Source organism: Rhea pennata, chromosome 2 (assembly GCF_028389875.1).
Source record: "Rhea pennata isolate bPtePen1 chromosome 2, bPtePen1.pri, whole genome shotgun sequence".
NCBI classification, from domain to species: domain Eukaryota; kingdom Metazoa; phylum Chordata; class Aves; order Rheiformes; family Rheidae; genus Rhea; species Rhea pennata.
In genome coordinates this window covers 130631640-130919997 of record NC_084664.1, presented here as the reverse complement: position 1 = coordinate 130919997, position 288358 = coordinate 130631640, and the positions used below count along the sequence as shown (strand labels likewise).

The following is a 288358-nucleotide window of genomic DNA, read 5'->3' as shown; positions in this document are numbered from 1 at the left end:
ATCTTCTGAAGATGAGACTGTAAAGAATATATTCTTTTACTCATGTTGTAGTGTTTTGTTTTTCTTCTAATTAATACTAAATAGGGATGATCTAGCAGGTATCTTGTTTAGCACAGGGACTTGAAATTTCAGTTGTGTGGAGGGAGGCAGGGAATTACTGTGGCTGTAGAGCTGTAAATCTACTGTACTTCATGAGAGAGAAAATCAGGAATTTCAGAAGCTTATATTTTTCACCAAATTTCAAGCTAACACATACTTAGAATCTTTCACTACAGAGTGTTGCACAGATTAGAGCAGCAGAGGTTAAGGAAGGACTTTTTGGGAACTAGTCTTGGGAAGGTAAGTTGAACAGAGAGGCAGTCCTCATGTTTTCCCCTCCCCCTTTGACACCTTGGAGAGAGAAAGGCAACTTAAACAATGAGAGATGGAAAAATATGGTATAGGCTGAGGGAGAGGAACCATAGTGTAAGGGGAGGGATCAAGGAGAATAGGTAGACATAAGAACAGGATAAGGATAAGAAATTTAGGAAATTAGGAGCAGAAAGGGAACAGACTGGGAATTACATGCTCTCTAGGGAGAAAAGAACAACAAAGGCTACAACTGCTATAGCATACCCATTTCTAGAGCCTGAAGTAGATCCAGTGTTGATAATGATCCAGCTTTGCACGCTGCCCACATATGGAAGGTGAATTTTGCTTCCTTGATTCTGCTCTCCTTGCGTCAGTTGTAACAGTCCACAAGAGGGCTTAATAGCTTGGGCTTTCTTATGGTATTGCTGAGCCTATTAGTGGGCAGATCTGGAAAAGGCAGTAGTGTTTAGGAAAAATGATCACTGCAGAGATCATTTGGGGTAGAGATCACTGCAGAAGTTTGTGGAGGTGAATGAGGAGGTAGCAGAAAGGCTGTGGGGATGGAGGAACAGAGATAAATCCTGACAAGAGGAGGCAACCGAGGACAGGGAAGGCAGAGAAGAAAATATGGTTGAGGAACTGTGGTCCAGCTACAAGCAGTTTGAGAAATATCAAAAAAAAAAAATAATTTGAAAAACTGCAGCTTGCTTTTAATTGTAAATCATTTTCCAGCTTTGGCTCCCTAGCTTTGCTTTGATCCCCTTCTGTCTTGTGCTCTGTGCTGGTGTTTTTATGCCTGGTAAAGTGCCATGTGATCTTTGTTACTTGCAGATCTGATTATTGATTTCTGCTCTGTAGCATGTTACTTCTTGACAAGCTTGAAGCCACCAACCACTGCAAGACATTGATCACTAAATTCCTTGTCACCACTTTGGTCCAAAATTATCACTCCAGCTGTCACACCTTAACCCTGTAATGCTCCCACTGAGACTTGTATGGGTGAAAGGGCAGAGATGAAAGAATTCTAGCTCCTTATTGTTCTAATCCTCTTGAACTGATGATAAACATTTATTTACATACCTATTCTCTTACTAGACTATGATGCCTTTTTCTTGAAGAAGAAGGGATCTTTTTTCACCATTCAGATCCTTATCTGTTGAAAAAGTACCTATTTTGCTAAGGAATTTTTTAGTATTCTTTCTGAATGTTTTGGCAAGTTGCTCTTAAAAATTCTACAGAGGATTGTAGAATAGAATTGGGCTGTACATTCTTCCAAAATATGTACAAAAATTGCCTGTGCCATCATCAGTGCTGTGCAATATGTTGGAATAAAATGACTTTTCAGAGTTGCTCCAGTAGAGTTCCAAAATTTGTCAGAAACTATAAAATTTTCACCAAAGTTTCACAGACCTGTTCTATCTTTGGACTTAATCTGGACTAGGTTGTTTTTTATGTTAAACTATGAAAATCTTCATTTTACACAGCAGTTAAGGAAAAGTATATATTTTTAGAGCTCCCGCTGATTATTCATTTTCCCTTAACTTTTATTCCAAATCAAGACTAGCAGTTTAAAAATCTTGATATTTGGACATTTAACAATGTGGATTGGTGCTGGAAAGTAGCATGAGTAGATCAATATGAAACTTCAACCCAAAACGCTTTATGCTGGTGGATGCTGAGAAAAAGGCAATTAATGTGGATTTGGCATTAGCTCTGGGTTAAGGAATTTGGAAGACCTGGATTCAATTCTGTGATCTCAGATTAGTTAGATAGGCAACTGACACTAAAGCCCATATTTTACTTTAAGTTCCTGTAAAAAGTTGCCTCACTTTAGTGAAGTACTCCTTAGTGTTTTGGGTCTGTCATAATTTACTGAAGCGTAAGACAGTCTGCATTTATTCACTCATTACTCAGTCTTTACTCAGTTGGAAAAGATGGTAGAAGGGATGGAAGAAAGGATGGTAAGTCAGACCAGGTGCCTGAGCTCAGTTAGAAAAAACACTGCTATTATTGTCTAACTAGGACTCTTCCTGAACAGAAAAATACGTGCACATTGTAAAATGCTGTATTCAGGTCCTTCCCTAGCAGAATAAATTTGATTGCATCTTAACCTATTCAGTGCTGAGCCAGCCTCAGTGATGGTCCATGTATTTGAGGAGGATAATTTTTGAAGATCTGAAGATTTGAGGGTGATAGTTACATAGCTACCTCTCATTTTCCGTCATGTAGTTTCTGTTGTGCCTGCATAAAGGAGTAGAAAAGATTGGTGCAAAACAGAGAGAGAACCAATGAGATACTGCTTTTAGGACCAGACAGTGCACACAGGTTGCACTGTGGGCAGTGCACTGATGTAGTCTCTACCTTCACAATACAGATCGAAGCGCGATAAAGTGCGTAGGTCACGGTCATGAGTAGCTGAGTGCTGGCTGTTACATGAAAGTTGACGTTCTCCACTAGCAGCCACTGTTTGTTTTTCTCTGTTGACACAGAGTCGAGATGTTGTGTCTTGTTACCAGCTCTACATAGAAAGTGCCATTTCCTTACTCTGCATGCAAATATTTACTGGATCTTTAGACAACTAGGTGGATCAGCCCGAAGGAGACAATCAGAGAAATACATACAGTAGGGTTACTCCAGGGTCATGTCTTTGCTGCTGCCAGGTTTTCTGTGTTGCACTACATAGAAACAATAGGTGTGACAAGGAAGACGTTAACCCTTTGGGACTTCCTTTTTTCTATAATTTATAGAGTACTAAAGAGGAACTGGCATATTAATTTCTTGATTTGAATTATTCAAAAAACAAGCAATGACTTTTTTGTTTAATCAAACAATTATCTCCAAAAATGAGACTTTTAAGATGTGTCAAATGAGACACACAGAATGACTTATCACTCAATTTTTTATGTTGATGCATTACTCTTTAAATATTGTGTTTATGTTGATACATACAGTGCTAACAGACTTTATTTTAAATTTTACTTATAATGAGTCACTTTCTACATCTATCCTGGTTTGGCTAAGAAATACAAAATAGTTTAAATGCAATGATATTCTTCTAGAATATATCCAGACTGTTTTAATCAAATCGAACGTTAAATCAATTCATGTTTTGTTTTCCTTTAAAGCCTTTCTTCCTGTAAATAATGTGACTAAAAATATGAAAATTGTGATGCTATTCTTTTGACTTTCTTGATTATAGAAAAGCTTGAAAATTCAAATCTTAGAGGCTGAAAATTCAAAAGACAAATATCAAAAAAAAATTTTTTTTTAATTTAAAGACTGTTTTCTTGAGATCTTTCTCATAATGGGAACTGTTATAAAACTCAACTGTTAACTGTTTGAATGTTGGGACTTTTACTACTTCACAGTATATGGATTATACCTCTCATGGACAAGGACTTACTCTACACACCCTATTTGTAGATTCAGGTTAAGTGCCTTAAAACAACCTCTCCATATGCTGTTTAGAAAATGAAAGATTGCTGCTGTGGTGATTTTACTTCCTAAATACATAAAAATAATACTGCAAAAATAAAGTGAGCTCCATTTATGTTGTTAGCCAGAATTATTGCTGTACCTACTACTTACTGCTATATTTAATAAAAAACTTCTGTAAAATAGTTTTATAAAATAAGTATGAGAAGGTAATTCACCTTGTTATTTTATTATTAAGTTATGAAGTACTGAGTACTCTTTTACAGATTACTTAATGCTAATGTAGATGCAAGGATAGATTTATTTAATGCTGATAAAAATAAGTCTGTTCCTAGCCTTACATTAATTTCCATAGATTTTAATAAATATCTGATATTTTCTGAAAGGCAGATATTAGCAATCACACTGATCAATTGTACCCACTGTTATTCTAGTTGCAGCCTTTTTAGCCCCAAATTTAAGGAGATCCTTAAATCCAGCAGAATGAGAGATTATGCAAATGCATAAAAATACATTTGGGAGTCATATAGGGGTTGCTCTTGGGTAAACCACCTGGACTGTAAAATGTTGCCTCTTTGGAATATGAGTAACAGATGCTATCTATGCTATGTCATATTTTGCTTGTTTTTTTTTTCACATAGATATCATGAAGAGAAAGCCTTGATTCAACTTTGAATAACTGATTAACTATTACTGAAACACATAATTTAAAAATATAGCCAATACTTATACTTGCACTGAGACTAACGTATTTTTTCAGAGAATCTAACACCATCAGAGCAAATGGTGGGTGGGAACGTACTGATGCCACATCCTTGAACTCCTTTGTGTGTTAAGAACAATGTCTCTTTTAAACAGAACATATGTCTTAAATAAACCTAGTCAAATTAAAAGAAATAGAAAATAAAAAGATTTGAAGAATTTGCCTGTTAAAATGAATCTTTTATTCTGTGTGATGGGTGGTGGTGATAGTAGTTTGTCACCGTTTAAAAAGTGAGAGGAGTGTAATGTGCATTTTAGGGCAGCAAAGTATGACTTTTTCTAATAATCCTGTCATCAGCTCATTTATTGCTTGTGACTTTAAATAGTTCCCTGAGAGCCCAGTGTGAATACCACTACCAGAGTGAAGTGGGGAAAAAAAAACGAGGGGACTCGTAAAGAAGAAGTCATAAAGTCTGGAGCTCTTGCCAGATTTCCTTTGCAAGGTGAGGTGTGGCCCAGGCTGTGCGCAGAGCTGCCGGAGGGCCAGCCGCCCTCCCCGCAGAGCCCAGGGCCCAGCCTGGCCGCGGGCCAGGCAGCCAGACGCCAGGCTTTGGGCTCCCAGCGCTGGGAGAGGCCGCCCGGCCTGCGTATACAATGGTATTATCTCAGGCCAACCACCGCTGCAGAAACTCTCAATGCTTCCTGTCCTTATGGTAGCAGCACAAACTGTCCGCTTTCCGACTGCTCACTGACACACTCAGCAGCATTTGGTCGCCAGACTAGCTGTATAAATGTCTAAAGCTCTTTCTTTCCTGGGATTTACAGACATTGCATGCAGTAATGTATTGTATTTTTAGTCTCTTCTGTCATGATCGACAAGATCATGAGTCACACAGGGAAGGGAATAAGCTTCTATATCAGGTTCTGTACCCCAGCAGAGTCTTATAGTGAAAAGTATGTAACTTCTTTAACGATCTAACACTACTTTGCAATAAATGTCAATTTTATTTATGTGTAAAGGATTTGTTTTAATTATAGTAAGAATTTGAGATGTTGTGAAGAATCATGTTTAATATGATTAAACTATCTTACGGATATGAAAGGTGGAAAAACTAATTAAAAAAAAACCCTTTTATTTGTATAGTGTCTTAAAAGAAAGTGGAGCCTGTTATTGCCTGCCATGCATGTATCTCATGTTGTTTTGTGTCTTGCACTTGAAGTAGATGATGTGCCCACTGGTGATGAGGAATAATACAGTCTTAACCTCTGTAAGATGCTAATAGAATATTAATAACTTACATATTAGGAATATTTAATAAACATTGCCACCCAATTTAGCAAATACAGTATTTTAAAGACGCACCTGGTTTAGAAGATCTGATTTGCAATGCAGATATGTGTATTGTGGTGTGATGGGCCGGATTCTCAGCTTCATTTGAACTAGCTATGAATCTGATAGAGTATGTTGCTGGTGGAGTAGAGGAACAGGTTGTATCGATAGTAATTATGAGTTCAAATAACTTACATTTTGATAACTTTTTGATAACAAATAACTTTGATTTCCATGAAATTAACCAAATCTCATTGCAGAAAGAAGGAAACATTTTTTTCATGCTTACTAGTGCTATCTCTTAAATGTTCCTGTATTAAGAATTTGTGCTTATGTTTAGAGAGATGTAGGGAGAGGGGAAGGTTCAAGTCTTACTAAGTGCAAAATTTTACTGAGATTGTCACTGTAGTTTCTGTAGGATTGATAATGCCAATACCAGATTTTGTACAACAATGGGATGTTAAAAAGATGCAGGCTATAAGCCTAAAAATGTGTTGCTTTGTTCAAGAAAAAAGTCCGTTATAATCATCATTTGCACTGTTTGAGCCAGTGCCATTATCATAACATGACTTGATTTTGCCTACGTAGTGTGAATCAGATGGCATTATTTGCAGGAGGGCACTTCTGTATTAAAATAAGGATGTTTACTGGGTGATATCAAGCATTTGAACTGACGTAGCAAAGAACTGGAAATAAATTGTTGTGGGGGTATTTCTCTATGCATTGCCTGATGTTCATTAGATAATTTTTCATTTCTTCTGTACTTTTCTTTGCAGTGTTTATTTTTCAAATGAATGACAAATGAATTTTCAAGTGACTCACTCATTTCTGTTCTAGGGAAGTTTTTATAAAATTTCAGGTGTAGAAAGTTTCCTGATAGTCAGGGAAACATTGAGATTTTGCCATATACTCATCATTTTATCACTGACTAAATCCATGGCTTTCCTTACAGAAAGGAAGTGTGTAGTGCTTATTCAATTTAACTGTGACCCATGGGTGTGACTACACGCATCAGCACTGGGAGGGGTAAATATAAATAGAAAATGCAGATGATGAATTGGCTACATAAATGTACAGTAAAAGCAGTCTACAAAGAGTTAAAGCCAGACCTAGAAAATTGAGGTCCTGCTTGTTCCAAGCTGGCAGTGAAGATCCTATGTTTTATCAGTTAGTTCAATGTGGCCTTCTAAACATTCCTTGCTCATCACTGTTATGAACAACTGTGTATACTGTTCCTTTACTGATCCTGTAGTACAGTATCGGATTTAAATGAAAATTTTTAGAATTTAAAAAGGTAATTAATTTACCTTTAATTTTATGCAATCCTGTTAATTTAATTGCTTAGAATCAGTAAAGCGTAGAAAAGTAGTTTCTTAGCTGAATACATCCTAATTTTGAAATTACCTGGTTATAGAAATAAAGACCCTCATTTAATAATACTTGTGTTCACATATATTACTGGTTAACCTAGAACACACTCCTGCATTTGGATTTGTATATTTAACCCCTGTCATTACAAATCTGACTGTATTTTTAAAATTCTGGGTGTACCAATAAGATCAGATCATTCAATTTTACCTTAAGTTGATATTACTAATAAAAGGAAAAAGCTTATACTTTTCACACAAAAAAATGTATCAGGAAGCTGTTTCATGCATTATTACTGATGGAAGTGTAGTTTCTGCACTGTTATAGTTTCATTAGACTGTTTGGTCCCCCCACTCTGAAGTGCCTGTTTGAATGTTAATTCTTATATAGATTTCATTATAAAATAGGAAGAAAAAAGTGTTTATAACTATCCATATATTAGAGATAAGCAAACATTTACAGTAGAGAATTTGTCCTTACAGGCATTCCATGTGTTTCTATTTTTGTTTTCTACAGTGTCCAATCTAAAATAAAATGTCCCTCTTATTTCTTTGTTTCTGTCTGACTGTGCTTGTACTTCAAGCAGGTAAATGGTCCTAGTAAGTTTAATGACCATATCTCCACCCAATTGAAAAGACAGTAACAGAAATAGGTGGGTATTTGGTGTGTTCATTGATTTATTGACTTCCTGTCATAATATGGGCCTCACGAGTTGAGGACGTACAGACTACATTTAATCGCCAAGTGGGCAAGACTGGTGACCTTAAAACTGCTTAGCTCTTTTGCTAAGGTGTGCTAACTGCCAAGTCTGCTCAGAGGAGTGAGAAACTATGGCTACCACAGGGCACTTTCTAATTTAACTTCACTGTCTAAACAAAAGACAGACCTGATCACGTGAGAAGCCACAAGCTTCTCTCAGAAAGCAAGCTAGACCTAGAATTTAAAAATCAATGAGTTTGATATCATTTTGTTTTTTTTTTTTTTTGTTTTTTTTTTTTTTGTTTTTTTTTTTTTTTTTTTGTTTTTTTTCCAAAGCTGAAGACTTACAATGCTTCTTTTCTTAAATGAAAGCTTAAAGAGAACCTTGTCAGATTCCTCCCTCTTGGATTTCTGCTGACCTCAGTTGGTAGTGGTATGTACGTATAAGCCCAAAATGTGGTTCTATAGATCTTTCCTATCTTACTCTTTGATCATATGTATGACATCCTCTAAGCATAATGCATGTATGAATGACATCCCCATTAGGATGGGGGATATTTGTCAATATCAGAACTGTATTTACAATGTGTATAGAGGAATATCTGTGTAGCAAGAAGAGAAGGTGATGCTTATTATCTAAATAATTAATCTACATCGATCAGATTACAGAAACAATTGATTTAGTTAAGGAAGAAGAGCTTTCGCTTCTTTTTGTAGAGCCCATTTCAATGTACAAGTTGTATTTGTCACTCTCTTCCTTTCTTTTGCCTATATATGCCTTTAGTTCATCCCAAAGATGGGGTGTATGATCATTTAAATGTAGTTAAGCTTGTTTTCATATCACCAGTTTAGGAACTAGCAGAACAGATTTTAGGCACTACTTACTTGGATGCTTAATTAGACTTAGCAGTTGATGTTGAAGTTTATGTTATTAGGGCTGTACTGTTACCTCAGTTAGGTTGTTTTAAACTGATTTTTGTCCATCAGTGCAAGCTATGGTTACATTTTGGCTTGCAGTACGGATATATTTCATGAAGGCCTTTATCCATATATGATGTTTTCACATAATATTTTCTAAATATCCATGCATTTTTAGCTGTTAAGGCAAATATGTAGCTAGAAATAAAGAGGAATAAGCTGCCTATAACTAACGGTGAAGTAACTATATGCTAGAGCTAATTTGAGATCTTTCAACAGTGCAAACAAAATCGAGTTTGCAGCACTTGTGGGGAAAAGGAAGGGAAGAAAAGGACTAGGAGGCATCAGTAAAGACTTTGAAGTTCGTGTGGGAAGATCAAGAGTTTCAGATGGGAAGAATAAGAGAGATCAGCTGATATTTCAGAGACTAAAGATGAAGAGGTGCCTGGCGAGGTGGGCTTTCAGAGGGCCATGGAAGCTTTGGGGGATCTAGAAATAGGTATGAGACTCTTGTTCTGGTCTCATTCTGCTGAGACGTGAGATCTTTACCTTCTCTAGCACTTACTGACCTTTCCTTCTAGTATTGTATTAGCCCTAACTTCAGAGCTGCTGAAGTAGGGGAGAAAAATAATTCCTACTGGGAGGAAAGGGGAGACTTGGTGATAGCAGAGGCAGAAGGATGGGAGAGGTGTAAGCAGGGACTGCAGGTACCTATACAATCTGGTTTCTCTCCTACCTTACTGCAGAGACTGCGAAAGAAAAGAGTAGGAATTTGAGTCGAGAATCTCTCTTCTGGAACAGGTAAAGTATGCAGCCTGCTGCATAGTCAGGATAAAGCTGTACCTGCTTCAGGTAGCAGCTTCTGCTATAGCTATGTCTGCAAGTGTCATATTTTAACCTTCAATAGATTGAGGTCTGGGGCAAGTCTAGAACTCCATGTTCAATGTAATTCTCAGCTAATATACTGATATTTTTGAATTATTGTTTGTATTTGCTTAGCACACACTTTAAAAACTTACAAAAATAACCAGACTTAGTATTGCACTCTCACATTGTCCTTGGTACAACTGCACACGGTGTTGTGCTGTGCATATTGACAATGACTTCCATAGGTGTATGGAAATCTTTGCTGATTAGGAGCATAGCTTCTGGTTTTAGAGGAAACGCTTGTATTACACTGCTTGAGTTAGATCTCCTCTCTTGAAAAAGAATGTTCTTCCAAGAGGGGGATAATAATTTCTACTAAATTTTTATGATTGTCCAAATCCTTGTAGACCTGATCGTTACTGACCTCTAAAGTCAAGAAGGGAAATGGTCAGACTCATTACATCAATATTTTCAGTCAGTTAAGAGCTGAAAGATTTTAATGGAAAATTCCAAGAAAGGATGTATTTTTTAAGTTTAGGGGGGTTTTAGTATAATACTAAAGCAAAAGAATGATTATACAACTCTTGGGAAATTTCATACTTGCACACAATTTAGAACAGCAAGCTCCTGAATGATGTGAGGTTCTTTAGTGAGGCCTCCTGCTTTTGTGTTACCTCCCAATCATAGGTCAAGGACAAATGCAAAAGACAGTGTTCATGTCGTTAATGAAGTTATTTTCAGATGGTTCCTGCTTCTTAAACAGTGCTATATCACTAAGTTATTACTGTAAACACATGACTATAAATTAAGATAAGAAAGAATGAAGGAATAAAAGGAAGAGGAAATGACTGAGACCTCATTTCTGAAAGATTCCAATAAAACAATTCTCTCTGTAGGAAGATGGAATGTTTGAACTACTATAAAATCTCTACTCCAAGTTTATCTCTAGTGAAAATTTGAAGTCGGTAGCATCATATTATATGGAAATATGGCTACTAGCTTTAAACAAACCCGTTCATATCTCCACCCTTTCCTCTTAAAAGTTCTTCCTTAAAAAAGCTTATTGCAAAAGGCTCATACTCATGAATGCTGTCTAAATTAGAAATCAATGATTATCTAATCACAATGTCATAATGTTGCCATAAAGATACTTATTTGCAAATTTAATACTTGACCATCTAAATACAATAATGGTAAATTTAAAAACAAACCAACGTAGCAGTTTGACTTTAAGATTTAATCATTTCTCATGAATTTCCCAGTAAACATGTTGACTGTATACCTTTCTTCTTTGTCTGTGCATGTAAATATAATGCATATTGCAAAATGATTCATGGAGGGGCACTTAGATGATAAGCTTTTGGGGCAGTCTTAACTTCTTACAGTATGGCTTTACCAAGCACTAGAAAATTTAATTGAAATTATTTGAAAAAATTGTTTAAACTGCTTTTAAATTGTAGAAAACTTTAGCTAGAAATTTTTAATATATAGTTTTGTATTTTTTATTTATTTATTAAAACCTTGGAGCTTTTTGCTTAACTCCCCAGGTGTGAGTAAAGGAGCAGCTTAAAATCTTAGGCATCTCCAGGAATTCAGCTAAATGTGATACATGTGGGTACAACTCTCTTGTGCTTGTGCAAAATACAAAATGAAGGTCCTTTTGTGAGGGAAATGAAAACTGTCTTATTTGTCTAATATTGGGCAAATAACATTAAAGCAAGAGTAGATGAAGTGCATGAGGGTGTTTGGCTGAAGTACAGTGTGCTGAGAATTATTAATGTTAAAGATAGATAAATAATCTAGTATATTTGAAGGTGTGGGATTTACATGGATTTGACTCTTTCTTCCTGGTCTTTTCCAGATATGACCCCAAGCTGTTAGATCCATAGTCTGGATGCATGACAAATATGTTTAACCAGGTGCTAAATGAAAACAAATTTCTTTTATTCTCTCTGAATATGTATTAATTTAAAAATAACCATGAAACTGTAAGTGTTAAGCATAAATTCTGAATTGTAAAGCTATTTCATATTTCAGACTATGACATAAAGGCATTAATGCCTAAGTCAGAAGTGGATAAAAGCTACATCGTTTACGTCAAATTTAAAAATACATATTTTAGTTAGGCATTTTAATATAGAGTTTTCATTCAGATTGATACAGAAATAAGTCTATATAATAAATTTACACCTGGATATGATCTTCATGTCTCCTGTCCTTCAGATATTTTCAGAATTTGAACTGAGGAGATGAGGGAGGAAAGAAAATGAACTTCAGAGCTGAGTTTTCTAAGGACATCCGGTTTTCTTATTTACGTATTAAACAGAATATATTGCAATTTTTGTTACATTCCTGTGGAAATCTGAAAGGAGGAGTATGTGTTGTATCAGAGAGTCATTTTATTCTTCTAGACATTACCACTTTCCATCTGTGTAAATCTTACCAGATCCTGTACACTTTTTTTTTAATTGTTATTATAAACTAGTATTTCAAATTAGTGTCCATAAGTGTTTGACTTCTAAGATAGAATAATAGTTTTAATGAAAGTAAACTACAGATATTCACATTAAAATTGAGTCAGTTAAGTACTTTCAATGTTTTGGAAGACTTGGAGCCTTATAAACATGCTCAACTGCAACTTGAAAATTTGTAACATCATTTGTGTGTTTAAAAAAATAGATATATTTTCAGGTTTGTTGTGTAGGCTAAACTGAACCCCAAAGTCTGTATCTGGGTAATATGTATTATATAGTTGGTATTACAGATATTATCTTTAAAAATCAAGAAAAGATCACAAGACAGAGTATAAAACAAATTCAGGTGGTAGAATGAAAGGTATTTATCTTTATTTTGAAGATCTAGATGAAAAAGTAACATTTACATAGTAATAGGCTGTGCCTCTTATTTCATGCAAAACTTAGGTTTACTTAAGAATCAGGAGGGAGAATAACATTTTAATAAAACTTTTGCTATTAATAGTATGTTTATCTCTACTTAAATTTCAACTTTAAATAATAATGTAGTAATCGGAAGTAATGAAAAATTTAACCAGACTCTTTGAAGAGCTTATAGAATTGAGGTGATGATGAGGCTGAGACAGATAAGAGAATTCACCATAAGAACGAGACAGAGATGGACAAATGCCAAGATAAAGAAGACAGTAACATATTATAAAGAGATACTATATCATTTTTTTTTCATAGACGTACAGTTATTCACCTTGGGATACTCCCAATTATATTTAGGGACCTTACTCATTTCCTAGATGACAGATAAGAAACCCTTGACATCCATTACAAACAGCCCATTACATCCTCAGGTCCTTGTGATTAGCAAAAGAAAGTTATGGAAAATCCCTGTGTTGTTCCACTTTCTTTAATGTCCTGGAATATAACTGTGATGTATTCAGACTCCTAGTCTGAGACCAAGCATTGTACATCATTTAGAATTAAATTAAGTAGGCTTATCCATTCTAGGAGTGCCACACTGAGAATTAAAGATTTTGCTTTAAAATAAAACTTGGAGAAGATTGTGCAGATAATTTTTACTGTTTGCCATTGTTAGTAGGTAAGGTGATTCCATGTTTCAAGTTTCAGCTTTAAAACAGAAATTGTAATTGTGGACCTCAGGCAAAAATAATCTCAGCACTAAGAATATGCTACTGTAATGGTACCTCTGTCTCTTGTTTGTTATTTGTAGCTAGATAAAAAGCTGCAGTCTGACTTTGTGGTCAGATTACATCACTGATACCTATTAATTCATTGGAATTAAATGGAGTTATGCTCCTGATTAAAATCTCTTTGTGCATTAATATTTGGACAGTGGTTTTAGATTCTTACTCATATTTTTACAGAAATGTGAAGTATCTTATTGTACTGAATAGATGTTCTGTTTGATACAGTACATTTGGAAAAAGATTAATACTAATCAAGGAACTTTACTGAAAACATCAGTACATTCTTAAAACAAAATCTAAATTTGAGTATAAACTTTTTAGTTTAGATTTTTTTTACTGAAACACAGATGCCTACCACATTGTATTGTCTGAGATATTCTCAGCAGTATTCATGCAGTCTAGTCTGCTTTTCAGAAAGATTTTTCTCAGGATCTTAAAGCAGCCCTCAGAATACCTATCCTGCATAGGACAGATGTTATTTCATGTGTTTTGTAAAATGTTAGACATTTTACAGAAACCTGAAATGATGCTGCTGCAGAGCTGATCATGTCACTCACTTTGCATGTGACAAAAACCAGCAAACAAAAGATACTACTAGCAAGGAAAGTTATCTGGTGATAAACTCCTATAGTAATGTAAGGAGGATCAGTCTTGGCACTAAAGTAATCAAAAGGCAAATCAAAACTAACATCTTCAAGAAAACATACATGTATTGAAATTTTAAAAAGCATCTTAAGACTTAGATAAAGTTACAAAGGGACTTTAATTTTTTTCTGAATAAAAGGCCTGACTGCTTCTTCATTGATTACTCTCCTGTCTGCAAAGTGGCAATGTGGTTGTTTTTGCCTTTTTAAAAAAAAAAAAAAAAAAAAAGTCTAAAGTTGCTTGACAAATGGAAGTTACATATGTTCATTTTGAAATAACAGTCTATAAAGAGAGATGAGGAACAGAAACATTTAAGACAAAAAAGGGAAGAAAAGAGATACTTCTAATTCAAGTTTACAGTAGCCTGTCGTAATGCCTCACAAGCAGTGGAGACCTTACACATCTTTATGCTTAGATGTCACATTGCCACTGCAAGGCTTATATTCAATTCCTGATTGAATCACTTAGAAGGGCTCTTCCGCAAGGAAGGCTTTGATTCTCCCCTGTGTGTGGATAGCTGAAACCAAAGTTTCTCAATTCACTATTCACCTCCCCCTCCCCCACCAAATCTTCACCTGCATCAGAAATACTTCCAAGATATCAACATTTTATTCTCTTAATAAAGTGCTTTAGATTGAATTAATTTGTTTATAGGTGGCCTTTCTTTCCTGTGGGACAGTGAAAACTGACAAGTTAATTTTGTATGTTTCTGTTCCATGTTTCTATTATGCTGCAAGCACTTCAGAGGAATTGTTTGTTTTATTTTATTTTATTTTATTTTATTTATTATTTTAAAATAGTTTCTTTTGGTTTCGTGAAAAATCATTTTTATAAAACATACATTCTAATCCAGACTAGTGGTCTGTTAAAGGTTAAGAAAAACACAATTCCTAAAGGTATTATTTTTCCCTTTTATGGATGAGCACCAGGCTTTAAGACATCAGTGTAAATAGAGTTTCCTGTTCCAGGGAAGTTTGGCTACTGCAGGAGCCCAAAGGTCCTTTGGGAAAAACTTGATAGGAACTATGAGTTGAATGTGACCTGAGGCTTCAGGAACCAAAGAGCCAGAACTGAGGGAAACACATTTCACAGCCCTTTTGTGCAATCTTAAGTCCCATAAGCACTTCTGGGAAAGTAAACCCTGCATCATACACACAGTATTTATTGCTAAAGGAGGAGTCATGCTAATGGTTTTCAGAAATCATTATGTTATCTGCAGATCTGCGACTTCTTTCCTTGAAGCTTGCTGTAACTTCAAAAAAATCTGCAGATCTGCAAAAATGCTGAGCAGGAATAGGAATGTTAAACACTCCTTCACAACTGGCAGGCATTTTGTGAGATAAAGTCCAAAATGCAGTTTTGCACTCAAACATTTTTAGGAGTTTTCTTAGCAAAGTATCCTTGAATTACTGTGTGAACTCTGTCCCATTAGCAATGTTAATTTATCAGAAATGTGCATTTATTTATAAAGATGAGTATTAATTCTTCTTCCTTGCTCACTCTCTCCTACCAGCAGCTGAGCAAAATTTGTGAAGGAGGAAAGTTGTATGGGTGCGATCGCTTACTGTGATCCAGACCAGCCAACATTTGCACATGTATGCTAGTGAGGTTACTGGTATGAATGCTTGCTATTACTTGACTGTATCTTTTTCTTCACTATACTAAGTTTTAACTGGACCTCTGCCACAGACTTTCCAATGCCATGAAGTGAATCATCCAATTTCTAACTTTAGCACATATAATTAAAAGGAGAGCAATAATACTTAATTTATCTTTTTTCTTGCTTCTACTGGATGCTTTTTGGTATGAAAGCATCGTTATGCCCTATTGCAAATGTGATCTGAAGGAACTACTGTAATGTAAATAACTGAAACATTAAAATAACTTGGAATATTTGAAGAATAGTACTTAATTGTTTATTTAATATTTCAGTTTGCTTTCCAGTTACAGTAACAGATGACAGAACAATAACTGAAAATAACAGATTAAAAATTAAACATTAATGAAAACCTCATAAGAAGTATATTTTGAAAACATAAATCAGAAGCATGTGAATTACACTGATTATAGGGACTGGAACGAAATATTGCTTTCCTCCTTCAGAACTTGCAGCTGGTGACAATGATAAAAAGCAAAAAATGTCCATCAAACTGGCTTCTTTGGAAATCTCGAGGAAAGCTTTCACAACTAGAAATGAATTCTGTTAATGACCTCAAATTTATAATGTTGAAATTAAATAAGTGTTCTTTTCAATGACCTAGACTTTAAAAAAAGTTCTCCAGAAACAAAATTTCATGTTTTTGATCTATAAGAGTTATTCATTTGAAACAAAACATTGGGTGTGTGCTTTCTAAAGACCCGTGTAAATCAACAAAGCTATACATAGCACAGTCTGATGTAGTTACCAGCTGATATTTCTGTAAAGACACTCCAAATGAGAGAGGAAATTCTGAACTTCCTTATTATTCCAGCATGCTGAGCTTGCTAGTCAATAAAAGTTTTCCAAGTTTTACTTAGTATATTGGTGGCATTTTACTGGTTACTGTGACATGTATCATTTGTTTCTTACTTTTCATTACCTATTTGGGAATCTTTATAATACAAAGAGAACTAATACTGCACTTTTGAAACATTCAATTTTTATTATTTGAGGTATATCAATCAAACTACTTCCATTTAAGCATCCCAACTGCATCCCCTTTTGACTACTGGTTAGTAGTAACACCCAGTGGACCAGGAGTGCCATACAACCCTGTAGTCAGAAGGAATTATCCTTTGGGCCTCTGAAATCTTAGTAAAGGACAAACACCAATCTATTTCTCCTTTTCATCTAAAAGGATTACCTATAGGAAGGTACTGCTTAGTACAAACTCTCTTTGCCTTAACTTGTTTGTGTATCACGACTTTGCCGATATGATAGAGATCTAACTTTCTTGATGATAACGCAGATGCATGAATAACTGCCTTAGCTTGCTCATTCTCATCTCTGTTAGTTTTGTGGGGTGAATGGCTGTGCAGTAAGGACTGCCCTTTCTTTGCCATTTGACTTTTTCAAGAATGGCACAGAGCACACAGAAGGGGTAGGTTTCATTTGTAAAAGATTCTGCCTTCTGGGACAAGACTGCCTATTTAGAAGAATATGTTGAGAGTGTGACACTGGCTATATCTGTAAGGCTGACAGGGCTAGTCCACTGCAAAACATCCACAACTGAGTTTGATCTGCTAACTGATATCAAATAACATCATAGATACTTTTTGTTTGGAGATTTGAAATTAAAAGAATATAAAGATTTGTTTTGTTAGATGTCTGCAGACTCTGTCGTGCCTTGATGTCATGTAAATGCAATAGAATTGCTTATATGTTTCTGGGACCAGCAAGGACCCCATCACTAAGAGTTTAGAGTGAACAGTCATAAGTTAGGTTCAGGTTTTCTTTATATGTGTGTGTGTGTATATATGTATGTTTTGGGAGGTGTTTGGGGTTTTTTTTTACACCTTTAGACACTTAAGTATCAAGTGTATTACAATGAATAGTTTCTCAAGGAGTGTGCCACTTGCGTATGGAATTTGAAGAGCTCTGTTTTAAGGATCTTCTTTAATGAGAGAATTAGTGAGCCTAAATTGATCCAAAATATGGCACAGCTTTGAATTTCTCTTTTTAAGCTTTGGTGCTGTTCATGCTTTCAGAATTGCATCCATGCAATCCAAACTGAAGAATATTGCCAAATAAATAAATAAAATTGTGGAAAAATACCAGGTTAATAGGAAAAAGATGTGGTTAGTGAATAAAAAACCTTTATACTACAGTGGAATAGCTGTGACATTGGAATAAAGATGGATAAAAAGAAAGCAAAATCAGAATAGTCACATTATTAACCATGATAGACAAAAGTTACACTGTGTTTCAACAGTGATTAGTTAAGGTAGTAATGGATTCACCTGCTGTCTTAATAGTGAGCGGACCTGTCACTCCCTAATTGTAATGATATGCGTGTATCTTTTCAGTAGCTTTAGCCAAACATTAAAATGCCTGATGTATATGATTATTAAAGATGAGTTAATGGGGTTAGACTAAGTACCAGCCATGAAAGATGAAGGAGCCTGAGTGAAAGCCTGTGTTCAGTTAGCACTGCCTCATCTCTAAAATGAGCCAGCACTGTGCTCTTGTAGCCAAGAAGGCCGATGGTTTCCTGGGGTACATTAGGAAGAGTGTTGCCAGCAGGTTGAGGGAGGTGATCCTGCTGCTCTACTCAGCCCTGGTGAGGCCACATCTGGAGTGCTGTGTCCAGTTCAGGGCTCCCCAGTACAAGAGAGATGTGGAGCTACTGGAAAGAGTCCAGTGTAGGGCTACAAAGATGATCAGAGGACTGGAGCATTTCTCTTATGAAGAAGGGCTGCAAGAACTTGCCCTGTTTAGCCTGGAGAAGAGAAGCCTGAAAGGGGATCTTATTAATGTCTACAAATACCTTAAGGGGAGGGGGGGGTCAAGAGGATGGGGCCAGACTCTTTTCAGTGGTACCAAGGAACAGGACGAGAGGCAATGAGCACAGACTGAAACACAGGAAGTCCTATCTGAATATAAGGAGGAATTTCTTCACTGTGAGAGTGACGGAGCACTGGAACAGGTTGCCTGGAGAGGCTGTGCAGTCTCCTTCTCTGGAGATATTCAAAGCCTGCCTGGATGCAACCCTGTCTAACATGCTGTAGGTGACCCTGGTTGAGCAGGGGGATTGGACTATATGATCCCCACAGGTCCCTTCCAACCTCAGCCATTCTGTGTGATTCTGTGTAAAAGCAAAATAGTAAAACTGACAAGTTTTTCAAACAACTCAAAGAGTAAATAAACATAAAAGGAGAAATATACCCAAAACGTATATAAAAGCAAGCATACAAACAGGAAGTAGGGAGAAAGCAACTCTAAAGGAAGATAACATGATGAGAAATACATAACATTTGGGAACTTTTCTAATTCTTTATAACAATTGTTACAAGAATAATAAATATGGCACAGCCTATAGACACAATACCAAAAATCATGTAAAGGAAGTGAGCTATGATTCAGAGTATGAGATTTTTATGGTGTTTATTATTGTAATATAAAATAATATACTTTTAAAACTGTGGATTAACACCAGAATCAAAGGCAAGAAGAAAATGGAACAAGCAAGAAATGGAACGTTAAATTGTGAGTGCATTTACTCAGCTATGGAGATCACTTTATCATTATATAAATTCAAAAAGGAAAACTGCGACCAAAGTGCTAAAGTAAAGCTATATAATACAAAGTTATGAAACTGAGGAGACAATATGAAATGCAAATTGAACATGTGCAGAAGGTAAAACTTCAGGCAGTGAAGATAGTAGAGCTAAAAATAGTTTTCTGAAATGAATGTGTGAATCCTCTGCCATGCAAACCTGGGACATGATTCATATAATAACAGTTCCAGCAAAATAATAAGTGCATCTGGAAAAGATACTCTTCATTGATAGATACTTCACTTTATTACGTGATTGTTCAAGTTTACTAGAATATGCTTGAATAACCGGGATAGGTTACCAGTCAAAAGATGTTATAAAGTGAACTATGTGGCATAAATATAATGTAACTCCTGGAAGTTAGTGTTCAGAGCAGCATCCTTATAAAAAGTACAACCAGTAGCTTTCACAAGAAAAGTTTCACAAAATGTTGACCACACAACAAAGTTCAACACATTATTCCAGAGTGGAAACTAGCAAGGAAAAAAGCGTTCAGCTTTCATCTCTGCTCTATGGCATGTAATGTGCCGAGCTGCCAGCCAGCCCTGTGCTAGGCGAGGCCATCAGCCCATCGCCAGATATATATAGCTGTCAGCCAACCAGGTATAATTTTTTTCAATTTTCTCCTGCTTAGTATATGTGACGTCACCTTAAAATGCAATTTACTTTAAAGTGATGTTAGTCCTATGTGAACTTAATAATTAAGAAGTTGAAATGATAGGGTTAGGACATATGAGAAGTAGAATGGTATTGCCAGAATTTTCCTGTCGTAAGTGCAGAGATGATTTAGTTACTCAGACATGAAAAAGTAGAACATTCAGAACAACATCCTAGAATTGTGATCAAATTTAAGGCTCTGTAAGTTAGTTGTTAAATTAGATTCTTTTTGTTCAGTTATGTGGATCTTCATATGACAGTTTATTTTCATTTCCTTTTATTTTATTTCTTCTCAGTTTTAAATGCAAAATATTATTTTATATTTTTTTTAATGTAGATGAGCCGTTAGTGCCTTTGCAGTGTGTTTTGCTATTATTGATATATGTGCTCCAAAATAAACAGCTGTTTTCTGAAGCTGGAAGTCCTTCAGGATTCTTTTTATGCTTTGCAATCCTGGATAAAGGCATGTTTGGCTAAATCTGCTTATCTTTTACACAGACGGTTTAGTTGGAATTGCTATGCAGCTTTGTTGCTAGGTATTTCACAAACAAGAATATACATACATTGTTCATAAACTCTTTGGATTAAAAATCAGTGATCTCTTTCCGAAACAGCCTTAGAACAAAAAGCTTTTTAGCAGAAAATCATACCAAACAATAAAGCTTGTCAGTGTTCAGAAGGGCAACATTTGAATATGGAGATGTGATGTAAAGGCTTATTTTCATAGCAGTTTATTCATTAGAGTATATTTATTGAAACGAGGCTGAAGGACTGCTGTGAAGAGCCTTGAATTTATGTTGTCATGTTACATGATATTTGGCCAAAATATATACCTGTTTGTATTCCTATGCAATTTCTACTCTTTGAAACAAACTTTCAAAAACCTTCTCTGTCATTAGTACCCATGGCAAAAAAGATCCTGTGGATTTGTGGTGTTTCATTTTCACACTCTTTTTTTGTAAATCCCTTACCAAACATGCTACATTGCCCTTGATTATAGACCCAGCTCCTCCAGGGATGGGGCATTTGAGCATGACAGACTAAGAATAAAACTCTCTTCTGCTCCAGGCCAGCATTGTACCCCTAATCCTACAGTTTTAAAGAAATAAGTTATTGCCTTTTGGAACTATTGTTTTCTTTCAATTCTTTACATTTCATCATCTGGTATCTTGAATTTCCTTGGTTCATTCAAAGAGGCAGTATGTGTCTCTGCATGGATATAAAATAAATCTCAGAAATGTGCTTTTTCAGTTACATGTATATTTGGTATAAATAGGTGTACAATACATGTATATCTATTTCAATAATAACTTTTGTGCATTTTGTGTGATTTAAAATGATCCCAGTTAAGCTCATAATTGACTTAATTTCAGACACCTCAAGAGCAGTGGACTGGAACAGAAGTACAAACATAAAGTTGTGTATCCTACAAATAAAGTTGTATCCTACTGAAGTCATGCTTTTATGTGGCAATTGGTATTAAGCTCTTAAATGCATGGAAAAATTAGCAGTGTGCTGATTTACATGTTTAAATGTAGCACTAAATTATTAAAACTGAGAGTATCACCAGGATTTTTTTTAATCATTGTATATTCTAGTTCTTCATACAATGTGCTGAACTCTAATATAGTCTTCTGTTGTATTTATTCGTATGCCTGCAGCTTCTGAAAAATATGTAACTTTTACTAAATTAAAATTTTAGGCTCACAGGCCACATCAATTTTTTCCCTCCTCTGACTCTTCTAATTATGGGAATCATGAGCAAGCCAATCTTTCCTTTTCTCACCCTCTTCATTGTACGTTAGAAGCCAATGTTCTTATGTGCCGAAGTTCAGACAATGTCAAACAAAGTGGAAAAAAAAAAACTAGTAACTGGGGCTGTCTGTCCATCTTTCCACTATGTGGATGGGGAGGGTTTGACACTTAGCATTTTTCATGAAACAGAATCATAGCAAGACTTAACAAATTGGAAAACAATGTTCAGATACCTCAGTAAGTGGAGTTATTTTTGCAGGGTGAGCTTTTAGAAACACATTGCTTATGGCTTACTCTATACAAAATTAGTAGCAAATAAACCTTTTTATTAAAGAAGCCTAGATTTGCACGCAAACCAAGCTTTAGCTGCCATTACTTCACAAATCCAGTTTTACGTTCCTGCTTTAAAAGGTTGGCCTATAAATCTGGACATAGTCTTTAGTAGTGTGAATTTGTCATCAACTGAGTTTCTGTAAAATATTTTACTTTGTTACAGGAAATAGTCACCCATTGAAAGTCTATTGGTGTTCTTGATGAAGGATACTTTTTAAGTAGGAAGCTGGTATTTATTTCTTAATAATTCATAAGAATACATAACATTTTTACTACCGTTCTCCCATTCCATGGTAATTGTTTGATTTCTATTTTCATGATTCAGTATGATTACATCTTTTCATTACTTGGCTGGGAAATTTAAATGTTTGTAAATATGTATTTAAAATGGTAGTATACATTAGTAGAGGTAACTTCAAAGATATCTTTAAGAAATAAATGCAGTTGGAATTTTCTTTGTCACAGACTTTATTTGTTGATTTTTAAGGAATTAAATTGATAAATGCAGTGCTCAGGTAGCAGCACCCTGTGACACTTTAACCTGGGTTCAAAGCTTCTCTTGTAGTTCAGCTCCCTTAGGGAACCTTTGATGTTCTTACACTCCTTCACCCCCCATTTGCTATTGTCCAAAGTATTTACCTTCTGGAGTTTATTTAGGAAAGGTATTCTAGGATGTAGCAGAATATCTTAAAATAGAGCCGTGTTAGGATAGAGAGGCTTGCACAAATATTAATCACCTGTGATCTGTCATGTACTTGGACAGAAATTGCAAAGTCAATACTAAGCACGTATGATTCTAGATTTTTTTTCTTTCTCTTTATTCTTTTTCATGTTGCTGTTCAGACTGCAGTTTTCACTAGCTGATCAAATGTCTGGTTAAATCCCTGTCATCTTACTCATACAAATAATACTACTGGATTCTGCAGAGTAATTTATGTGAATTAAAATGGAAACATAGGATTTTGTTTACAGTTGATTGTTGAGGAGAGCAAAATTATGTCTGCATATGCTAAAGTTAGCATTTTTTAAGGTGAAAATAGAATTAATGAATAAAAGTGCGCTAATTTAGAAAAAAGTAGATATATAAACAATGGGGATTAATATAATCCACTTAAAACCTCTAAAGAGAACTTGATTCTTCGAAGATTTCTTTTTAATATACAGAAAAAAATTTCAGCTCTGAAAATAGCTATTATGAGTATCAATTATAGTGTAGTTCGATTCCTGTGAAACTCTGTCATCCAGTAAATTCAATGACTTTAAACATTTTATTTCTAGCTGTGGGGATGTTACTCACTACTCATTGCTGTTAATTATGCTAATTAGGAATTTATATAACTCAAACTATAAAAATATAGGCCTTAATTTTTAATATCCACTTAAAAAAAAAGAAATTGTATGCTTCTTCAAAAGATACCTTTGTCATTTTTATGATAGTTTTCAAACTTGAGTTTTTATTTTAATTTTTGAAGCGCTAATATTTGAATTATAAAGATGCTTTTCTTGAAAAAGGCACTTTTCAATATGTAATTACTTTTCTATTTCTTATATATATGCAGCAAGACCTGTTCTGTACTGTTCACTAGGAATAACAAACAGCTCATTAGCTATTTGATATCTAAAATAAATGGGACACCTGCTTTCTTTTCAAAACAAGACTGACCAATGGAACTAATGTACTTTGTGCATGAGGTTGAAAATTAAACTGTGAAGTACTACTGTAATCTGAGTGCACAGTATGAAATCAGAATTGCAGAATTATAACTTCTTTTCTAGAGGAACATGGCTGAGAGATTATTTGTTTGCATACTTGCTGGATAGATTATTTATTTATTTTATTTTATTTTAGGAATGGATTTTTTTTTAATCTCTGCAGGGAACATTAAGATCAGTTCAGAGAAATCACTATTTTATTTAAGGCATGCACAGAGGATGCTTATTAAGGACAGTGTAACTTAAGTTATTTTTATATTCTATACTTTCTGAATAGCAATTCCTAATTCCTAATGAGCAAAATCATATTATGAAATTGAAATGGTAACTTAAGTCAAGAATTTAGTCAAGAAAATTCAATCAAGGCAAAATATTAGCATAATTTTGTATTAAATATTTGTTTTAATTTAGAAGCTATTTTGACATTTAAAGTACTTTAAAATGGGGTATTTGAGCATTTTGACTTGAATAATCTCTGCACTTGGAGCAATTTGTCTGAGGCTGCCAGTCCTTTTGAAGACAAGGAAGTAAAAAGTCTTGACTTCTTACCACTTGCTTTGGACTTCTTGAAGCAATATCTGCTCAACCTGAGTATGCCAAAGATGCAGACTAGTCAGTTATGTCAGATGGCAATGATAGGATACAGAACGATGTAAGTTAATTGTTTGTTAATTTTCTGCTGAAAAAAAATATATATATATATATATATATATATATTCTTCTGAAGAGGAGGTGAGGTGCTGGTTGTGTGGAAGCAGTTCTTCAGTCTCTGGGCTGCTGTTATCTCCTGGGATCCATTCAGGCTTTTGGAAATTAGCAGTGATAGGCCCTAACATCAGGCTTCAGTAGAAATTACCCTTTTTTCTCCATGCAAGTTCAGAGGAAAGTAAGGATGGAAGGAACTTCAAAGGCTAGCTGTTCTGCCCCCTGACCTGAGACAAGATCAACTATAGGTGTGTCATTCCTAATAGATGTTCGTCATCCTGTTTTTAAAACATATTTATCTCATTATAAAAACCAAAGGGTTTTGTATTTCCATAGACAGTATGTTCCAAAACATGATTGTCTTTACCTTGTTTAGACTATTCTTCCTGCAATCAAAGCTGGATTTTCCTTAATGCAGTTTTTGGTGGTTTTCTGTGCTATCTGCTGTGGATATTAATTTGTACTACATCAGCCTTTTAGGAGTGTGAGGATTGTTACTGTGTCTCAACTATAAGGAGAAAGAAAAGTTGCTTCGCAGGCCTTACAGAGCAAACATGTCCACATAGTTCAATGTGATGTTTTTTCTCAGCAGGGTGATGTAGACTAGGGCTTAAACTGTGACCTATAATTGCCCCCCAGATCCTTTTCTTCATTACTGCTTTTCAGCTTGGTGTTCCTCATCCTGAACACTGATTATTTCTACCTCAATAAAATACCTTATGTTTGCCCATGTTGACTTTCATCCTATTATTTTTAGCCCATTTCTGTAATTTTAGTGATCATTTTGAATTCTAGTCTTTTTCTTGAACTCCATTATGCCCCTCCTGACTTCCTGTAAGTCTGAGAATCTATAAGAGACCTCATCCTCAAGAATCCCAAATCTCTACTGAAATTATGTGTAAGTGAATATTTATCACAGAAATTCAGTTGTTGCTTGGATGGAGTACAGTTGCAATTTAATAATTCACAAAAAAACACTACCTAGTATTTAAAACTACAAAATAAAAAATATATCAAGAGCCTAAAATTAGGCAGCATGAAATCATTGTTTAAACAAAACTGTAACAAGTCAAAAGCAATTATTAGTATTTGACCCATACTAAGTAAACATTTCCAGGACTCTTAGTTTTACAAAAAGGTAAAAAATGTTTTCTTATCAAATGACCAAGATATTTACTATTACCCAAATTTAAGAATCTAGATGTATAAAAGCATTTTTCAATATTTCCTAATTTATTTTTCATAATAGTTTTACATCTTGTATTGCTTGGCAGCCAACAACTTATAAAAGAAATAATTTTATCTAATCTATTCACTCATTTATTAACTGAATAACTATAAAAAGTCACAGCGCTAGTTTGTCTTTCTTGTGATCAGAGATTGACACTCATTTAAAATCAAAGTTCACTTTGCTATTATTCTTTTTGTATACTAAAATAATGAAAAAAGGTACAATAGTACTAATTAAACAGTCATATGTACTATACAATAAGTACAGATGATTACTACTTCAGTGCACTGATTTATATACAAGTATGTCATTACTCAAATTAATGTAAAACTGCAGGTAAATAGAGGTAAATGTGCTGATATAAAAAAGATAATAAATGGATATGCAAAATACCTTTACTATACTGGGCATTGGCCTCACTTTTAAACTTGAAGAGTTTTAATTGTTTATTTACTCCTCTGGAAATGTAAATTCCTAACATACAGACACTGAGCTATAAGTAAGCAAAACTGCAAAAATGTATGAGTCAAACTATAAAAGAAGTACTACATTACTTTTTTTTTTCACTTAAGGAACTATTTTCCCCACGTGATAACTGTGATTTCATAATTTGTAAATGAATCTGCTAGTGTTTAAATGGGAAATGAATAACTATCCATTTTACTCTATATGCATGATCTGCTACTTCACAATTTTCTGGGGTCGATATGGAAAAAGGTAATCAAACATGGAAGAAAGGAGGGTTAAGGAGTAGTTACAGAATTACCTCATAGAATGCACAGTAGAAGTAAAGGCTTAGAATTTGGTTTGACTTCCTCATTTCTAATTATTTTGGTTTGATGATTTACTCCTTTTCCAATTGACTGTAAATCCATCTGTTATCTCTGACTAGTCACCTATCAAAGGAAAAAGTCTAGATTCTTGGGTAGAATTTACTAAAAATTCCTAATGATGCTGTGATTCTCATGGAGTTTAACAGGAAGATTGGAGAAAGGAGAGCTGAAACCAGTATCTTTTATGTTCAGTGTGGAATTGCACTTAGAATTGGTGGGGGAAAGGGGAGAGGTACGATCCGTGTCCTTTTACGGATCTGCTGTAAATTTGGTTATATGGTAACTTTAGTTAGAACAGCTTTTTGTCTTGAGTTACCAGAGATGCAGAACAGTGTTAATAATACTAACGTATTTGTTGGATGAAAAATAACATTTAAATGCACTTTGTAGTGCATACAGACTGTATGCAAATCTGTGTTTTGAAGAAGCATAAAAGCTTTTTTTTTAAAAAAAAAAAAAAAAAAAAAAAAAAAAAGAGCGTGGCCTCAATTACAAGGGAAGAGCAGTAGATAAAGGCCTGATAAACATAACTTGTTCCTTTGGGAAGAGACATCTTGGGAAAGTCTTAGTCCTGTATGGCCCATTAATCATCAAGGTTGCAGTTGCACAGAGATTGTCAAATTGTGCTATATCCTCTAATGCTTTGCTGTAGTTCTTGATAATATTCCAAATGACAAAGGGGTGAAGTTTCAGGCAGCTTTGTGATCCTCGTGTGCTGGCTTAGTTTATACGCTTCAGAGTCCTCTCAAATAGTAGGTTTCAGCTTCTTCCATCCACTCTGCTGTTTAGACATGCAGTTACCCATAGAGCTGGAGTCTAGTCAGAGCTCTTTCTAAATTTAGTAAGCAAAGTGGTTAAAAACTTCAGACTGAGAACTCTGTATTGCTGTGGAAATTTTAAGGTTCATTTTGAATTCATGACTTTCTGGGAAAAAAAAAAAAAAAAAAAAAACTTAATAATATTGCATCCAACAGTTCTAAGATACAAGCAGACTTGACCAATTTTATTTTCTTTCTTTCTTTCTTTCTTTCCTTTTTTTTTTTTTTTTTTTTTTTTTTTCATTTTGACTCACCAGTTAGGGTCAGTCTTGGTTCTTGGGTAAGACTTGGTTCGTGGAAGAAAACTTTCTCTGACTGATGTATCCTGATGTAGAGTACCTAGGATAGGTTTATTGATTCTAGATGGAAATTTAAAACATAATTTTGAGTACTCTGTGATATTCACAGTGAGGTGTCCAAAATATTTCTGCTGCTATGTATTGTATTCAGTTTATGTTATTAAAGTTAAATTTTTACTGTAAGACTATGTTTAACTAAGTTATTCACTGAAAATACTTCAGTGAAATTTGCAGAGCTGAAAAAAGTAATTTGTTCTTTATATTTGACAGCAAATTCTGTCAAACAAATATATCTTTATGTTCACCTCTTATTTCAGTATTTTAGGATCAATTTTGACCTTCTATATCAATAATCACAGAATCTCAGAATGGTTGAGGTTGGAAGGGATCTCTGTAGAGCATCTAGTACAACTGCCCTGCTCAAGCAGGGTCACCTACAGCATGCTAGACAGGATCACGTCCAGGCAGGTTTTGAATATCTCCAGAGGAGACTGCACAACCTCTCTGGGCAACCTGTTCCAGTGCTCCGTCACTCTCACAGTGAAGACATTTTTCCTCATGTTCAGATGGAGCTTCTTGTGCAATGACCTTAAACTATGTCAATTTTGCAGATGGAACCACATTAAATACATGTAGACATATACATTTTTATTGGTTAAAGATGAATAATAATCTGTGCTTTGCAAGCAATGATCAGCACTCTATATCCTTGATCTTTATAATATCTTTTTTAACCTAATTAAAGTATACAGTTTTAGTAACTACATACTTCAGAATTATGTATTACTTAAAAGTTTTGTAAGTAGTGCATATACAGCTGTCTAATCACTCAGTCTTACAATGCTATTAGTTTTTAATTCTAGTATTGTATGAGGAAAATGGTGTTTTAGACCTCTTCTTGTGATCATGAGTCTAATCCAATAAACTCAATCGCTGTTAAGTATACGTGTAGCAAGCTGGACACATATTTCTGCCAGGCATGTGCAAGTAGTCATCCACTTTCATTTATCAGTGTGTCCAAGTGAATATCATAATCTACTAGTTTTCAAATACAGAGATTTTCTTTAGATTTCTGTTTATTAAAAACCTCTGCAAAAGAAGACAATAATTCTACTTAATTGTTTTCTTTGAATGAGAAAATGGTGACTCGTGTTTACTAATCACTTACAGGTAACTATAAGTAGCAGTGGTAGCTTTTACTTTAAGGAAATTTTGGGTTGTTTAGAATAAAAATATGAAATTTGAAATTTCAGCCTGAGTCAATGTCATTAAATGCTGTGATTTAGAAAGACATACGTAAAATCAATAAGCATAACCACAGTGTTCTGTAATTTAACTATTCAGTGAAAAGAAAAATACCTATTGAATATTTCACAATTATGCATGCTCAACATTAAGAGCTCTCATTAGACAGAAGCATAATCCATGTAGACATTTTTCAAAGGGATTCTCTGCATTCCATATTCATGTCTTTATGTAGCTTAGTAACTAAATGACTTTATCTTATCTTCATGTTTTAATTTCAAATGAATTTGGTGCTCCTATGAAGTGAAGTTCTGATAAATTAGTATCTAGCCTATACTATCTTAAAGTCCAAAATCTAGTTAGACAAAGTTGATGGACCAGCCAGTGGGGAAGTAAGTGCAAACTCTAATGCTCCTCAGTAGCATGGAACACTTCCAAAGACAAGTAATGTATCTAGTTTTAGTTCTATAGTCAAATATTTAAATAAAGTATGAGTTGGCTGTGTTTCAGCAAGTTGCTGAAGCTACAGTCTGCAGAGAAAACCTTAAGAATTACCTTGAAACCATGTTACAACTGTTACTCATCAACCTGAAGGTCAAGACTTCTTTACTTGGAGTTCGCTACTAAGTTAATCTGACAAATAACAAAAAATTTGTAGCTGCACTATTGCAAACCTGAAAGGGAGAGTTAAAAAAAAATGCTACCAACAGAAACTGATTGCACTGACAGATTTGCTTTTTATGGAAAACAGATAAATGTAACCAATGCAGCTTGATTTTACTTGTCAGCACTTCAGGCCTATGCTGGGGCATCTACTGGCTAGAAATAGCTGAGTGAGAACAAGAAAATGCTAAGAAAATGCATTAATCAGTAATTAAAAAGCAAACAGGCAAGGAACAAAGAAGAGAGTAAAGTTAAAAGTAGTAACTTAATAGTATAACATGCTATCAAAAGAAAAAGAAAAAAGGACAGATAACAGGAGGTATGCAACCGTAGGTAATCTTTTAATACCAGAAACATGTGCTTGCTGATGTAACTACATCTTCACTAGCAAGGCTTTCCTGTTTAGATAGGCAGCAGTGTAGGTTTACTGCTAAATGGATGTTGTGTTTAGCTGGCCTACGATTGGGAAAAAAAAAAAAAAAAAAAAAAAAAAAAAAAGACTTCTACAGCTCCTTAGGGTTCTGAAAGCTGCCAAGAAACAACTAGATTTTGCCCTGTTCCAAGCATTGACACACACTCTGGCCCTGGAAGGACCTGCAAGTCCTTCCTGAACAGAACGTGTTCTCATGTTAGCTACAAGCTCAGATTTTTTTTTTTTCTGTGCTTACTTGACATGTAAGTTATGTTCAGGTCTTTCAGTTTGACTTCAAAGAATATATGAGAACTACTAATGCATTAGCAGATTGCTTCTTCCCCTTCAGAAAAGATAAAGTGAGAAATGTCTTTATTTGAAATGTTTTTATTCTTCTATTGAAAAAAAAATTACATAAGTAAACTGTAATATTTTTCCAACAAGATACCCTAAACTGCTCAGTGGAATATGTCACTAATATGAGATAACAAACAGTAATGAAAAGTCTACCGAGGACAATATAACATGATTACTTCTGTCAGTGATTTGGATGTATCAATAGTTTCCTTCAGAAATCCTCAGCTTGAAAGACAAATGTGGCACTTGTTCGTTAAATTACCCTTTGTTTTGCAAAAAGTATTAAAGAGCTACATAATCCTTTATAGCTCTGTTCGTTTCTGGTCACAGTACATCTGTGTGGCTCCCTTAGTTGGCAACTGCTCATCACAGCTGTTTTTGCAAGAGTTACCCTGAGGTCTCAGCAGGTAATAGGCTGACTGTATTACAAATGTTGTGTTTGGGGGAAAATGGGCTCCCTCTGGTGAGTGGCTGAATGGTTGTCAACTGTGTGGGTGGTTTGAGTTGACTTAGTTTGGATTTTATTTTTAAATGGAATATCATACTATGTGAGCAGCCATGTACACTTGCATATAAAGTGTCTTTATCTCCTGAAGTGGCAGGAGATAGATCTTGCAATGGTAGTCACATTCCTCAGCAACTGGAGAGAAGGCTAGGAGACTGGCCATTGGAAATAGATGCCTGTGGAAATGTAGATATAACTATAGCATGAGGAAATTTCAGTGCGTTTCAGTTCTAGTGCTAGTCTTCATAACTCATCAGTGTAGTTGGTTAATACTTCTTAAGTGTTTCCCAATTTAGCTTGTGCTGAGAGATTTATTACCTTTATATTTTGTAGGATGCTGGTCTGAAGTCAAAGGTGCAAATTTGCTTTGCTCTTGTAATAAATACATTTTGTGTATGTGTAAACCCAGAAACTAAAGCTGGATAACTGTAAGTTATCCACCTTACTTCATTAATTCAAACCTCTCCAAACTTTAATGATGGAGGACTATAACCACAGTAGAGCTAGTTACTGAACTACCTCTTTCCTAAAGAAGATTTGACTGGATTTGTAATAGCTGAAAAAGGTCATTACATTTATCATTGAAGCAAAGATTCTAAATTTAATATTTTCATGACAGTAACATCTACAGCCAGGTTAAACAGCCATCCTATCTTAGTAGAATTAGTAAACTGATTGGAGATAACTGGGTAGAAATTGCCTTAGATCTTGCAGGTTGTTTGCAGTAGGAGTAAGGATCTCTAGTTCTTGATCTAGCTACTGAGTAAGTTTACTGAAATTCCTCTTTTTCGGGGGGGGGGGGGGGGACTGGGTGTGATAACTGCCCTCTCATCCTTTCAGTAAATACCCTTCAAAGGGTGTTGTGAAGATAAAAAGGTGATGTTAAAGGGACAAAACAGGGGGAAAGGGGACTTTCAGTTCTGTGGTTTTATTCAAACAGAAACGATCCAAAGAAGTAAAATAGATGTGAATGTTGAGCTGCAGCTAGATAATTCTAAACGTGCCTCAAGCCCAAGATCAAAATATTTTATCGCTTAAATTAGTTTGGAAGTTTTTGCAGTTTACTGAAAAAAAAAAAAAAAAAAAAAAAAAAAAGTTGTTACCTCTGTCAGGCATGATCCTGTGAGGGTTGAAGTTCCCTTCTCTCTCATTGCTCAGGGGAAGTCAAAGGTGAACATTGAATATAAATGGATTCTAGCTAGCGAAATGGCAGATTTAACTGTGCACACGGTAAAGTGAGCAGATACCTGCCAGTGAAATTGCTACGTATTTGGGAAATAGTATTCATTAGAAACATGTTCAGATAACCAGTTTTGGTTTGGATGGTGTGCCACAGTGCTTTTCTTATGCTCTGTAACTTCAAAACATATTTCAATGGAACTACGAGTGGAATGATAATTAACAAGCTAAAATTAAAACTCTGGGTATGTATCAAGAATAACCAAGGAACATAGACATCATAAGTCGAAACACTTGCAGCTATCAAGAAATAAAACTCAGTTCCCAAACCTTCTGTCCTCTATTTTTTTTCCTTTTCAAGTTCAATTATTGAAATACATGTCAGACCTCAGAAATTGTAGTGTACTGAATTCCTGAAAGTATTCACAAAGATAAAATGAAAATGCAGAGCATTTCCATGGGGCTAATTTTAAAATTACAGCCCTAAACGATTTGATGTCTTGATTTCCCAAAAGAACCCAAACCTTGTAGTCAAGGTATAATGAATGTCCTTTTTAATCATGTAAGAACATACATTTTTTCAGACAACATTGCAACTACTTATTTCTGGACAGGAAATGTGGCAGAAACTCTTTTTTTTTTTTTTTTTTTTTTTTTTTTTGACATTTTATCACCTCTGGAACACAGACAACAATGAGTTTTTCTTGAAAAATAATTGTGTTATAGTATCCAACTTGGAAAAAGCTTCTCCAGGTTAAAACTGAACAGTTTGTATAATTGAAGGTTTAGATCCATTTTTACGTTCTTTCTCATCTTACTTGTCATTCTGATCTTACTTATCAAAATGCAAGCCACTGAAATTTGAATGTGGTCATTATCATTTAATAATTTTGTTAGTATTGTTGACATAACTTCTGCTAAACTGCCTTCAGTAGGATTATTTACATATGCTAAAATGCTAGACCAGCTCTTCTGCGATGATAAGTAGTTAGCATGACAGTACTTCAGCTGAACTCCAGGCACGGCTACATTTTCATCTGTATAATGTAACAGTATTACTACCTACTGTGAAATATTACTGCCTACTAAACAAAGTAGTATATAAATTAACACTACAAGGCTATCATATAGTAGCATAGTATATAATACTATAGCCCATAGTGTAGAGAATATTTATTACATTCCTTCTTCTCACTTTAATGAAGCACACTCTAGAAGCTGAGTGCTATCAGAGAGCAAATTTATTTCACTCCAGTGTAATTGGGATCAGCTTTTTAATAATAGTTAGATGAACTGTACTTCCCTAAGTCATGAATTTAACATCCAGTATGTCAGAATAAATCTTACATTAAAATAAGTTTGCAGTAGCTCCATTGGTACAAGAGTTACACCAGTGTAAACACAGAGGCAAGCCCAAAGTGTTCAGTTCAGATGCCTGAACTTTTGGAATGGTTCCAGCATTGTATAAAGCATTTTTTTAATTGCTTGCATGTACTGAAGAATGAAAACTAACAGGATTTCTGTTCTTGGAAATTCACATGGAGGGGGATTCTTCCCAGGCCCTAGATATTGTACTGTTTTTAGTCCCAAACTGAAGGACACCAAAACCATACAATGTTTGGACCTCCTTATGTCCTTATGTAGTCAAACTGTTGTCATTTCTTCAGACTGGGGTAAGGAAGGTATCACTGACACTTTAAAATGAAGCCCGAGCAGTCCCGTGAATGGTAGAGTTAACATCTAGCTGGATAAAGCGAGCTGGAGGCTCTCCCTTGCGCCTGTGGTCCTCCAAAATGTGCAAAACTTGGATTCAGCATTAATTCAGACGTTAAATAACTTTAGTGAAAACCCATTTCTTTCAGAGAGGAGTTGTTCTGACTCTCCATGAGGAAGTGACACAGACATGGTTCATGGCTCTGTGGACTTCAAAGAACGGCAGATGACAAGATATATGTGTATTTATATGTGTATAGAATGTATTTTTCCTAGCACCGAGAAGAAGGGATGAGCATAATACCAGGGTTGTGCGGGACTCTCCTTCCTCCCGGCGCTCGGCACAGCCGGGGGCTGAGGCTGCATTTGGCGGAGAGGGACAGGGTCGATCCCTGCGTTTGCCCCGGGGTTGGGGGTGAGCCCAGAGCCCCTGTGCAGGGAAATGGCACCTCTCGGTGGTTCCGTTCAGACTGTGATCGGTGCCGCGATCGGACCGGTGCCGTCGGCCCGGCTGGCGGAGGCTGAGGCGGGGAGCGGGCGGCGCGGCGGCAGCGCCGGCGTGAGCGGCGGGGCCGCCCCGGGGCGAGGACCCCCGCGCCGGGGGCTGCGGGCGCGGCGGGCCGCGCGCTCCCCCTCGCCGGCGCTGCCCGGAGCGCGGCGGCCGCGGGGGGCGGTGGCGCGGGGGGGCGCGTCGCACTCGCCCTGCCGGTCAAGGCGGCGGCGACTCGGCGGGGGAACCCAGCCCCGTCCGCGGCGAGGCTGAAGTGCTCTTACCTCGGAGCGGGAATCGCGCACGTCCCTCTCCCCCCTGCCGGGCGCACTTCAGTGCTGAAATGCGGGGGCACCGTTGCTTAACACACCTCAACTCAGCCGCGCACATATGCAGGCAGCTTATTGTTCGGGAGCGGGCTATTCCCCGGGCTATTGTCTGCTGAGCAGAGCTGCCAAGCCCAGCGCTTGGGACGCGTTTCCACTGAAGCGGCTCCGCTCTGGATGCTGTGTATAGTTTATGAGCAGAAAGCTTTCTGCAGATCGGTGTGTGCTGAGTACCTTTGCTAGACAGGAGTTTATCATTTAAAATGATGCAGGAGAAACAGTGACTTTTTAAATGTTGGCGACTATTACTTTGCTGTGAAGTATTTAATGTCGCTTCGACAGCTGTAGTTAGAGTTTCTGAAAGGGAATATATACAGATACAGATAGATACAGATACAGATACTGATGCATTTCATTTCAACACTGATTCCCGACCACTGCCTCGGTCATCCACGCACTTTCGAAATGCGACAGTCCAGAAAAATATTCACGGGGAAGATTCTTGCACGATGCAATGTTTTTTTGGGCAGCGCTGTTTTCATTTAATGGTCTTGAATGGTCTTGAGTCGCTTTAAAGAGGCAAAGCGTGTTGCCTTTAAATACATGTTTAAAAAAGAGAGAGAGAGAGAGAGAGAGAGACTCTTGTCTTGAGAAACTGCTCGATTTGCAGGAAACCCTCCGGATGTTTGCTGCTTTTCATGTGGCATTTGTGGTCGGCTCTGATAACGCTGGGAGCACCACTTCCAACACCGCATTCTGTAATGGACCTGAAATAGAAACACATCTCTCGCCGGAGGATCCCCGCTCCGCGCCCCCACGCTTTACGCTGACGGGTTTAAAAGGTCAATAAATCAGAAGGATGAACTCTCAGCAGCATTGTTAGGTTGGGAAAGTTAACGAATGACCCCAGGATTCGTGCAACCATGAAGGTTTCCTATACACAGAAGCATCGTAAGAAGCTTTTTGCTAAATGTTTCAGGAAAATGGGGTGTAAGTAAAGAGCAAAACTTGACTCAGGGTCAGTGTTGTGTGATACAAGTAGTTTGAAGTTACAGTTGAGAGGTGTCTAAACAGCCACACAGAATGCGAGAGAAGAAGTTAAATAATCTATTTATGACAGCAGGGGCACTGAAAGGGTCACAAACTGCCAGCATTTTCTGTACAAACCAGGGAGCTTTTACTTTCTCGGCTTAGATTCAAAACACACCTTTCTTTCTTTGGTCCCAGATCAATGAGCTGTAGAAACAGTTTGCACAAATTTCCCGAAGTCAATGGCAGTTTGCTTAGTTTATTACCTCATGTCCTTAAATAAAAAAGCATTTTCTTTTCTACTGGAAGTGTCAACCCCAAAATTGCTGCAAAATGTATTGGTAAGCATTTCCTTAATTTGCAGAACTTTTCAGTGCTAGCTCTTGCAGGATTTGTTCCCTTCGCTCACGAAAATACCTCTGTTTAATAGAATAAAAGGGATGGGTTGACAGTTCAGCAAGATCGTCTCGTATAAGAGGTAATACACTGTTCGGCTTGTTAAATTCCTAGGCGATCAGTGTTGCCTGAGCCAGAGTAATACAGAATGAGCCCAGAGTACCTGGGAACCGACTGGAAGTGGGTGGCAATATATCGACTTCGTTAGAGCTGTGCGTTGTTGCCTTCTTTTTGTTTTGCTTGTAAGTTATCTTGCTTTCTCTGCCCAACAGAGTATTCTGTTCTGTGCAGTAAAAAAGATACATATATTTTCCTGTTGCGTGATTGTACTTCCGAAAAGATTCGGATTGTGCTTTATTTAGAATTTGCTCTGGGTATCATTCATTCATTGGCATGTGACCCATCCTTGGGCAACTGGCCTAGGATTAAGGGTTCCACGTCCTCAGCACGTCGAGACGGGAAATGTCACAAGCCTCAGCCGTAAAATAAAAGTGATAAACAAGAGTAAAAAAACCTGGCCCGTCAACCTTAAAAATGTATGCCCTAAGGTAGTATCCCAACGAAGTGTGATTTAAAACGGTTGAAAAGGCACTTAATTCCTGCCAGGCGTTCCTCACTAGTATAACCGATTCTATGATGAGAGTTTGGCTTTGCAATCAGAATCTCTACTGCTGTATTTCTTTTACATTCAATTTTAAATGCATAATGCATTATAGGTTTGTAGAAACGATATTATTATAGAATAGTATGCAATTAGCGTACAGTTATATAGGTATATAAACATTATTTTCAGCTCCACTGATTTTTACAACTTCTGCCGTGAGAGGGGGAAAAAAAGGAAAGTACCGCACTTTGAATTGCTGTTTCTTGTTTTGTTGGAGGTAAGTGTGTGTTTAGACAGGGAAGAAAAGATGCTTTCTTTGCTTGGTTTTAGGCTGTTCCTAGTCTTTTGGTAATGCTTTCGAGTCCTTGCATAGAGATAAATGCCAGATAGCTTAAGTTTGGAAATATATCACTTCATTATAATGTAACAGACGAATAGGGAGAAAGAGCAGGAATGCAGAATTCTCTTGAGAATTCTCCAGAGACTAATAATCCTCAGAGTTAATCCTGTTCAAGTACAGTTCATCACCTCGTTCTTCTTTTTTAAAAAAATCTATTAGGCTGTCAAGTTTAAAGGAACAGGTTTTTTGTGTTGTACGAAACAGGAAATACAATGTTAGAATACATTAATGGTGATCCCGACTTAATTCCTTTCATTTCAGCGAGAATTCTTACAATATTGGTTTATTTGATTGAAGTGGTTGTCCAAACAAAGGTGTCCTTGACCAAATAAACCTCTTTGATCTTCAGTTTAAAGCTCAGCAGTTTCTCAAGTAAGCACTGATGCATTTAATAGTACCACATAACAATGCAAATATTAATCAGAGCACTTCTGAAAACGCTGTATTTTACATTAGTTCGTATGGCAAAATGAACATAAGTTGAGTTGAGTGATACCAAGGTAGAATTTGTGTTTATTGTAAGTGACAGACTTTTTACAAGTATCTGTTTATAGATACAGTTTATTTATTCAGGTAGCAGTTCTCTACTTCAAAAAAATCAGAGAAATCCTGAATATTTTTTCTGTGCACATAATGAACATAAAACCAAAGAAAAGTAATAGTAGGTACTCCAAAGCCCAGTTTGAATAATAACTAAGCGAGCATATGTTACATACATTTGCACCTTTGGCAAGTATCGAAGAACTTCATTACAAAGCAGGGAAAAGAATAGAACGTATTTAGTAAACTTTATACGGATTTGCAGTTCTACTTTACAATGACATTTGTGTGTTTCTCGGCTTTGTAAAGCAAGACACACTAAGGCTGTAGTAAAAAGTAGGAAATGGAAATGTGCGACGTAGTTAAAAACTTGGCTTATTCTTACCAAGTTACTTTGCACATCTCTCTACAAGAGAAATCCTTTGTTACCCTGGGGGCGACAGGCGGTATTTGGGTGCCGTCGGTAATAACATGTTCCTTCCGTCTCTTGTGCGTCTCTTCTGGTCAGTGTTGTCTCTCTGCCTGCCTGGGTCCGTAACGCATAGGTATCTGCACGACCGTACAGTACCGCTGACGTCCCCTGGGCCTGGGCCTGCTGTCAGTGCGAGAGCGGGGCTGGGGCCGGCCCGCTACAAACGGCGCCGCAGAAGGCACCGCCTGTCCCGCGGGGCGGCGGCAGCGGCGCCCGCGCCGGCGCCGCGACCTGCTCAGGTGCCGGCCGCGCCGGGAGGGGCCGCGGGGCCGCGCCGGGAGCCGCCGCCGGGAGCCGCCGCCGCCACCTTCCCGCGGCGCCGCCCCCGCGGCCCCATTGGCCGCGTCGCTGCTCAAATAGGGCTCGGCGCGGGCAGCGGCCGCAGTGCGCGGGGTCCCAGCGCCGAGCCCGTCCCGCGGCGCCGTGCGCAGCTCCCGGCGCGGCGCGGCGCGGGCGTCCCGAGATGAGCAGCCCCGATGCGGGCTATGCCAGCAGCGACGACCAAGCGCAGGGGCGGTGCGCGCTGCCCATCATGATGCCGGCCATGGGCCCCTGCCCCTGGGCAGAGTCGCTGAGCCCGCTGGGCGAGGCGAAGGTGAAGAGCGAGGCGGCGCCGTCGGGGGCGGCGGGCGGCCGGAGCAAGAGCGAGTCGCGCATCCGGCGGCCCATGAACGCCTTCATGGTGTGGGCGAAGGACGAGCGCAAGCGGCTGGCGCAGCAGAACCCGGACCTGCACAACGCCGAGCTCAGCAAGATGCTGGGTGAGCGCGGGCGCGGGGGCGGGCGCGGAGCACCGGGGCGGCGCGGGCCGGGAGGCGGCGGCGGCGGCGGCGGGCGCGGGAGCGCGGCGGGCCGTTCGGGCGGTGCCGCTCTGACGGTGCGTGTGGGCGCAGGTAAATCGTGGAAGGCGCTGTCGCTGGCGGAGAAGCGGCCGTTCGTGGAGGAGGCGGAGCGGCTGCGGGTGCAGCACATGCAGGACCACCCCAACTACAAGTACCGGCCGCGGCGGCGGAAGCAGGTGAAGCGCCTGAAGCGCGTGGAGAGCGGCTTCCTGCAGCACGGCCTGGCGGAGGCGGCGGCGCCGGCGCTGGGCAGCGAGGGCAGCGGCGGCGGCGGCGGCAGGATGTGCGTGGAGAGCCTGGCGCTGCCCTACGCCGAGCAGGGCTTCGCGGCGGGGCCGGGCGCGCTGGGGCCGGGCGCGGGCCACTACCGGGACTGTGCGCCGCTGGGCGCCGCCTTCGACGGCTACAGCCTGCCGACGCCGGACCCGTCGCCGCTGGACGCGGCGGAGAGCGAGGCGCCCTTCTTCGCGGCGGCGCTGCAGGAGGAGTGCGCGCTGGGGCCCTACAGCTACGCGCCGCACGCGGCGGCCGAGTACGCGCCGGCGGCGGCCGAGAGCCCGGCGGGCGGCGCGCTGCGGCGGCCCCTGGCGCCCGGCGAGCCCCTGGGCCTGCTGGGCTGCCAGGCGCCGCTGCACGCCTACTACGGGCACGTGTGCCAGCCGCCGGGCCCGGGGCGCCCGCTGCCGCCGCCGGCGGGCGGGCAGCCGTCGCCGCCGCCCGAGGCGGCGCAGTGCCGGGAGCCGCTGGAGCACTTGCCGCAGGACGAGCTGCTGGGCGAGGTGGACCGCACCGAGTTCGAGCAGTACCTGCACTTCGCCTGCAAGCCCGACCTGGGGCTGCCCTTCGCGGGCCACGACGCCGCGGGGCTGCCGGCGCCCGAGGGCGCGGCGCCCGTGTCGGCGGCCGTGTCGGACGCCAGCAGCGCCGTCTACTACTGCGGCTACCCCGACGTGTGAGGCCGGGCGGCGCGGCACGGCACGGCACGGACTGCCGGCGAAGCGCCCGACCCCGCTCCTATTTATGTAATTTATTTGAATCTTGAGAACTGACAGGGTATCAGTGACTTACTCGAGGTTTGAAAACGCGACCTACCGTCTTGTTTTCTGAGCAGTGCAGGTCGAGCCATCTCTGTCCTACAGCGACATGTAAAACTGTTCCTACTGTGGAATTTTTAAACGTTGATCTTAGCTATATACTTGGAATATAATTTCTGAGATCTTGTTAGAGATCCTTATGCTTTTGTAATCTTGTACAGAATGCTGGGTTTTTTATATGTTGGGTTTGTACAGACTAATTTTGCACTTTTACAAATAAAGGGAAAATAATAAAACTGGTTCGTGATATCCCCACATAGCAGTAGACATACAAAGGATGATATGTCTGTTTCAAGTCATTTTCCTGAAGTCCCTTTCATTAAGGGCTTTCACAACTAAGTGTATTTCTGTGGTCATAATCCCTTTCTCCTTCCACCTGTCTCTTTCAAATTTTGAACAAATTTTTGGTTGCTGGAAACTGTTTACTCAGGGTTACTCCAAAGTTTATTTTCTAAACTTTAATAAGTGACTTTTCAGAAGATTGATTGATAGGACTGAATTAAAAAGAATTAAACACTCTATTTTATTTGAAATGTGAAAAGAAGATAAGAAAACTCTGACTGAATTACATTAGGATTTGAGTATTTCAGTGCTTTCAGTGATCTTTTCAGTGGTATCCAATGTTTCCATGATCACATTAAGAATAATACTTTGCTCAAATGTCAGAATAAGTGCTAAATGAAGCAGCTCCCTGGACAGAATGTATTTCGTGTTTCAATGAATGCTTTCATTGCAGAGGAGTAGGAGATACCAAGTTTATTCTGTGGAAAATGATACCAGTGAATCAGGGTTCAAAGCTGATGAAGAATTCAGTCATGAACGTTCGAAGACCAGAGAACTACCACTGCTAGATTGCTGTAACATCAAATCACAATAATACATTAAAAACTACATTTTGGGGGAGAAATTCCTTTAAAAATTAATGTTGTACTCTTCCATTTTGACTATAGGTCGAAATACCTTTGTGACTGACAGGTATGTGCTTTGCCCTTAAACATCTGTGGGGGGAAGACTTTCATTTAAATGGTAGAACCGATTCAAGCTGCGAAGTGGGAGTGATGAATTCGTTGTGTTGAATCAGAGGGGAATAGGCATCTAGGTCGTTTACTTCCTAAGATAAAAGGAGCGCGCCAGAATCCTGGGGGGAGGGAGCAGAGGTGGAAGTGGCAGACCTGCCCAATGATTAACCTCCTCAGGAAGGGAAATTAGATCGGTTGCATTTTTAAATTACATTTAAATAGGCTTTTATTTTTATCGGTGGAAGATAAAATAGCATACACAGACCCAGATACAAGCTGGGCATGACCCAGTCAATGAGTTTCAGTCGTAGCATAAACAAGATATTTTAGCAAAAAGTGAATACGTAACTGCATACTATTAGCGAGTCTTGAATTAAATACGGTTAAATTCTTATTGTTCTGTAGAACAGTGTACCCTCTAGTTTATTAATCCTCCTGTTTTAGTTTTCAAATAGTCTTCAAGCTCCCACGGTACTTAGAACGCGCACGTACCACTCCCTGCACTCCTGTTCCCTCTCTGCGCGGGAGAAATGATATATTCGGTAATGACATACCTCAGAGCAAAGACGCGAGATGTCTTTGTGACACTATGCTGTGGAACAATTTTTATATATATTCTGTTGATGGTATGAGTATGTTGCGGTCTGTCCCATAGTATAGTGTATACAGTAAAATATCTGGAGCCTCACTGAGAAGGGTTCATTGGTGTTACGGGCTATTAATAGTAGTTTTATGACATTACTAAGCGTAGATAGACTAAATTGTGCATGAGAGATAGTGTTTTTGTGTTGGTTGAGGTTTCCTTCTATTATACAGATTTAACATCCAGGATTAAATTAAATTCGTTTTACCCTTTTCTTGCACGTTCATGACTTTCTGGAGGAAAATCATTTCTTTTAGGGGGGGGGGGAATAAATCATTATTATGCTTTTGGCAAGTTTGACCACAATCTCTTGTTATTTTTCAGTTCGTGCAGATTTTACTCCCATCCTCTCCCCTTCCGCCTGCCCCACCGCTCCAAACTCTAAAGCAATTGAAAGCTTACGCGAACTTTGAAAGTGTAGGCGAGTTCATAAAGTTTGAAAGATTTCTACTTACTATTTATAATAATACCTGGAATGGTTGTCAATGAATTGTGTTAAATAAATATATAGATTTTGGAAGAAGGGTTAACTAGCGGAACAGTCCTGTACCAAACAGTGTACGGTACAAATGTATTTGCAATTCAAATGTCCAATTACCATTCTCAATAATTCATGATATGCAAATCTCACATTTAACCTTCATCTAGAGATTTTGATTACTGAAATACAAGAAATACTGTTTTTCTGGTGTGCATCTCGAGCAGGGGTGTAGCTTTTCCTTCTTTTCTTCCTGTGAGTGAGCACTGTCTGAACCTTCTCTAAAATGGATTGGGCCAATATACTCAGGGGAAAATTTTCTAAAACCCTATCCAGGTCCCATTTCCGAGGCAACTTGTCAGATTATAACTGTTATACCCCAAAGCTGACCTATAGCCCTTGTGAAAACTTCAAGCCCTCTTCACATCTCGTGAGTACCTGTGAAAACCAACTGTTCAGAAAGGAGCCCACAATGGAGCTATTTTTCTTTTGCAGTGGTTATTCTAAAAGTCTAGAGTGATTCTGGCGGTCGAGCCCTGCAAGCCCTTGGTGTGGAGGCTGTGGCGATAGCTGTAAAATATTTGCAACACATCAAGGTGCCTTAATGCATCTTCACTCTGCCATCCCGTCAGACTCGAGATCTGCTACTACCATTATGTTCCTGACAGGTTACATGTATTAAATGTCTCCTTGAAAATCTTACCTACTCTTTTCTTAGTGGTCATGGTTTATTCTATACCAAAAAAATATGTGTTTTTTGGGCAGTGTCACGTTTTTAATGGTTTAAACGCCATAAAGAGGAAAGGGGAAAGCGTAGGAGCTTGGAAAAGGGGAGATTTTGCAATATTAAATATTTCATTTTATCTACTACAGTGTAGGGCAGCCGTGTAGGCGGATGTGCCACTGCTCTCTAACTTTACCCCAAAAATCCAGTCTCCAGTTAAACAAGAGTGTTAGCAAGGCAGCTCTTTCGGGGCAGTTACCGCAGTGACGCTGGATGCTCTGTACAGCTTCCTGAGGCTGCTTTCATGCAAAAGGTATTCAGCCCTCCTGCCACCTCCCTTACGAATAAGCTGATTTATCGTGTTTCAGATGGTCCTTGATCCTGGTTATTCCTAACATAGTCAGCGCCCTTACACAGTGGTCGCACTGGAGTCGTAGGAGCTTTCTTCTTTTTGTGCTGTTTCTGTAGCCATTTAAGTAAATGTATAATAGAAAAGTAAGTAGGTCTAGCCTAGACAGAAAAAGGTTTCGCATAGAGAAGGTTGCCTTTGTAATAGACCGAGGTGTTGAATTTAAACAAACAAGTTAAAAAAAAAAAAAAAAAAAAAAAAAAAAAAGAAGTTTAAGGCTTGTCTGTACAAGACAGATGATGAGGAAAAGGACAGGAGCAAAAAAAAAAAAAAAAAAAGATCACAAGATCACAATCGCTATTCGAGAGAGTAACTAGAACTGGAAATATCAGGAAACAATAGTCTTGTGCTCTGAAAAACAACATTAACTCATTGGTTTTTTTCTCCGTTTCTGATAGCTATATGCTTTTCAAGTTGTGCAAGCTCCTAGCACAGAAAAAGAGTAATCCGCAGAAGAAATTAGCATGGAAATCTGCTGCAGATTTTCTTCCTGTAGATAGATTTTATTTATTTATATGACATCTGTGTTCTTATTTTGGAATACATACATTCCCTTCTCTGCCCCTCCAGTTTGCATTACCTGGCCGTATAAAAGTCCCACTTTTAGCATATCTACATGGGAAACTACTGGGAAGTACAGCAAGCCACACAGGAAGGGATAATTATATTATCACATTATATATGTGATCCTCGAGCAAGTTTATATACACAGTTCCACTGCACTGGTGTAAACAGCAGGGGAAGACCTAGCGTAGGCGACACCGACAGGTCGTTTGCAACTTTGTGACAAGTCTAAATGAACGCAGCACGGTGCCGAAATGGCCGCTGGCGCCGGGGAGGCCTGTGCAGGGTCCGCGGGGTTGCGGTAACCTGCCGGTGGGTCCTGTCCGGCCTCCCCCGCGGCTCTCCGCGCGGGGGCCCGAGGGCTCTGCCTGCCACCCGGCACGGCCTGCTGTTTCTGGCCCGTGAGGAGTCCTGCCTATGGGATCGAGGCCTGACAGAGAGTCTAAAAGCCTCAGTTCCTCGAAAAGCCTCAGGGCTTTAATTTTCGTTGAGACCTGACGTCAAATTTAGTTGTAATTGTCCAGCTATTCAGCGCAGATATTTCCTCACGTTTTTACTTAGATGTTAGCATGCACGAGGGTCTGACTGTGGCTGACTATCTGCGTTGCTGCACCGAGTAACTTTTAAGTATGGGCAGGACTTTAGAACCCACTACTTACATGTCTGTGTATGCTTAACGTTAAACAGAGAATTACTGTGTTGACTAATTAAATGCTTACAAGATTGGACCTTAAATCACCCTATTTCAGTTTCCCATCTGTAAAATGAGAATGCTTTTTCTCACCTTCTGTGTGTTTGAAATGAGGCTCTCTTTAAACATAGTAAATATCTTTGTATCTAACGCAGTTACTGCACTGGTCAGTCAGGGCTTCTAGGAGACTGATACTTCTTGATACAACTTGAGTTTACCTACTCCGGCCTGAATGATTTACTCGGGAACTCACATGAGGCCCGTGGCATAAGCAAGAGTTCAATTAAAATCTTTTGAATTTTGGCCCAGAGCAAAACCATCCATATATTTCTCCTCGTTTCTGGTGCTAGGTGAATGATTTATCTTTGGATCTGCTGAATCTACTTTTGGTTTTATTCATTGGCTTGGGGAAAAAAACAAACAATAGACAAACAAACAAAACCACCCCCAAACCCTCAAACCACAAACCTTCCGAAAAAAATAAAATGGTTGTTTGCGGGAACAAGCAGTTCCTAGACTGCGAAATGACAGGCTGTGAACGCCCTGACAGTCATGCAAGTTAAAGAGAAGTTATTTGTTTCGTCTGTCTGGTCAAAGAACTGTGTACAGCCATCTGGTCCCCGTTGCTGTCAACAGTAATTGATGACTTATTCTCACTCGGGACCTCAGTTCAAGGGTCGTGCTACTCTATAGGCACTTTCGGCGACCCAAGACTGGAGACTGTATATAATTGTATGTTCATAGTATAGGACTTCTGAAACTTACTTTATTTTATTTATTTATTATTTTTTTGAGGAGACAGTTTGTGATGTATTTGCCACCGCTCCCAATATCTTTTTTTATATTATTTTTGTTGTTCTTAATTTCTATTTTTCGCGATCGGAAATTGTTAGTACTCAGTGAAGCTGCTCATGGTGATGATGTTCGGTCTTCGCCGTGTACCGATTTACAGCTGCTTTATGAGATAAAGCCCTGTTGACTAATGCTGTCAAGTTTTTTACGAGCTGCGTGGTGTGAATGAGTTACGTGGTGTGACCGCAGCTCGCCGAAAGGTACTCCAGCTCTGTAGCTCCAGCGACGGTCTGACTCGTCTGATCTGTTGCTCGTCTCTTCCTCCTGAGCAGCACGTTCATGAGCCGCTGAGCTCCAACCCAAATATTTTGCAGCGCTCCGTGCAGCATGCGGGCGCTCCGGAGAGGGGCAGCCGACGCCGTTCCGGGTGTGACCTCGGCTGGCTGCGCGGCACCGCCGCGACCCGCTGCCCCTCGCTGCTGCCGCCTCCCGCCCGCTGTCCTCCCGGCGGCGCCGCGGCCGCTCCGGGCCGCTGCCAGCTCGTCCCGCTGCCCGGCCGCCCCTCCGCGACTGGAGCCGTCGCAGCAGCACGGACCCCGGGCACGGCGACTCGGGAAGGTGCAAGAGCACGGTCAAACCGGGGAAACGAGAGGATCCCACTGCAGACATAGGAGAAGAGTAGCGTAATCCGGCTCCAGACTCATCTACTCATCCCACTGAAAGTTTGCAAAGTTGCAGAATAGACTTCCTCCCCTATCCTTGAGGATGAGCACATTTTCTTTAAAGACCTACTCCTCTTCACAACAGGGAAGGGGACGGCTACGTATCTTTCTGTTTGGGGGAAATAGGGGAAATGAGAAGTGTGTATTTAAAGAATACACTTTCTCCCCTCCCCCCAAAATAGCTAAAGTGGCGAAGTTACTCTTTCCTAAAGTTCAAGGGCTTTTAATATAAACACATTCAGCTAATTTCTGTGTGAATGGATTTCGATAACATCTGTCAAACTTAAAATGACATCATTATCATTAAATGACCACTGGCCTTCCTCATTCCTCGGGTGTGTATTCCAACCCCAGACCCTTTCCTTTCCAGCAGACATTTGTAGTCTTTCTTCAGGTTCATAGCTACATATTTCATATGGAAGATTAACGACTAAATATTTCATTTAAATGTCGCTCTTTGTAAAGAATTACACACTTTTTTTAAATTATTAACTTCAAATGAAACATAGACGTATATGGCAAGAAGTTGTAAGATGCCTTAAATAATCCCCGTATTTGTCAAGAAAAGAAAGTCAATCCCTCTACAGCATGAGTATTTTGGGGAAATGCTCACATCCTCGGTACCCGACCGGAGCATTTTGATGCTCCCGCCAAGTAATACATACATGGAACATGTACATACATACATACAGTGCAGGTGGTAGCACCATCCAGAGAGCTCTGTCGTCCTGCCGAGGTATCAGGCGCAGAAAAGTTGACAGAATAACTGTTCATTGCAGGAAAAAAGGCGTCGTTCCTAACTGCTCGGTTAATTGAACTAGCCAAAGCCGATTCCCTACTTCTTTATTTTCCCTTTCTTTCTTTCTTTCCTTCTTTTTCTTTTCTCTCTCCTCCCCCCTTTTTTGTAGCTGCCTACTGTTTTTGTATAAATAAGAACGTCATGTCTAAAGGCATGGATATTTGCAGGTTGGGTGGTTATGCTAGGTAACAAAATGGCACAACAAATGCACTCCAAGCCAAGCCCAGGGCTGCAGATCGCTCGGTTGTTCTTTTATGCGCAAAATACACTTCTGATGCATTAGGATGTATCTCTTTATGTGCATTCATTCTGCATGAAATTGATACAGTAATAGAATACCTTCCGACGTACTGAAAAACAGGGTTATTGGTACGACTGAAAATACGAGCAAATACTAGAAAGCTCAAAGGGAAGAATTGTAGCACAGTGGAGAGGGCTCCATGTATCAGGAGCACCCTGACAATCGTGGAAGTCGGAGAGTAATAAAAATAATTCACAAAACAACGAGGCCCTTTTAGAAAATAATAATTTTGGAAAGCGAAGAGTGTTGTCTTCACTGCGTTTCCACATCTATGTACGCTGATACATCTGAACATGACGCGCTTTAACAAAATTGATCTGCTAAGGTGGATCACAGAGGAAGGGGAAGGGCAAGCCGTGATCCCGGGATCACCAGGGTCAGCGGCAGCCACGTGAGAAGGAATTTTTCCTTCTGAATCGCACTACGCCGCCGCGCTGTCACCACGGGGCCGCTTCTCGTGCGGGACAGGTCGGAGTCGCGGGGCGGCGGCAGCGGCGCCCGCGCCGGCGCCGCGACCTGCTCAGGTGCCGGCCGCGCCGGGAGGGGCCGCGGGGCCGCGCCGGGAGCCGCCGCCGGGAGCCGCCGCCGCCACCTTCCCGCGGCGCCGCCCCCGCGGCCCCATTGGCCGCGTCGCTGCTCAAATAGGGCTCGGCGCGGGCAGCGGCCGCAGTGCGCGGGGTCCCAGCGCCGAGCCCGTCCCGCGGCGCCGTGCGCAGCTCCCGGCGCGGCGCGGCGCGGGCGTCCCGAGATGAGCAGCCCCGATGCGGGCTATGCCAGCAGCGACGACCAAGCGCAGGGGCGGTGCGCGCTGCCCATCATGATGCCGGCCATGGGCCCCTGCCCCTGGGCAGAGTCGCTGAGCCCGCTGGGCGAGGCGAAGGTGAAGAGCGAGGCGGCGCCGTCGGGGGCGGCGGGCGGCCGGAGCAAGAGCGAGTCGCGCATCCGGCGGCCCATGAACGCCTTCATGGTGTGGGCGAAGGACGAGCGCAAGCGGCTGGCGCAGCAGAACCCGGACCTGCACAACGCCGAGCTCAGCAAGATGCTGGGTGAGCGCGGGCGCGGGGGCGGGCGCGGAGCACCGGGGCGGCGCGGGCCGGGAGGCGGCGGCGGCGGGCGCGGGAGCGCGGCGGGCCGTTCGGGCGGTGCCGCTCTGACGGTGCGTGTGGGCGCAGGTAAATCGTGGAAGGCGCTGTCGCTGGCGGAGAAGCGGCCGTTCGTGGAGGAGGCGGAGCGGCTGCGGGTGCAGCACATGCAGGACCACCCCAACTACAAGTACCGGCCGCGGCGGCGGAAGCAGGTGAAGCGCCTGAAGCGCGTGGAGAGCGGCTTCCTGCAGCACGGCCTGGCGGAGGCGGCGGCGCCGGCGCTGGGCAGCGAGGGCAGCGGCGGCGGCGGCGGCAGGATGTGCGTGGAGAGCCTGGCGCTGCCCTACGCCGAGCAGGGCTTCGCGGCGGGGCCGGGCGCGCTGGGGCCGGGCGCGGGCCACTACCGGGACTGTGCGCCGCTGGGCGCCGCCTTCGACGGCTACAGCCTGCCGACGCCGGACCCGTCGCCGCTGGACGCGGCGGAGAGCGAGGCGCCCTTCTTCGCGGCGGCGCTGCAGGAGGAGTGCGCGCTGGGGCCCTACAGCTACGCGCCGCACGCGGCGGCCGAGTACGCGCCGGCGGCGGCCGAGAGCCCGGCGGGCGGCGCGCTGCGGCGGCCCCTGGCGCCCGGCGAGCCCCTGGGCCTGCTGGGCTGCCAGGCGCCGCTGCACGCCTACTACGGGCACGTGTGCCAGCCGCCGGGCCCGGGGCGCCCGCTGCCGCCGCCGGCGGGCGGGCAGCCGTCGCCGCCGCCCGAGGCGGCGCAGTGCCGGGAGCCGCTGGAGCACTTGCCGCAGGACGAGCTGCTGGGCGAGGTGGACCGCACCGAGTTCGAGCAGTACCTGCACTTCGCCTGCAAGCCCGACCTGGGGCTGCCCTTCGCGGGCCACGACGCCGCGGGGCTGCCGGCGCCCGAGGGCGCGGCGCCCGTGTCGGCGGCCGTGTCGGACGCCAGCAGCGCCGTCTACTACTGCGGCTACCCCGACGTGTGAGGCCGGGCGGCGCGGCACGGCACGGCACGGCACGGCACGGACTGCCGGCGAAGCGCCCGGCCCCGCTCCTATTTATGTAATTTATTTGAATCTTCTCTGGGGAGTTTCGCCAGCCTCTTCTGGGCGGAAGTATGGCGATATCGTACAGATAAAAAGCGTGTGTTTTAAACTGTTCTTCACCTGATGTGCCAAGAAGTTTACACTATTTTCCGTCGATGCCAAATATTATCACACTTGCAAATCAGCACCATTACTTATCTGCCCTGAACCCGTTTTTACTAGATGTTTTTTAACTATACAGTATGCATCCCCTTTTATATTCCAGGTAAATAAATTGATGTTCAGTTGTTCCTGTCATGTTTTTGTGTTCAAATGGGTCCTTTAGAGTGACTAATATAATATCCATCGTGCTTTACTTGCAGTAAGGTGAACACGGCTCGTGTGACATTTTCCTTCTCATAATATTGATCATAAAGAAGTAAAACAGTGTCCAAGACCAAAGAAGTTTGTTCCTGGTACAGCTGTTCCTGTTACATAGCTGGAGGACTAGACCTGTGCTGTTGTCTCTTCGAGCAGAAAACACATGACTGTTCCTAGTAGTGTTCTGAGTGTGTTTTTCTTTATAGTCTCGAGATGGCTATTAGAATTTGTAACTGTCATTAATGTACTAGGGAAAAACCTCTTCCCCTGAAACTATGACATCTCTAAGAGGAAAATCTAGATATGTTTGCAAATCTACTTTTAAAGTGTGTCTGGAAGCCCATCAGGTTTGGATACTGATAGGCTTGAACATGACTTCTCTTTATCTGCCAATTTCTGTTCGAATGGAAAAACTTGCAGTGATCTACCAACTATATTGGTATTGTAATTTACTAATTAATCTACCTTCAAGTAGGTTTAAGCTATTCTCTCTCATGGGGTTCAGGCATCTGCCAGTAAGGAGAGAAAAAACAGAATATGTTGCCCAAGAGCTCATCTCTCATCTATGGAGTTTTGCTCTCCATAAGCTGCCAGTAATGATTAGGCATTAAAGCAGAAGCCTTTCTAATGTGTGTTCAGTCGTACTGCTCTGTGCAAGTTCTGCCAGCATAAGAATGCCTAGATTTGCGTTGTAATGCTACCTCCTAAGCGTAAAGCTAAGTGACACTACTGACAACTATCTGCCATTTGAAATGTAGAGCATTTTAAAATATTTTAATTAGCAAATGACAATTCAAATGTGATATAAATGCCATTCATAATACAAATATTTATTTGTACAAGTACTTTTATCTTGCACTGTAATCTTAGACTACTGGGCTGCAGATGAAGAAATCCAGCAAAAATTCGTGTTGCATAGTCTGTATTCTGTTTTCTTTGAAGTTAATATAACAAGCATTTTCTGAACGTTACATACACAGAGCCAATTGCAATATTTTTAAACAAATATTCCAGTAGAAGCATACTTGAGCAGATTGTGTTTCATCTGTTAATTCAAAAGGTGTAATTTAATTTAGATCAAAGTAAATACTAATTATATCCAGAACTTCGACAGAGTTGGGTTTTCATTAATTTCAGTGAAATTTAACAGTGTGTGCATCTAATATTGGCACAATTCACTTCAGGTCATAGTTGCCTGAAATTATTGTTAGGTAATTTTTCTGAAGTTTACAATGAGAAAAGTGCAAAGGCCAGTGTCAGGTTTCTTATATCAAGGATGTATACACAAGGTGAGAAATAGGAGTTGGTATATGTACATGTTCTTAGAATAATATATACAGTCTTATTTTAATATGATGTATGTCTGGAAAGAAAAATTGAATGTACTACAATTACAGGCAGATATAAATTTACTAACAGTGAGATGCTTGTAGTTGAAAGGATCAGATTATTGCAGCGTTGTCCCTCCAAGACAACCAGCCCCGGTGATGGTCACCACGGTAGTCATTCTCTTTCAGTGAGAGACTGCTGAAACTATAGGAGCTGCTGTTGCTCATGCCCTTGCAAAAATGTGGTTAATTAAAAGGAAAAGATTAGCAAAGACCCAGGTACTAGATGTTTACACTCTGAATAGACATGTAGGTATGTTGAAATAATACAAATTTTGTTTGTATTACTTTCTTTTCTTGTAGCAATTTGTTACAGATATCCCAAGACTCATTTATTTTTCTATAATACTGTGGTTTTATAGCGACTAGTATGTAACTGGACTAAGTTGTATGATTTTAAGATCATATGTTTATGTTCCTTTTTGAAACATTAGCAGTTTTCCTTGTGCTTGAACACCCCACACGTTCCTATGCTGTTTATATGTCCTCTTTCAATTCTCAAACCACCAAGTGTCTTCCTTTTGTCTGAATTGTACCCATATTTGGTCCATTTCTGTAATTCATTTTTTTTAAAAAAAACTTCTCAATTCCTGCTGTTGGTTTCCCACTCTCTTTATCCTTATCCTACTCCTTGGTATCTCATGATTCTTCTCCTGCCCCAACCATGTCCTCTTTCCCACCTTATTATGTCCCCTCATCTTGTATTTCCTCCTTTACCTTTTCCTCCCGCTGCTGTTAGCCCATGAGCTAGCTCCAGCTTCATGAGCTTCTTCTCTTGTCCCCCTGTGTCTCATTGCTTTGCGCAGTGCTCCTCATCACTCTTAAGCCACCTGCTTGACCTGATTCTGCTGATGGATGATTGAGAGCTGTATCTACAGCCTGGCAAAGAAAATTTGTCTATGCTTAGTGTGGTTGATAGCAACAGTTGCTAGAATTCAAGAGTAACAATAGTAGAGAAAACTATTCTTTTCAGTGCCTGTGTACCTGGGACAAAGTATGCTCGTGAAGTCTCTTCAGAGTATTTTGCTGCCTGGTTTAACATAATTGTAGCACAACTTTTCTTTCCAAAAAAAGTTTAAAATCTGGGCAACCTTTATTAGGGGACAATGGAAGTCATGTCTCTGAGGTGATGCCTATCTCAGGCTAAATATTAAAACCATACAGTAAAATATAGGGCTCAACAAAAGGATTCTAATATTGAGTTAATATGGTTGAAAGAATGTATTTTCTCTAGCCTAAATTTCAGAAGTGTCTGACTAGTTTTAGCTGAACCTTCTGTAATAATTGAGAGCCGTCTAGACCTAGCTGTCTCGCATGGAAAATATCTGGTCCAAAAATGTCACGGTAGGAAGCTGACTTCCAGTTCTTGAAATGGAAAGTTGGAGGTGACCCTAACTGCAGGGAGCACTATCTGTGCCGTGATCAGCATCAGCTGAGTACAGTAGTTGTGAATTTGGCTGTCTACTTGAGACTAGCACTGATTTAAGAACTGCTAGCATAATTTAACTACTATATTGGTTCAGGTATAAGACATTTTCTTTTCAAAAATTCTTATGTAAAGAAAATCCGGTTTGTCCTGTATTCGTGTACGAAACTGAGCATGTTCTCAATAATGTAGTCTGGTTAAGAGTTACATAGGCAACCAAAACGACGAGAGATGTATGCTCTGGTTGCTTAGCTAGTCTGCAGAGCTGCCTGACTCCTTGTTCAGTGGCTGGGGCTGGCGTGTGCAGCACCTCCTCTGACACCGAAGTCCAAGCGTGGGCGGTGGGGGCTAACGTACAATTCCTGGCCGGGTTCATTGTGAATTTCCCGTAGCTGCTGCAGGATGAGCTCATGTGCAGATATGTGTTGGCCATATCAGCCTCTGGTGGTTCTCACTGTCCCAATTAACTCAGGTTATCAGACCACGTTTCTGGAACTCTTACAGGGACTGCTTTTTCTTCTGTCAAGGTAAAACAAGGGTCATCATATATTCAAGGCCACCATATCTTCAATTTGATATGGTAAGTTTGAAAGCTCAGTGTGGGTGTTCTCAAATGTTTTAACAGTATGTATCAAATTATTTTATTTTGAATACCCGTTTTATTTTATTTTGCTTTGTTTTGTTTATTTTGTTTTAATTATATTCTTTAGATCCTAAGGAAGCTACACTCTTTTGATTAAATTAGTTTCCGTATCACCGTAGTGAAACTGGTATTGTCCCCTTTACAGATATTCTTAAAAATACTGGCTTACTAAAGATCTTAGTAATTCTTAAATGAGTATGGATGTTCAGACAAGATAAATATATTAAGCGTTTTAGGAACCAGTATATTTATGGATGTATATAGAATGATTACTAAATTAATCTAAGTTGATATATACCTTTTAAAATAGGTTTAAGGGTCTGTCTGGATTACAGATTGCACTACAAAGTAGAGAAGCTTGAGCTAGTTAATGTAGTGGAAACAATTTAACTGCAGCAACATAAATGGCTAATTTATACTTCCTGTCAGGGTAAATTATGAATAAGCACCTTGGCTAATCTCAGTGTTTTAAAAACATATATTTAATTAAATGGGTTCATGATTGTGTAGAGACAGGGGATTTCTGACCAGATGTATTCCTGTTCGTGGCAGGCCTTCCTACTGAAAAACAGGTAGCACATAATAACGTACACTCCTTATTTCTTCTGTTTTTTCTGGGTTTTGAGATTTTAAACATTAAATCTGCATTACATTCTGATGTACTCCTGTGAATTTGAGATTAAATGAAGGTCTAAACTGTCAATTTTAGAAGTAATTAAAGTGTTAATGTACATTATTATAGATCATCTATATAATGTCTTCCATTTAAAGGTGCCACAGCTCGTCGAACATAAATGAGATAAATTTCAAAGTAGACTTTTGAGAAGAAGGAAGTAAAACAATCAGAGTTTATGGTCTCTGCCTCCTGACACAGATAAAATGGAGACACAAATCCAGATATCATGGTTTCTTTAGTAAAAAGAATCTCAAAATGAATATCACCAGGAAAAATACAGAAAATTGTCATGGACAGGTAGAAATGCCATTTGAGATGTTCATAAAATTTAAATGCTTATTATTCTGAAACTTTTAAAATCTCCTTGAATTTCACAATGAAGTCAGTTTTAAATTTCTGTTTTCAGATTATCTCAGAACACTTCGTATAGGAATGTATTTCACCTACAATGTCAATAAAGAGCAAAATAAAAATGTCTGAGATATTGGGGTTCTGTTGTTATAGATCTCTCCTTTCACTATTAAATAATACATTTATATATCATAGCTGTACTGTGATACAAAATAATTTCTTATACCTGACATAGAAAAATGGTGAAATAAGATTTCAGAAACAAAGTTGTCATAGTTAAAATAAAATTTCACCAGGTAGCTGTTTAAAGCAGGATTCTAGCATCCTCCACGTTTTTTAATGGACAACAATTCCAGAGAAAATCAATTTCCATCCCTTGGCTTATCAGAGAGAAAACTTGTTTCATGGAGTATTCCGTGGAGTTATCAGGGGAATATAGTTATTGTTCACTTAGAGGGTGGCAGCTCCATTTACCAATAGAGAATATATTTAGGTACCGGCAATCTTGGGTTCTTTCCAAGGCATTGTGGAATTACTTTACAGCGTCTGATTTACTTTAAAGCTTCTTGTTATTGCAGTTTAGAAGCGAAATTTATCCTGCACACATCCTGTTTAAAGCAAAATTTTCTCCTCTGTTGAACAAAGATAAAGAATATTAGAATATGTTTTTGCAGCTAAAGTTTGTATCTCAGTTAACTGGAAAGGTTAAGCAATATTTGTGAATCTGTGAACTTGGATTGATTGGTACAACACAAATTCGGGTTTCAAATGCACATATTAGTTAACTTGCTGGGAAACAGTCTAAGACGTAGTCAAGTTATGTAGTCATGATTTGGTTTCATGCTTTGAATGTTTAATTGAAGAATATCATTTCTATAAAAGTTACTGTGAGCTAGACTACATGTATTTCCTTGATTACATGCATATTTTTTCTTTCAAGATGTTAGTTTTTGATAATTTTGCTTATGTAGAATCAACAGTAAAATCAGTGAGTGGTTTCCATGAGCAAGGCAAAGCAGATGTGGCCTCAGACGATTGCAACATATCAATTTGGATACCTTTGAATTGGCTATACAGTTCACTGTGTCTGAAAGTGTAACACTACAAAAATATTAATATCGACCTAAGAACTTTGATTCACAATGTCCTGGGCATGCTTTAAAAAGAATGGACTTAATTCACCATTGATTTGGAAAACAGCAGCTGTTCTGTATCAACACCCGTTCTTGATGAGTGGAGTACAATAAAGTCATCCAGTTAAAGCTGTAGTGAGCTACTTAATGCATGGAAAACAAGCTAGAAATTGTCAAGATACAAGCCCTATCACTTCTACATTCAGCTGAAATTCCCTGTGTTGTTTTAGTACAAATATTTTTGGAAAGAAGAATGAGAAAAACGCATGCGAAGATGAGGCAAAAAAATAGGAGTTCTGTTCTCTCCTTCCCAAATAGGTCAGAGCAATGCCTGGGGGAATAAGCTGCTGTTTTATATGAACTCATATATAGTCTGGAAATCTCCACAGAAGAAGGGAAAATAACAATATTCTATAGCCATAAATTGAAATATTTATAAGAGATCTTCTACTCTTCAGCTTTTGCTTGGTGTCCTGCAAGGATTCTCAGAGGGGTGGGTGAGTTTCAACCTCATGACACAAGTTCTTTGGGAATTTAATTTCCAATTGCAGCACATAAAGCATTTCTCGCTAATTTACCAACAATGGTAGCATCACCTACACTCTGTGTTGTCAGAGTGGGAGATAACTATCTCAATCCAGATGAGCTGAATAGGTTGGTAAATTTATGTAAGTAAGTTTATGTAGTCATTTATACCCTGTCCTATACATTCTTTTCTGCAGTCACTTACAGCATTTTTTTGTTAGAAGAATGGGCTTTGTCTTTCAAAACTCAAATTTCCTCCAGATTATTCATCCAGTTTATTCTGATTTCCAGATCAGACACTTTTCCAGACTATCTGCCACTCAATGAAACACTTTTAAAAGTTTTAGAGCCCTGGAAAGATGTATACAAACAACAGAATCTTGCACATCAACTGCATCAAGCTCAGAGTACCTCTACAAAATTAGGCTTCACTTTTACGGCAGAGAAGGAGACACTCGGTTTGAAAATCTTGTGTCACAGCTTTGACTTGAGTGACAAATCTGAACTTGCAGTTCCATGAACATTTTTCATGATGACAAAACCAACATTGATCTGAGTTAAATTATTTATTTTGTTTTTAATCCAGCTTTGCTCTGAGAACAGTGCTTAGGGAACCACAGTTAGAGAGGCTTGTCTGCTATGAGTTTATGTCAGCACTGAGAACTTTGTTTGTGGCTAGTAGTAGACAAACCTAAAACTTCAGGTGGCTTTCAACATGCCAGTATTGACCAAACAGGTGGAGAAGGGTCTGGCTTTACACAGTGCTTCCCTCTGGTTATAATGCCAATGCAGCAGCACTGCAACACTGCACAGCGTTTCGCACTTCTTCCAGAGTGTAAATTACTTTTGCAAATTTGACTTCAAAGTTTGTTCCTCTTAAAAATGTAGAGCAGAGTTCACAACTCATCTCTTTTTTTTTTTTTCCCAAAACAAATGTGGTAAGAAAAAAATCAAATATGTGAGATAGAGCCTGAATAACTCCTATTCCTGATCATGCATCACACAAAAAATGTAGTTATATTTATGCAAACTTCTGTGCTGTGTTCAGGGGAGGTCTTACCATGGAACATGACCACTAGATGGCCCAGAAAGTATAAATAACATTCGATAACTAATCGTAGCATAATCTTAATTTCTATAATTCATCCAAAATTTGCCATGTTTTGTTTGTAGTCTGTGTTCAGCAGCAGAAAGAAAATAATTTGCCTGTATTTACAGATAATTCTCTAAGTTTTAGCAGAATTTGAAAGATCTGATGTGACACATTGAATATTATTTCTTTTGACAGGCAACAAAAATCCTTTAGGGCTAAATTGGATATGAATATTCTTGCGTTCCAAACAACTTTAATGCTTCTTCCAGTCAGGATGGATGAGCTATTTGCCTTGATTCAATGTACCTCAGGTAATTCAGAGTGGTTGCCTACTGCTACCAAACTCTACCCCCTGTTAATAGTTTAGTCAATATGGGCTTAGTGCTGTAGCGCAGCTGACTACTGCGGTAACACAACCTAGCATGTTCAGGCTTGTTCTGTTGGCTGACAACCTTGACACCATTGTGCTATTTCCTCTATTTGTATAACAATCCCTGGCTACAGTATATATCCTTGGGCAAGAACTTCCATTTTACTGTTCCCAAACGGCCTTCATATAATTTGCTGTGTGTGCATGACCTGAATATTGCAGAAATAACCGCACTGATCTTAAACATGAGAAGGGAAGCTTGTTAAACACGCAGCAGCTCTTCCTGATCCAGAAGTCAATACACTTACTGTGCTTTAGTTTGGATTTACATAATACATAGCTTTTCATCTTACATGACGCTATAACACTACTGCTAAGAATTTATTTTGTGCACCAAGAAATGTGCTTTCATCCGCTTTGTTTATGATCTGCTGATGGCAAGTGTGGCTGGCCATATGTTTAAGATTAGATTTTTCCCTTAAATGAAATATTGGAGATTCCCTGAATTCCTTCTGCAGTGAAACCCACAGTTTCCCACCTCTCCTTGTGAGCAGCCTGGGAACTGAGCAGCCACATCAGTCTCCACTTCCTTGGGGAAAGTTTGCTGCTTCCGTCATTGCTTCCTGTTTCTTGCATTGCTAACTTAGCCATTCTCTACCTTCTGAAAATGTTGCCCGTAAGGAGCAAATATTTCATTTTGCTTCGGATTTTTGAGTGTCATAACAAGAATATTACTCATCTCTGTAACAGTGGTGCTGCCATTACTGGCGCCTCTTTTTTTGGTTAGAGTCTGGAATGTGATGTTGATGATCTGTAACCACAAAAAATGCCTTTTCATGAAGTTATTAGAGAAGCTTTTTAAACTTACAAAATCCTCTCTGTCAATTTAATATTTTTTTTCTATCGTTATTTGTCTAAAATAAAAGTGAATAGAATTTCCCATCAGACCTTCTATCAAGTGTAACATTACATTGCTGTTCCATATAGATAAGCATAACAAACTGACTTAATAAGCAAAGATGTGTAGCGGTATGTACTAATCCTTTCAGATACTGTTACACTTTCAGCTTAATCAAGAATCTTACAATATTCTATCCATTATTGTTCATTGTTTAGAGAATCTTTTGCTCAGTTAAGTGACAACAGGTGGTAATAACTGAGCATTTCACAATTTTTAACATTTCTTAACTAGCAGGCATTAAGATTGTCTTTAACTTTGTCTTTTAATTTACCGCAGCGATATGGGCATAGTTTATGCCCATGTTTTTGTACAATTAGTAATTGCTCTTGTGCTACATTCTTATATGTACTTCTCAACCTGAGAAGTATTCTTTCAAGGTTTTCAATGTATTCTTTATCAGCACATTTCATAACTCTTAATACCTTCCAAATAATACTATGGTTACCAGAGAGTCTAACGCCATTTGAGATGTACTAGGGTGTTCAAGACAATAACTTGGAGCTGACGGATTACAGTATAGGACCTACTGAAGCCCTGCATCCTTCTGAAGCAGCAGTTAGGTCTTGATTGAGGTTGTCTTTGGTATGGAGAATTGCTGCAAGTTTGTACAATCCCAGTCAGCAAAATTAGTGACATTAAATAAATGTTTCAGTTAAATTAAGTTAAAATTACAAAATCCCTGCTGAAATTTTGCCTGCCTGTGCTCTTTTTGCTGATTGCACCATTATCTCCTGAGCCTCAAAAGCTGAACTAAGAATGGTCCTAAATCAATGCTTTTAAAAGAACAGATTACTCCATACAAATTTCTTTTAATATGATTTTATATGCTCCATTACACACGTATCATTAGATTCATTGGTGTTTTTGCCTAGTTCCTGACTAATATTCACTTACTCCGACTTCTTCTAGAAAGGGGTAGGAAGCTGTCCCAATGGAGTAACAGGGCATATCCAGAATATATAGATCCCAAATCTGAATACACAATAAAAAAAGTCATGCTGGGGATGTGCTAAGACCAAGATGCAATATAGCTAGGGTAGTACTTCATATTCTGGCATTGCTTATAGAGTCTAAGTAGCTATTTTTGGAGTTGAGTTCATCACAGCCCTGAAGTGTTCTTGAGTTACACTTGGGAGTGAATCTCAGCATTTAAGTCGAATAAAAGCACTAGTTGCTGCTGCTGCTTCTTCAGTTATCTCAAAGCCCTTACTTGAAATGACTCCAGTTTGTAGATTGTCTGGAAATACTCCAAGCTTTTCTTTGTGCCAAGTGATGAATAACAATAACAGCATTATGATGTCCCATATAAACATGCCATATTAGCTTAACTCTTCTTATTTCCTAAATTAGACCTTCAGTAATATGCAGGAATTCTCATTTTCTTTTCCAGTGTCTGTAACCTGTATGAATTCTCATGATTCACTCTTAAGTAAGAGAAACTAACTGATCTGCAAAATTTACTTCTGTTATCCTTGATAGCAGGAAAGCAAACAGTGTCAGTTTTAACTATGATTACTACATCTTGGAAAGGTCATTTTTCCCCTCTTTCAGCAAAAGCAAGGAGACCATTCTCTGAAACAGTGAGTTGTATTTATAGGTTCTTAAATACAAAACGTTGAGGAAGGTTAACAGAACAGCTAATACAAAAAATAACAGTAGTTAACAACTGGAGGAAAATGGTTCAAGTAGGAAAGTAATTTTTTGCTGTATTGGGTCTTTACATCACTAGTTTAATATTTGCAAGTGTAGCTAGATTTTCAAAAATATTGGTTATATGATCTGCAATTTTATAAAAATCATAATATTGGAACTACTGGAAAATCTAAAAAAAATCAGAGGTAACTTAGTGGAAGTAATCACAACATTTTAGTTCACAATCCCAAAGGACTGGAAAAGGACAAACATAGTATTTTTCTTAAGAAAAGCCTGAAAGGATGATTTGGAAAACTGCAAATTATTTGGCCTAATGCTCATAACCAGAAAGATATTAAAACAAAAAATTAACAACACATTACAAATAGTGATGGATTAAAAAATTGAGAGAAAACATAGAGATTTTTAAACAACAAATTTCGTCAAATCAGCCTGATTTTCTACTTTAGCAGAGTAAGTGGCTGAATGTTCTAGGGAGAAGCAGTAGATATCTCTTAATGATGGTAGAGCTTCTGGTATTCTTATATGTTAATTTCTCTTAAATTAAGAAAATATGGTCCAGATTAAATTACAGTCCAAGAATAGTTATCAGTCCCTTTGCTTATAAATTGCAAATATATTTTAGATTGAATCCTTATATAGGCTATTTTTTATTTTGCATTTTAATAATGAGTTAAATGATGGAATATGGACTACATTTACAACATTTCCAGATTTTTTCAAACTGGAAAGGGCTGCAAACTTTATAAAGACCAAAATTAAAAGCAAAAATGATCCTAGTAAATTGGAGAAATAGCCTGAGATGAACAAGATGAAATTTAATTAAGAAAAGCACAAATACAGTTTAATAAATGCACAAAACCAAGGAAATGAATAAGTGACTTTATGAATACTGTTAAAAAAGAGGAGAGGGAGCATCTTAAAGCTACATTGTGGTATGAACAAAGTTATTTATTTAACATAATACTATGGATTAGAAATGATTAAGTCAGAACAGTCTGAGCAGTTGCTGTTCCTTAGTGGGGAGTTACTACACCCCAGGTGACACATGATCACTGGTTGCAGGTACATTACTAGTCCACTGCATTGTAAAGTAAAATACAATAGATGAATCTCTTTCCTTTCTCTTCTCATTCTGAGTAATCTGGTTCAACAAAGTTGCTGTGAAAAAGCATAGGTCATTTTGACACACCAGAAGAGAATATATGAGACTCAGTTAATTGTCTGCCTATATAAAGCAGCTGTGAGACCTCAGTACTGTGTCTGTGTTTACCTGCCACACTTGACAAAAAGTATAGAGAAACTAGTAGATGTCCAGAGGTCTGGAAACATGATCTGTGAGTAAATATTGAATATTGAAAATATTGAAGGAGTTAATTTTGTTTCTTTATAAAAGAGGAAATTAAGTCATGATACTGGTTTCAAGATGTAAAATGTTACAGAAAGGATGGTGATCAATTCTTCTCCTTGGCCACAAGGCAAAATGATTTGTCTCAGTTTATTTCCTCCTCCAACATAAATAAAGTATCATAAATATAGAAAAGCAATTTAGTGGTGTTTTTCAATGCTAATGGAATTCTACTAACATGTAAGCAATTGCTTTCACAATATAAAACATGATGAATGTGAGCAGTATTTCGGAGATTGTTGTATTATACATTGATATATTTCTTGTCAACAGAACAGCATGAAGTTCTTGCAATGTGTTAATGTTGGGGCATGACAGGCAGAGCTGCTCTGTTTCTGTTGCACTTGTTTTCTCTGCTGGATCCCAGTAGTGAGGGACCAGTTAGCAAGAGACTCTATACAAAAAGAGAATGGAGCAAGCTACTGCATCTAGACATCTCCTGGGGACACTTCCCCTTCAGCTCCTCCCAGACACTTCCCCATAACCCAGCAGTGCCACATACAACTCTGCCTGCTTTTTGCACCCTCCTGCTATATTAATCCCAATACTCAGCCCTTCCGGACATCTTCCACATTTCATCCATCCATCTGCTTCAGTAACCTCGCACACTCTTCTCTGTCCCAAGAACAGCTGTGCAGGGGTGGGTAACCACCCGTGATGGTGTTTGAGAATGTACGGCATGGTTCATGGGATGATGTGTGATTTTATGGAAATTAGTTAAATAGTGCACATAGAATTTCTCATGGAGACTCACATGCTGCTGAGTCGTTATCATCTCTTCCTGCAACATACACTCCATATGAATCAGTTTTATATTTATACTTTCATTTTATATTAATATTTTCATTAGTGTGATAAAGATATACATTCTAGGCCAAACCTTGTCCTTAGAGAAACTGAACTCACCCATTTCTGTGATGTGAGGCCAGAAAGCTAAGATCTTCTACTACATGGTTATTTTTACAGATTTAAAGTGACAATTTGTCTAAAACAAAGATCAGGCTCATTTATTCATATGACCCTGTACAGCCAGTGGGAAATTGTCTGAACAAAATTGGCTTGGCTTCTATATTTTACTCATATAAGGTGACTAATTGTCTCAAGATTATCATCTGCATTGTAGTAGAGGAAAACCAAATGACAGCCCCACATGAAGTACTGTATAATCAAACACAATATAACAGTCCCTCCCTCAAAAAGATTGCAATTAAGAGACCAGCCATAACAGATGACTGGAATAAGCCTGTGAACCAAAGTCAGAGGTTGAGGTGAAGGGAGAAGAATACTCAATTCATAAGTAGTCAGGAGCAGTTATGATAACTTGGAATCATTTCGGGAGCAAAACTAAAGATCACAAGAGTTTTCTGTGTGCAGTACAGTGGAAGGGAATGTGCATGTATACATATAAAAAAAGAAAAACAATCTTTTATATTTTTTTCTCTCTACAGCCTGCCTGGAAAATGTATTGGGTAATTATATTCCATGGTTTAATCCCTATTAAAAGAATTACTTGGTACCACTGTTAGCTGTCAGTCTCTTGCACAACTATAAGCTAATACTAATCACTCTTTATAGACTTACTAGTAAGTCCCTTATTAGTAAGGTGTAAGATATTGAATGGAAGAGGGTATGTCCTCTGTGGCTATGGGACCACTGGAGTAACAGTTCTTTACATTCTTTACAGAAAAAAATAAATTAGTGAGTTAAGGGAAAAAATATGATGGTACTAGAACTGTTTTCTACTGCTGATAATGCCTGTCTAGAGTGGACCCTTTTTTCGACTCATGTACCTCCATGTGTACATTCAGCTGTCATGTTTAGTGAATAGAGTCGTTTATTATAAGTCAGTCGATGTAGTGTATGTTGAAGCCACAGACATTGGCCTTGTTTGATACAGTGTGAATCATAGTTATTATGCTGGCAGCAATGGATAGAAAGCAAATGGCATATCTGGTCTATCTATTCTGGCAGATGTTTATAACGCTTCATGTTCACAAGCAGAATATGTGAGTACCTACTCTTTTTTTGGGGAGATAGTGTATGCTTACTTGAAATGAAACATTCCTGCTTTGAGAAACACAGCTCTGAAACCACAGGGTCATCTACAAGCTTAAGAAATTTTAGCTGCGGAGTATTTTGAGATATGAGAAACAGCCTGGAAAAGCTGGACTTGGGCTGTGCAAACTCTTCCCAGATAATCAAGGTAATTGCATTGCCATGAACACAGCTAATCCTAAAGGTACACACACACCTGATAACCTATGTGCACCTCAGACTAGGAAAGAGGATCTTACTTAATTGGTGAGAAAATAAAAGAAAACATTATTGGCTTGTCTCAAGATTTACTGGTTGTTTTCACAACTAAAAGCTCTATTTTTGTTGATTTTAACCTTTCACATCATCAGGTTATCATGTTATGTTCCTAGTTGCCAGCTTTGCTTTAGTACATTGCAGTAGTGGGCAAATCTCTAAATCAAACAAGGTAGTTGTTTCATCCTGGAAAAACCTACAAAATAATCCACAGGCAGTCAAAATGGAATATGTAAGTCTGCAGACAGTGTTTGCCACAGGAGTACACCTTCTTAAGAGTAATTCAGATATTTTAGTTTGGATTAATTTAGTGGTTTTCATCATAGATTTGTTCCCAAAAATGTGATGAGATCATGTAAAGTTTTATGTAATGCAGATTTCTTTAGCTGGAAACCTGGCTTTATAATAATTGTCTCCTTCTTTCATTTGAACCAAACTAAACCAAAATATTTTCTTTCTTTTCTCTTGAAGCTCCTTTTTTTTCTTTTTTTTGTTTTTTTTTCCCCTTTTTTTAAAAACAGCATTAAGGTATTTTCTGGAAATAAGAGTTTCTTAAATTTTACATAAAGCAGATATTAAATACTTGATTCTTTTACTAAAGAGTTTTACTAAAAACTAAGCTTTGAGTTAAAGCTTATTAATAAGAAAACTGAAAATAAAGGTTCTATACATTTCAGATACTCATGGTTGCATTTATGCCGTGTATATGTGGAAATGTGTGTGTCTGATTAATGTTTTTTGAAAGTGAACGCTTGGTCTTTTGAAAGTAAGGCATTAAATTAATTCACTTACACTAACAATTGCTAGTCAGCTTTGAAATCTTTGGCCTGTGTACAGCTGCCCTCACATGCACACACACACTGCATTACAGTACCTTGTATTTAAAGGGACTTACAATGCTTGTAGTGGAATGACTCTGAGTTTAACAAAATTAGTTTTGCATTATTTGAAATACAGTAAATGCAAATGCTTGCCTTGTAGCATATATTGATTTATTTTCCTTTACCTATATGACCGACATTCTTCAACGTTTTCCACTGAGGATAGTGGCCACCTATGGTGGCTGTTGATCCTGATGTGTATCACCATGTGTAGGCAGCTTCAGTCTGTAATCCAAACAGAAATCTTCATTTAACCAAACCTGAGTCTGCTGATCCTCTCTTAGCAAGTGTAAATTAAGGAACTCACGGAGTTGCTTAGGGGCTCACAGGCTCCAGAGCTAAAATACTTGGCAAGATTGTACTAGAGGACTATTCAATTAACAAAGGATATGCTAAACCAAAATCAGGATATAATTGCTGACAAATTATACTTAACTGGTTTAAAAACGTGTTTCAAGATAACACATATAACATATGTAACATATATAACATACAAAATAAGAGACCATCAATATATCAGATAACAAATCTAGACTCGCTGCAGAGCCTTTAACTTAGTAGGATGGATACCTTTACTTTTGAAAAAAGAGAGGAAGTTTTTGCAGAATATGAGAGTAGGGCCACTGGGAGAAGAGAGCCGGTAAAAAGCCTATTAGTCCAGTACTTACGGATCAAGCACCGTGGCTCTCGGCTTCAGGAAATTTATCTTCCGTCTCTGTTCTTATATTCAAAACCCTCCAAAGTTAAAAGCAGAAATTACCTCAGTATTGAAAGACTAATGACTGAGAAGATGCATTTTCAGAATCCTGCGGCATTTTTTAGATATATGAAATGTCTCATTTGGTGTTATTAGCAGAAGACCAAAATGCAAAGTTAATAAAATAGTCCTTCTAAGAACAAAATATATTCCTGTGAGAAACTGCTTGCCAGTGGGGTAGGGTAGAAGAATGCAGTAGGGAAAACATATTTTTTTTTCCTGATTCATTCTTGCTATCTTTTCTTTGTACATACAACTATGTGGCAGATTTAGGGGCTATGGGCTATAAAGCATAAAAAAGATGATGTCAGTCTAGCTATGCTTATCTCACGTGTATGTGAGAAGATAAATACATTATCAGGAGTGGAAAGCCAGGAAGCTTCTCAAAATGTAATTATCATCTCTTTCTCCTGTGCCTTGTCCTCAGTGTATGTCATTTTCAGCAAAATAGTTTATATATTGCAAGTATAAATGGAAACACTGCAATGGAGATAAACTTTTATTTTGTGTAATGGCAATTATTTTTATTGACATAGATCCTTCCATCCCATTTGCAGACATACACAAACACAGATGTAAATATTTGCTCTCCGTGCTTTGCAAGTTCCCTCTTCCCTCAAGTTTTGCTACTTACTTTGCTATTTACAAGATTGGTGTTTGCCTTTGACAGGAAACTTTTCAATAAATTAACTACTACGGGTAATATCGTTAGCAGTGTTTATTTCTTTAGGACTGAGTTCAGCACAGTCTAAGCCGGGTAGAGGCTGCTGTCTACATCTGTGAAGCACTGACTGAAGTGCTTTACCTTACTGAACTGCTTCAAATTTGCCCTCAGGAGGAGTTTTGCTGTGATGACTTGCAAACTGTTGTCTTTAAAGTCAGGTCTGGCACCCAAATAAAGACCTTCAATATAATGGAAAACTGACATGGAAGAGAAGGAGCAAACGTGCTGGTGGCGTCTGTCCTGATATTTCACACTATCCTTGTGGCTTTTTGGGAAACCCCGTGCACCTTATTGAGCTGCTGTTTGGGCAGTGCAGCAGATCCCAGCAGTACTGCCCGGTGGCTGCTAGGGCATCTCCATGAGTCACTGGAACTCCAGCCTGGTACAAGCTGCTGCTTTGCATCCTCTAGTAAAAGTTGGGAGCACGAGAAGGCTTCTACTATATAATTTGGGACATCCCTGTATTATGCGCTGTGTGGCACGGAAGAAATATCCTTCCTAATTACTGCCTAAATGAAGGAGCGCAGGCAGTTAGGCACAGTCTAGGTGCTCCATGCTCTCTGCTGCTCTTCTCGGTTCATGACAGCTCCTCCAGTTAGGTCACATATTGCCACAGTCTTGTGCAGAATGGGCAAACTACACTTCGTTCTCAGCATCTCTCTGTCCAAGCGGTGTGTAAGGAGTGAGCTACTAAATGCCATGTATCCCCTGGAGATGTAGATACCATCCATGTATCTCCTGTATCTCCACAAGCTGTGGAAAGGGAGGAATCAACAATTTTCAATGTTGGTGACAATATTACCTTGAGTCAGGTGGCAATACTAATAATTAACAAATTGTTAATGATTAAAAAGAAAACTTTTCTGATCAGTGTTTGGCTATGCTGTTACGGGGCTGTTTTTTCATAGTGTTAATAAAACAAGGTGCAGTAAGAAAATAGAGATTTAGAAGGAGCCCACTTTTCAGTGCGGAGGCAATACTGCTTATTGAATGTGGCTGTAGTTGTATTTGGTGGCTCAAGAGTCCTGGCAGGACTTGGAATTGTTCCTTTCTGAACTCTTCTATATTTCTTACTCAGATCCCTGAGGTATCAGATTATATTATCAAAGATTATTGCAACAGCTATGATTTATGATAATCGATGTTAAGAGGTTTTGCTTTACTTCGAATGTTTGGGTTTGTGTATCTCCTATTAATATGGAGGGGGCACAAAAGGGTTTTTTTACTGAAAAAAAAGTCATATCCTATACTCATTCAGCAGAAATTAAATAAAATAAAACAAATTTAATTTTTTCAAAAGAACTTAACACAATTTAATTTTGCACCAACCAAAAAAGTTTAGCTTTCAGGCTTCTGTTAGACCACCTGTCTTGGTTTCCTAGCCTTCTGGCCTCTGGCTGCCCTGTAGATGACAGATTAGCTGTGAACATCCTCTATAAAAGGAAATAGTGTTCTATAAAATTCACACCAGGGTTTCCAATTTAGTATCGGAGTCAGGACATCCTAAAATAAAATATGTTTCAAAAATAGATTGGAGGGGGGTGGCAGGGTTAAAAGAAAACAATCTACTGATGTCAGTTTATTCTGTGAGAAAACATGCATGGAAAAGGGGTTTAGTGTCTTGTTCAGGTGCAGTAGTTTTTTGCTGATGGGGAGTAAAGCAAAGCAAAACAATAATAGCGTGTTCCGTGAATCAAGTGTGATAAAGAAGAGTTCCTATATAGCAAAACAGGAAGTTTTAAAAAAGGAAAAACAATTGATCTTTGAGGACAGGAATGATATTTTAATTTTAACCTTTTTGTTTTGACTTTAATGAAAAATTTACCAAGTGATATGAATCGTTATCAGTAAATTGTATTGTAGTGCATTCAAAGCACATATGTTTATAAATGAGGAGATATAAAATATTTTAATGTTTGATTTTTGTTCTGCAGATGAAATACTGAGAGTTTTAGCTACATGAGGTGTGTAAATCAGGATTTTAGCCTACTTGTGCTACTCATTATCTTCCCAATATAGATTTCAATGAATCTTACAGCAAAATATTTTTCTAAGCTTTTCTCAAAATTTTATTTTAAGGAGTTTTCCTCTTACTTTGTCAGAGGTAGTATTTTCCAGATCCTGTCTGTGATTGAGGATGGTTTGTTCTTGAAATCCAAGAAAAAAACAAAAAACCAATCCCCCCAGCTGTCTAACTGTTAGCACTTTTTGGTCAAAAATTGAGCTGTATCTTGACAGAAATCTTATGTAGGCATTTGAACCTTGAATCCATTTACTTTTACAAAAATTGATACTCTGTCTATTTTAATGAAAGAGCACAATTTTATGTAATTGATGATTAGATATAATACAATCTGATACTGTTCATCTAATCTGCAGGAATTTAAAAATTGTATTCTGTTAGTAAAATTATATTAAGACATAACTGAATAATACATGATACAAGAACAGGCTGCACTTTTTATATAAATGGGTCTTTTCCATTTCATAGTTTAGTGTTCTGAAAACCTTATAGTCTTAGATATTTACTGTTCAGTTTTGGAAAAAAGATAATTTTAAATAGTAAGTAAATATTTTCATTATTAACATTTATATATCTTTACTGAATTTTTAGTTTTGGCTTCCAGACATTGGGTATTGTTATATCTTTGTTGCTAGACTGAAAAATGCTGTACTGCTGGTGTTCTCCATCTAGGCACTTAAAGAATGTGATCAAATCATTGCTTCAGCTTTTCTCTGTTAAGCTAAAAAGATTGAGCAGATTAAGTGCTGCACCATCAAATCCCTTAATCATTCCTGTATTCATCTTTGAAATCCTTGTAGTTTATCAATGTTCTCCTGACATATTAACTTGAAACCTCATTATGCTTTTCTAAAAGGAAGTGCAGCACTGCCAAACCAGAGGCAAGGGAACTTCTGTGCTCTCATTTTTCTGCCATCGCTTCATATTGCTCCTTCTACATCTCCCAGAATCACATGAGCCCTCCTGGCCACAGAAGTCCCTAAAAAGCCATGGTGAGCTGATTACCCTTTTCAGTGGTTCTGGCTCCCAGAGCAGAGGTCATGGTCTTTGTTCTCATGCATGATTTTACATTTGTTTATCTTAAAATACGTAGTGATCACTTGTGTCCACGCTACCATGTGAGCCAGATTGCTGTGTATCAGTGAACTCTACCCCCTCTGTTATTTGCCTTTTCCCTTGCCTTCACATCATCTGTAATCACTTTGTTTTCTTCCAGAAGTGTTAAGTAGGAGGAGATAAGAACTGATCCTATGGAATCCCATTAAAAACACATGAATTCTTGTCGGCTTATGTCCAGATACTATGAGACTGTGTTAGTCCAGTGCTGAGTGGCATCCTGCACGTGTGGGGCTTATTAGCACGTGCCACAGCTTTTGGACTGGAATTACACAGCCCGGCTAACCTTTGGCTGCTCAACATGGAATATGAATGAAGTGGATATGCAAGTGCCTTCATTTGTTGATGTAAATGTGATATGTATATGTTGCATTGACACTGTTTGTTATTATTAGCTAGACTTGTAATACCATCAAATAATTTATCAAGCTAGTTGCAATGGGGTATTGTATGTGAACACACAGAAATTAGTATATGATTAGTGTTCTTAACATTTTTATTGATTGAGTCCTGCTGTAGGCAGTATCCATGACTTATGTTAAGTTGATAGGCTCTATAATATTGAAATTATCCCATTTATACCTCTTAATAGTGGCACAGACTGTCTCTCAGTCTCCTGAAACTTTCACAGGATTCTCTGACCCTCTGAAGAATGTTAAGTGTTCACTAGAGTTCCTCTGCCCCTTGTTTTCAAACTCCTGGTTCCAACCACTTGGTCAACAAATATCTAACTTTAGTGAGTTCTTTTTAGCAACCTCCTTAGTTGCCACTGAAATAAAATAGAATTTCAGCAACCTTACATATGATTTTCCATGTATTAAACAGTTCAACAAAATAAGTGACCATTTTTGTTGTGTCTGCATTACTACTGATGATTTATAGTAACATCATTATATTGCTTTTATTATTAGGTCGCTAAAAGTCATTCTTTCTTTTCTCTTCAATAGTCTACATGTTTTATTGCTGGTGTGTATGGCTGTCATTAGTTTCCTTCTAAGTATTTTTAAAAACATTTAAAAAGATGTTTCTCTCAGACTGTGGCTTTTTGAGCAACTGGCTCACTTCCTCACTCTTGAACTTTCTGTTTAAATAGTTTCTTCCAACTAATTTCACTGTTTTACAGTTAGCTTTGTAAAACTGATCCTTCACAGTAGCAGATACGTATATGCATCTCTATATGCATATGTGTGTATATATACATTTATGTACATGTGAATGACTTTTATAGTGTCTTTGGCAACATAAAATTTGAGGTCTCTGACCAGCTTTATACACCTTTTGTTTGGCCTATAATTTCTCAATATAAATGTCATAGCACCGAGTCCTATTTATATTTGCTTTGCTAAAGGTAATGTTAAAACTTTTCTATGCCAAAAATTCTCAAACTTTTGTTTTCAAGATCTAGGAACAACAAAGCACATATTATAGCTCAGCTGTCATTGGTAATGCCTGCTAATCACATTGAAGATTTCTGAATACTCCAACATTTTGTGATCCGTCTTTCCCCAACTCTAGGAGCAATTGCATTTCACAACCTTCCTCTCCCTTGAGGATATTTAGATTTTTAAGGAGAGTGGGTGACATTGCAGAAGGGTTGTAGCCTCTTCATTTGCATACTTGATTTGCCAAAGGCTTAGGCAACACCTTGGTGAAGAGTGCTGCCAGCACTCTCAAAGGAAGCTACTTAATAAAAGCATTACTTGAGCTTGGAAAGAACTAAGCAAACTTTAGTGAAGAACATATTCCTGTTTCTTTGAATAAGCAGATAGCATCCTGCAGCTTCGTACAGGGCTGTCCACTGCTGAAAGGCTTCTCCACGTCTTCCTGGGATGTGCACAAGCAAATGCACAGTGTCCCCTCGTCCCCAGTTACAGCCAAACTTCTTGGGAATGATCAGGGGAAAGTTCTCCCTCTGGGCAGCTTTGGAAGTAAAAGCTTAGCATAGCATCCAGCCTGAAACTGGATCTAGTAATTGCTCAGCTGGTTTAGGATCACAGCGTACACGATATTCTGCCTTACCCATCCACTTGTGCTTAAGAAAGAGGCCAAAGAGGGAAATACCTCTATTTGCCTTGTTTGGGCAGTTATCAATCTGGAGCAGCAAAAATAGGCAGCTGCCTCTTAATATTACGCAAGTCCTTTGTAAAAGCACAGATAAATAGACCTTGTTGGAATATGTTGGTTAAAAGGGAAATGTTGGGAAAGTAGGACAGGCCCTCCTCTGTGACAAATGCCTGACCTCCTTGTATCCTTTTAATCAGATGGCTGCATTTCCACCTTTATTTATTTACTTAGTGCACTTAGACAAGAACAAGGGAACCTTGATGTTGGCTATTTTTTTTGGGGGGGGGTCATTGTGTGGATAACAGATATTTGCTGCATCTGTTTCCTGTGAAGGAAGCTTAATGCTGCCTTTTGTCCAGCAGGTGGAAGACTTGCTGCAGCATGTGTAGCTCCGCAGTCAGTCTCTGTATAAGTATTTTTAAAAGAATCCAAGCCTTCATGGCAAACAGATATTATTAAAGTCAGTTTTTAATTGATATGTTGTTTGCAATGAATTTTTTAGTGTAGGGAGTACAATATTAGAAGCAAAGGTGAAGAAAGGCTACCTCTGCACTAGAAAATTTAAAACTTTAGTAATTGAATTTGGGAGATGTCACTATGGTAAATCCTGGTACTATAAATAGCTATACTAGCCCTGCTGGGTTTTGTTCTATATTCACAATATCATTACAGCTGTACGAAGTAACTTCCCTTGAGTTCAAGGCATATTCCTCAAAGCCTGGGAGACTTAGAAAGACTTTCTTAAAGTTCTGTGGGATGATAGTATTAGTATTAATGTTTGCCTTTTTCATCTGAGAAAATATCTTTGAAAATGTTAGAGATATCTCTGTCCAGGGCAAGCAGAGAGTGTTGCAAGACTTACTGTGACTTATGTGCAACCGAGCAGCAAAGCTACAGCTTCTGAGCCTGTGACTTTTATTAACCAACCTGTTGTGTCATGTTGCTCATCTTAGAAATGCTCTAAGAATAAACTTTCTAATTGCATGCTAAGAACATGAATGGATACTAGAGATGTCTGATGTAGGTGGAAAAGGATGTTAACAGTTGTGATTAATAAATCATGGAGCTGCAGGAAGAAATTTGTTTGTATAAAGTATGTGTGAGTAACTTTAAATCATTTTTAATATATAGTGTGCACGTAAAAGTGAAGGAGAGGTGAAATAAGTTCTACTAATACAATATTAATTTCTGACATTTCTAGTGGATGTGATTTTTTTGCTACACACCTGATAAATATTTTTGTGGTTAGTATGAGCTAAATGAAAGATTTCAAAGGAATATTTTATAGATATAGTGATGTTAAAGCTTTTGATATATAGCTAATTTGTTGAATTAAGCTTTAACAGGGTAACACTAAAAAAAAATACAGTAAATTTCTGTACTGAAGGACAATGACAGTCTTCTTTTCAACCTTCATATTGTCAGTGGTGATCTGCTTAAGCAGGAAGGTTGGACGAGATGTTCTCCAGAGGTCCCTTCCAACCTCAACCATTCTGTGATTCTGTGATTGTAGAACTTCAGTCCTCCTGCTTACATCAGTCTATTACTTCCAAACACTACTGATGTCTTTTTTAAATCTACAGTCCTAAATAACCACTCACTTCATGCCACTCCCTGTTGAAAAGCAAATCTTTCTTATTTTCTTTCATTTGCCATTGGATTGGTCAAACACTGGGCCATTGGTCATCTCAGGAAAGTCATTAATGGTGTACAGAGTACTGTAATGAGAACCAAGAAACAAGTTAGCTAACACAGAAGTGATGTATGTATACTTTAGAGTCCCAGAAATATGCTGAAAGTTGTGATCTTTGTCTAATTTCAGAGCTAAGTGCCTTTCTAGACCTCAGTGAGTAGGAGAAATGACCTAGAAATAATGACAGATAGCAACACCTTTCTCATATCATATTTAGAGTAGGGCTATTTGGGAGATGAGGATGGTAAAGCTGATTTGAAATAGACTAACAAATACTGCGGAGGAGTGGGTTTGGGGGTAACAACTGCGTGGGAATGTCTTTAAAGTCCCATTTTGAAAATGGGAACGGCAAAGGTGAATATTTCCATTACAGCAATGAGCTTGGATCAAGTCATGGGACTAGGTCTGCGAGTGGCTAGGATGTGAAATCCTGTCATGACTCAAGAAAATGTCCTTGTTTACTAAGCCAGAATGTTTTTTTATCAAAGGTCAGCAGGCATTACTTCTGAGGAGACTCAGAAGTAGCATTAATGTTACTCCACTGAATGTCAGGGCAGCAAGCTGGATGGCTTCTCAGCTTGTCCTGGTTGTATGGAAGTGTAGTCTCACTTTTCAGGTGCTGGGTATCTAAAACTATCATCTCAACTTTCAGTGCTGCCAATACTACTGTTTGGTCCCCCCCAAAATATCTGATTTTGGTCCTCAGATTTTGCTGTCATGGGGTACCAAAAAATTGATGAAAGTTTATAGGTAATAGGAAAAGAAGCATGTGAAGAGTAAATTACAAAACAGGTGTTTCTAGCACAGATTACAATGTATAATATAAATATTGAGTTTGTACTACATATATAATATTATTCATTCAGATGAATTACTGTTTATTTTTGAATTGTAGTCTCTGATTTAAAAAAAAATTGTTCTTTATTAGTTGCTGCTTGGAGTCTGACCATGTATTATGGCTGAGCAAGCAGTTGCGCATGAACAGGCCCACTGCTAGCAGGATCTCATAACCATGAGACTGAGCACAGAAAAAGGCTGAGTGACTCACTGGGTAGAGTATTGCTGCTGCTGGTTTTGTTGCAAAAAAGAGAGAATTAAAGCAGCCTGTTAGGATTGCCATCATTAGACGAAACTTCCACTTTCTGCTTGTTATAACTGATTGAAGCACAGGCAGTTCTGCCTGACTGTGAGGGGGAATTTCTTCCCTGTGAGAGTGACAGAGCACTGGCACAGGTTTCCCAGAGAGGTTGTGGAGTCTCCTTCTCTGGAGATCTTCAAGGCCCACCTGGATGCAACCCTGTCTACCATGCTCTAGGTGACCCTGCTGAGCAGGGGGGTTGGACTAGATGATCTCCAGAGGTCCCTTCCAACCTTACTGATTCTGTGATTCTGTGAAAGCTATTCAAATATGCTTCAGATGATTTATAGCATGTTTGTGTCCATAAAGGAGTGCACAACTTTTGCAGCAGACCGTACAGAAGTGATATGTGTTTTTAATCTTACATTAACAAAATAACAGTGCAGAAACTGGTCACTAATTCATCTCACTTCATCACAGCTGAACTGTTCAATGAGCTGCAAGGTGCTGTACAGGGAAAGAACAAAGTCTTTCAGGTACTTGGCTGTGGAAGTTTTGTGAACTAAAGTACATATCTGTGAGATTATTTCAGAGGAAAGTTTTCTGTTCAATGGAGGTAAGCTGGGATCCCAGCTCTGCTGTTTCTTAGATGAATAAACCTAGTCTCATGCCAGACTTGTGAGAATCATTCAGTGGGATTCTGGAGTAGGAACATATTTTCCCTTGCTTGTCTTGTCAAAAAGCTCTAAAGATGTGTAATTGATGTCTGTGATATAGATTTCAGCTAAAGAGAAAGGAAAAAGCATTCAGATTGGCATTTCTGTCCATCTGCATATTTCTTCAGAAGCAAAGAGTGAACTATGAAGGGGAAACACTTCTTGTGACAATAGTGAGGGGCCATCTTAAACCAGTAGTAAGGTGTTGGTGTGTGACCACTCTGGTAATGAAGGCAGGTGCTCCGGTGCTTGCTTGGTACTCCAGCCATTGGTTAGTTTGGAGAGAGGCATCCACAGATCCGTAAGGAATTTTGTATTGACCCAAGGGACCAAGTTCCACCGTGGTGCTGAGTTAAGCACTTCATGGAGCTTACTATCTTCCCAGACTAGCTGACCTATTTTAATAATGGAGGCAGTGAGTTAAAAAAAAGAGAGAGAGAGAGAAAAAAGAAAAAAATAAGCAAGGAGGGGGAATAGCAAAGTGGCTGGAAGCAAGTTTGTTCAAATTCTTTCCCTTCCCTTCAGTCTCAGCTGTTCTTCAACTACTCAAGTGTGCTCCACTGCTCATATTTTACTCATCAACAAAAAGAAAGAAAAGCAACAGTTTTCTTTTTCTAGAAGAGGAAATGGGATGAATTGTTTTAATGTGTTGATTATACTGATTTTGCCATTGGTCATGTACTTAGAACTGCAGGTTACATATGGCATGTTACTGAGGTCACTACTGATTCAAAAAGGGGTGAAATGTAAGATCTTTTTTGCTTAGAGCGTAGAAACTCGGCATATTCTAGTCAGTGGTGATGCTAATATTAATTTGGAAGGTTTTATAAATCTTTGTAGTGACAAAGGAGAGATGTTCAAAATCCATATAAAACATGACTAGTTTTATGCAATTTGAAATCATGAATTTAAATATTTTTGATTCAGGTATAATCTTCTTTTAGAAGTGGATTTCTCTCACAGTTCTAAAAGTCTGTGCCTTATGGGCCTGTCTTTTAATTTTTCTCTTCGTTATACTTTCATTGTGATAGAGCAGAACCTTCAGAACATAATTAATACGTTTATTTTTGGTGGCGTATTTTTGCAGGATTGTAGAAGCAGTCTGTCTCATATAGCTGCCTCCACTGCAAAGTGAGTCAGAAAATTTTTTTAAAACAAACAAAAAACAACTGTACAGTTTGACAGAATATATATATGTATATATATAACATTAAGTATCTTTATAATCATGAGTAGCCTTCCTTCATGTGTCACTGTGCCCTTATCTTGCATTTGAAATATTCTCAATGTCAGAGGTTTGAGACATATCATCTGATGTTCAACAGTGCAGCTGTGTTTACGTACTTAAATGTTGACTTTTACAGGAATTGCAGAACTCAGAATCCAGCAAATTGGGCCAGCCATTGATTTGAAGCGGATACACGCTGCTCTAGGTATGTTTGAAGTTTGGAAAGGTTGTCTGTCCAGCTGCTCACGGAGGTCGGGGCACCACGGGGGCTGGGGGTTGCCTGCGGGTGGGCACCACGGGGGCTCCCGGCAGCCCCGGCCCCGGCCGGCGTCGGGCACCGCCCCGGCACTGCTGCGGCGGCTGAGATGGGGGTCTGGGGAAGGGCCAGGGGAGGCCGGGCAAGGCCAGGAAGGCCACGTAGTGCCTCAAGGCCTTGGCAATGAATAGCTTAACAATACTTTGTATTTTTAAAATCTCACACTGTTGTAGTTTTTCAGGATAGACCATGCTAAAAAAGACACGGGAACATTTAGTTTTAGAAATCATCTTCAATGGCAATTTTGGAATGTGGAAGAACATAGAGTTAGAATAAGTCATTACGTTTTTGGTAATATACAGATTAAACAAAAGTTTCTTCTGGAGGAAAACAGCTGCTGTATTAGATCTAGCTGCAAGATATTTTAAAGCTGTAAAAAATGCCACTGGCTTTTAAAATTTTCCATCATTTTGAAATTCACTCCTGCAAACAGGTACTGCTGTCTGTAGCACTCACTTGAGTGCAGAGTAGTCAGTGGATGACTTACTGTTTCGATCGCTAAATGCCAAGTGTTTGATGGTTGAAGTCAGGTAGAAGGCTGGGAATCTGCGTCTACTCCTATTTCAGTGCATCCCTGAGTTTTGGACAGACCAAAATGAGTGTAACTGTGCTTGAAAATCTTTTTTTTTTTTTTTCTTGCAAATAATAAATACAAAAACAGTGAATGTGTTTCTAATATCAGTTGACCCTGATCTGAGGCATCAGCTATTAATGTCTTAAGCATCCTTTTTACAAGGCATAAGTTTAGAAGTTTTCTGAAAAATATCCAATGGAATATATGCATATACTGTGCATATTTCCCTTACAAATTTTAACCTCCCCCTTTTTTTGCCACCATAATGCTCAGGGTTTGTAAGTACCCAGCTCTCACTTTTGTACACTCATTAAAGTGAAATGTGTACTGCACGGTTCCTCTCAGTTCCTGTTTGGCTAAACAGGAGCTCTCCCTTGGCATAGCAAATTGCCTTTATGGATCGGTAAATTTATCTAATAACTTCTCTTTTACCCTAACACTCTATTTTACTTATTTTATTGAATCGTTATTTTACCTACATTCTTTTTTTTCATTACATTATATCAGCTTTTACCTTATTGCATCTTTAGTGAAGATAATGGGAAGGAGTTATTTGATTTCTGGCAGCATGGCACATTTTTTACATTTTTTTTCTTTTACTTATATTTCTATTTTATTCCTATTTTATTCACTCATTATGACTAACCCTTTTAATAAAGACAGATTTAAGATGTGTCTGTTATGTGACAAGCATATCCCTATCTCGGGAGGCCACAAAAGATACTTCCAGAAGTAAACCATCCTGCCATGCTGTGCTGTATGACAGAAATTGCACTGCAAAGACTGCCTCTTTGATCTCATGCTGGAAGCAAGCTTTGATGAGGGGAGGATGTGGTTGCTCTGTTATAGGTACTGAACACAAACTGCTCTTTGGGAATGGAGTCCTACATAGAAGTAGACATCTCCAAACTGCACTTCTATAAGAGTGTGTACATTATACTCTACATTATTTAGTGTCAAAAGATGGAGAGAGACTTCAGGGGACTAGTGCAGGATTATTGCTTGCATGGTTTATAGGATCTGAATCTAGAACAGCGTGCCTAGTTTTGGGACCCCAACACATGAAAAACATCATTAAACTGCTGGGAGTTCAGTGGAGGGTCATTACAGAGGCCAGACAGTTAGAGTATGTGCCCTGTGGAGAGAGGCTGAGGGAACTGGGCTTGTTCAGCCTCAAGGAGGCTTCAGGGGCACATAATAGTAGCTTTCCAGTACTTATGAGGAGGTTATCAGGAAGATGGAGCCACACTCTTCTTCACTGGTGGAAAGACAAGATACAGTGAGCAGAAACTGAAACAAGAGAGGTTCATACTGGGTATAAGAAAAAGCTTTTTTCTCTCCAAGGATGGTCGAGCAGTGGAACAGGTTACCCACAGAGGTTGTGCAGTCTCTGTGCTTGTCATTTTTCAAGACCAGATTGGATAAAGCCCTGAGCAACCTGATCTGATCTCATAGTTTATCTGGCTTTGAGCAGGAGGTTGGACTAGATGACCCCCTGAGATCCTTTCTAACCTGAATTATCCTGTGATCTACTCTTTAAAGCCTCCAGCAATGAAGACCTTTCCTGTGCAATTTATTTCAATGTTTCCTTGCTTTTAGGACCCTAAAAGTCCACACCCTGGATGCAGCAGGCAGACATTGGCCAGTTATTTATAGGAGGCCTGACAGCCCTAGAAGCTTGCAGATAGAGAGCCATTACGTCTAGTCCTGGTCATTCTGATCTGAGTTTTATAAAAATTCTGGGAACATACTGTCTGGTCTTCTTGCCACAGTTGGAAAAGAGTCCAGGCTTGGTTTTTTCATTTCTGTGTCACTGGATGATTAGTTAGTATTCTTCACTTTCGTATTGCTCCCATGGTGTGCTTGGGCCTAGCAGTTCTGAATGCTGATCAGCGTGACGTACAGTACACTCTTGTGGGCAAGGTTATCAGTGCTTACATTAGAGAGAAGTCTCCAGGTTCTTACACATGAGTGAGTAGCATCCAGGCTGGGTATGACTATTGCCTACTGCTCTTGTCCAGGAGAGTGCTTGTACACTACTAGGATTGCTGATTGTCCTTCAGTCTGCCAGGGTGTGGTGCCTACAAGATCTCCTGGAAAATATTCTTTTCCACAGCCTTTTGAAAAAGGTTAATGAACCAGTTGTAATTGTGTTCAGCGATGTTTGCTATAACACTTTTCTGTCTATCTGTCTACATTAGGAAGAAACACAAGTAACTTGATATAACAGATCAAAACATTTGATGCTGAGGTCCCCCTATTTACTATATATGCAGGAGTAGATAGCGGCTGTAATTCAGGCTAGGTTTAAGTCTTGGCCTTGAACATCCTTGTAGATATTTAGTTAGAAGATATTTGAAGGGCCACTCATTAGTGCCTGGCTCCATTATGGCTCTACTTGCATTTGGAACAAAGTTTCTGGTTTAATGTCCCTTGAAAGAAATCTTTTTGTGAATACTGGAATTACTTTGTAAGCTGAGCTAGCACGTAGGGATGGGCAGGGTATTAGTTTTAAAACCAGTTTACTGCTCCAAACAAACAAACTAGCACAGACAAAACCTGTGCTATCTATGTGGTCTTTCTGACCAGCTCTCCCCACGTTCCAGTGTGGCTTTTAATAATGATAGAATGGTGGGAAGAAAGTAGTGGAAGTCTACTTTCATCTCTGACAGCTGTGTGTTTTGATCCCGAGACTGCTGAGAACTTTTCTTCAACTTGAGGAATGGAAGGCTTTTTGTAGAATATAATCAAACCATAATACTTGTCCCTTTCTGGAGGAGATTTTTCTTCAACTTTGTCTTCACTGTTTCCCTAGGAGTCGTTTAACTGCATTAGAGGTGGGTAGAGCTGGGTTGAACAACCAGTCTTCCATGTGTTGTAGATAATGATAATTGTAATTCACCAGTTCTAGGAAGAGTGTGAGTCAGTTGAAAGGGAACATTAAAATGTTATTTTCTCAAGAAAATTATTGCTTTATGTGCTGGATGAAAATGGGATAAATCTGACAACTTTTACATAATCCTATGCTGCAGACTGCATCAACTTAGTAGTTCTGGTGATATGAGAAGCTGATAGAAGACAATGCTGATGAATGATCTTGAAATCTAAAAAAACCCCTACTTGAGTGATGTAATAACAGGAATCACAACAATTTGAATGGGAATTTGCTGTTAATTTAATTGACAATTAGCAAAAAATAGTGATTTCAAATGCACAGTAATAACGTGAACAGCTATATATTATTCTGATAAACTCACATAAAATCAAAAGCAGATTTTTTTACATCAGCGCCAAGGGATTTATACCTATAATTCCTAGTAAAAATATGGGAGTTAAGTACAGTGGTCAAGATCCTCCTTCTCTTTAACTGTAGGCTGTTTAGATCTGGAATACATCTATAGAGTTATAAATCTACAGAATGCCAGAATACGCCTTGGCAAATCAGTCTCACACAAGGCATTTACGTGCTCATTCTAGTTTCATATGGCCTCATCAGGGCAGAGTGTTTAAGAAAGATAGATAGGACTACTGAGTTTTCTAAAGTACAAATGCAAAGCCTTCTAATGGAAGAAAAGGGTTTACTGCCCAGACTACCTGAGCCCGTGAGATTCTGGAGTGTCGGTATGCAAAGCTGTAGCTGTATGCTTGGAAGAAGACGTGCTCAGTGAGGACATTTTCCTCCTTGCACCCCCTAGATGAGTGCTCTGAAGGACTTTTTCCATTACAGGACTCTAAGAGCATCAAGAAGTTATTGTATTTATGGTACCGTTGTAGCCAGCGCAGGTGTAAAAAGTAAAGTCAGATGCAGTTAACTTTGTCTTGATGTTACAGGACAGGAGAGGCTCTCTTTCACCTCCAGGTGGCACTGCCTAAAAAAACTGTTCTGTTTGCTTTTAGCAAAAACTGTCCTTCATACACTTTGCACTTATAGGAGTTTGCATTATCATGAATATCAGATAAGTAAGTAAGGAAAGTATAGAATTATTGTGAATTGTTCTAATGTGATCATAAACCATACATACAGAACTCCAGCGTTTTGTCACTTAACGTTCATTATTAGGTTGTCTTCTACCACTTAGAATTTTTTTTTAATGGGATGCTTCTGTATGTCCTTTTTCCATATCTCACAATTTCAGCTTATTGTTTGTCAACATGCATGTTATTAGTGCTATGATTATTTTTCTGTATAATATTTGACAAAGATTTTCATGTAGTAATCATTATTTTGCATGAACTATTTATTTGACATTATGCTTACCTGATGATAAATTATATAGAGGAAGTCAGAATGGGAAATATTATTTGGATCATTTACCTATCCCAGAGGAGAGATATTGTGATAGATGTTCTTGTAGAATCAAATATTGTTCCATTCTATTTGCAGGAAAAGTCCAGATTTGCCATCTCCAAGCTTCTAGAAAGTCACAAATCACCAACCTAAAACCATGATATTAAAAATAAAGATTTATGATTTTCTTTTTATTTGCCTCTGGGTTGTGAGTTTTCAGGAGACTTCTAGGTTCATCTCTTTAAATCTTTTGCAACAGCCATAACAGCTGGAGATATTTTTAATGAAAGCTGAGACTCTAACCTAATATCAGATTATGGAAGACTGCAGAAACTGACACTCACATAGAAAATTGTGACAACTGTAGACCTGCCTAGACACAAATTAAACACACACTGTTGGCTATTACACTCTGTCTTCCATAAGCTCATCTCAAATGAGGGTCTTCTCTGAACAGAGGAAAAGTGTGGGCAGATGCAGAAATATAGTGTTATTTCAATTTTCCAGTAATTTACTCAGGTGGAGTTGAGGATATATTATTCTATTTGAAAAAGAGTCTGTTATTGATCCATTGCCAGTATGAAGAGGTAGGATGTGGGATGAGATCTGGAGAGGTTCAGATAGACAGTGGGAGAAAAGGAAACTCTTACTCTATTTAGGAATAATATCTTCTGCAGACTCTGCTGGCTATTATCCTATTTATTTGTTTTAATGGTAGATCATCTTTAATTTTGGAGCCTGCGTTTTAGTTTCTCATGTGGTTTAAACTTACTTCTCTAAATTTTTCTTTGTCTTCTGGTGCTGGGAGGAAGATCTGCAAAGAATATTTGATAAGAGAAGTACCTCGTGATTTGGCTAGGTTATATGCTTCATATTTTTGTTTTTTAAAACCTACTTCTATTTCAGGCAAGAAGTTTGTTCCTCTGCCAAGTGAAATGTAAATACATTAGGCATTGTATTAAAGGTATTATATGATGCCCTGGTTCACCAGGGCTTGTAGCATCTATCATGTAATTCAAAAGGAGCAATAGAAAATAGTTCTATTATTACTTAATTTGATAATTTGCTTTGTCTCTTTGGCCTGGGCACAGGCTTTGGAGCTCTTCCTAAATTCTCCTAAATCTGATCTTAGTTATCCACAATTCCTGAATCTTTAGCAGATCATACAGATCCTGAAACAGCATAGTCCTTCACTAGATATCTTACTTAAGCAAATGTATTGGTGTGATTGTGGTCACAGGAATATAATTTTGCAGTCACTGTATTCTCACATATTTTGCCTCTCTAGTGAGTTAATCGCTACCTTTTTACATGTTTAAAACGGTACAACTATTTTGTGTGAAAATGCTAAAAAGATTCATTAACTAATGTTTTGCATAGTGTCTTTACTACTTTAATTGACACATCCCACTAATAAGTATCACCTGAATCTAAGGTGTTAAGCTTTTATGATATCCATAAATTATTGTGTGAGTTTTGGAGATGCAGAAGAGGATCTTAAATATGCTATTTTGCTCAAATCAAAGGCTTCTGTTCAATGTTGAACTGTATTACAAAAAGAGAGATTTATAGTAAAGAAGGTTTGCTCTAGAGTAGATATAGACTACAGATAATCAGTCGCATTCAGATACTGCTCTGAGATGGATGACTGAAACTATGATAAGGGAGCAGTCAGTCTGTTGCTTAAGTGTTCTATAAAGTGTTTGCTGTTGCTATAGGTACTATAGAAAATGATACTGAACTAACATCAACATTTGCTTTCAGCTAGGGCAACAGCGTCTGGAACACATTACTGTCGGAGTATGCGTAAGCTGAAAGAAGCAATATTCATCACTTAAATATTGTCTATGTAACTTTGATTTTTCTTTTATATATTTTTATAGCACTTCAAAGACTTTCATGGCAGTCACTTACTAAGTTGCTTTCCAGAGAGTCTGGTAATATCTCTTTCACTTTTTTGCCTGGTTATTATTTCTATACAGTATTTAATATATCAAGGTCAAATTATCTTCTGATCACATTACAATCTATTATATTTGTGATTTATTTTGGAAGAGTTTGGGTTCAAAATGTTTGTTTATTAGCATATTCATTGTTCTATTTGACATTTTCTCTTTCAGCCTTAGGAAAGATGTGTACCAATATTTTTAAATTTATCTAAGAAAGTTAATTGCATAACCTCTTATCTCTATTTCTTACTAGTTAATCTCATCTCCACAGAACCTGAGGCCTTGCAACTTTTTTTGACTTTAATGAAAACCTCTTTTTTTTCAGAAAAGACTATTTTTATTTAGTGATGAGCTTTAAATGCCTATGTTTGAAAACTTTGGCTTTGGTGGTTATGCATATATCTTAAAAATAGATCAATTATCAATAGATTAATGGATCAATAGATATGTCACTTTGAAAAGTTATGTTGCATGCCTGGAAGTAGCACATTCTGCTAGAATAAAAGTAGAGGAAAATAAATAAATGAGAAAAAACAGCTATAACAGATGTTCCATATTTTCCTTTATGACTGTCAACCACAGTCCTACCTACTCATCCTTTGCATTTTTAATCTAGATAAAATATTTCAGACTCACAAAAGTGAAGACCTTTTTTCCTAGAGTTGTTACCAGTTTCACTGCTTGTACAACTCAAGTGAAATTAAAACAATTTAAGCTACAAAAAATTTGATTTTAAACTTTTGAAACTTCTATAAACTGTATTGGAGTATGGACAAACCAAAACCGTTGACTGATTTATGTGACCTACCTTGTAGCTTTCCCCTCTTGTTTTACACTATTAATGAAAAGGATAGGTTCTTGTACTTATGGTGCTGGTAGTGACCCTAAGCAGAGTAACTGTCCCCTTTCTTATCTGCCTGAATATGAGGAGAAATTTCTTCCCTGTGAGAGTGACGGAGCACTGGAACAGGTTGCCCAGAGAGGTGGTGGAGTCTCCTTCTCTGGAGATCTTCAAAACCTGCCTGGATTCAACCCTGTCTACCATGCTCTAGATGACCGCGGTTGATCAGGGGGGTTGGACTAGATGATCTCCAGAGGTCCCTTCCAACCTTACCCATTCTGTGATTCTGTGATTTTTGCCTGCCACGTACTGCTATCACTTCTTGTCTGAATGTGGAAAACAAGGTTGATTCGTACATTACTAAGCAGTGGCAGTTATCTCTGTCTATGCTATTACATTGTTTAGAGCATTCTATGTTCAACTTCATGGATTCTTCCAGCCTGGCAAAATGCACAAACAGCATTCTGTCTACAATCTGGGAAAACTAGAGTACTGTTGAGCTGCCAGATAAATCTTCAAAATATTGCTTGTAGCATTAGAGAGAAACAGATCCTGAAGTCTTTTCTTTCTTTCTCAAAGACAGAACAGAGGAATTTACCTCAAAATGCTCCATCTCTACGAGTCCTAAGCTCTAATTCAGATTGCACCTGTGGCTGCCCAGCTACTCTAAGAATATAGATCATAAAATAAACAAGTTGTGGCTCTGAATAATTAGCAGAGGAAAAATCATAGTGCTCTTGAGATGGCAGATAATTGCTTTACAAATCTCTCAGATCAGATGCTATGGTTAGTATGCCATATTAGTTGGCCTTTACTATTTGCATCCAGTGATCTGCTCGAGGTGCTCTGTATTGATCAGCAGTAATTACAGTCTTTCAATTGGAATTTATTTATGCTGTTTTTAAATGGTGTAATTTTTGCCTTCCCAACTACTCACAGCTTTCACACAGCACATGCTTATCATACAACATCTTTGGCTACACAGGAAAACAGCAGCAATTTAACAAAGCTACTGCAGTTGTATGTATTTGTATACAACAATGCCTACGTATTACAAGTGAAATCAGGGTCTTGCTGTGCTAGGCACTCTATGAATACTTTGTAGAACATGGTTTCTGTCTTACCAGCCTCAGTTTAAACATGGAGAGGAAAACCCTCTGGGTCCTGCCTTTCAGTCTAAGCAACATGGTTTAAAAATATCTTCAGTGAAAACATAAAATGGAAGTGAGTAAGGTTGCAAAGGATTCTAGCAGACTATTTAATTGGGTATATGGAACCTCTTCAGGCTGCCTCTCTATTTTTGTTTTATATAGCACCTTGAATCAGTTTATCTTAACGTAGGGTAAGCAGATACAGTGGTCTCTTAAGATGAAAGACATGTTTGATTTAAGCAGATGCTCTTGTTTAAAGAAATCAGTTTTAATATAGCTAACTTATTGCAATATGTTCTTGTAGACAAGTCCACAAAGTACTGAGCTGGGAAAACCATACTTTCCTTACACTCTAAGATGTGTTCTGATAATTCTTATATGGCGATACTCCTGTTTTGCTATCCCCATTGCCAGAGGATGAAGATGAATGAACATGTTTGAATGACACTATTACTGAACACTCTTTGGAGGCACTAAATGAAAATGGAAACTGATACAAACCAATAAGGAAGTGCTCTTACTGTTTTATATATCTTTTGAGCCAGAGTGACCTGGCTGTTTGAGAGTTAAGCTCAAATTTTTATTTTAACAAATATGAAGTGATTTGTGCCAAGTAGGACAAAATCCAGCAAAAAGAGCTGAGAATGACACAAGAAAAACCAATAGAGAAGGCACTTTGGTGGTGGGTGGGATGCTACGGAACTATATTATTGCAGAAGTGAACTCAGCAGTACATTCTTTTGAATATTGCTTCAGCTGCACTGCACTGACACAGATTCAGAGATGACTTGCATCTGAAAGCTGTGTGTGTAAACACAGCAAATCTGTGTGTCTATTTAAAGAAAAACTGTGTGGAGATGCCTTACTCTTCCATAAGGTTCCTAGACACCTAACTTGGGACTGGAGTTGCAAGGGCTAGATGGATTTAATTCTTAATGATATGCTTAAGAGGAAAACACATTCTACTACTTTTATGCCTCAGGGTGATTACTAACATTAAGGGGAATGGCATAGCTGCATGCATATGAAGCTACCCCTGAAGCTGTCTTAATTAACCTGGTAGAAAGACACACAATTCTCTGCTGTTGTTATCTTACTTCCTGTGATCTAAATGATTTCATTTGCATATCGAAAAGCAAGAGGTTTGTTTCTCCACTTTTACTGTTTTTTAAATGTTTTTGTGAACCTGAACCTGTCATTGTTGTAGAAGTAAATATTCAATGCATTTACCATTTGTGCCATGGCAATACACACTTTCCGTTTGTTTGTATATATTTTACTACCTTGGTATTGCTTGTATCAGCAGAACATGCAAAATAAATAGTATCCTTAGAAACTGTAAACTAACCATAGAAACATAATTGCTGCCATATAGCTTGTGATTCTATTTAGTATCTTGAAATATGATAAAGATCACCTGGGAATGAGTTCTTAAGTCATAGTTGTGCAATATTCAGTGACACAAATTGCCATCCATGAGATTTACCTGCATGTTGAAATAGCACAGAAAAAGTATTTGTTGTCATGCAAGGAAAGTTTTCCTTTGTATCAACAGACTTATACCCAAATATACGTCATCTAAGAAATGTAGGATCGGGTTCTGTTTTTCTGTTACACTCTTGAAAGACTTCAAATGAGTAAATAGTTTCAGAATTTTATTTTCTTTCTGACATGCACATTTTATGTGGACAATTCAAAGCGATAGCATAAACTAAAATAGGCAACACTCACGGTGACATGGAAGGAGTACCTTCTGATGACTTAAAAATAGTTGGTGAAATGGATAGTACTTCCCCCCTAAAATGGAAGGAGTGCACTGCAGGTTAGCTGTAGAAACTTAAATTAAGACTAAAATGTTTTTATTCTCATATTCCCATTTAGTAAACTCTTTCTGTGTTTGTCCTGCTTGCTGAAGTGAGCTGGCTATAATCCTCCAGATTTCATGAAGGTGATTAAATTTAGCAGTATATTTCAGGAATTCTTCTGTGGTCCATTTGATATGCCAATTCTTCTCTGTGTTGGAGGCTAGTAGATGGTCTGTGCAAAAGTTAAATCTAATTTTAACTGTGTTGTGCTGATTTAGTAAAGGGGAAGAGGAGATGATCAAAAGGAAAAAGATACAAAAGTCTATACAATCAAGAATGGTGTTGAGAATTAATCACTTTCTCAAAACTACACTAATGTAGTTTTCAGGCAGCAAAATTGAAAGGGAAAGGTTATTTTCACACAAAACAGGATGAAATTGTATAACTCTTTGCCATACACTGTCACAGATGCTCAAAATAGTAAAAAGACTAAGGAAGGGACAGGAAAAACTAGTGGAGAATACGTTCATGAGCACTGTTGAACTTTATGGTCTGAAAGCAACCTCAAACTCGGGATGTCACTTAATCATTGATAGTTGGAATTTAACAGGTTTGCTGGGTCAGAGAAAGAATCTATAGATACTATGTTTATGTTCTTCTTCCCTAAGAATCTGCAGCTGGCCATAGTCAGGAATTCTGGCTGGATTGGTCTGATCTGGCTTAGCCAGCATTCATAAATTCATAACTATGGTACTTCACAAAGATGAAAATCTCATTTTTGCCATTCTGATATAGGAGAATAGCAGCACACAAAAAGGTGTTGTAGATGCAAAGGTGTTGTAGCTCCAACTCAGTCACAGTATTTTAGTTTGTAGACTTAAAGCAGCCTCTGCTTTCTCCACCCTTCAGTTTTGTTGCTGACAGGTGATCCAACAGGAATATTTTATTTCATCCACATGCCCAATGTCTCTCCTGCTGAAGGACTTCTGAAGACTATATGTCAAGGTAGAGCTAGGAGATACCTTCTACCACAAGCCGTCAAGGTGAACTCTTTGAAACACAACACATTAACAACAGCCTTTCAGAGTAACACACCATGAAAGCAGCACTTTCTGCATAATTTCTGTTCTCTACTTACCTCCTCTACCCCTTCACCAAAGCATACTGTGCTGTATTTCATGTCATCATTGCTTACTGTGATATGTTTCTACAGGAGATTGTAGGTGCTTCTCTGCAGGGCCTTATCTTTTCAAAAACCACAAAGATGTCATGAATATCTTTTGTGTTTCAATAACAATAAAGCTATCAGTATTATACAAATTAATAGGAAACAATATGACTGGAAAGACCAAAGACAGTGCAATAACATAAGAAAACATTTTCTTCCCACTATTTTTTATCTACCACCTGCAGTTGAACATGGCAAGTCTGTGATACAGATTTTTTTTTTCAGTGATTTACCTTTGCCAAGTAGTAAAAATGTTGCTACTTTTCGTAGCTGTTTGAATATGCAGGCCCACACATCTTAAAAATAGTTTGGCTTTGATTTATTCTTTTCGTTCCTTTGACAGCTCTCTCTTATAAAGTGGTGGTGTTCTCAGCGTGAGGATGCTTTGGTCCCATTCTAAATGAGTATCTACTGTGTGTCTTATGTCACAGTCTGTTCAGTGAGCAAATGTCCTATTGTTACCCAGTGATCTAGGTCCCCAAATTCATATAGTATATTTTGCCAAATTTGGAACAAAACTTATGTTTTGTTCTGGTAGAAGAGCTAACGTACTAAGTTCAATATTATATTTGCACATTATTCTACAATTTATTTTTACCTTAGGTCTCTGCATGGCGTGCTGAGGGCTTTATTCAAAGTATATAAGTATATTAAACCTGTTCAAATCACATACCTAAATTTGTTTTAAATCTCAAAATTTAGAGGAAGAAAAGACTGAAGTAAGAACTAAGAGGTATTCAAAGACAGTCTTAAAAGGCTTTGGAATGAAATGCATTTTCTTGTTCTGATCAGCTTAAGCTGCAATTATTTTGTAAAGAATAATTTATCAGCCTTTCAGAATCCTCTAAATAGAGGATTCTCATGTGCATTGTAGATTTTCAGATAAATGTGTTTTATAATTCTTGCATTGATTAAGGTATTACATTTTCAGAAACCATTCTATGTACTTTTCTGGTAACCAGAGAATATACTGGTGTTATTTTTCTCCACTTAACTGTCTAACTTACCCAGTTTAACAAACTTGCTCAACCAGTTTGTTATATGTAGTTAGTCACATCAGAAATCTAGATATTTTTGTTCTATTTTGTATTTCTGTAGCTCTGGTTATTTACTATTTACATAAATTTGCATTTGCATTTTGAACATGTTCCTGTATTTGTATTTTGACATTTTTGTGAACATCTTTAAGAAAGAGATGGTGCAATACTTATTTCTCAAAACTTTTAAATATTTAATTTTTTTCCGCTATTTTCCTACAATTAGAAATCATGAAAATACTACTATGGGTAATCAAAAGGCAAGTTTTACAGGAAGTCTGAACAGAGTAACCGCATTTTAGAATGATTTCTTTCATCAGTCAGGAAAGTTGGGGTGAGGAGGGAAGAATACTATAAAGCCAGAAAGTTGAGAACTAGATTAGACAGCATGTTAACTTTGATAGTAGCTGAAGGTGTTCAATGTTTCATAGCAAAAGAAAATTTTTTAGGCTTGACTCAAATATGTGCATAGGATATCTTCCACCATCTTCCTCTCCTGAGGACAAAGGATAAGTAAGTAGAAAAGGCATGGTTTTTCACAAGAGGAAAGCTTACTTTTTTGATCTAGAATTATTTATTTAGTTCAAGAAGTATTATGTGGTGTTATATATATAATCATGACCTGAAGTAGGCCATAAAGCAAGAACATGCGCTGTATATACTTCTGCTCTTGGGAACAGGAGAGAGCAATATGCAACACACAGGAAAATCACATTATTTATTGCAATACTGGAAAATACCATGGTGACAATGCAGTTTCATACTTTTTGTATAATAGTACAATGAGTACCTTGCTCTAAAATGAATGTAAATATTGACATAAGAATGGTATTTTAGATTGAATGAAATTTAAGAGATTTTCATTTAGTCTTGACTATTTTACTTAGACACAGTGAATTCCAGTCTTTGTAATAACTGAGTGCAATAGGATGTTTTTGTCTGTATAGTTTTTCTTTTCTTTTTCTTTTTTTTTTCCGCTAGAATGACTGCTAGTGTTGCACTTCAGTGGAAATCCCAGAACATTAGATTGCTTCAATACATCCCTCTCTTGCTGCACAGGAAATATAAAACATATTTCCATCTTCAGTTTTAGGCAGACACAAAGTTTTTCTTGAAAGAAGTATGCTCTATTAATAGGGAAACTTTAGATAAACCAAAATATATTTTGTGGCTTAGTTTGTGACAAAAAACTGTTGTCCTCTCTACTGTGGCAAAATTTAAAGAAAGAAGATGTTAACATTTGATTACAAGGGAGGGTGCCCACTAAGCCAGATGGCTTACCCATGTTCAGATAAATCAGTCATCAGTTTTTTTTCCAAAGCAGAATGACACATAACAGCTTGGATAATGCATACTTTTTGCTTTCCGCTTGGTCTTTCCAAAACTAACAGAACCAGGATTTAAATGTTCACTAGCCTTATTGTGCTAGCTGCTTAGGCATCAGCTCTTAAGGGATGAGGCTGTAGTTACTTCAGTTAAAAAAGGATATCAAATTGTTGAGAGAGTTGCTTGCACACTGCTTAATAATGGCATCAAAATAACAACCAGGAGAGGGTAAAAATAAATATCTTTATTTTTTAATATTTAAAAATATTTATTTTTTAATATTTTAAAATAAATATTTGACTATTTGAATTTAGAGACAGCTTTTGTAATCGTAGGCTTGCTGTTGTTCTTGATCTGAGCATTGTGGCCCTTAATTTCCAACAGCAGTTATGCAAACACATATCTCATGTGCCTGAGATAAAGTCTACACTTGTCTTTCTTTCTCAGGGTTAAAATTTGTGAATGTTAAATAACTAGTGCTCTTAATTGATGCTGCCATCATCACTTGATGCACCATAATTTACTTGCTCTGTGATTATAAATAAAAAGAACTTGAGGAAGGTTTATTTGGACTTCTGGAAACTTGCTAATGATTAAACAAGTTTCTTTGTCCTACATGTCTACTCCAACAACAACAACAACAACAACAACAAAATTAGATGTCCAGTGTGAATCTGAGGAACCAAATTGTCAATAGGTAGCTGTAAGGGGAATGGAGACAAAAAATCTATTCTTATCCCATTCCTGAGGCAGTTCTTACTCCTTGGCTGTTTTTGCAGTCCTGATACCTTAGCCTGGATTTGATACATTTACCTGGGAAAAGAAAAGGTGAATATATGATTCCACTTCTAAATGGTACTCGAGGGACAGGTGTACAAGAGATGGTCTTAAAGCAGAGTCCTCTGCTGTACCATTTTGATTACTTTAATGTTTTTATCCTTCAAAGTACTTTGTGCAATCAAATTGTACCAGTTGTGTTACCAAGAGCTATTGTTTTCCATAGCCTAGGGAAGTAAAAACCTTGTGACCAAAGCTTACTCTCCTGAATTAGATATTTTTTATGTGAAATATAACTTCCTAAATCTAAAAGCACAAAAAAAAAGTACAAGAAAAAGTAGAATGTCTATTACAAGCAAGACACGGACATACTGGAGCAAGTAAAGTGAAGGGCCACTAAGATGAGTGAGGGATTGGAGCACCTGACCTATATGAGGTGAGGCTGAGATAGCTGGGACTACTCAGCCAGGGAGAAGAGAAAGCTCAGCAGGGGTGTTGCCAATGTGTATAAAAAAGAAGATGGAGCCAGTCTCTTCTCAGTTGTATCCAGTGAATAGGCAAGAGGCAATGAGCACAAATTGAAATACAGGAAATTCCACTCGAACATAAAAAAAAAAAAAAAAAGCTTTTATTGTGAGGATGGCCAGCTGGAGTAGCTAGTCCAGAGAGGTCGTGGAGCCTCCATCCTTGGAGATATTTAAAAGACATTTGGACATGGGGTCCTGGGAAACGTGCTCCAGGTGACCTTACTAGAACAGGGGGTTGGATCAGATCATCTCCAGAGGTCCCTGCCAACCTCAACCGTTCTGTGATTCTAAACCAACCCCCTCACAAACTGTCTTCAGCAGTTTCTTTAAAATGATCTGAAGGGACCTAATCTAATATCTGCTTGTTTGTATGTCTCAAGATTCACTTTTAACAAGTCAAAAAATTAATGTTTGGTGGACAGACAGCTTAGTGTAGATATTACAGGAAGGCCCTAGCTGGCACTTATCTTCTTTATTGTAAAAGTGAACAATGTTCTTTAGTCCGTATGCGTGTCTGTGTGTGTCCGTATGTCTGTATGTCCGAATTTGCACAGCACTCATCAAAGTAGAGAAAGGGGTCTGGACTTGAACCTTGAGTTTAGAGAACACTTCTAAGAGTTTCTGAAGTTTGTGCTTATACTGTGACGTTAGCGTTTAGACTCATATATTTGCAGCTTTACAATATTAGAAGTTGCCATCAAAAGTTTAACTGTTAGCTTATCTGAAGACATCCAAAAATGTATTTTCTTTCTTTGTGCTCCACTCAAGAACCCATATGCTCTTTCACACTGAAACAAATAAATGGTAACTTGCATCTAAATGTAGTTAGAGTAATCCTACCAATAGCTTCTAAAACCTGAGCTGCAGTTTTAAGTTTGTAACGCAGTTATTAATTATCTTGAAACTAACATTCCTTTACAGACCTAGTCAGAGTAAAAGCCATATGAAAAATGTTAAAGTCTGCAAGTAAAACACTGGGAAGTGATTTATCTCAGCAGGGAGGGAGCTAATCTTTTTCCAGTTTTTGTCCGGAAATTGATGGGTTCATTTAATAGATAAGACTCTGGCACTGTAGACAAACTGAAATGAGGCGCTGCAAAAAGCTTATGGGTGGGGACAATATTAGTCAGCGCTAGCACAGGAGCAAACCGTCAGTTATAAATATCTTACTTGATGAAGTTAAGTGATATGAATAATTTTATATGGCATTTCAAAAGTACCCATTTACAGCTGTTCTGTCAGTCTAAAGATTGAAAATACGAGCAAATATAGAATGCCAAATGACTATGATATAAGACGTATCAGATTTATGTGTTTTAAGGTGTATCTTTGCCAGAGGTGGGGGCTGAAACAGAAAATATACTTGGACCTCACAGATCCAGAACATTTTCCAATGGAATGTATCCCAGAAATATTTCAGATTTTGTGCTTTAACAAGTCAGTCTCATTCCTAGCTGTTAACACAGAGCTTTTAGAAGCACTAGGCCAAATCACCCTTGGCATAATTTATTTTATCCAAATTTCTCATTTTTGTAAAGAAACTGAAGAAGATTGGAGGAGAAATAAAAAGGGCTTATTTTTCCTTATAGATTTTACATCGCTTTAGCTTTCCCACCCTAGAATGGACAGGATTGCTTCCTCGTGTCAGAGCTTTCTCAGGTCTTTGTGTGCTTTTTTGTCCCTCTGAGAGAGTTTGTTCTGATACAGCCCTTTCTTTTGTGAATAATTAGTTTTGTTATAGGAGCTTTTACTTTAGGATATAATAGTGGGAAAAAGCCCAGGGAATCCACTACTACTTAATCATAAACTTTGTTACAAAGATTTTTTACTCTGTATTTGTCCATAGTCTTCACACTGGGATTCTGGTCTGTGATCAGAATTTGCTGTTCTTGCTGCACATGTTCTCATTTATTTCAGTGTGGAAGATAATATAACAGAAGTTGAATATACCAGTAGCAACTCTGGCTAGAGAATGAGCTGAATATTCAGGGGTTTAGAATTACCATTTCTTCGAATATAAAACCCTTTAAAATCTTTTGTGTTTGAAATATAAATGCTATGCATTTTTTACTTAAATTATTGTTTTGATTTATAAAGATGTTAGACATGGTTATGATTGCTTTAACACAAATGTAACATACAAATCTGATTCTTAGGTGGATGCATATTTGTTATGCGCTGGCTTCATGTGACATTAAAGCCTTTAAAGTCTTCTCTAAATATCAAGAGTTTTCTTTTTTTTATATAGAAATTTATTGTCTGATTACTGACATTACTGTGAAGAGAAATATTGAAGCAGTGCTTTGACGTGCATTTTGTTTGCATAAAAGAGAAATTACTTCATTATCTTAAAGACATTAATCTGTTTTACAGCAATGTGCAGTATGTCATAAAAGTATTTTTAAGACTGGGAGTAGTTTGTTGCCTTTCTTTTGAATGTCTGCATTTCTGCAAGTTTTAGTTAAAGTTACATTTTAATTTTTCATGCATCAGTGATATTGAATTATCTATAGACATTAACTGATGGCATGTTTATAATATCATAAAAAAGTCCACCTGTTCTTCTGCTAGTGCAAATTGCTACAATTCCACAGAAATCAGGATAGTAATGCCAGTCTATGCCAGCTAGCACATAACAGTCTCCCAATTGCTATACTCTGTTTTTATGCTATCCTAGTGCTCATCCTCCTGTTAAACTCTTAAACAGGTTTTTTTCCAGTCCTGCTGGCATTTGTGAGATTTCATTTTTTTTCCTCATTTGCTCTTGAATGAGTCAAGATCTCCAAGGAAGGGGAAAAACGGGGAGCTGGGAACAGACCAAAGGAAAAAAAGCTCTGGCCAATATGAAATATTTCATATAAATGATATAATATTTAATTTTGATTCTAATCTTTTCTTATTTGCCATTTTAACCTTACATTAAGTTTCTAAAAGAAAAATCACTTTAAACCAAAAAACTGAAATTTCATTTAGAAGATATCAGCATAGGATGTTCAATAGTTTCTTTTTCTTTCTTTCCTTTTTTTTTTTTTAACATTTCAAGTCCCAAAATGCACCAAACAGTGCATTTCCTCTGAACAGTTTCACTGTAGAAAACTTTAAACTCCAATAATACAGCCTGAGGTTATAAAACCTTAGTTGCACTGTTAGCTCCATTTACTTCAAGAGGGTTACTCAGCTGTAGCATAAGGCTTGTGTCCGTTTACAGACAGTTTGCCTGAAGTCCACCAGCATCAAGAAAAAAAAATGTATGATTAAAGACCCACTGTTATATGAGTGAGGATTTTAGCTCTGAATCTTTTGAAGATAGCTAAGGCGAAAAGTATTTTCAGCCTCATTTGTGTCTTATCTACATCTACTGCTATCAGGCCTAGTGTTTAATAAAGGAATATTTGTGAGGCAGTAATTATCATGAAACACCTTGATTTTGGTTGGACTAATTACACAAGTGGAGAGTCGCAGTTTCTGAATTTAGGGATCTATGTTTCTCATGATGAATTTATCTGTAACCTTGAAGACCATGTTTAAAAAAAAATCAGGGAATAAACCTTTGTAAAAGTCATCCTAGGCTAGACTGTTGCAAAGGAAGTAACTTCACAGCATACAAAAGCCTTTCCATTCCCGAATAACATTCATTCAGGTTTTCTGAATCTATGTATTAAGGTTTTAGTCCATCAGAATAGCTTTTAGTATTAATAAATGAGCATGCTTTCATTCATCTTTAGAAGAGTAATTATGAGTTGTCCTTGTCCCATACATGATCCCATTCTCCAGTTTTAAGATTTATATTTTCATTCTTAGTTAAAGTGATCACTAAAACCAATTATATCATCATACATGTTGCATATTTGCGTAGTGTGTATTTTGTGATTGGGAGTATGTGGGATATCAAATGAAGCTGAATTACTGGAGATAGAAGATAAATCAAAATGAATCAGTTCAACAAAGCTCTGATGTATATTAAACTAAAAGAATGCACAGCTGCACTGGAGAAGGGTCAATAATAGAGTGAAATTTCAATCACAATATTACGAATTAAAGGCCAGCGGTCATTGATGAAAAATTGGATTACCTATTGAAAGAAACTAGGAAAGATTTAAAATTAATCAGTTAATCTATTTGAAAAATGTAGAAAAATAATTCCCTCTTTTTTTTTCAAAGAGATTTCCCAAATTTATGACTAGATCTTCAAAGTTTAAAAATGTTAGTACAAAAATAGGCAGACTTTGCAGACCCTCAAGTTGCAGAAAACAAAGATTAAGGTAGGAGGGGAAAAAATGGAGTGTGGCTAGCACACAGACATACCATAGCTACAGGCACCTTTCACGGTTGCTTGTAGTGTTCAGTTCTGTATGTATGTAGGCATTTACTCTAAACATATGTGTAATTGTTCTCCTAAAAAAAGAAGGAATTATGCATATATATATATAAGTAATTTGCTAAGCTGATACCATACCTAATGGTATTTTCATTCCTTTTATATAAGGATTCGCGATATTGCAATATGATTTAAATTTAGATGTTGCTAAGGTGTTCAGTACACATGACTATACTTCTATCTGTTAATACACTTCTCTCTTCTCTCTCTATCTCAAGGTATGTACATATATATATATATTTATAAAAAGATCCAAATAAATAAAGTGAAATGAACCTAAATGGTGTATGATACAGCAGGTCGAAACAACCTAGGAAAATGTGATTTTTTTAAAAAAGTTAGTATATAAGTAATGTGTTGAAAAGCTTCCAAGAGAAACTTCAGCTGAATATGAGAAGAATTTTGTTATCGGGCTATGCTCACAAGAGCTTGGTCTCCCAGAGACACAAGGGAATCCATCATGAGATTCACTTAACAACAGACTAAACACGGCTCTCTGGGTTGTACAGCGAGGAGTAATCATGAAGTGATTACAAGGTGCATCAGCGTAAGGAAGCGCTCTTGTAGCTTCCAGGATTTTGGTGACCAATATACTTCCCGCTGTAGTTCTTTATGGTGGGGTATGTGTATTTGTGTGTGTGTGTTTGGAGAGGGGTCTGTGGAGATATGGGTCTTTTTAGCAAGTTAGTTTGCTGAGCTAGTACGAGTGGTTCTCACAAGTGAAAAAAAAAAACAGCCTGTTTTGAATCAGCTCCTTTTTTTACAGCACAAACACATTGCTATTAATTAGTACTCTCTCGAATTAGCTTCTTGCCTCTGCAGCTATTTTAAGTCTCACCTTGATAAGAAGCTTTTTTTCTAATTGCAAACCAGTTTGTCATTATTCATTGCTGTATAAACAAACCCACATATGTCAGAAATTCTCTCTCAATTTAAGTTTTTTTTTGCTTTGAGAAAAGACTGCAAAAACTTGTAATTTAAAAATAGCAATAGCAATATAAAGAAAGAATCCTGAAGGAAAATCTGTTTCCTAGCCCTGAAATGGAACTACACAAAAAATATTTTTTCCTCCTTATTCCCTACAGTATTTCTAAAGGGAGATAAATGTTAAGAATTAGTATCTGGAAAACATTCAAAACAAAACCTATTACATGTTGTTTTTCTCTGTAGTTCAAAAAGCTGAAAGAGGATCTCAGTTCAAACACTTTAAAACACTCACAAAAATTATACCATGACTACAATACATTCTGATATCATGATAGGTAGATGTCTGACGTGGCATAATACATACTGTATTTTTCAAGGAGCAGGTCTAATTCCCAAAAGCAAAAACAAACTTAAAATAGCATTAAACCAATAAGACAGTCTAATTGCTTAGAGACAGTTTGCGTGACCAGATTATCGCAGTGTGTCACTTCTTTTCAGATCAGGCTTTCCTCTAAGTAAACAGGCATCCTTCACCATCTGAGTATTTCCCTGCGTTAGTCTGCTAAGAAAAACACGAGAGGAGATCTATCCAATATCACTCTTTCCTCTAGCTGTTCCCGGTGATTTATTTGAAGTCCCAAGAATAGCTTATTTGTTGAGATAGCAAAGCAGAGCCCTTGCACCCACCCGCCAGTCTGGTGCAGGAGCTCCATTGCTTCGTCCTGGTTCCTGAGCGACTGCTGCACGTTGACCTTGGCTGGTAACCTCAACTGAGATGATTTTGCAAATTCTGGGTTATTTCAGTAGCATGCAAATAACTTTTAAATCTTCCTTTTTTTTTTTTCTTAAGGCATTCAGAATGAAAGCCATGAGGATTGTGATTCCAAGGAGAGGTTGCTCTGGAGGGTTTTTGTAATCCTGCATTATTTATATATTCTCTATGGCCTTGTGCCCTCTTCTGTGTCTTTAAAGGCAGGGATGGCTGTGCCTGCAAAAAGACAAAGTCAGTGCTTCTCCTCTTTATTTTCCTTCTTAAAAAGATTTGATAATCAAGGATTTTTCAGATACTCTCATCCTTGCAATGGAAACCTAAAGAGTATTAATTTGCACTTATTTCCTTTGTAATAGTATCAGGATGATGATAATATTACAGTTGGGTTCAGTTTCTGTTTCAACACATGTGAAACCAGGATATGCCATTCAGTCAATCCTCCAAAGACTGGAAATAGCGAAATATTATCTCAGACAGCTGTTATGAGAATAAACTCCACCAGTGATCCTCAATTACTTAGAAAATATAATGATAGTATAAATACTAAGCAGTATAGATACTATACTGATACTATAGATACTATATAGATACTAATATATATATTAGTATATACTAAGCAGTATAAATACTAAGTAGAATGGAATTGGACCCAATGGAAACATAGCTGCAAGAAGCATGGTGTTTAGATGGGGTTTAAAGCAGATAGTAGAGATTAGAAGAAAAATGTCACTACATAGATGTGCCTTTACAATCTTAAGGAACCATGGCCAATACTGATTTTAAAAAATAGCTTGTTTGTCAGTATAATGCAAACCCGTATGCCATCAAGTGTCACAGGGTTCCAAGGTGTTTACCTGAATATATCTCGCAGATTTAGCATCCCTTCAGAAAATGTTAGATCAGTATTAGAATAGAGATTTCTATCATTATGGTGTAAAAATAAGAGCATTTTTTCTTAATCAACATTTAAAATTATCAGGAATGAGTTAAGGGGCAACAACATGAAAAGTTAGCTCATAAGCAATTTGTCTTTTATAATAAGAAAATCAGTTCGAGACAGATATTGTTCAATATTCAGTGTAGTGAAGATTACAACTTGAATATACTTCATAGAATAGCACAATATAGTGCAGCCTGTGTCTTGAAGGAGAATGAAGCATCTGGTATACCTCCTCTCCAGATGCACTTGCATTCCCCAGGCCCCTTACAGCAAGCGTGAGCTAGCCATTGCTGCTGTAGCCTGGGAGTCTTCCTTGTCAAGGAAGTAAAGCAGAAAGAGTGAAAATACATGTGGGAAAAAATTCCTGAGTCTGCTCACATTGTATTAGAAAAGATGTAAAAGGAGTGTGAGATTTTTGGCTGCAGAGCAGAAGGGAGTTGAATGAAATGGGCAAGAGCAGAGAGGCAGTGTATATTTTCAAATTCTAAAATAAGAAAAGGTACATAAATAAGAAAAAGTGCTAATTTAAACACTGCAAGATTATGAAAAACAACTGTGAATGGAACAATGGGAAAAATCTTTTCAATCAATTCAAAAAAAATTTTTTTGTTTATGAATTTTCTGTGATTTTGACTCCTGACAACATTTATATAGGAAAAATGTCAAAAGGAAAGAGATGGAAAAGGAGTTTTCTGTTTGGATCAAGTGAAGAGTAATAATGATAATGGAGGAGAAAGTTTGAAAATGTATCAACTTGCTGCTGTAACTGAGCAGCAGAAACAGAAATGTTCTAAAACTGTATTGACAGCAAGGCCTCCCCATCACTGACCTCTCTCCAGTTGTTAATGGTGTCTGATATGTTGTCTCCTAAGTTATCCTCTCTTTCTTGGTTCTGTGATGTTCCACTGAGGAATGACTGTGAGGATCACTCTAAATTAACGTGATCAAAGTGGGGAAGTGAACAGTGATGTGTACTGGGTTTCATCTGCATTGATCAGAAGGTAAAGGAATACGCTGAAAGAACTTAGAAGTAGAAAAAATATTAGAATGTCACTTACTCTGTAATTTTGACAACATTTTTTTCCCCCAAATAAATTCCTTAATAGCTTATCTAGTTTAATTTCAGTGCCTGGCATAATGAAACTTTAAAGTACTTTTCTCATTTTTTTCTGATAGAATGACTTGATGCCAATAGTTATTACCATTCTGTAGCCATTTAATAGAGTTTTTCACTACTGACAAATACTGTTATTGCTTTTGTTAATTTAATATATAACTTGCTTACAGTGAATATGATCTACAATAAATTATTTATATTAAGTAAAATTAAATAATACGTCATTTTACTATTGAAATTTTAATTAAAATGAGGTAGTATCTTTTTGTTTATGTATAGTTTCTGATCAATATTGCTGCATGTAGGGAAGTTTGTAGTGAGGATATCTGAGACTTCTTTTAGATGGAGGAAAAGACTGAGAGATGGAAACCTGATGGTGATTGCATCTAATACTGTTAGAAGAGATAGACATTGCTTATCTATCTTCTTCAGCATCTGTCCACAAATTGTTATCCATCTAATGTCACATTTGAGTACTATTTGGCTAAAGAAGACGGAATTGTGCCAGAAATACAAACTGGATGCATTTGTAGAAAAAAATGTCCTTTTTCACATATCTATTCGGCTCAAAATTCAGTACAAGTATAAAGCCTGTCCTTTGGTAAAATATTGGCCATGTATGTGAGTGAGTCTAGAAGAATATGCTTTCAAATCAAAATAAAGTAAAAGGAAAACAAACAGTTCTTGTAATATACAATACAGGTATTGGAAAAATGGCAATTTAATCTAAAGGATGTAAAAATAGCTGAAGACATTAGAGACTGTGTATATGTTGTATGTATGTATGTGTCTATGTATATCTATATATACATAGGTAGATATAAATATGCACATGCAGAAATATCTATTTATTACCTTTGTATATAAGTATAAAGGAGTATAAATGCAGTAGGGGGAAAACCACATGTCCTGGATGGCTGCAGAAACTGAAGCAGTGACCTTTTCAGGTCACTGAATTTAGCATGGGAATCCTAATTTGGCTTCAGGAACATCCATTCAGTGAAAAGTTCCAGTTCCATTTTCACATGCAGCACTGCCAGTAAGTCAAAAATAATTAAGTAACGCCTGTATTCTCTCAGAGCTTTTAACTTGCACGTACAGTTAACACAACTGAGTAAGCTAGATTCATAATGGAGATTTGAACCCAATGGTACAATACTGAAGGTAGTAAACTTATTTCTTACTGGAGCTATCAGGCTGGAGTTAGTTATCTTGACTCCTGAATCATGGGGAGATGTGGCTGCTTAAGACTGGGATCCATATCTGAGACTATTTTCATGTTTCTCAAAGAAATGGGTATCTAAATCCAGGCAAAAAGTGTATCCTGTGGCTAGGTATTTACAGCTATAAAGTCTGTTATGGAGTTAGATGCAATAGGCAGATTAGTCTTTTCTTACACAAAATCTAGATAGGAGGAGAAAGGCCATAGAGCTGCTTCACTTTCTTGGAAGCTGAGACTTAAAACCTTGATCTAAATCAGGGAGTGAACTGGACTCCAGAGCTGTAAGAGAGCTCTTTAATTTATTAGGCGAAGGAATGGAGAAGAGCAACAGCTTGCTGCCTGTGCTCTGAGAGGGGATGGTCAGCTTCTCTCAGGCAAGATGGACAAAGCGGTGACAGGCTGTGCATTGTACCAAGGCTAAGACATTAAGCAGCTTAGTGCTGTCAGAGCTGGAACGGTTGTACACGTGCTTGGTGGAAAACCTGTACTGATAGAAATCAATATGAATGATATAGAGGCAGCAGACTGGAGCAAGTGTTTGAAGGTGTAGCAGACGTAATAGGTGTACACAACTGGTGTACCCCAGGGGTCAATACTAGGTCCAATCCTGTTCAATTTATTTACTAATAACCTGAATCAAGGGACAGAGTGCACCCTCAGCAAATTTACTGATGATACAAACTGGTAGGACTGGCTGATACATCAGACAGCTGTGCTGAGGGACCTCAATAGCCTGGAGACATGGGCAGAGAGGAACCTCATGAAGTTCAGTAAAGGCAAGCATAGGCTTCTGCATATGGGGAGGAATAACCCCATGCACCAGTATAGGCTGGGAACTGACATGCTGGAAAGCAGCTCTGCAGAGAAGGACCGTAGCCAGCAAGAAGCTGACCATAAGCCAGCAATGTGCCCTTGTGGCAAAGAAAGCCAATGGTATCCTGGGCTGCGTTGGGAAGAGCCTTGCCAGCAGGCCAAGGGAGGTGAACTCTACTCAGCCCTGGTGCGGCCACACTTGGAGCCGTCCAGACTCTATGTCCAGACTCTGGGGTGATCTTACCAATGTGTATAAATATCTGAAGAAAGGGCGTATAGAGGATGGGTCCGGACTCTTTTCCGTGGTGCCTAGAGACAGGATGAGAGGCAACAGGCATAAACTGAAATGCAGGAAGCTCCGTCTGATCATGGGAAAAAACTTTTCTACTGTGAGGGTGACTGAGCATTGGAACAGGTTGCCCAGAGAGACTGTGGAATCTCCATCCTTGGACACATTCAAAAAATATCTGGACAAGATCCTGACAACTTGCTCTAGGTGACTCTGCTTGAGCAATGGGGTTGGATTAGATGATCTTTAAAGGTGCTTTCCAACCTGAGCCATTCTGTGATTCTGTAAATTTTGATCAAAGAATTTAAGGTGATTGTTTGGAGGCAAAGATGTATAAAGGATCTATATCTTGTTCTTTCACTTCTTGGCCTCAATTTATGAACTTCACTCTGCCTGAAAACAACCTCTGAACTCCATCAAGGAACTAATACCAGACCCCAGCAACAGACTGGGTACTAGAGGAACCAAAATCTGTCTCTCAGTCACTTATACTGCTGGAATTTCAGGAGGTTTCTTTAGTTTATGCTTTGCAATGTCTCCATAAAATAGGAAAGTTGGCAAGGATTATTGTATCCAATTTCAGATAGACAAACAGAAACAAAAATCTGTCACAACCCTAAACTGTCCTAATGAGTGAAATTTTCAGCAAAAAATTAGGGCCCACTTAGGAGTTTTCTGATTAGCAGACGTGAAAACGAATCTTTAATAAGCTGACAGCACCAATTAAACCTGCAGTTAGTCTACATGACATTTTTTTACAAATCATTGTGTGTTAAGGTCAGCACTGATGGCTGCATTATTAATTTGGAAAAAGAGCTGGGAATGTCAGAAAGGCAAATATTCAAGAACGGGAAATTTTGTGAATGTAGGATAAGAAAACTCGGGATAGGAGAATATTTTCACATACAAATCCTAGCTTTTTCTAGGCAGACATTTTACAATTTAAAGAATTCAATGACGCTAAGCAGTTACGTATCACTACAGAGAATTACATAGGTGTAATATCAACAAAACAAAAAGCTCTTTATTCAGATGATCGTACTCAGAAAATGTGAAAAATGGCTGATCCTTCCTCTTCAGGTAATTTATCTTATAGAAAAAAAAGATAAATGTAGATGGTTGAATATATATGAGGCAAGAAAATAAGGAGAACTAGGTTGAGAATATTTATGCATTTGAGACAAACCATATGCTACAGAGATGAAATTCTAACCTACTTCAAGATAACATGAGAATTTCTACTTCTGTGAGGCCAAACAGGAAGCTATATTCTGATCAGAAACAGGTAGTCAGATTTGGGTTCAATTTAGTGAGATTTTGTGGCCAAAACCCAGAACATAGCTCAAACAGGAGCTTTCAGATTTCCAGTTATAGTCCATCTAACCATTCAATCAGAGCTCTCATTAAAAAAGAAGATACTGGATCTGTTTTGTTTTGTTTTGATTTTCTGTATGCTCAGAGGCATACAGGAAATCTTTTCCTCATTCTGGATCCCCAGCTGTTGGTTATCAAATCTCTGTTGCAGAATTGAATGCATAAAAGTCTGTGGGGATTAACTTGATAAGAAGTTTGTGTTATCAAACACTAAAGTATGATGGTAACTCCATGGCTATAAATCTTATCAGTAGCAACATATTAAAAACATATTAATAATTTTTTTGAAGGCATTACTGGAAAGGACGTAAACAAGTTATGCACACTGAAAGGAACCTAACTCAGCCCCCCTGGCTATAACAAGATAATTTTTTCTTAACTGGATAGCAGTTTCCTAGTCCATACCTTACTGAAGCGGCCCAATTAAAAAAAAAAAAAAAAAAAAAGTAGAGGCATAAGAGGTTGAAGGTACTTGGAAATATAAGACACATTATCAGCATTTTCGTAGGGTATAAGGTCAATAGTACTAGTTCAACTGGAGTAGCAGCTGCCCATTTTAAAGGAGTGACTCGTCCTTGAAAGATAAAAACATTCAAATGTTAACTGTTGCTCCATATGGCTGAGATTTAAACAAAGAATGTCATTCAAGGGGCAGTACCTTGCCCATCAGGGAGGGCCACATTGCACACAGGTCTGACCCCACTCTAACTCAGGATAGTGCTGCAAAAAAGCCTGCTTACGTTTCTCGACCTGGGATGCTAGCTGTCTGCTCAAGGGAAAAAGAATGTATTATCAGTGGACATGATAATGTAACTACTGACATATTTTTTTCTTACTTGGGCATCAGTTTCCTGGATATGATTGATGTTGATCTTGAGAAGCACTGAAGACTGATAGAATAAGGTTAAATGAGTTGGATTGTATTTAGGTGTTTATAGCATTTTATCAATTTGGTTACTGAAGCTTATAAAAAAGGAGCAATAAAAAGTCAAAATAAGCAAGGGTAATTATAAAAATACTTTTTATAATTATTTTGATATACTTTTCTGGGCTGATCCAAAGAACTTTGAAGTCAGTTGGAAAATTTCTGTTGACTTCCATGAGCCCTGGGACTATAGGCTGAGTATTTGTTTAGGATGCTTGACCTAAATCTTTTGCCAAATGGAACAGCTTTGCAGGCTAACTTCAGCCACTGAACCATCAATTGGTCATGTTTATGCTGCTGTCTTCCTAGAGAATACCCTTTGGAATCAAACGCAAAATGGTCCTTGATGTCAGTGATCATCAGAATAGACCCTTGGTACATATCAATCACTCTGTTCACCAATAACCAAGGAAAAGATCCAAATGTGAGCTTGTCTTTTTTCCTTTCCTTTCAGTGAAAGACAAGAACTGAAGACAGTGACAGCCTCAAATGATATGGCCATAATCATACCTATTAATCAAGAAACATGTAAAAGCCCAGTGTCCTCCCATGAGAAATACAGAACATCAATATTTTGTTCATTATTATTTGTTCTGTGTCTGAATAGATAACATAAAGCCTAACAAATGAACCTTCACTTCTAAATGGTGCCATTTAACATTCTAATTTTCCATGTTCCATGTGAATTTGGTTTTCTTTTTATATTTTTCCTGTTCCTCCAATTTTGATGTCGTCTTTGGATTTGATTGCAAAATTTACCTTATACAGATAGCGAATTCATCTTTCATAAATTCATTAACTGCTTCCCTTGTCAGTGCAGTAACTCAAGGAGGAATATGAAGAAGATCTGCTTAGGAAGTGGACAGATGCAGTTAAAATATTCTAAGATGGCAATATCACTTTTATTTTCTGAATGTCCTTCATAGGGAGGTCGGCTCAAATTCAAAGACAGAGAACAGGCTGCAGTGTACTGAAGTCTTACTAAGCTCCTCAGCTGTTTGTAACCTCTGCTGAGTAATAGCTTAGCTTGAGTTATGAACTTCTCTTTCCTATTAACTGTATGGACTATCCTTACCTACTGAATGCAGTCAGCTGGGTTAGCTTAAACTGCTGATAGAAAGGGTTGAACTCAGCCTTCTGTACCTATTTTCTAATACTGGATAGGTGTCAGAAAGCTAAGGAAAGCACAAGTTCTAAAACAAGATTTATTTAAAACACATCTGAATTTTATCATAGGATTTGTAAACTGATCATTAAAAATTATACACTAACAATATTCATGTACTCGATATTAGTTTCATATGCATAAGTATTTCTTCTCTTTATTCATACTTTCTTGTGTTCTTAGGGTCAGTGGCTAACTGCTGAATTTTCCTAATAACGCAATAATTTTAGGTAGTAAGATAGGAACTGTTCAGATGACATGTATGCTTCTGTAAACTGCAGCTTGAATCAGAGCTAAGATGCCTTTTGGCATAGGGATCAATCAGAAGGAGGCCAGTCAGAATGATCAGAGCCCTGGAAAAGGTGGTCTACAGGAAAGGATGGCAGAAACTTGTTTTAATTTAGGGAAGAGATGACTGAGAGAATGTGTCATTAAAAAAGCAGCTACCAAGAGGAAACTGTTTTGTTCCTCATCTGTGGATAAGGCAACGTAGAATCAATTCGACTTTGAGGAAAGAAGAACGGGAAATCCTCTTCAGATCAGTTCCAGGTCTTTATTTGCTTTCACATTTCCTTATTTGAGTTCACTTGTCTAAAAACGAGATTCATTGCATCTAACTTCTGCTATTTAAAGGTGAGATGTTCGTTGGCTAAGCTCCAAAGTAGTCACTGGAGGAAAACAGATGCTTGTAAAACTTGATTTATCCTGTCGTAAAAAAGGTAGAATGAATCAAATGTAAGCAATGCATCTTTCTCCATGGACAAGCCTGAACAGCTGATTTACAAGTCTGCTTTTTAGATGCCTGAAATTAGGTGAGACACATCCTACCCTACATTTTTATGTAAATCTTCTTTCTATATTAGTTCATAGATGAATTATTTAAAACCCAGCTGTATGTAAACACTCAACAGAAAAAATAAAACCTTTAAAGATTTTACAATGAAAAAGATGAAATACAGTTAATTCATATATATATTTTTTGTGTATGTATAGATAATTATTATGTCTGTAATAGCCAAGAATCCCTCCCAACCTTTATATATGAAGTGTAATGATTTTCAAATAGTAAAAGCCAAACTGTATCCCTGCCCATTAAATAAGCTATTGACCAGTCCATGACTCCTGTAAAAATATTGGGACCAAGGGGGATATTCAGTACAGGCTAAAGGAAGTATCAGCACTGAAGCTAGATGATGTTCTGGACATAAACAGGCATATAATATAAAGGAGAGAATGATAGCAGAAAATTGTAATCCCGCTTGCAATTACAATTTTAATCACTGTAATATTTTCTCTTGTGGGCTGATTTTGCATTCTTAAATTTTCTGGACTAATTCTGTATTTCACACATCTTCTCCAAATATTAAGGTCTAAATTTTTATCACGTTATTTCAGTAGTTGTGTGCATGTCAGTGAAGCTACCTTATAAATTGAATGAAAAATGTTTGTGTGTGGATATTGATTGCAGTAAGATTGTGATAATATTTTTGCCTCGTTCGCTTTAAGTCTGAATTCAGAGTAATTCCTATTAATGCAAGGCTATACTTAGGATAAAGTTAAAGATATCTTACATTTTTTTTATCAGATATAAAGTATGTGGAGTGTTTGTAGGACAAGGAGAAATGCAATGGAGCTTTTAAATTACATATGTCCTGACAGAAGCTTTGTGACCCCCTGAAGTCTTTAGAAGAGTTTAGGGTCAATCACATTGTCAAACGGTGACATTTGCTTATTTTCATCAGGCCCCAGAAGTATCATCTGTTGGGTCCCAGGGTCCAGTGGTGCACAAAAGCAACTGATGGATTAGCTGATTTTTGAAAGTGGCTTAGCATGCAGTGGGAATGCTAATGAGGGTAGCAATGATATTTTAGATCATTTACTTGAAGGAATACTAGCTCTATAAAAAAATTCCAATCTAAGCATTTACATTCAAAGACATCAGAATACCATTTGGATCTTGCAAATGCTCAGATGTTGTTTATAGTGATAAATGTGTTTACTAAACTGATAGCCAGTAATAACCTACTGGAGAAGAGGAATAAATATAAGTAACAGAATACTAGCTGGAATATAATCAGTACATTAGCTGACATACATTAAGAACTTAAATAATTGCATTAATATTTAAGAAGGCAATGTTTGAAGCAAAATATATGTGCAATATAATTATATAGCTTGCCTGTATGTGATTCAGAAGCAGAACTAAAGCAACATTTTAAAACTTTTATAAGCATTGAAGTCACTAAGTGAAATGGTTAAAAAACCACTATGCCATGCAGTAGTACTGTCCACTGAGCAGTGTTTTTGTTGCTGTTTTACGCAGCTAGTTTTGAGAGCTTGCTGTAATCCTGATTAAGTAAAGAAGCTCCAAATCAGATTATACATCTGGTAGCAATTAGATGGAACAGTTACCATCTGGGGACATGGTATTTCCAATGGAAAAAGAAAAAAATGTTATGGTTTAATTAAGTCATGGTAAAATATAATCCTTCTATATCTTCATAAATTACATTCACACACGTATAATAGGCTGCATTGTCATTTCTGCAATATGTTGAACTTAAGAATGCTTCACAGATGGCAAACTCCACTGGACTGTGTTATGTTTTATTGAATGTTGTGAGGAAAGAAACAGGATTTATTTTCAGGATGAATTTTGAATAGAGAAAATCTAGAGAGCATCTATAGCACAATGCTATAGATGCTCTTGGCCAGATAACCAAGAGCATCTATAGACACTCTTAGATTTAACAAAACTAAGAATTAATACCAGAAAATAGTTAAGAAATGGTCTCAGGAGGTGAGTGGTAGAAGCTCCATTCCTAAACACATTTAAAATTTTTACCACTAGAAAATTTAGTTCGGAGGATAATCTCGCACTGATAAGCAGGTAAATTGGATGGCTTACGTTTCCTACCCCAGTTTTTATTTTATGTGGTTCTGAGAGTCTTGTGAGCAATTGAAGGAAAAAGAAAATTATAGAAATCAAATATTTAAAAGGTAAATAGACTGTAAAAATAATATAAAAGGACTTGCTGAATGAGATGTTAGACACACTGCTCTGAACGACGGCTGCCTAAGGTGAACCCAGTCTGGTGATTAACATTAGCTGAGATTAAGCAAATGGATTATGATGTTTTTCTAGCCGACCACGCTTGGAATAAGACTAAAGATGTTCATTTCATATGGCAGAGACAATCACACACACAATTTATAAATCTCTGAACACAAGCTAGCAGCTTTTTTATTTACATAGGATGTGACCGTCGGTGAGTAAAACAAAATTATGTGCAATACTTAACAGCCACAAGGCACTAGTTATATTCTTAGAGTTTAGAATAAACTGTTCTATTTAGTATCTTTGTAAAATTGAGCAGCTTTGTAAATAAACTTTGAATGAGTGATTTTGAGAGAAAGCAGGAAAGGGTATTCAATTTTGAACTGTTATATTTTCTTGCAGAATTAAATTCTTAACATTATAATTTAAAAAATACAAGATTTTGGGTTATGTAAAATCAATTAACTATCAGTTAACTAAAAATTTTAGAAGAAAATCATTGAAGTTTAAAAATCCATAGTATGTCAAAGCTAAAGTGAAGCTATTACAATGCAATCACCAGTAGCATGAAAGAGTAGTTTTTACAATCTTTCATTGAAAAGTTTTATATTTGTAAACTGCAATTATAAGATATCTGAAAAATGTGTAAACAATTCCTACTATTACATTTTTAAGTTAATTAATACTAAAAAGTATTTGTTCAGCATGCTGAGATTAATTCCCTGCCAAAAGTATACGATGTCATTCATTTTATGTTCTGCTACAGCAGATTGATTTTTTCTTAGTTACTTTTGTGAATTCATATTATTTCATATTTATAAGAAAATCAATATTTTTCTTTATAATAGTATTTTCTTTTTGCTTGTTTTCAATTCTGTTACTTTCACAGTATCCAGATTCAGTCTAATAATTATCTCCATACCAAACATATTTCATTTCTCTTCAAAATGTTGGTTCTTACATAACTGACTGTTTTCCAGAAGTACAAATATCCAAAATGGCTTCTGAGAGCGTAATTTAAAAGCTGTTATTATCCGTAGTCTCATGAGAAAATCCATTTTTTTTAGCTCTCGTAGCAATAAATAATTGGGCAATTAGATGAAATTCCACCCCATTCTTATGATGAGTGAAAAGTTACCGTATAGGGTAGCTGAGGAGCTAAGTCCACTCCTGTCTGTCTCTGGCCATTAAAGACTTTGACTTAACAGTTTTGACCCATTCCCTGGTGCTGTTGGACTGGACTGTGTTAACTAAACTGAAGTCATGTTAGCCAGTTAAATGGAGTAACGGGATATTCAGTTCACTTAAGAAATTTGCTGCTGTTATTGCTGATCTCGTTGGAGAACATTTGTTGTGCAAACGTGTAAAGTTTGTGTTGCAGCTAGCAATATAAATGCCCTTAGATTTCCTCTAGAAAAATCAGTGCGTACAGAATGAAGCGTGAGATGTAAAGGGACTGATCCTGCTCGTGTCCTTAAAGTTAACTCACCTGGCAACCTGTCAGTTTAGAGCTGTCATCGAAACATAGGCAGCTAATGAATAGGTGTGCCAAAAATGATGTGCACCTCTATCTCTCACAGATTTCAGGAGAAGTGGTACTCTTCCCTGTCACCGAAAAAACAAGTCATTTCTCTAGGCATCATGGATCAGATTGCTTTACCTGCTGCAGCCAACCTTGATAATTTCTTCCTGCATATTCCTTAATTGAACATTCATGCTTTTTTTTTTTTTTTTTTTTTTTTGGTTGATTTTAATGGAACGTGATTACTTAAAATTAGTCTTATATCTATAGCTATGTATCATTCTATTGCTGATCTGTTCACTTGTTTTTCAATTTCACCACTTAAAATGAGTATAATTTGTAGCATAGACAATACATTAAAGGTAACTTTTCTTCTTCTGCTCTGTTCATTGTTCAAAATAAAATAACTTACTATTCTCATAGTGACATGAACATCAAAAAGATATTATGTCACAGTGAAGGCAAAACATCCAGGCTGAAAACAGCTTTTCTTTGGAAAAGCTGTGAGAACACAAGAGAGAATCTTGTCAAATCTGACTTTATTTGAACCTTGACTGTCTTGAAAAATGGCAACATTTTCTTATGAGTTTCAAGACTGATGTATGTAGTGGTAAAATAATTCAAAAGACTGTTTTCCACAGCTTCATTAAGAAAAATGTGTAGTAACCAGAAGAGATAGTGTGTTCCACTCGTCAGTATTGCCGCTACCTCAAGGTGACATTATCAAAGAATTTAATTTATATCACTTTGATGAAAACCATATTTCCCAAGACTGCTATGCAACTCTTTAGAAAAAACTTTTTGCTAAAACATATTCCTCCAGGCTGGTTAGTTGAATAACCATTTCTAGCCTGTGTTCTCGTCAAAGCAATTTTATTCAATAAAGGGGTGGCATTAAAGTATATGCGTGTATATCAGATTCACACAGAGTATAGCAAGCGTGCTCCATTTTCAAGGATGAAGACTATCTGTATATTTGCCAGAAATAACCTGTTACTTAAATGACCAATATTTAAATGTTTTAATTATAGAAAACTGCGACTTTGATCTGTAGGTTTTCACTCAGTATAATGCAAATATCAAAGTGGTTGATTTATATATCATGAAATGCAAAATTTATAGTGGATAAGTAAATGATCTGTCAATTTATGATGCAGATTACTAAATGCAATCACTGAAACATAATTTTAAAACACGTTTTGGGCCTCATTTGGATAAAATGTACAGTGTAGTAAGCCAGGAGCCTTTTTTCCTGAAACCAATGGATTTTTCCTGTTATAAAACTATTATGTGACATCAGAATAAACTGTGTTGTCTTTCACTTTTTTTTTTTTTTTGATTGAATATGGCTTATGACTAGGCATAAATTACTCCCTCCTTTTAAAGATTTCTCTAATATTAAGTATGAATAAGTACATATTAAGCTGTTATTAGCGTCATCCTCAAGAAAGAAAACATTTAATTATCTTCGTGGACTGACAAAGTACCTTTTTCTAAAGAAAGGTCTCTTGTACTAAAATGATAAGAGATTTGAAATCACATTGGAGAGTTCTGGGAATATTTGCAAGTAGAGCTGTGCTAACTTAATCTGACAGTACTGGAGTCTTTGTGGAATTTAAAGATAACAGCTTGGACCCATTTAAATCCAAAATGATTTTTGGCACACTTTGCTGCTGTTGGTTTGTTATAAATTCTTCTTCTGTACCTTTCAAAACGAATACTGAATTATTACTAACCAGAGAACTTTTACATCCATCTCCCGTTTCTTCCAGATTTCTGTGAAAATGAGTGAAACGCCTTCAACCAGTTACTCAGTGAATCAGCCAAACTCCTCTGAGAGTGAACAGACTTTATCCACACGCCATTTCAATGTCACCGAACCTGTTGTGGCCAAACGAATCTGTTTCTACAAAAGTGGAGATCCTCAGTTTAATGGGATTAAAATGGTCGTTAACAATCGGTCTTACAAGACATTTGATGCCTTGCTTGATAGTTTATCCAAACGGGTCCCATTACCTTTTGGGGTGAGGAATATTAGCACACCAAAAGGGAGACACATCATCACCAATCTGGAGGATCTTGAAGATGGAAAATCTTATATTTGTTCCCATCAGAGGAAAATGAAACCCATCAACCTTGAACGGGCTAGGAAAAAGCCACTGCCCTGGCAGATCAGCAGGCCTGTCAGCGCTCGTCGTCGAGCTGTGCAGTTAGCAAAGGAGAGCGAAGATGGCTTTGGCCAGAAAGAAAGAAAAGTAACAACTCCTAAAAAGCTACTTGTTTTCAAAAACGGTGATGTAAGACTCAGGCGTACCATAGTTCTGGGAAAGAAAAATACACAGACCTTTGAGGCCTTTCTAGATTATATGAGTGAATTAATGCAGTATCCAGTTGTGAAACTATACACCACTGATGGCAGAAAGGTGAGAATAAGGATGCACATTGACAATATTACTATGTTTTATTCTAAGCTATTTTAATAAAAAAGATGATTTGCTCCATTAGGAGATTGGGAGGCTGGCCCAGGTGTGAGGTCTGCTGTGCTCAATGTCACCTGTTACTTTTCTATACTTTCTGAGTTTTTCAATACTTTAAACATACTAAAGGGAACATCTAATAGCAGTAGATATTTTATCATTCTGCAAATGCAGGGCTTTTTGCTGTTAATGAGTTGGAACTATGAGACTTTGTTATATCCTACAATTTCTAAATTGTGGACCAAATTCTGTACCTCTAAACTCAAATGATGCAGCAATAATAAGACTAATTTTCATCTTGTTCACTGTTTTATATAGTTTTATCTTTCTTAGTGTTTTCTAATTCTGCATATTGTTTAACCCCAGAGAAGTACTTGTGATTATACCTGACAACAGGTAGCTAACTGTAAAGAGAATTCCATGAAGAATGTCTGCTCAAGGGAAATCTGCTGTGTTTGCCCAGTATGTAGTGAGACAGCAACTTCAGTATGAGGTGGGGAAAGTGCCTGTATCACCTATGAGACAGTGAAATGCACTTTGCAAGCCTCATCTTGCAACATATCTTGCATAAGTTCATACATAAATTCAAAACTGTGTTAGACAAGGCTCCTAATAACTTGATCTAAAGTGAGACCTGCTTTGAGCGAAGGGCTGGACTGGACGACAGCCAAGTGTCCTTTCCAACATTAATTGTTCTGTGATTCTATCTTTATTCCTCTGTTGCAGCAAATGTAAATGGACCAATTGTGCAAGTGCTATAGTGTATCCTGAGTCTCCTCTTTCTTCCTCTAGGGGCTTGTTTGTATGTATACCTACCTCCAAACGTACATTCTTATTTCATGGCTATGCACGACCACTGCACAATGATGAAACAAAATTTTACATGCAGACACTTAAGTTATGAGAGAATTGTGATCTGGATCCAAGTATTGTTTCTTGAAATCTTTTTCTAATATATTTATATAACAAGCCATACCCTCACAAAGACAGGAATTGCCTTACAGGAACTGAAAAATTAATTCTGCTCTGTGATACATATTTAATAGCCTGCTGCAAACTGCTGTACAGACTAAGAAGTAAAGATATTAAAGCATGAAAGGGATAAATCTCTTACATTATCACTTGTAGTTATTAAGGCAGAAAATTTAATATTACTTTTTTTTTTTCCAGGTTCCTAATCTTCAGGCCCTGATATTGTGCTCTGGAGCTGTAGTCGCAGCAGGGAGAGAGCCTTTTAAACCAAGCAATTACGATCCTCTTGGGTATTCACGGCCTGCCAGATTGCTTGGAATTGCAAATCGCGTGTACCCAAAAGTCAAGTCGGAGAGTGAAAATAGTAAGTTCTATGAATTAATTTGTATTTTATTAATTGGTTTATCTCTCTCAGCATAAGACATAAACCATGACAATCTTACTAGGATCAAGAATATTCAAAAAGGCCAGCTGAAACTGTTTATTTTTGCTCAGACTCCTCTATAGGCATAAGAAAGATCAAAGTGCTGATTTTCTTTTTAAATTTAAGCTAAGTACTCGGACGGTATGCATATTTTCTTTCAAACTGACTTATTTAGAACATGGATGCAAATCTTTAAATATATTTTATTTTAATGCACTTGATTGTGATTGTTATTAATTTTTCTGCATCAGTGTTTGTAACAGAGGTGGCAAAAGAGAACCCACAGCTTATTTCAGAGAATAATGTAGCTCCTAACTGGCTGGATTTCTTGCTCAGATCTTTTGTGCAGGGTTCAGATCTTACCTTAATAAATGAAAGTTTGACTTGTCATTATCACGAGTTTCATTTTTTCCTGTCTGCTCCACCTAAACATGAAAAGCGTTTCTGCATTCACCACTCACAAAGTCACCATGTTTTTGAACACGTTGCTTTCGCTTAAAAAGAATATCTTCCTTTCTTATATCCTCATGGCTATGATGTATATTTTTCAGATGTATTTGGGAAAAGATATGCAAATACACACTTTTCTTTTGACTACTTACGGAGTTGCATGATTGACAAGGGTCAGTGGGAATGGGAGGTGGTCGGTGGAAGACCAGGAATATGAGGAGTTGCTGGAGACAAAGCAAGGCTGCCTGTGGTTGGAGAGAACAAAAGGTGCTGCAGCAGCAGAGCTCTAGGTCCTGTAGAACCTCCTGACCTTAGAGCATCCTGCAGGGCAGACGTACGGTCCAGGGGGAAATTGCTTAATACAGAGGTACCTTGTGCTCTTGATACAGCTGCATGCTGTACTGAAGAGCCCAGGGAGCACTGTCATTATTTCTGTCCTGAGACTTTCTATGAGAATCTTTTCTGAGTCATGGAGCGCACTGCTATGTAAGACATAAGCTTCCATTTACTTGAAGGAGTTTCTTCCATATCTCTCCTAGTTTATTATGTCCCCATCAAACTATTTTAGCTTTTATCACCCTTCATATCCTTTGCCTTGCACAGCTTGTTTTGCTGGCTGGTTGCAGACCATAACTAATGAGTGAAGAAAGAATAAATAGAAACATTTTGAGGAAAATGAAAATTCTATAGAAATAAAAATTCCCATCCAAATTTTGCTTTAAGTCAGAGATCCAGGCTTAAAATGATATAAAATGTGAGCAGCTAAGAATCTAATAAGTACCTTCATCTAGCTCTTAGTGAACGGCAATTACTGTAAGATAGAAAAAAAATAAGACCCAAAAACTCTGTTTGTGTTTTTAATTGGAGAAATTCAAAGTATCCTGTGCAAGAGACATTATAAAAGATGTGAAAGCCTGAATTGTCAGATTTCAGGGACTTTGTTCCAATTCCATTTCCTGGAAATAGAGAAAGTGAGATTTTTATTTTGCGAAATGTTAGGTCTGGTCTCTGCTAGAGGAGTTAGTCCAAACTTTTATTTCTGATTCAGTTTATGGAAAAGCGTAGTATGGGAAACTTGCAAGACACTCCTCCTAAACACCTGTCTGTAACAGTAGTATGTTAATCATGAAAGTCTTGACAGGAAACCTCATGTGAATCACTTGAGCAAAGCATTTGCTTGACTTCAAGCAATTCAGTTTAATATTAAATGTGATGAAATTTCTTTCCATATTCCAAACCTTTATGTAAAATGATGACTCGTATATATTTATGTATCAGTAGCAGTTGTAGATAATATCTCTGTGTCGATGTCATGCACTGTTTCACTCAGAGATGTAAAACATCTTAGAAACAGCAAAATTTTATTTTCACCTCTTGGTAAAAATTTTTACTCTCTCATATCTTCACTGACAACTGACAGAGAGAAATGAGATTTTTTGTTAGAGCCAAAGCTGTTACAAAATAATTAAATCATATTTTAGGAGTATGCAAACACATACTCCTAAATTTTTGGAGCCATCTTCAAAACTCATTTAGGTCACTAAAAGTATTCTCATTGGCTTCACTGAGTTTTGGGCCATCCTCTAGAGTAGCGTGTCATAAAATACATCTCAGAATTTCATCATTTAAATTCAGATTTTGTAAGAAGTTCAAGTGCTTCAAGTTTTATTTCATTATAGAAATTCAATACAGGGGCCTGCACCTGTACTCTTTGTTATTACCCTGTATATTAACAATCAGTGACACTACTCATAGTGATGATTACTCGCGTATTGAAGATTGTTGGATTAAACTCTGAGAGTTTTATTTTCAACTTGATTGACACACTTTAGCGCTAACTATCAGTACAAATAGGTTTTGATCTATTAGTGATTGATAAAGCACAGAGAAGAGGTAAAGTTTTCAAGCTTTTAAGCTTAATGTCCAAACAAGCAAGGGCCTGCGAATCTCTTGACAGGTTCGAGGCAACCTCAGCTCCCAACTGGGTATCAAATGAGAGCATTCAGCACATTTTTAGGCTTTAAAGCATTAAATGAGACCATACTTCTGGCATTAGAAAGGGGCCTACTGCAAAACAAAATGAAATGGAACTATAGTTCAATGTTGATAATTTTTAAAAATATGGTTACCTCTCTCTTAAACAATTTCTTAAAATGAACAGAAAAATTAGATTTACTATTCTTTTTATTCTAATACTCTGAATAAAATAAACAAACTTAATTTAGGCTCTTCTGTACTAATTTTTCTTCTTTCTTCTTTTCCTTTGCTGCCCGTCTGCTGTGTCACCCTCTGGATTCTTATACACGATACTTGTCTACTCTACTTTTCCCCTGCTGAATGAATTTGTGTTTTTTCAATGTTATGATTGGTAGTGAGAGCTGAAATTGCCTCTAGCTCAAGATCACAGATACTCTCAATTTCTTCTGATAAAGGGTCCAGCAATGAAAACAACACAAATGATAACAACTCAGATTCTTCCTATGCTCCTGACAGTTATAAAGGTGCAGTAGGAAATCAGTCACTTACTGATGAAGATTTATCTGTAGCACAGTATGAAGATGACATTGAGAAATCTGTTCACGTTAATCAAGATGGCAGTATGACAGTAGAAATGAAAGTTCGATTCAAAATTAAAGAGGAAGAAACTATAAAATGGACGACCACTGTCAGCCGTGCTGGCCTTTCTGACGACAAAAATATTAACATTTGCAATTCTGCAACAGGTGCAGAAGACTGTTTATCTGATGTAAATATATCAGCGTGTATAAAACCAAAAGAGGCTCCATTTTTGGAGAGCTACAATAATGAAGTGGGAGTCTCGCTGCAACAGTTCAATGCAGAAGTGTCAGACAAAGAATCAGAGTCTGATTTAAAAACTGCTGATTGTAGTGCCTGTCAGACAAATGCGTCTGCAGACCTAGATGTAAGTAATGTATCTGAGAATAAAACAAGACCTCGTTTTTATAGGCCTCCCACTCCTGGGCCAAGACGTGTTAGACAAAAGAAAGCAGTAGTTGAAAGTGTCACCCTGGTATCTGAGAAGGAGGTTAAGGAGAAGACAATAGGACAGTTTTCCTACAGTGAGGAAATACAGGATGGTGAAAGCAAATCTGAGTATTGTATGGTTGCTCATTCAAGCAGCAAAAAATCAAGCATTGGTAATCCAAAGTTTAGTGAAGTGAGTGACAATGATTTATTAAAGGTTTCTTCAGAGAGCATGAAGAAAGAAGAAATGCTTTTTAAAGTAAGTCACAAAAGTCATGATTTAATAAAAACCTCAAATAGTAAGAAATTAGATGTGCCTGATGAGGATGGATTATTACAGAAAATATTAGAGAAATCAGTAGTAGAACAAGGTACATATAATAGTTTAGTATCAGCCTACAAAGCTAACATCAGTGGTTTTATACCGTCATCAAAAATCTACCAGGGAACTAGGCCAGTTTCTGCAGACAATATCCATGAGATGTGTGATCTTAAACAAACAAAAAGATCACTGAGTTCTTTTATTAGCTATTCAGAATTATTTCAGGCAAAAAATGAAGAAAGAAAACATAAAACTTCTGATTTATTATGTTTTTCTCAAAATTCAATGCATTCAGCCTGTCCCGTACAGAATCAGACAAAGATGATGGGACCTCCATCCGGTAAAGTTCCCGTTGAGAAAATAGATCCAAAAACTGGATTCTTTCCTACTGTTACTGAAAGTGAGAATCAAATCAGTGTCATGACTGAATCTGTAATGGCAACATATCCCACTGATGACAGCCAGCCTGCATCTTCCCTCACCAAAAAGAAGAAGAGAAAATCATTGTCTAACTTTCGAGAACAAGATATACATGAAAATCAAAAAGATAAAGAAGACTTGGGGATAATTAAAAGTCAGGGAATATATATCACAAGCAAGAACACACAGAATTCCACAATACAGGCCATGGATAATTATTCTGAAATACCTCAGAAAAAAGGAATAGAATCTTTTGTTGAAACTAGTGATGTATCTGTTAATTCAGACAAAAGCATATGTCCTGAAGATGATTTTTATCACCAGGTTTCAGCAGAACACCAACAAAATGGATTATTTAATAAGAAAATAAGAGCTAATAGGCAATTGACCAAAATAAAATCAAAGTCAGGCCAAAAAAATACTTTGGTTTTGTCTGCAAAGCATGAAGATAGTCTAATGATAGCTGAATCGAAAACTGAAACTGAACACAGTCAAGATACAGTGAGTATTGAGAAAGAAGGCACACACTGCACAACCAATTCTTTCGAACAGACATCTAGTCAATCAAAGATATCAAAGCCATTGTCAGAAGTGTCAAAGAATCATAACTTAGAAAAAGAAAAGGAGAATAATATTTTGGAAAATTTGTCATCAAAGAAAGAGAAAAAGCAAAAGAGAATTAAGAAGAATCTAAGCAAAGCAACAAGTAAATTAAGTATGTCAGAGCCCTTACATGCCCTTACATTAGAGCCCCTGAAAATCCCTGAGGATTTTCAAGATGAGGTTGCTGAGCATTCACCTGAAAACTATGTTCACACATGGCTGAAAAACGTGTTACCAAATGCTGTTTTACCCCCTATAAACAAAAAAGGGAATGTAGAGAATAGCAATGTCTGTCCTATTCCTAAAGAAAATATTGATGCTTTTATTGACAAAGAAACCAAATTTATCAAAAATAAAATGCATGTGATGAGAAAAAATACACTAATTGAACATAATCTAACCAAAAAAACATTAACACCTCTTTGTGAATTGGAAGCTATTGAAGAATCAGCAAAACATTCATGTGGAAGACAGACTGACTCTTTGGTTAATGCTAATACAGCTGTAATAGGAGAAGCTAAGTATTTACTACAGTCAGATTTCCATCATGGCACTAAACTACAGATGTTTCATGAAACACATGACAAAGACAAAAAGAAGTCAAAAGCTGATATTCAAGATACCAATCTGTATCAAAGAAAAAGTTCTGAAGTTGCTGTTCAAGTTGATTCCCCAGTTGTCAGTGAGAAAATGGGAATTGATATTCAGAGTAGCTGCATGTCCAGCATGTTGCTGTGTGAATTGCAATCAACTTTGCTTGGTCTCCAGAAAGAACATAATGGATGTATAGGTAAAGCATGTAGCCTTTCAGATCTTTCTCCTTCAATTTTTGGTTCTTCCAATCTCCTCCTAGCATGGCTACTTGTACTGAGTCTGAGAGAGAGTTTGATTGGCACAATCAAAGATGATATGCAAAAAACTACCTGTAACTGTTCAGAAATACTTACACAGTTACCATTTCTGAAACAAACTACAGTCACAGAAAAAATTGATGAATTGAAGGCTGCTGTCTCACATTTTGAACAATCAAGAGAAAACAACTTACTACAGTTTGGGAGGGAACTCAAAAAACAGGACTCTACATGTTGCCATGAAAATATGCCCATATCTGAAAATCATAATGAACACCAAAACTTCCACGAAAATGAAAACTCGGATGAATCCTGTTTTCCAAAGGACAGTATAAATTCTGAAGAAGCTCAAAAATTTGCTGGTGAATTAGAAAGCTGTTCTGATATACAGAAAGAGCTTTCTATAGCAACAAAGACTTCAGATCTAAATGATTTCAGTGGTCCCCAGACACTGCTATATGGTAAATATACTGATACTAATCCAGATAATTGTAGCCTTATGTCAGCTGTAAAGCCACCTGAAAGAAAAGAAGAAATGGCTGATAGCTCATTACAACAATCTCAAGATACCAATGAATCACTTAATAATGAACAGTCAGGAACTTCAGTAGAGCCTAACTCAACTGTTGCTAGAGTAACTTCTAATGCCAAAAATAGTAGTTTAGATCAGGTTACTTCTGAGGTAGTAAGTGAAAAAAATATCACACATGTTACTATCAATAAAAGCAAAGATGAGAACATTGCCCCCGAATCAGCAGGTAATGATGAAAAACCAAATAACCAACTTAAACGAACTTCTGACATCTCTACAGAATATGATTATGAGGATGATTCTGTACAGGAAGAAAAGAAAGAAACAGAAACTTATGAGGAAACCTCTGAGAGGTTATCTACACCTTCTCCATTATCTTTTTGTTATGAATCTAAACAAATTACAGAATGTGATATGAGTGAAGGAGAACAGAAATTACAAGTAGAAGAGCTGGAGAATAGAACATGTTCGGATATTTCTCGATTAAAAAAATGCTTAAAAAGTCCTGCTACATCAGACTGGTCAGATTACAGACCTGACAGTGAAGAGAGTGATTGTAACTTTAGAGCATCCAGTGATTTGACCAATGAAAGTGGGGAAGAAGCAGTACTTGAAAAACATTATAACACTGGCTATGTAAAAAGGACTATTGAACGACTTTATGGTAAGACAGAAGCTTCATTTAAGCCTAACTTTCACACAGGAGTTCCTTATATGTCCAAAGTATTTCAAAAAGATACTGAAGAATTCCACTCTACAGTGGTGGAAAAAAAAGTTTCTCTTTTTCAAGAACCTAGGTCTTCTTCTGCAGAGAAATTGTCACTTCCACTGCCATCACAAGAATTTCCAGAAACCATAAACAAAGGAGAAGATATTTCTTTAGCAGCACCACATCCTAAACTTAATGAAGAAGAGACAATTTATATTAATGACTGTCCAGGGGAATGTCCAAAGCAATGTTGTCAACCTTGTATACATGCTAATGAAGATGAGGGAATATTGATTGATAAAGGCAAATGGCTTCTTAAAGAAAATCATTTGATCAGAAGATCACCACCTGAAAGGATTGGAATGTATGGTAATTTGGATACAACATCAACAGACACTATGCTTGATACTAATAGTGAAGATGCTCCGTACTCGCACTTCGGCAATCTGACTCAATATCCAATCCTCAAAGAAATCTCTTCTTCAGAACTTGAAGATTTGGTTAAACCTTCTGGAAATGTTTGTAACTACTTCAACATACCGCACAGTAGTGATTCAGACCCTTTTCTGGATGACTTGAATACAAAAAGCAAACCTAGCCTCAGCTGTAAAATCGCCTCTCTTCCCGTAGGAAACAAAGAAAAGATCAACCCGTCAGTAATGGTATGCTCTACTTCTAAATGTCTTTCCACAGAGGCTAATACCAGTTTTCCACCCTTTACATCTGCGGAATTTAGATTGCCTGATAACAAGGTGCATCCATTAAAACAGCCTTTAAATGATGAACCCATACAATCTCAGCCAACTGATGTCAGTAATGCTAACAGAAGTGCTCTTCAGGAAGAAGATTCTTTGGATAAGCTCCATGCAATATGTGGCCAACATTGTCCAATATTAATGGCATTAGTAACACCAATTAATGAGGAACAGAGAGGATATGCCTACCAAAAGGCATCTGACCTTGAGAACCAGCTAGATCTGTGTTCATTGGCCAGGAAGAGTCAGCATTTACCATGGTCAGGCAAAGATTTAATAAAAGATGAAAATAGTCATGTAGCTATGAAGAATAACTGTATCAGTAAGATTGCCAATAATATTTTTAATAGGTTTTATGCTAATAACATGTTAGATTTCATTAGTAACTTTGAGGTTCTTACATCTTCAACCCTGAAAGACAGAAGCAATTTAGGGAAGTTATGTGTTATAGAGGATATGAATGCAAATCCTGTGGAGATCACCAATTGTCAAAATAGCATATCCAAACGTGCACTCAATGATGTAGCAGTAAGCACAAATAGTGAGCTACCAGACACAAAACAAAAAATACGCCAAAGTTTAAGAATAACTCTAATTCATATTGTTGAAGAAAAATTATCTCCCTTACTGGCAGATCCAGCAGAAACTTGTCATCCTGAAATATTCTTGAAGTGTGAAACTTCTTTAAATAGCATTGAACATAATGCCTCTGAAATTCTGAAAAATGAAAATGCCTTTCCTACAGGAGAAGATGAAGAAGGTATTTTCTTCTGTGCCATGGACAATGGAAACAGCAAAGAAAAGAAAGATATATAATAAAGATCTTGAGAGCTCTGTAACATTACATTGATGAGAACATCTTCAGAAAAAAATTAATCACAACATGAACTCCTGAACGCCACACCAAAGCAGAACTCCCAATGTGAAGATAGCTCAGACCTAGATAAATACTAATTACAATTTTATATCTTTGATAAAATACAGGTAATTACTTAGAATTTTTGTAGGAACCAGTGCAGGATAAAAGCTGTTCTTCTAAGATAGTAATTTCTTGTTAAAAAAAAACCTCAGAAATGTTATCTACTTAAAGATATTCATTAATATTCCAACCATCTTTTTCATAGAGAAAATCAGAATATTGTTAGAATAAAGGATTGAAATTTTAAATATCTACCTAAGTTCTAAGTTCCTGTATTTCATGACATTTGAGAAAGAGTTTGAGAATTATCTTTCAATAAACCAGCTGAGATTTTTGTTTGAAATGAAAAGAGGAAAATACTATTCAAATGCTCTACTACAATGAAAAACAGCAAATAGTAGTCATATTAATTTTATATAGCTTAACATTATTGACCAGCTATTTCATTTTTCAAAGACCAAATTCAGAATAGTTAGGTGAGTAAGGTGAACTTTAGGCTGTATATAGGTCATCTATACCTCCAAATGAGATTGCCTCTTTTACCCAGAGGAGTATACTAGAAGAGGAATATGTTTATTACTGCTGGGATTCCACAGTAACTGAGGAAGGAGATTATGTCAGCGGACCTCCTGACTGCCCTTGCCATATTCCCTTCTCAGGCAGCACAGCTTACTCTTAAATCTATTCTACATATACAATATGTTTTAATTCAATGTGTTCTTTTCAACTTCTATACTATAAAGGTCATCCATGTTCTTTTTGTTTTTTGTAAATATGTTGTACTAAGAGGATTAGAGCTATTATTTATTATGATTCAGGATCTTTTGATCTATTTTTAGAACTATTTTGGATATCTGTTTACATCATTTTTTCATATCCTGTGTGTGTAGTATATATTGTATACAGCTTACAATTTTCAAGTAAATTATTTTAAATATAAAAATGGAAAATATTGAATGTATACTGTGATTAGCATGAATATTTGGTTTTGTGGCTGCATTTTAATCCCTAATACTGCACACTACCTTACTTTACTGTCAGAGATGCCTCTGAAGAAGTAAGGTGCTATTGCTCAGGTAGAGTAGAAGAATTTGGCCAATCTGTACTCCTGGGGGCTGTGTCTAGAGTAAGTGGCATGTACATGCTGTGAGAAATCCTGGATCATGGTACTTAGTTATCCAGACGGGGGGCCTAATCAAAGCCTGCCACAACTCCCTTGTGGCTCATGTGTCTTGATTGCCTCCCTGAGGAAACCAAGGCACACTGAGGGAAGTAGAAGTGGGATCTGGAGCAAAGGGGCTTTGCAGTACTGTTAGGAAACCTGGAAGCCCCCTTCAATTCTCCTCAAGAATCCAATGGCAGCTATATATCCTCATAAATGACTGATAATTTTCTGTTGTTTGAAGCAGTGTTGTATTCTATGTAATAAACTATCATTGCAACCCTAAAACAACATTGTGATATTGGCTAACATATTATGCACGAACCATGTGATTTTCAGATTATACTGGCCTTGTTTCTGATGTTCTTCTGCCAATCTCTACATTCTTTGGTGTCCTTCAACAATGTTTTATGAGTGCTCCAAAAGCCTCAGTGGTATTTTTTCATCTATTTACATGGCAATTCATAAATAAAACCTATTTTTGAAAATGTTACTTGAAATTGTATAGCAGTAGAATTCAACTAAATACTTCATAGCATTCTGTATACTAGGCTTCCAGGCCCTAAATGAAGCACAAATGTTAGTATTATTGGGAAAACTGATAAGCAAATTAACAGTTAGATTTATATTTCTATCACTTAACATCTTTTTGAAGGATTCGTAGCACCCAGTTGATTTTAGTTTATTCAGACCTTCAAAAGTCCTTAATCGGATGCTTATTGTAGGAATACTGAGCAAACTGAGTTGTCAAAATGTGAGCTGTGAGATACTGCCATTGGTTAGAATTAGCAAAGACTACAGCAAGGGGTGAAATAATTCTTATATTAATTGAAGGATCTGCTCTTGATTTCAATGTGGCCTATGTAAACTTAAAGAGAAGGAATAAAATGATCTGCTCAGAGCAGGACAAAGGATTAAATGAGATATTTCAAAGATCCATAGGGTCCATCATGTTTATAAATTCATTAATACTTCAGGGAAGATACAGAATACTGAGTGGTTGAGATATGCAGAAAAATAAAATCACTTTCATTAGGTAAAATTGGGAAATAGTGAAGAGAGAACTTCACAAATGGTAACTAGAAGAACATACTGATCGACAGAAGGAAAAACACCCTGAGGAATAATTTGAACTACTTATGTATTTTACTCAATTCCATAAATTAGCTGAGAATCTTTCTGAACTACACAATATAAAAAACACTTGAAAGTGACAAACATATTGAATAATGTATAAAGAACAAGTTAGAAAAAGATTCAGCAAACATTTAAAGGCTTTATACAGAGTGATGGAATACCTTTCTTTAGAAAGAATTCATTTTTTTCTTGCCAGTATTAAAAAAGAAATATCCAACACAGTATATAGACCATAATCCCAGGAAGGGACTTTCAGTTTATCTAGTCTGAACTAGGCCCCTTGTCAGAAGACATTCACCTAAATGTCTAAGTTACAGTGTTTATTGACTAAATCTTATATTAAAATCTATTCAGCTACGGTCATTACTACTTACATTACATTCCGGTCATTACTAGAAAGATGTTCTAAAGCCCGAGTCCTTCTTCTGTCTTTCTAATTTCTCTCCTAAATCTAGTCATTATTTTATATTTATGAAACCAAAAGCCATCACCGTCATTTGCTTAAATGTGCCTTTTTTCTCCATGCCATCTGTAAACAGCAATCAGATATTCTCTCAACTTTTTCTCATACATAAGACATTCTCTCTATTTCCCCTGATCATGATGGCTTTTGATGGCTTTCTTTCTCAGGACCTATTCATATTCAGTTTCAATTAATCTTTTTTTTTTTTTTTTTTTTTTTTTTTTTTTTTCCCAATATGAGTAACAAGAACTTCATGCAGCATTTCACATAATGTCTTTCTAGACTCTTGGACACTGACAGTAAGCTCTTCTAGAATATCTTAGATGCATTAATGCATCATATCAGTGATTACCTCCTGTGATCAACAGATACATATACAGGTGTTTCTTCTTCTCTATTTTTTCCAAGTGATAAATTACTTACTCACAGCTTTAGTTCCTGATATTAATTTTAAATGCATTTAGATTATTTTTTTAATTGTGCTATATATTGTCCCTTTTCTACTACTCTGGATTTTCTGATACTCTTATGTTTTGATAATTCTTAGGAAATGTAGTATATAGGTAAAAATATGAAATCCAGATAAATCTCAACACTGATTCCTGAAAAACTTACTCAGGAATATTAATTTATAGTATCCTTATAAATTAATACCTCTCATTTCAAAACTGTTATAATTTTCCATCTACCTAGTTATTTTGTCACTCTGCAGCTTTTACACTAATCAGCTCCTCCATTTTAACCACTAATTTCTCAAATCATGCTCAAATAGACTAGCACTGCTGTACTTTCCCAGCCTACAAGGATGAGTTATCATCTTAATAGCGGACATGAACATGTACTTGAAGAATGTCTGACCAGATACCTTGTGTCAGGCATCTTTGGCAAACTGATGCTGGAAATATTTTTTTGTTTACCTGTGTATATCTGGAGAGAAGTGTCCATTCACTCAAATGTGTTCAAAAACTTTGCATACTATCGTTTTGGAATGAAATAGAAGGGCTTTTATTTGCACTTTTCTTCCCATTTTTGATTTTCTATTTTAAATTTCCCATCCTTTTTAGCAGTCTTGACATTTCCCAAATGCTGTATATAACCATTTTTATTAAAAAACTGAGGCAAACTTTTTACTTTATTGTAAGGGCACACTTAGTTTGTCTTCTCATATTCAGTGTTCATAGTCCTTCTTTGCTTATTTTACTTTAATATTTATGGTTAAATAAAATTTCACTATTTTGTTTTTATTTCCTTTGTTAGATCTCGCTTTTCAGTTTAACTGACTTCATTATCCTTTTATTTTAACTTTTCAAAGTGTACTACTTTTAAATCAAATGTTTAGTTTAAGATGTTTTTCCATGTCCTACTTTTTAACTTAACTGAATCAATTTATAACTGGTTATTCCAGGGTTATTTGGTACATTTTCTCTTTCTAAAGTATTGTCACTATTCATCAAATCTAATCCTAAAATACAGTCCCCTCTAGTGATTATTTCAGGAAGAAATCTACTGACTGTGGCAGATAGGAATGACTGCTTTCCACCATTATTAGTAGGATTTTTTCTCCAGTCTCTGTAAACTGGCCCTCACATGATGGCAACCCTCTGGGTACTGACTTTCACTGTTTACCTTTCAGCTATCTTATTCTAAAGTAAATTTGATCCAAACATATTTTATTTTATCTATGCTGTTTATGTGTATACTTGCTGATAAAATTTACTAGCTTTCCTGACATTACCTACATAAATGATCTTTTGATAGGCATACTCCAGGCATGACTGTTATTTGATAACTTTACTCTTATTTCTGAAAATGCACATTTGCATTTTGCACCAGTAATTGTGGCTTATTTATTTTAGTGGCCATGTTCGTTGCATTACTATGGAAGATTTCCCTTGTTATTCAGGGAAATCATCTCATTTTCTTAAATAAATTAGATACTGAACTTTTTCATTAATTGCATGTCTTGATTACTGCCTTCATCAATATTATAGCTTTCTTTTACAGAATCACAGAAGGGTTGAAGTTGGAAGGGACCTCAGGAGATCATCTGGTCCAACCTCCCTCCCAGCAGGGTCACCTAGAACATGCTAGACAGGGTTGCATCCAGGTGGGCCTTGAAGATCTCCAGAGAAGGAGACTCCACAACCTCTCCGGACAACCTGTTTCAGTGCTCTGTCACCCTCATGGTAAAGAAATTTCCCCTCATGTTCAGATGGAGCTTCCTGTTTGTACTCGTTGCCCGTTGCTGGGCACCACTGGAAAGAGTCTGGCCCCATCCTCTTGACATCCCCCTACCCCCCCACAAGGTATTTGTAGACATTGATAAGATCCCCTCTCAGTCTTCTCTTCTCCAGGCTGAACAGACCCAGCTGTTGCAGCCTTTTTTCATAGGGGAGATGCTCATTTTACTGTTCAACACCCTGTGTTATTCATTACTATATCTCCATTTATCATGTTTTGTGCTTTCTGTGTATTAAAACTGCCTGAACTAGTTCCAACAAATTTCTTCCTCATTTCTTATTTTAAATACTTTTTATCATGTATGCCAGCCATTATGGTATATCCACAGTCTCTCTGCCAAGAAGAATACTTTTTTTTGTAAGTGCATTCCAAGATCCCAAACCTGTCTTCATATCATTAGTTCATGAGTCATCAGTTGATCTTCATTATCTTGTTTTACCTTGACTTTTTATTTTAAGATCTAAAGAATTTCTTTGAACATCTTCTTCAGGCTCTTGGAGATATCCCTGATCCACTTAAGAAACAACTTTAGCAGTATTATTTGTTTTAATAGCAAGTGGTGAATGTACCTCTCCCATCAAGATCCTCAGTTCTTGTAGATTTGCTTCCAGGAAGCAATGTATTCCTTGCTCCAAAATATTGGTTTTTTGGAACTGGCAACAATCTTTTCTATATTATCTTTGTTTCTTTTTGGACTTCACTCCCTGAACCATAATTTCTTCGTCTTTAGTAAGATTGGTTTCCCAATTGACATTTTTTTACTTGACATTATCTAATGAAAGAGTAAAATACTTGGTTTTCTTCATTAATTTGTTTGCTGCTACAGGATTGCTCAGATTATTTCATTTTTCCGTTGTTCTCCCCTTTTGGCCTTCATCTTAAGCAAGTTTCTACAAAGCCATACAACTTCTGTTTCTTTTCGTCTTTCATATCTTCAAAGTCATGACTGAATTCCACTATTGCTTCCATTTGTATCCTCTGTTCCCTATGCTCTAAACTTTTCATTATAGCTTTTATCAAATACCCACTCCAGGTTAATATATCTCAGAGGTACAGCCAATCGTCTTCACTGTTTTCTCCATTCCTTAGCTGCAGTCTGTTGCTGCTATACTAGCTTTTACCTTCAAAAGTATATTTTCATTTGGGGCGATTTGTCCCACTGAAGGGGAAGTGGAAGCCACTGCACACAGGGTTCTGTAATAATCACTAATATCTCCAGTGTGATAGATAGAAAGCTTGATGAATGGCTTTGCATATCTATATAACATATATATTTATGTTATATATGTCAGATCTTTTCTTTTACTGATGCTTGCCGTTTAACCCACCTTGCTAGGAATGAAAGGCAAGATCTCATCTTGGTTCACAATTGCAAGACATCTGTTTCTTTCATAAGATAGTCTCTAAATGAACTCTGGAAATTATGGATCCAGATCACAGACCCTATAGAAACAAACTGCATCTGAACACTCAGGTATCAAACAACACTCCTTCTTTACAAAATAAAAACCTCAGAACTCCTAAATTCTACACCCTACTTGTTGGCCAGCTACATTAGCTAATGGGTTGTCTTCATCCTGGATGAAAAAAGCTTAACATTTTTGCAAAAAAAACCCCACAACATTTTAACTTCAGCTTCCAAAACATTTCACAAACAACATTTGTGTCTTAACATAATGAAAGATAAATAATAATGCCAAAAAATGTAAGACATGCCTTCAGAGAGTGATTTTAGGGCTTTTTCAAAATAACAGTAGGAGTCAAACCTAGAGACAGAATTCCAAAGATTTGGATCAACACAGACTAAGCTCTCTCTTGGAGGTTGTACCATCCAATAGGGCCCTAAGTTATAAAACTGATTAATGATGGAAAAAAGTCTTTCCTTGTTCGTTAAAGAGTTTTATGAACTTTCCATGAAGTGTCTATCTAGTATTATCCATTAATAAAATCTGCACTCTGGACTAAGTTTACCATGAACTGATAAGAATATTGAGGAATTTAAAGAAATAATACTCATACAAAAATCATATCTGATAACAGTTAAGAGCAGTATTCCATCTAAATACAATATTTTATGTTTTCTTTTTTACTTTCAGTAATATTTCACAATGAAATTTTCCAGTATTTGTTTTTGCCAGGGCATGAAGTTGTGGCAGCAAACTTATATACAAACCAGTCACAAACTAGAGAAGTTAGTGGGTATTTTTACTACCCTCGATCTGAAAAAATGGTCAGACAAATCTTCCATAAACTTTGCAGTGAGTATACACATGTGACTAGAGGTGTAGACTGGAAACTCTTAACAGGAAAGGCTTTTAGAGACTGAAAACAGTGTAATGAAGTACAAGCCACTGCACACAGGGTTCTGTAATAATCACTACTACCTCCAGTGTGACAGATAGAAAGCTGGATGAGATGGCTTTGCATATCTATATAACATATATACATACATGTGTATATAACATAAAAATTAATGAGCAGTGACTAATTTCTCAGAAGTGTTATATTCCTCAAATTGAGTGTGCAGGAGCAACACTTTGATATCATTTATTGGTTTGCATTTCTCAGTTGCATAAGGCATATTTCTCTTTACCTCTAAGGATGTCAGAAAGAACTTAGACTGTATAATTTTTCATTATTTAGCAACTTCCTTTAGTTTTATAGCACCGACATTATCAAATATAATTAGACTAATTACCACATTAATCCACGGCATGAATTAAGGGGATTATTTAACAAAGTCAGTGATTTACTAACCTTAATAGCTGAAATTAAGTAGAAGCTTAGGTATGTGTGCGTGAAGTGATTTATATGTTGTACATATACCCCAGTTTAATTCCAAAAAGGGAGATCAACATGGAGGATTGTATAGTCACCTGTCAGCAGTCATGAATCACAGAAACTTGGAGCAGACAATGGTTTGGATAATGTAAAAAATACCCAAACCACTGCAATAGAAACAATGAGATAAATTCAGACATAGAAAAAACAGATTACAGCAACTTTTAAGAAGGCTCACACACTGTTATCAGAAAATGTGATTTTGCCAGTTACTTCTCTTCCCCCTTTTTCTGTTAGGAACCTGTGTTTGAAGTTTGAAGGTTATTATTTATTCCCTATTCTTTCAGTTTAACATGTTCAGACTACGACAATTCTTGTAAAGATGAAGTATAACCTGTTGATAAGAGTATTTGTTTGGCAGCTTATTTTATTATTTAATAACAACAGTGTAATTACTTAGAAAGTCTTGACATTACAGCTGACATGCACATTCACAGTATATTCCAGAAAACTGCTGACATTCAATAGTATCTCTTTAAAACTGAGTAGTGTATTATACTCCAAATTTCTGGTAATAGTGAGATATTTTAGAGGATTACTCTTAAACCATGTAACTTCACCCAGACTGTGTCTCTTGTCTCTTAAAATTTTAATCCTTTCTACTCGGGCCATCCTTAGGTCATAGACATCTAAGGATTTTTCAGTCAAATAAGTAAATCTCAGAACAGTACTATGGAATAAAGTAAAAAAAAATAAGTGGGAAAAAATGACTAGTGAAGAAGATTTGGAAGGAGGGAAAAATAGGAAAGAAAATAGATTACTTATGAGTGTTGACACTTGACGGACTTCTCAATGGTAAGACTGAACTGGTACGAGTGCTACTTCATCAGTATTATTACAATATAGCTGAAGAATCTGTAGGCAGCTCCAGTGTTAGTGGAACCTCCGTGTTTGCAAACACCGTATTGCATATTTGGTATATTCACAGTTTATCTAGTGAATACTATTTGCTTAATCATAGCAGCTTGTAATTCAGACAATTTTTGTTTATCGATTGTTCGAGATGTCGAGAGTAGATGTACGTGTCATAGATTGCAGCTGATAACACACTCTGCAAATCAGTTTTGATCTTCAATGATGCCTCTGTCATTTGCAGGTAACAGAGGTAGCACAAAACAATCCAGGTAGAGGTGAAATCAAGAGATCTAGTAACGTAATCACTGTATTATACAGTCTCTTAGAAGATATCTATGTGCAGCTGACACTAGTGCATGTGTCTGTGTCAGCAACAGCTCAGATAAGTGAAAAGATTCATATCACTCAAACTTTTGGGCTAAGAAAACTTATTTAATAGTTGAAGTAAAAGTTCATTTACATTTCAAGGTCTTGAATTTTGTCCTCAAAGATGAACCAAGTATCATGTTAATGTCTCCCTATTTCTTCCCTCAGAGTCTGGGAGAGAATATCTGTGTTAATAATTACTGACTCTATACCACTGCAGTTCCCAAGAAATGTGTGTTTTACACAAAAAACATATTGGTCACACAGAAGTTAAAAATTCCTGAATACACGTAGTGTTTACAGCAAGAACTCAACTGCAAATAGGACTCCTGGATTCTACCATCAGGTCTCATTAGTGGTTTAGATTGTATAACATGCATTTATTTTGCCTTATTTTTTGCTATTTATTAAGCACAATATTAATAGTTGACAGTTGGTGTGGAGAACTTACACTTTCAACTCAGCTATTTCCTAGATACAAAAATATTGACGCACACCCAACTTGGTCAGCCTAACCCATCAATTTCTTAAACTTCTTTTCCTTTGGATGTAGCTAAACACAAGCAAGTGAAAATACTAATCCTACCTTATTCTTTCAGAGGCCACAGGCAACTAAATGCAAATTCTTCAAATTATTGGTCTTACTGCTTCCCAAATAGTATTCTACTGCACTATGATTCTGTTTATGTATCATGATCAATGTCCATTAACTCCTTTAAGGAAATGCTCCTGGCTAGCACTGAAAATACTAAGTAACATTCAAAATAAAAGTACTTTTACTGAACCTGAAGTAGAACTGTAGGATAAATTATCACCTGGCTTTTAAGACATTTAAATCAATTTTAAACACCTTAAGTAGTCAGTAAACACAGAAATCATCATATCATGCCATTATCATGTTACTTCTCAATGTTTTAGTCAGAGCAGATTGGATCAAATATACTGTGATTGAAGAGAAAGTCATTATTATAAGTAAAATAGGTAGCATAGATAAGTGATTAGATGATAGGGAGCTTCTGTTGTAGGTAAAGCTGTTGCTGCATTTTTAAAGGAGGGTCTCTTGCAAAATAGGTGTTATTAATCAGTGATGCAAAACAGTCTTAGCAAGCTTAGGAGATGCCCACATGTATACCATTTCAGACAGGTACCAGCTGATTAGAAACATGGTGGGGAGAAGGGACATTTTTTTACTATTTCTTCATAATATCGCTATTAAAAGGCCCCTACGATCAGCCATCACTCAGTAACACCATTTCTCTAAATTCCAGAATGTAGATACTCAAATTCTACTAAATCAAAACCTAAAACCCCTTGTATCTGGTCTTTATAATCCTGGAATTGTTTTAACCGTAAAAAAAATTGACAAGAGAGTGTTCACTGGTGTCTCAGAGCACGATGCTGATGCTGTGCAATGCAAGCACATGTTGGTAACACCTAAGTGGATTCCAGATGAGCTCTTACATCTGCACAGACCAGCAAAGCATTGCAGAGATACCGATTCAGAGCTATATTCATGTGGATCTGTCGCTAAGTTTTTTTTTCTTCAGCAGAGCTAGTTAACTATAGGATACTCCAATGCTTGAAGTGATATCATTTGCCTTTCCAGATCTAGCTGGTTCAAAGCCTGCATGGGTGTCATTACACAGTACTGCATTGGGCAAAGCTGATAGAGCAGAAAGTCCTATTTGATACAATTTGGTTTAATATTTCAATTAGCGTGTTGTTTGAAAAGTAATCAGCAATTTGTAATTTGACTGTCATATGGCATATATAGAGAGTAAAAAAAGTGAATACAACTTGACACTTCCTGAATTTTGCATGCCCAACTTGGCAAACTCAGTATTTACCTACTTTATTTTTATGAAACACCTATGTTTCTACCCATTGACATTATACTATTTAGAATTCGACTTACTGAAAATGCATTTTGCTTAGGAACCTTGACTTTAAGTAATTCAATTAATCTTTTTATCTTTTGATAGCTGGAAGGTGGAAGGTGTCAGTCCTCACCAGCGATATGCCATCTGCAGGAACAAGCTCACAGGTCTATATTACATTATATGGGGATCACGGCAGTTCAGGACCTATTTTTCTTGATGGAGAGGAAGGGAAATTATTTCAGAGAGGCAATGAAGACATCTTCACAGTAAGTAATATGTATTCAGTTTATTACCTGCTTGTATTCTGCCAGATCGCATCTCATTTCAAAAGCTCTGTGATATAAAGGCAATCAGTTTTTGCATGGTGTATGTATTCGGAAACAAGAACCAAGACTTAAATGTGAAGCTAAATTTAGTATCCTTTCTCCCTCACTCCCGCACAAAAAACAGTTTGATCCAACATATTTCTTGTTTATTTAAGAAGAACCACCAGTCACTTTACAGGGTACCCAAGAAATTACCAAGAGGTAGGAAAAAACAGATACTTATTCAGTTTTAAATTTGAAATAGAGTGACAATATTAAAAACGAGATGGGCAAGTGAATAATTAGGATATGGAGCAAAATTTGAACTTTGTTAAATCCCTACTGCCATTTTGAAGTAATAGCTGTTTTTATACCTGCAATAAATTGGGCATAAGTCTGTCTGAAGCCACTGTGTCTATAAATTATGGAAGCAAGTTTCTCCTCCATCCTTCATGTGACATGATCATTGAAAAGAGCCAAAATACGTCTCTTATCAAGAGCTGCATAGCTTCAGTGTGTATGTGGAATTGTCAATTGGTGGCCACGTCACTGGTGCTTCTGTATATTAGTATCCAGGATAGCAAGTCCTCTTCTGAGAGAATATACTTGATGCTGCCATTGTTGAAGTGCTCACCTTTTTCACAAGAGTCTTGCAACTTCCTAGGATGTAGAAAATCTTATCTTTAGCTCTCTTCAGCCTGATGGGGGATCTCAGGAGAATATACCACACCTGACAGTGTGCTGTTCTCCATCCGAAATGTCAAAAACAGTTACAAGATTCCAAGGAGCAGATAGAAGAGGTAATCATGTTCCTGACTAATAAAAACATCGTCTTCATGAGATGTTCTTGGTTTTGTTTCCTGCTCCCGTGGCTGTTATTCATATCACCTCCAATGACTCTTAAAATATGGAGACTGTCCATGGTTTTGAACCTAGAATTTGCCTCTTAGGTGAGTATCCGTAGCACTGAAGACAGTTAAGGAATGCCTGCTATGAAAAATGTAGAAAGAATCAAGCCCCTCTGCTCGTGCTCTATGCTAAATCTAGATTAATTCTGATTTGCCCTAACTGTTCTGTGTCTTTATTGTTTATAACCGTAAGTTCAGGGAAGTTCACAGTAGAGGGAGTTTGGTTCATGCCTGCCTTTACAGTGTAAATAAACACAGAGAATGAATTCTGTAGAAAGATAGAATAAAGGACAGCAATTCCAGGCTATATCAGAGGAAAAAAATGATACCGCAAGGAGGAGAGACACTCATGGTGTGTTTCCAGTGCCTCAAAGATAAGCTTTCTACTTCTACGCTTAAGTTCATAACTAATGGTTTGAAAAACCTTCATACAAAGCTATTCTCTTAGCATGCTGTTATCTGCACTGGGCACACTTGTCCAGCCTACCCAAGAGCTAATCTTTCAAATACAGCTTTATAAGTTGATTTAATTGAAATGGTTTATAAAAAGAAACTGCAAAGTTGAAAACAATTGTTTCCAAAATTGTAAGGTATATCTTCTTGGAGGGAGAGGTACTTGGGAGGTGCTTAGGAGACAGAGATCTACATCAGGTCAGTGGTACAGATGTTAAATCAAGCCAGGTTTTGGTGCCAGTCCAATGTTTTTTAGTGATATCTACAGTCTGTATTCATCTCCCAGGGAGACCAATATTCAGTGGGGGACAAAATAGCTCCAGCAGCATCTCAGGTCATTTGAAGGGTGTTGACAGGCCAAGAGGTTTGCCAGAGGGTTGTTCTTTAAAAGAGTCAAGGTTCTAATGATGGTCTGGAGCAAAATGCTTTGGAAACACTGGTTTAAATATTTGAATATTTAATACAGAATATTCCTCTAAACAAAAATGTCACTTGACAGTTATCAATTGAATTTTTGTTGCATGTCTTTTTCTTGTAAGAAATGTTCTGTTTCATTGGTTATGTTCCTTTTACAGATCAATACTGGAAACCTAGGAGATCTCTACAAAATACGCATAGGACATACAAATGCAGGGAACTTTCCTGCGTGGCACTGTGATGAGGTAAAAGCACTGAGCAGGCATTTTATCTTTCCAAAAGCAATCACTGTGACAATGAAGCCATAATATGAGTTAGAAAAGTGCTTGGAATAATTATGTTAGCTCAATTATGTTAGCTGAATAATTATGTTAATCATGTTACACTTGCAGCTATGTTTAAGATATTATTTATTATTTATTTTGCAGGGAATTAATGACATCTGTCAGATGGTATCTGTCTTAACCTGTTTGTATGCACTTTATTTATAACTGTACATTCTGTTTAAAAATGTATGTCTGGGTAGCAAGGAAGGCTGCCTAACCTGGCTACTGCAGTTTGAGTCTTCTGGAACCTTTGTGCGCTAGAGAGTGTGTAGAGTTTGCTGAAACCTAGAAAGGGTTGAACTCCAGCTGACCAAGTTCTTCTCAGTTCTGTGGCTGACAGATGGTCCTATTCCAGGTGTTTCTAATTCTGTGTTTCTGAGGAAAAAAAGACAATAACAAATCCCTTTGCCTCCTCATTTAAAAGTGGTCTGAATACAAATAAAGCAAAGATTAATATTAAAGTGAAGAGAATCAGCTTGTTCTGTTTCTGGCTTCAGTTATGGGGCATAGCGTGCAGGTTCCTGGCCTGGGAATGAAAGACCTGGCTTTATTCTTAACATCAGTGAGGTACTATATGTGCCAATGATATACCATGCATGCCTGAGAAGTTTACTTTACTTCTTTGTACCAGACTTTCTCATCCTTCAATTAGGAAATAGCAGTTTATAAATTGCTTTAGAGTTTCCAGATGAGCTCACTGTTACAACTCGTATTTCAGAGTAAGTTCATACGTAATGGAAAGTGTCCATTGAAGCTGGACACTAATGAATATTTGAGCTCTGTGGCTATCTGATACTTTAACTAACTGTTTTTGTTTGGGACTGAGACTCAGTAAGAAGACAAAGCATGCATGATCCAGGTAGTCTTAGCTAAAGTTTAAGCTCCTCTGAGCGTATGCCTCTAGCCACTGCATGTCTATGTTGAAATATTGTGCCATATGTACCTCACTGTACCTATGACACAATGTTTCATGCTAGAATTCTCGCGACTGTATCTGTTTCGATTCAGGGGAGGATTGCTTGACAGTAAAGCTGAAGTGTTTGTTTCTCTGCTGTGCTGTGGAGGATGGTGCAGTAAGAATACCATTAAGACACTTTTTTCTTCTGTCTTCTTTTCATATGTGCATGTGGGCAAACAGAGGGTGAAAAATGACTTCTAATTTTGTCCTATGATGCAGAGGGGCAGGTTACCAGCTACTTCTGAAGTGTATCTGAGCTGAAGAGCATCTAGAAGAGAACAGTGAATTTTTCATATGGAAAAAGTTCATTTGTTTAATCCTTGTATTAGAAGTTTTGATTATCATAAGATATGACTCAACAAGTGAACCTTCCCATGTTCGTTGTACACCAGCTTTTGTGAACAGAGACTACAATGTCTGGTTGTATATATCTTTTATACTGAAAGATTTAAAAAGTCTGACAAAAATAGGAAAGAATAAGTTAAAGATTATTTTTTTTTCTCTTCTCATTTCCCATATGGAATATTTTAATTTAAGTCATTAGCAAAAGTTTAAAAGAAGAAAAGATTTAGCACTTCATTTTTTTCTGTTGATTCTTGGCTTACAAATTTTATTTTGCTTCCTTACCAAATCTCAGTCAGTCAGCCACAGTTTCAGGCAATGATCCATCAACCAGGGTTTGGTCATCCCCTCTTTGAAACTTTTGGGACAGAATCAAAAAAATGAAATACACCGTACTAAATATACTATGCAAGAAACCTAACATTTTGTATGGTAGAGTACAAAATGGATATAGCCACTGTTTTCTAGATTTGGAACTGAAACAACTACATACAGTGAGCTAGTCAGATACTCAGTATTAGTATTCTTTACAAAATTTACATTTTATGGAAGATTTGAAAATAAGAGAAAGTCCTATGTAAATTCAGAGCTTTGCTGATAGTTAGGCATGCTTGCAGTCCATGAATATTCCATAGTTTCTGTGGCTGTCCTCGTGCTGAAATGGCTTTAGGCCTGCAAATGACCACAAAGGAGTTAACTTGCTAACTTTAAGTTCCTTTTTCAAGATCTGTCAAGATGTTGGCAGGCTGATGCTGCTCTAGGTTTTTCAGATAAGATGAATCTCTTTCTTCAAAGTTTAGCATATAAGTAGTAAAAAGATGAAAGTGTTCCCAATAATTTTGAATTTATTTAATATTCCAATTAAAGAGCTTAGATTCTATGAAGCACATAGTGAAATTATGGGTAGAAGTGCCTTCGTTTCTCTCAGCTGGTCCAAAATCTATCATAGTTTCTAGCATAAATTAGCATGATCAAGGACTATTTAAATATATGGCAACCTCTGAAATGCTGACTATAGAATACTTTGAATTATAGATTAACTAGAGTTCTTTCTTTTCTTCAGATCATGTGCGCACAGTCTCTTTGCTACTATAACTATGTATTACAAGTTGGGTATGGAGCAAAATTGACTATGATGTGCTGGTGTTGTGGCTAGCACTTTCATAGTTCATTTATGCCACAAGCAGTGCTAAAGAATCAAAACCTGTTCCTTTAATTCCTGTTTTAATACGGAAACAGGTTAAATGAATGTAATTGCAAGCATTGCAGAGCTTCCCAGTCAGAACTTACCAGTTCTGCCATGCCACCTAGTGCAAGTCCACGTGGATATACTAACCAGAACAACACGGCTATATTTTTCAGGATGGCATCTGAGCCAATAATTCATGTTTTTTGGTTTTTTTGGAGGGCTTTTCTTGCACTGTACTGCACTGTACTTCTTAATCTGATTGAATGAAGAGTCAGGTTGGGAATTTTTGTATCCAGGAAACAGACATGCCCCAAATCCATGGTTTTGTGATCATATCTGTTGGCACAAAGCTCTACGTGCACAGATTTCAGCAGGATCCCACAAACACCAAGTCCTCTACCACTCCAGTTGAGGCTGCAGTGACTTAAATTGTAAATTTTGGTGCTGCTTTAGGTGCAGTTACTGAACCTTTTCTCAAGGGAGCAATTTTACTTCCCTGCACGTCGATGGCTAGCCTGGGACCAAGCTGATGGGGAAATTTGTCTGGAGCTTCCTGTTTTACATCAGGGTCAGCCTACTCTTCCAGGTAAGCCTAAAACCACATCAGCCAACTCAGAGCACACATTCATGCCGATAGAGATAAATTCACCGCTTTCTTCAGCCCCTCTATTACTTTTTGGCTGCTACAATGCTTCTTCTTTACTCTTTTCCTGGGATTACTGGGCACACTCTGGTAAAAGGTTAAAAACCACTGGAGAGGAGATGGCAGAGTGTTTAACCTAATGAGGTTAATGAAGTATTTTTTTTCAAAAATACTCCTGCTTTCATAAGATTTTCAGCATCTATGTTTGCTTTAAAATAGAGACAATGGTAAAGAGATCTTACAGATACTGGTTTGTATTTTTATTCATAAAAATCAGGAAACAAAAGAAACTTATGACAACCATGAAGTCATCATGAGTCAGATCACAAACCCTGATTTCAATAACTGAGGGTTATAGTTGTATAGTTGTATAGACTATTGTAACTGCTGTTTTAATTTCTGTGTTTGGAAAAAATTTAACAATATTTCAGAATTTTTATAAGTATAAAAAGCGCCCTCACTGATATACTAGTATCAGGATTGTTTTGTAATTCTAAAGGTCCATGATGCCAGACAGTACCAGCATTACCAGATGCTGCTGCTGTTATGGTGTAAGTGGTTGTAGTGCCCTGCTTTTTGCTGTCAGGTGTCACTCACCAATCCCTGTCACTCATGGGATGTTGTCATACGGTCTCTGCTTCAGCAATGGGAAAAGGATGGGCAAAGGCTGGGCTTCCTCTTCATTTCTCCACAGCTGATGTTGCTCCTTCCTAGCTCAGGAAAGCACGAGAACAGAGCAGGATCAGTATATCTGAGGAGAGATGTTGGTGAGGGGGCAAGAAGCTGCAGTAGGAATTCCTGTCTTTTAGGAAGTGGAGGCGGAGGAGGAAATGTCATAACATCACCAGTGTTACTGAAGCTTTTATTTGAGCAAGATCCACCTGGGACAAGTTCCAAGCCCTTCTTTTCTCCCTTTATGGGAAGATAAGATCAATGGCAGAGTACAAGGTTAATAGGGTATGAGAAATTCCCATCCACCTCTTTCTAACCTGACCTACTTTTCAGAATATTTAATAGTATAACAAGACTTGGTGATATTGCAGTACTTTTGCTGATCATGAAAGATTGAAATGATAACACTTATCACTGTTGTGGGTACAGGCTATGGAGGAGAGGAAATACATTAAACTTAGGATCCGGAAAATGGCACGCAAATGTGGGGAAACTTGCCATTGAGCATTTTAGTAATAAAGAGCTGAGTGGCCTCCCCCTGTATTTGTGCCTGTAAGGAATGAGTACTGAGGTTAAGAACCTGAAAAGAAGAGTGGAAAAAGAGTTTGTGCCTCATTAATATGCTTTTACAAGAAAAAAATAGCAGGAAATACTCTTTCCAGCAGTCTAGTTAGCAGCAGTAAATGGCCCATGAAATGCTCTAGAGAAAGGCTGGCCAGCACTAACCACGATGATTTGGGATCCTGAGTGGCTAGGATCTTTATGACCCCAAGGAATGAAAAAGCCCCACCTCTTCTCAGATCTGATCTCTTTGGGACTCTCAATATTGTTAGCATAGGGGAACATATAAGCACAGTAGTCAAAAAAATCCAGCCTTTTAAATAAACAGCAATTATGAACATTAACATGTTATTAAATTGAATATATTTAATTCCCTTCCTTGCAATATCTATTCTTTTCCAGTGCTTCCTTACTTAATATTCTGGGACCTTGACCATATATACACTCTGATTTCAGGCTCTTCTTTCTAAGTTGTTTCTTTATTTCTGAAATAAAGAAATAATGAAAAGTTTTTATTATCAAGTAATCTGGATTCATCATAAAACACAACAGCACACTTAAGTCATCCTCTCAATCTGCATTTTAGAAAAGAAATTCTGTGTACTTCTGCCAATCTCAGTATAAAAGGAGCCGTGCTGGAGGTTGGGAGAAGGGAGTTTCAGCTTTAATTCAGTAATTGAAAGACAGCCTCTTTTTCTTTTTGCCAGTGTTATATTTCTGCATGAGACAGAAAAGAGAACATAGCTTTTAACTTCAGAGAAGATGGTTTGATAACAGAACAAGTGAAGATGACTGGATTCAGTCTGAAAGAGAGATGATGAGAGGCACTTTAAAACCAATTTCTGAACAAGAAGAGGCTGAAACACTTTCTGATTTAACAGTCTTTTATATTCACAGGAAAAATGTGGGAATTAAAAAAACTGTTAAGAAGTGTTACATAGAAACTTCATTGCTCTGATTTTGAGGGACTGAACACCAATGCATTTGACTTTTTTTCCTGAGCTATCCTCATTTTGACCCCCTTCTACCCATACATTATGACACAGTCTTTAATTATGTGACAGCGAACTATTTTCTGGGGATAAATCAGAGTTACACAATGTTTGGTGACTGTTGGACCTCTGCTTTTCCTGTCACAGAAACTAGAAAAAAGATAGTTAATGAAGCAGGGAATTGTAAGAAGAGAGAGGATTGTCATGAGTGTTGATGTGGAGAAATGGAGTCTACATCCTGCCTCTGCCACAGTCTGCACAGAATGGGGTATCAGCTTACACAGACGCTTTAAAGAAAAAAGTTAGGAAAGTAAATAGATCAGGTGGTGACATGGCAAATAGTGTGGATAAAATAAAGTATTAACTGACAGCTGTTAAATGAAAACTATTTTGAATATTGAGGCAGGTATATTCTGAGGAAAAAAAATAGTAGAAGACTGTGCTGCTAAAATGGTCAAAGGCTTCTGTTTTTCCCTACCATACTATTTGATCAGACAAAGATACATATTCTACCTATTTGTTCTATTCTCATAATTTATAGACATAGAGGGTAAAAATTAAGTTTCACAAATAATCTTAATCTTACGACTTTCTAAATTTAGAGTAGCATGTTTACAAATATAATGTTCTATGCTTATAGACAAAAATAGATGTAAAGAATAAAATTTTGTCTCTTAATCTCTGTTCTGCACACTATTCTATGGACTATCTAAAGGAAGGACAGGCTGCTGTTACCTAGGATAAAAACTATAAGAATTATAAATACCAGGTTTAAATGAAAGGCTAAGAGAGGTGTCAAAACTTGCAAAAATTGCGTGAATTTTTTGTTTAACTATTTCAAACCTCTATCTTGGGTTTTTTAAAGCATATGTCTGTAGTACGATACTCCAGTGGAGCATAGAGCTACCCAGTGAGCACACCTAAATGAGTTCAATCTGGTGTTAGAAGCAACCTGACACTATAGCATAGAATTCTGTGTGGGCACATTAAAATAACATGTGCAGACTGCATACTGGTTTAGCTAGGTTGTTACTTCTGTCCAAACTGACTTGTTTAAGGACAGCTTGTATGGTAAACCAAGCAAAAATGTCATGTAAATAAATGTGAGATACACATAAAGAAATAAAAATCAAGAGAAGACAGAAAGGCCACTTGTCACAAGTGCAGATATGCATTGATCATGAATAAATTGGCACTGGTTATTAAAAGAAGGTGTTTGGCCATCAGAAAAGTGAGATCTGGGAGCAATCTCCTACTGATGGAGTCAAACTTCATAACATACTTCAAGTGGGAACTGATAATGGAATGATGATAATGTTAATGTGGTTCTGGACCCAATGGTCCAGAAAGCCTTTTCTATTTGAAAGGCAGAGAAGGGCAAGGACACCTACATCCAGAAGGGCTTCTATGCCAGAATAGGAGATTGTTTTCTCCTCCTTTCATTCATTCTCTTTGTATCTTATTTGGTCTAACAAAATATTTTATTGCTGCCTATAAACTTTGCCTTTCTCACATTCCTGCTGAAGAGATTAATTGTATAATTAGTATAACTGCAAATTCTGAATTTTCTGGGTTTCCTACATCTGCATTTTAATAAGCGTAGTTGTCTATTTATCTATATATACTTATGTATCATAAGTATAGTCTTTAGCGCCATAGGATTTTAACTCAAATTTTATTTTATTGTGGATTACACATTTCCACTAAATAGACAATTTATTAAATTTAGGTCCTAGATTTTTCCTCACAAATTTATAATTTAAAGAATTTTCATATGTAATATAATAGAGGAAGCTCATACTATCCTATTGCATGAAGCACTAAAATACTAAAGCAATAAAGCTTTCTGAATTCTAAGGTCCTGGAAAATGAAAACTTTGGTGCAAGATTTTTGCTGGTTTGATTAACCAATACATTCAAAAAATTAATGACTCCTATTGATTGTTTTAGTTTTGATCTCACCTATGCTGACCCTAATCTTAAATTTAAGCTGTTTGCATTTTTGCTTTATGGTGACTTCAAGTGATGCTGCAAGACCAAGAAATACCATTGTGCATTTAAAACTTAGTTCTGTTTGCACTCCCCACAATGATATTCTGGGATAAAAACATAAATATAAAACAAAAACAAGCTTGTACATTATTTTCCTTAACATTTAAAAGAATTTTTAAAACTTTTTACACTAACTGCCCTAATACAAATATGTTTGGACTCTACAGTCACTTTTGCAGACGGATGATACTGTAGCTATAATAGTGCTTGCTATATGAAAGGTTGTCATCTTTTATTGTCAGTGACTGTCTATGAAGTGCATGTGACAACAGGAGAGCTGTGGAATGCTGGAACTGAAGCTGATGTCTATATTTCTATCTATGGAGAAAAAGGTGATACAGGATCAAGACAGCTGCTCAGGTCACAGAAACCCAAGAAATTTTTAAAAGGACAAGTGAGTAAAAACCAATGCATTTTCTGATGTCTTTCGCTGGCTTTTCTCTCTCAGTTATCCCAGGGCAAAGTGCAATTACAAAAAAAAGTAATTACTGCATTGCAGTGTTCCCCCAAAATTGCGTAACTAAGCCAAAGTTACTTTCAAAAGGCTTATCAATGTTTTTGGAAGACAATTAATATATTTTTAAATAAAATAGGTAAACTGCATATTTATTTTTAATTCTTTTATTAGTTTGATTTAATAGGTGAAGAGAAAATGAAACTTTACATTTCATATCTGCATTTCTAATACTGAAATCTGCTGCGGTTTGCGATTGTTTAGTCAATTTAGATTTGGATGAGTTTCTGTTTTCTGACTCTAATCCCATTCATTTGATTGGAACTACTGCCATTAGCAAAGTGATCAAGCTTAGTTATTTCTGTTGTTTCAAGAAACCTGTCATGCTTGATTTGTTCTGATATTATGATTATCCGATATTTCATAGGTCACACTTGATAAGAGTTTTTATTGATTGATTACAGACTGACAACTTTCCTGTTGAAGCTGTACACCTTGGACATTTGTACAAGATAGTTATTGGACACAATGGTCTTGGATCAGGTCAGAAATGTCTATCTATAGTTACTGAATACTGCGTACAAGGCTATTCACCCTTAGTTAAGGACACCAGATGTTACCAGTCTGTCATTTTAGACTGATCCCCATGAACCAAAGATGCATTTGGAGACTTTGACTACAATATCTCATCATTAGACACACAATTAACGCTGAACATGAAATTGCTTGCAGTCACAAGCCTCATTTTCTAAACATTTGAGCCTAAATACTGTACAACATAGCAGCATATTTTGAACCAGATAGCAGGGTTGTACAGAGGGGGCAATGTTAAAATGGCCATAAAATAGTTCTCTTTTTTCCTCCCCATACTGACTCATGCCCCATTCTTCCCATATTTACCTGCATCTCAACTCTTTCTCTATGTGTAAAAGAAAGAATACAAAATCTATTTTGTAGTCTTTCTCCAAGTAGCTGGATGCCTCTAATCCAAGGCTCCATCAGAGATAGATGCTTTTGAGGAGATGAAAGAGTGAAGATGTTTCTCTGCAGCCCTCTCCTGCCCTACTTCTGGATGGAGAGTTGCTAGGGTTTTGTGTACTTGTTTTATCTTTTTTGTGGCAGACAACTGGTGAAGAATTCCAATTAAGAATAAATATTTCGTTTTGAGTATGGATACTAGACAAGAATAGTCATCCCTACAGCTTCTCAGCGGTTCTTTTTCATATGAGTACATACAACTGGGAAGGAAAATAGTTTTGAGAAAAACCTTTTTGTGAGGAAGATCTTGCTTTCCTCCTCCACCCCAGTGCCACCTGCTGTAAATTTTTGAGTGAAAGTTTGCCCTTTATATGCAACCTCCTGTTTTAAGGAACCACCCCACTATTTCTGTTTTAGCTATAGATTCGTTTGTACTATACACATAGAAACTCAGTTAGGCTATGCCAAACTCAGAATAAAAGCATGGTGAGATAATTTCTGTCTCTGTGTCTGCGCTGAAAAGGTGAGAAGAAAGAAAAGTTTTCTAGTCCAGGTGCCTTTGATCTCTTTGGTTCCTCTGAAAACTTCCAGTGGAGACATGGGCTCTTCTGCAGAAAATTTAAGCCTGCTGACAGCAGACTCACATTTGTCTTTTACCTTCTATAGATGCTCTATAAGTACTTTTCCATAAAACTGGAAGACTTTGTAGACCAGAGCTATACACAGTGAATGTATTTCAGTCTTCTCAAAAACCTTCCTTCTGATCAGTAATTGAGTTACATTTTGGGTTTTTTTTATTTATTTGTTTTGGTTTTTAGTTGGCTTGTCGCACAGATTTCGTTGTACCTTAGGATCCTCTCGGTAACATAGGTATCATTTTTGAGCTTTTCAGTTCCCTCCATGTCTTTCAAGGGAGAGCCCAGTATACACTGATGTTTTTGTATGGTATAAAGGAGTTTTCTGTAGTGGACTCCTGCAGTGCTTGATTCACAGCAGTAAGCTGAGATCAGCAGCATCAAAAATCATTTTTTTTCTCTTTTCTTTGCACTAGTCAATACTGCCCCATAGAATAGGAAGTGATGTGCACCCTTTAAATCGGGATGATTGGCTCATGGCCATCCAACTTCTTGGATGTTTGAAATATTCCAAAGAGTTACACTGTCTTTTGCAGTGTTTCATGATTAAGTAAGTACTGCAGTATTTGACCTCTTGAACCCTCAAAAGATAATTGTTTTTTCTCATATAAATTCTAATATTAGGTTCTGTAATTAAAAATCAGAGGAAGTGCTAGTATCTTGATAAGATGGTATCTAACCTCATTCATATTTTTACTGGATTAAAAAAAATATCTTCTAGAATGACTCAGTTAAATAAGTGTTATAGGGAGCAATAGAAAACAATAGGAACCTGGAATAACCCACTTTCAAAACCTTGGCACTTCTAGTGTACCCACACAGTGTAAAATTTTGTTTACCTTATGGTATATAGGGCACTAAATAATATATTTTCAGTAAAAGATTAACTAGATGGTCTATATAAAATGGAGTAAGTCTTTGGAAGTCCTGGCATTAAGAGGTTTATCTGTGTTGAAACTTCCTAAGCCTGATTCAGATCTAAGCAAAAAGGATTACTGCTGACATAACACAGCTGCAGTCTGACTGAAGTATCAGAAAAAGGGAATCTGAAGATCAGAACGAGATCAAAAATGTGACTAATTTACAGTGCATTTTCAGTTTAGTTTTTAGTTTTAGTTTTTAGTCTGTTTTCCAAGGGAGACATTCCTAAGTTTATGCATTCAGCTGTCTATCTCTGTTCTTTTTTCATCTCCTTTTCCCCACTGGATGGTCTCTAAGGTACAAAATTCCTACAACAGACCTACACATTCTCCAGTAAAGGATCTAGAAATTGAATGGAGCCACCAAAATCATTCTCCCTACTCTCCTTCCTCCTCCAGCAATTGAGGGATGGCATACTTTGTTCGGCTTGCTGCTGTCAGGGAGCACCAAAGGAAGGCTACTCCATACGAAAGAGGGAGCCATGAATGACAGCGAGGCAGGCAGGGGCAGTGACCTTACAGATAAGATGCACAGTCCCATAGTTTGCACAAGAATAGTGGAGCAGGTCCATTGATGGTAACCAGAGTCCACCAACAGCTTGGCATCAGGCAAATTCATAGTGCTGAGGCAGATCCAAGATCAAGCCAGGAAATCAAATTAAGAGGTCAGAATCATTAAGGTACATGGCCAGGAATACATGTATGAAAGTACAGCTGCAACATAGCTCAGGCAAGGACCATGTGTGAAGGTCTGAGCTTAAATGCAGCTCGTGGTCAAAGAGGGGCCAAGCCCCACTTTTCACAGCTCTTTCTCACTCAGCTCTTTGACTCAAGGCCTCAGAATTGTACAGTATCAAAGAAAATAAATGGCCTTGAGCACAGGCAGCCACATCCATGAGAGGGGTGTGTGTGCTCATGGCCATGACAGCTGAGTAGAGGGCAAGCGCTAGCAGACTCAGAAGCTAACTCCAGAATGACAAAAACATGTACCATCTCCTGTACAGCTATTAGGGCAGCACTAGAAACCTTCCAGGGGAGCTGAGGACTTTGCTGTTCCAGTAGAAGAGAGAAGCCATAGGAAGTCAGACTTCATTAAATCTGCTGCTCATAAACTAATTTTTATTTTGAAATTTGTTCTAAGGAAATGGCTGGTTTCTGGACAAGGTTGTAATCAAGGATCCTATCACAGATCTGGCTTATACTTTCCTTTGTCACAGGTTGGTATTGTTTCAGTTGGATTAGATGTTTATTAAAGCTCTATTTACTCATTTTCTTTCCTGAAATGTCCTGTCAAGGGAGATGTATGTTTCCTAAAAAGTGAGCTGAAATGATCTGATTATTTTTACAATCTCTGATGATAAAAGGTTCCACCTACCCTAACCTCAGGACCATTTGAGCTAAAGAATAAGCAATGAAAAATCCTATATGGAAAGTTTCCATTCTTCAAATTATTCAGTTCCACAAATCCATTATACCTTGTGAAATATGTGATAGGTGTTTTTTTGGCACATTCCCCATATTCAACACTTTGGATCTGACACCAGCAGATCCGTTCTTCCACGTAATCAAATACAGCACTTCTCAGAAGAGTGGGCTACTGCATCTCTAGAAGACTGAGCCTATTTTATAGAAGTCAGTGGGGAGACTGAGTTCAGTGAGCTTAAGATCAGACTTCAAGATTTTGTGAATGGCTATCACTAATGTAGCTATCTGAGTGCATCTCTCTTCCTCTTGTTTGCCTTTTATTTACACACACACACACACACACACACACACACACACACACATATATATATGTTTGCCTTACTGAGCTGCAATATAATTTGAAGCAATTCTAAATTCCCTGCCTTTTCCCTTGCAGATGCTGCTTCTCTGAATCTTCTGTTCTATAGCTCACTTCTAATTTTATCTATGTCTGATTAATTCTCAACACCTTATGGAAAAAATGTAATTGATAAAGATCAGAGTAAATATTAGGAATAGTAAAGTCCAGTCACGTATGAATCCAGCTACAGCTTGCCATTGGCACCTCAATTCTATTTCTCCTCTCACTTCTCTGAGTGAATAAATAACAGCCTGAGACAGCTCCAAATGAGTGATGTGCACACTGAAACTGATTTATGTGTGAGTAAGGGCTTTCTGTCTATCAGATACAGCACCTCGTCTTTGCCTGACCTAATTTTGAATCTGTATTCTAGATGAGATGAACTGCTATGAAGAGATCTATAATGCTAGTTTCATACATAATTTAGGGAGAGTTCAAATCCATTTCAGGCAGAAAAATACAGCTTATGTGCTTGTCATTGTTAGAGCCTGATACCATTCTTGCTGATTTTGCTCTCACAATACCTGAATCCCTTTGACTCAAATAGAGTTAAACTTAATTTATGTAAGTATATGTGAGGCAAGTGTAAGGGCATTGTAAAAGCATAATTGAGACATGGCAGGAGTGTTGCCTATGTTGGATTTACCACCTTGTGTAGGAATTTTTAGGATATGGTAAAGTTTTCACCCTGCTGGAGCCTTCTTGTAGACAGGAAGAGAAAACATTGTGCCACTGCACCTCTTGTTATTGCATCAATCTGACCACTCTGATTTGTAATTATTGGCTTAGGCCCTTGTATGTCAATTCAGGAAAACATTTAAGTATATGTTTCATCAAGAACCAAAAAAAAAAAAAAAAAAAAAAAAGAAAGAAAGAAAGAAAAAAAAAAAAGAAAAGGAAAAGCAAAAGAAGAAATAAAAAGCATTTCTACATGCAAAAATCAAGGTCTTTTCCTTAAAGCCAGACTTTTATATTGTTCGGCAGCCTTGGAGCCTTGGGGCGTTAATGAACACAACAGGAAGCTTTAGCATGCAAATATCATGCATAGAGTATTGTGGGAATTACCAATAAGTCCAATACAGTTTATAATACTGAAATCAGTTCTGGTTTTTAGATGGCTGGACAATGGACAAGATGATGGCAAAATCGCTAGAGAACTAACTGTGACAGATGCTAGCCCGTTTTCTGGAAGTAAGTGAAAATTGGTGGGGAGGAGAACCCAGCCTTACTACAGATGGGTCAGAGGGCACTGAAGATGCTGTGTAAATTAATCATGTGCTTTTTGTCTGTATAGGACAAGAGCTGGAACTCAAGAGAGAGGAAAGTGTAAGAACTTAGCTTTTTATTTTTATTTTAAACTATTGACATGGTAATATTCAAATTAGGCTTTGAGTGAAATCAGGTCAGTTGTTTTCATGTACCTCAAATTCCTGTATTTCATCTTCTCATAGCATTTTCTTCTTGTTGTTTACAAAACCAGTGGGCTGCTGAAAAGTGGAAGTTTCAAGAAGGCAATACACTTCAATTCTACAACAGGCTCACCTGTGGTTTCATATGCCTCAGTCCAGATGGCAAAGTTGATGCTCTTGGTGACAAGAAAAACAAATATGGTAAAATATTTTTCATCTGGTTTTACACATAAAACATACAAGAAAGAAGTTCATAGTTCACTGTGATCTTCCTGTAGTGATTCCTGTTGTGAATAGGAGTAGATCATTATAATAGTGACTTTTCTTCATTAAAATATGTATATGTATTAATGGCTATAAGAACACATAAATGATTTGCTTACATTCCTATAAAAAAACCCTCATATGATATCTTTTCACCGTCTTTCTCTTAGGAAACAGAAATTTCTTGTCACGTGGAGTTTGTGTAATCCCTGATGGAACTGCCGTGGCAAGAACAGTTAAAATCTTCTGTAACTAGAATAGATCCATCAAAGCTAACAACTAACAATTTCAAATTTCCAGGTGTAATTCAGTTTTGTTTCATCCTTGGTTTTAATGACTCTTCTTCCAGTTTTTCCTGTTTATCAGCTTCCATCTTACCATATTACTGACACTTATTCTAGCTAGTATCAGATCAGACACCAGCAATTTTGTTATCTTTGTAGTGAAGGAGCTGCTGAGTCTTTCTCACATCTTTCCTGGGACCTTACATACACCTTTTTGGAAGTGGTGACACAACAGAATCTTACAGGACACATGAAACAGTACAGGCAGAGCAGTGAAATGCTCCTCAGCACAGACAATAACAGCATTCCAGAAAAACTGTCACTCAAAAACTCAAATGGATAATATGGGGGATCGGTAGTATTATCAAGCACTGAAAGTGAGTTTTACTCTATTTTGGTAAAGCGGTTTTTATGAGTTACCAGTATTGGTTTTTGAGTTCAGGTTGTCCAGTGATTTCAACACTGAATAACTCAAATCTCTTATCTATGGCATTAACATTTCAGAGTATTTCAAATCCCTAAAAACAGTTGCCTGGCAATGTCATTCCTTTCAGGAGCTCCATTCAGGATAACAAACTATGAATTACTTGGTGAAAGAACAAATTAACCACTTGTAAGAATCTGATCTCTAAACTGTGCTGGTGCAGAAAACATATCTATGCTATTTTTTAATGCTGTGTCTTTGACTGATAAATTTGATTTCACAAGACATCACAGAATTCATAATCTCCTGACAGGTAGAATTCAAATTCACACTGTAGACTGCTTCCCAATTTTAATCTAGATGTACTTTCCTGTCTATAAATTAATGCATTTCTAATGGTATTTTCACACATGAACATGTGAAATTTTTATTGCATTCTGTACATTTTTAGTGCATTTTACATGTTAGTTTATGTGTAAAATCAACATGAATTTTATCTATACAATTTTAAATGAGTAATATGATCAATCTGTGTGTAACTATGCCAGATCTGATGCACAACTACCACAAACATCAGTAGTTAAAATTAATAAGTATAATTAAATATCTTAGAAACAAAGTTAGATCAAAACCAAAATGATGTAAGCTGGCTGTTAATTAATTAGACTGGAGGTCAGAAAAATGTTTCTGTGAATAATATGATCTGTGGACTCCCAAAGACTTAGTCATACTTGGTAATAAATTAAACTGGTGATCAGAAAGAGCTTGATTTTTCTGAACAATATTATAAAGTTGGCCTGATATCAGAGGAATAGACATAGTGATCATGGAATAACTATGTATTCCTATTTTTATATTGCAGAGTACAAAATGAACGCAAGTATAAAATGACTGTAGGCACCTATTACTTAACTCTTCTACCTCCAGAGCAAAATCCTCCTCCCTCTATTTCTTTCAGATTTGTTTGGATTATTCATATGTGCAGTAGTTTACATAGTGATTTGAACATGTAAACATGTATAGCAGAAGTCAATGTAAATGTATTGACTTGGAAACTATGATTTAAATTTTCATTTTGGAGCTCTGATTCTTTTCATGTGCTCTGGAATAACTTCCTCCAACATAAACTAACTACTTGTCTTTCCTAATAGGAAATTGCATGTTTCAGAAACTGGTAGAACTGCTTGTTAATAAACATGAAGCCAGATCTTTACTAGATTTAAGCAGTATATTTTAAAGGCTTTCAAAGTGGTGCTGGCAGATTATATCAGGTGCTGATTTGGCCCATTTTTTTTAATTTCTCAAAAAGCTCTATTTCTATCTAAAACAGAGAAGACCCAACTGATAGTTACGTGACACTTCCTGTGTTGCTCTGCGAGCTGGAAGTCCCGTCAGTATTTTAGGTCCAAGCCCTCCTATAAATTGTGGCGCCATCCCAGTGGGCACAACAATCTTTGTCTGTATATAATTCTCTTGTTCCCAGTGATACTGTCAACATCCTACATCATGAGCAACTTGGGACTTGTCTAGAGACAGCTGAGGCTTACTAACAGGGCAATGTGATGTCCTGGTACAACAGTTGTTATAATAATCAGCTGGTGCTGGTGGGGACAATAAAAATGCCATTGCTTTAGCTCTCATCAGTATTTTGCAGCTAGAAGAGGTAACTCTTAAGAATATTGACCAATTAAAAATTTTAGAAGCCATGAACCATGCTGCACGATTTGCTTTACAAATTCTAATATGAATATAGAAAAAATGAATGTTGTCTTCCTACCTGAGAGTTTTGTGCTACTTACATTATGTGTTATTTGTTGTATAAATTCAGTTGCTATAACCAGTTCATTACACTGGCATCCCTGGCTTCCTTTTTATGGATTTTTTTAAAAATATACTCTGATCAAGAGAACATTTTCCTTATCGTTAGTTGTCAGAGTTACTCCTTTCCTCCAGGCAGAGACACTCATAGCAGTCTCTGGATGCTCTCTTCTAAATGAATGAAAAGGGGATTCATTGATTAGAGGTCAAACTGTTAAGTTAATAAATACTTAATTCATTCTTTTTCCTTGAAAATGATAAATCACTCATTGTAATTAGGTGCAAATACAAATTAATGATTTTTCATGCTTCTACCAATTTCTTCATTTAACTCTTAGGTCTTTTTGATGTAATTGTCAGAAGGAGAAATATATGTATATTCAGCAGTCATCAGATGCCACATCTTGCTCTTGCTGTTGTCAACGGTTATGTAACTGGAAAGGTAGGAAATACTCCTACTGATTGACATTTCATGATAATATTTCAATATCTGACTAAAGATAATGCTGTTTTTAATCTGTCTAATAAAAAATCGTGCTTCCAGTCAGATAAGAAGCTAAGAACTACATAATGAACCCAGGAAACTGCCCATGGTTTAGACCTAGGGCTTTGTTTAGAGTCTGTATTCTCACAGTTTGCTTTTTAACACTTGGTGAATTTTATTAATGGCCTAAATGATTTGGCATAGGAATACCAGACAGTTCCAAGCTGTGATCTATATTGACTTGTCACATACTGACAAGATACTTGGAAAGCCAAAATAGCTCCTCTTTTTGGATAAGTATCAGTTCTCAGGACTGATTTTAAATGTCCATTTATTTCATTTGTATTTTGTTTCTAGGTAATCGTCTATCATTAACCAACTGAAATATTCCAGATTTGTTTTGTTCCTTAATGTTTCATCCCATATTCAAAGGCTTACTGTTGCCTCTCTTTCTCAGTACTGGCAATATGCAAGTGGGTGAAGGCGGTTGTAGAAGTTAGTTCTTTCTCATGGAACTCCCTACTGACAAGGGAAGAAATTGTTTCCCTTTCTTTTATTTAAATAGTGAATAATCTAGCAGTCAAAGGAGGCCCCATCCCTCTCTTACATGATGTGCACTGGCATGAGAGGGAATAAAGTGCCTTCAGCAGAATCAGGTCTCTCAACGGGAATAGCTTCAAGCTGCCAGGCAGACTGTCAGATCACCTTGCAGGACTTTCTAGTGTTCACGTTCATTAGTATAATTCTGATAAAGAGACTGTCTTGCAGGCTGTGATGTTTCACTCAGTACGTATCACTGCGACAGGGTATTGACTGAATTGAATTGAATTGAAACTGAAATTGAATTGAAAGCTTGAATTCCAGCTTTCTCTTTTCTTCTTTGTTACTGACACACATTATGAGCTTGAGCAACCTGTTGAAACACTAGTTCTCTCTTTTTTTTGTTGTTTTTAATGCAAATGCAAGTGCAAGATACTCCTTTTCCCATGGAATATGAGAAATATTGTTTTTATTTAAAATTCTTTGAGGTCCTTGGAATTAAGACAAGTAAATAGAAACCAAAATGGCAATAAAAAGATTACAATTGACCTTGAAATACACATTTAATTATATTTTGATGGCATACTAGCTCACTTGTCTCACAATCTCCTCTAAAATCCATCCAATTTTTCTTTTACTTTTTAAAATATATATTGCACCTGATAGATAGGTCTTTTTGAACATGAAGCTCTTTCTTCAAAATGTAATGCCTTGTCAATGAAAATTTTCTACAGAAATATTGATTCTTTGAATTTTGAAAAATGCTGATAAAAGTGAAATTAGGTGAACCAGAATTTATTAAATTATTGAGTTGATTATTTGCATTTAATATTAAAGTCGTAGTTTTATTTAAATATGTGAATGATGATGAAATTGATAAAACGCTTAAGTATATATTTTGTAAATATGTTCTTTCGTACAATAGGATCATACAGTCTGCAAACCTGAACACATAAGCATGGATAATGGGTTGCTTGACTCTTTGATATAAAACTTATGATTCCATAAGTGTTACATACCTATATATAAACTAATATATATATTTATATGTGTATATAAAATGATATAATATATATTATATAGTAATAAAATACATGCATATAAAAACAATATAAACTAATGAGGAGGGACATTGAAGGAAATGAAGGACAGTTAGTGGTAGGCAGTTAATTTAGTTCGTTTCCTGTGCATGTTTGTTATATATTCCATCCACCTTTCCCAAGGCAGTGAGTCTCTCTCTCTCTAATTGGAACACCCAAGTATCTTTCATGTTACCCTGATTTGAATCTTTTAAAGATGAAATGCTTCTGTATTTTTTCTGTATTTTGACATTTCATAGAGTCTACAGTTTTAAGCATCTCAGTTTTAGAACTGCAAGTATGAAAAAGCAAGTCTGAGAAAACAGAAGGACGTTTTCATACTAAACTGGTAGCATCAGTGTAATGCAGGAAATTGAATAATACTGAAACTATGCCATTATACTCTGTTTTGGATTTTGCCATGTCTTATAGTTCATATCATTGATTATTCTGATTTTGACCACATTAGAGCAAAGGTGAGACTTACTGTGAGCTGTGTGTTCACCTTCAACCAAATCGCTGTGCCATTCTGGAGTCAGCCCGGAATCCAGGTCACACTGTTACATTCAGTCTTCAGGGTCAAGTAGCTGATGAAACAACAGGATATGCTGGACTTTCCAACGAATTTGTTGTGCATGTCAAGGTAAGGTGGATGGAGAGGCATTAAGAAGACCTTTCTGAAATTTATCTTTGTAAAGCAGACTGTATTTAATTAAATCTCAGAGGATTGCAAGCTGAAAGAGTGATCCTCTTCCACGAGGTGGAGCTAAACTACAGTTAAAGAGGTAGGTGTTACCTGGAGAAGTTTTCCTTTACAGCTCTTCAAGAGAAAACAATGAAGATCCTGTGGCTACTGTATGCAAATAAGGTAATTTAAAATCTAGAGAAATAAAAGATGTATCTCTGAAATGTTAAGAAAACTTTGCTCAATTTGAAATGAACCTTCTGTAACTTGCCACAAAACTTGTGTTCTGAAAGTTATGCTACGTTGCTAAACAGTAAAGAGCAGTGAAAGTGTGGAGTAGTGAAGGGCTTCCACTATTCAGGTTAGTGTCTGCACAGAGTTATAGTATGTGTTCAAAGGCTGAAGGTGTACTTGAATTATTTGGGTCTTATTTATTTACATTTCATGCATGGAAATATATGAAAAATGATTAAAATAAACAGTATAGACAGTAAAAATATCAAAGATAATGTGTAGAGATGCTGTGCTGTGACAGAGGACTTCTGTCTCTTATCTGAAGGGTGTATTTCACCATGGTGCCATCATTCTGCTCAACACAAGCCTCTGCCAGGCTCTCTCCCTTAGGCCTGATGGGAGCTGCAGTGGAGCAGGACGTCAGCAGCAGGAATCCTATTGGAAAGTGCATAAAGTCAGCTCCGGAGTCTGCATGTTTGAGAGTGTGAGAAACCCACAAATGTATTTGAAGATGAAAGATGGCCAATGCGACGGAACAGTAAGCAGTTCCTGTTTGTGTTTTCCTCTGCATGTTATTTGAGTAAATTGTTAGTGATAGGAGTGAATCTTTTCTGATCACAAAAATGTGATAAAAGCATTGCTCAGATTTAAAAATTTTCAGCTCTTTTCCCTCATTTGCCCAAGGAAAGAGAGAGATACAGCAAGACAAGTTGTCAGATATTTTCGACGTTGGGTTGTAAAGATTTAATTATATATTTAAACTACTGAGAAAGTGGATGCAATTGAAGTCTATCCATAGCTGGATGATGACTGTGTCAAAATTCTTTTGCACTAATTTGTTTTCTGTTAAACAACTACAGTCATACTAATGTGAGTTTTTGGGGAGGATGTTGATGCAGTTGAGTGATGGTGGGTATCCTCAGCTTTTATTGAACAATTCTGTTTTGTCTGAAATTAAGCATCTTGGGTGTTTTTTCATCTGCCAACTATGTAGAGTTTATTCTAGAAATTACCTCACCATTTATAAGTAGTCTTTATATTTAGGAATAAAACTAGATTTGGGAAATTATTGAAATATTCTGATTTTTGGACCCATAATATTCTCTACCTGCTAGATGTTTAACTATTGCAGATTTATGTTTGAGAGGAGATGAATTTACTCATTAGACTCGATGTTTGCTAATCCTGTATCTGTTTATTGACAACAACCAACATAACTGTTCTGAATGTGCCAGAATACAAACATATTTTGTGATTTAAAGTGGTATGGTGTCTAAACTGATGACTGATTGCAACAGCACTAATGAATAATTAAGATGTAAGCAGTTGAGATCCGTGACAGTTGTTCCATTGACTCCAATAGACTTTGATAAAAGGTTGAAGTATTTGATACATATTTTGTATATATAGTTGTGAATGTCTTAATTTTTAGTGCCCTCACTGGTGGATTGGAAGGCCTGGACCAAAAGGAGAGTTTCACATATAGCCTGTGCTTTTTTTTCCTAGTAGTTAATGCATTTTGAGGTTAAAAGTGTGATATATGAAATGGAGTATCTATTCTAAGAAATGTTCAACTGACATTTTATTGCCTGTTTTTCATTATTATCCAGAAGGAAGTTGTTATATTCTAAAGACTAGCTGAACTCTAATGCCATGGCCTATGTAACTGTGACTGTAACTGTAGTATGTATGATTCTCTATGCTTTTAAATTCACAATCATGTTAATTTATTGCTGTTAAAGGGTCTGGTCCTCTTAGAAGTGTGTGGAGTCTTTGATTGAGTGAAGACTTTGAAATTTATCATATAAGTAGTACGAAATGCAGATTAAAAATATTGAGAGCAGGCAGTAGAAGCAGTTTATGAAAAGCAGAAAAAAGTATTTAGTAAATGTCATTAGGTCAAGTAATACTAACAAGCCTGCTTATGCACAAATTCATATATATTTCCTCTGTTGTCTAAAATAGAACTCTTCACATTCCCTACCGTCCTGAAACTTGGCTAAGTGGGAAACTACTTTGAAGTTATCTTCGACTTTGCCTAAATCCTAACATGAATCAGAATGCTTTCACATGTGGTCTTTCACTTACTCAGATTATGTAATTGGTCTTATCTGACCACAGAGGAATAAATATGGCCAAGGTGCAGGTGTCTGTGTGTGTAATAATGTGACACATTGAGAAGAACCTAATTTTGAAATATCATTAGAAGAAAGTAGTATTCAAGTCTTAAGAAACATCCCTAGCTACATCAATTCAGTTGTTGAATTCATGTTCTCTTTTAAATTTCTTAGGGCACAGGTGATGAATACTGTCATTTTAAAATTGAGCATAATTTGGAAAGTGGATCTGTAACTCTAGAATCAGTGCGAAACAAAGGAATCTATGTTGGTCTTCTGCCAGATGGCCAGGCTAAGCCAGTCGTTCACACTGGAGAGAGAAACATTTTATTCTATCCACAGGTCATCAAATGTATGTGATTTCTTAATATGCTTCAATTTGCTTTAATAATTTGTGGTTTTGACTGACAAAATTCAAAGTAAAAACATAAAAGCTAGACTTAAACAATTTGCTTTGCTGTGTTTTAGTACTTTTAAAGGTGAAAAGCTTATTGCCCCCACACTTAATTTCTCCTGTGTGACTAATTACTTTTTCTTCATTTTTTTCTTTTGCTTTTAACCATAATGATGTAGAAGACATCATTTTTTACTGAATAAATAAAATTTTGAGTTTGAGACTCTTAGCAAGTGACAAAATAGAGATGGAGTTGATTTCCTGGGTCTGTTCCCTGTTCTGGCTGCTGGTTAGGGAAGCTGGGGAGATGCTACCTTGCTGTCAGCTTCAACACAGTCTTTCCTATTTTTGTGAGAAAAGCAGCAGACTTTAGAGAGGATATACTTGGTAGTTGTCAGTATGCTTTCATTTTTAATAGTGTAAAATACTTTGCACTTCTCCTACCCCCAAGCGTATTGATTCTTCTGTCCTATAGTCAGATGTAAAAGCTATGGCAGTCAAATGCTCCCTCGCTAGGCTGAGCTGCTCTAGCTGACTAGCTAAGACCCATAAATTCTCTCTCAGCACCCTCTGGATCGTGGTCACTGGACTGGCTGCTTGTCTCGTCTCCTGCTCTAGTTCCTTCAGGAGAATGAAGTTTTTAATTTGGTGAACTGTTCATAGCCAGCTGAATTGTGTTAGAATTGCAGAAGATACTGGAATTATAATGTTTATATTCATATCTTGTGGAAATTACTACAGAGATCAAGAAATGAAACATCATATGAAAATGATAAACTGGCCATCAGCTTTCAGTTTGAATTCAGTCAGAATTTTGCCAGACACAAGCAGAACAGGTTCATCTAGAATGCTTTGATCAGCAGAGAGAAAGTATCATAACATACAATCTGTCTTACTCTTAATTCTGTTTTATGTATATTTTGACCAAGAAACACGGAAACATTGTGAAAGCCACTATAATGGCATCTCCACCATTCCCTATGGGCTGCAAGGTGACAAGAATATTTCAGCCAGTGTGTCCCTGTAGGAATGAGGGAAGAATTTGCTCTTGTACTTTTGGGGGGATTGTATTTTCCATGGAAGTTCTTAACAAAGCAATGCTTATTGACACCGTTAAAATAAAGCTAGATGTTACTTTGTTACAGGCTCAGGTTCCCCCAAATCCCTATTACTCTGTAAAAGGAAGATAAAAGGAGCTAATATTTTCTGTCAGAGCAACTGAGATTTGTCCGTTTGCTATTTCATGTTATCAGAAATGGCCTCTAGCAGTTTTCATTTCAGCATTCTCCACTTTAAGAAAGGAAACATCGGGGGTGGGGGGGGAGTCTTATCTTGAGGAAAAGTACATTTGAGCAAGTCCTTTGATTCATACATCAATGTTAAATTGTTACTTAGATTTTCAAAGCAGTAAATGGATTTTTATTGGCATGCTATATTTTTTTCTACTTTTCAAGGCATGCTGCTAACAATGAAAGCCTATTACTGGTGGCTGTGCAGTACATAGAGAAAAGATTTTGGCATCTGTTGTGTTGAACAATTGTGAGCTCTATTATTAGTGTTTGTCATTGAATATGTGGGATGCTTCTGAGCAAGAAAAAACAAATGATTTGCAGATAGTGACAGAGTTTACATTTCACTGTTTTAGTTGGCCGTGAAGAGCCTATGGGAACATCTGCAGCACCCAGCCGAAAGAAAGAAGAGTTCAGAGAATCCGAACACCAACCAGCCGAGAAGCCAGTGTCCCAAAGCCCTTTAACATTTCCACCCATAAGTAAGCAATAATTCACAAAATATTTGTTATATTATGTCAACCTTCTATGCTTGTTCGCAGAGACTTATCTCAGTTCAATGAGTAGGGATTTTTTTGGTTTATTGATTAGACAACGATTACCATATGACTGTTAAATAATTTCACAACACTGATTTCTAAGTATCTAGGCATCTAACCTATTTGTCTTTTCTTCATCTTCCTATGAACTATTTTGTGGCCTAAATAAGTAGGTTAATACCATAGAGAGTCCTAGCCAAAGCCCACTGAAGGGAATGAAATGTTTCCCACTTTTGCTATACAGTTTTATGTCAGATCCGTTTTTAGCTTCGTTTTCATTCACTGGGTAAGGAGTAAGATCTTGCTGTACTGCATGCTAGCTTCATAGCATGTGTTTAGGCAAGGGGGAATAGTTAAATACTGTTCTATTTATGACTCTGAAGTGATCATGTACCAGTTATGTTTTACTAGAATGAAAAAAAAAACACTCTTTCCTTGAGCTACAGAAGTTGCATAAATGGTCTAAGGCAATGATTTCCCCATCTCAATTTTTTTTCCGGGAATATTCAACATCCTAATAACTACAGAAACAAAACAGTCAGGCAGTGATACAACTACTAAGGAGTGGGGATGATCAAGGTTGCTTCCTGGCTCTCATTTATTTTGGTGTACTCCAGGATACTGCATCTGCACAGCCTGAAATGTGTCAAAAGCAGACAGGGTAGATAGAAACTATTGAGCTCTGCATGACATGTTGAGGCACATCCACATAGCAGAAAAATGTTTGTCCCCTTGAACGTGCTTTAAAGACAAGATTATGGTGAGATTTTCAGTATGGGATAACATGCATAATCAACTAGTCCCAAAGACATTCATAAAGCAAATGATTTGAGTGGGTTGCTAATTTGTTTTTTGCCTGCTGTTCACACTGCTATTTTGAAATGTACATGTAACTTTTATGCCAATGTGAAGCAGATGATAAACACAGCATACTTATTCCTAGGATATTTGTGGAGAATAAGGAAAGATTTTAAATAATTTGAGTTGAACCAAAATATACTGCTTGAATTCAAAGCATAGGTGTCAATTATTATTTCTAATTACTGCTAAATGTTTCTGACATTGTTTCCATTCTTAGTTCAAAACACCCACTTTCAATTTCTAATCTATGAGACTTTATGTTGAATTATTGTGTAACCAAGCCTTCCCAAAGTGTTGTGGGCTGTCAGCAAATAGTGTGAGGTGCTGAATTTAAAACTCATGACAACAACACACAAACCATCAAACCTTTTTTAAAAGAAGCAGAATGTTTTTAGATTTGGATACAAAAGATCCTTTTATAGAAGCAATATCTACCATAAAATTGGTTAGGTAAAGTGTATAGCACCTTGTTAGAAGTATTTGTGACGTTCATAAATGTAGATTCTGCTTATGCGAAATGAATAGAAATATCAAAATTTCCCTACCTTTCAAAGAAAATGCTCAATCAGATGTTTTCCTTCAGAATACTTTAAAAACTAACTAACTATTGACATTTGGGAGTGAACCTTAATTTTTTAATCTATATTGATTAAATACTCATCTGCTTTTTTTACTAAGAGCTGACATTCAGAAAAGGGTGATGTTTGTATTTAGTGTGCAAGCTAGCTGTAAACCTAACAACTGAACTTACAATAGATTAACTCTTAAATTGTCCAGGCCATCTTTTCTGTGAATGGGTCTGCAAATTAATCTCTGATTTTCTGGTTGTTGCTCTCACAAATAATACTGGTTTTAGGATTAGCTAAACAGAAAACTGTGCTACAGCAGCAGGGGCTTTGCCTGTTGCAGTGAGAATTCTCTATTCCTCAAGACACTACTTTCACCCTACAGTGATGGTGACAGATCCCAGCCCACAGTTAACAGCTCATAAAATGGAAGATTAAAGTAGGTGTCAGAAAACAACTCAACTAAAATACATGTTGACATGTATTTTAAACACCACATTACAGACTGAAGACTGGTCAGTTGTGCTGGCCAAAGCAGAAAGGAGAGAATTTGTGTACGGTGAGAGGAGTACAGAAAGGTTAGGGATAAAGAATACGAAGCAGAAGGCACCGAAGATTCAAATCGGTAATTGTGGGGTTTTAAAAATCCTTTTGATCTTGTTCATTTATGAGATGCAGAAGCAAGACAAAACGAACAGCCCTGCTGACAATATAGATTAGTGCCATACTCTCTATCAACCAGTGAGCATGCAGGAATACTGTGTGATTTCCCAGGTGACTTAGCAGTGGAGAGTTCCTCTTTGCTTGCCCCTATTTTTCTTAACTCATATTTAAATTCCATTGAGGAAAGCATGCCTGTATGTGCTAGTAAAATTGAGGGGAGAGGTCCCATCAGCCTCCATGAGACAACATAGCCCATGATACTGAGAACAACTTTGTGGTACAATATTAACAAACTGTCTCTTAGGAGCAATTTCTAGACCCTACATTCTCCTTTCCTGCATGTCTGGAATACTGTTAGTTACTATCAGTTTTTAATATGCTCTATTTACAGGGTAAAATAATATAGAAATAAGATCTGTTCTGATTTCCATTTGATTTCCATTGGAAATGATGATACCAAAGAAAGTTATAAAATGCGTTAACATTATTGCCTAAGACTGTGCTCTAGACATTACTTTCTCTGATGGTTATTTCAAGACTGCCACTCAATCACATGATCTCTTGGAGCCAGATCACTTTCATTTTGTTTTAGATTTAGGATAAATAAAAAGAGAGGTAAAGTGATTTTTATGAAACTGTGTGGAGGGTTGTGACTTCTCCATCGTTCTCAGGCAGGCTTATCAGAACGAATTTTTGTCACAATGGATTTATATCATGGTGCCCTGAAGTGTATAAACTCCCGTGACTAATCCAGGGTAACCATCAAATCCTCTTTTCAGACTGGAATACTTTAGCATGTAGCAAATCAATGCCACTGATTTTCATTTGTAAGAAGAGCCAGTATATTATGTGGCAAAAAGCATTTCAAATCTGTGCATTATTTGTGCATTATAAGAATACAGTAATTATTTTCAGTATGTAGGCAGAGCTCTGCTTGCAGTAGCTGCTTTGGTTAGCATTAACCAAAGTATGGATTTTTTTTTAATTAAAATGAAGTATAACGAGCAGCTTGGGATTCCTTATGCTTCTTGAATACTATTATATTTCAGGATTATTTTAATCTGTTTGCTGGGAAATACTTGTGGGTCACATCTACCTAAATAAGTAAGATGTGGTGTTAGATAGCTGGAAGGAGCTTTGGCTCTTTTGAGTTACAAGTGAGTAATGGGAGAACTTCAGTTATGGGAAGTAGCCTTACTCTAAGAATATGTTAAATCTGTCAAATTTTCAAAAATGGTTGTTCTGGTACAATAAACATTTTTGAAATCTTGACAAATTTAATGTATTCTTAGAGTAACACTACTTCTCACAATGTAGTCAAAGTTCCGTTATTTCAGCCACTGATGGACAAGAGTCATGACATTTTGATTCAGATAACCACAAAAAAAGATGTTTATTTTTTGTTTATTTTTAGTATGTGGATTTGTTTTTCTTTCCAAATAACTTACTCTCAATCATGATGAAAAATACAAAAAACCCAGCAATTCTTATAAAATTCATCCTAATTCCAAACTGCCATAACCATTCTGAAGTTATACTACTACAGTTAAAAGTACTACTGCAAAAGTCATACTACTACAGCTCTAAGTTTTTTAAAAAATAATTAACCAAATTTTAGAGTCTTTACCAGGGCAGAAATTCACTCTAACTTCAGAAGTTAGTCCGTATTTGTTGTAGACCTTTTTTTATTGTATCATATTCCACTGAAATTCCTTCTACAGGTCCTTGTGAAATTTTGCATAAGTTAAGATTTTAGCACTATTGGAACATAATTGAGGTTTAGTGATTTAGTTACCAATTTAAGGTGTGATTTAGCCTAGTATAAAGAACCTTTTCACGTAACTAGTCCAACCAGCTATATGCTTTTTTTAAAAAGTAAAACTAGTTTAAAAAAGCCTTTATCCAATGTGATAAAAGCGATTTTTGAGAAAATTAAAAGGGTAGATCAGGGCCATGCCTCAGCACTGAATCAATCATCTTCACTTACTCAATTTGTTTCACTGATGTTTCAGCAAAATGTGGAATTTGTTGCTCATATAAGTTTTATAAGAAGCAAATCCCTGAGATTCAAAACTATGTTTCACTTTGCTTTTATTCTAACGCTAGCAAAATTGTACACTCAGATGTTTTTTGAAAAACTTTGTCATACACATTGCTTTATTTTGCTTAGTATTTTAATGAAGCAAAGAAAAAAGCAGCAGGCTCTGATAGGAAGTTATCTAGTACAGCTGGAAGCTGCATGCTAATGCACTAGGGAATTCTTGAACAAACCAGAATCATTGTTTTTTATGCATTCTGTGATATCATAAGTGAATTCCATTATGCATTTGGAGCCTCTGGCCTCCAAAAGTTTGGTTTATAGAAAGCCAATTAACGGGTGAGGAATGAGTTAGGAGAAACAAAAGAAAATTAATCTGTAGTTCAGATTATACTCATTATAGTTAGCATATTAAAAAGTTCTTTGCAGCCACATGAAAAGGCTTCATGAGGAGAAATTTAGGAATCCATACAGTAGACAGCATATTAGGCAATGTGTTTGTTCATCTTTTCAAATTTGGTACTTAGATCATAAATTCTTGAGGGCAAGGACTCCATCTTCCTAGATGTGAGGAGAGGACTTCATGGAGAGTGGCAGTATTACTGAAAAGATGGTCCCTAGATCTGATGTTTGTAAATTCCGTTTGGATTAAAATACTCAGAATTACTTTCCTTAATGCTGAGAGAGTCTATTTTTTCATACCTCATGTTCAGGGGAGTCATTTGAGATCTCTGTGTATTTTTTTTCTCTGAAAGGTAGATGAAAGATCAATATATTCTATTCTGAAGTGAAACGTTTTCAAAAATTACATTTGCTCAGTCCTTTAAGTTGTGAAATTTACTCATAAAGTGTTCTGAAATGCTATTATATCATTCATTCAGAACCTCCTTTAGTCCAAATACTGGCCCTGAATGCTTGCGTATCGATAGCCTATATATGGTGATCTTTTTCTGAATATTTCACAATATTTAATTAATATTTAATTTGAAGAAAATTAATCTCCTGAATCACTTTTTCATTCAAAATTAAAATTGTGTCCATTCTCCAACTAGTGATTATTTTAAGCAGAAGTCCCATCACAAGGCGTTCAGGGAGTTTTTATTGGTAATTCTGCTGATTTTTAAATGTTAGGGTAAGGAACCAGATGTGTTGCTTTCATGGTCGTGATTCTACATACTAGCATCCTTATTCTAAACTAGAAAGAATAGTATGATGGTAGTGTATGTGAGAAATGCTTGTTCTTTTCCAGTTGAATCTTGTAGCTCAACTAATCAGAACATTTTGGTCTAGACAAGAAACATAAATCAATTTTTTTTAGACTACCTCGCTTGCCATAAAGAGTACAATCCTCTCTCTGTTATGATCTCCTTATGTGCTGATGTTACAACAGCGACTGGCAGTTCCATGTCGATTCTGATCTCCCACTAATGTTCTGTATTTCACAGAGGAAATGAGAATTCTCCAAGGTGTTGAGTGTCCCCTTCCTTCAGATGATGAATGGAAAGTGTCAGTGCTGACAGGAAATTCAGGAACTCAAGTAAATGTCGCTCTCTGGATATATGGAGACAGAGGAGTAGCTGGACCAATAACTCTTGTCAAGGACAACAGAGAGCAGCTGTTTCTTTCCAGGCAGGAGGATGAATTTCAGGTAGCTAATGAAGGCTAAGAACATTATTTTACTGTGTACCTTTCCAAAGATGGTTATGTCATATGAAAAGAAAAAATGTTTTTCTCCTATTTTTACTGCACAAAATAAATCTCTGTCTAACCTCTATGAATTCTGCTTTAAATCAGGTTAGTACATATACTTAGTGAAGAAGAAATGCTCCTTTTTTTCTTCCTTTTTGCCCCTCTCTCCCTCATATAGTAGCCAGAATGGGACAAGTGCAGAAGTAAATTGCTTTCTTTAAGGCAATTGATTTTAGCTAGCTTTAGAAACTATCCACTCCTAAACAAATTATGTCTAATGAAAGGCTTATATATCATTTAGAGATCTTTAGTAATGAAATGTTCTTGCATATAGTTTTCAAAGCATACCAAGAAATGGATACTGTGGAACAGGTTCAGTTGGGAAAGATACAACTTGGCCATTTTTCAGCCACCATTCTGTAAATAGCTGGAATACCAGAAGCTTTATCTATGGGATTACTAAGAATACAATAACCTACATGTTATCATATCTTGAAAGCAAAGACTTCTGTAATTATTTAAAAACATCCCATCCATATTGTAAATAAAAATATATCTAGATAGGCTGAGAGGCTAAAATTTCTGTTTTGCTCAAAGCTTTCTGTGTAAGAAGTATGTATTTTGTTATTGTCTTCAGATAATTCAAGTGATAAGTGATGTTTCTCACATTTTGCACTGATTTTCTTTCTGTATTTACTCTGCTAATATAATTTTGGTGCAAACCGAGATCATTTTTGTCAATTATAAAAATAATAATGTGTTGTATGACCAAGGCGCAGGTAGGAAGATAACCATCTGTAATGTTCATTTTTAGGCATGTATGCTTTATGTTATTATCCACTGGCAATTCAGTTCTCCCAGTTGGTAAATAAATCATAAGTAGTGTCGGATAATGACATGTTTGCAATGTTAATCTATGCATTTGTGAAGATATGGACCTATTTCTTTTCTTTAAAAAAGCTGTTGCCCATTAGACCTTTGCACTCTGGATATTGATCTTGTGAGAGAGCAGAATCTTTCCATCAGCACCTGGGGCTACTACTGTGATTTTTTACATCACACTGATGCCATTGCTCTCAGGCATGAAATAACAAATGTCACCAAAGTGCTTTTCACCCTTTAATCTGCAGTAGATAAAACCCCAGAGAAAAACTCTATGAGTAAGAGGTCTTTTTTTCTTTTTTTCTCTTTAAACTTTATCCTCTACTTGTTTAGCAGAATAAGTGTGTTGAAGTGAGGTTAAGAATGTAAAACTTTTAAAAATTACAGCTACTTTTTACTGTTTGCACCTTTGTGATTGACGCATTTTCTCTGATGTTTCCTAGAGCAAAAGATAGCAGATTTTACTTTTTAAAGTATTCTATTTTACTATAGCTCTGCCTGAGTCTGAGGAAACAAAAAAAAAAAAAAGAAAACAAACAAACAAAAAAAAACGGCTTAAGAAAGCCTATCGTAAGCCAGGCAATTTGGAGCTTAAGCCTTCATTTTTCCAACTGTAGGCACAACTATGAAAAATTTGAGTAGAATTGTCTTGAGAAATAAAAGCGTTCGTATATGGTCTTCCCTCTCTTACTCTACTCACGTGAGCACTTATCGCCTTGTCCTTTAATCCTTTCTAAGACCATGGCACATAACAAAAGTTCCTAACACAAACCTGACTTGTACATCGTTGGAGATGCTTACCTCTATTACTTCTACCTTCTTACTTATGCCTTACTTACTTACTCAGGCCTCATAACTGTACCAGAAGGATACTTCCCTTGGCCAAGTACAGGAGATCTCTGCTTGTTTTGGGCAGAAGGCACTCTTTGCCCTCTGACAAAGTCCAGATTTTGTATTGATATTTGAAAGGACCATATAAGCAAAAAAGTTAAGGAGAGATTCATTAGGATAAGCAGAAAACATAACAGCAATGCGTATTCAGTGAACACTAGTACTGTGAATGAAAAGACAATGTCTCATATTACTTGAGAAGCGGGTTAATGTATTTGTAATATGCAGCAAGCGCCAACGGTAGTAATTGTCCTGTCAACCTGTATGTACACCATTACTTTACTCCTGCTTTAATCCAAAAGTTTCCTTGTTAATTTTAGTAAGAATACTTGTATTTTAAAAATTTAAAGTATTAAAAAAATTTAAAAATTAACAATTATTAAAATAATTATTAAAATGTTAAAATTATTAAAAAATAAAATCATATTAAACAGCATGAGCAAGGGCGTCTGAATCTGACTCCTCAGAACAAAATTATTTTCTTAGGCCAAGGGAAAAGACAACATTAACAACACATTAGTGTTGCAAGCCTGAAGCTACTGTTTATTTTATTAACAAAATTCAGGTTGATATAGCATCTGTGCCAACATAAATATAGGCGTGAATTCCACAGATTCTTCTCAAACAACTGTGGACTACTCAGTGTACTTTAGGGTAATAACGAGTGAAAGATGGATTTTTCTTTTAGAAATCTTTGACTAAAGCATGGTATACTATGGTTATAATATAAAAATGTATTATACAACAAGCACAAAGGGGGGCTAAAAGTAGCGGAAATTATGACCTCTGGAACGAGAAGTGGGCTTTTTATTAATGAAGATAAAGAATATGTAGCTAATATAATAAATAATAATGTGTTTCTGAGAGAGAAGCAATAAAATAGTTTTTGTAGAGTTTCAGTACCTTGTCTGAACATAAACCGTGGAGTGGAATAGGCTATTTGCAACCTTTCACTAACATTACATTTGAGAAATAATATGATAATGCACCTACTTTTCCTTTCCTAGCAGTCTGCTACAAATGATCTCAGATGATTTATGTTCAGTTTAAAGAATGGTTGAACTTCAAATAAACCCAAGATAAGTGGGATAGGATCGAGTTGTATGGCATTTCATGAGTAAGAATGTAATGCTTGGAAGTGCAGATGAATGCAAACCATAGACAGAAAGCTTAAGATAGTATCAATGGCTTTCTGCCTGCTTTTGAGAGCTTGTTCTTTGAGTCTTAAAAGTTTTATATCTTCATATACTACGGCATACTAGGCTTTATGGTCATGTTGCTGTTTTGCATTATGAAAGATTCGTGACTTGTGGTTTAGTGGATTTATTTTTGTATTCCTTATTTCGCTTGAAGGGCTCTCACCAAACTTTCTTTTTTTTTTTTTTTTTTTTGCTGTACAAAATTTGAAGAGCATCATGATTTCTTTCGAGCAAAATCTTTTAAAGTTGTGACTCAGACAGAAATCTGTTTGAATTTGAGCAGTCTCTTCACTGGACCATATAATCCAAAATCTGCCAGTCAAGTATGGTGCACTGTTGCTGTATTCTCAGATGTTGTAATGGTTCAGAGAATTCTGGAACTGACTGCAGAAATAAGCATGCAATTTTATGTATCTTTTTTCACATGTGATGTAATCATATTTTTTTCCAGTAATATGGCCCAAACTGAATGAATGTCAAAATGTAGAAACAAAGAACAAATGGGTTCTGTGCATACATGAGAACTTAATTTTGACTTCTTTCACATGTGGTGATTGAAAATAAAGGAAATTAAATATTTAAGTTTTTTTGCAAGGTGTTATGAAGGCTTTGGCAGTTTTAGTCATAGAATACATAGACTTGTGCTTACTATTAAGATGCTGCTTCTTCAAAGTACGTAAGAGAGAGACGTCTTTTTCTCATGAAGAGGATACAGTGTTAGTTTGCAAAGCATGGCCTTCCTTAATCAGCCTGAATCCTCTACCTCACAAGCTTAAAGATATATCTTTTTGTATTCCTTATTTCTAATATGTAATTATATGTTGTATTGTTCTGTTTTTAATTCAGATTAAAATAAAGAGCATTGGAGATATCTACAAAATAAGAACTGAACATAAAGGTGCAAGTGACCAATCAGAGTGGAACTTACAAAGGGTGAGATTTTTAAGATTTTTTTTTCTGCTTTATTAATTTATATATGAACTAACAACCTCTCTTTTCATGAAGCTGTATCTTGGAAAAATGGAATGGATAATCCAAAAATGCTGATTGTGAGACATTCTTAGTGCTTTCTCTTCTCAAGTTGCTTAAAAGGTGGCAAAAGCACTGACACAAAGTCAGTCTCCTGAAAGCTGGAAATTACATCATTTTTGCAACTATTCCTAATTCATGTAATTTGTAGATGCCAGCTTTAGTGTTTCTCCAGTATTTGTTAGGAAGACTCTAACTATAGGTTCTGGCTATGGAAAATTGAAAATGATAGCGCAACAAGTATTTGTGAAAACTATATGCAAAGAACGTATGAAGTTTGGTCAGGAGTGGGCTGGTTATAGATAGTCCAAATGTATCTTACCATTATAACCATTTTTGGGGAAAAGGAAACGGTTGAAGTATTCAGTGAATGATTTGGTTTTTCTTATGTGCTTCTGTGTTAGCTTTATTTTTCTAGTGATATTTAAGGATACTTAAGAGATTAAAATTAATGCTAACACAGACCCTCATGTAATATTTCGTTCAGAATTGACAAAAAGAAATTGTGATTTGTTTCTTATCCTGAATCTGCAAAACACAGAAGCTCATTCTTCCACTTGCCAGTCATCTTACAAAGCCTGATTTAGACAACCACAATTATGCAGTAATAACAGATTTTAGCATTAACTCAATGGCCTTAATGGTAAAGCTATCAAAACAGAATGGATGTTTTAACATTACAGTTTACTCAAATGGTTGCACGAATGCTATTTTCCATCCTGTTGGTTTCTTTAACATCTTGGTCCAAATTTCAGTATGTAACTTTGTGATTTCAAAGATTTCCCTTCATATGAAGAAATAAATTAGCCTAAAAGCTGTGTTTTCTGACAAAGCGGTTAATAATTTGCTCTTGTTATGAATCAGCAGGAGGAGCTCTACCAATAAACACTCAGAGTTGCAGTCATGCATGTTCAATTAAAGATTAAGAATCACTGCTGCAGAAGTATTTCGTGTTTGAATAAATACCTGCTTTTGTGGTGAAAGAAGTGTTTGTTCATTTTACTTAAAATAATACTTTACTGGAAAAGTGAGATGAAGGCATATATTGTCCTGGTTTTCTAAATATTAGAATTTGAATGCAAATACTTCTTTTCATAATTTTGATCACAAAGCTTATACATACCACACAGACATTCAAACCAGAAGTGCAGAGAGACAAGATTTTGGCACTGATTTCCTTTTGCTAGTGAAGGCCTATAGAGAAACTGTAGTAAGCACTGTGTTAATTCAAAACCAATAATAACTGCTCTCCAAAAAGGGAAGAAAGACAGTTTCTCTAATAACTGGAAACAAGTAAGACAACTATCATAATGTACAATGGCAAATAGCTTCAGAATTTGGACACTAACTGTCTTTAGAGGAAGGTACAGAAGGTGCTGGCGCCCATCTTTTCTTTTGTTCTGCTGTAGAAAAGCCAAATGCAATATGATTTCCTATCTCTCCCTGCCAAAGTTCAGATTTAGTTGAGGAGTTTCATCTTGTTTTATTTTAACGTAAAAATGTGTCAACATTTCCACCTCCAGTTTTTAGTCTTCAGTACTTCAGTGTTATATAGAGTTGACCCATGGACATAAATCAGAATAGGTGACATTTGTTACTTCAGAAAAGCAAATTACAATTGCCAGTTTGCTTGCTCTGTAACATATTCAAAGAACAGAAGTTGACAGTTTCCACTGGAAAACCATAGAATAAAGATCCTCTCCAGTGATGAGTCAAGTGTTATCAAGTAGTAGCAAAAATAAAAAATGTTTTCACATTGAGATTTTGTATATCATAGCGGTGGATCATTTAATTAGTTTCTGAGGTAGAAAAAAAAAAAGATGTAGAAAAATATTTCTGGCTGTCGGGAGGCAAAAAAAACCAAACCAGTGATCTGAATAATAGTTGCAATTGCCTCTTCCCTAGGTGACACTGCAACATCTGAAGAGCAAGAAAATACTGAATTTTCCAGCAAACACATGGTTGTCAAAGACACATGATAACAGAGATCATATTTGTGAACTTCCAGTAGTGGAAGCTGGAAAACCTGTCTATCCAAGTAGGTATGCAGTTTGCAGTGGCACAGTTACATATATATTGGTTACTAGGTTTTCAGTATTAGTGTCATCTGAATTATATTGCTTGTGTTGTATATTCATAAGTATGTTCTTAGCAATCTTAAAACCAGACATTTAGACTGAGTTTTAGAGAATATATTTCTGCAAATTCATTGTGTCCATTAAGCTAGAACAGTTAGTACAAATGAATTGTGATCACACATAACTTTTATCTTCTCTTGGTTACTCTTGGAAGTTGTTTTATACCATGTTTATGTCTACACTGGCCACTTGGAGCAAGCTGGTACGGATTCTGCAGTTTACCTGTGTATCTATGGAAAAAGAGGAGACACTGGTCTAAGACCTCTGCATAAATCTGATATACCAGTGAAATTTCAGAGAGGAATGGTAAGTCTGAAAGAAAAAAATTGCTGAGTCATACAAGCATGCAGCTTTTATATGGTATGAACAGACTCCTAATAATAAATATTACAGAGCTATAGCTAAGTAATTTTTAAGACCTAAGGAAAATTAGTTTCTACTAATCCAGAAATGACTGATGACCAGAATGAGTGAAAACTAAGGCAGGAAAAGGGAAAAAGGAATGTATGAAGAAGCCGCCTAAGATGATAAGAAGAGCTACCTGTGAATATAAAAGCATTTTCTGTCAAAATGTAGTGAGTTACATCTAGTTGCAAATGAGTACACAGATTTGTACCACGACTTCAGATCCTTTTAGGACTATTTGTTATGTATTTCTTTTAACCCATAAGAGTATAGTATTTTGATTAATTCAGGGCAGATTTAAAGTCATTTGTCTGTCATGTACCTCAGATTTCCTCTATAAAATATAAAATATATATCAAAAATATGTAACAACATATATAAAATGCAAATATAGAAAATGTCTATCAATAAAATATACATTATCCAGATTTTCTACAGTAACATATGACTGCATTTCAGGAACTATTGAATTTAAATTTAGCTCTGCCACTAGCCTTCTTAGTGACCTGCAAAGTCTGTTTCTTCATTTGTGAACTATAGGAAATTAACGCTCGTATCTGATAAACAAATGCAAGATCTAACAAATTTGTCTAACAGAGAGCATCAAGCTGTTAGTGGTACATTTACTAAATGAAAAGCAGTATATCAAATGTTAAACATAGCAGCAACCCATTGAGAAACTTCAGAAGTATCTATGCTGTTTTAAAACATATTTTTTATGCCATTACTAATGCCTTAAATATAAAGTATTATTCAAATTGAAATTCAGGACATAAGTGGAGCTTTCATGGGGGATTCTTCTAGACAGACTGGTAATAAGTTTTGTGGAGTATTTATATAGCGGCTAGGGGAGGTGTTTCAAAGTACACTTTGTTTTAGAAATGGATGAACAAGACAGTAGACTGTAGGGGGAGGCAGAGCAGAGTCTGGGATAAATCATTTTTTTGACAGACGCAGTTGAATGTTGACTTGAACAAGTTGATTTAATCCCCACCACAACTATTATACATAATGTTGGGCAAATCACTTAAAGTCACCTTCCCTAAGGGACCACTACTTGTATGCTTATATTTTGCTGGGTAACCAGTTTAACTTTTCTGAGCTGTAGCTCAAGTCATTTCAATAGGAATTCTGTTCTGGGCATGGTAAGCTCTTTGAAATGGTAAATATACTCATAAATTAACCCCTGTGTTTCTCAGTTGAGCACCCAAACTGGTTAGCATCTTTGATAGCTTTGGCCATAATCTCCGTATTTTAACTCTATAGGTAAAAAGGAAAAGTATTACACAGGTGGGCTTTGTGAAAAGTAGATTTCAATGTTGCAAAAAACCTGATTAGTATTGAAAAAAATCAAAAGTAGAAATCACTGGGGAAATCAGTTCTGTTTCACAAGATCATTTGGGTGGTTGCAGTAAATAATGTGTAAGGTCATAAAGATAATGAAGATAAAAAGAAATATCAAAAAGTTGCAGTCCTGCCTTGGAGAATTTGAGACAGGGATCCTTCAGAAAGGATAGCTTGTGATCATACATTGCATACGCATAAGGCAGAGCTGAAGTTCCACAGGCATCCTTAATTCTGCCATTTTCTAAGGCTTGAAAACTTTGCAGATAACTTTTTTAATGTAGTTGTTTCTTTCATTTTCCTTTTCCTGCAAAGGATAATCCAGTCTACTACATTTAGAGAGAAAAAGTTATATGTTTTGTAGTGTGACAAAATGTTAACTTCCTGAGCCTTTTACCTGATCAGCTGCATGCTTCTATTAAAATAATCTGTGTTAAGCGTAAGCACAATTCTAAAGGAATGACAAGGACAAAGGAGCATGTCACGTTTCAGTTTCTTCAAGCAAACTACATTACGATTTTAGTTATTTTCTCTCATTTAGTCCAACACATAATGAAAAGACGTTTAATTCTGGATTCAACCCTTTTGATATAGTCCAGCTGTTCTTAAGAACAAGGAGAATTTGGGGCCATTGTGAGAGTTAGATCAGGCTTTTAAAATACTGCAACTTCTGGACCTTCTTAATCTTGCCAAATTACGGACTGCTGTCTCGACTGTGTTCCAGGTCAGTGCTTTTGAAGTGGGAGCTGTATCCCTTGGAAAACTGCAGAAGGTGCTGTTGCGCTGTGAGGCTAATACTAAGTCCCAGTACTGGTACTGTGATAAAGTCATCGTGAGAGAAGCTGAGAAGAACTTGGAATATGTTTTCAGTTGTGAAAGGTAGTATTTATAAGAACATTATTAAATATAAGATATAAAATATACCTTAATTATATCCTTAGAGTCTATATCCTTTCAATAAAACTGCATTGCACCAAGAAATGTTCTAAATATGGTTTTTCCAGGAAAAGACAAATTTGGATTATTTTGCAGTTTTATAATAACCATAAAATAACCATGCTCCAGAATAAATTACTTGAGTTAGTGATTGTCGTATGATCCATATCAAAGGTTAAATGCTTGTACTATGACATCCTGTTGCAGGTTTGCAGTGTAGCCTTATGACATAAGGAGTAGTGCTATAAGTGTGACTTATTCAAGAGGAGAAGATAAAGCACACAAAAATGTTCTAAATTAAAATGTGATTCTCACAGAATGGAATTGCATCATGCAGCCTTTTCATATTTAGAAAAATATTATGTTAATCTCATGCTTGGAGTTCCCAATTCTACAATCTGTCTCATGTGTATGTGCATGTCTCCAGTGAAATGAAGGGCTCAGTGTGACCAGGCGACCAGGCTCTAGAAAAAACATGAAATACCTCAACATTTTGTCTGGATTTTTATGAATTTGTAATGTAATCTCAAACAGTCTCCTGCAACTCCTTGCATCACATCTTCAAAACAAGAATAAACAAGTTCACTCACCTTTATAAAATGATTTAAAACTGAGATCTTTTCTTTATCAGTACCATGTATTTGCCTACTAAGGGTAAGACTGAGGATTTCTCAGTGTGGATTCGGATATAGGCAAGTTGTTGCTGCTAGTTGTTATTGCTACCTTTTCTAAAAAAAATATAGTTAGCTTCCCGACAGGAAGCTCCACAGCAAATCAGGCCAGCTGCCTACCTTGAGCAAGAAAAATAAACTCTATATCACATCTTGCTCTCCAGTGGGTAAGATGTGGGTAGAAACAATGCATGGCAGGGCACTTCACTGCATTAATTTTGTGATAATTAGTACACTAGACGCAGATCAGCAACAATTATTCAGTGACAGAGACTACTAAGAAGAAACAGAGAAACAAGCTTTTTCATTGTTATTTTTTGCCATTTGAAAAGGGTTAAAATGGGCTGGAGAGGATTATTGAGGGGCAGCTTCCATATTGGCCAAAATGTAAAGGTGAAGCACTGTACTCTATTTCAAGAAGGGAAAAAATTTTGTTCTTCGGAAATCTATCTAATGTATTCATCTTCAGCCTTATACCTTTATTTTACACTGACATTTTCTGATCTAGTGCTTATACAAAATACTATATTTTTTCTCATTTAACCAAGTAAATATCAACATTTTGTCTGACTTAATAAAAACCTGATATTAGTTTCTGAGAATCCAAATACTCTGGATTTCAATTCAACTGTACTTTTTTAGTTACAAACTGATATTTTTCAGCATTTATGACTGCAGAATATGTCTGCATAATAAGGCTTTAGCAGAAGAGCGATATAAATAAGTTGTCTGGTAAGACAAAGATTATTTCTTAAGGATTACTTACGCTCTTATATGAATGAGCCTATTAATATTTTAAAGACAAAAAATATGGAATGTGCACAAATTCTGTCAATATTTATATGATTTAAGTTGCACATGCATATGTATTGTCACTGATCTATGATTCCTTAGCATCTAAAGATTTAGCTATAATATAGTAAGACACAGCATTAAGTTAGTGGCTTTTGCAGTAATTTTAATCTGAGAAGTTTCTTCTTTGGAATACAGAAGCGAGAGAATAATTGTGTAAAAACAAGAGAACAACTGAAAAGCAATAAATTTAATGCTGTTCTCTTTCTTAATTTCTTTTGGTCTTTTTGTCAGCAAACAAAATCTTTAGAAAATAAACATAACTCTTTTTTCTTGCTTTAAAGATTCTATTTCTTTTTCTTGGAAATAAAATTGCTAAAATAAAATTTCTGGGGATGTCAGTGCTCATACTCTGCTGCTGCTGCTCTGGCACAGGTTGGGAGCAGCTTGCTTTTCTCCTGGCAACTGTAGACCCATCCTGCCCAGCTCACCCTAGATCTGAAACAGGCTTCTCAGGAGACTCTGAATGGCTTAGGTCATGCCTGCAGACTCCTTAGAAGTGGGCCCAGATAATGAAAACCAACACAGTCCAGAAGCTCTCTGAATAACGTTTCTCTGTAGAAAAAAAGCTTTTTTTTTTTTTTTTTTTTTTTTTTAACGCAGCTCTTATATTTGTTGGATATGTTGGATCATATCCTTAATTCATACTTTAACATTTATCAAATCATATACTGAAGCTGTTAGAGCTTCCTTGCTATTATACATATTAAATATGAAAATATGATGTGGATCATTCGAGTATATGGTAATGTGACGGAGAACAAATTAATTCCCGCCTGCTTTCTTACTTTCTTTCTTATTCTTAGATGGCTTCCATTTATGTCTGAAGGTGCAATTCATTCAGAAATTGAGCTGTACCCTCAAGGTAAGGGTTATTGTTACATTACGGAAGTAAAATCAGTGAGTTGTATTTTTTTTTTTTCTCTCTGAAGAAATCTAAGCTGAATTTACTCTTCAGGCATCAGAGTTAATCATTTTTCTGATTCCTTTAATATATCTCTGAGAGAATATACTTTCTGTTTGTAAGTAGGGGTATGGGTTAGGGAGAAAATAGTGAAGGAATGAATGAGGAAGGTTTTCTTGCATCAGCACTAAGGTTAGTGTCACGGAATGTAAGCTTCAAGTCTTTCCTCAGACTTTTTCTTTAATGTTAAAAGATAGGTCCTTTATTAATGACAGCTTTTGTTTTGGCAGAATTGCAAATAAATCAACAGCTGAAAATGCAAGAAGAAGCAAATGGTAAATGCTATTTTAGTTTTCTTTTTTTAATTAAGACTATTTCTCTTTCAGAACTGTTTCACACATTTGTTGCCATTTGTATTTATTTTAAAAAGAATAATTACAGCATGCTATTTGAACATTTCAGTAAACTCTGAACCTTGCATTTTAATTTAAACAATAAATCACTTCATATAAACTTTCTTCTTGTTCTGTCATTTTTCTTTCCAGTAATGTTAATTTTCTCTCTGATTGTCTGAAAATTTATAGTTTTCCTTGTTATCTATCTTAATTTCAAATTTTTAGTTAACAATTTATACCACAGTTCTTTCTCCCGGGTAATATATATGTTAGTTGCTACCATTACTTTTTCATTTTCCACTTTACCTGTGACTTCATATTTTTTCAGCTTGGGTTTTATGTCCTTGCAAAAATTAAATTACATATCTTAGTAATACAGAATATTTTCTCACCTGTTAGGAGTGCTTTATGCAGTAGGTTGAGCAATAATTTAGAAACTACCAGGAGAAAATTTGAAAACCTTTATGCATAATTTACTATATCAATCAAGATATTCACTGAGATCCAAAAACCTTGTTTTAAATAGTGTCCCTATAGGAAGTTGTTAGTTATAAACAATCCAATTATTTTACAAATTATATTCAAATCGCATTCTATTCTTGTAAACTTGATTTTGCGTGACGGGTAGCTTTGCCCTTGTTCCTTTTGCATGCCTTTTCCAGACACATTCTTTTTCTGTCTGTTCATCCGTCTTTGTGAGATAACTGTTCTGCACGCCTCGTTTTCTCAAGGTCTGCACGTAGAGGTCCGCCTTTACGTAGTTCAGATGAGCCTAGCTAGTCCTTCCTAACACAGCTGGAACTCTGTGTTGTGTCATTTTAGCTGTTCCTGTCTGGGTAGGCAAAAAAAATTGCAGCAGATAAAAATTGCCAAATAAACCTAACAAAGGATGACAAATAAAGAGAGTAAAGTACGTGTTTAACAGTGTTCAGCTGGCTTTTCTTCACTGGAGATCATTCGTGTTGGACTTACAATGAACATTTTGATCACAGCACTCTCCTCCTGACCCCGGGAGATAGAAATGATAGTGCTCATTCAGAAATACATTAGAACTGTTTGCAAAATAGAATTTTTTTCTGGGCAGTAGAACTTTCTAGTGTTTTGCATTGTTTCTGATATTCTAGAAATGTCTAGATTTCTAGAAAGTCATCTGAGGTAAGTTACAATTTTCTAATACCCGGAGGATATTCATTGTGTTAAACTGTCCCTTTCCTCCATATATGCTAAATGAAAATCACCTAATTACACATTTTTCCCTACTCTTTTCTCCTCAGTGTGTAGCCGTCTATTAAGGCAGTATTGGTCTTCTACTTCACCAGAACAAATACTATCTTTCTGTAACAAAGAACGAGACTTATGTGCTGGTGGTACTCAGTGTTCCGCTTTCTGCTGGACATATGCAGGAACGCCATGAGGATTTCTGGCATCAAGGAGAAACTTTAAGATCCTTCTCCTATGCACATGTTGTCCTCCAAATACAAAGCCCTGTCTGTTTTCAGAAGAAAAAAAAAAAAAACAGTAGAGGGGAGTGCAAACAAAAATTATTTTTATCGTGTGTTTTGGGGAAGTTTAGCTCCTTCTTTAGCCTGAGAGTGGTATTTGCATGCAAAATAGTTGGCTAATAGTAAACATAGCCTTTGAAGGCAAGAGTTGAGCAAGCTAGACTATAAGGTCTCAAGAGTACCAACTATATTATTTTGAACCTGCATTAGTTAGAAGAAGAGAGGTTTGGAGAGGATAATAGAATAGAAAAGGTTGTCCAAAGCAGTTGAGGTACTATAAATCAGGCAATGTACAAGTCCAAGCAAAAATGTATTTTGCCTGTTTTAAAACGAATATTTGTTTCCCAAAGAATTTTGAATTTTTCATTGGACTAAAGGAACAATGTGCCATATTTTTCCTTTGTACTATTCTTCATAAGTGCTTCTGCACTGAGCATTATTTTCCAGCCAAATGATCCAAAGTGAGTTAATTAAAAAAAATAATAATATTATATAGTTGGAAAAAAGAAGAGGCTGATTTTCTTTGGTTACTATGCTCTTCTGCTGGGCAAGGATTCTCCCCAATCTTATCCACTTTGCTTTCTACCTTCAGTGTACAGAGGCTATCCACCATTCTAATGGATATTGATCTTTTTGCAGCCTGGCACCACAGTTCCTTCATTAAGAAAATGTGTCCATAGAGAAAGCCATGAGGATGGAAATTTTCTAAAGCACAAAAGAGAATAGTTTACTACAAGTTGTAGCCTGTTAACTTTCAGTGGAAATTGAATCATTCACTTCCTTTATGTGTATTTAAAAATCTTCTTTATGACTTCCCAGAATCAAGGATCAACCAGACCACAAAGATTTGGAAAACTGAAGATCAAACTTTCTGCACCACTATGGTTCTAGTAGGGCAAAAAGCTAAGGGGTAATGGTACTGGCCCAAAATAAATACTTCTGTCAGACAACAGATTTAATTCATGCACGCATTACCAGACAGCTTTCTGTTAGTAAAACTATGGTGTACGCTGAGGCATTTATTTATAAGAAGACTGTGGGCTGGCATTTTATTTGATGTTTGCTTTGAATTTAAGAATGAATTTAAGTCACTAAGTGGAGCTCATTACACATGCAGGCAAAAGCCACAATCAAAAGAGTGGTGGAGTGCATGCAGTCCCAGCTTTTCAGATGTAGAAATGCATCTTCCAATTATGAATTGTTCCTTTGTAAATGAGATTTGTATTAAGCTGCTTTCAGCTATTTAAAAAACTTATGTGTATTGTATGGGAACAGAGATGGCATTTTAGCATCAGGGAAGCTTTATTTAAATGATTTTTTTAAAGATTCCTCTTTAAATGTCAGAATTTTCTCCAAGATCATTTTTTTCATGCTAATCTCAGTATCAGGCTTCCATCTAAGCAAACAGAGCTCTTGTTCACTTGACACGATAACATTAATGCAATGTTAAAATGTAAAATAAGGAGAAATTTTACTTAGTTGAGATGTTTTGATATTTTTTCCCATTCCATTTCTGGTTTACAGTTGTAAATAATCCAAAGTCTGGAGTTTATGATGACTCACAGGGATGAAGCTAGAAATGTCACCAGGGCCTGTGATCAATTTTCCTGCTTTACAGATTTGGGAGGTTTATAGGATACTGAAGTCGTACTTTATCTAAGATGAATTTGGAAGATGCAGTGTTTAGCCAGTCTTTTGTGGCCTCTGCCAACACTGTTACTACTAACTGCAACACAGTAGTTGCAGTTTCTAGGCTAAGCTATGCCTTTATTTCTATTATCCAGGTAACTTGCTGCATATCAGCTGCAGTGATAAAAATGTTTTCATTTTATTTTTCTTTTCAGAAGGAGACTGGAAGATTACTGTAGTCACTGGGGATTTTGAAACAGCTGGAACAACAGCAACAGTGTCCCTTTATGCTTATGGAGAAAACAAAGCTTCTGGTCCTATTATTTTGGGGTCTGGGAAACACCAGCTGTTTAATCCCAACACTGCTGACACATTTAAGGTACAGTATGGCTTTACAAACACTGGAGAATTCAAGACATGCAAAATAGCTTTTCTCAAAAGTGGATAATAGTAATAATAAACAGGACTCAAATCAATATGAATGTAAAAGGATTTGGATTTTCTTTTACTTCATGGAGCATTTCTGAGGGAGTAATGGAATTTTATGATAGTGAAATTTGAATCTGCAAGAATATTCAGAATTGCACAAAGCAGAGATGTCTCTCAGAATCTTCCTTGTACAGCTGATGTTCTAGAGAAAACTTTCTTGGCCTGTTCTTTTTATTGGTACTAAATAGATAGTCCTAGCTCTGGCCTTGACTGCATATGCATTTTTGTAAGTGTCTGTTCCCCTCTGTGTATTCCTCCATGGGCTTCCTGAGGTGTTCACTGAAGCATACTGAAGCACACTGCCCTGCAAACCTTTTCTTGGCCAGGTAAGAATGAAACGGGAATAGATAGAGACTAGAGTCAAATCCCAGCTTATTGGTTAACTCAGGTGATCTAGATGTAGCGACGTCCTACTTCTCCAAGGAAATGAGGAGGGACAGTTATCTGAGCAGTGCTTCAGAAACATGACATTTCCCAGCGCTTCTCCAAGTTCCCATTGTTCCTGCAAGTTCCTTCAGTTCCTACAGCTCCTCAGGACTGGAGGATCATTGAAGTGATACTATGTCATTTAGGTTGAAATAATTCATGAAATAAACAGATGATGGAGAATCACAGGCAGAAGTGACAAAGGAAGTTTCTTTGCACTATTTTATTTCTGTTTTCCAGTTCAAAGCATAAACTTATCTAATGAAAATTCTTTCAGAGGCAAATCAGTTGGTTGCCTTTCCCTTACACTTACTTAATTTGGAAGTAACTTGGCTAAAGTTTGCAGATAATGCTGATCTGAGTTTATCTCTCATCAGAACATCAGAATAGGAAGGTAAAATCCATATTTGTCCAAAGGCTTTCTTTTCAGATCATTCTGCTTAGAGGAACAGAGTCATTTAAATTAGATCATCTTGAATATTTATTCAGATTCTTTCTCAGCTGAATAAAGATGATTAATACCGTCTGATAGCAAATTTTACCTATTCATTCAGTTCATGGATGGGAATACCCAGAACATCTGTTGTCTTTCTCTTTGGAAGGAACAGTAGGTTTCTCAAAGCGTCATCTCAATCCTCCCCACATCAAAGCAAGACCAGCAGCTCTGATGATCTGTTTCACTCCACAATATCACCCAGGTTCAGATCTTTTAAACTGTATCCAAATGTTTGTTCCTGACGTTTTTCTTTGGTGATATACTACAGAAAACATGGAAGAGGCTTATAGGTGGGACTCAGAACCTTGATGCACTTTAAGCTGGATGAACCTGACCTGAGGATTATAACTTAAACCTTTAAAAAAATCATGTTGTGTAATCAGACTTTTAAACTCAGGTATAATCAGACCTTTATACTTCAGAGATTTTTGAAGAGACTTCTCTCTGGATTCTAACTACACTATCAAAGCATCAAGGTTGGCCAGGTTACCATCCATCCATTATCTCTCAGAACCACTTATTTTACTTTTAATCACTGTTGATCTCTTACTCTAAATATCTGAATTTAATGAGAGTTGAGTGGTTTTGTTAATCCAAAAGAAATCTGTATTCTCCAAACACTTCTGCACTTTGGAATTCTATAATGTTCTGACATTATGAACACCCTTCAATAATGCCAATATTACTTGGCATTAATAATTGCTATTGCTTTCTATTACACGTAACTAGCTTAATCTATTAAATACATTGAGGAAAAATCTTGACCAAATAGGTCTAGATTTGCAGCCTTTGTTTAGAAATGTACTGCATATTTGAAGGCTGTTTAAATTCTGGGTAAACTCTATTTTGTAAGCAAGAGTTAATTATTGCAGAGAGCTGCAAGAGTTCAGCATAACATAATGGAAAAAATAAAGCACAATCATCTCCCACAAAAAGATAATCAAAATGCCATCTCATTTCAAAATCCATTTAGCCACAGATATAATCATAAGATATAACAGAAATGGTCCAAAAAGAGAACAAGAGATGAAATAAAACTGTATTGTAATCATCTTAATAAAAATCAAGAATAGTAGTCTCATGGAAAGTAAAGTTAACTGCATATAGACTTGGATTCCTAAACATAAATTGTGAATATTCAGTAACAACAAAAGAAAGAAAATCATAAAAAATAAAACTATTAAAACTTAGGTAAATCAAAATGTACTCCTCTGTATGCTTAGTGCTGTCTTTGTTGTTCATCAAAAATTTGATTTTGATATTGCTTACATTACTGCATAAAGCCAGTGTAACTTCACTAAGTTTGATTTCATCTGATTTCTGTTTAAATTAGATTAAAAACTGGCAATTTGTGTACATTTTGCCAGTAAAATGTAAAAAGGCTCTCACAGTTGGGAATTTCTGTCTAATTGAAGCATGTGAAATTCAGTGAAGGTAATTTACAGCTTTTGTGTAATGGGGAGAGTTCTTACTTCTGGATGGAGTCTTGGGTTGTAGGTCTTCACAAGATATGTGAAAACTATACCACATTTGATGTAGTTACCTAGGGATTTTCCTAACAGGTGGGAAAGTCGGCGATGAACAGTGTGGGAATGGGAAAGAGAAGACATTTAATCTTCTGAATTTCCTCTTCTATTCTTGAAAGCTTATGTAATTGTTCCTGTGTGTTCAAAGAAACTACTTCTAAGCTATGGTTTTCTGCTTCTGATACTATTCAGGCATAATTTTTAGGGCATTATTTTTCTGTTAATATTCTTTTCTCCTCCAGTAGGGGGATATCTGTGTACCTTAAGTTACAGCTTGGTCAGAACTGTGATCTGTTTCCTGCATTTTCCTCTGGTGTCTTCACAGTCTCTGATTATTTCTCAGTATTTCAAAAATAATGATCTTGGCAGTATGTTAAGTTGCTCAAGACATTTAAATTATATTCTCCAGAGCTGTGTATTCTACATCATCATTCTTTGAAACGTGGTGAACTATTTCTTATGACTGCACACACTGCTTGATAAAGAAATACTTTTTATATCTTTTCTTTAATGTTTGGTCCTGCCAAATATTCCCTTCTGTCTTCCAAAGAGAACTAGGCAGAAATCTGTAAGCCAATTATCTTCCCTAAAACCAAGCTACACTCTCACTCTCTTCAGTACACAATAAATTCATACCTTGGGTACACATTCTGCTCTTCTGGTAATAATGAAGTCAGTGAATACATTGACTAGTCCAGTAGATTTGCTTCCACAATATTGTATGATAGTCTTTCTGAGAGTAACAGAATCTAGCGCTTTCTTAACCAGGACTCTCCCATTCTTTGCTTTATTGCATTTGCTTCAGTATCAGCTTTGCAATACCTTTAGCAGAATGTTAGTCTTAGTGTTCTGTGCTTATTGACAAATTTATCTTAAGTAACACTAAATTAAAATATTAGGAGTGCTTGATTTTTCTAAGAAATCTTAAGAAACTTCACCTAACCTTGTATTATATTTTATAGATGATGGTTCTATTTGTAGTAAGAATAGCTTGTCCATGCAGGCATGGAACATGGAACAAGCATGATATTTTAGGAGACCTGGAAATTGGAACCCATCACTGATCTGAATTTTGCTACATGAGCTCATTTCTCTGACTTACAAGAGTCAGTTATAGCAGGTAGAGTTTCTTCATCTCTGCAAAAGTATCCTTTGAAAACTAACACAGTCGGTTAGGGCAAAGTGCCAAGACAGATGAAAAGCAGGAGTCTTACTAATATTTTCAGAGATACTTGAACATAAAACTTAATGAATACAGTGTTCCTATGATAAGACTGTTACAGTGTGAAGACTAGCCTTTTTCCTTCCAGTTACTTGTGACCTATTGATAAAGAATTATATTCATTTTATGAAGTGAACTTTTTATGTTTTATTGTGCTGCACGGTGAATTTACGCATAGGAATTTATGTGTTGTTTTTCATTTGTCATGTCTTTCATTCCTGTACCCTGTATCCATGTTCATTGTTTCCCAAGTCAAAACAGAGATGTCTAAAGTAAAATAAGAAGCAGTGAGGAAAAAAACAAGTGTTATAAAAATGTTGAAAAAAAAGCATTTTCATGTTTTTCCTCCCCAAATAAATGCCTGTAATGAGCTCAGTGAGAATTTTTCCAAAGTGAGAAGATTGCAAAAGTGACTGCAAGCGCCAATGCAGTTGTCCACTCTTTTAACTACAAGACTGCCAATAACTGAAAGCTAGGTATAGCTTATGTTTTGCATATTCCAGTTGTTTCTGTTTGCCATAATGACCTTTTATGTCCGAAAACAGTTGGATGAAACTTAGGTCAATCCAGGCTTTCATCAGATATGCTTAACACAGCCTAAAATGGCCATGCTGCTTGGTTTAACTCTACTTGAAACTGTCCATCTCCCTACTATCTCTCTACTAAATATGTTCAATAACACCATGAACCTCATTCCTTACTGAGATAAATGGAAGAAGTATGTAAAACTGTCTCCATCAGCTATAGGCTGTGCATGAAGCAAAATTTAGCCAGTTCCGCTAAAACCTCATAAAAGGACCTCAGAGTCCTCATAGGCAATCTTGGAGAAAAAAAGCAAATTCACCCTCAAGAAATAAGTGTGAATGGACATGATACTACTTTTTCAGTAATTTTTCAACATGGAGTACTATATATACCATTTGTCCCTTATAAGGTAGTTATTTGAGGGAATTTTAGGTCTCTTTATTCAATTTCAGGTTTAATCTTCCAACTATATGTCTGTAAAACTTTTTTTCCACTTGATGTCAACACAGGTCCAAAATGGAAACATTAAAAAAAAAACCTCAAACCCTCTCTATCTCTCTTTGGTCGCTCCTCTGTCCCCGAATATGCTGTCAGTTTAGCCCACTCTGGTTGGCTTTGGGCTGTTCTTTCTGAGATTTTTCTGACTTTGGTGTCCTTTATTAAGATTCTACGTTTTTATCTCCCCTATCTCCCCATGTCCAGGGCCTAAAAGCAGTTTATGTGTACACTGATCAGCTCTTGCCTTGCCTTCTCCTCAGCCATTTTCTAGTCTATTCACATTCTTATGCCTCCCATCGTCTCAGTATACGAGCACTTTTCAGGAGTGAGTAGCGTGATAATGTGTGTGGCTTATTGTCTCTACTCTTGCTCTTAAAATCAGTTTGTTGTTTGGGCTTGGTAGCACGCACCATACTGGCATTGCCAGCAGGTCAAGGGAAGTGATCCTTCCTCTCTACTCAGAACTGATGAGGCCACATTTAGAGTACTGTGTCCAATTCTGGACTCTCCATAGGAATGGAGCTACTGGAATGAGTCCAGCAATGTGCTACTAGATTTAGAGACCGAAGTATCCTTCATATGAGAATAGGCTGAAAGAGCTGGGACTGTTCAGCCTGGAGAAGAGAAGACTGAGGGGATCTCTTATCAATGTGTACAAGTACCTGAAGGGAGTGTGTAGAGAGGATAGAGCTAGACTCTTTTCAGTGATGCCCAGGGACAGGACAAGAGGTAACAGGCACAAACCGAAACACAGGAAGTTTTGCCTGAACATACGGAAAAATCTTCTTTACTGTGAAGGTGACAGGACACCGGAACAGATTGCCTAGAGAGATTGTGGAGCCTCCGTCCTTGGAGATAATCAAAAGCGATCTGGGCAGGGTCCTGGGCAATGTGCTCTAGGTGACCCTGCTTGAGCAGAGGGATTAGACTAGCTGATCTCAAGAGGTCCCTTCCAACCTCAACCATTCTGTAATTCTATGACTCCACAGAAATAATATACACTTTATACAGTATATGGCTTATGATGCTTATGCTAGGTAAGATGTGATCAGTGTATTTTACACTGAAATAGAAGATGATAAAGATTGTGATGACCTTTACTTTTTATGGACATGTTATGGGCAGCTCCTTAACAGCACTTTAGAAGTTCTATCTTTGGAAACAATGATTTTCACTGTGCACTATAGAGCACTTCTTACTACCAGGCATGTTGAATCTGGTTCTCACCCCAGAGATAATTATGTCAATGGCATTGAGCACCACAGGATCACAGAATAGTTGAGGTTGGAAGGGATGTCTGGAGATTTTCTAGTCCAATCCCCCACTGAAAGCTGGGTCCTCTACAGCAGGTTGCTCAGGGTATTGTCCAGTTGCGTTTTGAAAATGTCCAAAGATATTCCCCAAGCTCTCTGGGATATTTAGATATTGTTGGCCTTATCTACACCAGGAAATTATAAACAAAGATCCTTAAGTCCTTAGGAAGGCAGTGCAGAAAATTGAGTTTGGATGTGCTCATACTAATCTGCATTGTTGAGGAAAGACACTGTAGCAATGTCTGTTAGAATTTTTTTTCATTGCCAATCTATCACTCATATCTGAGTGATAAATATTGCTGTAAGCCTACCAGAATGACAGGCATATATTGCAAAGGACAGTTTGTGGCATGTTTGTGGCATGTTCTGTTATTACAGAATCACCTAGTCAAATGGAGAGTAGATCAGCAATCTGGTCCTACTCCTAGGTTATGTACTGAGATAACCACCCTATACGTACCTTTTCTTAAATGAATATTCACGAGTCTTCAGATTCTTTGAAGTGTTATTATGCGCCCAGCAGCATCTTTGTTATGATGCATACATTCTTCGTATATATATGTGGTGAAGCTTAAGTAAAGCTTAAGTTTTCTTACATGGCTTGACCTTTGCTGAGTTTTCTTACAGCCTAAACTAGGTTGTATTGCAGTTAAGATCCTCTGTTAGACAGTTTTTTTAACTCCTTGCCTAAGCATATAGAAAAACTTCAATGCAGCAGGCCACTCCTTGTCTGACTTGGAGAGCTGCAGGTCATTCAGAAAAATATTGGATATTTAAGCATTCTCCTAACATGGAAATTTTTTTTGCTTGTTTTTAAGAACTGACACCCTGATAGCATAGATCATTAGATACTTTGTGTTGGCATAACTAATGACACTGTGAAAGGAAAAGTTCTTCCAGAACTTTAGCATTATTCTTATTTTTTTTCTCCATTTTTGAAAAAAACAAGCACTCTGTTGGTATTCTCAGTTTAGGAGATAACAGCAACATGACATGTCCTTTTTCAGAGTAACCCAGTAACTGATAGTTTTCATCCATTTTAATGAATATTAGGACATTGTTAGCTTATATAGAAAGGTCAAGGGAGTGAGAAGGGTTATTGAACTATCCATATGATGAAAGGAGGTCAGATGGACTGGAAAAGAAAGTGTTTTAAGTATCACAGTGCAACAAACGGTATTTGTGTACCCAGCTTGTTTTTATGACCAAAAAGAGTATGAATGTGGAAAAAAAAAATGCTGTTTTTACTTCTAGTCCTTATATGCCCATATCCCTCTATTTCATGAGACTGTTAAGTTTTGGTGGGAGTGCCTGCAACATATTCTTATATTTGAGTTAATGTGTAACTGTGCCAAGTTCACTGGCCACAATTCAAGACCTGGCTGAGTTCAGACATCTGGAAAACATAGATATCATGGTTGAACCCTGGGTGCTTTGCATTAGATATGATACATTAGGTATGATATTTTTGGCAGCAGTTACCAGCTGCATGCTCACAGTGCAGAAATATCTTCTGCTTCCGAAGACCTCTCCATTCTCTGCAGATGTCACAGACATTAAACTAATACAGTCCATGATTTCTGTTACTTTTGGGAATCTGGCTGCAGCACATGACTTCTCTGAAGTTCTGTTGATGAGATGGTCTTACATAGAATTCATAACTGTCTGTCGAGCGTAGCCTCTGGCAGTTGCATTAGACACCAGGATTTCAGTATAGCTGCCCCTGAAGAGTAGCTTTCCGTGTAGTTACTCCTGATGTATCCAAATGATTTTCATACTAGCCTGAGTTTATTTCAAACAAATTGCAGGGTACTTTCTGTACAACAGTAATACAATGACTTATCTTCCCTCCTCTGTTATATAAAAGAGAAGTGGAGTCATTACATATATTCTCTACATGTCCTTTTACTGAAATATCTTTCCCCTGAACAGTCTCTTGTTAAGCTAAACAACTATTAATTCACTTTTCACTTCAACATCTGAAGTACATGAAAATATGTCATATTGGCTTCACTGAAAATATCATCTGCATGCTAGGGACTGAAAAAAGTATTTGCGTAGCTTATTTACAAAGAAAATTAAAATTTAGCCCTTGCAGGTGAATTTCTTGCTAATAAACCCGGATTTCAATTTGTGTTTAGGGACACATTGTAAAATATGTTTTTGTTAAGCCTCAATTTTGAAAAATATGGCCAAGTTTTCTAATGCACAGGTTAATGAAAATGTTCCCGATGCCTTCAGTATGAGAGTGAGTCTTGTGCTTGTGCAACTGAGAAATAATAGTGATGTATAGCATATGGTTCTACTGACTAGCAGGCTGAATTTGATTAACTGCTTGCAAATATTGATAACGCCCTTTTGAAATGGTGGACACACTTTGTATCTGTATTGATACTAATGCTATAAAATATTATGAGTGTTGATAATGATGGATGTATTGATACATATACATATTTATTTATTATTGATATAAATATTATTTATTTATTTATTGCCTGCAGTGGTGAGGAAAAATGATGAAAAATAGAATTTCTACTGTCATTCTATCACAGTGATATTATTAAAGTTAATAAGTGTTGACAGTCTGTCTCACGTAAGTAAGGTCTGTATAAGGTCAAACTGCCCATCCTCTAGAGAACTTGTCACAGAATATGGCATAGCTCAAACCAGAAAGCTAACACATAAGACAGCGTTTCACAGTCAACTGACAGATGAACTCTTAATGATGATTTAAGTATTGTGTAAAACTTTATGCTGGTAAGAGCAGGAAGTTAGTGCTTGTCAGAATACCCTCTAATAGGCAATCTCTAAGAAGATCAGCATATCTGACTGATTTGTGATTTCTAGATTCCTTTACCTAAATGAGATATCTGTGTTTGCATACCATTATTCATTAACTCTGAATTATCCATTAATTATCTATGTATGTCTGGCATAATCCACATCAGAATCACAAATTCGTACTCCAAAATTGTTATCTTTGAAATTTTATCATACCTATGAATTTACAGGCAGATCCATACTTGACCATATCCAAACTGAAAAAGTTACAGGGGGAAAGGCAGTTTTAAAATCGATTTTTAATATTTTTTATAAACTGACTTTGAACCTCAACAACACTTTGACCATGTGCTTTGGATGAGGAATTCTTGCTGTCTGGTGATTTTGCCAGTTCTTTTTTGTGGAGATCAGCAAAGATTAGCCTCAAGCTGCTACTTTTGCTGCAACACTTCAATTCAGTGCTCACCAGAATAAGTATGCCTTGAGAAGCAACATTGATTAGTCTAAAGGGCTGCTTGTTGTGCTAACTCAGATGCACTGTTGCTAGGACTCTAGCAAGTTTGTTCAGGGCAGTGCAAATGTACCCTAAAATATATCAGTATTCCATCTCTGTACTTCCTTGTTATTTAGGAAGTTTGAGTACCTTGCAACATCTGATCACAGTGTAGAGGAGGAGTGTAGAGGACAACGGTCCTGTTCTTTAGTAGATTTACAACGTACTCGCTGAGCAAGTTCTTGCTATTCTTATTGTGCCTGTGTAACTTCCACTAGTGCCGACAGAAATTGCATGGCCTTATCAAAGAGAGACTAGACAACTGTAAGTGACATCACATTATCCTCGAGCAAAAACACTAGCATTGCTGTTAGCTGGGGGAATTACAATCCGATATTTTCAGCCGGTCAATCAAGTTAGGCGGAAACACCATGTAATGTGAACAAACAGAATATTTTAGCAAAAAACCCCAGTATTTTTGGCTTTTGTCTTCTATCTGAAAATCTCAAAATTTATGAAGAAAGCTTTGCAATGTCCCTGTGAGAGATGGGTAAGTGTTGTCCTTGTAAGATTAAGAAAGTGAAGCTCAGAGGGCTTATGCGATGTTTCTCAGGATGCCTGAAACCCAGCTAGGAATAGAACCTAGTGACCTAATTTCCAGACTGGTGCTTAGTTCACGGGACCCTTCCTTTCTTTTCTGCATTACCATTTTCCACAGTTCTGTCGAAAAGGCTAGCTCTGTATAAAACTGAATATTACTTTTGCAGCCATGGTTCCATAATAGAAAACAGCTAGATTAAGGTTTTTTAAGCAGCTTGTTTACTAGAGCATCAAAGTCAACTTCGCTTTGCAAATTTTTGCAGAATATTCCGGGTGCAAAAGTAGATTTATAAATGCCAATTTGTGTTCAAGTCATGTAGAAGTTCAAAATGATGTAGTCAGTTCTGGAAATGAAGGAGCAACCTCAAGATATAGAGCTTGTCCTGGCAAAAGAGTATTGTTAGCTCTGGTATATTGTGAGAAACTTTTCATTTGCATTTCATTGCAAGAGAAAAATTTGACATACATTTGACAGGATTCCAATTGGCAAAAGGTATCATGTTAGTAAGTCAATACCACTGAGAGACCAACGTGATATCTGATCTGACAGCAAGATAAATTGTTTCAATTCCTGAACCTATAACAGTAGCTGAAACTAAATCTATATGTCTTAAATGGTCTTATATGTCTCCCAGAACATCATATACCACTGATTTGCTCTCTGCCATTGACATCCTTGGCTTAAGTTCTACCAAAGAGTAAACATGATTTTTTTGGCAAGAGAAAGTCCTTAAACAATTTGTCAGAAACCATTATCAAGTCATTAGCAAACAAGTATATATGACTTGACACTTTGGACAAATTCACGCTTACCACATAGGCATAACTTTAATTTGGTTTTATTGTGCCTTCTGTTAGAGTGTGAATATTAAGGAGGAATAGAAGATGTAGAAAAGTCAGAAACACAGGAGTGTTTTGAGATGCTAACCAGGACCACAGAGACTCTAACTGAACTCTCTGCAACTAGGAATGTCTTCTGGAGAAGCTTAACAGCCTGGACAGGGCATTTTTTCCGCACTGATTTTTCTTGTTTAATCAGATTTGACTGATTGCGATGTTCTTTATCTAGCAACAAGAAGTCCCTGCATTGTAATGTGTGGGTTTCATCATTTCCTTCTCTTTTTTCAGGTTGTTCCTTTTTTTAATTTCTTGATCAGTTATCCTGCCTCTGTTTATTTTTGTGAGCTCTTCTTTCCGTTGTACCAATGTTCTACCAAACATCAGCTACAAAGCTGGAACTCTTTGCTGATCAACTTGGAAATATATCTACCATCTTAGATTTTCTTCTGAACACGCACTTTAGCAAATGCTGCATAAAATTAATATCTTTAAGAAGTTATGGCTTCACTTTTCAGTGTACAATCAGATACAACTGTTGTCTTAGTGCATAAGAAACAACAGTTATACCAGACTATGTCATTGCCTAGGAAAACATTTAGACAAAAAAGTAAAAAAAAAAAATTTTTTGTCTCTAGTGTCTCTGACTTTCTCCAGCTCCACAGAGCTGTCCTACAGAGAGAAAGAACATTAATTTGCAGTGCAAATTTGCATTGGCAAAAAACGGTGAAGGGAAAACTCCCACTTGGGGTCAGATTTATTGATATTACTTTCCACAACAGACCTTGTAAACCTCCAAACACAAATTTTAATTAATCATTTTTTTGTGATTCTATTATGGCAATGTTGCCATTTTTTTTTGATGCTAAGCAGTAACAAATTGATATAATGGCAAAAGATGATCAACTATTTTTATTGTTTTCTTTGCTGTGATTTTCCCACATACATGAACTATCAAACAGATTACTGAAAATGAGAGTGTAGAAAGTAGTTAACTCTGCTTTTATGTTTGGGTTCCTGCTATCCGCATTGCTTGGGAAACTTCTGCAGCCCAAAATAAAGGGCTCTTATTTCAGGGCAGCTGTATTCAATGTGAAATAGTCATGTTTTATTGTTTAAATTTGCTGCAGTGTGGCGTCAGCACTTACAGAAACAGTTAACCCTGACACTAATGCACATAAAAATAGAAGACAAAGAGAAAAGTGGGCCACTGCAGACTGATAAGCGGTGGGAATAGTTAATGGAGCACTGCTGATGGTAACTATATAGGCTGTAAAATATATTATTTCATGCAGCACTGACTGAAAGAACTTCTGTTTGTTAAAGTATTTGTACAGAAATACTGGTTTATGTTATTGCTCTGCAAACTGGATTCTGTCAACAGACCTAAAATCAAACTGAGTTGTCTGAGCCCTTTAACCACTTTGGATGATACAATACTGAAGTCAATTAAATTACTCTTGCAGACTATTCCATATGCTTTAGCACTATTGCACTGGGATTTGTTCATTTCTTAAGAGCAGAACTCTTGATTCCATGTTAGTTGCATGCTTAGCTTGCATGCACAGTGTAAGGAGATTGCTGAAAGATAACATTATAACTTATTATTAAAGTCTGTATTTCTTTTTCATTACAGATTAATCTCAGGGATCTTGGGCAACTATATAAAATTCGCATTGGCCATGACAACACTGGAGATGATCCCAGCTGGTACCTGGAGGAAGTCAGACTTCAAAGAGCAGTCCCTCTTTCTACTCAGGAGATTTGTCTCCCCATAGAGTGCTGGCTTGCAGAAGACAAGGGAGACGGGGACACGTGGAGAGAAGTGGCGATTAGAAACTCCACAAAGGAGCTTTTACCATGTACGTGCTGAGAATTTTAGATCGTGTATTCACTAGCCATATATTGTGAGCATATGACAGCTTTTCATGGTCCTTCCAGGGCAGGACTGCCCAAAAGCCAGTGTAACCATGAAACAACCCTTCCACTACAAGATACTTTCTAGTTCCACAGAGATGGGAAACGGTCATTTTACCCCAGTCTCTTCCTCCCCTCAACCACAGTAATAGCTGTGGCCAAGCTAGCTATCTTACCTCTCTAAAATTTTTGGACTCTGAAAATGTTCCTAAATTGTTGGCAAATACCGTTTCTAGATCAAGTAGCCTGCATGCATTAAGCAGGAAGCTGGATGTCAAGGTAGGTAATGGCAAGTGACAACCAGTTCCTTATAACAAGCTTGATATCGTCTTTTCTTGTGCTTCATAGACCGTAGTTTAGCAGAAATCCATGATATGAATCATTGCACACGTTCTCCAAATCAGACTTGAGTTACAGCTATAAACACGGAAAAGGCTAACTTCAGAGTGGCATTTTTGAGACCTCAAAGTTTATCCACAGCTTTGATGACAGTCTGTTCTGTTCAAATGAAGCAGGAAATAGGCCACCATACAAAGTAGTTATTTTAAAAGTCCTGGGCCTCTACAAAGGGACTGGGAGACTGCATAATCATTTAGCACATTTAGCACAATGGGTTTTTTTACAGAATTCTGTTGACATTAGCAGGATAGCAGTGATGCAGCTGGTAGACAATACTGTCTGGTAGTGGTACTGTGCTATCATTCAGGCAAACTACATTCAAATGGATGTAGTGAATATTGCAAGGTATCAGTGATTCAACACACAAAAGGGTTATCGTGAACTTAGTAACAATCAAAACATTTCAGAAGAAAAGAGCAAACAACTGAAAAACTTCAATTCAAGAGAACATTTTCTCAAAGAAAAATCAATACTGGTGATGAGATAGTTTTCTATGACTTTTAAGGCCAGAAGGGACAACTAATTTCCTTCATTACAAAGATTATAAAATACTTAGAAACACGTATGTGCTACTCCAAATTTCCCCTCTGTATTTTTTTTTTATTATTATTCCATGGAACATTTAGTGACTTTAATAAGAGATATCAAAAACTGGAACTGAGCAGGGTGAACCAGGCCCTATGACTGAAATGTGTCACAGTACCACCATTGGGTTCCTGCAGTGGCATAAGTATCACATATCGATGCAATAGAAAAATAGTGCAAAAGCCAATTAAGTTGTCTCAGCAGTTAATTCAACATGAAGAACTCAAATCAGCCATTGTGTAGTCTGAAATACCATTCATAGAAAAGTGCTAATATTCTGGTAGGTACACTCCATTTGCTTGGTTGCAGGTAATGAAGGAAAGTGAAATTCAGTGAAAAATCAAGTCAATGCTATCAAAGACTGGGAATATTTTAAAAACAGCACATTTATTTAGCCTTTTTTATTTAGTCTGTATCTTTCATTGCTTTGCAAGAAGCATTATCTTAATTAAAATATACTTCTGAAAGTTTAAGAAAAGATAAATTATAAATGATTTGGAAATTTCCTGAAATTGTAAGCTTATTGCTACAAATTAAATATTGATTTTAGGCTAATTTAAATTGAAAATCAATATAAACTCAGCAAGACCTCCCAAGGATTTACTATTTAGTTTCTCATGAACAAGCAAATGAAACTCTATCCATTTGCATTTCCCTTGTAAAGGGTAATTGCTTACAAGTACTGGTCAAAACACATAAAGTCATTTTCTCCAGCAGAACAAATGATGTACTGCTTATTACTTAATGACAGTCAGAAATGACTTAGTAATTTGTCTGCTGTACTTTCACTTCAATCTGGTATCTTCTGGAGGCATTGAATTTACTTAATTATAAAAATGATTTGCTGAAAACTTTAAACAAAATGAACAAATATAAGCTAAACTCAGGATACCTTGTTTTTTTCTTATTGCTATTCTTTAATACTTTATTACTCAACTTCTCCCTCATAAGAAAGGGTAACCTTTACCTTATCCTGTGTTTCCTTTTCTCCAGCCAAAAGCCTACTATATTCCCAAGAGATATCTGAAACTTTGTAGGTGATTTTTGATTCCTTACCTTCTTTCTCTTTTCTGACTTCATTTTCTTCTTCAAATCCTAAGCGATTTCCATATTTTGTCAGCTTTTCTATAACTTCCTCTCTGAAATCCCTTCTTTTCAATCCAAATTTGTCACCTTGGCAATCTTCCTTTTATTTTTCTTTTTTCCTGACTGTTTGTTAGTTACTCCAAAAAGCTGTTATTAACATGGTATCTCACTCAAAGTGATGCTTCTTCATTTATCATTTCGCTAGGTTTTTTGTTCTCTGACCAATTTGTCTGTGTTGTCATTACCAGCCCGGTGGGAGTGGATTCACACAGTGAAACAGTTGGTGCTAAGAACCCAATGTGCTAAAGATCCAACATCCGCATTATGTGCATTTCAGGAGAAGTTACTTTGGATTTTTTCTAACCTTTTCCCATGGGCTGACTGCCAATTTGTGGCTAGATCATAATAAGTACTTTTCTGGAATATATCTTCTGGATTAGTTTTCATCCAAAAAAAATCTATGATTTTTTTTCCTCCAAAGCTACTCCATGTTGCAAGTCTCAAAGAAATAAGGAGGGCCAGTCAGGAGATTCAGTTTCTTGATTCAAACTAATGTATTGTAGGCACAGCAGTGTCATTAGTCTCACTGAGCTGTAATGCAGAGGAAGTTTATCTAACATAGTTTGAGTAATAAGTGATAGTTAACATAGCTTGAGTAATAAGTGATAGTTGCATTTCTCTTGAATTCACTGCTCTTAACTAGAATTCTAAAATAATGGCTTTGTTTTTCCTTTAGTAGACTTTGAAAAGAACTAGCAAGGGGATAATAATTTGTACTAAATCAGCAAAAAAAGACAAATATTTATGCTGTGAAAACTTTCATTTTCTTATTTTCTGTAATAAATTCTTTAATTCTATTAGGATTATTTTATTCTTCTCCACAAACCTATGAAAATATTAGTCTTCAGTCTAAAGCAACCTGTAATATATGCTCACCGTTTATATTTTCCAAAGGAAAATGCTATAGGTCATTGAAGTTTGTGCGTTTCTCCTTCAGAGGGAAATGAGAATTCATATGCTGCGCTTGCAGATTGAGGCCATTGGCCAGTGGTCAGGAATATACCCTCTGTTTTGGAAACCTTGATTCAGGTCTCCCTAAAAAGAGAATCTGAAAAAAAAAAAAAAAAAAAAAAAAAAAAGAATTCTTTTTTACATATTAGGCCATTAGGATGCCCTTACACATTTTATTCATAACCAACAAGCAATACTTCCTTTCTCTCTCCCCTTTTTTCTGGATAACTCATGTTCTTATGCTATCAATAGATACAGAAGCTGGAAATGGGGCTTAAAAATAGCACCAAATATTCTAAGTCATGAAACTTAGGAGATAAAATCTCAAGAATTAGCAGTAGTATATTTTTATGGACTGAGCAAATACAAATTTGGTGCTTGTACAACTGATCCTATGATTCTAGGAACTCAATGACCGCTATAATATTTTTGATATTAGGCACCTATGCTATTTTTTTAACATGATTATTATACTACTTTAACGGTTGTCTTTCACAGGGCCTTTTAGAATCCCCTCACTTCTACCTGAGAACATTTTATCTCCCTTGTTTCAACTGTTTGATCCATGCACTCAAGTCCTAGAGTTTTCTGTTTGATTATAGAGCTTATCTAAAGTTACCCTTTTAGCAACTTGAAGATATCTATCATTTATTTTCCAAAAGGTCATTTTCTTTTCCAGTGAATGCTAGCTGAGTTTTTTCCAGCCTTTCTCTATTAATTAATCCTCTTATATCCTTTATCACAGTTATTGCCTTTTTCAAGACTTTTCTTCAATTACTTTGATGAGCCTGACATAAGAGTGAGCTGCCTAGACGTAGCCAAACAGGTCCCTCTTGGAATGCTGAAATGGTATTTCCTGACTTCCGTTTGGTTTTACGATATATTTTCCAACATTTTCTTTTCCCTTTTTTAACTATGGGCCTACTTTTCTGCTTTGTCACAGCAGTTGTCAGCTGCTGTACTGTCACTAAATCAGCATAGTAGAATGAAATCACTGCTACAGAGTGCAGGATTAGACCATTGGGATCTAATTCTTAAAGTTTTATGATTGCTTTTTCCTATTGCAGTGAAACGTCATTTCAAATGTGGCAGCAATGCGGGATTTAAAGCAACTCAGTTTCTCAAAGGAAACAGAACAAGAGCTACAGAGATTGAGCATATTTTCTAGTGACTTTTTATTTTACTGTATACACACTAAAACTTTTTTGTGAACAAAAAGTGGCAAAGCTACAAATAGGCAAATTGCATTTATGGCGAGTCTTGCTATCTCGGCAGTGCGTGCAGCTGGTAGCTTCGTTCTCCAGGCTTGGTTGCGCCTGTCTCCTGTGCTTATCAAACTATTGGTGTCCCTGGTCTTGCCTGTCACGGAGTGCCATGCCCCTTCCTGTTCTCGTACTTTAAGCAAGCCATAGCTCAGGAGCCAGTAACACTAGCATCTTCCGTAACTTGAATTTGCTTGACAAAGTTTGACAAAACTGGATACACTCAAGTTAGTCTGTGCATAGGTTTCCATTTGTGCAGAAAGGGCTTAACGTACAGAATCTGTTTAATGAATGTTTATATGAATGCCCAAGCATTTGTTTGCGGTGGCATGTTCTACATATGCATATAAAGAGTGATTTGGAGAATACTTTCCTAGCTTAACTATTTTTGTGCATTTCCTATAAAATGCGTTGTAACAAGTTAAGGGAAATGAACATTCCACTTATTATACTAGTATAACCATCTAATTCACAGAATATTGTTAATGCGTACGAAGATTTGAAATACGAATTGGTCCTTTTGTTTAGGAGGTTCCTTTCTAAATAATACAAATTGTTTAGCCTAAATAAATTTAAGCTCTGACATTCTCCAGATGGTGAGAGAGGTGTAAATACATGTACATGTTTTCTACTTCTGTCTGAATTATTTAGGCTTTTAATGATAGAAATATTAGGGTCATTATTATCTCTTTGATTACTACAGAGGGGCACGGCATTAAAAAACAATTGTGATTTGTTTATCTCTTAATATCCTTGTGTTGTGTTATATTTTTCTCTTACTCTGTTTTGGTGTGTCCTGCACATAATCCATTTGGTTTGGTCTCCCTCCAGAAACGAAATAACTTTTTGATATTTCCTTCTTGTAATCAAAGGGCTTCTTAAAAAAACCTCAATTAGGCTTTAAAATTGCACTTGTGATTAGTTAAGTTTTGCAGTTTTGATCATGGAAATTTAATTAATATAGATGCCAATCTTCTGTACATAACAGTCATAATATAACAATCTATATCCTTTCCTGGGCTCCCGTGGAAGTTTTACTGTTTCAAAGTTGAGAGTGTAAGTAAGAGTAAAAGTGTGGAGCAGACTTAGTGTTTGATATGTTCCTGCTTTAAGAAGTGATGCTTCCTCCACAAGCTGTCCAGCCATTTTATTCAAATGACTGGTGATAGCTGAATATAATCTTTTGCTTTGCTTTTGGAAATGTGACCTATTACCTTCACCACTGGCTGAGACATTTTCCTCCTTTGGTGATTAATGTGGCTCTTTGCTTCATTGCATATGTTTCCTTTCTTAGTGTTCTGTCATCCATTATCCTTCCTCCTTTGAACAGTTTCTTATTCATCTTGTATTCTCTTGTTTCTAATCTACACACAGTATGAGTACATGAAGAGTTATGATATGAAATGTCATTTGGATATGTGGCCTAATTATGATGATTATCAGGTCCATTTCTCTTTGTCACTTGTCATTCATATCTACCATGTGTTTTAACAAGTTTTTCTGCTAGAAACATTGAAACTAGTTTTTCTAAGTCTTTGAAAACTTTCAGCAGATGTGCATGTGTGTTATTGAGATTAATGACATTTCACAGGTTAAGCGGTGGTGTCCCAATTCACAGATGTGAGAGCTGCGTGGAATACTTAGAGTTAGTAAATAGTAAATACTTTATTATTTATTAGTAAATACTAATGCAGGTCAGGAAGTGCCACTTCTCTTTAAAGCCATGTTTGGTCTAGTGATAAAGAGTTGAAGATCCTGTCCTTGTCAGTTTAGGATGATTTTATATGAATTTAAAAGGTATTCTACTTTGGTAAAGCGTACAATCTATCCATCAACTTTTCCTTCCTACCTTCAAATACATGTGGTGGTTTTTCCTATCTTTAAAGTGTCTGTAATATTATTTTACAACCTGTATGGCTTCTCCACTGAACACCAGACATGGGATACCAGAAATAGCTATTCTTTAGTGATATATGCCATGATGTTTGAGCTTTATAAGCTGCTTCAGGATTCTGTGAATAAAAAATATATAGAAAGGCCAGATTCTCCTAGCTGCTTGTAGTTTAACAGTAATAGTATTTTAATTAATATTTGTAAACTACTGACTGATATCAAATATTTTAGTATAATTTTTTTATTTTCACCTTAGCTCTTTCTTAAAGGCTGTGCTTAACTATGTTCCTTAGAGTTTCTGCTACCTTTCTTCACTCCAAACAGCTATTAAAGATCTCCATTAGTGGAACAATATCTATCATCATCAACTCTATCATCTACTAGGTAGCTGAAGAAATGACCAGCTGTGATTAAAGTAAAAACACTGCATGTAAAAATTGCCACTAAAGTCTAAATAGGAAAAATACTTTATAGAAGTCATAACAAGTAGAAAAACTGCAGTGAAATACAATAGGATGTAATTACTAGAAATAAATTTTTAAAAAATAAGTTTTCCTATCTGGATAATTATAATGATAATATTACTGTGGTTCAAAATATATTAATACTATAACCCTGAATTGTATTCCAGAATACTTTGAAAATAAGTGTGTATTTTTGTGTCTATAAGATTTTTGTCTAGACTAGAAGGAGAGGCATTTAAAAACTAAAGTCATAAGTATATTTTAATTGAGAGCTGTTAATAAAGGCATTCATATCTAATAGTGATAAAGGCTGAAGCCTTCAAAAAAAAAGTCGAATGTCCAGCTGGTCATTATATAGATCCATTCATCTACTTGCCTGCCGTTGTATACGATGTGAAAATCTAAAAATCCTGTGTTTCATGATTACTACTCTCCTTTTAAGATAGAATGATGACTAGTCACTCACAAAATTCTATTTTTTACAAATACGGAGGCTTACAGTTCTTTGGAATCAGTGGAATATAATGATTGTCTGAAACCATGACTAGGCAGTTAGATGGTCTCTAGATAACTTGCCAACAAAGGTTTTGCAAATTAAGTCCTGAAGCCATAAATACTCAATAGGGAGAGAGGAAAGCAAATGGAGCACTAGGGAACACTTGCTTGATGGCCTGCTTTCCTGAGCAGATGGGCTGCTACGCTCAGCATAAATGTAGCTTTTTAGGGTTAGCATATTCATGTTTCTGTGCAGAGTTACAAGATTTGGACTTGGGAGTGACTTACAAGAAAGACTTGGAAATGACGAATGAATGGATAGTGTTGCTATTTCCAAACCTGAAAGGAAGTATAGACTCCTGACCAAATTTTGATGAAAAAGCTTTTAAATCATGTAAAAGCAATAAGCATAATCTCAAGGTTTTTCTTCTTCTAGTGTTGATGTATGAAATCCACGTATACACAGGCTCTAAACTTGGTGCTGAAACAGATTCTAATGTTTACATCAATCTTATTGGAACGAGAGGAGATGCTGGCAAGAGGAAGCTCCATAGATCTAAGAATAATAATGTAAAGTTTCAACATGGACAGGTGAAGTAAAAGCAGTCCTTCTTCTGGTCAGAGAATGTGAATTATGGCTAGCAAACTGTTTCTTTAACAAACATAAATATCTGTTTGTTTACAAATTTCTTCAAGCAGTTTTCAATTTTGTCACATTTTTTATGTGACACAATTCATCTTCTGAAAAATTTTTGTCTATTGGTTTTGAACGAATCATTTACTGAGAGCATTGGATATTAGAATATGAGTACTGTTGATTATTTGCATTAGACATTTAGTCAAAAGGGTAACGAAAGCATTACTCCTGAACAGACTACTGTGAATCTTAGAATGAAGCTCCAAATCCTTAACCACAATTATGTTTTCCAGTATGGGTAAGAGAGGCAAGGCAAATAGGGCTAGAAGATGTAATATAGAGATGGTGAGATCAATTTTTTGCACCTGAACATTGTTTCATGCCAAAGGAATCCAGTGTTGTCTCTTTGGAGTACTTTTAAAGTGGTATTCATTTTGGAAGGCTTCAAAGGATCTTTACTGTTTGGCCAGGACCTATATACAACTCTAATATTCATTTTGCAAAAAGAGAAAAAAAAGAGTAACTGTTATATATTGTTACAGTTAATGTAGCTCTAATTAAAATAGCTATTTTCCAGACCTTTATCATTTTATTCGTATGGTTCTACAGATGGATATTTTCTGCATAAAAGCTGTCTCACTGGGAGAATTGGAGAAAGTTCTGATCAGCCACGATGGAACTGGTCCAGGTAGGATTTAAATTCCTAGCAACTAATCTGTTTTCAAGTCATTCTTAAACACAATACAGTTTGTTTATGTTGCAACATTCATAGAAAATGTGACAGAAGGTCTTGTGGTGATAAGAAGCCTTCCTGTGGACTAGTCACTGTGATGGAATACAGTGATAAAGGTCAGCAAAGAGGACATGAGTTTAGTGTCAAATAATATAATTTCATTCTTTGCTTTCAAGTTTAATTATAATAGAGCAGTATTTATTTGGCATACAGAATTCTAAGAAAATGTAAGAGTAAAGCTCATTTACTTCTGTGGTGCTGACAGAGGTAAAATGATCTTCCATTAGACAAAGAGTAAAGACAGGGATACAACAGAGTTAAAGATATTCAGTGCAGTTAAAGATATTTCAATATTATGAAACAAAGTTTAAATAACTGAAGAATAATATCTTTGATACTTTGGGGAATGGGAGAAGACTTGGTTATTTTGTCTGTGCTAGTCAAATGGAGCTGCTCCACTGAATGGTGTTGCATTCAGATTTCAGTATCTTCATAAAAAAGTAGAATTTGTGATGAGAGGAACTTGTCACAGAAGCCTTTGAGCTGTGCAACTCTAGAAAAAAGTAAATGAAGAGAAAGATAACTTAAAAGTAGTGAAGATGTAAATCCAGTCTTCTGGGGGGATTCAAGTGCAAGTGAAAGTGCATTCATTCAGAGATGGGACTGTTCTTTGCTCTGATCGTGTCAGTTGCCTGAATGATTATACAGAAGGTCCTTAGTCTTGATTTGGGAACTGTCCTGGAATGATAATGGGATGTGTCCTTTCTTCAGGGAAGGAGAGAGAGGGAAAACTCTATGAGGTTTAGAGCCAGGGATCAGGGACAAATTTTTGTGGTTTTCTTTGGAGATGCATGGTTGGAAAATAGTCTGTAACCACCAGGATTATGTACAGTTTGGACTTCTCAGGATATTTGGAGGTGTACCAAAAAGCAGCATAAAATGCACTGGAAGATTCCTAGACTATGGGGTGTAAATTTTTTCCCACAGCTACAGTGACTGAGGAAAGAAAAGGAATTTCATCCTAGACAATGAGCTTTTAGCTCTTGTCAAATGCAAGTCACTAAATGATGAATTTTGTTTGTTGAGACAGTCTTCTCTTCTAGAGGTACCATCCTTTTATGCCTGTGCTTTTACACAAGAAGAGTTTATCCTCTTTTTCTGCACTGTTTCAAAGTTACTTGACTGTGCTGATGAATACTGGCCTGACCAGTAGCTCCTCACCAGGAGAGGGCATCTGAGCACTGGCTGAAATATTGGGGGGCAATAGAGGAAGCTTACAGAGAATCCTAATGTGCCCTGGCTCTTATATTTTGAAATGGAAATGCCATTTTTCTCAATGCACTGTTTGGGCAAATCCCTCAGTATAGGACAGAGGCTGCTGCCTTCTAGGGACTTCCAGACTCAGAGGCAGAGGCAGAATGCAAAGACAAATAGGACAATTGTGTGGGTCTGACCGAAACATTCCTCATGCTGTTTTGCTATAATGTACTGACAAATAACAGTATGGCTCAAGCAATGCCTCTTAAGAAATATCACAAGTTGTAAGTGGTGCAGACACAGTAACGACAGAATGTTTGAAAAGGGCTTTGAAGAATAACTGTGACAGTCACTATGATGGTTACTGAAAGTGATCTAAGAGAGCAAGATGGATGTGGCCACGGTTACTACTGTTAGGGAGAGGGCAAATGCAGTAGCTGTCGGAGGCCAAGCTGCCACAGCGCTGCGTCCTCGGCACAAACCAGTAGTGAGGCTGTGCATGTGTTCCCACTACGCACATACACACGTATAAAACATACACATGTACATGTGTATGTGTATACATATACATGTATACATGTGTGTGTGTATATATATACATACACACACACATGTGTATATACACGTATATACATATGTGTATATATGTATATATTTACACACAGTCGGCCACACAGACACAGACAGAAACACTCAACACTCACACAAACAAAACCAGTACCAACCTCCTCCTCCTGTTCCCCTTACTGGTTGATCAGAAGGTCTGTTAGTGGGAAATATATACATATATGTATATGTATACACACAAATACATATATGTATACGTATACAGGACGGAGTGACAAGCATATCAACTAGCAATCTGTTCACAGGTGACCTTCCCATTTTCTCTTCCTATTCTTCTATTTCCTGTGCTTGTTTTTCCCAAACTTTTCCCTCACTTTTTGTTCCACCCCTAAACATCCCATAGCAAGTCCTGTACAGGTCCAAGAGGCTTTTCTCCAGCATCTCACAATAAGTCCAGCAGGTAGTCATGCTCTCAGTCTGAAGGGGAGTCTGGAGAGCTACTGCCATTGACTCAAGGTGATGGGTTTCACATCTAGACCATGGGGCTGGCGACCGTCTTGTGACGGCCCTGGAAGGAGCCGAGGCAGAGTATTTATTTGGCTTCCTCCACCTGTCAGTGTTCCTCTGTGCTCCAGTCAGTGTTCCTCTGTGCTCCTCTGTGTGTAATAAGATGAGATGTAATTTAACAACTACACTTACATCTAAGGAGATTGCCTAAGCCAGTTAAGATGAACCTAGGCAACACTGGAGGTATTCCACAGACAGACACCTTTTACTGCTTTATTGAAAAATAGAGGCAGAAGTCAATATAACAAAACATAGAAGATAAGGGGAAGACTGAGAGAATAACAAAATTAGTAATAATTTTCTTGCACAGTCACCTAAGTCTTTGAAATTTGGTAATGCATGCTTCTATTAATGAAAGTTATAAACACTTCCCAATTTTTTCCTTCCTATGGCTGGGAAGGGCAAGGTTTCTGAAAAACCAAGTAAGCTGGGAAATGCTCCATGATCATGCGGTTAACGTTTTGTCCTTGAGCCAAGCCTGGATCAATGCCATGCCCACTAACTTTTGGAAAATACTATCCCTCTGGTAAATCAAGTTCTTAAACATTTTTTTATCCTGGCAATATAGTAGGCCAGTAACACTCATGCTCCAATAAGTCTTAATGTCATACTGATGGATAGTTTTTTTACTTGAATCATAACCTAAAAATATGATATCTATTTTGTCTTGTTTTATTACTATTTACATTGCTAACGTCTACAATTTATATAGCACCTAAAAGTGTGTTACCACTTGTGTAGCTTTACTGGTAGAAAATGGATTCTCTGGCCTATCACAAAGTTGCTGGTAGAAGGTAAGTAAAATCAATGGGGAGTCTGTAAAATACTTAGGTGCTTTGTGTTTTATGTCCTATATAGATTTAAATAGTTCCTGTTGTAAGACCAAAAGAAAATTCTTCATACTGTTTCCTTGGACAAGAGAGAAAAGGGAGACTTCAATAAATTTTATACTTTATATTTTAAAAAGATAGGTTTTGTAAAGAATGTCTTTTCCTCTCTTTATAGAGGGCAAAGATAAACAAAAATATGCCCTTGAAATAGGCTTTAAAAATGCAAATTTGAAAAGCTTTGTGAAGAGACTTATCACATGTCCAGAAGAACAGCTTCTGTTTTTAACAAACCTGTTTCTATCAGAATTTGTTAATCTAATATTCATGCAGATTTATGCAGTATTTCAACTTTGTATTGGATTGAAATGAGCATGTACTGTACAAGCTGGAGCATATATTTTTCAGAAGCAAAGTAAGAACACAGAGAAATGAGAACAATAGATATTAATGGTCTTTTAATTGATACTGCTGTATGCAATAACAATTTCATTCACAGAGATCTCAATTGCATAAGCAGATTTGTCCTGACATCCTTGTGCCTGATCACGAGGAATCAAAAGATGGAGGCTGGGTTGTGAATGGTCATGGAAGTTCACATGTACATGTATATACTTGTCTCCAAGCAAAACCCCTCTTTTAAATTAAAACATAGCAAAGTAGGGAAGAATATTGTACCTCTTGCAAGAAATGTAGAATGATAAAGCTTTCACTGTGTTAATTTATGTCATCCATTTGGTTGAGTTCTGTCCTAATGGGATCTGCTTTTCTGCTGAAAAGATTTTTGGCTTTTTTTTTCCTTTATATTTATTTAAAAATACATTTTTTCAGATTATAAACTTTTATTATTTCAACCCAGGCAGTGGATGGTTCCTGGATAAGATTGTGATCAAACATAAGGAAGGAAAGGAAGCTCAAGAGGTTGTATTTCCTTGTAATAGGTATGTATGTCATTCATAGAGAAACAATTTGTTAAACTACCAGCAGCTAAAGGAAAATGTTGCAGAATAGACACGTGCATACAACCTAGATATATGACAAATGCTCGAGAGTTTTCCAATGGACATGAAATGCAAAATTTAGATCTTGAAGACAAAGAGTGAAGGTTGCTGGTTGGTACGGGAAGGAGTCACAGTACATGAAAATAAATATTTTTTCAGTTCCCTATCTTTTAAAAAGTATTATGTGGCAAGATCTAGTTATATGATTTCAGTCAGTTTCTTTTTCCCGGTCACTGAAGACCTTATATATACATAGTAGAAGTTTTTGAAAAGACCTTTGACCGTAGACACAAAGAATGGTTAGCACTCCTCCTAAAAGAGGGCTAAAATGTTTCTTTTCATTTAGCAAATAGCTATTTCTCTGTCTTACTAAGTCGAGGATTTTGCTGCCATGAGCAAAATTGAAAAACATCCAACTCTCTCTGTTCTAGCAGTTACTAAAGTGACTATTCTTCCAAATATATTTGTTAGCTGAGGCAACTGCAACCTGAACTTTCAGTAGTCATATTGTTGAGTCACATGGCTATAACAGAAAAAACATTAAATAGGCCAACAGAAGAAAATAAGGATTTATGCGTATATTACTTCTACATCACTCTACTTAGTACAATAGTAATCATTTAAAAAAATATAATTTAAATCAAGCTAATTATATTTTGTAGTATGTGGTTTCCAGGTTTTGTGAATTTAGGCTACATGGCTGATATATTTTCCATGTTATTTTGGGAACTGTGTCTTACAAACAGAAAATCTTCAGAAGTTCTGTAAAGATAGCTCTACATCTTCAGGAATCCCTTCTGTTTACAAAAAGCAGAATTTCAATATGCAAGACTCCTGGAAATGGTTAGCTAAAACCATGTACTCCTCTCAAAACTATTATTCTGATGATTAGGGTTTATTGTTATTATTATTATTATTGTTTTTTGGCTATTAGGCTCTTTAAATGGTTTGATGTGCACTGAAGATGGTTATTGGAAAAGCAGACAAATGAGACAATTGTTTCTTTAAAGTAATGGAGATTTTATGAGGCTTTTCCCAAGAGAGAGATTCTTAAGGAAGACTCTGAGCTTACTATAAAACTGCCTTGTCAAAAGGAACTTATTAAGTTATTGGAAAAAGATTAGAGGCATTATATACAGACCTAGAAGGGTTCTGCCATTCTTTGTCTGTGGAGTAAGTGCTGCCAATATGCCAAAGTTTGTATTTTTAGAAAGTGCTAGTGGTCTTTTTCATTCTTAGGAGGAATGAGGAGAGGGTTCACAAAGGTTAACCAAGCTATTTATTACAACAATAGTTGAAATACGTTGGAGTCTAGTTTTCAGGCACAGATTTATTCACATAGTCTTGTTTTATATAAGAAATGAAATATATTACGGATACTTGGGTTTGAACAAAAGCTACATCAACCTGGAGCCAATAGCATGGCAGCTGACAGCATTTTTCTTTCTTTTTTTTTTTTTTAATTATTATTTATTTATTAAGGAAGACTATTAATAGATGTAAAGTGCTATTATATCAGCAAGAGGGATAAACTGAAGAAGTATAAATGTGTTTTTGTAGTGAAATGAAATTTCAGAAAATTCCTTAAATTCATCACTATGAAAGAAAAGATAAAGAGAAATACAGTTCATTGCTATCTATTGACAGAAGCTCTAGAAACTTCCAGACCTGGGATCTGGAATATTCCTTCCAGGGGTTATATAACATTTTAAGTACATTGAACTGAACATTGCAGGTTATATACCATACACTCAAAAATGTACAACTGAATATTGATCCTGTAGATATTAGTACTCTGTATGAGGTTTATGTCCATGAAAATTTCTATCTTTTGCTGGTAATACAGTGAGCCAAAGTCTCCCTGAGCATGAATAATGCTAACTATGCTAAAAGTATAAAATAAAATTAGGTCTAGGAAGTATTTTCAAGGCATATTTTGCCAAAAAAGTATAAAAATACTGTTGAAGAGAGTGAAGATAATTGTGAGGTTGTTTGTAATATGGATGATAAGTGTTATTAATCTCATTATTTTTGTTTTTGCAATGAAAGATGGTTAGATGAATACCAAGAAGATGGGAAAACTGAAAGAGAGCTAATTGCCAAAAGTAAGTATTTTGTTACACAAAATTTGTTTTATAACAATATAGTATATACTCAATACCTGATGGTTACTGAAGAACTTCCTGAATATGACCATAACTTAAGAAGAAAAGTAATAATAATACTTACTCACATAAAACTTTTTTGTTATTCTTATTTTAGAATATAGCAGTTCAAAGAAGGCATTTTCCAAAGGTAAGAATTGTTTTATAAACCATTTTTTAACTATCTGAATTTAACCTCCAAATTAGTATTAAGTGACAAATAAGTGGAGCAGATTAGCTTCCTCATCATATGTGTAAACAATCAACTATGAGAGAAAATGAATACAAATTGGCTGGTAAAGATCTATGGAAAAGACAAATCCTTTAAAGTAATCGAAGAAAAGATGCTTCTCAAACCATTTCTGATTTTCTTCCTCTTTCTATTATTCTGTCCTAAAATCAGTCAGAAATTTCCCATGAGAAGTGACTCAAGTATTGTTTTGCTTATCCCAGTGCTACTATCATTTAATACATTGAGACAGATCCCTTAGCAAACAATAGTAACTTGAAATTTGTGTTGTGAAATGATAGTGAAAACATTTTCAGGTCAAAGTCCATCAGGATATTCCCCAAGTAGCCAGAAACGATGCAGGCTTAGGATCCAGGTATGTTAATGAAACTAAATGCAGTAATTTTATTCGGTTGACAAAGGCTGCCTGAGTTAATAAAACATGTTAAGAAAAAGCTAGCCATCCACTTGTTTTTTTATATACCTACAAAGATGGTCCCATCACTGTGAAATGCTAATACCTCCCAAGTGTTTAAAATTTGAGATATCATGTCTGTGTTTTTCCTTAGTCAGAAAAGAGAAGCAGACTAATACAAGCTTCTTTATGAACATTTAACTGTAAGTGCATGTTCTGTGTAACGGTGTCAGGGAACACTATGGGAGAAACTAAAGTAAAAGAAGTAATGTTTTCACTTACATCTGAAAATGGTAGCTTGCCTTTTGTAGGATGAGTCCTGATCTCTCAGTCTAATTCATTTTCCCATGAAAATGAAATCTCGAATTCAATCAAACAGTTTGGCCAACAGTTTCACTGTTCCAGGGGATCATAACTTTTACAAGAGGAGGCTGATTAACTCAGGTAAATAAAGACTTTGACACAGAGATATTTGATTTTCATGAGAGTGACTTGGAATTGGAATCTGCATTCTATTAAGCATACAGTTCTGAGATGCATGTATAACATCAGTTTCACCCTGTGTTCAGAAAATAAACCATATTTTGATACTAATCTCATCTTTTTTTTCCAGTACAGCTTCATTCTTTGTTATATTGCAATAAGCAGGCACAGATGCACAGACTGCTAAGAGCTTGTGCATGTCAAGAAGAATAAGACACAACATTTTGATTATGAAGAGAAAGGAGCCACTGATCCTTAATCAGTTAGTGAAACTCCACACTATCAAGGCGTCCAGGAAGACCCCGAAATTGTATGCTGATGTATTAGGATGAGATCTGAGGTTCTGAATAATAAAGAATTTACAAAAGAGAGCATTTGCTAGAGGGTGTTGTGCCAATTGACAATGCATCAGGTTAGCTTGAACTCTCCTTTAGTCATCTTATCTTTAGGAGGAGCTCACTTCAGTGAGGAACCGAGATCACACTTTTTATGCCTGATATAAAAGAGGTGATGAGTAGAACAGCTCTAAGGATTGTTCACATTTTAATTTGTGTTGTGCTGCTGGTTATCTTGTAGATCTTGCAGATGAAAAAATTGAGCTTTATAGGAGAGTATCCAGTGAAAGAGGTTAGAAAATGTGTCTTGTACACAGTTCTGTGTCAATCCATCATGATACAGTTAGAAAAAATTCCAGAGATGCCTTAAATTCTCCCAGCAGCTGTAACAGTGATTTCATATGGTAAAGCAGATAATAGTAATAGGCAGTCCCATTCACAGTGGAGGTGAAACCTTTGCATATATTACATATTTGCCGAATATGAGGCAAGCAGCAGAGAACTGATGTTACACAGCCAATGTTTGTGCATTTGTGTGGTCAGGCTCCATACCAGCTGGCCTCTGCAAGTATTATGATTGTCATAACCCAGTGGTGTTTGATGATTTTCAGAATAGCAACCAATGTGCTTAGGCCAGGTTTAAAGCAAAGGTTACAAAACAAATCACCCAATAAGTCACTCTGAAGGTAGAAATCTCATTCTCTGGGTAAGGTTAATAAGGTGCTCAACCACATGACCAAAGTATAGAGTTTGAAAGTCATTTAAGCAGTTTTCTTGAAGACTTACAGTTCTTTTTCAGCCAGGCTGGCATTTTGCCAACTTTAATGAAGGAGAAATTCCAGATCCCTGTAAACACTGCTGGTGGCTATGGATTCTGCCTAAATGCGGTAGATCTGTATCAACATCTCTTGTCATTGTCTATAGATTGTGGAGAGACTCTATCAAATCAAGCACAATTACAAAATTATTTATACTCTCTTGATCCTGCCATGTATGCTTGATGCAAGACAAAAAGACCCAAAGAAGATCACCTTAGTATAGAAGGTGGATAGCTAATATCAAATGATGAACTTGAAAAGGAGAGTTTTCATCACTTGCTAAAAGTTTCTTATATGGCATGGAAAATTTACTATTTTCTCCTTCTCTTTTCTCTCTCCCCCTACTCCTTTCAGGATAGGTGGAGTATCAAGATAGCACATAGTAAAGGATTTTCTCCCAAAACAAAGAGACAAAAGATAGTGTATTACAATGTTGCCTATACTATAGTCAGTTAGAGGAAGCTGGATTCCTGCAGTGGGGATCACAGGGTGCTGTGTGGTATTACAGGTTTTTATGGGTGATGTATAAAATACAGCTCAACATCAGAGAATGCAGTTCAGTTAACAGATATTTATAGGCTAGATTTTCTTCTGTCATGTAAGGTTGTTGGTGTGACGTACAGACAATTCATAAGAGAAGAGAAATTATACAGTAACTGTGACTCCATTTGTTTTTAAGTCATTCCCTACCATGTAAGTTTTTGCTAATAGAGTAAGAATAATCACAGATTTCCCCAAACACAAATAGATGGGTCCTGCTTTTAAAAATCAAGGACGGTATGTATTGCCAGGTGGAGGCTGAATTTCCTAATTAAGACAGGCAGTCTCACTGGTCTGCCTCAGGGTCCTCCTGTAAGACAGGTGAAACTAGCAACACAAATTTCTGTGATTTCTATGAGTTAAGCAGCCTACTCCTACATCTAGTGAAGTGTGAATACCTCTTAAGCCCCAAAACACCAGCAAAAGAAAAGTGGACTACCATGTCCTCAAAACTATGGTGGTAATCCTCTAACAATGTGTAATTTGTTCATATAAAAAATAAAACCAAAAGCAAGCAAATGAACAAACAAACCCAGAAAATCAAGCCCTCCCTTTTCAGTTTTCTCAAATATCTCACAAAATATTAACTTTACATTTTACCCTTCCTAATGTGCAGAATTCACAACAGGTTTAATTTTCCCAATTATGCTGCAAGCAACTTTCAGATTCCACAGTGGTGGTTAAAAGACTTTCTGGATGGATTTTGTTATGAGTTAATCCTATTTCATTTCTTAAATTCAAGAAAGGACCCAAGCATCTCTGGAGTAACATGAAATGAGAGCCTTGGTTATATTAGTTTAGAAAAGAGAATTCTGTCTTTTTTTTCATAGAAGTCTATTTCCCCTCTGCCTTACATTTAAACAGTTCTCATACTGATGTCTCAAAGAAAATGGCTATAGCTTTGCGCATAATCTAAAAGTAAAATAACACACTAATCACTTTGAAATGAAGCTAATGCAGTTCAGTGATATTAGGGGAAAAGTATCTTTTTAATGTGGCCATGCATATGAAGTGCAGAAAACAACAGACTCAGCTATCTAATTTTCAGATGTTACTGAGGTATTTGGAATTTGCTGAAAAGAGATATGGAAATCACTGAAACAAATAGGTATTTGCAATCAGTCTCCTTTCTAGTGTAGCCATCCTTACCAAGTAGCTATCTAAGGGAATATAATATTAGACAAAATGTTCTTTTCTTACTCTGGCACGAGCAGATCGAAATGAGTTTGCTGAACTGAGAGAAAATACAGTCAGTCTCGGTTAGCTCTGTTACCAAGTTGTGGAAGCATTAAAAGTAAATGTAGGCGAATAAGCAGTCACAGATGCTAAGAGGCCTTAAATCTGTTAACCACTGATTCATTTCCTGGAAAACTCCCAACTGGTGTCTTAGCCTTTCTTCTGAAATAATAATTAAAAATGCAGTCATGGATATTAATTAAAGTAAATCACATTGCCTGAAATACGTTCTCCAAATATGCTGCTGCTTGGAGGAGGAAACAGGCAGATATGCATCCTTGCTTTCTCTTAACTTAGGGTTTGCTCTTTCCTGAAGCAGAGGAGAATTACAGTGAGAAGATAAAAGCTCACTGGGGAGACGCAATAATGAAAAATTATCTTAATTTCCCCTCTGCTGTGTACCTGTGACACCCTTCAAAATAGAAGGAGCTTACATGGGACATGGTTGGAGTGGATAAGAGGTTCAGGGCTATGGTGGGAGTGTTTGTAAGAATTTGAATTTGAAAGCCCTTAGAGTACTCAGGAATAGCAGAAGCTCAGACAATGCTTGACTTCACCAAGTGTGACACCCTAAAGGGTACCACATGCCAAGCTGGCACAAGGAGATAAAATTCAAAGCTGGCATACATATTAAACAGCAAAAGTTCCTCACTAGGCAAAGTCTGACTCATTCCTGGAAATGACCTCAAAAAAAAAAAAAAAAAAAAAAGAGTTCAGATGGAAGGATCCTTTCAGCTAGCATCTCACTCAGCGGACTGCCTCTGAGATGTGTGTTTGCCTGCTGTTTTATAGCTGAGCCAAGAAGAAGTAGGAAACAGTCAGATGTGATGCAGAAAAAGCTTCTATAACAAGGGGAAACCAGAATAAGCTAAATAAAACAATGCAAAGAACAGGGAAAAATCACAAACAGAGAATAAAGCACCCAATCTCCATCTCCAAACAGATGGAGTAAAAAAAACTTATGAGAAAAGCACATGGCACTTTAAGAAAAAAAATCACATCTAATTTATTTGCAAGCTAAACTGTTTTAAAATTTATTCTGACATATATTGCGTTGTAGGCTTACATACATTCGTGAAATAGTTCTCTTTCCTATTAACTCCATTAGCATATTATACTATTATCACAGTACTGGTCACAGTCTAAACATAGGGTTTTGATTTCCGTTCACTGTTAAGGTCCCTTTTGCCATGCAAGATCAAGTGTCTTTTCCACAAAAAGCTCAGTTTGAATTCAGGTGAAGATGTATATTCAACCAGGTAATTATCTTTCTAGTGTATAATGTCCATCTCCGTATTTTTTCTACACCTTGAATAGTATTCTGCTGCATTTTGAACAGCAATAAAGAATCCTTTCTAATACATATTCTTGGCTGCATTCTGCATTTACAATCATTATAATGAGTATAGGTCATCTACCAAAAAGAATCTCTGAAAGGCCTCCATGGATTGGGGTAAATGAAAGCAGTTCCTTTGAATTACCTAGATTTTGAGCTGGATCCTAACAAATGATCTTATCCTACAAACAAGCAAACAGCATGACAGATTAGGTTAGAAATATTAGAAAAAAAGAGGTTCAGTCTTTATTATTTGACTGGACTAGTTGTGAATTCCAACCATCAGTTCTTAAATATGGGTCATATAGTAGTCTTCCAAAATGCTAGTCTTTTTTTTTTTTTTCACATTATGTACATGAACACTTTAAGGACTAAAATGTAATAAATGAATTACTGCAACTAAAGCAACTAATTTGCTATAGAGAATGCAAAACCTACCCAAAGATTCTTTTTCTTACTTCCTTGATATTAATTTATGCTTTTATACACATTTCAACAATTGTCTTGTGTTTATCAAATCTTATTTAAATTATTGTGTATTCAAGAGAAGGAATGTGTGTCTATTTTTATAAAATGGTATGTAAATTTCTAGTAATCTTTACATTCTTTGTAGAATTAATAATGAACGAATTCATGACTGTCCTCCCTTGATATGAAATATGTGATGATGTTTTCCTTTTATTTAGCCCAACAGTGGAGAGTGCGGGTTAAAACAGACAGCGATTCCCCAGAGCCACAGGAGTGTAAAAGAACCCTTGTGATATATGGCTCAAAGGGCAAAAGTGATGACCTTCTGCTTTCTCCACAAAACCCAGGACATGTATGCTTTCTACCCAGAGCAACGGATGAATTCACTGTAAGTCATAAATAGACAGCATTGCAGAGAGATTATCATGACATCCCGCTCTAGCCAAAGGATTTATTTATTTTTTTATTTTATATACACATATATACAGAATGCTAGTTTGCTTGCTACAAATGGCTTTTTATTTACAAAGATGGAATGATAAAACTTTAGATCTTGGGCCATCTTATGCTTGTAGTCCTGTTTTACTACAGCAAGTTCTACAGTGTTCTCTCTGAATTTTCAGTGCCTTCAAGAATATATATCAAGGGGAGAAATAAGCCCTTTTGTGTAATTTATTGCATTCACCAGCTCTTGTCCTGTATTTTTTCAAATCTTTAAAGAATCCTGAGTTGCAGTTTGTGTGGAAGGCAATATACAATTACTTGAGAATGCAGAAAATGAAGGATTTGGACAGTATGCCCAGAGGACATAAGTGGGCTTTTCTTTCTATTATTCCAGTCTCTGTAAAGCTGTCTCCACTGTCCTCCAGTATGGTTCTGTCTCTCAGACCAGCAGGTACATAGGATTTTTCTGGATAATCATAAATCACAGGAGAATGCATTCAAGCCTATTACAGTATGATGAGTCCTGAAGCAATAATATATACATGGCCAGTATTAAAAACAACCTGAAGACAATCCTCTGCTGCTCTGAGAGGATTCATTTAAGGCATCTTTTTAATGCTCAAATTCTATCCTCATTTTCTAAGATAAATCGCTGCAAATTCTGTTGATTGGCATGGAAGTGCAGCTTCTAGCCAGTCAAAAGAATGAACCAGCTTGCATTCATGGCAGTTTTATAAAGCTCAGAAAGACGTTTGAATGGCTGCAATAAATGTTTTGAAAACAAAGGCAAAACTACACTGAGAAAAATGTTGTCAAGCAGCTGTATCAGAGCTTCACCGTAATGACCTGACCCAAGCTGAATTTTTAATTTAAATAGCAAGCTTACACAATTTAGGAACTTTACAGGGAGTAAATGAAAAGATAAATGACACTTGTTAAAAACAAGAAAGTAGCTGCTTATCAGAAAACAGACTGAGCCACAAAAGGATCTTCCTAACCCACTGATGTAGACTAGAGAGGTCAATAGAGGCAGTCTTGTCTGTGGAACAGCCACACCAACTAGCTGGATTTTGGCAAACATCATCGCATAAAGCAGACCTCTACTGCATTCAACTTCTCAGCAATTTCTGTAGTAGTATGCATCGCTTGTTAAGATCACCCAATTTTAGTGGCAAAATACCACTCTGGGAGGTATCAGTATTGTTATATATCAATCTGGTAGCTTGCCATATTCCACCTATTCTTTATACCATAGTACCATATTCCATCCTAATGGAATATCTCCTTGAGATATAGCTTACTGGGTAGGTTTTGCGCTATTCTAAGAAGGTCAGAATAGCAGGCCTGATATAAAGGAGCACTTGGGATTTTGCAGATATCTTCAGAAATCACCTTCTGTAGAATGAGTTTGCCTAATAAATTCGATTTCCTTTTACTCTATTTTTCTTTGTTCTTACTAAAGCTATTTGAAAGAATACAGAACCTTTGCTCACCTTCTCCAACTGCAGCATCATGTTGGAGGCATAATGTGGTGCTGAAGGGAAGAAGGGCTACGAAGAAGTGGAAGCAAATTAGCTTTTTTTTAAACCTCCCCAAGATCTTAGTCTTAGACAAATTTCCTTAGTAGTACAGAGCAGCAAAAAGAACAGTAGGTTATGTGCTATAAGCAGTTCACATTCTTTAGAAACAGTAGGCTTGACTTTGATTTTGGAGATACATTTATTGCACACGTAGGACATGAATGCATGTAAATTCCTGATTTTCCAGGTGCTTTCACACAACTGCATGTGTATCATATTCAGAATGATTATCTGGTCCAAAATACTTCTAAAAATCTCCTATGAAAGAACAGCTTAGTTTAGTGAACGTAGCAAATGTAAAGAATAAATTCCTAAAAGAGATACAACAATAGTGTGCTATAACAGGTTAAGTTGTTTAGTTTCAGCAGTCTCAGATAGCTGTCATAGAGTGGGTGAGATGTTTACATAGGAATAAATTTAATTTGAAAACATTACTTCTAAGAAATAAGCTGAGAAATAGTGAATGGGTCTATGTTATTGAATCTGCTTGGAGTTTTAGCATCTGAGATGCAGAAAACTGTGCTCTCTACAATGAACAAAACAGACACACAGAAAACTAACTGGGAAATGAAAATAAACTAACTATGCAATAGTAAATTTTCTTGTTGATGCTTGAGTGATGATAGAAATCAATTGCTGGTATCATGTGGAATGAGGAAATTTTAAATTATATGCGCCGTTCTTCCAAACTCCAGTGCATTTCTTGCCTACTTAAAGAAAAAGCTTGTGATAGTCTGCTTTTTGAGAGCACCAAGTGCATTATGCATGTTCTATTATCCAGATAATCATAGAATGCAAAATGATATTGATGGACAAATCATGATTGGGATCCCTAAAACTATCCTTCCCAAGACTAGCACAAGTAGTATGCAATGAGCCATAGTGCTGTGACTGCCAAATAGACTATTGCATAAATACACAACATAAATATGAAATGTATTTTATGTTAATGACTAAAAGGAGGACAGAGATTTTAAAATTGCATAATTCAATACTTTGCATATTTTGCACAGCATGGGATGATGCTTCAAACAACAAAGAGCAGGATTTCCAGAGTTTATGACAGAAAGCTCTTTAGCTGAACTTTAGATGATTTGACCCCGCCTTTTTTGAGAATCATTCATGCATGTATATTTTTTTTTACAGGGAAGTGACAGAGAATTTAATTTTAATGTGGAACCAGGCAATAAATTTTACAAATTTTTAATTACTTTAGGCTTGATGCCTTTGAAGAAGACCTGTGTGATTCAAAAGGAAAAAGATTTAAAATATTATGAAATTCTCTAATCGTTTTCATCAGTTACCTATTTCTGAGTTTCAAAACCTCAGTGGCTTCGTCAAGGTGTCCTCCTGATTATAAGAGCTATCCTCCTTCAAGCATGCAAAGGAAACAACATTGTGTTAGTTAGCTGAGTCCATCTCAGATCAGATTTCAAGTACAGATTATTATATAAAACTGTTCAGAAGTATAGAATATATAGAATATATATACATGTGGAAAATTTAACTAGGAAATTTCAATTATGAATAAAAGTGAGGTAAATGGTGCCCTTTTGTAAATAATTTATAAATTTAGAAAGAGGAAATTCACCGAATCTATGTTTCATGACAGATTATTCTTCCATCTCTGCTTTGAAAGTCATTTTATGTCAGTTAATAGTCTTTGATGGAGGGGAAAACCCGTTATGGGATCAGATGTAGGGTATCACATTCCAAAGAGGAACTGATCATATTAAATTCAGGAAAGGTTACAGAACTGATGTGATGGCAATGTGCTGTTGCAATGATGGAGCAACAGAAAAGATAATAATGGCCAGACTTACAAAAAAAATGTAAAATGAGAGAAATATGTAATACACTCAATTGAAAATATTTAGTGTTTAATTCAACAGATTGTGGATGTTACTGATGCTTTTGGGTTTAAAGGCACTCATAAATTTCACTGAAATTGTGATTCTAGGAAAAAGAAAGCAAAATGAAAACTTTTAAATAGTTTGTCCTGAATCTGGAATTATTTTCCTGTATATATTATCTGCACTTTTCCTACAAGGATACAGCATATGTTTACAAAATTGTGAATGTGAGTAGCAAAAGACAAAGTAAAATGTGAGGTACAACTTGCCATGTAACTGAATTCTGTAATGTTGCAACTCTAAACTAGAGAGCTTTATGGAGTAAGCAAGTAGTGCACAGCATTTAGAGTAGCTGGGTGATACAGAGTCATGGGGTCCATCTGTAAGAAAGAAAATCTGCAGACAATAATTTTACAAAACAGTAATCTTGTTATGAAAGAGCAGAAGCAATGATTTCGTTGCCTGTGAAGGAACGATAAATTAAATGCATGAAGAAGCTGTGTACTCTCCTCTTGATGAATCCAAACAATTCCCATTAAGTTTAGTAAGACTAATGTGCACTTTTGGGGAGGAATTGGACGATTTAGAGCACCATGGCTGATGATATCCTTTTCAGTATACATAGCATGAATGAAAAACTCCTGACATAAAATGCTGCCCAAATAATATTTCCCTTCACATGGAGCAGTGGTGAACACCAAGTTAGGACTCTGTGAGGGTGTCGAAATCCGAGAAGCATAAGCCTCTCTGCATGTGCGTCACAGTCTGGGATGGCTTGAATAATGGCTAGCAAGACTTACAGGGAGGACAAGTTTGGTGCCCTTCTCGAAGTAAAGCTACTACCATGTGTCTATTGTGTGTACTGTGGAGTTACGGTTCCAGAGCTAGGAGATTCCTGCAGGATCATCACAACATCATGCTACTGCTTTTTTATAGACAGTGTGAAAGATTTTTTCCCGGGGTCCTTAAAGAACAGTGCCTTGCATCCAGAAATTTTGTATGAGTGGCATGGCAAACCCTTATGATATTTATCTAAAAAATTGTGGACTGGAAGAGGTCTTGTAAGTCATCAAGTGCAAGGCCTTGCTATCATAGGTCACTTTTCATAAGTTCCACTTCATAAATTGTTCAAAATCTTGTAAAGTGATTTTGTGAGCTTGACACTTTTTGATTTACCATTACTCTTAATGCTTTGACATTTTACTATTTCTCATCTGCACAGCCTTTATTGATGAAGGTGGCCAAATCTCTCCCTGAATGCCAGAAACACACTTTTTACACTGTTCTTTCCTAATAAGAAAAAGGTGGCTGAGGCTTCCTTGCATGTATGTCTCCACTGTGCAAAGGCACATGAATAAGCTTTAACCAAGCTAGGTGAGCAATCAAGGTCTGCCAAATGCAGAACTCTGCCTGAGAAGCATAATAAATTAGGCTTCTAGGAGCTATGTTCTCAGCCAGTCTACTGGTGGTCCCAGGGTAGGATTGTATGACTAACTTCGGTATTTTACTGCTATGCTACTGAGCACATTAAGGATTTATTTCCTAGCACCAGTTGCCAAAGCTTATATGATGACTGGTCTGGAAAAATATGCATATGAGAGAAGAACAAGGCCACTGGCAACATTTTCTGTTTTGATTTGTCCTTAAAACAATTGTTATCTTAAAAAAAAAGTTCTGTTTCCTTTTTTACTTGAAAAACCCCTCCTACCCTGTCTTTCTTGCGGTCGCCCAGCAAAAGGCTGCAGCACTACACTTCCTGGAGTTGAGAAGATGCTTATTGTGCAATGCTTAATGTGATGCATATCATTAGCACTTGATGTAGTTTGGTCATCTTAAACTCCCACAGCCCTTGGCTTGAAGAGTTTAACCTGTTCTCCCAGAGGCCCACAATCAGCAAGCGGATATTGAATTTCCCATGCATGGCATGGGAATGGGGCTGTTCTGTTCTGCAGAGCTATTTCTGTAACATTCATGATTTACTATTATACAAAAAAATCCTTTCTCTTTTCTGTAGAAGTGGTTATATATTAATTTGATTCTTTAAATTCAGTCATTTTTCAAAGGAGAATTGAGTTAAAACCTTCTAGACTAATGGTAATTATCCGTAGTTATCAATTTTCTCTTGATATCAGAGACTCTAACTGGATCTAAGTCCCTCCTTATCCAGTAGGATCCAGGCTTTACATAGTACTTTTTGCCTAAAGAGCTTAAATGCACAGATTTTACTGATTTCATTCTTGACTCACCCTACTGGCGAAATGTCATCCTCACATTACTAATAACGGAACAGAGGAAAATGGAAGAGGCAGTCTCACCCCTGATCTTGCAGGGGGCCCTTGAAAAAGAGGAAGCAGTTCCCTCATCACACCTATCCTAGGCTCAGGTTCAGTTTTACCATTCAGCATAAATTTAATGAATCTTATACTTTTTGGAAATATCTCTACAAGTGAAGCAGCTCTGACAATACGCTCTTCCTCATGATATTTGTTGCAGGTTGAAACTGGAGATGTAGGAGAGGTATACAAGATTCGGGTCAGCTGTGATGATACGCCAGGCTTTGAGGGCTGGCATTTGAAGTCTTTTCACATAGAAGAGCTACATACAAAACAAGATCTGAACTTTGACTGTAGCTGCTGGCTCTCTCTTACCAGAGAAGACAGGGAGCTGGTGAAAGAATTCCCTGCAGTGAATGAGGACAGGAAAACTTTACCAGGTAAAAATAGTGAGGCAGTACGAACTACGCGAGTCAATCTCTCGAAAATCAATCAGTACTGTAGATGCCTATCTCTTTTTCGCAATTTGATATCTTCAATGATGCCATGGCAACTGTACACGCACTGCAAAAATCCTGATCATTTAAGAAATTTTATTTTCTTGTTAAATAGCAAGTTGAGTTTCACAGTTACTAAATCTTCTGCATAATTCTAAGTGTGCAAAATTGAGGAATAGAATTATGCTTTTAAAAGATAAACACATGTTCAAAGCCATTGAAATGATCTGTGGTACTTTTACTATTGAATTATTTAGCTTATAGTAGTTTTAGTTGCTAACACAAGTATCAGAAGTAATCCTCAGTGTACAAAAAGTTTCATGTTTGTTTTTCCCTAAAGACATTTTTGTGATGTTCTGAGAGTTTCAGAGTATACTCAGAAATGCACTTGGAAAGTGAAGACCCATAGAAGCACTACATTTAGTCAGAAAAGATGGCAGTTACACATGAGATAAAAGTAATTAAAGACACGACTGCTTTTCTAAACTAGTGTTCCAGTAGTGCTTGTCCCTCAATAATTCAAACTTATTTATGGCCTTAAAAGAAACCGTAGCATTAAGATAAATAAATATTAGCTCAGCAGGACTATACGTTAAAAATGACATCCAAAAAATTTTGGTCATTCTTTCTGTATGAGTGTAAACTCATCTGCAATTTAATGATTCTTCTCAGAAGAAAATCCAGTCTATCTGTGTAGAATGAGAGAAGAAAGTATGTTTATACAGGAGCCCTAAGCGACAAAAAGTATTATAATTGCTGTCAAATACTCTAAATTAATAAGTGTATTTTTTAAATTTTTATGCTTTTATGTCAGGTTGTGCATCCCTGTCCTATGCTGCACCTATATCTGCTATTCTATTTTGCATAAACTTTACATAGTGACTTATTCTTTAACCTATGATTATTAATTACTGCAAAGATCATTCAGTTTCTAATCGGCCCTGCAAGATTTCAGCCAAGTTCTTATTTTCCAGGTCTTGCACAGTAAAATAGAATTAAAGAGAATTTGTATTTATAACTCTAAGTTGCATAGGTCTAAGTTGTATGAGCTCAATTTCCTTCAAATTCCTAAGGAAGTCAATGGAAAAACTTCACTGACTTAAGCAAGAAGAGGTCAGCTTCATAAATAATGCTCTGACTATTTTATTCACTGTATAGCTTATTTTTTTGTAAGTGCAGAAATAAGAACAAGCAGGAGTCTTACTAAATAATCCATTTTGCTGTTTTCCTTTAAGTACACTTTTGTACTTAGCCTGTTTTAATTAAACAATATTCTTTTTTTGCAGTCTATAAGTATGTTGTCTCTGTACACACTGGTGACCGCTGGGGAGCAGAAACCTTTGCAAATGTTTGTATCACTCTCTATGGCAAAAGAGGGGACACAGGTGTGAGGAAACTTCATACGTCTTTAGTGAAAGGCAGAAAATTTCAAAGGAACAAGGTAAAGGCGCCAAAATGCTATCTTACCTACGTAGGGCTAGTGCTGCCTCCTCTGTGTCACTTAAGGTTCTTCAAGTTCCCCACTCTCATCTTAACCTTCTCCCCTCTCTTACTCTTTTTTCAATCTTATTTTTCCACATTGACTTTCATTTTCTAGGAAGATCAAAAAGAGAGTCTTTTCTAACTATTGTGGATGAGTTTAGAAAGCTTTCCTGTAGCAAACACATTTTTTCTAGTTTTATAAATTCTCTTTAGGATTCTATTAATATATAGATTTGCACAATGAATTTTGGAAACTAGTGTTTCTAAAGACAGGAGTTTCAATAGAACCAAAATCCTGTCATAATCCTTTAACAATCTGAAGGCTGAAAAATATGCATTTTAATGAAATTTGAAATGATTGATGGAATACTCCATATTGTCCAGAGATTGCATGAAGTTACAATGCATCATTAATGATGAATGTGATATTTAATGTTAGAAATAATTGAAGTTTGCTTTCTTAAGTTCAGAGGGGAGATGTTATGTTAAAACAGATGTTATGTTACAATAAAACAAATACAAATTTCCAACCCTGAGCCAAATCCAAGACTAAGTTTCCTTTAAGTTCAAGCACATTCAGGTCCAAAATTTTGGGGTTGCATTGATCTCAGATTACTGATATATGTTGTTTCTTTGTTTGTTTACATATAAAAGGCAAATATTCTGCTTTACTATTTCTTGTTTTGACAGGTGGATTCATTTTTGGTGGAGGCTGTTTCTCTGGATCATTTGCAAAAAGTGGTCATACAACACGATGGAGAAGGATATGGGGCTGGGATGTACCTCAAGATGATAACAGTCAAGGAGTCTCAGGACTCAGACAAAGAATGGGTCTTCCCGTGTTGGAACTGGCTTGATACTCATCTAGGATTATGTGAGACTGTTTGTGAGATTTTGACAGTTGGTAAGCTTTTCGGGAAGACTGGCGATCTGTTTATATATCTTTTTGAATTTGGCTACAACTCTTTCGGATTGCTATGATATCTTTATTTTCCTGAAAATGTTGTGAATTTTTATCTTGATGTTACTATTATAGCAAAACCACATCTGGTAATGTCAAAGATGGTAAAATTTAATGCAATCCGCGAGTTATGTATGGAACACCAGCCTTCCAGACTGAATTTAGCACATTGCAATGGAAGATTTAATGTTGGTATTAGAATTTGAGACATATGCTTCAGGGCAATAATGGCTTAAGTTTTATGCACTACTTTCCAGGTCTTCTAGGATACGAGAAAGTTAGTGAAATAAGTCTAGTCTTTACCTATAGTATTATTCCACACTGCAAAGCTACAGTATAGTTCTAGTATGCTCAATTTCTGCTCAGTTCAAGCCTACCCTTCCAGAAGTCATGCAAATCTAAACCTGGATGTATTTGGCAAAAGAATACTGACAGATGGAAGTGGCAGGACTTTTGGCCATTTGCAAGTAGTAGAAAGATTCCTTCCATCCTGTGAAAACAATTCCATATAAACTGAATGAGCTTCAGTACTTTGATCAAAGGAAAAGAGGGCTCAAAAACATAATGCGTCTATGATAGATACACGGTTGCTTGAGTTGCCCTGTTTTTTTCTGAGTTGTAGAAAGTAGATTTTACTAAGCTATTCTTTTCCATTAAATCATTTTTTCCCCATAGAATGGTTAAAAAGAGTGAAAATGAAGGAAAATTAATGGAAAAAAGAGTTGGAGATAGTAGCGTTGATCTTTTGAGGGTTTGGCAAATGTTTTTGTGTGTTTATCTTACCTTCACCTGTCAGTGTAACACTATTACAGCAGATGTTATATTGCTAGATAAGATCTAGTTATAAGTGGAGTTCATTGATGTTATTCATTTTGCATTAGGTGTCTACATGCTGCAGATGGCTGGTGCTTCCAAATGATAAATTGTTTTTTAGTAACATTGATTGCTTTTTTTTTGCGAACAATTAATTAGACTTCTAAAAGCTGACTGAATGTTCTCTTAGTAATTATTTCAAAAACAGATACAGAAAGTAATTTGATATCAAGAAAAAACCTTTAAAACTGAAGTTTAAACACAGAAAGAATATTAAGCTGTTAAATTCTTGGCAAGAAATGTAATAAAGGTATTGATGTGTTATTCTTAGGGAACTGTTGCCATAGATACAACATAACCTGCAAATATAGCTTTGTTTGTGTACTGTAAAGCCTATGGTCCTGTTATATTATGCCAGTCTCTCATGCTGTCTTCTTTCCTCTTTCTCTTTGATCATTTTTAAAGGTAAAAGATTGATTTCTATTCCTAAGCTGCCTGAAATCAACATGCAGTCATCAGGTCTCTGGATAATGGACATCAGTGGATCTGACTTGAACAATGAAGTGGAGCCAATACACCTCTCTCTCATCTTCTATGGGGACCTGAATCACAAAAAGTTGCCACTTCAAATTACAGGAAAAGCAATTCAAATCAAAGTACTTCATCCTTTCTCTATTGCAAGAAAAGCCTAAAGAATCATGTACTTCATAACCCTCTTAATTCTGAGATAAACAGCTTTTTTAAACTAAACTGCCAAATTGATTGTTAAGTCCTCTAGGTAGTTTGGTAGTCTACTGTTAGTAGATTTTTCTTTTGTTTGTAGATAGTAACACTGCCACTTGAACAGTGGTTTTTGAATGAGCAGATCCTCCTAAGGTTTCATACTAAGTGAGAAAATTGTTCCTGTGGTGCATATCACAGTATATTCCAGATTGCAAGTACTGATTTACAGATTTTGTTGGTCTCTCAGAAGTAAGCAATTTGAAAATATCCAGTAAGACCTGGGATACTATAGAACTTCTTGGGTAGATGATGGAGAGAGGAGAGACATAAATGACACGGAACTTGGAGAAAGTTCATTTTTCTCTTTCATTAAATTATTCATCCCTGCCACAGTGTTTCTCATGCCTGCCTTCTCTTGTATAATTTCTTGCTATATTTTTTCCCCGTTTTGATCACTTTCTTTTTCTTCTTACTCAGCTCCTTTTTCACTACAAGTTTTCTCCTTTCTTATTCTGTCTTCCTACCCTTCATTTGTCTCCACTTCCCTCTGTCACCCATCCACTGAAATATTATCAAGCATTTGAGATCTACTTTCATCGACCTGGGGTCTGCCTTTTATGTCATCACCCTAACTTCCCTCTCTGAGTTAGATAACATACCAAAGCTATGTTCCTATTATACATTTCTGGTTTTGCTCTCCATGAATGACCAATCCAATAGGATTTGGAATGGACCTAAGGTTAAAAATTGCAGATGCCTCCTTTGGCTTAAGAAATCCCTGAGTCACAACATGCTGGAGGCCAGGAGTTATCCAAGGGAAGTACTTGTCCTGTTCCTATATTTCTTGTTTCATGCCTATGTGCCACCCCTTCAGTTATTCATTGCGGGTTTTGAGGAAATGATTGATCCCTGCAAGAAAAGCGGTAATTTTTACCTTGGTCAGCTCTTTAGCTAGGTTCATTGTACAGTTACAGAAACAAATACATAGCAGGATTGAGGAAATGGGAGCAAGTGGACAACCAGGGCAGTGAGAGCTTCACAAGCCACCTTTGCATAGGACAAATATGTCCATGAAGCAATGTTCTGAAAGAGATGTTCTTCAGGATTGACTGGTGGAGCAGAAGAAGCAGATAGCAAGAGAAAATCAGGAAAGCAGGGGTAAAGAGAGACCTGGCAAAAAGCCCAAGGAGTGAGAGTAAATATGCTACTTTTGATGCAGCAGTTCTTCAGAAAACAGCCTTAGATTTCTGGGGAAGAAATTGCCTCCTGATGCTTTTTCCTACTAGTCAGGTAAATGGGACTTAATGATTGCTCTACAGAAATAATTGGCTCTTTATTGATGTTTTCTACCTGTTTTCTTTGATAAAACAGGAATCTGACTAGTCTGCTTAGGCTATAAACATGATTCAAAGTGATGAGTAACCAGTATCTTTTCCTCTGCTAGAAAACCTCTGTTAAATATGAAAAGATAGTATAAAAGTGGAAGTATCCAGTCAGAAGAAAGGCTAAAGTCAGGTCATATGCAATCCTACTAGCTGGGCAATATTTGCAGTGAAAGAGAAGCAGAGAGGAATAGAAAAAAGAAAAGAAAACTATTACTTTCTCCCTTTTTCCTGTACAGGGACAAATAATTGGTTGAAAAACATTATTATTATTATTATCTATACCATTCTCTACCTTCACTTACCCAACTGGTATAAGTCATAGAGTTGCTGTGCAATTCCTAGTAGAACTATAGGATTCTTTCTCAAAAATGCATGCAAGAGGAAGATTTTAGTGGACAACTTCCATAAGAAAATGTAGTGTGATATGTAGAAGAAGGAAGATATTGAAGAAGGAATTCATTGAACAATAAGTTTGGATGTTTCCTCAAAACTGGATTAAGTCTCCTTCAGATTTATAATTGAGTGCTTGATTTTTATATTCTAAATTGTAAGAAAATTTTCTTGCTAGTGTTCAGAATTTTTTAAATCGACTTGAAAACATATGTGTCTCCAAATAGTCTACTGAATCAGTGTTTTACATATGAATCACTGTGCTTTGTTCTGTGTACAAATTTCTGCAGTGACTCCCATCACTTGTTCTGATATCAAACATCTAGAATGTCATTTCCTCATTCAGATTAGTAGATCAATTTGGTATTGACTAGAAAGGGAGAAAACAGTAACAGTTATAAATCTATTTCAATTATTTATGGAGGTTTGTTCATTTTTTACATACAAATACAATCAAATGTACTGCCAAGTACGTCTGATCTGACACAATTCAGATGACATCAATTCATTTTCTCTTTTTCTCAAATAGGATGAACTGGCAGATATTGGCTCAATTTACAAAGTTCAGGTAACTGGCCCACATAGCAAGTTAAAACAGCCATGGCACTTAGATTTGCTGCATATGAAGCACACAGGCACGAATGAAGAGATGCATTTAGCTTTTCACTGCTGGTTCAACCCTAATGAAGACAAATGTGTGGAACTGCCAGCTCTCTATGCACATCAGGAGCCTTTGCCTGGTAAGCTAAGTCCTTTTTTGTTACCAGAGGTCAGATTCTGTCACTGTAATATCAGGGCCTGAAATTCTGCATGATGGTTCCCACAAAAACAATTTGATATTAAAGAATATAATGTTTTGCATGTGCATTTATCACAAGAGAAAGATAAAACAGAAATCATTGGTATCAGGATAATGACAAACCTTATAACTGCTCATACCAAACAAAATTCATTACATAAAATATTGATCTCTTCCATGTTAGATAATGCAGTTTCATCTCTTGATTATTTATTATCTTCCTTCCCAAAATGCTATAATGGCAGAAGATGTGTACAAAATATTATTCACTGTATGATGCTACCTTAATCTTCCTATTTGCAAAGAAATTTATGACCTAGATCCTTACTCATTTTTTTAAGAATGAAAGAATTGCAAAGACCTCCTACAAACAGATATAGAATTTTTAACATGCGTTACAATCAACTAGCAAAAATATATCTAAGAATTTCAATTGCTTTAGTGTTTTATTGATATTGATGAGAAATACATAGTACAGCAAAAATTATTCCAGCAAGAATGTTAAGCTGCACTTTTCTAGTATATAGCAGAATCGTATGGATGGATGATGCCAGAGATATGATAAAGTGATTCCCCCTTCCCCCCCAGGAGCAGAGAGAACAAGCAATTGCATACTGATAACTTTATCTCTAGCTACTTAAGAACAGGCTTCCCATCTATCCAGCTCATTAGAATAAAGAGGATTGATGGGGATAGTAAAGATCATGTATTGAAGCTTTTAGTGACAGTTAAGAGGTTTATTGCCAGAGGCTACCATACAAAGAACGTTCTGCTTAAACAGAAACTATTAGAAAAAGCCAGTAGGCTAAGTATAAGAAAAAGACTGCCCAGAAAAAAAAAAGAGTTAAAAACATTCCATGTGAACTTGTGCACACTATTCTCTAAGGAGATTTCCTAAACAGTTTATAACATTTAAAATTAAAACTTGAATAAATAAAACATTGAAGACTTTATAAGTCTATAATTTTAGGTGAGTTTGCATAATTTTAAACAATCAGTAGCCTTGTATTCATTTACTAAAAAATTTTATTATTTTAGGTTTTTAACCAACATTCAAAATAACATCAGGTGTTGGATGTAGTATATGTAGGATGTAGAGTACTGAATGTAGTAATTCTAGAGCTTGTAATAAAGCTCTCTGTCTCCAACTTATATAATTAAAATTGGGGAAAAATATAACAATTGATAATTATTTTAAGAATTTCAAATTGCTAGATGTTGACTGCTTAGAAAAAGTCTAGAAATTCAAACAAATATAAAAGTTCTGGAATACACCCTCAAATTCTCTACTTTGCTGAGAACTAAACCAAGATAATGTCAGAGAGTGTTATCCTGGTTTATAGAGCCATCAGTTGACAAGTAAAATAGAAGGTTCAGATCTTTTTTGGGAGGAGGAGGAAATTTTTAGGAAAAAGAAGTCTACACTGCTTTCCAAAAAAAATATTTCATACTTAAGTATTATGTCCTAACCTAGGAAATTTTACACAAAACATTTTGTAGAGTCTAGACCAAAGATGATACAATATTTACATCTGTACCCTGCTCAATCAGTCTGTAGACAGATTTTGAGTATGTGAGCAGTCATTTCAAACTCATGTGTATGTCTGCTGATGAAAGGTGCCCTATATGCTGATCTACTAGTGAAACTGTTATGTCAGTTTTATACTTTGTAGCCCTAACATTAATTCAGTCTCAAATTTGTAACTGTCAGCTTCTTCTTTGTATTCCCATTTGTTTACTGGTGACAAAAAGCATTTCACATTTCAATGTGGTTGTGCTTCTTATTGCTTTGAAAGAGACATCCATACATGGAGATGCCTTTAATAAATGTCTTGGTAGAATAAGTTCAAATAAAGAGGGAAAAAAAGTGTTTGAAAGATACAGATCATTACTATCCCCAGGCAAATCAAACAGCAAGTAGATAACCCCGCCGGGAGCAAAGTAAATGTTAAAAGCTAAGCATCTAACTAAGCAGTACCCTTTATCAGTAATGTCAATTGCCTGGCTGCAATAAAAGTCATGTTAGTACCATCGCTTCTGTTCTAAACTAACTGTTTTCATAACATTTGGCAAAACAAAAATACATATCTGTGCCCATTTATAATCTTCAGGGAAATCACAATTCCTTCAGTAAAACCTGTCCTCACTCTCCCCCCTCCCCCACATCCATAAACACATTTGTTTTGTTTTGTTTTGTTTTCTCCTCTTCCAGAGCTCTAATGTCACAGACTTGTATCTTCTGTTCCTGTCTCCTGCATATCCCACCTCATCTGGTGGGACATGAGGATGATTTCATGCCCAGTAAATCCAATCACTGGTATCAGCTGTCATGGAATGTATTCTTAATGCTTAAAGAATAAAAAATAAGCAAATTTAAACTTGATTCTCTCAGGGCTGAAATTGCTTTTCCTTCCAACTGCAGACATATTTCTTCTTTAATGAGAGTGTCCAAGCTCAGACCATAGGTAACTCCCCAGACACAATTATATTAAATAACCAGGGTTAAATGATTCTCTTGCATAATTCTGTTAGCTTCTGTGTCACTATCTCAGAGCTGAATTTGTCTTCTGGATACTAGCCAGTACCACAGAAACAAATACTTTCTCTGCTTTTTTTATTTTTGACTTTAGTGTACTCATTCTACTAATTATAATCATGTTTTTAGTCTGGCTGTGCCATGGGACAAGTTATTTCTTATGTGAATCTGTGGACTTCAGATTAAAAGAAATTTTTTTTCCCCTTAGAAATTCTGTCATAATTTCAGGAAAGGCAATGACGTGCATATTAACACATTGAGACAAAGTCATTGCACGCTTAAATTGTGAGCTGCTTTTGAAAATAATCATTTCAGTTACAGTTAACATTTTAGTACTTGCTACTGTTAGTGTCTGTATTTCTTGATGTCTTTTAAATCATTTCTTGATCATTTCTAGAATGCTCTTTTTTGTGACTGCAGTGGCAGGTGTATATCAGGTGCATATAGCAATGCGTATCCCAGCCTGGGAGCAGTTTGAAGTTACAGGAAGTACTTTGCAAAATGTAGTGGTAAAAGTAACTGCTGAAGATCAACTTTACCTTCTTTTTACTAAAAGATTTTTAACAGCAGTTATAATCTGGTTTATTCTAGCTGACATTAGGCTTATGTGTTGCAAGTCAAGTTTTTTTTTTCCCCCCCACAACATGAAGCCGAATTCTGGAATGCACTGACACCCACACCCATCACCTCTGTTGATGTAAGGAGCTTGAAGAGGTGCCTAAAGTCTGTAGCAATAACATCTGCATTAAAAAACATAGTCATCATACTTAAATAATCATCCAATTTTGTTTTTACAGTCTGTAGATGAAGTGTAACATTCCTACTGCTGCATTAATCACATTGATGCATTATTAGTAGTCCAGCAGGGAAAAGCAGTTGTTAGATGACGCTTGACTTTGCTAGATACACTACAATCCAGTAGCTTTTGTTTATTAATTCATCTTTCATTAAATTTAATGGAGTTTCATGTTAACCTCCAAAACAGAAATGATTCAGAGGTGCTTGAACTAAGGAAGCCTTTTGAGCGAAGTTCATCAGCATGGCACAAAACTAGCATAGCTATACTGGCTCAAGCCTTGAGCCAGTGAAGTAAATCATGGTCCGTATACGTTTCCTAATTCCAATTTTTGCTAACTCATATGTCTTTACATCACACTCTGTTGTGAATGTTGGATGCGCTCTGTACTGCTGACCAGTTACATAAGATCAGATGTTCAACTGGTGTAACTTGATTTGCTTCACTAACTGGCTCAATGACTATATCAGTTGAAAATCTTGTCCTCAAACCTTTATTTCATAAAAAGCACAATTTTAAGTTTTCAGAAATACTTATGTAATCAGTTGACAGAATTAGGCCTCAAATTCAGTTTTTCAGATTTTTTTTTCCGCAGCAAAAAATAGATATTTTAAAAATATCCCTACATACTATAATTTTGATTCTTGGTTGCCTGTGATTCCTCTGGGTATCATGCCAGGTTCCTCTGGGATTCCCATTATCCATATTGCCTTTTTCTATTTATTTTACTATTTTTGTAGACTAGAATTTTCACAGAAGCCTGTGGAAGAAAAGTCACTTTCAGCTATCCACCTTCTCTGAAACACAGCACCCTGCCCCATTCACATTCACATCCCCACCATCTTATCCTTCAGTAGAGAGCCTGCTAAGTTGCGAGAACGGTAAGAAAGAGAAAAGAACCTGAGAGCTCCAACAAGGGAGCAGGAGTTCATTTGATAGTTCATTTCCTCCTCCACTACTTTTCTCAGTGTTTTTCCCACCTTTGGAAAAGTTACCTACATCATCTGATTTGAATACAAAGCTAAAATTGTAATGGTGCAAACGGTTTAACTATACCACTGATATTCAGACAGGACATGATCACAGCATTTAGACTGTACACCCTGAAGGATTATTGAGATTTCATTGGAAAAATGTTACTGAATTACCGTGATAAATGGTATTTGAGTTTCATTATAGTTCATAGTAAAATCAACAAAAACTAGAAAGTTCAGAATAATAGCTTCTGCCCCACCTTTAATTCATGTTTTCTCCTCTTTCTGAGTGGACACTATATGATGACTTTCAGTTTCTCACTATGCTAGTTTGCGTCTGAAACAGAACTCTTACGAATTGGATTGGTCAGAGAAAACGAATGGCAAGGTTGAAGAGAATATTTTATTTTAGTATATTTTTGTTAGTAGGGGTATCTTCATTTCATCGCAAGAATGCTCCAAACTCAACTCACCCTTAGAACTCTTACCCCCTTTCCCAGTTGCTTTTTTTGTTATGTCTTCCTTCCTTGGTAAAGGTTACTTTGCATATATTTGTTTCTCATATATAGTGTTGTTCGTACTCCGATCCAAACCTTTTGGAAACCAATGGGACACTCTGCTGTGACTACAGTGTGCTTTGGATCCTGTATTAATTGATTCAGCAGATTCAGCTGAACATACAGACTCAGCAACGTTCAGATACATTTTTAATTTTCAATATATAAGTTTATCCTGTGAATACCAGTGCCTTGGAGCACTTGTGTGTTCTAAATTACTTGTGTGATTAAAGTTAAGCACAAGATTAAGTATACTAGTGATTCAGGACCAAAGCAGTGAAGATGATAGTGATGACTGTGATTTCTAATCCACCCTACATGAGAGATCAGACCTGTAAACTAAACTCTTCTGACTTTATCAGCACTAGGATCCTTTTAACTTTAAATGTCTGCTTACATGAACAGGATAAACAGGGAGGGCAACGCTCTAGATGGATGGTAGAGTCAGTCTTACCTTCATATCTTAGCTTGTCTGAAAGCAAAAATACTATTGACTGCCAAAGGGTCATCTGAACAGCTCATTTACTTTCATATATTTGGATCTCAGAATGGTTGAGTTTGGAAGGGACCTCGAGATCATCTGGTCCAACCCTCTCCTCAAGCAGGGTCATCTAGACCATGTTAGACAGGGTTGCATCCAGGTGGGTTTTGAATATCTCCAGAGAAGGAGACGCCACAACCTCTCTGGGCAACCTGTTCCAGTGCTATCTCCAGCAAGAACAAATCAGTGTAGCTACACTGATGCAGATATTTCTTGTGCTTATGCAGGTATTTCTGTGTTGTCTTTCATCCGACAATGCTTATTTAACTACTTTAAAGAGAGTGATGAGACACATGAGGACCTCAATCTAGGAAAATACTTGCTTCCTATCATCAAACATTAGTGACATCATCAATTACAAGTACTTTCTCAAATCATAGTTAAAACAATTTTTTAAAAATCTCAGAGGAAGTCCCTGAAGTAAACAAACAAAAAAAAAAAAAAAAAAAAACCCAAAACAGTGCGACACTGAAATAAAGTTACTTTTCAGAAAACAGATTTTCTCAGATGTCATATTCACATAGAAAAGAAATGAAGAGGAACAAAGCTATTTCAGAAGTTTATTGCAATAACTATGCCTTTATTAGCAGGCTAATACAGCCCTTGTTATTTAATGAATCTTTTAGATATTAATTTTTCAATCAGCATGCAAAACTGCCCTTTAAAACCTTTATTTCAGCAATATGACCTTTTTAATTTCAGGAGAAATAGCTTTATAAGATGCCACAGTATTTGAGTTCAGCCCTTTTGACTATAACACTCAATATGAATAGCACCAACGTGTGAAAAGAGCTGTAAGAAAAGTTTAAAAATAAATATCCTCAGAACACTTTCTTTCCTTTCCTGTTTTCCCATCACCTACATATAAGAGTAAACGACAGCTTTAGCTTCTGGTTTCTTAATTTTTCAGAGGATGTTTTTATCAATCATTCCCAAATCTACCAGAAGCTTCTTATATCCTTTTAGGTACAGTTTAGCTAGTACAGTTTGGCTAGATTCGATCATTTCTTCTTTACAATATATTTGTTCAGAACATAAAAACAAACTGTACGGAAGATATCAGTAGTATCTGGGAACTATACTCAGATATTTGTGTATCCCATCGTATTTCAGACTCTAATATGTACTTCAGACTTGAGTAATATGTATATAATACAGTGCTCTCTAGCTTGTATTGTCAACTGTGAGACCTGAAGGGGTTTCTGCATGGCTCCAGTATTTAATGTCCAGTTAAGGCTGTGGTACACCATTTCCCTTCCTCACGCACAACGTGCTTTCCTGGGAAGAAGACATTGTGCAGCCAGCCAGGTCCAAGATTTAGACAAGCGGCAGACTAAGGCTGCAAGATGTTCTGTGACTGTCCAAGGTCTAGAAGCTGTCTATGTTTGCTTTACCGTGTCAGCGATGAAGGCTTTTGGAGTATGGACTTAACAGCTTGGAGCAGTCAAAGGTAGTTTAGTACTTATAAAATGTTGGATTTACTCAGTCCTTCAGAAAAATCAGTCTTCAAGTTTGTATCAAAAAGTGGATTAATCAGATATTATATGCATTCTTGAATACATTCAAAGACTGTGTATATGGGTTATTATCCTGAACGTGACATTGCATTTTACACTGGATAAAAATGTTTTTCTTCTGAAAAGTGTTAGATGTGTGTTACAAGCCTGTGTTGCTGCAAGGTGATATTTTTTTCTTAGACCTAAGTAATGATGCTTGTGAGTGAAAGCAGAAGAATATTCAGACCATCTAACTTCAACTTCTAACTTTAAGTGTCTATCACTAGAATATAAGGAAACTGTAATAGATGTTTTCTACAACACCTACCTTTCCCTACTGACTACACAGAGATTTCATATTCCTAATTTAGCCACCCAAGTCAAGTGCCTAAAGTAACAGCAGTAGGAGTATACGACTACACACAGATTTATTATTGTAATTTGAGTAAGATTAGACTTTTGACACTAGAAAAAACCTTCTCTTTTTTTGCCTAGATTCCTTCTTGTTAGGATGGTGCAATTAATCAGGAACATTGAGACTGTGACCTGCTCCTGTTTAAGGGTTTTCTTGTTCCTTCTTTCCTTGATAAGCTCAGGGGCTAAAATAGGTAATTTTAAAACTCAGTATAGAAATTTCCCTGAATTATTTCCAAAGAAAGTCCTCAACTACTACGTCACTTTCAATTGCAATGGGTTAAAGTAGAAACAGTCTATTGTTTGCAGCCAGAAGTCTGAAGTCCTCATTCTCCTGGGTCACTGCCCCCTCTACAGCCCTTAAGTGAGCCCTTACGCTCACTTTTCACTTACCCGATCTATATTTGTGTGTTATTATATGGGCAACTGCTAGTACGTGGGAGGTGCTTTGGAGACTGAAACAAGAAAATGAATATTTTTTTCAATTTATATATTAAAATTGGCATTGAAAGTTTTTTATAGTTTTTAAAATTCATTATTTCTGTTTCGCATTAATATGTTTTAACTTTCTGATCATTATAGTAGTGTTATGGTCTGATGAGAGAGAAAGTTTGATACTCCTGATGGAGTACTCATTGGGAGATAATTACATGAGTTTAAAGCTTCTTAAAACAAACGGATTACAGTTTTTTTCTAAACCGATTTATAAGTGCTGGGATTTAGCTTCATTTCCAGAAGAAAATGATACACAGACAAAAAGAAAGAAAGAGCAAGGAAGTACGGGTGAATAGTCTTAGAGAATAGAATTTAGACTTTCCAAGGAGCGTGTAAGCCTACGTACAGCAAGGAATTATTTTTTTAGAAAGGGATTAGTTACCTTAGACAGTAAGAGGGAAGTACATAGGAGAGATCCTGTGCTCCAAACAGTGCCTGGCAGTGCTAATGCTCTGAGAACCAAGTGTCAGAGCAGAACAAGACTGTATTCTGCAGATTGCCGAGCAGGCAATGCGGTAGGAAAGTCCTGGGGTTGTGCATGTCACCACGGCCGAAGAGACCTGCGCTCCTGGTTCCGAGCCGAACGGAGTCGCACTATGGCACTGCAGGGAGAGGAAATTTGCGGTTGCACATCTAGATTAACTAAAGTGAAAACTCTTGTGTATATTTGATGCCATAAATAAAGTCCAAGCTATAGCAGTGTGTTTTGCTATGTGTCTCACCATGTCTTATTTTGGTAGAAGACAAGTGGGATAAATTTTGTTGTAATTACACAGAATTAATTTAACTTCACTGATTCAGTTTCAGTCAAGCTAATTTATCCACTTGTGACAAGGCCTGAATCTCTTTCCCAGCTTCACAGGTGTAAAATGGGAAAATCAAGATTTTTCCTCATCTGTCATAATTTCCATTTACATTGTAAGATTTTAACTTTTGTTCCACTCATACAGTTCTGATCAAAGTGGAAACATCGTGTTGGCATACATCTCTGGGTTTAGTCATAAAGTACAATTAATAACTTAATAAAAAGGTCACTTAAACCTTAAAAAGGCCTCTTTGTAGAAACATACTTCACCATTAAATTTTTCCTGTATGAAAATAGTGCAGTAGAAAAGCAGAGATTGGTAAAAGATGCAGGTGTTGGGCAAAAAGACAAGGATTTTCTCATGCTGACTTTTGATTTTGGATCTATATTTTTTCTGAAGTTGTGGAATATTCAATCCATTTGCACACGGGAGACATGAAGAAAGCAGATGCCACTGGTGAAGCTTATCTTTGTATTCAAGGAGAAAGAAGTGAGTCCGGGAAACGATGGCTTAACTCAAGAAACAGCCTGATCTCTTTTGCTAGAGGGCAGGTAAAAACGAATGAGGAAAAATGTGACTACAGTTGCAAATGTCTTCCTGATAAAACTTGGTTTTAGGCAAAAACTTTCATGTATAGGGTATCAGAAATACTTTGCTAGTTTCTGTGTATCATATAGACATAATTTTCTCTGTAAATGAGAGCTGATTTTTCTCCAGAAGTAATATCTTGCTTTTAAGCATCATCAGCATTGCATGACAGTAAATCAGTTAAGTTGATTCGGTGAGTCTGAGTTGGACTAAATATACTCTAAAAGCTCTTTTCTAATATTCCAGACTGACAGAATTTCTTTAGAATATTTTGGATTTCTGCCTACTTTAAGCAATAAGCTTGTTTTATTAACTTTCCTGAACACTAATATCAGTGTTCCAAGCAATGTTTTACTTTTTTCTTTTTTTTTCAGTGTTTCCAGTCCTTCCACCCAGTTATTGCTTTTATACATTGTGAAAATATTTTTTGTTTTTAGCGGCTTGAAGGGCTCTTCCTAGAAGAGCAATTCCTAGAGTAGTTTTTAGTATAAGAATAGGACAACTAAAAGAAATTCCAGATCAGAAAGGAAATATTTAGCTGGTACTTTTAGACCTTCTGTTTGCTTTGAGTTTGGGTTTGTAATTTTTTTTTTTTTTTCACTTTTAGAGACTCATGGAATAATTACACAAGGACAGAGTAATTTGGAGGGAGAAGGGCTAGTATTTCACTGACTCCAGTCAAAACAGTTTCTTCCCTAATACAGCAACCTAGAAAAATCTTCTACTTGGCATATGCTTCATTTATTCTTTAAATAGGGCTCTGTTTATTTTGTCTCCTCTCATTTTCATTTCCAGAGTTTCTGGAAGACACAATATTTTTTTGCCTGAAAACAAATTAAATCTTTGTTATTCACAGCATTCTTTGGGTTTCTTTAATTAATTCTTCATTGTGGAAAAGAATATGAATGCTCTGTATCATTCATCAAGAACTGATCAAACTCCTAGCTCAGACTGCACAAAAGAATCCAGAAAATAGTGATAGGATGATAGGGTTCATCTAGCTTTAAGCAGTAATGTAGGAAATTTTATAGATTTATCCTTTTTGCTGAGCAGGCATATATAATATTCTTTAAACATCTTAGAGAAAGCTGCACAGCAAATCTGCTTAGTAGAATGGATAAAGTGTCAGTATAGCCTCAAAGAGGGGCTAATTCTCCTTTCTTTCCAGAAACCGAACTGAGCTATCTTTATTCTTTATTTTGTAAGAAATGTATACTTAAATATTTAAGTATCATACTTTTACAAAAATTGTGAGTAGTATAATTGATTTCCGTGAATACTAAATCCAGTGGAAATATAACTCTTCTCCAAATTCACGAGGACATTTTTTACTATATAATCCAGATTCTGTGTCAGTTTTCCAGAGAATCTGGTCAGGGGACTAAATTCTTCCTTTGAAATCTCTGAAAAGATCTCAGATAACAACAGTTTGGATATTCATCCCCTCACAATTTTCTTTACTTCAGCTTGCCTGAAAATGCTTTCCTGGAAGTTTTATTATGCACTGGCACAGAAAATATAAGTTATAGTATATAAAGCTTTATTATGAACTCAAAGAAAATGGAATGCCATGAATGAGAAAAAATTGCTTACATTAAGAAAGAAGGCCTTGTGTCAAAAGCAGATACATATTTAATTTAACTACATTATAATTTTAATTATTTTCACATTGCAGGTGGATGTTTTCAAAATCAAAGCCGTATACCTTGGCAAACTGAACGAAGTTCTTGTTGGATTTAAGAGTCCAAAAAAAGGTCAGCATTTTTTTCAGTTAGTATATAGTACTATATCACAGCAAATAATATAGAGTAATAATATAAGTTATCAGGTTTAAGAAATCCTAGAACTTCAACAACATTTTAAATTAAGATTACAAACCATACATGCTTTGTTTTAAAGTTCTAGAAAACTTGGAACATATTTTTTGTACTGTTTGACATAATTCTTTTCCTCTCCATTTTTGGATGACGGACATTTTCATTTTAAATGAGTGATTTATTCAAGGCTAGATGCTTCCAGGTAAAGTTAAGAACAGAAAATTAGCTCCTCAGATTGGGAAGCAGGAAATAGAAGATAGTCTATTCTGGCCTCCTAGTTTTTTTCTTCTATTCCACTAGAAATATATTCTTTTTTTAATGCATTCTGGATACGTGAGATTGAGTGGCAGATAAGAAAGGCTGAGCTTTCTGAAGCATTTTTTCTTGCAATCCTTTCAGCTCCATAGAGTTTTTGGAGTTAGAAAAAATGCTTACCTATTAAAAATAAATAGCAGCAACAAGGAGCATCATGAAATGATATCTTCTTTGATACTAGATCTACACTTTTGCCCCCAAAGTTTTCAGATGCACTAGAGCAGAGATTCTGTAGATATATTGCTTGTGCAGATAATGTCAGTAATGGAGATAAGACTGTTCCAGGGCATGATAAACTGGCCTCTCTTGTTCTTTTATCTTTGTCATAAACAAGACTATAAGACGATTCAGCAGGTCAAACTCAAAGATTCATATGAGATTCGTGGTTTGAGGATTATTTCCCATTTATTTCCTAAAGGATAACATTGAAATGAATGGTCAAACTTTCACTAGCTTCACCAAGACTCGGATTTCAGAGCTCAACACATTCTGTGAAGACTCTGAGACTTAGGGTAACTGTTCACACTACCTAGGCACAAGAATTAAGTGTCTAATCTAGGAAGCTGATCTTTCAAGGGTCCTGCGGGGCAGCTCAGAGCAGAAGCCGTAATCGACAGCAGTTGGAAACTTACAGGTTCCCAATATTTTGCTGAATATATGTGCTCTGCAAAAATCATTCTTAAATGTGTCTAAATCCGGACACAATAAGGCTATATGACTTGTACAACTGCTGAAGCTAACAAAAATTCCTTTTCCAAACAGCAGGGCAGGACTGAGTACTATCGTTACCATTTCTAACTGCACAGTGTTCGCCTGTCAGCCTGCTCTGGAGGAAGTTAGGTAGTTTCTGGAACGGCAGAATTAAGGGAAACTCAGTTTCTGTTAGTTTGCGTCTTTTGGCTGGTTGACTTTTCCAGTGAGGCAAACTAAGGCTTCAGTGTGATCTCACTCCTTCCTTAGTTTCCAGAGAGTCAAACCAATGGCCTCAATCATGAGAAAACCTTTAGCTGAAGTTTGTGCCCTACTAGACAGCATAGACTCACAGTAGAGCAGAGCTGTACAGGAAGTGCAATCTCTGATGTCTATGATGGTAGAAATCCTGATTTTTTTTCTTTTTTTTTTAGGACATTCATAATATCCTTTCCTATGCGGGATCTCTTGCAACTAGAAATTTACTTTCATTAAGACCTCTTTACTATATCAAATATTTTATAGAGTAGGGAAACAGACAGCAACACATACACACACACACACACACACACAGAGTATATATTCAGAAGCCTTATTTCCTAAAGAAGTCAGACAAAACCCAACATTTTATTGTTTTTCTCAGGATAGAAATTTATGAATACATAGGCAGAATATATTATTGCTTTAGAAGTATAAATTAATTAATAATATTCTGTTTATTTTTAATCAGATGACTGGTTCTTGGAAAAAATTGTTATAAAAGAAGTCATTTACCCTTTCTCCACACACATCTTTGTTCACAATAACTGGATCAATAAACGCTCTAAGAAAGATTTTGTAGAAGTGGTAATTCCACTCAAAGGTAATATCAACAAAAATGTCCATTATTTGCTTGAATCCCTATTGCATGGCAGAGCAGAACCAGCACCAGGCTATTTCACAGTGAAGGCAAAATTGAACACCGAAACCCTAAAGGTGAAGGGCTGGTGCGTGACCCAATATGAATTGTGCCTTCTGTAGAAAAGAAGTTGGGGAGGAAATTATACTTGAGATGGAAAACATTGGAATGGGAGTGGTGAGTGTCTTGTTCTTGCTGCTACCAGAGGCAGTGGTAATGAGTAGTGCTCGTGGAAGGGATTACGCTTCCTTTCTCATCCCCTCCGTGAGTGGCAGTGGTGCTGGCAGCAGATATGCTACCTCTGGAACAACACGGAGAAGATTACCGTCACCCCTGCACGAGTGTGATACGCAGATATGTGAAGCAGCTAACCCAGCTTGCCACAATTCCAACAGAGCTAAATTAAATAATATACGATTGCTGTCTGACTTGCCTGTGTTGGATCCAGCCCTTTGGTAGGACAGTTACGTACATTAAGGCTTATACTGCCTCGTAACTTAGATATGGGCTCTGAATATATGTTTATTTCAATGCAGAAACATCTGTGACATCTCTTCTCACAAAAAAATTTGATGCTGACAGCCGAGGACGATGGCAAATGTGGGTGGACTGTATACATGTACCAGAAGATGTTCCTGATATTCAAGTTGTTATATTTGGAAAAAAGGGGAAATCATCTGCACAGAAAGTTCAGAATCTGAACAATAATCCATTTTTGGTTGGTTTCTTGTTTGCTTCATACAAATCTTACCGGAGTGCTTCAGTAAAGAACAGTTGTAGCCTATCTACAGGAAGATGTGTGAACTGACTTTTTTATTTTGTCACAGTTGATAGTTATACCTCAACTGTTTAAAGAAACAGCACTTGGAGCACTTTTTACGTGTGGTCTAACACACATATCCAGACATCCTTTATTTTGAGTGCCAAAATAACTGAGAATAGAAACAATAACCAGATCCAGAAATCAGCTTGAGTTCAAAATTTCAGCTTGAGTTCAAATTTGATAGCAGAGATGTGTTGGAGGGAAAATAAATAAGAAAATTAAGAAAAAAGAATGGTAAAACGAATGCAACTTGGGTATATAGAATCAGTCGTACATTTTCTTGCTTTTCATATGTTGGCTTAGGCTCTGCAGCCAATTCTTAAAGTGAAAAAGAAAACTAAATTATTGAACAATGTTAATCCAAATAAATTTACAATCTTAATGGGACTTCTTCATCCTAACATTAATGTTCTTGGCCAGTATTTTTATTTGATTGACTTATCTTTTCATTTGGGCTTATCACATGTCTTCCAATTGTATATGAAATATATAGTTCAATCTTTTTTGTTTTTTTTTAACAGTTGACTGTTGGTGATATTGGAGATATAATAAAAATTTCCTTTTTATTACCTGGTCCATGTTTGGGAAGAGGAATTAAACTTCAGAAGGTACTCCAAATAAACTGCATATAAATTAAGTATATACATAAAATCTCTCATAAAGGGATGAAGGAATGCTGTCAGGCTTATGATTCAACCAGGTTTTAAATGTGTACCTTTCCCCAGGGCAGGTAGGGAGATTGAATGGAAAAGTTTCAGGCCTAACAACACTTGGGCTTTGGGGATATACTTAAATCTGGAAAGTTAATTCTAGGAAATGTTGTATCAATATACTGTGCCTGGAGGAAAGGGCCTGAAAAGCATTTTGGACATAGCATTGAATTATTCTCAAGCTAGTGAAAAAATGCTTTTCCAAACAGGGGCCACAGCAATTCCTTAACCTAACTGTGAATGTTAAAGACTGAAGGGTGATTTCCTAAGCAAATAAACAGTCCAGAAGCTACTCAGCTAGGAAACCCTAAAGAAAGCTACATTTCAGGGTAAAATTTTAATAGGCTTATACTATGTAATTACTTTTGAATAACCAGTCTACATATCTGAAGCCCAAGTGGGATATTAAGTCTGAGTTTATGAGCTCCTCTGAGGATAAAGGAGAAATTCATCTTATTCATATATTCTTCTGAAATGTGTTCATTGTCTGCTAATTTTGTAGTCTCAGTTCAGGCTCCAAGAATTGAATGAGTAAGTATACAAAAACAATTTCCCATCCTAAATTCACTTCTTTAGGCCATTTGATGCAAAAATGTGTTGGCACTTCCATCATTATAACCATTATGTGATTTAATGTAAGATTTCAGTCTTCAGAACTGGTGATTCAAAACATGGCAGAAACTTCATAAATATAAGTTTGCTTCTGCACAAAGTTTGCTTAATTTTCTTATGAAAGACAACCATTTGTAAATAATTAAGTGATTTATATTTTTGAATACTTTTATACTTTCAAATATTTCAAGAGATATATAGTAAATAGTTAATTAGTAGCTATAAATTGTTACAGTCTCCAACAAGTCAATAGGTTGCTATAAACCTCTTCCATCGAGGCACTTACATCCCACAACATAAGCCACAATAACACATACTTCTTGTGCCAGTAATATACTTATAACATCTATTACTCATTTACTAGACTGTGTTTACATTATTTATACATAGATCTTAATCTAAAACATAAGAAGTTGGTTTTGTTGGAATAGAATTCTCATAGTGTATTAAAAATACAGACACTCCAAGGAAATAGCAAAACTGCAAGAGTCAGTTTGTGTAAGTTTACTGTAGATCAATAGTCAAACCCCGTCCCCTAACTGAAAAGAAGGAAGAGTTGTTTTCCCTGCATTCTCCTTAAATGAAAGAAGTAGCAGCCAATTTCAGCAATTTCACAAAAAACATGGATTACAGACGCAGCTGTAAAGGATAAGAAGAAGACAAAGCCCCTACATTCCTTTCCCTACTACATGTACTACTGTTCACCGTTCACTATTGTTTGTATCACATTTTCTTCTGATGTCTAAAGCACCTTCAGAAAACCAAGTTTGTCCCATCGTCTCTTATAGTTTTCTGTAGGTTTCAATAGAAAATGATCCAACCTTAGTTAAATTTTAGATCTTTTCTGTAATTTTCAAAGATTTATATACTGTAGAAATAATAGCTTTACCTTAATTAAAATACAGTATTTCTCTTCCATATCAGCAATAAAAGACAAAATCATTTTTACTTTCATGAAGAATAAGTTCATGCTCAGACATAATTTTACTAACAGGAATTTGTCAGGCAGATTTTACTTTAAAGACAAAGCCTACATAAATTTATAGAACTTTTTTAATCAGTCCTGCTTCTGTAAGTCATCTGTCTACATATATAGTTAACCCTTACTGAAATTTTATTACTGATAACAGTTTTGGACATTTAGAGATATTTGGTAAGACATGTTTATACTGATAGGGAAGATATTTGTGTATGCCAAGCATTGTAAACAAATTCAGTTATTGCTGGTGCAAAAGTAAGTGCACAAATACCTGCCTCTTTCTTGTGCCTCTGCAAGTGCTAATGTGGCTGAGCCAGATCGCTAACCTAATACAATTTTTTGAAATTTAGTTTTCATCTGGATCAGTTAGTTCCCTCATCTGTTTCAGTGCTCAGTGGCAGATAAAAGCACCGGTGCTGGGAAAAGGGAGGTGAGCAGGAATGGGCAGCTAAAGTCAATGTCTAACTATTAGGCATTAGGCTGGCTTTGGCCATTGGGCAACTAATTCTTGCTAACTTTGAAAATCCTAGCTGTGATATAACAAGTCACATTTAAACAAATAAAAAGCTGCCCAAAAAAAGCCCTATAAAAATAGGCATATATAAAAGGATTGCTGTAATTGTATTCATTCATTTGAAATTCTGAAATAGCAGGTATGTACAGGTCAATTTAATCTGTATCCTCCACTTGGATCCATGCAAATGGACCCATCCCCATGTGGATGCCCAGTGAAGAATCCCCCTATAAATATCAAGCTGCAGAAGCAGGGCCGTGCAGCAGCTACTGTAGCCCTTCTTATGCAGAATCAAGTAGCCTTTATAGAGAATTTGTGTGCGTGTATGTGTATGTTAATGATAGGAAGAAATGTGAGTTTCTGTTAGGATGGAAACAAGAAATGAAATATTTCAGAAAAAAAAAATCTTTTTCTGCTTTTGCCTGCAGCTTCGTCTGAAAGACCTGGACACTAAACAAGACTTGAGCTTTTGCACTGAAGCGCAGTGTCTATTTGGAGAAGATGGGTCAGAGACTGTGACAGAGCTAGCAGCAGTCAGACCAGATAAGACACCACTCAAGGGTATGCTGTTGAACGAAGAAATAAATACACAAGAAAATGCAAAAGCACACACACAAAGTTATGAACTGCCTAAAAGAATAAACAAAATGGGCATTTTGTGAAAAAAATCAAAATTATTTTTAAAGGCTCAATTAAAACCACTGTGTGATCTGAGGGGTCTTTACTAAGGTGTATTGTTCAATCTTTTTTTCTATTTTAAAGCAAATGACATGTAATGTTTTCACAAAGCTAAGTACTAGTTTGAATATCTGAAAAAGTGCTAACCCCAATTAGTATATTTCTATTGAATTTTTTTGAAAAAGAGCAATTTACATGAGTTGAGAAACTGGATTGCAGATTTAAAAAAAGGCATGCACAAAGTCATAATGGCAAGATTCACATAGGGAAAAAACAGTATTTTCTGAAGTTTTATCCAAGCCTAATTTCTGCTCCTGTAGCTCTCTGTTTCACTTTATCATTGTATTTAAAATATTTGATAACATGTTCCTTTGCTCTGATTACACTTTAAGCAATCTTTACAAAAAAACCCTCTCATTCATTATGCTCTGTGAATAGAAGTCTTTAGACATTGAAAAGTATCCCCTTTCACTATCCAGTTGAAAGATAGACTGCAAATGGATTTATATCTTAGTAGCCTGTTATTTAATTCTTCACAGAGTCTACAGAACCCATGTAAAAAAAAAATCTTTGTTGTGCTGTCTCAAGGAATATGTACTACATAACTCATCAGCCAAAAGTCATAGCAAGCTATCCTTTGCGATGAATAACAATAACGTATATGAATAATAGATGAGCCATTTCTCCTGACCAAATTAATTGATAGCAGCTGTAATTATCAAATTTCCAGGCTAAAACAGAATGCAGATGATCTAGAATAAGTGTATTTCAACTTTGTTATTTTTGTGTTTTTCTCTTTTGCAAAATGTTATTACAAATAGTACATTCTAAATCAATTTAAAATCATTAATTAATACGAGAGTTCGAGGCTTGCTACAAAGTCCAATAAGATCAGTTAGGTTATTTCAGCTGATTTCAGCTGCATCTGGATAAGACTCCAGAACTAAGATCACATTTTCCTTTTTTGCAATGTGAACATGGATTGTTACAGTGATTCATAAAGAACATTTCATATCCAATGTTTTAGTGTGTTGTCATGAGATAGTTAGCATACTGTATGAAACTCAGTTGGAACATTAATGCCAATTAGCATTTCTCCATTATTTGGTCTTGAAATTAATTATTTACCTGGAATAAATTTCTTTATAAGTTTGGTAGTTACATTGCTAAATAGACTGATTTAGTAATGTCCTGTTTCACTGACCTTTCATGACAGAAGTGCTTTATTCAATCAGCGTTCATACGGGAACATTGCCTGCATCAGGGACCGATGCGGATGTGTTTATCACAGTATTTGGAGAGCAAGGTGACTCCTGCAAAAGGAGACTAAGGCATTCAAATTTTGAAAGAGGACAGGTAAGTACTGAATAATTTTACTTACTTGTTTAATGTGTTTCTTCTTATTACTGTCTTCCAATACTATTTTTTTTTTTCAATTATCAAGTACATTGACATGACACTGTGGTAACCTGTGGAGAAAATATGCCACTTACTAAGTATCTTACCATAATTTGGATTACAATTCAAAAATAGTACCGGTAGCAATAAGTTTAAAAAACACAAAGAAACAGTAACTGTATAAACTGGAACTGAAACCAAGGACATATAACATTCTGTGGCTTAATATTCAGTTCTCTGGTAAGTTGTAATAGAAATATCAGAGCTCTCTCCTGTGATTGTTCCTTTAAATTTTTTTTTAAAAGATCTGTCCAGATACAGCTAAAAGAGACATTTAAGACATTTAAAATGTGTTTGTTAGCTATCATATGTTAATTAGCTGGTTAAAAATAGAATTGTAAACAGATAAAGCTGTCTGTAAATGTTAAACTGTAATTGCTCAAGATAAATCTTAGGGGAAAATTCTATGGTCAAACTTTGCCAACTCACATATTAATGATTATACCTACACAACATATTCACACATATCCTAGACTCAGCCTGGGTATGAGGAAATGTGATTTTTAAAAGATCTTTTGCTTGATCACTGTATACTAAGTCAGGATCCTTATTTATTTTATGTGGTTTCTTAAGATCTTTAGTGACTAGGATGCTTTCCTAGGAACAAATCTGTTCCACCGCTTTGCTAGCCTTACTTACCATTAGACTTTTTTTTCCCTTTATTTGCTTTATAATGTCAAAATATTTTATCAGACATAGAAACATACAAGGGTGGCTGCATTGGTTCAGCACAAAGATTTATCAAGTCCAGGATCTCCTCTCTGATAGTAGCTAATTGCAGGCTTCTGGGTAAGACTACAGAAACAGGAGAAACCCTATACACTGCTCAAACTGTTCATCCAGACTGCAGTGATTCTCAGCTAAGTATATTCTTGAATCAGATGCAACATCTTAGTATTCAACAGCCATAGACAATTTTTTCTTTAATGAATTTGTATAATCTCTTTTAAACATGATTAGCATCCACTATGTCCTGTAACAGTGAGAATCACACTTTCACTATAATCTGTGTAAACCTTCCACATGCTAGTTTTATCTGATGAACCTACTTCTTTTACTGGAAGGGACAATTAATTATTTTCTCCCTCTCACCCTCCCTTTGCCATTCTTGATTTTACAGACTTCTATCTTTATTTGTTCTCTGTTCTTGTACAGAGGAGTATCTTTTTCACCATAGTTACACTTCCTCTTTTTCAGACTCGTTAGTAATATCTTCCCAACCTCTTAAAACATCTTCCAATGCCTACTCTGCTTCTCTTTCTTTTTCTTTGTTTGAAACCTCAGTCTTTAGATTCTTGTTGCTGTAATTAGATTATGTCATACAGTGTGCTCACATGTGGAAAACCTACATTCCTTTCTAATTTCAGTCACTGTTTTACCTGGTGATCTGAATGTATCATTTCATCTTCCTCGTGTCCTTCTTTTCCCACCATAAATGAAGATAATCAATAATTTAGTCAAAGGTTAAAAGGAGATAAGCATATATATCATTCAAGTAAGTTTACTTGCCTTATTTACTGCTGAGGAAAATGACATACATCTTTCTAAACTATGCTTAATAAACCCTTTTTTGTAGAAAGAATGTAGTGTTAGATTCATAGTACCTAGAGAAATCAGCATGAATTGGGAGATATTTAATAAATAGGCCTTAGCATTCCTACCAAAAGTATTAAGTAATATACCTAAATCCTAATTTTACTCTGTGATAGGCTCTGAAATAGCTTTTGCCTAGGAAAGTGAGCTTGGCATTTGATAGTTCTGTAATGATGTCAGCTCATTACTCAGTAGAAGTGAAACCAAAACAAAACAGAACAGAGCGTATTTTAGGAATTACTAGAAAAAAAAAGAAGAAAAAAAAAACAAGTAGAAAATATAGTTGTGCCTCTAGGTAGTTCTCTGGTGTGCATACATAATAAATGCTGGGCTCTGTTCTGACTCTCTTGTCTTAAAAATGTGACAAGAATGTCCATGGATATGGAATACCTTCTACAGAAGGAATGACTAAGCAAACAAGGACTTGTTTGACCTGGAGAACAGACGATTAGACAAAGGGTGAGGGAGATAAGATAAAATCGAATGACATAGAGACAACGAGTAATTCTCCTGTTTCTCTTGAAATACAAGGAATGAAGAGCATTCAATGAGATCTGCAGGTGGCAGATTCAAAACAAAAGGAGGTAGCTCTTTACATAGCTCATAATTAATCCAAGATACTTTGTGCCAAAGATATTGCAGATGGTAAAATGCACGTAGGCTGAAAAAGCCACTGCGCACTGTCATGGAAGACTGTTTCACTGAGTGCTCTTGAATAGAAAGACACACTCTCTGCTCAGGAAATCCCTGGACTACAAATTGCTAAAGCCTGGGAGAGTTTATATTCAAGAAGTATTTCCATGTACAATCTACCCTATTTATTGGCAGCTGTAGGAGACAGGGTACTGGACTAGAGGGATCTGTGGTCTGACATAGTACTATCAGTCATTCTTTTTACAAGAAGTAGATTAATAAAAAGATTGGGATGAGGTTTTAGTGACAGTATATAAGAAAAGGAGATGGAAGAAAGGGACAAGAATGGCAAGCTGTCATAAGGGACAGGATTATATCAGCAACATCCCTGGAAAATATGGAAAGAACAGCCAAAAAAGACAAAATTAAGGAAACTTGAGATGTAGGGAAAAGGGGATCTCTCTTGACTGATAAAAGGCTTGAGTATGAGGACAAGCAAGAAGACAAAAATTATCAGCAAAATATAGGAAAAACTTTTAATTTAATTAAAAAATAGGAAATGTAATGATATAAACCAAACGTACACTCTTGCTAATGCTGCAGTGAGTAATTTAATATATTATTACGAGAATTCATTGATAACAATGGGTGATAGTGACCACTGTTGTCTAATGGCTGTTAATTATTATCACAAAGAATGAAACTAATGATAGATCCCTTTTTCAGACAGAGTTAGTTGTGAAGGACCATGAATAGTAGTAATACAGGCTATTCCCTGTGGGTCAAGGGCCATGTAGACTGAAAAGAAAATTATATTTGGCTTGGAACTACAAAGAATAAAATTAAAAAGCAGTGAGTGCTCCCAAAAAGTTATTTACAAGCTGTTTCTCACAGCTATATCCTATTTTGGGCTGCTTATGAATTACATGAAGGGCTGTAACTTGCCATGGTAACTGTTTGGGGAGATCATGGATATGTCAAGATAAGAATGTTGGAAATCCTAAATCTGTGAGAGGAATAACAACTCCAATGTTTCTTTTTCGGAGCACATTGTAGAGAATAGTCCCACACAGACAGGGGAATGGACCAGATGACATAATTCTTTTTAAAAATCATCTCTTCTTTTGTCGTTTTCTGGTCCTCATGCTTTCTCCTGCCTGGTGGAAAATTGGTTGGCAACAAATAAAAATTACAGCGTCTGTTTCTACCATCCATCTGTTTTTTTTAATGTCACCCACACACATGCCCATGTATCTGCCCACTCTCTCATATTCTCTCTTGCACAGAACACATTCATTCTCTCACTCACATAATTTATCCATCCCAACATGGATTTGTGCAGTTGCCATTTAGCTTTTGTTTACTGGTAGTCGTAGCAATATTTAAACAGATGTCTATTTACGTCTGAAGAGCACATTAATTCTTGCCTATATGTATGCACAGCCTTAGTTATACTTTCTAATGTCAGCATCATCCTTTGTTTGCATAGTCATCAACAGTATCAGTATTTCTGTTCAGAGTTGAGTAATAAATTTCCCATGTGAAAAAAAGAAGACTTAGAATACAAAAGACTTTGAAACATTTGAAAATAAAGTGCCTTATTTAAACCAAAGTTCCATTTACCAGGTATGTTCTGACATTTCTAGCACTCTCTCTTGTTCAGTTATGTGGGATTGGTAAAGCAAAGGCTACAGAGCCTTGCTGCAGCTTTCATGAGGCTTCTGCAAGTAAATTCATGACCTGAAGTTTCTTTCCATCCAGACTTCTTTAGGATGTTTTTGGTAATAGAACCTGAGATGCAGAGATAATGTGAAAGGGAAAATGTATGTATTCAAGGACCCACATATTTTATGAATGATAAGGTCTCCAAATACGAGCCTATGATATCTTTCTTTGCTATCAGGAAGAAAAGGATATTTCAGACTGAAAGGAATTTGTCTTTCCAAAGATAATTTTTCTAAATATATTTTAAAAATGAATAGGTTAATCAGTTTTATGCTATTGATTTTGTCTTTATTTTCTTAGGTTAGTATATCTGAATTGAAAGCGATAGACCTCGGACTGTTAAGCCAAGTACTTGTTGAGCACAGTAATATGGGTTATGGAGCTGGATGGTATCTGGACCAAATTATCATCCATGAATCAGGCAAGACTGATGGCCAATATGTGTTTTTATGCCGACAATGGTTAGACAGCGGAATTGGTGATAAACAGACAGAACGAATGCTGAGACTTCTTGGAAAAGTCAGAAATGGGATGTTGACAGGAAAGATTCATGGTAAGGTCTAGAATCATCAAAGCTTGATTTGGCTTTTGTTTTAATTGTAAATTGTATTATTTTTTCAGATTATGTTTAAGACTAAAACAACTATACAGAAATATAACTTAGATGTGAATAACATCTTTCAGAAAACTGTCCCTCCAAACACTTTCCAAAGCTGGTAAATACGGTTAAAATGTTCAGAGAAGAAAGACTAGCATTAAGTGATGGAGGCAATGAAGAAAGTGCATTTTTAGTTGAGGCTTGTAAAAAGATGAAGCAGAAAGAGGTAGGTTGCTCCATATGGCAGTCAATGCAGAGCAGAAGGCTCCTGCAACAGAGATGAAATCACAAGAAGAGATACAAAAACTCTTCCTTTAGTAGAATGAAATTTTCCCGTATGTTCACATATTTGCAAAAATCATTTGCTTCTATTTGCAGTTTTCTTTTTTACTTAAATCAATGGCATGAGTTCCTGCAGTTACTTGAGGAGAAACCAAATTTCTATTTAAAATGTTTAAAGAAAAAGAGGACCAAAATTCAGACATACAATTTAGACACTGAACAACTCAGACAACTGAAAACATGTCAAGTCTTCTATTCCTTGCCATAGCACAGGTTTTCTTAGCTCTCTCACATGTCCTTTCTGAAGATGTAAAATGTTGGTTTAGGTCCATTTATGAAATTTGAATTAGAAATGGTAAATCAGCCTATGTTAACTAATTTGAAGTTGTCTAACCTAAATCAGCAATTTTGTAAAAAGATCTTCATTAATTTATATGCTCATGGATATTCCATTTTATACTTTGAGGGTTTTATATTATACATAATTGCAGACGCAGGTGGTAGTATGTATTCTCTTATTTATCTACCCATTCTTTGTCCAGTAGCATATATTTTGTATCATCTAAGAAATATAAAAATAATGTTGCTGAGATAACAGAAGTATAGCATGGAACTATGAGCATAGGATGAGGGGCTTTGAGCTAAAATCATCAAAATATTGACAATTTTTAAATAAGAAATGCCTATATTGTGTCATTGCAAATATTCTCAGTCTCTAAAAAATTAGTCTCCATAGGTGCCTTTTATAACCACAGAATGAGGCAGGCTTCTCCTGAGATTAATTCAGAGCATCAGCTGAAGGCTGAGCAGAATCTTCTTTCTTAGCTGGTAATATAAAAAGTGTGAGAAAACTTGTATCCTTATTTGTAAAGCTTAACTAGTCTGAATGTAGCTATGTAACAATGTTCTCCTTCCTCTGCTTCCCACAGACATATAGTCCGCAAAATTTTGAGTTCAAGCTTGCTAATATTTTCCAAAACTTATGATTAATAATATTCAGTGCTTTATCTATTCAAAATCAATCCTGTTCTTGATATATAATAACTTCAAAAAGAATATTACAAGTAATCACAGAGCCTAAAAGGAATAGAGAAAAGACTGATCAGCAAACAGCACTACATCTTAGAGGTCAGTAAGCATAAGCATGCAGTGGGAATTGCTAAATGTCAAGCTGAGTCAGACTTTATAAGAGAATTAAAACAAATAGCAAGGCTCTTCAATCATTTACTTATAAAGTAAACAGGGAAACATGTGAACAAGGAAAGATATGTGACTATGCGGGAACAATACAGCAGAGACTAAAGGTGAAATAGGTAAAATCCCTAAACAAATTCAACACTGTTTCCATTGAGGACCCATAATGTTGGCAAGGGAAGCAAAACCAAAGTTATTAATGGGAATGAGGCTATCAGAAATCACCAGATCTGAAACACAAACGGAACTTTGAGAGCTTTCTGTACTCAACCAAAGGAGTCTCTGTCTATTAGGAAATTAGGAATTAGGAAATTAGAATTAGGAAATAAAATAGCAGATCTAGCAGCAAGGAAATGACTCCATGAAGACAAAAAATGTGACTTGAAAACAGTAAATGCAATATTTTTAAAAATGGAAAGCATAGTATAGATGACTATAGACCTAGTAATCAATCATACGCAAATTTTTAGAACACACATTAAATAAAAGAATAGTTCAGATAACAGAGGTTGTAGGAAATGAGAAGAAATGCATCATGAGTTTGCTAAAGATAGATTGTCAAACAAAGTTGATTTTTTTTTAGAAATATTTTTTCCCAGTAGGAGAAATATAGTAGCATCTAAGATGTCTAAATTTCAGTACTGAATTTTATTTGCTTAATGGGAAACTATTAGCTAATAATTAGAAAGCAGAAAGTAGTAGTAAAATTAAAAATTGTAATGAGCTGGAGAAGGGAGAATGGACATGCTAATGAAATTTGATGATGCTAAAAACTCAAGGAATACTATTAGGAGGATTAGGAGGTTGTGTGATAAACTCAAAGACTTTGAGAACTGGAAGAAAAACATTGGAATGGAATTCTGTAGACACAAAGCTTGAACACAATTAGACCTAAATCCTGCTAACTATTTAAGTCTTAATTCTTGTACAGGTTCCTAATTTCCATTGATTTCATTTGGAAATTACGAATCAAAGTAGTAGATAAGAATGTAAAAAATGTATTAGCTCTGTATTTCCATGCCTTGTAATTATTTCTGCTATACGAGCTCCTCAGTGGGATATGAGTAGGAGAAATATCTGGGTTTCTTATGTGATCACAGGATAATGTTGAGAAAACAATGTGATGTGGTTATGGGTAAAGTAATTGTAACCCTATATGTAATGAGGCATTAGCAATAAAGATGCAGAAGAAATAATGCTATTGTATAAAGAAACAACAATATTTCATCTGGAGTGCTGGGTACTATTCTGGTCACTTGTGTCCAAAAGGCCTTGTTCATACTGGAATAGTTGTAAAGAAGATATAAGATGCTGATCAAGGATGTGTCAAGTCTTTCTTGGGAGAGGATATTGAAAAAGCTTGGTGTAGTTAGACTAGCAAATTGAAGGCTGAAAATGGATGCAGTAGTGATCTATCAAATTAATGGGGGCTTACATATCTAGGAGGGAAAGGAGTTACTTATGCTAACAGAAAATGTTACATAAAAATAAATGTATTTCAGCAGTCCATTAATGCCATTCTGTGAAAATTAAAAGATTTCTGAGCAGGAGAGAATGAATTTTTAGCATTGTTTTCTTTTAGATTTGACTAAAGAGAAGTCAAGAAGCTTAACGCAGCTGCTTTCAAATCAAATCTTGACAAATTTATGAAACGGATTATATGGTATAGGATACATGTAGTAGTAGAAAGTAGGGTCCACTAGAAATAACATTTACAGGCCTGTGCTCTTAGGCAACTGTCCACTGATAGTTTAAAGTCTATTTCAGTACTAAAAGGCTAAAATATCTTGGATTATGTCACTGCGAATATGGTGAATTTTTACTTCACATCCATCTTTTTCATGGATATCCTTGGTTTCACTTATTTTTAATGCTCATAGACATGAAAATGGTAGCTATTTATGATTAGCCAAAATCATAAATTAGAAAATCAGCCTTTGGCTTGCTCGGAAACACAGCTCAGCTATCTTAATAAAGGTCAGTTGTGCTCAATTCTAAACCAGCCCAGGTGATAAAAGCCTCCTTGTAGAAGTCATGATTTTTTAAATGGAAATCATAGTCTCGAAGAGCTCGGAGAATTCTATATATTCTCTTACCATGAATGAACATGTTAAAACCAGTTTAGTCGGTGGGGTGCAGGTGACTGACCCTCCAAAATGTCTTGCTATTTGGAGGTTTAACTGAACATCTCCGTTCGTTATGGAATCACAGACGTTACGCAGGAGCCTACCTAGTCTGCCTCTGCAGTGCTTGTGAGGACTTATGACTGTCAATTCAGCTGGATTTTTAAAAAGGCAAAGTGCTTCAAACTAGACCTTTAGTTTGAACACTAATTGCTATTTCTTTTTAATGTAATTTTTCATTTTTCTTATAAAGTAAAACTGCTGATTTGGATGTTTTCTGTGTTCTTAAAGCAGGAAAATCTATGAAGTATTGCATAGAATTATTTTTAATCTCTCACTAAACATCTTTACAGAACAAACGAATAAAGTTTTGTATTTTATTGGAGTGATAATTTTGGTTATATGTGATAAAAATACCACATTTCAAGTTTTAAATCAGTTTATCTCATCAGCACCTTGTTAAATAATATTTGTAGAAATATTAACATTCTAGTTTAAATAGCTCCTCAAACAGCTGAAATTAAAGAAAGAATGCAAACGTGATAGTGGGTAATACCTAGTAGGAGAGGTGCACTTGAGTAGTGATAAATCAAAAAATATTAAAATCATTAGATGAAACATTTATGAAGGGATAGAGAGTAATGAACTGGCATGGTTCTTCATAAGTTTCTAACATGTAACTGGCTATCCTATATGCATGATCCATCTTTATTACACAAAGGCCACAGTCCAGATCTGTTTCTCTGTATGTGTACTAAATTAGTGATAATCAGTGAAATTGTTGTATTTCAGGATTCTATCTCAATGCAAACATAGGATTGAGTTTCTAGTCACTCACTAACTCACCCTATTAGTAATTCCTGAATTATTTTGGATATTCAGCCAATCTATTAATTATTTTCTGCTATTTTGCTTCAACAGGAACTTGGGATGTCCTTGTCACAACTAGTGATGTTTCTTCTAATTCCATAAGTCCTAAAATGTCTCTAACTGTATGTGGTGAAAAAGGTACCTGTACTTCAGTCACATTTCCCAAAGGATCTCTTAAAAAAAAGCAGATTTATGAGACTTCAATTGAACTAAATAAGAAATTCAATACTATATGCAAAGTTCGCCTAGAAGTTGAAGAAGCTGGAGAAGGAGAGACTTGGCATTGCTGTGAGGTAAAAAAATAATAATTATTATTATAGATTACATAATTATTGTAAAATTCTATTTTTTCATATTCTATTACATCCAGTTTCTGTTTGAAATTACATAATACTTAATTTACTAAAGTAACTGGATCTGGTAACACTTGTGGTGTGCTAACTTCAGAGTATACTCAAAAAACTTATTAGAATACCTTTGAATAACAAAAAACTTGCAAATCTTGTAAGTGGATTTCTGGAGGGCATATACACAGACATGCCATTATCTATAGCATATTCAGAGATCTCTTTTCAGAACTGTAGCACTGGCATGCGTGGCAGTATTTCCATAATTCCAAATTGGCTGTTGCATGTTGTGGATCCAGTGATCCAAGGCAAATAATTAAGTAAGACACTAGCAATGTCTTTTGATGAAAATATCTGCCATTTAAGTTGGCATGTGAAAAAAATAGGTGAACAGCAAAAGTGACAATTTTTCTTCTGATGTCCAAGATGCTGAAGCTAAAATCTGACATCACATAGAAATTGCTATGGCACTTTACTATACAAAAAATATCTTTATCCTCTTATACTGGCAAAATGAAAAGAAGTCTAAGGAAAAAAAATCATCTTTCAAATTGCAACTATACTATTTCCCTTATTGTATTTTGTTCTCATTAAAAATTGGAGAAAAAAATAATTTTCATCTCTGATACATAATATTAAATAGAGAGCTGAAACCCCCTGACATTTAACTGGTAGGCAGGTTGTTAATTTTGTCTTCCTAGCCAAATAAAATATTCCTTAGTAACAAATCTATTGATAAAATTAATACCGCTTCTTGGAGATTTTAGGAGACAGTGGATCACAGTGAAATGTGACAGAAACTCGGCACTTGCAAACAATGACATTATTAGCCTGCTTTTCTTCCTTAGGTCACAGCAATGACTCAACACTGAATTAGAAGAAAAATCACTTTCATTTATATAGATAAAGACAACATCCATATTTACATTAGGTAGGATTAAAAAGAGATAGAAATATAACCTTTTCTGCCTTGTGATGTATATTCTCCCATTGTCCCACAGATTTCATAGCAGGACTGATTGAATCCTTGTATGAAATATCTAGGTTGGGGATAATATCTATTATCAAAGACAGGTTAGCAATCTATTTACGCGGCTGGTCTGAACCAAGGTGGTCATTTCTTTGCTATTTTATTTTGATTTTACAAGACCAGACTTCATTGGAATTTCCCCTTTCTATCACAAGTAAATGCAGGTGCTTCAGTTGGTTGAATTCCATATTTAGATTCAGAGCTTACTTTTATAGCCATCACTACAAAATAATTCTCTTGATGTTTTTGAGGAAATTGAAACTATTATGACAGATTGTCCAGAACAAAAAAAAAGTAAAATATGCTTTTTTTTCCTAGAGGATGTAATAGCTCAGAGATAAGAACATCTTTATTCTTGCCTCTTTCTGTTCTTGAAGAAATATAACATAGTAAATGAAATCTGATTTTCAAGAAACTTCAGGAAAGTAGATGTTAGTATGAAAGAGAAATTATATGAACTTTGCACTATACTTTGTACTTCATTTAAAAATAAATCTTTCAATGTATCTGTCATCATGAAATAATAATAGTAGTTCGTTGAAGACAAAAATAATCCTGCCACCTACCAATGAGAATTTCTAAGCAAATATGGTGAACTTACTGGGCTGAGTGTTTGGTTGTTTTTAAAACGTAGTATGTTAGATCATGAAGAAACAAATGAGTAGGCCTTTCCTGTGCCCTATTCAGAGGGGGGTTCCACCCTGCAGCATGCTTTCAGGTACTTTGGTCCAGCTTTAGGTAGTTTAGAGAGTTATAGTAGCTTAGAGAGTTAGACAAGTTAGCTTGTCTTGTAGCATAGGTGGCAGTTCTGTAGTGCGAGATGCCTCGTTGTTAAAATTAGTTTCCTGATAGCAAGACTTAGCCACCTTGCTCAGTATCATCCTTTTATCACTTTATATACAGTAGTTTTTAGGCCTCAAAAATATTCAGTAATGTAATCAATGCATATGTACAGATAATATATACGTCATAAAAACATACTTGATTTCTATTTTTCAGCTTTTCCCAGAAACACTTAATTTTTTTTTCTCTAGCTACTCTGAATGAGAAAACATTCAGCACTGAAAAATGTTACTGCATACTGACATTTCTCAAAAACTGAAAGGGTCATATCACTAGTACACTGGATGAATATGTTACATAAAAGAGCCTTTCTGAACCATTCGAAAACATTATCCCCCTTACTGCAGTCTCTACAACAATAATGTTGACAACATTTTAATTCTTTTTAATTATGAAAATCTCTATCCCATCCCTTTTAACAGACTGCTTTCAAAAATATTTTAGAATAATGTGTTTCCTCTTCCACAGTATTATTGAGACTGCATGTTCTCTCTCATCTGTGAGTAGTAGCATGTTTCTTGCTCTAGTCTGTATTAGAACTCATGACGCAGACACTACAACCATTATTTCTTTTTGTTCTCTATTTAGGTAAAGCTTCAACACAGAGAAAGTAAAAATACTCTAGAATTTCCCTTTTCTCGCAATTTTGCAGATGATGAAGGATTAACAGTGGCAGAGCTTCCAGTTCTCACAGCTGGTTTTCCTTTTCCAGCAGGTTTGTTGCAAATCAGAACCATTGGAAAAAAACTGGTCAATGATGAAGGCTAAGATTTTCAGAACAGTCCAAAAGATTTAGGAGATGCATTCTATTCATTTTAACCAGTGATGCATGGCTAGGTGCAGTCTACTCAACTGTTTAAAAAAATCTGTCTGTGTATATTGTTGTATCTCAGTCGTGCATTTTGCATTCCAAGTCTGATTGATATAATCTGGGGACACGTAAAAGAGCAGGCATACAGCGCTGAAAATGTTAACAGGGTTTTGAACAGTATGCATAGTTCAGCTTTTTCTTTATATTATTTAGTTATTTCGCAGAGGAAACCAAAGGAAACAAGTTTAGTAGTGTATTTTCAGATAAGACAGAGATACATGGCCCCTAACACCAGAAATTTATGTTTGTGTTCCTAGAATTTCAGGCATTCTTGTCCTGTGACCTAGTGGTAAAATATTTTAAAATGCTTTTGTATGAGTTGTGTCTTCATCTCAAGACTAGATTGATTTCGTTTGCTCTGTGTACCTTAAGAAAATTCATAACTAGAGTTAATGAAGAGTGCAGCAGCTCTCGCCCTAAATGGATATTCTACCAGGAGAATATTCCAGTCCCCTCTGTATGTTTCCCTGGAATTTAAGGGTTTCATTCAGTAGTCCAAGTAATCAGTACATTGCCTGCCTTTTTTTCTGGTTTCCATAACTAGCCTCAAGAAAGACACTTGGACGGAAGCTCCATGATTGTGAACTGAAAAATACTACTGGAATATTCCCTGAAAAAGCACTTTGCCTTTTATCCACTTTCACTTTTTTCTCAATGACTATCGACATTTAAAACTTTAGGAATGCTGTTCCTTCTTCTAAGGAGCATTTAGCACGAGGACAAACACTGTTTTCTCTGTGTCCTGCCTGTGATTTTTGCCTTTTCAATTGAATGTTCTGGGGATGTTGCTTCTTTGTTACTTCGGGGGCCAGATCACCAGTGTCTTCTGCATTTCTCTGGGAGTTCAAATGAGTATTTAACATAAACAGTCAGTCAAGAACTGCCCAAATGAGGAATTATAATAAGTTATAAGAGAATACATAACCGTTCTTGAAATCGCCTGCTGAAGCAAATAGCTAAACTAGTACAGTGTAGAATAGCCAGTCAATGGCTGGACCATGATCCAGAGGAAATACAGAAGTTACCCTCTTTCTAGCTGAGCTCCATTTCAGTTAAATCCAATGAAGCTCAGAACAGAGCTGTGCTTTTTGAGTAATTTAGTGTCATCCATACCTTAGGGGACATTTTTCAGGAGTGTTATGCATTTAAATTCATACAAGTGTGGGGTGGAGTATTATTTACATGTATTTGTAGCAACTGGTGATGTGTTCATTATCTTCTTTCACTTTTTTTTCTCTGTGTTTCAGACCCACTCACAAACTGTTTAGCTTGTTATTTCTAATTACAGTAGTTCTTAAATTTTAATTACAATGCTTCTATGTGCTTTTCTAACCACTGTAATTTTATTTGCCCTTTGATCACTTTGAGCAGGAATAAAAATGAAAATATAATAGAAATTTATTGAATAGCATCTTTTGTTTACTAATTAAACTTCTTAACATTTGTTTTACTTGTTAAGATTTAGTACATCTTTCTTTCCCCCCCCCCCCCCAAAGTGAAAAACTATATTCTCTATATCACTACGGGATCATCCCCTGGGTCAGGAACAGATGCAGATGTGTATGTCATGCTGCAAGGTCTCTTGGGAGATACAGGCAGAAGAAAATTAGTAAGAAAAGGAGATGATCATTTCACTAAAGGAAAGGTAAGATTATCACCTCTGTACGATATTTTTCCAATTCATGTGGACTTAATGTATGATAGAGTCTCTGAAGTCTAATTTGCAATGCTCTGTATTTTTGTGTATATGTGTGTGCATATCTGTATCTATCTTACTTAAAATATACTAATGTGTATGCTAACAACTCTGATAAAGTAATAAAATGACAATATCAAGCATTTCTAGGTTCAGTTTTGCCAATATTGAAGGTTTTCAAATTACATACCCGTGGTTTTCCTGGGTATTTGCTGACAATAGGGCAATGAAGAGACTCCATTTCCATTAATTCATTTTTCGCTTGCCAGTCTTCAGGGTAAGGCTCCTTTCCCTGCCTTCAGCCTTTCCACTGGCAGTCCACCCCTGGTTCCAGCTCTTGTCCCCTGTAGACAGTCAGGTGTTACTCCCCTCCAGAGATTTCTTAGGTCTTCAGAGGAGAGAGTCTCCCTGCTCATAGATGCAGGCCAGCCAAAGACCAGCACGGCTGCCAGAGATGCATTTGCTTGTACCATCATCAATACAAACAGAAATTTGAGGGAATTTAGCTAATAAAACTACTGCAGAAATGAAGGAAGATTTAGAACAAAATGTCTTTGACACAAACCCTAGTCCATGTTGGAAGCTATAGATAAAGGGAGTGAAACTTTCTCATGAAAAGATACTAGATTTTTTTAAACATATAATAATCAATGTGTTTGTATTTTCTGTAGATATTTACTTTAAAATTAACTTTGAGATTAAAACAATTAAAAAAAAATTCTGAAACCAACATTTGGTATAGAAAATTTCTCTTGGGATAGTTTATCAAAATGAAAATAAGTGTCTCATAACCAGAAGTGCTGAGCATATTTTACAATAGACAGTTGCCTATCTTTCTTACAGTGTGTACACTCCTATACCTTTTTGAAATCTCAGTGAATACTATGACTATGATATTCTAACTCCTCCTTGCATTTAGTTTAGAAACATCATGCAGTAAACTATTTCCTTCTGCTGGTGCCAGCCTCTCAAAAAGAGGGTTTATCTAAGGAGGTCAACTTGCAGCTCAGCTTGTATTGTAACCAAAGCAGAGGCATGATATGTGAGATTAGGAGAATCTCTTCTAATTCCCAGTCCTGTGAATTCAGTTGGAGTTGAAGGGAGTCATTACCTTGCTAGATTTGATCCATTTGGAATTATTATTCATAAGAGAATGAAGATACTTTAAATCTTTCTTTTTGAAGGCGCTAAATATTTGTAAATGAGTATATTCAATTTTGAAAAAGCACAACTATCTTCCTTAATTTTGAAATTCAATTTATGGTTTATTGATAAACTATATATATGAGTTAATGCATTTCTGAACTGCATCCTTTTGGTCTCATGGAGTAAAAATAGTTTAACGTAAATGAAATTGCTTTTAGCAAAGTAACAGAAAAACAGAAAAGTCTTGATTTGTTCCTTGTCCAGTGAAAATAAAACAGAAATATTTGGCTGATCAATAAAAAGAAGATTTATTCTGCAGGCAAGACTCCTGCCTTTGCAGCAACATTTTGTTCAAAGCATCTTTTGGAAATTTCCCAATGTTTTCTTTGCTTCATCTCTAAAGAGACTGTCAAGTGTAGAATGCTTCTTTCTATACCAGCCCAATCTCATGTTGTGCTGAGCACTCCTGCAGTCAGAGAATCTGGACTTGGTAGTTTGGAGGATTTTGGATTATAACAGACATGGAATTTGCATTCTGAATCTTCATGGTTGTTCTGACATTTTAAATATGCTTTTCCTTGCAATGTTTTTTCCCTTGACTATACAGTAACAGCTAGTGATCTGGAACACTGTTTCTGTTAGAAATCATATCAAAATATGGTTTTAGTCTCACAGAATGTCTGCACTGCTGCAAACAACATCTTAGCAATGCAAACATGCGTAGAAATATTTAAATATTTTGAGGACTTTGTGGTAGATTCAAGTACATTCTTCTCATTTAGTAGGTCTTTCATTTACATAAGCTGGGTTACATGAAGGTAAAAGACTGAATTAACTTTTTATCTCTGAAAAGTTGCCTTTGAGTCTTTCCAAAGTCCTTACATCTGTGAAGCTATTTAGAAGTGGTAGATGAACTGATGTGCATGAAATTATCACTTCACTAGTCAGCTCCCTGTAGCTTACCCCGTGTTGGAGGAAGTACCACAGTCACCAAGAAAGCCAGGTTTCTAGTGATCTCTCCGATAAATGATGAGAGGACCAGATTTGCAAGAGCTACATTATTTCAAATTGGTCTGATACGGATGCCATGTTTGATGTTCTCCTAAAAGCTATCAGGGCAGGCAGAGTAACCTCACTGCACTTCATGCAGTTCAGGTTTTATTATTCCTATTACTATTTATTCATAAGTATGATTCATATGAATCAGTTTAATTCTGATGCTACCCACTACAGTCTTCAACTAAATATAGACAATTCATACATTTTGTAATAATCAAGACCCTGCTATATAAAATCATCTCCGTCTTACAATACCTCTATATTCCTTCCAGCACTCACCACTACAGTTAAATTCCTTTGTGCCTTTTTTATATGGTCTTTGATGAACTTGCTGTGTGTTCTGCCATATGGCTGTGAGTTAGCCACAGATTTCCTCTTTGAGAATGTGGCTTTTTTCTTCAGATCAGTTCCATCAAAAATGGTAAACTACACTGGATATATTATGAGTAATATTTGAGTATTTTAACCTCTGTATGATGCAGATGGCTGGTATTTTAAGTACCCCGAATTATTGAAACAGCAAAATCTCTGGGAATTTTTACTTCATTCTATTAGTTGTTGGAAAGAGACAGGGCTTTATCCTGCCCTATATTTAGACATCAACTGCTCAGGTTGGTACCATGGTAACTGCAGCACATACAAAAATTGTCAGTAAGAGGTGACTGCTGGTGTTCAGTTTCGGTGCTTGCTTACAGATTAAGCACTGGTAATTTTAAAGATTACTTCAAAAAAAGAACATCTGTGACAGAATACACTGAATATGGCCAGAATGTGGGACAATATGTGCTGTGGCCTCTGTTAAGAAGTCACTATTTGTCTGCAGTGCCCATATCACATCCCATCTAGGACACTACTGTTCTGTTACTGCTGATAAAACTCTCTTCTGGGGAAAGCACATCTGACATGGTGATTAAATAACTGCAAAATGCTATTGATCAAAATATATTAATCACAGTGATAGGCTGCTGGCCAAGATAGTGCAGTGCAGAAATGAACAGTAAGATGGCCTGGTCATCCAGCAGAAGGATTATTCAGAGGAAAGCTAGGAAAATATGGAAAGCCATTATAGTGAAGGAAAGACTAATGGAGGTTGTCAAAAACTGTAAGGATAAGACCAGAAATAAAGAACACGATGAACAGATTATATAATCCTGGAACAGTGTAAAATATCTGAGCCCTGTATGGTCTCGGTGATACCTCTGGGGTGGAATTTCACAGTTGGTAATAGACTTAAAGCAGGTAAACATAGAACATACCATTAAAATCACCTAGTCTGACTTCTTTCATAACACAGGCCACCATATTAGAGTTATCTGAAAAACTAATTTTGGTTTCCTGGCATATTTTTCCAGGCAAGAAAAAATATAAAACTTTGTTGCCAAGAATTAAAGAGTGGACAAAATTAATTAACTCTAAAATTAATTACTTGAGGAGTTGCTCTCTTTTTACTTATACTTCAAAATTAAATTAAAGGAATTTACCTCACCTAGCTTTAGCTATAATGTGCATGTCTTTTCTAACATGATAGTTTGAGCTTCTTCTGCAACTGTGGAGTGAAATCGATGTTTTCAGGAGGTGGTTACCTTCTTTATTTTAGACGTTTATCTTAAGAGGGAATGAATTATCCTCAGAGGGTGCCTTTTGCTTTCTCAGGAGCTATGCTTTCAGGGGAACTTGACCAACTATTTTACAATAGATTTTATTTTAGATAGGCAAGTTAGGTGAGTGAATTCTATGCCAGATTAATTTCATTTTTTTAAACATAAAGATAATCTTAAAATACAGCTGATTTTATTAGCTCAATTCATCATGAACTTAAAAATAAATATGATCAATCCAAGTCTGCATTTTTCAGCAAATAAAATATTCAATGATTTTCCCCCTATGCAACAAGAACTGAGTTAATTTTAGTTCCAGTCCAAAAGCTTTGACCGAGTTAAAGCAAATATTTTAAGGAAAAAAAATCTAATACAGATTTAATAACTTCCAGTGATGAAGAGCCTATCTACTTGGAATGTAGCATAAATATCTTTTTTTAAAAGCTCACACTATTTCTGTCTAAATTTATCAAGGTTTAACTTCTAGGCACTGGATTTTCTTACACTTTTGACTTTTAGACTGATCACTCTTTTGCACCAGTTTTCTGCTTCCTTTGAAGGTATTTATGACAATAATCAAATCACAATGCTTGTCTTTGACAAGTTAAATAGATTAGGCTGCTTGACTCACTGTAAGGCAGGGTTCCCAATGATTTATTCACTCTCACAAATCGTTTCTGAGCTCCCTTCAACTTAGCACCCTACTTTTTCAAGTGTAATAACCAGAGAGAGTTTTTGCATCATCTGTAAAATCTTGTTTTCCTCCAGTTACCTGGTGCAAACATTAAATAGCGTAGGCTTATGAACCAGCCTCACTGCAGCACACCTGCCTGAGAGTGTTCTCCATTTACGGCTGCTTTTGGAGACCGACTGGTTGCCATGTTACTGTGGCTTTCAGTCAGACAACTTGAGCCCAAATGGGAGTCACTTGAATTTTGGATTCTGGTGTCCTCATCAATGTGTTATGCAATCAAATGGGTTACTCAGACTGAAGCAGATAACACCAATCCTTTTTTTTTAACACTCAAACTAGATCTCTAACTTGGACTATTATTATTGCATTAACAACAATCAGACTGCATCAGAGCCAGATTGATTTAAATTTGCCCATAGTGATATTTTTAACATTTGTCTTTAGTTTTTGGAGAGGTTTCATTTAGTTTTTATTTCTTTTGTGTAATATATCATATATTTACAGATGTGGATGTAACTGATGATATTGGTCTCTGTAGCAGTCATTCTGCATTTTATTAAAAATATTTTTCTTAAAGTCTGATTGGAATATCTTTTATGACTTAATTAATGGTCATAGCTACTGTTTATTATAATGTGCCACTAGTCTTTCTTGTTCCTGTTGCTGTTCTATGAATGCAAATCCTATTTCAAAAAGATTCTGTTACGGTTATATTAAGCAAGTTAATATAAGATCAATTCCAGGACAAGTAGTATTTGTTTCTTTGATGCCTCTACTATTTCATTTATTCTTCACTAATCTTGTTGAAGATAAATGAACTGCGATAATTAGAGGGGATCAGAAAGCTCTAATCATGCATTCATTTCGATTTAAACTCATGATAAACATTTACAATCCATATTTGGATGGGAATTTAACATAAAACAAAAACTTGCTTGTAAAAATATATGAATTTAGGAGGAAGTTCAGGCCTGTCTTTTTCAGATGTGTGGAAAACCGTGTTTTAAAAGAAACATTTGTACAGAGGACAGAATAGAAGACGCTGAGGTTACAGTCAGATAGGCTGTTCCTCCTACTGAGCTGCGTAAAGATATTATTACTAGCAATGGTTGTCATTACTGCTGCTTACCATCTAATATTTCTGCCTTTAAAGTCTGCTGGCATGGTGACACACATTTACTCTGTCCAAATATTTATTTTATTTTTAATCTTAATGTCATTAATAGTTTGGGCATTTTTACTTGCACTCTCTTGATAAAATTTGACTGAGTAGAAGCCTATTGTATGTTTATGCTGACATAGCTAAAAAGGTGACAATTAGTTTCCCTTTGGGAGAAGGTCACCATCACTAGATGGTGACAAGCAATTGAGATGGAATGGGGAAGTTCAGCTGTAGCTGGAACAGCCCGTGTGACCACAGTCTGAGAAGTGAGGCATCGGCAGAGATTGTTCTCACTTGTCTACAGGAATATTCAGACACTATTTGTGATTCTGGCTCAGTGTACGAGGGCCTTTATTTTGCCTTCCAGAAGTAAAATCCTTTTGACTTCAGTGGAGTTTCTCCAGATTTACAAGTGAGCTCAGAATAATCAGACAGCAAATCAATAAGTTTGCAAAGCTTAATAGAAAAGGTCCTTTATCCAGACACTTTAACTCCTTTTCCAGTGAAAGCCTATTAAAATGACAGTAACATTAGGAGTATGGGATCACTTGTGCATATAGACTGATGAAATTAAGCATATGGTATGTCTTGACTTGCCATTATCAGTTCTACTGGGAATATCATCATTAATGAACCGTCAAATCAGAAATACTGAGCTTATAAAATGATTGGCATTTATAAAGGTAAATATTGCATAGTGACTGTTCAACTGCTTCTGCTGTTACAAGAGCTGTGGGAACTGCTGCAGAGAGTGATATGTTGCCAGTGAAACACTGAAGAGCATTACTTAAAGTCAAATTGGGTCATAGACTCAAAAGAATTCCTCAAAATATGGATCCCAGAAAACAAATGTTTGAAGAAAATCTGAAAAGGAATTCACAAAAATTAAACTTTAAAGAAAGTCTAGTTTATTTGCATGCATGTTTTAAAGGCACTTTTCAATATTTATTTTCTTTGAGAAATTCTGGTTCTACTAAAGGCAGTCTTCTGAGTCAAAGAGAACGTATGATGCAAGCTCTCACACTGCCATTCTCAGTTGCTCAATTCTCATTCTATCATTCTCAGTTGCTTAATCTTTAGCATATCTTTTGCTCTCCAACAGCGTAAGTTACGAAAATCAAGTATATAAACACAAATTGCTCTAAGACTATTCTGAGAAAATTTAATGCAAATTCGGCTAACTTCAACAATATATATTATTTATAAATTCATAATATATGAATTTATATATATACTATTTACATTGTAAAATTTATATAATATTATTTCTATATTGTTTTAACATGACTTTTCTCCTTGCAAACCAAAGTTGCTAATATTAGCTAAAAAAAAACTCAACATTTTTTCTTGAGGAGAAAATAGAAAAAAAAGTTTCATATTCTGTAAATTTAGCTATTTTCTACCTGTTTTTTTCTTTATTTTCCTTTTTGTAAAAGAATAATCCTCTAGTGAATTAAAATGTCTGTTTTTCTACCTGTAAATCAGCTAGGAGATAGAGTATCGTGTGACATACAAGACCTGTCAACAAATTTCATACTTCCCATAATTTATGAGTAACCCATTGTCTGAAATGAATCCACAAAAATATTAACTAAATTATTAATAATGATTCAATTTCTTAAAATTATAATGAAATGTATGTCATAATCTCTCTCTTTGCAGACAGCTCATGAGGAGAAAGTGGTTTAAATATGGCAGTTAAGTTGTCTCTGGCAAATTATTCATCTAGTTCTAATAATTATAGTTGCTGTTCAATTTTTTTCTTTTATTTTTTCTCCTGACTACAGTAGAGCTCACCACACCACACAATTTTAAAATGTGCACATAAAAAGAAAATGTAGTCTTGTCTGTGAGTTGAGTTTACCGCAGATTTTACAATTCCAAGTCCAGTTAATCATTTTCCAATTAGTCATTTATTAGATGGCTGGATCTTCTGCAAATTTAGCTATGGTTTTCCGAAATTTTATATGCTCTAGAATGGACCTGTCAAGATTACATACTGACAAATTATGAGATAGTGTGTCTAATACAAACTGAACTTCAGAGTTTTCACAAAGGTTTATTCAGCCAAAATACACCACTTTTCAGGGGAAAAATTGTCTGGAAAACATTTAATAAATTACCACTGTATACTCAACTTTCTGTTATCTGTGGCTGGATTAGCCAGGTTATAAATAACCGATAGCATGTGCTGCACCTGAGCTATTAACTGCTTTCAGAACCATGTACACTAGGGAGAGTAACATTCAAATATTTCAGCTGATGTTGTGTGGAGATTTTCTAGCTTAACAGAGTTTATTGACTCTCAAGTACAGACCAAGTCAAACCCAACTCCCCAGCTTTCAGAGATAGCACAAGTCTAGAAGTCAGTAGGGTATTATCTGTATTTTCCCTTTATTCTTGACTGTGTCTCCTCTCCAAAATTGGTTCACAGACCACAGATTTTTTGGAGATAGTGATGATAGTGTTAGTAAGTTAGCCATCCTGTGGAAAACTCTTTTCTTTTAAAGTCTGTGTACTGATCTGTCAAAAACGTCTTCATACATTTCCAGTGCAGTACTTCATGCACTCTGTATTAATATAGGCATAAACATTTGCAATAACAAAATGCTAATTTCTAAAATACATTTTCATATTTTGGAAATTTAAAATATTTCTGTCATAACAGAGGCAGGGGGGTGTATTTTTGTACTCTTACTTGAGTTTATCTGTGGTTTTGGCCTATTTTCCAGTCCTGTGTATTTTTAACGCATTTTTATTTAAGAAGTGTAGCAAGCCATTACATGCTTATTCCAGCATAATACTATAACTTCACCAACCTGGCTAAAGATAGAATATATCAATGATAAACATATGAGTGATAAAACTTATATAATAGTTAAGGTAAATCAAAGTAGTGCAAAGATAATCAGCTATAATTGGGGTGCTGATGCTAAATGCTACTTTTTTGATTTAAAATGGAAAATGCAAAGGGGAACCTTTTTCCCTTCAGTCACGCACCCCCATCTAGAGTTCCAGCCCTTGTAATGTACTAATTCTGTCGCCTAAGGACATCAGTGTCCTGAGAACCTCAGTCTTCTTTCTACTGTATGCTATTGCCAGTCAAAATTCACTAAACAGCTGATCACCTTGTCTCACCATAAGAAAGTATAGCTATTCTAGTGTCTGCTTAACACTTAAACTCATTGTCAGTTTGCTTCTCTCATCTTCTCCTTTCTCATGATGACACAGACGTGACAACGCAGAGGTGATAGTTAGATGACATCTTATAGCTGCTTTTGAATAACACTACTTTTTAATCTAGAAGAATCCACTGACTAACCCAATGATAGATTGGTGGTTATTTTTTAGGAAACTATTAAAGATATCATTCCACACACGCATACATATGTACACATATAAAGGAAAAACAAGAAGGTGAAGGCTACTCATGAAAAATAGCTGAAAAAATGAAATTCTTATGGTTCTGGGGATTCTTTTCTTTTTGTTTTTAATGAATGCTTTTGTATATTGTCTGAAATTTCAAGCTCAATATTTTAACTCATGGTGTGTCTTGTTAAGCTGCAGCCTAGTCAGGTAGGGTCAGGTCTTTCATTTTTTTCTTCAGCTGAAAAACCTTCCCAGAGAAGGTACAAATATTTGGCTGATGGAGCAAGAGAACTGCTCTTCTCTGTTCAGTCTTTGCATAATCCTTTGAATAAGAATCTTGCTTTCATTAAGTAGGTTCAGAGTGAATTAGATTGCAATAGACTTCTTGAGACTCAAGTGGTTTTGATCATTATTCTATCTAGTCCCCTCAAAACCATTTTTATATCTTTAAATCATGCTGGAAATTTCATTACAAATAACACTAGATTTTACCAATTATCAACCCTAATAGAAATCAGATGATCATTTATACATCTATAAAACAAAACAGGTAACATGTCTTTATGCCAAAAAATTAATCTCTGCTTTTCAAATAAGGGAATAGATGTAAGACTTACAATCATCCAAGATCACATTTGTAAAAATATTCAGTGCATCACATCTAACTTTTCTGTTGAGTTCTTCAGTGTTCTCAAGATTTTTCAAAGTATTGTGGACTTTTATTTAACTGTCAGTTTAATAGTAGAACTACTTTAAACTTTACTTGATCTGATATTTTTTCCTAAAATTCAATTAATTTTATTAGAATTAATTCTACAATATTAACTCAAACCTGGGACCAAGCCTGTCATTCTTTCCTAAGAGAATAGAATACCATTCTGTGGTCTTCATTTCTACTATTCTCATCCTCTGCCTTTTGTCTCACAAAGGGAACCCTGAGGGTCTGTTTTGTTGAGAGTAAAAGATGTTTAAAATGGTATCTTTGTAAATCATTAAAAGAGAAATTTGGGAAGGAAAATCTTTCAGGAAATGAGCATGAACAACCAATTGATTTGTGTAGGGAATAGGTGTTTTAGCAGTAAATTACAAAAAACACAAGGGGACTTCTGCTTAATGCAGGAGTTTAGCTTCTTCAAACCTGTCATCTCTAGTGCTGTTGGTATTTATTGAATTAATAAAAAAATCACATTTTTTCTCTCACTATTTCAAAATACACAGTTACTTTAGCTTCATGGTTCTGTTTCCATAGACATGTCTTTTTGATTCTGAATTTCTCAGGTGGATGTATTTCAAGTGGAAGCGGTAGATGTTGGGACTCTGCAAGGGATAGTTGTTGAAAAAGGGAAAGGCTCTGACTGGCTTCTGGAGAAGATTATTGTGACAGAGCCAGCAATTACAGGGACAGAAACACTGTTTATGGCTCAAACATGGCTAAAAGACAAACGTGATGGAAAAAGATCTGCTTCAGTAACTCTGAATGTCACAGGTGAGTGTTATTTTCAAACTATCATTTGCTAGGAAATCCATTCCAAACTGTGAATGCAGCTATGCGATTTGCTTCTATCAATAAGTTATAGTTTAAAATATTCCAAAAGAACATTGTCATTATAAGGGGAATTAATGTGTCTGAACACTGTTGGTTTTAGTACTATTTAATAACTTCTATTTTCCAGGGATAATTTCTGCTCTGTTACTCCAGATTTACAGTGGCATAATAGGCAAAAGATTTAGCTTAGTCTCATTATAAATTGCTGTCCCTCCCAGTCTTACTTCTATGTTGTCACTTCTGATAAAATACTATTTTTGAATATCATTGCAAATACTTTTTTAAAGGTTTGAATACTTCTACCTGCTACTGGCCAGCATAGTAAAAGTGAGGTAAATAGTAGGGCAAACTGTTCAAGCAGTGGAGAAAATGTCCCCACCGTATTCAAGATGACTGGTTAACATTATTTATGCCACACTGTTAGGATAACCTCTGCCAGAAGCTGGATGTGCTCTTGGCTAACACTGTGGTGGTAACTAGTCCACAGAAGAGCTGTTTGGGCTCTGCTCTCTGTGCCTGTCCCCGTGGTCAAGACAAGATGTGAACGGGCACTTCCCTTTCCTGCACTGTGCTTTCAATATAAAGGAAATCCGGTGCACAGTCCAGGAGGGAACCACAGCACACTCCAGCCAGATGAGTAGGCAACCAAAGCCCCCCGTGACCATCAGCAGACAGTGTAGATGGGCTCTTAGCCTATACCCTAACACCCAGGGCATCTTGGCTCACCATAGCTGCTCTGGCATGATGATGTTTGTCCAAAAGTTAGCTTGCTGAGACTCAGTAGCATACCACTGCAGCACATGTCCTTTGTTTTTGAAGCTATTACTTGCACAGAAGGTGTTACCTGCACAGAAGTAATCTGAGCTTTGTTTTACATTGTAGGTAGGGACATTCCCCCCCAAAAATGTAGGAATATTTAGTGCATATAAGGTTATTCAACATGTTTTTATTCAAAAAATATTTTTTGATTGTTTGGATCAGAATGCATTGATTTGGTTGAAGAAGCTGTTTTTATGTTTTTTTAATACAATAATTAGTAAATCCAAACTTAGTTGTGGTGTCAGTAGAAGGCTTTCCATCTTTGATTTAGCCCTCTTTTTCTAATGTTTAGAAAAAGTTTTGGTCTATACCAAGTCCCATTTAAATTAATGGGAGCTGATATCAGTGGGAGGAGTATCAGCCCCTAAAACAGGCTTTAAAAACATCCAGTTAATTCTGATTCATCCAGAGTGTAACTTTTACAAATGAAGCAGAAATGCTTTAAAATGAAAAATACTTGAATCTTCAGGTTACAACCGTTTCATAGTATGGAGCTTTCTCTAGAATCAGTTCATTAAACAGAATGATATGTAGTAGATGATGCCTAAGCAGAAAATCACATTCTACATTTCCTAGCTAAATCTTCAGATCTCAATCTCAATGATATAGTATTCAGCCAATTGCCTCACTAGAGATGAATACAAATATTCATTATCATTTAGATGCTGTTTTACAAAAATATCAGTTTAGTCTTCAATCTTTCTTTTCTTTTCTTTTCTTTCTTTTTTTTTTTTTCTAATTAGAAATTCAGGAGAGGAGGAGCACTACTGCCTGGCCTTCAGGAAAAGAACAAATGAAATCAGGTAGAGCTTCTGCCATTGCATTGTCTTCTCATTCATCAGTTCTAAAATAATAATATGGAAATATTTTTGTCACAAAATGTCATTTCACTTGCTGGTACTGGTGATATTTTCTGCTTTCTAATAGTAAGAACTTACAAAATACTGAGGGAGTTGATCAGAACCAAACGAAGTAAGCATATAATTAATACTAAGCAGTTGCTTATATATTAATGCTCTCCATGTAGACTAAGACACGTCTTATGAATTTTATTTCAGGTGCCTTCATTAACATATGAAATCAGGAACACCTTTTAATCATTTTTTTCCTTTTTATTTTCTGTATTTTATTTGTTCAGAAGGCAGATGGAGGATTTATTTCATGAAACATGAAGAAGAACCAAAAAATGACTTTGAAAAGTTGACAGAAAATATTTCCAAGATGGTTATGGTTTTTTATGGAAGCAACGGCAAGTCAGATCCAGTTTCCATGGGAAACAAAGTGGAACATCAGGCTAAAAACCAAATAACATATGATGTAAAATAATATATAGATTTGACTATGTTTACATTTTTTTGTATTCCCTTTTAAAGAGAGATCCCCATGTATGTGCCATAAATATTGCAAATGTTATTCCTTAAATATTCAAGAAAAGCAGAACTGAAATTTTCTGTTGCATACCAGATTTCATCTTTAATATTTGGCTTTCTCAAGTTCATATTGATCAAATATATTCTTTTTTGTCAGCAAATAGTCATGGTTAATAATGCATATCAATTTAAATGGTATTAAGTATTCACAATTAGAAGTCAGTGTAGAATGTAATTTAAATTTGATAGAATAATTACAATGAATGCCCCTAGAGTATAGAACAAGTATTTCCAAAAGTGCTTACATTCAATCCAGTTCTGCTGCTTTTGAACTTAATGGGAGTTTTAGCATTAGGATTAATGCAAACAGGCCTAGGTCAGAACTGATCCCTTTATAGAAAACTTTCTCTAAAGTGGCTATGCATATATCTGTATATCGCTGTCTGGATGTCAACTCATTGTTTTGTTGCTTTCTAGATACATTTACCATCTGATTTGGGAATGCTTTATAAAGTAAGACTTGGACTTCAGAGTTTGGAAAACAGCATATCCCAGTTGTCTTTTCATGACTTTAAAATGCAGAACACATCAACTCTGGATACCTTTAGTCTCACTATAAATAAAACTCTTCCTCTTTCTCTTAATGGAGACAGATGGATTGAATTCCCTGTAGAGTGGCCATTAAAAGAAGCACTTTCTGGTAAGTATAAATCTACATTAAGGTAGTAGAGTGGTCCAAGAGGTTAACTTGTCCTAATACTACAACTGAAACCTTTATCAAAACAGAAAATTTTATTGTCTTTATTTAATGATTCATAAAGTCTGAATAAGAATTTAAAATGTATGAGGGAAAAACCTGTCCACTCAGCTTAATTTCTGTACCATAAAGTGTGAAATGCAATATTCATTTGATTGCACACAAGCATTATTACAAGCTACACTGAATGGCATTAAGAAATATTCCTTTCTTGCAATATTGTAATATTGCAATATTGCAAGATTTTATATTCTCCTTTGTTTAGTTCTCAGCCACTCATATTTACTGACATTAACAACATGATTTTTCATAACTCATTTCCTATTAGGTGGTGTTTCTGTTTTCACATTTCAAGCAAAGATTCTTGATAAAATTAGCTCAAAATGACATATAAACATCATCTTTGTTATTACATTTATACCCAAATACTTGGCCAGAATAGGGCTTAACGGCTTTCACCTCCCATACTCAAGTTTGAAACAAGGCGGAGCTTCAGATTAATATACATGCATGAGTGTGTCCCTTGCAAAGACTGATCACAGTTACATGTGGATATATTTACAGGTACAAGTATATGCACACAGAAACAGTAAGAGAATGATGCGGTGTGGGTGACAAATAGACAGCTAGGCTGGAACCCTGAAGACCTTGGTTCAGGCTCTCAATTTGCTGCTAATTTCTTTTCTTGAAAAAAAAATAATCACTTCCTTGTTCTTTGTTCTTTTTTTTTTTTTTTTTTTTTGGTGATAAATTTTCCTTCTTTGAGAGCTTTGAGATACTTTGAGATCTTGAGGTTACCAAATAAGAAATAGTTATTATATTACCCATGTGTTTATGTAAGGAAGCAAACAACAAAACTCTTATCTTGTATTCATTTGTTTCCATGCATGTTTTAGAATTCTTCAAGGACGGATTTGTAACTACATTTTGTAATCACAGCAAACAAAAGAACTAGGACACTGTGAAACATGTTCCCCCAAATCTTTGCCACTGCATGTCTAAGAGAGCTTTAAGCAGGTGCCACAGCAGGTGGCACACGTGGAGTTCAGTGTGATCCTGAACGCACAAAGTTACTTGCAATTTATTGTGCAAAACAGCTTTGCTTCTCCATCAGCTTTTTAAGTCTAATTTATTTTCTCCTTAGTTTTCTTCTTCTCAGCTAAAAGCAAAATCAGTATTGTGTTAATTGGAATGGAGAGCAGCTGATCATAATCACCTTAACCAAAAGATGTTTGCTGTTAAATTTCAGATATAGCTCAGCATTGTATCATTTATAAAGTACCTTAGTATTTCATCTCTTAGTTGTTTTTCTTTTGATCTTGCACTTGGCATTGTGATGAACCATATACCAATGGCTAATTGGTACCATCAAAATACAGCTAATAAAATACAGTGCAGACCCCAGAGGTCCGATTGTGTACCAACCAATGTGTGCCTTTGGGTGTATTAACAGGGAGAGGCCTCCAACTGTGTATATACATAATCAGTTTCTCTTCACAATACCTTCCTCTGAGATGCTTACACCTCAGGGGTCCCCAGGGATGAATCAGTGCTCTTTCTCTCACACACAGGGTTGTATAGAAGGTAATTTTTGCATTGCTGTAGCTTTAAAGGCAAGACAATGAAATAGTGAAAAGGTTAAATAAAAATATATTATTCTACTTTCAAATATCTAATTATTTCCACCAAAGTTAAAATAGAGAAAATAAAATAGAGCCACACTGATATTATGAAAACATAAGAATTTTATAAAATTAATTGAATTATAAAATTCATACATGTATTATACTTACTGTGACACTTCTTTAAAGATATTTCCCTTCATATTTCTCCTCTCCAATCTATTCAAAACTCTACAGAGATAAAAGTTTCTTTGCCCACACCTATGATGGTATGACACCACTACCATCACACACACAAAGACCACCATTTAAGCATTTCAGCCCTCTTCCCTTACTTGCATTAGTCTGCTTCAATTGCTACTCTTTGTGCAATGTGCTCTGCCTAGTCTGCCTATTGTATAACCCAAAGTTCATTCAACTCAAACTATAATTGACTTAATTGACTACTGCGTGTAAGGGTCACAAGCATGCATTAGGCCTCACCTGGGACCTCCATCCACTCACCTTGTGCCCATGGGCTCCTGCGCTCTGTTTAAAATCAGTCCTGGGCCTTCAATCCCTTCCTGAGCTACACTGTAGGTGTGCTTGTCTCTAGGCTTGTCTCTAGCACGGTCTCCCGGATGGACTTTGGATCTATGTTATAGCCTTGCTTCCAGTCCGATCTCTAGTCCCCATCTCTCTCTGCTCCTGACTGAGCTCCCTGGATGGACCTCAGCCCTGGTTCATTACTTGCCATATATCTGAGACTGTCGATGAACCCTGTTACCAGCACCTTGCTCTGCCACCTATAGCCAGATGCTGCAGGACTGTACCCTGGCTAGTGAGGGCATTGCTTCCCCTCAGCTTCCAGCTTGTCCCCCTTGCAAACCTGTCCTACTCTTCCTTCTCCCTGACGTAGTGATTCTTGAAACAAGTTTCCAAATATAGTCTTTTCACTCCTATTTTGGGCTAGTCAGGGTTCACTTCTCAATTTTGAGATTTTGGACACTGTGGCAAAACAGAGGTCAAGTAAAATAAAAAGAGGTCTAGTAGCAAGTCAGAGGTAGCGCCAAAAAGAGAACTGCTCAGATTTCTTTGTTCTGTGTAGTGACCTACTCTTTGGATTGCATTGGTTCACTTACCAAATATATAGTTTCCTTCCTTATTCTTCATGTTGGTTTTAACACAATCCACTCACTGTATCCCATACAATCCATGTATTTCTTTTTAATTACATCTTACCATGCTATTATTGGTGGCCATAGGTCAGCTCTTGCTTTCCATTTTAAACCTAGTTGTATCCTCTATTACTTAGGCCCCTTGGATTTAGAAGTATCAGAATATTCCTGCCTTAGAGGTTAGCCAGTTGGGAAATACCTAACTATTCCATTAAGTTCATCTTTATAGCACTCAGATTTCTTTCCATGCACGTGCTCCACTTCAATAGGCATGGAACATGAGTCTGCTACCTCTTTCCTATTGCTGATGCTGGGGAAATGAGACATGGCCCGTAAAAGTTGGTTATTATACTGAACTCAGTATTTTAAATGATCAATAGATCTGAAAGGTGACAAAAACAGCCTGTTACCTGCTTTACCTGGACTTTGTCTTGACTTTTGAAGGACGTGGGTGATCTCTTTACGCCAGCAGTCTAGTTTGGAATAGGTGGCTCACTGATCTAAGCTTTGACCCACATCCTACAGAAGCCTTCTGCAAGGTCAGGATTCATCCCTTTCTACTAAGGTGTTTATAGGAATAAAAAAAAGAGATGATAGGTAGATGATTAAAAGATGTAAATATTAAGAACTTGCACATTATTTGGTTCTATGAGTAAAATGTAAATGCATTTACTTTTATTGTTCAGATATTGTCACCTTGTCTTCAACTAAAAATGCATAAATCACAAACTGCACAGATTCATGAGTTGCCACTTCAGCTGAGGTAGACTTGTCTTGCTGGTCTCCCTCTGTAGTCAGTGGATACACCTCATTAGAGTGATGTTCAAACCAGCAACTTAACTTAGGTGCTGTGAATCACATGCAGGAAGCTTCTGTCTCTGTCTCTCAGATAATAAAGTCTGAGGGATTTATCTCTCTAATGTTAATCTTTTTGAACATCAACAAGTCAGTGATGAACCTGAGACATTAAAATTTTATCCATTATGTATTTGCTCTTAATAAAAAAGGTAAATCATTGTGATAATTTTTCCATAACATGAAACTGTTACAAATGGTATGAAACAGGCCTATTTTTCTCAGATTTAATATGAATTTGTGAACACTACCAGTGAAAAAAGTTGGAAACAATTTGAATTTTACTGTCACTGTCAAAAGATTTTGTTTAATTCCACCTAACTGTACATTGTACATTATCAAATAGTTGTGAAAGGTGGCATGACAATAACAAGATGTCTCTTTTTGATATTGCAGTGGTTACATATCATATAACAGTATTTTCTAGAAATATTCTGACTGAGAGAAATGTAGTGCATATGACTGCATGTATATATGGCACTCATGGTGACACAGGGGACAGATCACTTCTCTGGTCTTTGGAGAATGTCCAGCAGGGAGAGGACAATGAGGTACTTTTTCTTAAAACAATTTAACATATATCCTTTAATCCTTATATCCTTGTACTTCATATACTTTTTTTTCCAAATCTTCCTATATGCTTCATCTAATATAATTTAAGAGTGTAATACTAAATAATTTTATTTCAGTCATTTGTAGTTACCATGGATGCTGTTGAACTGGGAGAACTGGACAAAATTATTCTTTTAATCAGCAGTAAAGCAGGTAAAGTACTTTTGCTAACTCTCTGAAGAAGCCACACAACTAGTCTTCTGTTAAAGGCAATGCAATCACTGCCAAAGTTAAATCTTGTTTAATTTTCTTTGACTTTTTTGTTAAAAGGTTATAAAATATAAATATTTTATAAAGAAGATGCCAATTTTGACACATTATAACTCTTGGCTCTAAAGACTGTATCATTATTGCATCGAGAAAGGAAAATATTTTTTTCCATACAAAAAAAGAAAAACAGAAAATTAAGACTAGTGATTGTATTCCACTATTAGGATGTGAGTTAGGAGAATAATTACAACTCATGTAAGGAACTGGTAGTGTTCAATTTTCAGTCCGTGATTCAGTTATTTTTATTGTTTCCCCCAGCTGTTCTGTTTTCTCACTGTAAGATTTTGGGGGGGGATTTTAGCCCTATCATACAAATGACAGTTTTACCACTGAATTCTGTTAAAACAGTCCTAACTTGAACTTCTCCTTGACTTCTCTGTACAACGGCTATCGTGCTACCCAGGAAGATTCTAAAGATTAATTATCTGTAAAGTCTTTTGATGTCCTGTAATGAAATTTGCTATATAATTGCAGATTGTTACATACTATGTAGTACAGTTGACCATTTGTAGATATTTTTCTAGGAAAACAAAGCTTATGTTTGCACTTTTTGCGCTTTGTGTCTTTCTTATCTGCCTGTTTTCTCCTCATAATAAATTTTCAAACTCAATACTTAATTTCAACCAAATTTGAAAAATATGTATAAATGTCAAAGACGTATATATACCTTAAGGTTTCCTGAAATCAGCAGCTGAGTAGAAGGGAGTGACCCAGGCTAGTGCCCCCTCATCAAGGGAAGAAGGAGATCTCATTAGTTATACGTACCATGTAGCAGCAGCTGTCTGGGCAGTAAGTCTGCAGGAACTGTTTGGCTAATCAACACATTTCTTACCACAGCATGGTCTCAGCCTCGGTCACTGGGGGATTTCAGAGTGGATGTGGTACTGAGTTACAGCTCGTACAGCGGAGAAGGGAAGCAAAGGGACAAACCTGTCATTCTGCTGCTGGGGAGCAATGCGTACAGCTCACTAGTTTTGTTTTTTGTGGTATCAGTAATCATTTAACTGTGACCATCTGCATGACCAGCAGTCATTGGCTATGTCAATTAGCATGTTGCCAAAGGGCACCAGAGACAGCACAGAAGGCAAGATTTTTTTCCAGTAAGGTTTGAAAACATCATTCAGATAGCAGGAACTTCAGGGCATATTGGCTTTGTGTATGCTACGAAGAGAAGACTGTATGGATATATAACGTTACATTTCTTCCAATGGGATTATTTATTGATTGTTTATTGCCTTGGTTGGACTGAGACTTTGAACCAAAAATCTCAAAACACAACAACTCCTTAAGGTATTGTGTGAAATGCACCCTGCAGGACCAGTCAGCCCAGGAAGAACGTTGCTGTAAAGCATTTATGCCACTTCCAGTATCTGAGCTGACTTCAAGTGGCTCTTCTCTCACTACATCCATGGTTTGAGATCCATTCCTGAAGCTTCTGGCTCTCTTTGTGCATTGTTTGGGCAGGTCACAAGTGTAAAAGGATGCCCTGAATTCCTCCCCCAGAGCTTGACTTTATTAGCTTAGACTCTCATTGGTGTAATTAGAGAGAGACAGATTCCAACAGTGGATGATAGTAGGAGGCATTGCAGTACAGTTCACTGAACAAATGGGCAAGTAAAATAAGAGGGGCAAAAAGAATAGTCTTCACATCTATCTAGTGGAAAAAGATTCAGGACTGTATTACAGACCACATGTAGCTGGAGTCCCCAGCACAAGATTCAAAAGAAAGTATAACTCAGCAAGCAGTGTCTCGTACAGAAGTATACATTAGGTTGTTAAACATCCTTCACACCTATCACTCAGTCAAATCTTTGTGCTGCATGTGGAATGGAGCCTTAGCTGCAACCCTCTCATCAACCAGTCACTGAGGAGGAAGTACTAGATACATAATTCTGCTCTTCCTCCTCAAAATGTGCCTACCTGAGCCATGCTGAATCTGATATATGTGCCTGTCCAAGGATGGCAAAGGACATCACTGCTTTTCATTACTAAGAGTAAGGAAGTTTTTATTCCTAAATTTCTAACTAGGAATTTAAAATAGGAATAAAATAAGAAATGCTATAATGATGCCAAGATTTTAAAGTCAATTGTTGTTATACATCAGTGGATTAATGAATGATTCTTTAATATGATAGAAATAATATCATTCTTTCATCATCAGATTTTACCTAATTCCTGGATATGCAGTGCAACATTTTCACTATACTTTATTTACTTGTTTGTAGACTGCAAACTGGATGTTAAAAAACTGCATTTAAAGGAAGCTCTAAAAGTTGATCCTATCTATGTCTTTGAAGTGAATGAGTAAGTATCATACGTAAAGCTAGTCACTTGATTGTACAATTGTTGAAAACATTGAGCAGGTGCTGGATTAAAATGACTTTGTCACAAAGTGAATTATTCAATTATTTTTTAAAAAATATATCTTTAAATGTCCAATATAAATTCATAGGATTTTTTTTAACATCTAGTTCAGTTAGCATCAAAATATTTGTTTTGTTTTGCAGAGTATTTTCTGTGGATGCAAATAACCCTAAAATACAGAAGGAAATACCAGTATCTTTTGTTATTAAAGGAGACAAAGGGAAGATTGGCATAGATAACAATTTGTATAAAGAAGGAAGTCAAGCAGGAAATCTGACAGAGTATACTATTAGAGTATATACAGGTGACAAAAGGGGAGCAGGAACTGATGCTAATGTGCATATTATTTTATTTGGAAATGAAGACAAATCTGAGGTATTTCAGCTCTCTCAGTCACTGGAGCATCAAGATCCCTTTGAAAGAGGAAAGGTGAGGACATAGATTTTATGGGATGTGTCCATTTCTGGGTTGGGAATATATACACTATTTATGGGCAAGATGTTTCTGAAACTTCGGGCATTTTTCTAGTTTCCCACATAATTAAAAGATATATCTCAAGTATCTCAGTGTTTGGCCTTTTCACCAGAGTAACCAAGGAACATTTTATCTCCATTTTATCTAATTGACACTGTTGCTCTCCTTCTCTGTCTCAAACACATTTCCATACTGCATCTGCTTGTCCACCTAGGTATGTGATTCCTTGATCTTGATTTCAAAGTATTTATTTCTGTGTATGTGAATGTATGTGCAACATTTCTTGCTATTACACAAACTTTGAATATTATGCTTGTGTTGAAAATACACCAATCTGTTATAATCCACAATTTTATTCTGTCAGGGAAACTGATGCTATGAGCCGATAACCAGATGAAATGGAACCACAGGCACCAACTTGTTTTTGATCTCTATCATGCTTTAGGCTATTCAGAGATCCTTAGTTCAGATACAGATATTTGCATAAGAATGCTGATCCTCTCTATGATGTCCTAGTACCTCAGCAGAATGCTCTCCTGTTTTTAATAAACATATTCCTTTGGCAAAGGAATTGCTCCATTTGTTCGCCACCTGTGCAATGGAGTGTAATGATGGCTACCCTTATGTAGCAAGAAATAAATATATTTCCCATATCTTTCTCCTGTGGATTTCTTGAAAGGTAATGACTGAATAATTAAAACTCTAGTTAAGATATCCTCCTTATGAGACCTACCTCATTATCTCCAGCAGTACAATGCATCTCTTTCTTTGCAGTTGTCTTTCTTCAGCAAAGATGTCCTTCAATGTCTTCTAATAGATCTTTACTCATGTAGTGTCTGCCATATTGAGCAGGTTAAAGAAAACAGTTACTTATAGGCATACGGAGCAAGTAGGAGGGTGTCTTGCCTAGTACTATATATAGTGTTTGAGAGATTTAATGGTACATGCAGTAAAAACTTTCATCTTTTGCATATCATAAAAATAAGTTTTGGAAGTATTCTTTTATCAGTTGAAGAATATAAGATACTGAACAAAAATATTTTTCTGGTTATGAAAGCCAAGAATTGTTCTACTAAGTGATGGAAAGTGAATCATTTGTATTTAAATTGAAGTAGCCCTAGTAGGAGAGAGTCTATACCAGATATCTTCACTAAGGAAAATAAATCATATCAGCTGTCGGCTAACTATTCTGAAGTGATATCAGTTAGTCTCAAAACTTAGCTAAGCAAACGTACAAGTTTACAGATTTTGATATATTATTTTTAATAATTGTCCATATTTTAATTTTACAGGTTGATACATTCAAGATTATGACAAAAAAATTAGGAAGCCTACATTCAATTGAAATTGGTCATGATGGGAAAGGATTTGGTAAGTATGCACTTTTAAAAATCTTCTGCTTAAACATCTGCCTGATATTTGGAAAGGCTTTTAAAGTCATGCTACTGCTACAGCTAGCTGATACAAATCTGTATACCAATAAAGTTAGTTTAACTGTCCTTACTTACAGCACCTCTGGATCTATCACATTTCTCTTGAATTATCATGACATTTTTTGCTAACAGAGAAGAGATCCACTTAGTATATATCTCCAGAGGTATGCTACTTCAATCACTGCTCACCTAAAACTCTTATTAGATATGTTAAATTACATAGGATTGTATTTTCAAACTAAGAGATTTTGAACATTATTTAAGAAAATGAATCCTGGAAAAAATTGATTTGTTTGGAAACTAAGTTTGAAGGTAACAGCTAATTCTGGAGAATCAAAACTGGTTAATATACAACACCATAGTATTAATATGTAAATAGAAGGGTAGGTTTGGGACCTGCGTTAAAGCCTGCTGTAGCTTCCTCTAACACATATATGGCCCTCTTCTTGTGAAAACTAAACTGTGAGGAGAACACTGGTGTGCACCAGCTCCTACCCTGAGGTCAAGTTAGGATGTGGCTGTGGTACAAACACAGACAAGAAGCTGGAAACTGTTTCTTTGTTCAGTGTTTTACAAATAATGCCTAAGAAGTGATTCTTATCAAAAAAAAATAAGATGGTAGATTAGGGAATATAATATTTTAAGCTTACATTTAGTGATGTTATGAAAAGAAACAGAGATATACAAATATATAAATAGAATTTGCAGGCAAGGTCTGATTGTATTGAGATGTTCTTGTCAGACAGGTGAATTTTAGTTAACCACTCAGATAAGAAAGAGATAGGTTTAGTCAAATACCTCAAAGGTATAGCCAAATACCTCTAAGTTCATGTGCCATTATAAAGTGGCAAGGGTTTATCACATCTGAGAAAACCAAGCAAATTCTTCAAATGTCAAGTTCTGTGTAAGCAGAAGTTGAACAAGTTTTTTCTAACTACCATGTCATGTCCCACATATGATGTTTTGAACTGTCAAAAAAATACCAGTTGAAATACATATAATAAAAAAAATCCTCCTGATGACTTTCATCTTATTAGTGTTATCTGCTGTATATGCACGCAGTTCAGCTTAGAACAGATCTGGGAAGGGAACTCTACGCTGCAGATTTCTGGTGGTCCAGGAGATCCACGGAAGTCTGCAATGACCGAGATACAGATTGAACTTGTATTTCCTGGGTCCTGAACTATCGACAATATGATTATCTTTTCTCTCTGACCCTGATCAGCTTCCCATGGTTGTTAATACCGCCCTCCTACCACAGCAGGTGCATGTTGACCCATCTTATATCCAGGACTTGATTCCTCTAAATCTTGCTCTGAAATTGTCTCTGAATGTGTTCTGTCACGTCAGTTGTAATGCTCAGAGGCATCCTCAAATGTAACACCTGCTCTGTTTCCTCTGTTTTCTAATCTTTGCTTACTGACTCTAGATTTCTCCATGCCTAGAGCTCTCAGTGAGTGCTGCTGGAGTTTTATCAATAAAGGATAAAATGTTACATTATAAACTTTTCAGGAGAGCAAACAGGCCTTAATATTTATTTGTAAAGTGCTGTGTAAATTTGAGAGACTGTAAATTTTTATTGCTAATAATCTTGGCTTTGAGTTACAGAGATTTCATGAAAGGTCATATATTCCAAGTAGAGTCTATGATATATTAAACCATTCACAGGATTTCATTAAAGGAGTTCCAAAAGTACTTCACAATTTCAATAAATGGGTCTTGGGAATTGAAGATGAAAAATGTAGACACCTTTATAGCCTACTTTCTCTAGATAATTGTTTGAAAATGTTCATGAAAAGTGAGAAACATTGTTATGCCTTTAAATTGTATATATAAGTACAATTCACAAAATATTTTTGTATATTTTTAGTCTACTTAATACTTTGTCCAAGTATCTGAAAACCTTAATAATTGGTTACAGTGTAGGGTTTTATCTCTTACACATACAAAGAATACCAAAAGATTTTAAGACACAATATGTTATTAGTTATTAGTTTACTAGTTTTTGAATATTGCCATTAAATATTTCCATTGCCAAATGCAACTAGACATAAGCAAAAACATATTATTTACAGATAGTAAAATTCTATTTTAAAATCTTCATATTTTAATATTAAGTGAAAAAAATGTTATAGCACAAGAATGGAGGTATTTTTTCACATAGCAACATAGTTGACTGCAGGAGAATACTAAGTACATGCTTAAAAATAAGACAGACATGAGTTATGGCCTAAATAGGGGTGTCTGTCTGAATCACTACTGCCAGAGAAATGTGGGTATGAGAAACATTCAGGTTCACCGTTTGGTTTAACACAACTGTAAATGCATTAATTAAAAAGGAGTAATAGAAGTTCTGTTTTCCTATTGTTTAACGGCTTGGATTATCATTAAAGAAATTACATCTACTGATATATTCTACCTGTTTTTAATTGTTTGAGTGGACACTAAAGATGAAAGCACATTAGGGATACACGTTGAGTGTATTTCAGACTACAGAAAAAGGCAAAATAGTATTTCAAGAATGCATTCAATATTACCACGTACTCTGTTTCATTTATCTTACTACCTGTTCCTTTCAATGTGGAGAAATAAGTTAAGTTGCAATAAAAATCTGCTTTTATATTTTCTGTCAAAAACATCAAGGACCTTCTCTATAAAATAGGGGAATGTTGGTAGTAATTTGAATTATTTACATTTCAGTTTTATTATTGATATTGAATACACTTGAAAGTACTGAACTACTCAGGTTAGAAAATAAAATCAAAAATCTTTCTTGTGCTTTAGATGTGTTTTGATTATATTAAATTTGCTCTTTTTTTTCTTCTACAGCAAGTGGCTGGTTTCTGGAAAAAGTAGAAATCACAGATGCGTCTAATTCAGTGTATTGCTTTAACTGTAACAGGTTAGTAGATCAGTTCTTCATTTCTCTTTAGGTGCTGTTTTTTCATAGCAAGAATTAGTAGTAGTTTTTTCTGCACTGGTTTTCTAAAACAGTAAGAATTTTGTACCTGTACTATATTTCTATCAGTTCATTCCCAGTAACTTTTGAACTTGGTGGCCAAATTTAATCTAATTTGCCAGAAGAATATTCAGAGGCATATACTCTATTTTTTCCAAGTTATTGAAAAAGCAGTTTTCTTTAATTCTACTGTGCAAAAGTAACATTAAAATCATTCAGTTTCATTGTCTGTTTAACGACATATACAGCTTAATGGGGTAAAGGTAAAAGAAAGCTTTTTACAATGTAATATACAAGAGGATAATAATCTAAATTTAGAAGTTTATTTGGATAAAAAGCTGTTGGGGAAAGGGGCTCCTATTGTACAAAGACAACATCCACTTTAGTCCCTGTCAAACTGAATCAATACACTTCTCAGAAGCTGGAGATTAAACTGGAAGGTATATCTGGAGAGACTGTTCCTGACAGTATACAGCATACACTTCAAGCATTTCAGAGTAAACAGTAGGGGAAAAAAAAGGATCTTCATTTGTTTCTGGATTTAAAAAAAGATTTTTAATGCACTGGAGAATAGAGAAATATGAAAATGTATTACAAGTTTCCTGTACCTAGAAAGAGGGACATTGCCTGATGACCTGAAAACAGAAATGGTAGCCAAGTACATTTAATTTTATCCTTCCTCTAAACGTGACAGTTCATGGAAGCCATCTCCCAAACCTGAACGTAAACAAAGCAGTGATCCTTTTTTTTTTTTTTTTTTTTCTGGGGGTGGGGGAGATACTCAGCTGGATGCTTCAGTCTAAGTAATGAGCACATGAAGCCGTTGCCAACCTCAGCTAATGTTACAAGCTCACAGAATGCCAAGTCTGCAGATCTACTAAAATGTTTAGTGTCATTTAGTATATAAATATATACCTGTGCAAAGCTCTGAAGCACTGCACTAAAATCTGCATCCAAGCTCCATCAAGTTTCTTCTAAACGTATTCTCAGATGCTACCTAATCTTCTAAATACCTAAATTTTGGTTAGTGGGCATGAGCAAAAGTGCTTAGATCATACTGTCACTCAGTTGCTCAACCCATAATCCACAATGGGATTTTCAGTCAATATCCCTCCACCTGTTTTGCTTGTGTTCTCAGATCACTATGATCAGAGCAAAGATGTCAAAAATAGCTTGCAACAACCATTCTTCAAGTAATTTTTCCAATTTTATTTAAAGTCTTATGATAGACACATACTAGGATGTAAGAGATCCTACTTTGAACAAAGACTTGAATCACATCATGGCATTACCTGTGCTTTAGTACGAAAGGGGTATACTAAAGAGAGATTTTTTTCAGTCACTTCAGTTAAAACTGTTACATTTTTTAAAATTAAACTGAGAAAGTGGGGGCGTGACAGATACAGATTGATTGTATAGACTACTGACTAATGCATTTTACAGGAACTTTGGTGGGTTAGAGTCAGATCCTTACTCCAATGAATATATATTTATTCAAAAAGAAGAATTTCAGTAGGAGAGATTAAGAGGTCCACCTCCAGAATATTCAGAGACCCAGGTGCTGTGGTGCACTCCTGTGATTCAAGAAGCAATAAGTTCACAACCTTCTTTCAGCTCAAAGGGTTTTCGATCTCATAGCCTACTGGATAAATGGGGAATTAATTCATTCTCTCTCTTTTTTTTTTTTTAAGAAAACTCATTTAGTAGAAATACTATCTCTAAAAGATATTAATCACTGAAAAGCCTGGCAGGAGGTCAACATCCTCTACTAGCCTACTTAAATGCTTGTAGTCTGATTTAGACCTCACCTCTCTCTTTGGTTCTGGCTCTTCCTTGAGCTATTTTATAAGCTAGGATTAGTTGTGTTTCAGCCCGGAATCAGACACATCAGCCCATATCTCCTATGACGCCAATTCAGATGTTAGGTACACTAACACCGCACCAGCCAGGAATTCCTCCTGTGCTCGGTCCTTAGGAGACAGCTCTCCGGAGAGTGCCTGCTCCATCACATCAGGTAGCCTGGTGCTAGAGGCCTTTTAAGTCTCATTGGAAATAAATGTCATTGCCTCTACAGCACCAGTTATCACCAGTCTCACTGCAGGTGTGTTAGCTTTGGATTCAGACCTCCTTCCCATGTAGTCAACGGTAAAACCTCCATAGGCAAGAGCCTGTGGAAGAAGGGTTGGGCCATTACACGACTCTATTTTGTTGGCTAGCGAGGAGATGTGAGATATAACCAGTCCCTGGAATGGAGTTTAGGGATAATGACTTGCAAACACAGAATGCACTTCCTTAATCTGAAATGTCCTGATTTTATGCCACCCACTGAAATGATCTGCTGATCACTTATTCGTATATAACCTACAAATAAAATGTGTAAATTTAATAAATATATTTGCAAATGTAATTACTTTTAAAATTATGCATAAATAGATACTAAAAAAAATCATGTTTTGTTTTCAGAATAGTTACTGCTCCTGAATAAGTCAATGTTAAAACTTACCTAGAAATCCAAAGATGCAGAAGCAGGCCTTTCTTATTTTTCTGTTTGTTAAGTTTTATATACACTGTACCTATGACAAGCTTTTTTATTTTTCTCTCCAGGTGGCTTGCTGAAGACGAAAGTGATGGCCGCACTGTAGTGCAACTTTATCCATAGCTACTACTTTACTGATTCTTTCTGAACATGTTGCTTCTCCAAATTCATGCTGATTTGATTTACCTGTATTTTATAATTTTGAAGGTATTGTAATTATTGTGAAGGAATGTCAAAACAATGCATTAAAGACATCACAGTAAATTAAACATGTCTAATAAGAACACAGCATTCCAATTCTGTTAGAGATGCTCAACAAATTTGCATGACAAATTTAGAAAGCAGAAATTTAAATCAATAATATTTGCTCTGTAGATTTGATCTGAGCATTCATAAGAGTCAATGTACATAGTGTCATAAACATTTTTGCTTCAGTAATAATTTGTGGGTAAGTTATAATTAGCTCTAGGGTCAAATCTGTCAATATTAAATTGATAAATCTGTTTCAATTTCAAAATGTATTAAAATTTGTTTTTTCTCAAGATGATTTTCCAAAACAAGTGCACTCTACTATGTATTACTTCCTTTTTCTATGCATCCAGGTATGTAGTGTATTCCCAAAGGAATAAAGAATTTCTGCTCAGGGGTTCACTCTGTGTCTGTAAGCTTCCCACTGACTTTTCGCACTAAATCTTGTATAAGAATATATTCCAGCCAGAGCCACAACTAAGAACCTTTAGATTCAACAGGTCTCTTTAGA

General features: G+C 36.4%; 4 protein-coding genes across 4 annotated transcripts; all 4 read left to right on the top strand.

Moving 5' to 3' along the window:
* Positions 1-38316: 38316 nt before the first annotated feature.
* Positions 38317-40765, top strand: LOC134136414 (transcription factor SOX-17-like). Its single transcript, XM_062568223.1, has 2 exons — positions 38317-38683; positions 38816-40765. The coding sequence occupies exons 1-2, from the start codon at positions 38386-38388 to the stop codon at positions 39718-39720; spliced, it is 1203 nt and encodes a 400-aa protein (XP_062424207.1). The 5' UTR covers positions 38317-38385; the 3' UTR covers positions 39721-40765.
* Positions 40766-47679: 6914 nt separating this feature from the next.
* On the top strand, positions 47680-54088 carry LOC134137426 (transcription factor SOX-17-like). The gene is made up of 2 exons (XM_062570358.1): positions 47680-48046; positions 48173-54088. The coding sequence occupies exons 1-2, from the start codon at positions 47749-47751 to the stop codon at positions 49075-49077; spliced, it is 1203 nt and encodes a 400-aa protein (XP_062426342.1). The 5' UTR covers positions 47680-47748; the 3' UTR covers positions 49078-54088.
* A 57731-nt stretch (positions 54089-111819) lies between these two features.
* Positions 111820-122351, top strand: LOC134136413 (oxygen-regulated protein 1-like). The gene is made up of 3 exons (XM_062568222.1): positions 111820-112458; positions 113683-113848; positions 116731-122351. The coding sequence occupies exons 1-3, from the start codon at positions 111820-111822 to the stop codon at positions 122349-122351; spliced, it is 6426 nt and encodes a 2141-aa protein (XP_062424206.1).
* A 33371-nt stretch (positions 122352-155722) lies between these two features.
* Positions 155723-287721, top strand: LOC134136626 (lipoxygenase homology domain-containing protein 1-like). The gene is made up of 44 exons (XM_062568542.1): positions 155723-155788; positions 157542-157719; positions 159407-159532; positions 165163-165365; positions 169225-169311; positions 171313-171445; positions 171700-171851; positions 174019-174173; positions 176560-176618; positions 180399-180562; positions 193026-193251; positions 200938-201092; positions 201748-201826; positions 205949-206030; positions 208140-208195; positions 208353-208385; positions 214313-214482; positions 220465-220684; positions 222028-222182; positions 222914-223127; positions 224463-224653; positions 227025-227235; positions 236309-236460; positions 238173-238251; positions 240050-240181; positions 240754-240935; positions 241562-241648; positions 244284-244416; positions 245750-245889; positions 250243-250495; positions 255061-255302; positions 257818-257944; positions 259597-259745; positions 270103-270310; positions 271933-271992; positions 272328-272506; positions 273037-273259; positions 277347-277501; positions 277640-277715; positions 280058-280136; positions 280340-280625; positions 281963-282041; positions 284933-285005; positions 287667-287721. Exons 1-44 carry the CDS (start codon positions 155723-155725, stop codon positions 287719-287721), a joined length of 6264 nt encoding a protein of 2087 aa, XP_062424526.1.
* Positions 287722-288358: the final 637 nt, after the last annotated feature.

Bases quoted from the DNA above. Each gene is read 5' to 3' on its own strand.
- LOC134136626 (XM_062568542.1), top strand. From the start codon at position 155,723: ATGTTTGAGAGTGTGAGAAACCCACAAATGTATTTGAAGATGAAAGAT. The intron at 222,183-222,913 runs GTAAAGGCGCCA...TTGTTTTGACAG, and splicing joins GAAAATTTCAAAGGAACAAG to GTGGATTCATTTTTGGTGGA. The intron at 244,417-245,749 runs GTATGCTGTTGA...CTTTCATGACAG, and splicing joins AGATAAGACACCACTCAAGG to AAGTGCTTTATTCAATCAGC.
- LOC134136413 (XM_062568222.1), top strand. From the start codon at position 111,820: ATGAGTGAAACGCCTTCAACCAGTTACTCAGTGAATCAGCCAAACTCC. The intron at 112,459-113,682 runs GTGAGAATAAGG...TTTTTTTTCCAG, and splicing joins ACACCACTGATGGCAGAAAG to GTTCCTAATCTTCAGGCCCT. The intron at 113,849-116,730 runs GTAAGTTCTATG...TATGATTGGTAG, and splicing joins CAAGTCGGAGAGTGAAAATA to TGAGAGCTGAAATTGCCTCT.
- LOC134136414 (XM_062568223.1), top strand. From the start codon at position 38,386: ATGAGCAGCCCCGATGCGGGCTATGCCAGCAGCGACGACCAAGCGCAG. The intron at 38,684-38,815 runs GTGAGCGCGGGC...GTGTGGGCGCAG, and splicing joins CGAGCTCAGCAAGATGCTGG to GTAAATCGTGGAAGGCGCTG.
- LOC134137426 (XM_062570358.1), top strand. From the start codon at position 47,749: ATGAGCAGCCCCGATGCGGGCTATGCCAGCAGCGACGACCAAGCGCAG. The intron at 48,047-48,172 runs GTGAGCGCGGGC...GTGTGGGCGCAG, and splicing joins CGAGCTCAGCAAGATGCTGG to GTAAATCGTGGAAGGCGCTG.